We start from the raw sequence: 268,212 nt of genomic DNA on the forward strand, positions 1-268,212 counted from the left end.
TGGATCTAACCACTTTATTTATTGATATCTAATGCCTTGACCTGGATGTCACCATATTCAGGAGTGAAAAGGCTGACAGCTGTTGATGGGATCTTTACAATGAAGGTGTCACTGCTGAGGAATATTTGCTCAAGAGAAACTTAGTTGGTGTCTAATTTTATACTTTTTAGCAGTAGCTAAAAATTGTGATGACAAATATTATTTTTCCAAGCTTTAACTACATAATTGGCTATTTCTTCTGTTTTCTTTTTCTTTTTTTTTAGTTTTATGATTTTTAAAATATTGTTTTCCTTCAATGTACCACTGTATTGAAAGTTGAATACTTTGGAAAAATGCTTAAAAGCAAAATTAAAATATTTTAAATGAATAAACATTCATTTCCCCTTATAATTTCTAGCATGTACCTAACATTTTCATGTGTTCATTCATTTATCCTTTAGATTCTGATTGAAGAATAAGGGATTTTAATCCAGCATCAAGATCATCTTTTCAACCATATAACACATCCACAGTGGCTAGCCTGAGTGGGTGGACTCAGTCCGTGACCTGAAGGAACTATTGTGAAGTTGCTTTCCATAGTGAAGGTCAACCATTTAGAGAAGCTGGGCAGAAATGCAGCAGCAGCTGATACCTGGCCGGCCTCATAGCTGAATAGTGGTTTCCTTTCTCTCCCCATCCCTACCCCTGTAAATCTGGCATTCTGGCAGTCTGGTTCTTAGAAATTACAAGTAATTCTTTTTCTCTATCATGTATAGCACTGTTTCTAAACCTTGGCAACTTTAAGATATGTGGAGTTCAACTCCCAGAATTCCCAGCCAGCGCGGGAGTTGATGTCCACAAATATTAAAATTGCCAAGACTGAGAAACACTGATGTATGGTAATTCAGATTTAAATTATAGAATTATTGGGCAAAATCGTTTCAGTTTGTGTTTCAGTTATATTTACAGCTTACAATCAGAGAGACACAAACAGTTGTTTTTGTACAGTAGATGGTGAAAAGCAGAGACAAAAGGGAGACTTTTTTTAAAAAGGTGAAAAGAGGGATGAGAAATAGTCTCCTACTATTATCTTCGCAGAACATTAGTCAGGTAAGATTACAAGGAACCAGTGCAAAATAGTTCTTCCTAGACTCTATTGAATTGTGCTGAGAGGTCCAACAGAAACAAAAGGGAATTCTTCTCCTTACCTAGTCCGCAGTATAAGTCATCCACCAAAGCCAGTCAAGCTGTTCATGTCCCTTCATCCAATCTCAAATAAGACTGGAAAGGATCTAGTTAATATTCATTATCAGTTAAAGCCTGGAACTCAGTTGTTACTAATGATTCTTGTTTAGAAAAATAATGTTAGTGAATACTGTACAGTACTCAATAGTTATCTAGAACCTTAAGCTCCAATTACCACTCACTGAAAAAAACACCTACCTCCTATACTGACTAGTTACTTTTTGGCAGATTTTTGTCACAATTCACAAGGGTCCAACAAGCAAGAAGTTGACATTACTCAAGAGATTTATCCAATATTCAGTTGAACAAGAATGAACTCATTCATGAAGAGTAAGTGTCCACCTCATTTACCACTCCAATGGTTGCTCTTAATGAATATGAACAATTTTATTGGTAAAATATTTTGGCATATGCCCTGGACTGCTAGATCTAGGCCATTGACAGTTTTCATCCATTTCTGCATTTAGTCATGTTCTGGATGGTCTATGCCTCCTGCTTTTTTTCCTGATTCATACATTGATTTCTTTTATACTGCCTATTAATTTCCATGAAAATTAGCTTCCATGAAATTCTAGCACTTCACATAATCCTGGAAATATTTACTTCTCTGATTCCGACCATATTTCCTGAAAACCTTTTAGCATCAGTACAGCAGCTTTCCACATATGGGTCCCTCTGAATATACTGGATGATGGGAGGATACTAAGTTGGGAAATGCCGCACTAGAATTCCTGATCCATCTGTTTTGAAAGTTTGCTCAGATATGGAATGGTTTTAAATATGCAAACACTGGAAAGGGAAAAAATGAAATCCATGAAAATATCTTCCTGTGTATTTTGTCTAACATCTGAATCATAGAGATACATATGGACTCTGAACAAATCTTGTATCATCTTTTTATCTCCTATAATATACCAAGCAACACACAATGAGGGGGAAAAAACCCTTTTTTTGAACAGTTTTGTGTCTCTTCATTATTGTTCATATTCACTGTGACCCAAGAGAAAATACAGACTAGTTCGAGGCAGAAAGATATTCTGGCTAATGAAAAAGACCTACACTTGATCTTTGCCATTTTGCATTTCAGTTTCACAAGGGTTGTCCTTAAGGAGTTTAACAAAGGATGTTTGTAGATGATCACAAAAGCTGTGTGTGTTTGGAATTATAACAAGAACTTGAATAAAAGATCCAATGAAAATTAATCTGGTTGTGGAAAAAATACTCTTCATAACACATGGCAGGCTCTTTCAAGTGCCCATTTGAATTAGCAATGAATTCATGCTTTATTAATGACTCAGATCAATACTTTCCTGGGAATGCCTGCTTAGATTATACATATAAATGTCAGTAGTTCTGCATGTTTGCAGTTTGCCAATATTGTTGGCACAAATGAAAATAGAGGATCCATTGTTATTCCATTCTGCCTTGATATTTGAAAGGAGCAAATCTGGAGTCAATGATCAGGTACAATGCCATGGAAAATGCTCAGTACTTCCATCTCTGTACGAATAAATATCCATGCTTCTTTTGCATTAGCACACTGAGAATACGTCACAGGAGTGACTGGGAAAAGCTCCTCTCACTTGGGTTACGTAAGCTTAGAAAATAATTTTCTTGAATGTTATTTTCCTCTCATTGGACACACTGAAGTATTTCCTAAGCAGGGGCAATGTCAGGGATTGGTATCACAGGGCAGTTGTCAGAGCTTACACCTTGCCAGAAGCCTTCTATGGCTCTCAGGGTATCCTGACCATCTGCTCTTCTGACCTGTATTCTCTGAATGACAACAGTAAGGCAGAGAGAGGAAGGCCAATGAAAAGTAAAGTGGTAGCAAGAAGAAGGCCAATGGAATGGTTTCCCTCTCTCTTTCTCTCTCTCAGTTGTATGGACTAAGCCAACATGGGCACGACAAGAAGCAAAGAGGGGAGCAGCAAGGAGGAAGTGGATCCACCCAGACAAGAGATAAATTGCTTTTATGGCAATAAAATTTATTTCAGCATTGTTACCGTATGTGCAAAAAAATACCATCAACATTCTTTTCAAAATTTAATGTGGTACATTCAGTATTTCCCCCTGCTAGGAATAATGATGACAGATGGCTTCTGGTTGCAATAGGAAGGTCATTGGCCAGAGAACTAAATTAGGTTTTAAAAATTGTTTTAATGTATTGTAAAACATATTGGTTGAGACTGGTTTAGAGTGTCCAGAACTAAATGTTTAAGGAATTAGTAAATTATTTCACCTAATGTAGTCAAAGATATTAGTTTTAAGATGTTAGTAATTCTACCCTTACTTTTGGGACAGATCCTTAAAGCTGCAGGCATATATACCAATTACACTTCCAAATAAACATGCACATGATAACAGAACAACATGCCTAATAACATGGGAATAACAATCACATTTGTAGAGGTAGCCTTAATTGGGGGTTTATAAAGTATGTGTAAAGAAGAAATATGTTTAACCAATGGTACTATTTATTTATTTATTTATTTATTTATTTGCCTTAACATACCGCATAACAATTTCACCAGAATGTAAATGAGATAATTGTTACATTTTCCTAATAAGCTTTAGAGAAACCTGGAAATGTTGATGCAATGGTAGAAGTAAGATAATTCTCTGATTTTTTGAATTAGTATCTTGTGGCAAATCCAGAGAATTCAAGTTTTGAGATTTCCTTTTCATTCGAAAAATGTGTCCGGTCAATGCGTGAGCTAGGACTTCCAACCCTGGTCAGCCAAGCTTTCCTGCAAAGGGAAAATGTTTATTTATTTATCATATTATTATCAAAATAATAGTAGAGGAGTCAGAGTATTACAATATTATCCATGCTTCTACTGTTGTGTTTTGCTATTGTATGTTGTTGAAGGTGTGGCAAAGCAAAGCAAGACAGTTTTGCAGAAAGAGCAGAGAGAATTCTCTATCTTATGGATGCTGGATAACTCAGATTCTTAAAAACAAGAATTTGTATGGGGACCAAGATGGAGAGAAGAATATTCTGGTTTCTTTCTTATAGCCTTCACCAACTTGGTACCTTTCAAATATATTGAACTACAACTCCAATATGAAGCTGAAGCTCAGCATATCTTCACCACATTAATAAGGGTATTATATATGTGCAGCCACATTCTTCCTTTCCAAATTCCCTCTTGTCCCTCCAGTCAAGTATGAGATGGACCAATCTTGTGATCACCACAGAGAATTCTGAAATGCTAGTTAGAATGAACTATCTGTTATAAAACTTACAAAGGCCTAATCTGATGGGTTATTGACATTTATATTTTAATTCCACTTTTCCTTGAAAAAATTCAAGCAACAGTTTGCTAGTTCTTCACAGGAATCCTTTAGACATATTAGACTATGTTGATTTGGCCTAAGTTACCTACTGAGTTCCATAGCAGCATAAGACATTGGGTTCACTTCTCCCTGCTCTAAGGGTACTTCTCATGAAATTTTTATTTTGCAATTCGTACAATTTGGAATTAAATATGGAATCTTATGCAACCCTCCCATGTTTTCTCATTCCTCTTCTGTGTAATACCTTTTGATTTTTAGTCCTAGGGGCTAGTATACCTGGAAGTATATATAATCATATCCCTGGTATCTATTCACTACCACACTCTGTCTCATGTGTAAATCATGCTTCAGTGTAAACAGCTTGAACTGAGACACTTAGTGTGCCTAGCTTCTAAAATAAGCACAATGTGATAATGGTGAATTGTATGCAAAAGATGGGACACTGTAAGAGGAACGCTCAAATTTAATTTTTAGTTGCACAGACTCCTGCCTAGGACTGCCAGTCAGAAAAGGTGATACTGGCTTGGTGTGGGCTGACATAATTGTAATGCTGGTTCATATTAAACTGGCATCTTGTTAAGATCAGTAACACAATTCTTATTAATTTTAATGACTCTGTGTATTTTATCTTACAATTAGGAAAGGAACAAAAGAATAAGAAAATAAGATATAATATGTAACAATATACTATAAGAAAATCAATTATTGTTATGGTCTGAAATGTTTGGAAGGGTCAGCACCTTCAAAAAGTGCTGGATCAAAAAGCCAGTATGATATGAAAGCATCTTACTAAGTACAACATCAGCACTAAAAAGTTTGGAAAAGCCAAAATTTTGTTCTATCTTTGCTATGGATGCAATATTTTATTGAACAGTAATGCTTTTTCCCTTTTCTGTTCTGTTTCATTCCTGTATTACTGGCATCAGTAGGTCTGTAATTGCTGATAAGAGTAGACCTGTTAGCACTCTCCATCAGGTGAGCTGGTACAATAATTTGTGTTCTGAGTTCCAACATCCCAAATTCCCTGAAATCAACTTTATCAAATCATCCATCACCTGCAAATTCAGAGAAAGAAGAAAAAGTTCCACTGATTGTCACCTAAAAACAATCCTTGGTAGCTCAGAACTATGATGAATTCCTGCCACTGATAGGAGAGGGAAGAGGATGGCTTAGAAGTGTGCATCAGGTTCAGATGTCTCCAAGCTTCTGAGTCAAATCTCACTGGTTTGATTCTTTGTCTTCAGAAGGCAAGATAGTATCTCTCTAATGCAACCAGAACTGAATCTATATCCTTAGAAGCTTTTGCTAAATACTTCTGAACCACAGTCCTTTCCAGCTAATTCTGAATAGAGAAGCTCAGTCTTCTATTATACAGATAAAGCTGGGGAATATCCAACAAAGTTAAAGCAAGAAATATATTATCGGCAGAAACACTGTCTAGACAAGAAAACTGATTTCAACATAGAGAGTGGATTAAAAAAGAAAGGGTTGCACCAGCAAAGGCCAAGTAACAGTTGGGTAGCTTTGTATCTGCTTTGTTACCTTCTTCATAAAGTGTCAGAAGAATTCTGAGCTAGAATACATGTTGGTTCTTACCTCCTCCTACTCAACAGAGCTCAGAGACTGGAGGCCTCATGCTGCCAAATATGCTAGTCTAGGACTCAGTTTGGCTCCATATCCTTCTTTGCAGCTACGTTTCTGGAAGTAATAATGGAGATCCTAGAGCTGGATTATGTGTCCAATTGGGTAGCATTAAGACCTAGAATTCTGCAGGGACTTCTGGGTGAGCCAATGGTGGAATAAGTTTTCTACGAAGGAGCAGAGATGACGCTGTGGCAAAGACTGATGGCCAGGCAACAAGCCCAGCCAACAGAGCCTCTCTCCGGACAAGGAGAGGCTGAGAGATTGCCCACTTGTGCTCTGGATGGCTGCTCCTCATGAGGAGACCACAGGTTGCAGTCAACTCGTGAGTCTGAGCACTGGGAGATGCTGAAATGGCAACAAGCTCACAGCCATAGCAGAGCCTGTAAGGACACTGAGATTGCTAAACCTCACTTTCTAAAGCACTTTTGGATTACAACTATTCTAATGCTAAAAGAGATCTGAGAATTCAGTCTAATAAAGTGTTAAATGAAGTAAGGGATCAGTCAAATTTGAAATCTTACAACTTTTGCTAAAGTGTTTTTTAAATCAAATAAATAAAATAATACCTTCGTGGGAATGCAGACTGTTTAGACTTTCAGTAAAGAGATGATTGGTGGATTTTGCAAAATAAAGAGATAAAGGAAATTTGGGACAGACCACATGATCATAGAAATACAGAGTACTACAGGGGACCAAAGACTTAAGGACTAGAGAAGGGCAGAAAAGAAAAGAAAAAAGAGAGAAAGAGCCTTCCTTTCACTTTTGTGCTGGATGAAATGTCTGTTACTAGAAAAGCAGTGAAACTTAAAGAAGTGACAAAGGTATTACATTTTGAGACATTTCAAAGGATCTTTGAGGAACTGGGAAAGAAATTCACAGCTACAGTAACAGCATCAATATCTGCTTATGTGAATGTATCATTTAAAAGAGATCTCAAAGAAGAGACAAAAGAGGAGATGGAAAATAATTTGGAAAATCTGTAGGATGACTGAATGGAGTGGTAAACCAAATTAAAGTCAAGGTGGAAATCTTCGAAAACAAAATAGAGATTGTGGAAAATAAAACAGTGATAAAAAATAGAGAGGAAATACAAATATTAAGTCAAGAGATGAAAAATGACCTACGCAATGGCCTACTATTGGACTTACAAGATAGGGCTGTTGAAGCTTTAAAAAAATTTCTAGGATGGGAGGAAGAAGATATGGATGGAGACCAGGTCCTATGAAAGCACCTTAATGTCAAATTAAGGATTAATAATGTCAGAATATTGTGCAAAAGAAAAGAATATAAAATTAACTTGTTTGATCAGGGATAAGGTAATAAACATTCTTATAAAATACTGAAAATCTTTATGGACTTTTTGCTGAAATTGGATAGAACTGTTAATGATTTTTGGATTTGCTGATGGAAAAGGGTTGAGATATGGGAAGAAGTGATCTTTGTAATGTAACTTCAAAGGGGGAGGAGAGATATTAAGCTTGCTTGTAACTGCTGTAAAAAGATCGGAAGTCACTTCTTTAAATATCTTTTTCTTTCTGTTTTTTCTCTTTTTTTTTATTTTCTGTACTTTCCATCCGTTCTTTTTTTAGTTTTCCTTTCTTTTCTAATTTCATTTTGCATTATCTTTTATTACTGCTAAAAATTTCAATAAAAAGTATTGTTATAAAAAATAACCCTTAGAATTCTGCATAATTTCCAAGGGTGGTTTTTTCCAGGATAGAGTCACTCCAATGCCAGTTAAGGTACGCTAACGTTCTTGAGTCCTTGTAGGTCCTGGAACTGACAATGTGTTTCACTTCTGTAAAGGACACTTCATCTGATGCTCCTAGTTCAAACAAGTTTTTCCAAACAGCATGGAGTATTTTTACTAGACAGTCTTTAGCGTTGGCTTCTCATGCTTTGTTCTGAACTCACAAACCATTAATACCTTATGGAGAACACAACTGTTTTGTCATAAACTTTCTGCAGTGTTGGCTCATCTACCAATGGAGGGATTCAAACCACCTAGATTCATCTATACCTTGGATCTTATCTATAATTTCAAAGCTTTCAAGTCTTCCCTGACAAGTGTTTGCCTGTTTAGAGAGAAGCCTAAATCTAGAGAACCAGTTTGAAAGGAATCAACACTGCTGCTTACCTGTAGCACAATGTATCCATCTGTCAAGGCTTGTCAAGTCAAGATTTGCCTGTCTCTGCTACCATGGAAGCCATGTTCACCCATTTGGCAAAAATAGGTAGATTGTGTCTTATATCTTTTGTTTGTAGTAAAAAACTGAGAAAACTGAGGCTGCAAGATTGATTGAAGCTCAGTTTATGAATCACAGCAGCATAACTTGAACTCAGCATCTCCCCAAACAAGGAAGGGCTCAAGATGCAGAGAGAGCTATGCTTCCTGGAGGGTTTCTGACTCCCAATAACAAAATAGAACAACAACAAAATTCCTCCCCCACTGCTCATATTAGATTATTAGTACAGTCCATTTGTACTCATATGGGAAATGTCGGTAACTATTTTACAGTGGGCTCCACCTCTAAGCCTCTAGTTTGTGCTTGATTCTGCCTGGTAGAGGAACTACCAAGTCCTTGTAAAATTTAAGTAGCCATGGAAGAGGAAAAAAGAAGAAGTAACACACTGGGAGAAAGAAAATACCTATCCCATACTTGACTCACAATATACTCACCCACTGTGAGGTTCAATATAGCCTTATCACATTTTCTGAGAATCCTAATAAGCTTATTCCCAACACCCAATTATTTAATAATTCTGGAATTAAGTTAAATTACTTTGGTTTTTCTGCAGTCTGAGACAGACAGAGAACAGAGACAAAGAACTGAATTTGGGAACTGGGAACATCTGACAGAAAAAGGAGAAAGGGTTGATATTCAGGAATCCAGCACTGTGGTATCCTGCAGTGCTAGTGAAAAACAAGAACTGAAAGTACTTTTATGGGGTTGCAAAAAAAAAAGAAAAAGAAAAAGCATTGGGGAGAATAGAAAAATATAAAGTGTATTTAAAAGCTCATGCCACATGCAAGGAGTTATGCATATTACAAGCTTTTTACAACAGTTACTCAGATCCCTGTGGCTAAACTGAGTTGTGTTCTTCTTAAATGGATTATAAATGGGATTGTTTATTTGTTCCACTTTATTTTATGCTGTACAATTCAAGTTTCATGATAGAAAATAATTTATTTTTTTCAAGATTTCTAATCTGTATCCAATGCATTCAAGGATTCCTGGTGTGACTGCTTTATTTTAAAAACACAAATTAAATTAAATAATATATAGCTTTAAAAAGGCAGTACTTACAGAAATGTACTGAATATTTTTCTGTTTAAGAAGTCCCTGTGTTTTTCTTGCTATATTCATCTGTTGGTTTCTGTTTCTGCTTTCTTGCCTCTTCTTTCATGTGACAGCCTTCCGATATTTGAAATTTCCTTCACAATTATCTTGAATCTTTACTTGTTTAGTCTAAACATACTAAGCTATTTTAATTGTTCCTTCTAGGGCTTGGCTTCTAGACTCCTCTTCATCCTGTCACTTTTCCTAAAATATTGTTTGTCAATGTCTTTAAAAACATGTTCCTTGTCTTCTCCAGGTAGAATCTGCCCCTTCTCCACAGTCTACCCAGGAGATGATGTTGTGGATACCTACTCCTTGGGAAATCAAGTGTTGGAGCCCACAACATAATTTTCTTAGTGGTAGTCCCACTAAGGAATTTGGCCTCTTCTAAACATCAAAAAGACCAAGCTCATGACCACTGCAAGGAATGGAAATGTCAAAATAACAATTGACAGTGAAGAAATCAAACGTGTGCAAAAATTCACTTTCCTAAATTCATGATTGATCAAAGCAGTGAATGAAGTCCAGAAATAAAGCATCGAATTGCACTGGGTTGCACAGCATAGCTACCTATGGTTGCGAAAGTTGGACCATGAAAAAACTAGACAGGAAGAGAATCAACTCATTCAAGCTGTGGTGCTGGAGAAGGCCCCTGCGCATTTCTTGGTCAGCAAAAGTGACAAACAAGTACTGGATCATATAAAACCAGACATATTGCTGGGTGGGCAAAATCACAAAACTTTTGGCCATGTCATGCGATCAGACTCACTGGAAAAGGCAGCTATGCTCAGAATGGTCAGCGGTAAAAGGAAATGAGGCTGTCAAAAAACACGGTGGCTGGACACCATCAAAGCTGACACCAGCCAGAGCATGAAACAACTAAAAGAAGTTGTACAAGACTGGAAAATGTGGAGAGAGCTGGTCCATAGAATCGCCAAGTATAGGACATGATTGAATGGATAGCATCATTATCATCAGCCCCTCACTATGGAATAGCTTGCCTCCTGATGTTGGGTAAGCTCCACCTTTTTATCCTTCAGGAAACTAATTCTTTTAGATGGAGGCACAGAACCACTTAATGGATATAGAAAATGCTATCCTTAATTTATGGTATTTATGGCATTTGAATTGTTTGAGAGACAGAAGACTGGTGGTGATAATTGAATTTTTAGCATATGTTTGCATGTACATTGACTTGTAAAAGAATGTTTCCATGGAATACCAAAATATTGGTATAAAACTGGTATGAATATTCTTATTCCTATGCTTCAGCAATACAAAATACACTATAGTGGGCTATCTCTCTTGAAGACTGTTACAAAAATAAAAGCTTATAAATTGATTTATGATCTAAATTTATGTTTGAATTTTAACTATGAGCTTCTCAACCCCTGATCCTATTTTAAAGGCCCAAGGAAGATGTAAAACACACTGCAGTGTGAGATCTATGTTAAGTACTAAGAGATTGGAAAGATAATTGATATTCTTTAAAGTGGAGGAGGAAGTATGCAAAATACTCTGCCAGATAAGCCAAGGCCTCTCAACCCCAGTAAGTTTTATTCTGTTTGAATGGGCCTTGTGGAAAGATTTTGACATGAGTTAGCTATCAGAAGGAAGAACAGAAATAAATATTAATCAGCATGTACTTAGACAAGTACATTGGTGAAGGGGAGGCATTAATGATATCAAGCGATCCCCATCATTTTTCAGAAAAGTCCTGAAATTCAGTGGCAATTTAGCATGAGCGTGCTTGGTTAACCCTTTTGCCCCAAGACTTAAATTCAGGACTCAATTTTAAATATACTCAGGAAAAACATCCTCCATTTACAATTTCTATATGATGAGTGGCAAAAAGATAATAGGCATACTACCTTTTCATTTTATTGGGTTTGATTTCTCCTCCATAGGAGAGGAAACATGCATGCACACACAAATAAATATGGTGGTGGCTTAAAATTTAGGAAATAAACTTTCCTTGCTTTAAACCTAGAACAGGAAGTCCTGTCCAAATATTTTTGAGCTTAGCTCTAAACCTCTGAAAAGTAAGAATTTATAGAAGTGCAGAACAGAAATGATTCTGTTCAACTTTTGTAGTTTGTGTGATTTGTTAGATTTATCTGTTAAAGAAATATCAGAATACAAATATTTGAATCTTTGCCTTAAAAAAGAAGGCAGATTAGTTCATCATGATTTTGTCTGACAGCTAGCAGGTTAAGGTGTTGCTATGTATGGCCAAAAGCGAAGCAGGCAACTGTCCCATTGTAGGTGCAATCTAGGTAGCTGATGCATTTGAGTGGCAGAGAAGGGATCACATACCAAACTTCTCTCACCCAAATTCTGTACTAATGAAATGCCCAAAGAAACATGGCAGTGAGTGAAAAAATTAATTTCATCTGGCCTAGGGCCCTAATTTTGCTTCAGTGAAAACAGGGAGAGCCGTGATATGAGAAGATTTTTCTATTAATTTCTAAGAACAATACATCTCTTTTGATACAAGAAGAGCATAATAAAAGATCCACTAGATTAGGACATGTGAGTCAGCCCAATTCACCTCAGGGTTGTTGTGGGGAAAATAGGAGGAGGAGGGAGTAATAGGTATGTTCCCTGCCTTGTGTTATTTATAAAAATAATAAAGGTGGGATAGAAGATAGATAGATAGATAGATAGATAGATAGATAGATAGATAGATAGATAGATAGATAGATAGATAGATAGATAGATAGTCTGGCATTCTGTGTCCCGCAGTGATCAACCTGATGCATTTAGTAAGTCCACAAGCACGGACAGGTGGACAGTTTTCTTCCACTACTGCCCATCGACAGCTAGTATTTAAGACATGCTGCTTATGATTCAGAATACAGCACACAACTATCAAAATTACTGGTAACTGATGCTCGCATAGTCCTTCCCAAAACCAGCTAAATTAAGGGCACCACTGCATTCAGCGTCAATGATTTCCACAGTTTAATGTAAAGATGTGCTATCCACTGAACTAAATAGGGAAGCAGACAGGGAACCTTGTACATTCATACGATTTCCCAGGCCTGGTGGGAAAAATTACAGCCCCAGGAACTGGCAGAGAGCCTGCTCTTAAGAGAGTCCTCTGGAGAAACTTTTAGTGTTGTAGTTTCAATATAGTACAACAAGGTTGTTGAGTATGGCTGGGAGGAATAGGAAAGAACTCTGATTTTTTATGTTCTTTAGTCTAAAAGTGTTCAGTTCTGACCCTTTTACATACACATCTGCTATTCTTTATGTTTCATGTGGTTATTGCAAAGTAGTGATCGAATTACTGTGAAGAGGGGGATCCCCTGAGATTTTTTAAAGTGTTTTGAATCTGTAGGACTAAAACTTTTTAAGTACCCAGAAGACATCACTTTGCCAGAGCTTTTGGTCTGTAGAGTGGAAGTATCAAGCAATTACACTGATGATCTTCCAGGAAGAGAAAAAACGTAATATATCCAACAAAAACACCATCCCAGGAGTCATGGGTGATATGGAATTGCATGCTGGTGAATGCATAGAAGTTCATGCAGGCAAAGGAGTAGGTTGGCAGTACAGAGATAATTTAAAATTATTATTCCTAAGAGTGAGGACTGCCTCAGATGTCAAGTGCTGAGTGGAACAGAGATGACAAAATTATGCATGCTGGGGGGAAAAAAAGAATTATGCAGGCTGCATTTGCTGCCTTTTGTTCCAAACCTGTCTACCATTGTCAAATCCAATCAAGGTAACTGTTTCATCAGAAGTACTGAAGTAAGATTCAACCGCCAGTTCAATTATTTTTTGTACATGGAATGGGGAGGTACATCTTCGTCTTCAGTTCAGGCAGCAAAATGTCTTTGAGCTGCCTCTGCCAGCAAGTTAATTAGAAATACTGGAAGATTATAAGTTTATAGGCTTGTTTACAAGGATGATGCAAATTCACAGAACGTCACATTATTAATTGGGTCTCACTGGGAAAGCTAATTCCAGTTTTGATGACTACGTGGAGTTACACAATACTATCTAAGAGCAGCATCTGCTATAAGAAACTGATCAACTGTAACAAGAGTTTGTGAGCCGCCCAGAGTTTCGTTCAAGATGGGTGGTTATATAAATATTTTAAATAAATAAAAATAAATAAGAAACTCACAAAAGTCTGCACATACTGTAGTGTTCTCCTAGACCTCAAATGTAAGCAATTTTTAAAATTCGTTTCATCAGAGAGCATAATTTGGGGTGTTCATTTCTTTGCAACTCTAGAGCTGTCCTCTCCACTGAAGCAAATAGAATGGATAGGTTGTCAGGACTGGAAGAAGCTAAAACTGGATTGCAACCTTAATAGACTACATACAGTAAATCGCTTGCGGGGAATCTGATGCTTGCAAAAGAATGTATGCATCCTGCCATTTATAATCTGCTTATAGAGTTGTACGTAAAGCCAGATATTACAAGGGCATCATCATATGACATTAGTATTTGCTCTAGCTTTCAGTGAAAGAAGCCAAAACCTACAATTCTATCCCTGAAACTTCTCACTCGTTTTGAAGGAATAGTTAATTCAATGTCAGTAGGACACAGTTGCCCCAATCAAGCAAGGGAAAGTTTCTCATGAAGAAAAGGATTCTAATGTGAAGCCAATATGAATGCAAATGTGCATCTAAATGTGTATCTAGAGCCACACTGCAATGCTCATCTGGATCCCAATGAGTTGATGGGATGAATAATCTGCTGTCAGTGGGGATGCGCTTTAGCCACTTAGTGAAGAGACGGGTGAGCAAATAATCCAGTTGTCAGGATGTGGTCAGCTGCTGTATGTGGTGAACCACTGAACTGCAAGAACAGCTTTTCAGTGAAGTACATTACCCACTAACGCCAGCAATTCAGGCTGCCCTGAGATTTCCTAGACAGGAAGGAATGTTAAATCGCTTTCAGTTTGACCTAAGCTGTTTTGTTTTTGAGTAACAAAAACATTTAGACCTTTGCTACATTTCTGTATATTTGCTTGTGGCCTGCACTTGAATTGTCATTCTGGTACAGTCCTTGACTTGCCTCCTGATGTATCTTTTAATTCTAACTTCAGTCCTGGGCACTGATTTGTCACAAGGCAACTAGTGCATCTCAGGCTGCTTCTTACAGCCTACCCTGGATACAGTGCATCACTGAAATGGGCAAAGCCGCAAACAAAGGATGCTTTAGTGATACAAGTACCATTTGCAGACAAGATTGGCTACTGGATATTTAACACTGCATCCTGTCAAATTAAAACATCGGGAAATAAGTATTCATTTGATACTAATATTGATACTATTGTTTCTGCATTACCTTAATCCTGCTTATTTATTTTGCAGTCCCAAGGATATCAGCTAAATTGAAGGAGTGAGTTAGCTAGACTTACTGTGGTGACTTCAGCAAAGGATCGTTACCTTGTCGTGGTGCTGGAGCTTGAGCACCTCAATGATGCCATGAGCTAAACCGTGAAGGGCCACCCAAGACGGGAAGGTCATGACAGAGAGGTCAGACTAAATGCGATCCCTGGGGAAGGTAATGGCAACCCACCTCAGTATTCTTGCCGTGAAAACTAAATGGATCAGTACAACCAGAGATATGTCGGTATACCATCGGAAGATGAGACCCCCAGGTCGGAAGATGGTCAAAATGCTACTGGGGAGGAACAGAGGATGAGCTCAACTAGCCCCAGACGTGATGACGCAGCTAGCTCAAAGCCGAAAGGACGGCTAGCGGCCGACGGTGCTGGTGGTGAACGGCGAATCCGATGTTCTAAGGATCAACACACCATCGGAACCTGGAATGTAAGATCTATGAGCCAGGGCAAATTGGATGTGGTTATTGGTGAGATGTCAAGATTAAAGATAGACATTCTGGGCGTCAGTGAAGTGAAATGGACTGGAATGGGCCACTTCACATCAAATGACCACCAGATCTACTACTGCGGACAAGAGGACCACAGAAGAAATGGAGTAGCCTTCATAATTAATAGTAAAGTGGCTAAAGCAGTGCTTGGATACAACCCAAAAAATGATAGAATGATCTCAATTCGAATTCAGGGCAAGCCATCTAACATCACAGTGATCCAAATATACGCCCCAACCACAAATGCTGAAGAAGCTGAAGTAGAGCAGTTCTATGAGGATCTGCAGCACCTACTGGACAACACGCCTAAAAGAGATGTTATTTTCATCACAGGAGACTGGAATGCTAAGGTGGGCAGTCAAATGACACCTCGAATTACAGGTAAGTATGGCCTGGGAGAACAAAACGAAGCAGGACACAGGCTGATAGAATTTTGCCAAGACAATTCACTCTGCATAACAAACACTCTCTTCCAACAACCTAAGAGACGGCTTTATACATGGACTTCACCAGATGGACAACACCGAAATCAGATTGATTACATCCTTTGCAGCCAAAGGTGGCGGACATCTGTACAGTCGGTAAAAACAAGGCCTGGAGCTGACTGTAGTTCAGATCACGAACTTCTTCTTGCACAATTTAGGATCAGACTCAAGACATTAGGGAAGACCCACAGATCAGCTAGATATGAGCTCACTAATATTCCTAAGGAATATGCAGTGGAGGTGAGGAATCGATTTAAGGGACTGGACTTAGTAGATAGGGTCCTGGAAGAACTCTGGACAGAAGTTGGCAGCATTGTTCAGGAGGCGGCAACAAAATACATCCCAAAGAAAGAGAAAACCAAGAAGGCAAAATGGCTGTCTGCTGAGACACTAGAAGTAGCCCAAGAAAGAAGGAAAGCAAAAGGCAACAGTGATAGGGGGAGATATGCCCAATTAAATGCAAAATTCCAGAGGTTAGCCAGAAGAGATAAGGAATTATTTTTAAACAAGCAATGCGCGGAAGTGGAAGAAGACAATAGAATAGGAAGGACAAGAGACCTCTTCCAGAAAATTAGAAACATTGGAGGTAAATTCCAGGCAAAAATGGGTATGATCAAAAACAAAGATGGCAAGGACCTAACAGAAGAAGAAGAGATCAAGAAAAGGTGGCAAGAATATACAGAAAACCTGTATAGGAAGGATAACAATATCGGGGATAGCTTTGACAGTGTGGTCGGTGAGCTAGAGCCAGACATCCTGAAGAGTGAGGTTGAGTGGGCCTTAAGAAGCATTGCTAATAACAAGGCAACAGGAGACGACGGCATCCCAGCTGAACTGTTCAAAATCTTGCAAGATGATGCTGTCAAGGTAATGCATGCTATATGCCAGCAAATTTGGAAAACACAAGAATGGCCATCAGACTGGAAAAAATCAACTTATATCCCCATACCAAAAAAGGGAAACACTAAAGAATGTTCAAACTATCGAACAGTGGCACTCATTTCACATGCCAGTAAGGTAATGCTCAAGATCCTGCAAGGTAGACTTCAGCAGTTCATGGAGCGAGAATTGCCAGACGTACAAGCTGGGTTTAGAAAAGGCAGAGGAACTAGAGACCAAATTGCCAATATCCGCTGGATAATGGAAAAAGCCAGGGAGTTTCAGAAAAACATCTATTTCTGTTTTATTGACTATTCTAAAGCCTTTGACTGTGTGGACCATAACAAATTGTGGCAAGTTCTTAGTGGTATGGGGATACCAAGTCATCTTGTATGCCTCCTGAAGAATCTGTATAACGACCAAGTAGCAACAGTAAGAACAGACCACGGAACAACAGACTGGTTTAAGATTGGGAAAGGAGTACGGCAGGGCTGTATACTCTCACCCTACCTATTCAACTTGTATGCAGAACACATCATGCGACAAGCTGGCCTTGAGGAATCCAAGGCTGGAGTTAAAATCTCTGGAAGAAACATTAACAATCTCAGATATGCAGATGATACCACTTTGATGGCTGAAAGTGAAGAGGAACTGAGGAGCCTTATGATGAAGGTGAAAGAAGAAAGTGCAAAAGCTGGCTTGCAGCTAAACCTCAAAAAAACCAAGATTATGGCAACCAGCTTGATTGATAACTGGCAAATAGAGGGAGAAAATGTAGAAGCAGTGAAAGACTTTGTATTCCTAGGTGCAAAGATTACTGCAGATGCTGACTGCAGTCAGGAAATCAGAAGACGCTTAATCCTTGGAAGAAGAGCAATGACAAATCTCGATAAAATAGTTAAGAGCAGAGACATCACACTGACAACAAAGGCCCGCATAGTTAAAGCAATGGTGTTCCCTGTAGTAACATATGGCTGCGAGAGCTGGACCATAAGGAAGGCTGAGCGAAGGAAGATCGATGCTTTTGAACTGTGGTGTTGGAGGAAAATTCTGAGAGTGCCTTGGACTGCAAGAAGATCCAACCAGTCCATCCTCCAGGAAATAAAGCCAGACTGCTCACTTGAGGGAATGATATTAAAGGCAAAACTGAAATACTTTGGCCACATCATGAGAAGACAGGACACCCTGGAGAAGATGCTGATGCTAGGGAGAGTGGAAGGCAAAAGGAAGAGGGGCCGACCAAGGGCAAGATGGATGGATGATATTCTAGAGGTGACGGACTCGTCCCTGGGGGAGCTGGGGGTGTTGACGACCGACAGGAAGCTCTGGCGTGGACTGGTCCATGAAGTCACGAAGAGTCGGAAGCGACTAAACGAATAAACAACAAAACTGTGGTGAAGTGCTTATGGAGTCCAGTGATAGATTCCAGGCATTCCCATGCCTACTGGTAATGGAAAACCTAGATAAGGTGATTGCCATGGCCTGCTCATGTTTTGGAATGAGAAAAGAAAACAAAACAATTTTAAAGGTAGGAGGAGAAAACTGGCAGGTGTCTGAGTGGAAAGTCCTTGAAAAGAGTTCAAGGGGCACTCTGGAAACTATCACATCCCTCCCCCCTGTCATCTGTACTATCTTTTCTACACTTTCACCAAACAAGCACATAAAAATTAAATTGTGATATGGCAAGTCATCTCTCTCTTCAAAGGCTTTATAAAAAGAGATCGTTACGATTGGACATAGCTCAAAAATCTCTTTTTTCATCTATCCTTGTAAAATTTGTGCAAGAGCAGAGGACTGTGTGTAGCTGAAGCATGAAAATCACCTGGGGAGAGCTCAAAGTGCTTCCTCTCCGTACTCTCAGAAGAATACCAAAATTAATAGGCCGCTGCATTGTGTCTGCATTGCTGGGGACTGTCCATCAGTGGGATGGGAGTATGAACCAGATTTGATTATTTTTCCTATCTGAGAGCTACTTTTGCTATGAGGTTGGCACTGCCTTGTACTTCTTATGATTCTCCTGTATGCTTGTAATTAAATAAAGTATAAAGGAACTATAAATTTCCAGTGTTCTTCCCACAAAGCAGCCATGCCTACCTAGAAAGCCTACCTAGACATTTCTATAGCTCATGCTTGCCTTTGAGTTCTTATGTTGACGTATGCTGCTCTTCTGTCATGTGGGCAACACTTTACAATGGGTTTAAGAGTTCCTGTTCCAGATATTTTAAGCTAGGACTCATCAATGTAATCACTCAAAATTTTGTGGGGTTGCTGAAATCTAGCAATTTAGCTAAACTGGTAAAATCTCATGAGATTGTGGCAATTTGTATCCTGAGACTGTAGAAGATCTTGCTCAAGATCTTGCTTGTTCTCACAAAAAAATTCAGTGTTCTCATGCAAGATCTTACGAAGTTTGGAGAAAACAAGATTTCACGAGAATGCTAAAATCTGGTGAGATTTAATAACTTTTTAAAATTACAGACCTGTTTTTCATTGGACTATGTTGCTGACCTTTGCCTTAAGACATTTTCTCTGAACGGATCTCTTTCATTTTCCAGTATTCGGTTAAAAAGGAAGAAACAGCACAGAGTAAAGGCTCCTTTTTTAAAAACTCCAACCTATTTTACTCTGAAACCTCTTGTAGTACAGACACATTCTGCTTCTCACATTGGCTGTCCTTCCAATCTCTCCAATGAGTTCTGAATTTTAAAATTTATTTTGTTTTTTGTTAAAGAGCTTACAGAAGAAAAATAAATGTAGAAACACCCCAGCACCTGCTGTTTCAAACAGCCATTTGCGATAGCTCCAGGCACTGAACTAAGCTGAACAATGTGTCTTGGACTGATTTCAATTCACCTACATGATCACTGGCTTCAGTATCATTGCTGCTCCATCTCCATCAGCACATACTCATTTTGTTTGTTCTTTATTCCTTTAAAAATCATTAAACTGATTTTAAACTGCTTCTTTTTTCCAGGCTCATGTGGAAACCTGAAAAAAAGACAGTGCTTCTTTAATGAAGAGCAGAGAGGTGCTGTGCTGGTGTGAGGTCTGTGCTGGGATATTTTTGCAGCATTTGCATTCTGAAACAGAAATGGGACTGTAATAAACTTGCAGTCAGGAAAATATGCATATACCATCCAAAAAACATGTGATGCAGATTGGCGTCTGAAAATATCTACTCTATTAAGAGTACTTAGAACTCATTTTAGTACACACTTTGCATAACATTGTACTGCATATTTCTAATGAAATGAAATTCTTGTCAAACTGCAGCAATGATACATCACTATTTCAGTGGGCTATTGAATTGTTAGACTGATGAATTACATCACTCAAGAAAAGTTATGGTTCCGTGATGACATGAATTGCTGTTAGTTATTTCTATCAATTATCCAGTTCCAACATTGCTTTAGTCCATATTCATACATGCATGCTGAAATGGAACTGGTGGCAGGTAGAATGAAATACAGCTGAGAACAAATGGACAAATCCTTTTGGGAACTGAACCATCTTGTTTTCATTGCTGTCTATCCCAAAAGGCATAATAAAGGATAATATTTCACTGCTAAACAAATGGGAGAAGTAATATTGGCTTGCTGATCCTACGTTCTTCTTTCCAGAGACAATGACCTATGTGTTTCCAAAAGATAACCTACCTAAAAATAATTCCAAATGGCTTTCACCTTTGACTTGCTTGTATCATATTCAGCTTCTATGGTAGCCATCAGAATTTTCAGGATATTAAAGAGACTGTTTCAGTTCATATTTATTTTCTTGAACAGTGAAAAGTATCTAAATTTTTTTGTGATTTTCAACATTCTTTGCAAGTATCTTGTTTCAAATGATGCTGCTATTCTTCATTTGCTTTTCTAATTTTTCCCTCATTTTTCTTGAACTTAATTGTTCCTACTGCTGTTCCACTTCAGCAAAGGATCGTTACCTTGTTGTGGTGCTGGAGCTTGAGCACCTCAATGATGCCATGAGCTAAACCGTGAAGGGCCACCCAAGATGGGAAGGTCATGACAGAGAGGTCAGACTAAATGCGATCCCTGGGGAAGGTAATGGCAACCCATCCCAGTATTCTTGCCGTGAAAACTAAATGGATCAGTACAACCAGAGATATGTCGGTATACCATCAGAAGATGAGACCCCCAGGTCGGAAGATGGTCAAAATGCTACTGGGGAGGAACAGAGGATGAGCTCAACTAGCCCCAGACGTGATGACACAGCTAGCTCAAAGCCGAAAGGACGGCTAGCGGCCGATGGTGCTGGTGGTGAACGGCGAATCCGATGTTCTAAGGATCAACACACCATTGGAACCTGGAATGTAAGATCTATGAGCCAGGGCAAATTGGATGTGGTTATTGGTGAGATGTCAAGATTAAAGATAGACATTCTGGGCGTCAGTGAACTGAAATGGACTGGAATGGGCCACTTCACATCAAATGACCACCAGATCTACTACTGTGGACAAGAGGACCACAGAAGAAATGGAGTAGCCTTCATAATTAATAGTAAAGTCGCTAAAGCAGTGCTTGGATACAACCCAAAAAACGACAGAATGATCTCAATTCGAATTCAGGGCAAGCCATCTAACATCACAGTGATCCAAATATACGCCCCAACCACAAATGCTGAAGAAGCTGAAATAGAGCAGTTCTATGAGGATCTGCAGCACCTACTGGACAACACGCCTAAAAGAGATGTTATTTTCATCACAGGAGACTGGAATGCTAAGGTGGGCAGTCAAATGACACCTCGAATTACAGGTAAGTATGGCCTGGGAGAACAAAACGAAGCAGGACATAGGCTGATAGAATTTTGCCAAGACAATTCACTCTGCATAACAAACACTCTCTTCCAACAACCTAAGAGACGGCTTTATACATGGACTTCCCCAGATGGACAACACTGAAATCAGATTGACTACATCCTTTGCAGCCAAAGGTGGCGGAAATCTATACAGTCAGTAAAAACAAGACCTGGAGCTGACTGTAGTTCAGATCACGAACTTCTTCTTGCACAATTTAGGATCAGACTAAAGAGATTAGGGAAGACCCACAGATCAGCTAGATATGAGCTCACTAATATTCCTAAGGAATATGCAGTGGAGGTGAAGAATAGATTTAAGGGACTGGACTTAGTCGATAGGGTCCCGGAAGAACTCTGGACAGAAGTTCACAACATTGTCCAGGAGGCGGCAACAAAATACATCCCAAAGAAAGAGAAAACCAAGAAGGCAAAATGGCTGTCTGCTGAGACACTAGAAGTAGCCCAAGAAAGAAGGAAAGCAAAAGGCAACAGTGATAGGGGGAGATATGCCCAATTAAATACAAAATTCCAGAGTTTAGCCAGAAGAGATAAGGAATTATTTTTAAACAAGCAATGCGCCGAAGTAGAAGAAGACAATAGAATAGGAAGGACAAGAGACCTCTTCCAGAAAATTAGAAACATTGGAGGTAAATTCCAGGCAAAAATGGGTATGATCAAAAACAAAGATGGCAAGGACCTAACAGAAGAAGAAGAGATCAAGAAAAGGTGGCAAGAATATACAGAAGACCTGTATAGGAAGGATAACAATATCGGGGATAGCTTTGACGGTGTGGTCAGTGAGCTAGAGCCAGACATCCTGAAGAGTGAGGTTGAATGGGCCTTAAGAAGCATCGCTAATAACAAGGTAGCAGGAGACAACGGCATCCCAGCTGAACTGTTCAAAATCTTGCAAGATGATGCTGTCAAGGTAATGCATGCTATATGCCAGCAAATTTGGAAAACACAAGAATGGCCATCAGATTGGAAAAAATCAACTTATATCCCCATACCAAAAAAGGGAAACACTAAAGAATGTTCAAACTATCGAACAGTGGCACTCATTTCACATGCCAGTAAGGTAATGCTCAAGATCCTGCAAGGTAGACTTCAGCAATTCATGGAGCGAGAATTGCCAGATGTACAAGCTGGGTTTAGAAAAGGCAGAGGAACTCGGGACCAAATTGCCAATATCCGCTGGATAATGGAAAAAGCCAGGGAGTTTCAGAAAAACATCTATTTCTGTTTTATTGACTATTCTAAAGCCTTTGACTGTGTGGACCATAACAAACTGTGGCAAGTTCTTAGTGGTATGGGGATACCAAGTCATCTTGTATGCCTCCTGAAGAATCTGTATAACGACCAAGTAGCAACAGTAAGAACAGACCACGGAACAACAGACTGGTTTAAGATTGGGAAAGGAGTATGGCAGGGCCGTATATTCTCACCCTACCTATTCAACTTGTATGCAGAACACATCATGCGACATGCTGGGCTTGAGAAATCCAAGGCTGGAGTTAAAATCGCTGGAGGAAACATTAACAATCTCAGATATGCAGATGATACCACTTTGATGGCTGAAAGCGAAGAGGAACTGAGGAGCCTTACGATGAAGGTGAAAGAAGAAAGTGCAAAAGCTGGCTTGCAGCTAAACCTCAAAAAAACCAAGATTATGGCAACCAGCTTGATTGATAACTGGCAAATAGAGGGAGAAAATGTAGAAGCAGTGAAAGACTTTGTATTTCTAGGTGCGAAGATTACTGCAGATGCTGACTGCAGTCAGGAAATCAGAAGACGCTTAATCCTTGGGAGAAGAGCAATGACAAATCTCGATAAAATAGTTAAGAGCAGAGACATCACACTGACAACAAAGGTCCGCATCGTTAAAGCAATGGTGTTCCCTGTAGTAACATATGGCTGCGAGAGCTGGACCATAAGGAAGGCTGAGAGAAGGAAGATTGATGCTTTTGAACTGTGGTGTTGGAGGAAAATTCTGAGAGTGCCTTGGACTGCAAGAAGATCAAACCAGTCCATCCTCCAGGAGATAAAGCCAGACTGCTCACTTGAGGGAACGATATTAAAGGCAAAACTGAAATACTTTGGCCACATAATGAGAAGACAGGACACCCTGGAGAAGATGCTGATGCTAGGAAGAGTGGAGGGCAAAAGGAAGAGGCGCTGACCAAGGGCAAGGTGGATGGATGATATTCTAGAGGTGATGGACTGGGGGAGCTGGGGATGTTGACGACCGACAGGAAACTCTGGCGTGGGCTGGTCCATGAAGTCACGAAGAGTCGGAAGCGACTAAACGAATAAACAACAACTGCTGTTCCAATTGTAGCAAAACCATTCAAGTTTCTCCATGAAACCATGACATAACATATTTCATGATGCCATGAAGATGTGTAAACAAAATCTTATTAGATATTATAACCATGCAGGCCAATTACCAGGAAGGCAAATACAGCTTAGGACAGGGAAGAATAAGACAAAAATAGTGCCAAAAATAGCTTCTGCCTGTTTCAGAACGTAACACAGCATGAGAGACTTCACTGAAAATATCCATAACTTGCAGAAAACTGTGGGAATCCTATTATGACAGGGGTAGGTGGGTAGGTAGGTAACAGAGGTGCATGTTTCTCCTAATGAGAAAACTATGGAATTAAAGATGCCTGCTATATTTGCCACTTAATTGATTTTTGTTTACTGGAAAAATATTAGCTTCCTTGACATTAATACCACTGCATAAAACGGGAACAGTGCCCATTAAAAAAGCATTATATGGTATCAGTAGCCACCAAAAATTATATTTCAGCCAATGTGGGCACATGCAGTGGCGTACCTAGTTTACAGTATTTGTCACCCAGAGCAGATCATTTTTTAACACTCCCTTCCTCCATCACTGAGAGACAGTTTGGTGTAATGGTTAAAGGAACCAGGCTAGAAACCAGGAGATTGTGAGTTCTATTCTTACCTTAGGCATGAAGCCAGCCCTAGGAAGAAGGCAATGGCAAACAGCAGGGGACAGTCAACAGGAGTCAATTTTTTTTCCCTCCATCATAGCTACACTGTGCCACCAACGGCCAAACAGCTAATCAACATGCCAGCAGCAGTGACCCAACTCCACATCTGTGGCTAGCCTCCACATCGTCTTCAGCAACAGCCCCCTTACTGTCTGCACCTGGGACAGACCCACCCCCTGGTATACCACTGGGCACATTATTAACAATATACTTAAATTATATTTAAATATCAAATAAGTACATTGTTTTCAGAATAGAAGAGGGGACGTATGCTGAAAGAGTCTACCCAAAAATTCCAAAAGCAGAACATTACCACTGTTCATTTTATTTACTGTCTTTGTCACACTTTTACCAAGATGTTATGGGTGATGTGCAAAGGAAGTTATCTCACACTATAAGAACAAGTCACTAGTGATCATCACAACTTGGGGGAGGTTAGAATGAGATATTCTGGCTGAGTGAACACAACAGGCTAAGGAGGCACGTTGTGGCTTAGCATGATGTGTGAACCCAATCCATGACATAAGAAGGCTTCTAAGAAACCTCATAGCTCAGCGGGGCTTGAAGCCTTAATGAATAAAACAGATGATAAAGGCACCCAAGCTCTCATATGCCCCAAACCCAGAATCAAGATGCTGAACCAGAGCTAGCATGCATCTTGCCACAATATTATACCATCTGCCCTTCTACAGTGCAATATAGAAACACTGGCAACAGTGCTCAAAGACCTTCTGTGGCATAACAGAGAGTCGAGGAGGAGTGTCAGAGTACTCTTTCCCCTGGAAACGCCTTTGGTGCCATATTTCAACAATCTGTTTTAGAATCTCCAGCTTTGTGGGGATGTCACAAACATTATTTGTACTACCAATCTTATCACTGGTAGTAAGAGTACTACCAATCTTACTGGAACTCAAACCAGGAGTTTTCCTCCCCCACCGAGATCTGCAAAGCGGCAACTTGGTGGCTCTCCTGGAGCGCTTGCAACCTCTCACTTTGCTCTGCTCACTGAAGCTGCCCCATTTGAATAAGGGAAGTTATAAAAAGCTACCTGGATTTGATCTGGGACCTTGCCTAGGCAACAGTGGTGTAACTTGCTCTGATGCATTTCTATCTGGTCTTAGATTCTGACTGCCAGCTTTAGTTCCTGGCTTCCCTCTTCATGGCTATCAGGGCTGGCCCTAACTATTTGGCAGAGTGAGGGGGAGATATGCAGAATCGGCAAAGTACTGTATGGTAGAGGATGTTGTCCCAGGATGAAAAAGGTTTGTCTGCCAGTTCAGTTGTTTTTACATGTGGAATGGCCTGGAGGCACCATCCTTGCCTTGAGTCGCAAAGTATCTTATGCAAGTCCTCAAACTGTCTAATACACAGGCTTGACACTTCTAATTTTAAAACATATGACGTTATTCAAAGATTTGTAGGGTTTATGTCATAATCCCCAGTTCCTCTTCACAGAACTAAATTTTTCTAAGTTTTCTGAGAAAAGGAAATTACTAGTAATAATCAGAGTCTTTAACATGGATTTATGCATACTAATTTGCAGTTTCAAATACATTAGGTAAGAGAGGTTTGTGTCTTTCATTTTGTAGATGTGTTACCCACAAAAATGACACTCTGCTGGTTGTATCAGAGAAAACAGAGGATGGCCTTGCACATTTGAAATAGAAAGAGGCATCATGGCCTTTATTTAGTCCAAGCCTTAAGAATGTTATTAGCACAAAATACCATTCTTCCAGAGTTCTTTAAGAAAAGAGTACAGGTTGGAACAGGTGGAAGGTAGATGGAAGCTGATCCAGCAGCAGATATATACTGAATTGTGATACCAGTCTTAAAAACTCTAAATTAGTCCTTTATTTTGCAGACTTTTCAGAAGGCCCTTTCTGCTGTTTGCCTGAAGAATTAGATGAAAGAAGAATCTAGAATGTGAGGAATATAAAGCAGCATCTAGCAGTCAGTGCTGGGAGACTGACATCTAGTGTGGGAATACAGAACGGCAGGTTTGGAGTGAAATAATCCATACTTATTTCTTTAGAAAATGGATAAATCACAGAATCGCAAATGAAAGTAATTATTTTCTTTTATATTGTATTACTCCCTTCATTGTTTACTGTTGTGCATTTGCTTGCATATTGACTTTTGCAATGTTTTGTAACTCATTTTGATGAGAACAACAGGAAGAGAAGTTCTTTTGTAATCTTGAAAGTGTAAATAATGACAATAACCACAACAACCCCCTTGTCTGGTCACAATGGCTGCTTTCTGCTGAGGTAGAAATTAGTGAAAGCAACACTATAATGATCCTCCTTGCACTATCAGTGTTCAGGCTCTAAGGGTACTTGTTTATATCTGGGATCCTCAGTATGGTGCCATGGGCACTAATGCTCAACATGGACATCTCCTTTACTAGGCCTGCTGACCCACTCTACTTTTTATAATTTTTAAAGATGATTTAAATTCTAAGCAAAATTGAAAAGAACAGTTCTTTATTTCTAAAAATACCTTTCCATATCAGATATACAGTATATTCTAGAAAATAAAAGTGAAGAATAATGGAATCTCATTTTGTTTTTAACTATTCCTACCCACCCAGAAAAAAAAAATCAGCTGGTAGTTAATGATGAATATCCTGGGGAGCTAGAGAAGGTGAGAGAGAACAGACTCACCAGTTTGTTTTCTAGTAAAAACTGGCCATTTCAGCCTCCATGGTAGCTATTTAAGCACCCACCCATAACAAGTTGTCGGAAGTGCTCAGCAGCTCAAAAATGTTGGGAAGTTCATTGATTTATGCATTCCATCTGATTGCTTCAAATATGAAACTATAATTTTGATGGGGCCCCCCTTCCATATATCAGGGTTAGGGAAACTGACCCCATTGCCCCTTCTCTTCAAAAACAGCTCAGGTGGGATCTTCTGCCTTTTTTCCTTTTTTATTTTCTAATGGCCTTAAGAGGTGGTTTGAAGAGCAAAATAGGTAAGTGCATGGAGATATAATGTATCTATTTTGCACTTTTTGAGAGAAAAAAATGGGATATCTATCTATCTATCTATCTATCTATCTATCTATCTATCTATCTATCTATCTATCTATCTATCTATCTTAGGGTACTCTTTGGGCCATGAAACAAGGGCTGGGACCACATTTGGCCAATGGACCCAGGATTGCTAGCCCCAAAGTGGACAAAACAGCTGCCCCTTGGGCCAGAAGGAGGAATCAATTGGCTTGGGGAATGCTGAGAAGTGCCACCTCAAGCCCCACACCACGGCCAGCCACCCAAGCACCATGGTGCAAAGCCCCAGCCGCCCCCACCACCCTGTACTCTACAGGCCTTGCGTCCAGCTGCCATCTTCCTCCCACTGCTGACCAGGTACACCCAGCCTGGCCGTATGTGAGGCAGCTGCTGACCATGCCAGGCCTTCTTCCCGAGCCCCTTGCACCGTTCTCCAAATAGCGTGCGCCCTTGTGATGCTTCAGAAAGCCTTTGGAAAATTTCTCAGGCCTTTCATAGCATTTGGAGAATGGCATATATGATTTGGAGAACAGTGGGTTGAGGCAGCACTCTCCAGCAGCGGCAAAGCCGGGGCTGAAATAGAGGCCCAGGGGCGGTGGCGGCCGGCTGAGACTCCTGAAGGCTTCAGGCCTCTACTTCGGGCCCAGCGCTGCTGCCACTGTTGAGGAGTGCTGCTGTGTAGGGAAGCCAAAAGGGCAGAGATGGGGGTGGGGGGGAGATAGGTGGGTGGAGACAATTGAAGCACCCCTGCAGTCATAAGTGCAGGTGGGCTGCCAAGCACCTAAATTTTGATCACATGACCATGGGGCGCTGCAATGGCTGTAACTTTGGGGACCGGGCGTAAGTACCATTCATTCAGTGCCACCGTAACTTTGAACGATCGCTGAACGCATGGTGTTAAGTGAGGACTACCTGTACATTAATCTGCATCCACTGGGAGAATGTATAGTCCACCCTAGACCTTGAACTTTATTAGGTTTCTCCTGCTAAAATGACCTTCACTGATCTGAAATATCTCTCAGGTAGTTTTCTTACATCCAGTTCCATTGCTTTATTTAAATCTCCAAGATTCTTTCTCCCCACAATGGGCACCAACAAGAAGCATTTTAAAACACAGCTTTGTTTTGGTGGATACACAAGAACTTGACCTCTCCCTTAGTCCTTGCATACCTGAAACATTTCTTAGATACTTTCCTTATATCCAGTTCCACTGCCTGACCAATCTTTGCAACCTGGAAATCTCCAGGATTACTTGTACCCCAAGTAGTCACTGGTGAGAAGCATTTTAATAAGTTTGTTATTATGGATGTTTGACTGCAGGTTGCTAAAATTAACTGTAGATTCACATTTGTGTTTGTCACAACTCAAAATCAGGCTTCTTAGTTACTATTTATATTCTCTGCTGCAGATCTCAGCACTCTGGTTAATGGAAATCAAGGGCTGATAAATAACGTTTAAGCAGTCTTACCATAAACGAGATAAGCAGAAGACGAAGAGTTTCTACTATGAGAGGTCTTGCTGAACTGTATCTCTTCCAGCACTCCCAAATAGCATGGCCAATGATGAAGGACAACAGTTTGGCAACATCTGAAGACCCACAGCTTATCAAGTCTGGATTTTTAAAAAAATCATAATGTTTTATGCTTTTTGTTGTTGTACAGTTGCTTTTTTGTCACCCAAAGGTCACTATTTCATCAGCAGGAACTGTCCATAATTGCTTCTTTGAATTCCTGTAAGCTCATCCTTGCATCATCCATGATAATAAATAGCCATCTTGTTTCCTGTTGGCCTCTTTTTCAGTTGCCTTTGATTTTTCCAAGGCTTGGGGTCATTTTTTATGACTCTTGCCTTCACATTGTGTCCAACATATTTAAGCTTTAGTTGCATTATTAGTGCTTCTAGTGAGCAGGCTAGTACTAAGTGATTTGTTCTTCTAGTGGTCCAAGGTATTCTTAACCATTTTCACCAGCACCATTCATTTTTGTTTGTTCAGCCTTTCTGATGGCCCAGCTTTCACAGCCATATTACAACTGGAAAAATCAGGGATTTGACACTGTGTATCATTATTACCAGTGTGATATCGCTGCACTTTAATATTTTATCAAGATCTGCCATAGTTTTTCTCCCAAGCAGATGCTTTCTTTGTTTCATGGCTAAAGTCACCATTCCTGAGAATCTTTAACTTAGGACAATAGAGTCTGTTACCACTGAAAATTCACCTCCATCTATTTGCATTGGGTTCGCCTTGGCTATTGACATAATCTTTTTTTTTTTAATACTGACTAGTAGACTGGCTTTTGCACTCTCTTCCTTAAATCTTCCTCACTCTTAGCCAGCAAAGTGATACCATCAGGATATCTGAGGTGTTTTTCCAGCAATTATTATTCAAATTTCTCTTGCTTTTAATCCAGCACTTTCCATTATATATTCTGCACATAAGTTAAATAAACACAGTGTTGGCGCATTCTTTCCACAATTTTGAACCAGCTAGTTCTTCTATATTCTGTTCTAATTATTGATTCCTGATCATCATAAAGATTCTTCAATAAGCAGATGAGGTAGCTACCCATATTTTGCTGTGGTCTACAGACTTAAAAGCCTCGTTTAATCAATAAAGCAAAAATAGATTTCTCTTTGATACTCCTTGGTCGTTCCCATTATCCATAAGCACTTAGCAATGTGATTTCACTATGCCTGCCACTTCTAAATGTGCCTTTTACATGTGGCAGTTTTCATAAACCAGCCAACTTTTTTGAGTAATCTACATACTTACATTGGATTCATACATCACACTAAGCCGTAATGTGGGTTGTTTTTGGCTTAGTGTATGCTTGAATCTAGCCATAATGGTTAGTATGAATCAGTATTATATAAACAGTAGTTTATGACTGACTGTTATTTGTGAACTAAGCCATTGTAATTTGTTTTATAAACCACATTTAAAAACCATCTATATGTGATGCATGAACCAAGTGTACAAAAAGACAGCTTTCTCTACAGTATTTCTAGGCATGTGTTCTTCTATCTGATGTCATGAAGACTCAACCACTTTTAAATCAAGTTCTTATGCTTCAAATGAAAGCTGCGAAGTTATACATACAACTCCCCCCCCCCAATTTCCCAACAAACACACAAATGAAAAGCCTAAGTTAGCGAAGAAATACCACATAGGATAGCTCTCTCACTGGCCCTACTATAGTCTCTATACCTATTTGTAGGTTTGCTACCCTCACGACATCCTATGAATGATGCCTGTCCTCTGCCTGTAATGAAATCAGAAATATGACACACGCCTCCCTTTGTTCACCCTTATAATGGCCAGGCGTCTATTTATTAAGTAGCTTGTTCTTTGTCTGCCTCTTTTACAGTGCCAGACTGGCGCTTACATGTGATCAATAGTGATTAATAATTTGGCATCCCTAATTTGGTTATGCACTCCTTTCTCCTTTTCATGCCATTTTACTTTACTGCCCTTCCCACGAATCTTCCTGCTGAATAAAGCTCTCTGAACAGAGCATCCTTTTTCTTTCTACTGAAGCTAGAAGCCATTTATTATCTAAACAGCTCCCAAACACTTCTGAGTGCCTTTGAGTGTTGGGAGGGTGGAGAGAGAAAGAGGCCCTGCTTTAAGTCAGCCTCTTTGTTAGCAATTCTCCAGCAGGCATCTAAAATGGTAGGAGCAGAGATAGGCAAGGCCTATTAGAAACAAGAACGTGAAACTATAAATCTGCATTAGCTGTGATAGTTCTAATGGTGCCTTGCGCCACTTCAACTAGAGTGACAGTATAATGGGTATATACGTTACTCAAATGCATTTTCAGTGTTGAACTGGAACCACAAAGAGACATTTTGTACGTTAGGACTTATGCACACAATTCAATGCAAGGATGTATTATCTCCTTCTCTTTATGATCAGTACTTAGGTATAAGCTTCTTGGAGTAGAGCATTACCATATAAAATGACATTTATGCTGATAATGTGATACAAAAACATAGATACTGATAGTGATTTTTTAAAAACCACATATAGCTAGCCCTGTTCCCAGGAATGGAAAAGCCAGTGCAGCAACTGCCTTTTTTATATGATAAATAGGTATTTGCACACACACATGGATTTGTATATATGGAAACATAATATGACAATCATCCTATGGTAAATATACCTGAAAATTATCATTATTTAAATCTGACCCTGCTTAACTATGCTGATGTCATTTTTAGAGTGGAAACAGAGACAACATCTCCAGAGCAACAAGAGATGATTTGTAATACACATATGTTTAGTTCTTAGGAGAGAAACTTTCTACAATTTTCCAGTAATGATATAGAAGTACTAGATTCACAAACCAGAGATAGATTTCATATTAGTTCTGAAAGTATGCGATCATACATCACCCTATTTGAAAGATACACAGTAACAGAGCCAGAGAAAGTACAGAACTACAAAAATAGTTGAATACCTTTTCAATAAGAAAAGTTAGAAAAACTGAGAGTCTATCATTTAAAAAAAACAACAACGGGGTGGTATAACTATATAAAATCATGAATGGTATGGAAGAAATAGAGTGGGAGAGATCCTTCTCCCTTCTTAAAACACCAGAATGAGGGGCCATCTAATGAAGCTGATTGGCAGGAGATTGAAAATACACACAAGAAACGTTGAATATAATTAACTTTCTATTCATTACCACAAAACATTGTGTTTGTCACTAGCTCAGATAGCTTGGATTGAATACATTCATGGAGGAGAAGTCTGTCAAGGGCTATTAGTCTTAAAGACTAAGTATTATCTCCAGGTTGAGTCCAGTAAGCAGCCAAATACCATCTGCAGGGCTGGGAGTGTGGTATATCTCCTGCTTGTGAGTACCCCAAAGTCATCTGGTTGGATTGAGAAGATGGATTAAGATGGGTTTTGGCCTGATCCAGCAGGATTATTATTATGTTTTCACATATGTCTCTTTCATCCCTTTTCCTTATCAGCTGCATTTTTTTTGTAAATGCACAAAAAACTTTGCATACTCTTATATGGAGCTTTCGCTAAAATACATTTTACTGTATGCACATTTTCCCTAATATTGACTTTTGTGCACATTATTTTAGTTGCAACATAAAATTGAGAATAAAATGCCATCTAATTGGTATGTTTCAACTTGTACATTATTCCAGAAAGTGCAGATTAGATCAGTTTACTTAAAACTGAAGACTGATTGGGTTTCTCCTCTACCTGCACTTCTACTCTTCTTTAGGCTTTTCAACATCTGGAAGTTCACAGCCAGATCAAAATAGTATGCTTATGCTTGACACCAGTTTTCCATCTATTACTGTTTTGCCTAAGACTTGACTCTGCCTGTTTACCTATATATCCTGCTCCACTAACTGGAATTTCACCTATTTCTATATGCTGAACTACAGTTTTCTTTCCATCATTGATTTACATATACAAAACTGGTTTGCTACCTGCCCGAAAGTGCAGATTTCTTTTGGAAAGTGGTGGCTAATTCAACAGCTATAGCACCAGAAGCAGCATACCTAGTACTTATTGTACCTAGTACAAATAGATACCAGACACAACAAAGCAAATGTATTATGAGGTGAACTGAAGATCCCAATATGTACATTCCCTGAATGGAACCACTATAGGTGTTAGTGATGTATATGTTTCAACACTGCTATGGGGAAATAATCCAAATGATAATTTAAAAGAAAAATGGTTCAAAATGTTTTATAGATGGTATAGAACTCCATCAATAATATCCAAGATAGACAAATCATATAATACCAATGTGGCAGACATACAGAAAAACTCAAAAGTACTGGAAAGATATATATAGTACAATGCAGAAAATTTTGGAATTCAAATCTGAAATGAAACCACAACTTTTTTTACTAGGCATGGTTTCAGAAAAAAAATCAACAAGGAATATTTATTTATTTATTTGTCAAATTTTATCACCGCCCATCTCCCCCCAAAGGAGGGACTCTGGGCAGTTTACAATAAAATACCACAATTTAATGAGGTATATGCTCACAGAGAATAAATTTTGCCCAATACTGGAAGAAAGATATAATCCTGACAATAACTGATTGGGAACTTAATTTGGAGAATTAAGCAATGACAAAATTAACAGTACATTTTCAAACAAAGTTTAACAAAATTTAAACAAGAATGGTTCCCATACATGCAATACATCACATAGCATGGTAAATATAATCACCTACAGTTTGGTTTCTAAGTGGCCTAAAGGTTTCTAAATATTGTATTAATAGATGCACAAAAGGGAGAAGGAAACCTATTTTTTCTTTTTCTTTTTTATATCTACTGGTGCTCTAATTGTTGCCAAACTTGTTTTATCTTCTCTTCCCTTTTTCAATATGTACAAACAAAATTAAGTAACAATAGAGTGGTGATCTTAATATTAGTAATCAACCTAAGACCGAAACATTTATTGTGTAACAAATACTTTGATATAACCCGCAGTGTTTTTTTATTGCTATACTCAACTCTGAATGAAAAAGCCAACTACTATCATGCTTATTAACACTGATATTTTAAACCATAATTAAGATTGATATTTCTTTCTTTTATTGCATATTCAATAGATTAGACTAGTTAACATTAGAGTGTTAATAATTTTAAAATCAACATTGTATAAATACCATAGTATTGAAATAATACAATGTATGATGTAAGTTTTACAAAAATATAAGAGAGTGAGAGAGTGACAGAGAGAGAGACAGACCGACCCACCCTGTGCTAACCCAGCCATTTTTTTCTCTAGAAATCTAACTAAGGCTTTCCTGTGCTTTCTGGTTTGTTTCAGTGTGTCAGTTAAATTCTTCTCCACTGTTTATGGATGTTCAGCTATGTTTATGTCCCATTATTTAATATTTGTTGAGTTCGTTAACTTTCCACTAATTGATATTTGATATTTCCCCAAATATTAAAAACAGTGTGAAGTCACAAAAGAAAACGCAAGAGAGGCCTTCTTAGGTAGATGTACATTAACGCACAGAGTGCCAGTTTACTATAGTGATTAGGGCACCAGGCTAGAAACTACAGTATGAGGGGATTATTTATAGTCCCACCTTAGACATGAAGCCAGCTGGGTGACCTTTGGCCAGTCACTCTCTCTCAGCCCTAGGAAGCAAGCAATGGCAAACCACTTCTGAAATCTTGCTAAGAAAACTTCATGGCCTAAGACCATGCAGTTGTTGCCAGGAGTCAAGGTTGAAGAGGTATGTGTGCACACACAAACATACCCAATAACCGAAACCATCCTCATGCATGCAACCTAAGATGATAAAAACCGAGAAAAGCTTTTCCAATCAATGTCACAGGCTGGTTAGTTAGTTGGTATTTTCTTCTCAGGAACAAGCAGATACCACAAGAGAAGAGTGAGGCTATGAGGGCAGGAGGCGGCTGGTGCCTGTCTTCCATATTCCCTTACTGACTATCTCAGTGATAGAGCACAATAATGAGAATAGGAATGAAGACACTCATGCAGCAAAGAATATGGGAGGCAAAACCAATGCTTACGCAAAACTATCCTCAGTCTGCATGTTCACATACATAAGCCCTCTATCATACCACTATTTTTCAGTGATGTTCTTCCAAGGAAATGGAACAATAATCCATTACACATCTCCTAAAATAGGAGTGACCCTTCTCTTGTCATGCTTATGCCCTGTTCATCTGCTTTTCTCTGCGTGTTGCATTTGGAGGCATTCCACCACATTTTGTAGCCATCAGAGAGCCATGAATTTGTTTGATTCTTACGTTTAAAAATGAAAACTTCTAAGAGTGTGGCTCTTAGCCCTAACAGCCATGAAATAACAGGAAATGGCTGTGAATTTTTTAAAGGATGTTTACTACTCCTGCCTTTCACTTCTTCAGCTAAATGGGAAATTAACAGTAGTAATGGGAAACAGGAGGCCTGTAGGTAGATTAAGATAGAAGCCAATGCCTGCAAGAAAAATATTTCAGGATTTTGTGAACAAGTAATTATTTTTACTGCTTTTTTCAAACAATAGCTATCTATTTTCAGCCTATGAACTTTAACTTTTACGTATATGTTGCCCTCCACTTCCAGCCATTCTCATCAACTGCTTTAAAATAGCTGAACATACATTTAGCCTTCAGCAAAGGATCGTTACCTTGTCGTGGTGCTGGAGCTTGAGCACCTCAATGATGCCATGAGCTAAACCGTGAAGGGCCACCCAAGACAGGAAGGTCATGACAGAGAGGTCAGACTAAATGCGATCCCTGGGGAAGGTAATGGCAACCCATCCCAGTATTCTTGCCGTGAAAACTAAATGGATCAGTACAACCAGAGATATGTCGGTATACCATCGGAAGATGAGACCCCCAGGTTGGAAGATGGTCAAAATGCTACTGGGGAGGAACAGAGGATGAGTTCAACTAGCCCCAGACATGATGACGCAGCTAGCTCAAAGCCGAAAGGATGGCTAGCAGCCGACGGTGCTGGTGGCGAACGGCGAATCTGATGTTCTAAGGATCAACACACCATTGGAACCTGGAATGTAAGATCTATGAGCCAGGGCAAATTGGATATGGTTATTGGTGAGATGTCAAGATTCAAGATAGACATTTTGGGCATCAGTGAACTGAAATGGACTGGAATGGGCCACTTCACATCAAATGACCACCAGATCTACTACTGCGGACAAGAGGACCACAGAAGAAATGGAGTAGCCTTCATAATTAATAGTAAAGTGGCTAAAGCAGTGCTTGGATACAATCCAAAAAACGACAGAATGATCTCAATTTGAATTCAGGGCAAGCCATCTAACATCACAGTGATCCAAATATACGCCCCAACCACAAATGCTGAAGAAGCTGAAGTAGAGCAGTTCTATGAGGATCTGCAGCACCTACTGGACAACACGCCTAAAAGAGATGCTATTTTCATCACAGGAGACTGGAATGCTAAGGTGGGCAGTCAAATGACACCTGGAATTACAGTTAAGTATGGCCTGGGAGAACAAAACGAAGCAGGACATAGGCTGATAGAATTTTGCCAAGACAATTCACTCTGCATAACAAACACTCTCTTCCAACAACCTAAGAGACGGCTTTATACATGGACTTCACCAGATGGACAACACCGAAATCAGATTGGCTACATCCTTTGCAGCCAAAGGTGGCGGACATCTATACAGTCGGTAAAAACAAGACCTGGAGCTGACTGTAGTTCTGATCACGAACTTCTTCTTGCACAATTTAGGATCAGACTAAAGAGATTAGGGAAGACCCACAAATCAGCTAGATATGAGCTCACGAATATTCCTAAGGAATATGCAGTGGAGGTGAAGAATAGATTTAAGGGACTGGACTTAGTAGATAGGGTCCCGGAAGAACTCTGGACAGAAGTTGGCAGCATTGTTCAGAAGGCGGCAACAAAATACATCCCAAAGAAAGAGAAAACCAAGAAGGCAAAATGGCTGTCTGCTGAGACACTAGAAGTAGCCCAAGAAAGAAGGAAAGCAAAAGGCAACAGTGATAGGGGGAGATATGCCCAATTAAATGCAAAATTCCAGAGGTTAGCCAGAAGAGATAAGGAATTATTTTTAAACAAGCAATGCGCGGAAGTGGAAGAAGACAATAGAATAGGAAGGACAAGAGACCTTTTCCAGAAAATTAGAAACATGGGAGGTAAATTCCAGGCAAAAATGGGTATGATCAAAAACAAAGATGGCAAGGACCTAACAGAAGAAGAAGAGATCAAGAAAAGGTGGCAAGAATATACAGAAGACCTGTATAGGAAGGATAACAATATCGGGGATAGCTTTGATGGTGTGGTCAGTGAGCTAGAGCCAGACATCCTGAAGAGTGAGGTTGAGTGGGCCTTAAGAAGCATTGCTAATAACAAGGCAGCAGGAGACGATGGCATCCCAGCTGAACTGTTCAAAATCTTGCAAGATGATGCTGTCAAGGTAATGCATGCTATATGCCAGCATATTTGGGAAACACAAGAATGGCCATCAGATTGGAAAAAATCAACTTATATCCCCATACCAAAAAAGGGGAACACTAAAGAATATTCACACTATCGAACAGTGGCACTCATTTCACATGCCAGTAAGGTAATACTCAAGATCCTGCAAGGTAGACTTCAGCTATTCATGGAGCGAGAATTGCCAGATGTACAAGCTGGGTTTAGAAAAGGCAGAGGAACTAGGCACCGAATCGCCAATATCCGCTGGATAATGGAAAAAGCCAGGGAGTTTCAGAAAAACATCTATTTCTGTTTTATTGACTATTCTAAAGCCTTTGACTGTGTGGACCATAACAAATTGTGGCAAGTTCTTAGTGGTATGGGGATACCAAGTCATCTTGTATGACTCCTGAAGAATCTGTATAACGACCAGGTAGCGACAGTAAGAACAGACCACGGAACAACGGACTGGTTTAAGATTGGGAAAGGAGTACGGCAGGGCTGTATCCTCTCACCCTACCTATTCAACTTGTATGCAGAACACATCATGTGACAAGCTGGGCTTGAGGAATCCAAGGCTGGAGTTAAAATCTCTGGAAGAAACATTAACAATCTCAGATATGCAGATGATACCACTTTGATGGCTGAAAGTGAAGAGGAACTGAGGAGCCTTATGATGGTGAAAGAAGAAAGTGCAAAATCTGGCTTGCAGCTAAACCTCAAAAAAACCAAGATTATGGCAACCAGCTTGATTGATAACTGGCAAATAGAGGGAGAAAATGTAGAAGCAGTGAAAAACTTTTTATTCCTAGGTGCAAAGATTACTGCAGATGCTGACTGCAGTCAGGAAATCAGAAGACGCTTAATCCTTGGGAGAAGAGCAATGACAAATCTCGATAAAATAGTTAAGAGCAGAGACATCACACTGACAACAAAGATCCGCATAGTTAAAGCAATGGTGTTCCCCGTAGTAACAGATGGCTGCGAGAGCTGGACCATAAGGAAGGCTGAGAGAAGGAAGATAGATGCTTTGGAACTGTGGTGTTGGAGGAAAATTCTGAGAGTGCCTTGGACTGCAAGAAGGTCAAACCAGTCCATCCTCCAGGAAATGAAGCCAGACTGCTCACTTGAGGGAACGATATTAAAGGCCAAACTGAAATACTTTGGCCACATAATGAGAAGACAGGACAGCCTGGAGAAGATGTTGTTGCTAGGGAGAGTGGAAGGCAAAAGGAAGAGGGGCCGACCAAGGGCAAGGTGGATGGATGATATTCTAGAGGTGACGGACTTGTCGCTGGGGGAGCTGGGGGTGTTGACGACCGACAGGAAGCTCTGGCGTGGGCTGGTCCATGAAGTCACGAAGAGTCGGAAGCAACTAAACGAATAAACAACAACATACATTTAGCTGTAACTAAGGTATAACTGTTACAGTATTAATTATTCTGTTCTTATTCTTAATGAAAGCTGAATGACATAGATTGGCACAAAAGCTGGTTAAACTTTGTGATTCCAAAGTTGCTGTAATATAATCCAGAAGTTTCAATAATTTTTTGTGGTAAAATACATAAAATATACATATACATACTGTATACACATACATATATATATATATATATATTCTTTATTTTTTTTCTCCAAATTGTGGTGGGCAAGGGGTGGTATCAGGTTGGAAAAATCCAGTCCCTTTTTCATTTACAGATTTTATACCTCCAAACCCTGATTGTGATCTAATTTCACAATCATTGTTTCCAGGACATCACTATCATATTTATAAAAAGCTTGAATATCATAGGAATGACAGATTGCATGGTTGGGCTCCCTGGAAGATATAGCATCCTTGGAATCAGAATCATAAAAGTAGTAATATTTAAGGGTATACTTCTTCCTTCATAGTTAGATATGTGATCATTCCTCAGTAACTGTAAGTAACTCTGCAACAAAAATAACTGCTAGCATGGAATATGACCTAAGGAAAGTATGTGCATATAAGAAAGTTCCATACAGTATTTAAATCTGATCTTCTCCAAGATCTTACTAGATGGCCTTAGATAACACAGTCTCCCTTAGGTCCTTCCTATGAAATATATAGACAACTAATACTACCTTTACTAGCTGGCAGCTCCCACTCAACATGGCTAATCTCAAAAGAGTAAATTGGATCAGACCTGGTTGGGACTTGAGTAAGAGATCCAAACCGGGAAGATGAAAAATGTCCTGTAATGTGGCAATGACAAACCTCTTCCATATTGTTGCCAGGATTATTGTTGTGGTCTTCTTGTAGTCATTAGCACTGAACTCAACTTGAAAGTGTCTTTATCTCAATACTTACTAACCAAACTTATAGAATTGTCACAAGGAATATTTATTTCATTCAGTTTAGGTGCCACCCACATTTGGTTTGGAATTGGGTGGTGCCTAATTTGAAATAAACAAATAAATAAATATGCATGCCCTGAGAAGATTTTAAACCAAGCATGCATTCTAAGCCTATGTCTTCTGAGCTGCATTCAGCCCCACAAAATCTTTGGGTGGACACACCAGAGACCTTCAAATGTTGTTACCAAGTTGCAACTTATAATATAGCAGAATAGGGGGATTGTTAAATACATGACTGGGGAATAATTACATTAACCATATTTCTTTTGTTATATTTTATTTTATTTTATTTAGATCAAATAGTTTTGGGTCTGGTCCTTTCTCACGGTTGTTTGGTCTTTAGTATGCTATTTAAAGGCCAAGCATGACCTTTGGCCAAGAAAAAGCTGTACATTGCCTCTTCTCTATTATAAAAACCAAATATTTAGACTAACTTTTATTTTAAGGCAGCAAGGAAGATCACTAATACTTTATGTTGTTCTTTTAATTTGGCAAAAGCTTTAACTATTATAAAACTATTATTGGTGCTAAATATATTTTCTGGTACACTTGGCTGTGATGAAACATCCTTTATCTGTAATATGCACCAAATATACAGGAGGCGGGCCTTCTCTGAAGTAGTGCCCGCCCTTTGGAACATCTTGCCCCTGGAGGTGATGCTAGCCCCATCGCTCCTGGCCTTTCAGAGAAACTTGAAGACCTGGCTCTGCCAGCTGGCCTGGGGCAGGGAGGGGAGGAGTCATGCCTGGGGTTGGCTAGTGCCTTGAAGCACCCCTTCCACGTGAAGACTGAATGAGATGTAGCCATCTGGACTTTATTTTTATTTATACTATTAATAATATGTAATTTTATAATGTATTTTATATATTTATTGTTTTATTGAGGATTTTGTTGTAAACCGCCCAGAGTCCCTCTAGTGGGAGGAGATGGGCGGTGACAAATCTGATAAATAAAATAAAATAAAGTTTGATCCTCCTCTTACTTCAATATCTAAAAATTTTAGAGAAGGGAATCTATCTTCTGAAAATTATAGATAATTTATCAAAAATTGCCATAAAGACTAGTGCATTCATTCAACACTAGCTTTTATTTGAAAAGTTCATTTACAGGGCATGTAACAGTAAAATAAGCAGGAGGAAGTTCAGTCAAACTGGTTAAAATGGCAAATCATGCAAATACTTCTGCAATATATGATTTTGAGAGTTTATTTATGTCTGAATGAGTAATCCCTGAAGACCTATGGCTGATTTGCACATTTTAGATCTGCCAGTGGGTTATACTAAAAAAGGGGAGCCCTGCAGTCTATGCTCTGCATACATGTGCTCATTCAATATCACGATGCTAGTCATTGTGCCTATCCATAAAGTCAGTATCATTAAGGAATGGCTGTCTTTAAATAAGAATATGTTATTTTTTAACACAATAACTTCATGGGAAATTAAGCTCTTTAAATAGCAATGTGTATTATTTCCATTCAGAATAGGATAAGCCAATGTCATGGTGTTGAGGTCCCTGGTCTTCTGCCCTTATACCAGTACAGTATTCTTATACAGTTCTCATGCTATTCCAAGTCGTGCGTGGTCCTGATCACAGGAGAATGTACCTTGACAAAAATCAACTGCACTGATATGCTTTTCTGAAATATTAAAGGGTATAAATCAAAGTGTAATTTGCTATAATATTCTTTTATTTAGGTTTTTAGACTTTGGGGATATAATCATTACTCATTAAAAATCAGGAACAAAACAGTAATACAAAGGACATCACTGTGTTTTGCCTTCACAAGGACATCCGCAGTAAATTATTTCATGACTTAGCCAAAATCTGATTGGTTTTGTTTTGGGGGGGGGGGGAGAGAAAATAGAGAGCTTTAAGCACACCCTCTTAAGAGAGAATATTCTTACCAATCATAACCCTATTGAATACTGCAAGGCATCCAGAAATATAATCTTTTGGCAGAATACCAATTCCATAACAGTTGCACCTTTTAAAAAGAGGGCATTTGAAAAGAATTTGTTCTATTCCAAAGAGCTTGCCAATTCTAGAAAAGCAATGTCTTATTTCCATGCTGTAATGTTTCCAGGAAAATAGGACTAGTGACTTGGAAAGAAAGCAGGCTTGGGAGAAGAAAGGGTAATAAAACCTGGCTGTATATTGTTAGCAAACAAATTGGAGAAAGAGCCATTGACACAAGTACAATAAACTGTTGACCCCACTTCATGGAGGGGGATTACTTAAGAAATAAAACAAGATTTGGTGACCAACAGTCCTGTATGTAAAAAATCAAGAAATTAGCATCACTTGCTTGATCTTTCTGGTAGAGCACTCCCAATATTGGCCAAGACCCGAAAGGCATATATATTTATTTCTGTATGCTCACAGTGATTTTGCATTCTTGTGATAAGCAGCTTTCCCCACCATTTTCAGAATGATCAGACTCTTGATAGTTATCCACAAGCTATAGCAAATCCAGAAACTCCATCTCCATCAGATGCTGAGGAGAAACTATGCTTCTTGGGAAAAGACCAATAACTGTAATAAAGATTTGATTTGATTCTTTGCAAAATAGACAAAGATCTTTCCAGCAATCGTTTCTGTCAATAAATCTGGTTATTAGTTTATTTGTTGTTTGATATATATTCTGCCTTTTCTTTACAGGTTTTAAGTTCAAGGTTGTACTGTATGTATGTAATATTCTTTCTTCCACTATTTCCACAATAAGAAGCCAATGAAATTGGGCAGTATGAACATTTCTGGCCCCAATTGCCTAATGAGCTTTCATGTTTAACTAAGAATTTGAATGTGCTCCCTGTGGTCATAATTCAACACTGTATTCATTCACCAGCTTGATTGATAACTGGCAAATAGAGGAAGAAAATGTAGAAGCAGTGAAAGACTTTGTATTTCTAGGTGCAAAGTTTACTGCGGATGCTGACTGCAATTAGGAAATCAGAAGACGCTTAATCCTTGGGAGAAGAGCAATGACAAATCTCGATAAAATAGTTAAGAGCAGAGACATCACACTGACAACAAAGGTCTGCATAGTTAAAGGAATGGTGTTCCCCGTAGTAACATATGGCTGCGAGAGCTGGACCATAAGGAAGGCTGAGAGAAGGAAGATCGATGCTTTGGAACTGTGGTGTTGGAGGAAAATTCTGAGAGTGCCTTGGACTGCAAGAAGATCAAACCAGTCCATCCTCCAGGAAATAAAGCCAGACTGCTCACTTGAGGGAATGATATTAAAGGCAAAACTGAAATACTTTGGCCACATAATGAGAAGACAGGACACCCTGGAGAAGATGCTGATGCTAGGGAGAGTGGAGGGCAAAAGGAAGAGGGGCCGACCAAGGGCAAGGTGGATGGATGATATTCTAGAGGTGACGGACTCGTCCCTGGGGGAGCTGGAGGTGTTGACGACCGACAGGAAGCTCTGGCATGGGCTGGTCCATGAAGTCACGAAGAGTCAGAAGCGACTGAATGAATAAACAACGAATTCATTATAACATTGTTATGCCATAGGATAATATTATTATGCCACACCCAGCTGTCTTTTCTAAAATAAGTAGATTTATGGCAGGAAAATAGAACTTGTCTTAACACAGACTGGGATTTGCCCTCCCAATACATATAAAGGACAGGAGCTGAAGGAAGGCTGTTCTAGCCTAAGCCTGTCTGTTCTGGCAAATGTCAGCACCCCAATCTCTTGGGCAAAAAAGCCTTTGTCATAAGTCTGTTTCTTGAGTGTCTGTTTTAAATGGAACAGCTAGGAGGTTCTTACGCCTCGAAAGCAGGCACCACTCAGTTCATCTTACTCTCTTTAAAAGGAAACCTTTACAACTCTAGTGAAATACACAAAGGCACTTTAACTGGTGAAAAGTACTGACATAGGGAGGAAACTGACTAATGTACAATTGAAGGACTTTAATTTACATCCCAACACCCGTGGCATGCTTGGCATGCCAAGTGGCTTGGCATTCAACTCTATGCTCTAGTTTTGCTTCCTTGGTTCTATTCCTATCATTCTCTTTTTATCTTTCTTCTTTCTTTGTCTTTCTTCTTTCAAAGGAGGTAGGAAGAATTGGAACTCAAAAATAACTGAAGTAATAAGGTGAGAACAAGCAGAATTAATGACTGAGACATACTTTGCCAGATCTCCCTACAACATGAAGTATGAATACCCTGGAGGCTTACTGAAGGCATTGGAAGAAAGGCAGGCTATAGCTGAGACGGCAGAAGGATTAATGGAAGATTTAGGACAGACAGAAGAAAGTATTTGGACAATGCATAATTAACCTGTGGAAGTTATTACCATAACATGTCACTGACTTGGATGGTTTAAAAAGATATATCAAAAGCTTGAAGACTTGAAGTCTTGAAGACTCAATGTTATCTCCAAGTGAAGTACAGTATGCCTACCAATACTAGTTGATCGGGGAAATGGTTTGAGTATGGTATGTCTCCAGCTTCTGCTGATGAGTACCCAGAGAAATCTGGTTGGACACTGTAGGAAATAAAATGCTGGACTAAGATGGGACTTGGCCTGATTCAGCACATTTAAGTTGTTATAAGCATATTTGAGCTTCTAGCTTCAAGAACAGGATTCTCAGTACTTCTTATATTCAGGTTGAAAGGCAGAAAGCCAAAATATTATCTGTCTTGCTCAACCCAATTTCCTCTGGGGTGAATAAATTGAAACAAGATCATTTGTTTGGAGGAGGGTTGCCTAGAGGTAAAACATATTCTGTGGGAAAGGTTGAAGAAATGGGGTGAAGACTGAGGGGTGGAATTGGGGGGAGGCATGATGAAAAGTTGACATATTGAGGAAGACAGACATGTTCTTTATCATTCCAGAGGGGCCTGGATTTAACTGGCTTAAGTTAAGGAAAATGAAAGGTTAGGAGATTTTTTAAAAAAAAATTGTAGTAGTTTGATAATGGCATCAACTGGTAATCTTGAGGGATGGGCGGTCAAACAAGCAACTGGAAAAATATCATGAGATTAAATTCTCCAAATGGCTACAGCTTTATTCTCCTTTCAGGTTGTGCTGTCCAGTGCAATCAGTTGATTTTATGAAGAAAATATCAGTTTCCTGTTCTAATTTTATTTATTTGTTTATTTTCTATCCCACCTTTATTATTTTTTATAAATAACTCAAAGCAGGGAACATACCTATTACTCCTTCCTCCTCCTATTTTCCCCACAAAAACAACCCTGTGAGGTGAGTTGGGCTGAGAGAGAGTGACTGGCCCAAGGTCACCCAGGCAGCTTTCATAACAAACTTCTTTTGATTTCAAAATAAATCCCTATTTATAAACAGGATTTATTTTAAAGCCCAAGAGCTAGGGAAACATACCATCTGGGCAATCATTAGTTCAAAATTCAATTCAAGAAGGAAATATTAAAACAGATTTATTTCTAAAGGAGTTTTGAAATGTGGAAATTGCCGTAGGCCATCAATAATGTAATTTTCCACATCCCTCAATATGTCTGGCACAGCCAACCAGAATATGTAAGCCCATAAAGGTTGCACATTCACTTGCACACATGTAAGGATCAATGATAAAGTGACCAAATGGAAAAAAGGGCTGGGCTCCTTTGCTTTTAATATTGCCTTAACAACTTTCTGAGAATGTGCCTCCTGGATCAAGTCCACAATAGCTGGGTAGAACTACAGATTGAGTGAAAGATCAAACCATTGCTATAAATAGCACCTGTGCTGAAGTCTCTTTCCATAGTATATAATCATTTGCTCCATATCCTGGTGCCAGGCATTATATTTTCCACATTACTTCTGTTTGGCAGTGATATGGAACAGAGATAGGGAAAGGCACAATGGGATGACACAAAGGCGTGAACTCCACAACCAAAACACATGCAAACATATTTACGGCTCAGTGGCAATTCTAGTGGCCTCAAGAATACTACTTCTCCTAAATAAGTCCGCTTCTACTCTGCCTGGACTGTTATTGTTCCTGTTATTGGCAAGCTTGCAGATTAATATATCACCTTTTTAAAAAAGTACTTTGATTTTGAAAAATGCTGACAAAAAGCTTCTTTTTTTAATTCCATTTAAAACAACACATAATTTAAGCATCCTCCTACTTTAATCAATCTACTGCAACCATATTTTCATAATACATACAAATATTTTGTACTTGCAGGAAAGCTATTTTAGGCATGATGTGTAGCATGATGTGTGTCAACTATGGCCACAGCTATTGCATCTGCTAGATTAGGTGAGAAACAATTATAGAAAGGAAAAAATTATTCATGTTTATGAAGGTAGGATAGTAAAGACATCTGGCCATGGAAACAAATTCATCAGAGATAAGGCCAATGAGAGGAGGCTGAAATGATTTATGAAATACAATACAAGGACTCCACAATTCAACCTTGAGCTGCATATATTCTCTTTTATTGGAACCATACAAGGACTTTGGACCTTGGAGTAGCAGTGGGAAGAATCTGCTAGGTAGTTCCTTGAGTAGGGTATTTACACATCATTCAACAGAGACAATAAAAAAAGCTAAGAAGGAAACAAAAAGACCAGAACACACCCTCTCCAGCAGCCTACACCCAGATAAGCAGGAATTAACACCAGACGAACAATCAAGCAGAAAACAATACTCTAATGAAGGAACCACCAAGGAGACAAACAAACAGAAAACAATACACCAATCAAGGAACTACCAAGGATAAAACCCCACCCCCACCCCCACTGGCAGGGCAAGGTACTGTATATAAACAGGAAGCAAACCTCACACTCACTCGCACTGATGATGTTACCTAGTCAGGTAATGAAATGTCTGCAAGCAAACAACCAAGCTCACAGAGCACCAAGGACTCCACATTTCCTGGATTACAAACGACTATAGAGTATGAGGCTGTCTTTCACCTTTCCTCAACTTTCTTGTAGCTAGTAGCAGCCAATCCAATATGCTGCATTGCAGAAAAAGAAGAAATTCTATCATCTCTCCTTTAAGTTTTCCCCAAAGTTATCTGCCTGGCAGCTGTTCTATCATGCTAATAGTTTCATGCCAATTCATTATGATAAGAACTGTAATTTTAAGAATGAATGTCTGGCCTTGTTTGTTTCCTCCTTCTTCCCCAGTCTCGTGTAAGCCTGAGGACAGGAATGATCTAACTACTGTTTTGGAGAGTCTGCTCACAATAAAATTGCTTTAAATTGATAAATACTTTCATTACCTCTCATGTGGAAATCAAATCACCTTGTCTAGATTGGGCAATCCACTGTTAGTGTGAACGAAAAGGATGTACTAAATATATCATAATATTTAGAAGTTTGTTCTAAAGTGATAGAGTTAATAATGGATTCTGGCAGATGCACCAAAGTTGAGAACCATCTGTTATGATTCACAAAAAAGGAGCAGCAGGGAGGAAGCTAATACTTACTAACGTGTGGCATTTCTGTTCAAAATGACCTTAAAAACCCAAGAAAATGTTATGATTCGAATTCTGTAAGATGCATTCTGAAAATCCGAATTAAAAGATTATGTTAAGCCTTCAGCTGGCATATAGCATTTGTCACATTCATTCAAATGAGGAAAAACAGCTCTGGGGGAATATCTGTATCCTGGAATCACAATGTTATTTACTTTGATTTTCTGTTTATAATGTGTGCGCTGGCTAGAACTATCAGATCCAGACTGCAAAAATCCAGCCAGCAACTATACAGCAGCAAAGAGATACAGAAAATATCAATCATTTACTGCTGTCTAATGGACATCTGGATTTTTGCTGCCCAGAACTGGTAGAAAGAGCACTGTCTGGTTACAGAATCTGATGCACGTAATGTTAGATGTTGAACTCAGAAGGAGGGTCCAAGCTTGAATTGGTGTGCTAAAGGACTCCAATGGACAGATAGTAACAGATTCAAAGGAGATCAAACTAAGAGGGAAGGGGTATACTGAAATACTGTACAGTAGAGATGTCAACATCCAAGATACCTTAGAAGGTATTCCCTACTTTCAAGAACCTCTAGTACTAGAAGATGAATTTAGATCAACACTCTGGTCATTACCAAGTTGGAAGGCTACATGAACTGATGGACTACCCACAGAAATATAGCAGACAACAGAAGGAGAATCAGTAAAGTTCTAACCAAGCTAAGCCAGCAGATCCAGGGAATGACACAGTGGCCAACAGACTGAAAGAGGTCAGTCTACATTCCAATACCCCCACGCAAAAAGGGACTTAACAGGATGTGCAAACTATCGTACAATATCATTAGTTTCACACACTAGCAAAATAATACTTAGGATCATCCAATGCAGATTACAGCCCCACATGGAACAAGAGATGCCAGATGGTCAAGATGGCTTTAGAAAAGGGTGACAGTACTGCTGATGCATGGTGGATAATTGAGAAAGAATACCAAAAAGAAGTCACTGTATTTTTTCCTGATTACAGAAATGCCTTTGATTGTGTTGATGATGTCAAGCTGTGGAATGTGCTCAGAAAAATGGGGATCCCAGAATATCTCATTGTCTTTATAAGAAGCTTACATATAGGTCAGGAAGCCACAGTACAGACAGAACATGGTGAAACCAACTGGCTCCAAGTTGGCAAAGGAGTCCAACAATGCTGTATATCCCCCCTTATTTATTCAATTTATATGCTGAACATATATTAAGGGAAGCTGGATTGGAAGAAGATGAGCATGGTTTTAAAACTGGAGGAAGATACATCAATAATCTGTACTATGCTGATGACACTACCCTGATAGCCAAAAATGCAAAGGATCTGCAAGCCCTAGTAATAAAAGTCAAGGAGCACAGTGAAAAAATGGGACTAAAATTAAATGCCAGGTAGTCCTCAGATTACAGTGGCAATTGGAACTGGAACTTCCATCACTAACTGATGTGGTCATAAAGCACAATGTCACGTGACTACATCACTTAGCAATGGCAATCCTGGCAGTCCCAGTTGCCATCATGCCGTTATAACCCCAAGACCGCACGGGCCTTAAGTGGGAAGAGGGCAAGTCCCAGGCAAGGAGCGCAGGGGGGTGTGCGGATGCCGGGGGGGGGTACCATGGGCAAGCACTAGGGAGCATGCAAAGACCTGGGGCAAGGGCCATGAGCTGGAACTAGGGAGCGTGGGTGGCCACTGCAGGTAGGTGCATGCTATGAAGTGTGGGCGTGTGGTGCTATATGGAGCACGAGATCCCTGGGATCTCTGGGATCTCATACTCAGTAGCAAGGCTCCTTGGGAGAAAAAGTGGCAGGAGCACTTGCAACCTTCTCTGCTGGCTTCCCCACTGACCTTGCTTGCTGGCATGGAAGGTCACAAATGGCAGTCATATGACCATGGGACCTTGCAACCGTTGCAAGTGTAAGCCAGTTGCCAAATGCCCAAATCGTGATCACATGACCATGGGGTTGCTGCAATGGACGGAACTTCGAGGACTGGTGCTTGTTGAATGAGTGGTCATTAACTCAAGGATTACCTGTAGAAAGAAGACCAAATTAATGACAACTGGTATAACAGCCAGCTTTAAAAATGACAATGAAGATATCAAAGCAGTAGATAGCTTCTGCCTTTTAGGATCAACCACCAACAGTAACGGAACAAGCAGTCAGGAAATATGCCACAGACTAGCACTTGGTAGAGCATACATGAAGGCCTTGGAAAAGATATTGAAATGCCATGATGTGTCCACACCTACAAAGATTAGAATCATGCAAGCCACACTATTCCCTGTGACACTCTATGGGAGCAAATGTTGGACACTGAAGAAGCAAGATAGGAAGAGTATTGACAGTTATGGACATGGACAGCCAAGGAAGCAAACAAATGGTTCATTGAACAAATCAACCCAGAGTTCTCACTCGAGGCATAAATGACCAGGCTCAAATTATCCTACTCCAGACACATTATATGATGACCTAGCTCTCTGGAGAAGGCTCTAATGTTGGGAAAGGTGGAAGGAAAGAGAAGAAGAGGATGACCAGCAGCAAGGTGGATGGACTCAGTTACAGTGGTAATGAGTCCACTGTTGGGAGTTTTGAAAGAACAGGTTAGGGATAGTTTGTCATGGAGAAAATCTATGTGGTGGGTAAGAGTCAACAACAACTTGATGGCACATAATCAGTCAATCAACCAACCAATCAAAAATGTTAGATGTGGTTTAAGGAATTCAATACAAGAGAAACTGTCATTTACCATTTCAGACTACTGGCCCATCTAGGCCAATCCTGCCCATTCTAACAGGCTGAGGTCTCTTCAGGATATCAGTAAGTAGGGTTTTATATTACTGGCTTCTGCAGATTCCTGGGACTGGGACTGGGCATGGGCAACTGCTATTTATGCTCAGATAAGGGTGGCAAGAGCAGCAAGATTCGGCTTGTGCACCAATTGTGTCCATTTGTGGACTGGGAGGCTTTGCTCATGGTGACTTATGCCTTTTTGGATTACTCACATTTGGATTACTGTAACATGATCCATATGGGGTTGTTCTTAATGTGCATTTGGAAGCTGAACCTGGTCCAGAATGTAGTAGCATGGCAGTAGCAGGTGCACCTTGGTATGCCCATATAACTCCGCTGTTCTGTGAGCTGCACTGTCTCCCATTAGGCTTCTGGGCATGATTCAAGGTGCTGGTTGTCATCGTTATAGTCCTACATGCCATAGGGCCTGGCTACTTTCAGGAGCACTTTTCTCCCATTGCTTCTGCTTGCCCCACCATGTTTCGTAGAGAGGGCGTGCTCCAGGTCCCTTCTATCGAATAATGCCATCTTGTTGGATGCTGGAGATGTGCCTTCTCTGTAACAGCCCCTGCCTTGTGGAACAGCATCCCATCAGAGATCCAGATGGCTCTAGCCCTAGTAGCCTCTTATAAGGCTCTGAAGACCTGCCTGTTTCCCTAGGCATTGAGGCCAGCAGGTTAGGCATGTTCAACTGCTGATGTGGTTCAATGACTGGGGTGTATTGTTTACTTTGGTATCATGGGTTATGTTTTTACTTGTTGGCTTCAAACTTTGTATGCTGCCCAGAGTCATTGTTGTGGAATGGGTGGCCATATAAATTATTTAAATAAATGAACAAACAAGCAACAATATTGGTTAAGAGGTAAATTTGCTTTGTTTTTGAGAGCTGGTGTTATGTACTAGAAAACAATATGCAGTTACACAGAGGTGCACAGCTTTCACTGGCTTGAGTGCTATACTGAGGTTTGTTTAACATGTTGAGAGCCATGTTCTAGAAATGAGAGGATTCATAACTAAAAATGATCTGATTTGAGCTGATAAAGGCATATTCCAAGAAATGGGAGTCATAAGGTCCCAATTTGTACCTTAACATTGCCCCCAAAAGATAAAAAAACATTTTACCCCAAGCAGCTCTGGGGGCTGCCAAAGACATGATGGTTTACTGGCACTGAAATCACTGTTGAAATGCCCAACGTATCCTGTTCACAAAAGACACCAAAACAACAAATAGCTGGCCACATTTTAGCTTAGTATGTTATGCAAATCCAGCCCATGTGGTTCAATATGTCACACACCCCAGGAAACTGAATTAAGTCAACCATTGTTAAGACAGCATCGTGCAAAGACAGACAAGGGTTTTAATTCTATTGAAATGCAGTATTTATCAACAATAGCACTATTCAAATTGTTCATCAGGTGCAACGCTCTTCAGAAATACATTTATTTCTTTTAGCGCCTGGCAGCTCCATAAAATCATGTCTAAATTAACCTTTGGTTCCTGGTCCATGAGATAAATTTACCACTACCTCCAGCAAGCACTCTCCCTCTTCCAATGAATTATGCTGCAATCTAAATGTGAGGAAAATTCATACCAAAAAAGGTATGCCTGTCATAGCTCTGCAGGTTACTATAGCAATAAGTGCAACAGTTCCATTTTTGCTAAGGATTATAAAGTACAGATGTGACAGAGAAAAAATGTCATTTGATTTGTGCTCCTTAAGAAAATAATGGGAAAACTCCATTTCTGCAGTAAAAGATACTGAAGCAGTTTAAAAACGATGTTATAAACACTGGGTTTTGTGGCCATACAGGATATCTTTTTTAGCGAAGAGATGGACTTCTGTAATAGCTAATATTTCTTCAATTAGTACAAGTGACTAGAAGGGAATTTTTCAATGGTTTTGATGGATGGTAGATATTAACTATGAAACATATCCAGCCAGCATGAGGAGTGAGAAGAAATACTGTAGTGAGAATAAATTGCCAAAAAGTGAAACATCGTTTAGCACACTATTATTGTATATTTAAGGTCAGTGTGCTAAAATAAATTGACCTTGGATACTATGCATGGTGGTAGTGATGGAAACAAATGTTATTCCACATACATTTTATAGGCATCCCTATAAAAATATACATTTAAATAGTTACAGTTTTAAGTGAACTGCTGTGTATACTGCTCTAAAGAACAACCCTATGTTTTATTTTGCTCAACTTTTTAACTAAAAAAATAAAAAAAGAATGGCATGCTGAAGAGAGATTGGTGAGTACAAGTAGTCCTCATTTAGTGACCACAATTGGGACCAGCAACTTGGTCATTAAGCAAAGCAGCCGCTAAGTGAAAAATCATTTGACTGGGACTGTGCTTACAAACTTACTTCAACTTTCCTTTGCTTTACAGACCTATGATTGTTGTAAATGCGAGGATTGGTTGTAAAATTACTTTTTTATCACCAGCATAACTGCAAACGGTCACTGTCTGAGGCAGTTGCTAAGTGAGGACTACCTGTAGTTGCAGCCCAGTGCTTTGTATTCAAGTGTCCCCAAGCATCCAGAAAGAAATAGAAATTAAACTTGGGCTGGAAGCAAGGATTCTGGGAGGAGCTACATGTTAGGAACTGCATTCTATAGTAAAAGACAGTGGCAAGGTGGTGGGGACAAGGGTGTTCTTTAGAGTGGGCATTTTAGCTTTGTTTGTGCTGATATGTTTGCTTTGTTACATTCTTCGCTTTAAGAATTTGGATCTGGCCTCAGCCTTAACTGGAAGAGTATCCTTCTATAAAGATAGTTAAGGAACAAGAGAAAAAGAGGCAAAGCTCATTGCAGAGCAGAGTTAAAAATGCATGGGCTTCCAAGGGAGATTGCAGTTCAGAAGTTACTATTATCCATCAAATAGCTCCATCTAGAGCCCAGTTAACAAACTGAAAAATAAAACCCATAACTCTAAGAGCTGAGTCAATCTAATGCATACTGTACAATGTATTTTTTTAAATTAAGTACATATGGCAATAGACTGCTCAATATATGGCCTGGACTGGGATGGCAAGTTCTAAAACCTAGAATAATGCACACAGCTACGTATATGCTGCATATGTATCTACAGTATTCAATTACTGTTTGCACAAATTGCATCATCAGTTTCAGGCCAAACTATGTTTTATTGTTATTTACATGTGGGGGGCATCGAAATATTGCCATGTAGAATGTTCCTATTCTGGATTCCAGATATCCAGCCTTGCCTTTTGCTCCCCATCATTTAGATTTTCCCCAAAATGTTTTTATACTTTTGCTTTTTGACATACATGTGGGTCTAGATCATGGATGGTGTTAGTTTGGCTACATGAGAATCCAAATTCAGATACTGTAATGGGTTTGCTGTTGATATATAAGTGGAAGCTGCAAGAATAATGTTGCATCTTCTGTGTTAAAGCAGTGAAGGGACAGAATACAACACTGATTGACAGTAGGAAGCTGAAATGTGGGGCTGTTCAGGTCTTGGGTAAGTAGAGAGTTATAATCATCATCTATCTGAGTTATCTGATACTTCCGCCCAGTAAATGGAAGCATTTTTTCAGCTACTTGCAATGCTTGATATAGAGGCATATTAAAAGAAAGGAATATCCCTTTGAAAGCATCACAGTATATTTAAGTTTACTTTTATTCATTAATATTTTGTTTCAAATATAAGCTAATCAAATTTACTATTCTCCTGCCCTGTTATCAATGTCATTGCCGATATTGGTTTTGGTGAATAGCAGAAATACCTTAAATTGATGAAGAATTTTCCTCCCTCCTTTTAATAATGTGATTGCTCTTTCAGTCTAAGCAATAGTGGTGAATCTTCTTCCTCAACTGAATAATATATGAAGTTGGATATAAAAATGTCTTCCTATATTCTCACAGAACATACAGTGAGTGTTTATTTCTTTACAGTCTACAGCCCTTGCATGAGGCTGATTAAAAAAAAGGTAAAACCTCTTTGAAATTGAGATTTGTTTAATTTAAAATATTTATATAAAACATAAATGGATTCATTCCCAACCAGACTCCTTCAGGTGGGTGGGATAACAGTGACAAGCTGAATCTCGGAGGTAGTCAATGGTTCTTGAGGAAGGGGTGAATGGCAACTGCCCATAAGGAAGTGGTGGTGTCCTGACCCCGACCTTCTTTTCGGAAAAAGTGGGAATAGCCAGTTAGAGCATATCCTGAAGGAAGTCGATCATCTAAACCAGAGGTGTCAAACATGTGGCCCACAACACCCATGAGGGTGGACTGAACCGGATTAAAATGCAACTGGGTAATACTTAATAAAATAAAAATACAACAAAACATAGATATTAGAATTTTAAAACTAAATAATAATACATTTAGTCACCAATCACCAAAACTCCGGGCTCGCGACTCACGAGGAGTCCTGCACAGGCTCGCTGTCTCGGCTTAATTGTAGCAGCAAAGACTGCCTGGGGCTGCCCTGGCTCGGGCTGGGCAGGAGCACCCTGTGACAGGAGGCCCCTCTCAGTCAGAGCTGCAGCAGCACCAAGCGACCTCATTGCTGCCATTAAGCTCAGGCAGCGAGCTTGGGCTTTTCCCTGGACAGCAGGCAGGCAGGCAGGCAGGCATCCAACCAGCCTTGCACCGCAGCCACCCTGCTTCAGACCCCAGAGCTTCCAACACACGAAGGAGCAACCTCTCCAAAACAGGTTGGATTAATTTCTCTTCTCTCCAGAAGGGGTTTAATTTCTCTCCTCCCTCCAAAACAGATTGAGTTCATTTCTCTTCTTCCTCCAAAATAGGTTTGATTAATATCTGTTGAGTTTCAGGCTCCACAAGATCCATGATCATTGATAACTTTATAAAAAATTCAATTTTTAAATTAAGTTTTAAATATATCCAAAGGAGGAAGAGAAAATGGGGGAAAAAATGAAAGAGAAAGGGCAATCTAAATGCTTTTTGTATAATGCTTTTGATAAAAGTTTCTGGCAAAAGATGCCAAGTTTCCAGCAAAGAATATTAAATTAATTTTGAATCTTCTTTTAGTGATATGTTTTGGAATATTTTGAATGTTTAATATTAAAATATAAAATTGTATGCTTCTTTTTATCTATGACTAGCTCCTATGTGATTGGTATGCATATAATAAACAAATATACAGTATATAAATACACATAAATATTGAAAACAGTCACATTTGTAATAATACATTTTAATGTCTTAGTTATATCTAGTTCCTATCTGATTTTAATATGTTGATATATTAATAAACGAAGAAATATATAAATGTGTGTCGCTTTCTAAGTCAGTATGTGGCCCGCAGGGATCCTTATGTACAGTTTAGTGGACTCCATTTATATTTGGGTTTGACACCACTGATCTAAAACCTTTTCAGTCTGGATGCAGATCAAGGCACAGGATGAAAACAGCACGTCACTCCTGTAGATGACCTTTGTCATGACCTGATAGACAGCTTTACATCTCCATCTTGGGATGGGCTGCCGATGCTGTGGAAATCTTGACCCAACATCTGAAGGCTGTTAGGGCAAAAGAGGCTGAAGCTGAACCCAAAAACAATAGAGTTGTTTGTTCAGAGGGTTCTGTGCTGATTCTGGTTATAATTCTGGAAAGGGGAAAAGATGGCACTCCCTCTGAAGGAACAGGCCTCAAGTTGGGGATCATCCTAGATTCATGGCTATGATTAAATGAGGCCATCAGGGAACATTTGCCCAACATTAGTTGATGTGCCAATTGCAGCTCTTCTTGGAACAGGAGGCCCTGGCAAGAGTAACTTCCACACTTACCACAATTGGATTACCACAATGTACCCTACATAGGGCTGCCTTTGAAGACCAAAAACTGCAATCGGTGCAAAACACAGCAGCCTGTTTGCTGGCAAATTAGGGCCATTATAGCCATGTAAAATTTGTGCAGAAGTCCCTAAGGTTGCTGCCCATATATTCGCAAATTCAATTCCAAGTGCTGTTTTAGCCCATAAATCTCAACATGGCTTGACTTCTAAATACCTTCAGGACCACATTGTCTTCATGGAAATTATGCATCGGGTGCATGCTCCCCAACAAAATCCCACATTACTGACAGGTTAGGACAGGGGTAGTGATCAGTGGGTTTTTTCTTCCTTTTTCTTCCCTATGGCCTCCAAGTTATAGAACAGCCTCCACAGAAAATCAGATTAGCACCCATCCTATTGGTCTTCTAGAATCTAGTAAAAATAGAGCTTTTTCAGAGCACTTGGGGAATGATGAGGGGTACCATCTATATTATTGCAATATACTGTTGCCTTGTTCTTTATTATTGCCTTGGTTTTAATCATTTACTGTTGTAAACATTTGGGAATCCATGCAGATTATGGTGACATATAAAAAACAAATAGATATTAATATCCCAATCCTTTGTAGAAGGTTTGGAGGTTTAAGCAATCTGGTTCTTTCCAGAGACGTTGGACAAAGCTGACTGGAAACAATTAAGTTGTTGTCTAACAGACCTGAAGAATATGAGACTGGTAAAAATATAATTCTTCAGCAAAGGATTGTTACCTTGTCGTGGTGCTGGAGCTTGAGCACCTCAATGATGCCATGAGCTAAACCGTGAAGGGCCACCCAAGACGGGAAGGTCATGACAGAGAGGTCAGACTAAATGCGATCCCTGGGGAAGGTAATGGCAACCCACCCCAGTATTCTTGCCGTGAAAACTAAATGGATCAGTACAACCAGAGATATGTCGGTATACTATCGGAAGATGAGACCGCCAGGTCGGAAGATGGTCAAAATGCTACTGGGGAGGAACAGAGGATGAGTTCAACTAGCCCCGGACGTGATGACGCAGCTAGCTCAAAGCCGAAAGGACGGCTAGCGGCCGACGGTGCCGGTGGTGAACGGCGAATCCGATGTTCTAAGGATCAACACACCATTGGAACCTGGAATGTAAGATCTATGAGCCAGGGCAAATTGGATGTGGTTATTGGCAAGATGTCAAGATTCAAGATAGACATTTTGGGCATCAGTGAACTGAAATGGACTGGAATGGGCCACTTCACATCAAATGACCACCAGATCTACTACTGTGGACAAGAGGACCACAGAAGACATGGAGTAGCCGTCATAATTAATAGTAAAGTGGCGAAAGCAGTGCTTGGATACAATCCAAAAAATGATAGAATGATCTCAATTTGAATTCAGGGCAAGCCATCTAACATCACAGTGATCCAAATATAAGCCCCAACCACAGATGCTGAAGAAGCTGAAGTAGAGCAGTTCTATGAGGATCTGCAGCACCTACTGGACAACACGCCTAAAAGAGATGTTATTTTCATCACGGGAGACTGGAATGCTAAGGTGGGCAGTCAAATGACACCTGGATTTACAGGTAAGCATGGCCTGCATGAACAAAACAAAGAAGGACATAGGCTGATAGAATTTTGCCAAGACAACTCAATGTGCATAACAAACACTCTCTTCCAGCAACCTAAGAGACGGCTTTATACATGGACTTCTCCTGATGGACAAAACAGAAACCAGATTGACTACATCCTTTGCAGCCAAAGGTGGCGGACATCTATATAGTCGGTAAAAACAAGACCTGGAGCTGACTGTAGTTCAGATCACGAACTTCTTGCACAATTTAGGATCAGACTAAAGAGATTAGGGAAGACCCACAGATCAGCTAGATATGAGCTCACTAATATTCCTAAGGAATATGCAGTGGAGGTGAAGAATCGATTTAAGGGACTGGATTTAGTAGATAGGGTCCCAGAAGAACTATGGACAGAAGTCCGCAACATTGTCCAAGAGGCGGCAACAAAATACATCCCAAAGAAAGAGAAAACCAAGAAGGCAAAATGGCTGTCTGCTGAGACACTAGAAGTAGCCCAAGAAAGAAGGAAAGCAAAAGGCAACAGTGATAGGGGGAGATATGCCCAATTAAATGCAAAATTCCAGAGGTTGGCCAGAAGAAATAAGGAATTATTTTTAAACAAGCAGTTCATGGAAGTGGAAGAAGACAATAGAATAGGAAGGACAAGAGACCTCTTCCAGAAAATTAGAAACATCGGAGGTAAATTCCCGGCAAAAATGGGTATGATCAAAAACAAAGATGGCAAGGACCTAACAGAAGAAGAGGAGATCAAGAAAAGGTGGCAAGAATATACAGAAGACCTGTATAGGAATGATAACAATATTGGGGATAGCTCTGACGGTGTGGTCAGTGAGCTAGAGCCAGACATCCTGAAGAGTGAGGTTGAATGGGCCTTAAGAAGCATTGCTAATAACAAGGCAGCAGGAGATGATGGCATCCCAGCTGAACTGTTCAAAATCTTGCAAGATGATGCTGTCAAGGTAATGCATGCTATATGCCAGCAAATTTGGGAAACACAAGAATGGCCATCAGATTGGAAAAAATCAACTTATATCCCCATACCAAAAAAGGGGAACACTAAAGAATGTTCAGACTATCGAACAGTGGCGCTCATTTCACATGCCAGTAAGGTAATGCTCAAGATCCTGCAAGGTAGACTTCAGCAATTCATGGAGCGAGAATTGCCAGATGAACAAGCTGGATTTAGAAAAGGCAGAGGAACTTGGGGCCAAATTGCCAATATCCGCTGGATAATGGAAAAAGCCAGGGAGTTTCAGAAAAACATCTATTTCTGTTTTATTGACTATTCCAAAGCCTTTGACTGTGTGGACCATAACAAATTGTGGCAAGTTCTTAGTGGTATGGGGATACCAAGTCATCTTGTATGCCTCCTGAAGAATCTGTATAATGACCAAGTAGCAACAGTAAGAAGAGACCACGGAACAACGGACTGGTTTAAGATTGGGAAAGGAGTACGGCAGGGCTGTATACTCTCACCCTACCTATTCAACTTGTATGCAGAACACATCATGCGACATGCTGGGCTTGAGAAATCCAAGGCTGGAGTTAAAATTGCTGGAAGAAACATTAACAATCTCAGATATGCAGATGATATCACTTTGAGGGCTGAAAGTGAAGAGGAACTGAGGAGCCTTATGATGAAGGTGAAAGAAGGAAGTGCAACAGATGGCTTGCAGCTAAACCTCAAAAAAACCAAGATTATGGCAACCAGCTTGATTGATAACTGGCAAATAGAGGGAGAAAATGTAGAAGCAGTGAAAGACTTTGTATTTCTAGGTGCGAAGATTAGTGCGGATGCTGACTGCAGTCAGGAAATCAGAAGACGCTTAATCCTTGGGAGAAGAGCAATGACAAATCTCGATAAAATAGTTAAGAGCAGAGACATCACACTGACAACAAAGGTCCTCATCGTTAAAGCAATGGTGTTCCCCGTAGTAACATATGGCTGCGAGAGCTGGACCATAAGGACGGCTGAGAGAAGGAAGATAGATGCTTTTGAACTGTGGTGTTGGAGGAAAATTCTGAGAGTGCCTTGGACTGCAAGAAGATCAAACCAGTCCATCCTCCAGGAAATAAAGCCAGACTGCTCACTTGAGGGAATGATATTAAAGGCAAAACTGAAATACTTTGGCCACATAATGAGAAGACAGGACACCCTGGAGAAGATGCTGATGCTAGGGAGAGTGGAAGGCAAAAGGAAGAGGGGCCGACCAAGGGCAAGGTGGATGGATGATATTCTAGAGGTGACGGACTCGTCCTTGGGGGAGCTGGGGGTGTTGACGACCGACAGGAAGCTCTGGCGTGGGCTAGTCCATGAAGTCACGAAGAGTCGGAAGCGACTAAACGAATAAACAAAAATATAATTATTCTGATTTCTAGTTCTGTGTTTTCTGGAAAAATCAGTATCTTAAAATCATGTCACCAAATAAATGGTTACATCAGTTATTATATAAAACTATCAGTGATCTTAACAGAGCTATACCATTTTTCCAGTATTGTAGTTGCTTCTCATGTAACAAAGAGTTGCTTTTATTTATTGTTTTGTCTTCCCAGTACTTAATGTCTGATTCCTTTCTAATGTGTGATTCCTTTCTTTCAAGAACTAGCTTAACAAGCTTCCACTCTCTGCCCTCAACCATTTGCTCTTGGCATATGGCCAGATCTAAAATTATGAATTTTAAAATACTTACATTTGACAAGCATGATTTACAATAAAATGTTGCAGCATATTCTCTCCTTTTAGCAAAAAATGTTTATTTTGGGGTTATCTTAGATAATCATGCCTTCTATTATAATAGAATATTATAAACCGTAAAGGGCTCAAGAATGATATGGCCCACTCTACCCTATTTCAGGCTTCTGTGTCTCTTTTCCTATTGACTCAATTCAAATTAGGCTGGATTTCTTCTTGCTGGGTTGAGAGATTTAGGTTTACATTCTCATCTCGTGTCAGAAATGCAGGAAATAGAAAGGGGAAAAGTATTAATTAAAATTCAAAATGTTAAAAACATTTAATAAAAATATAAAATTTATATAGCTCTAGCCCAATACCAGGCCACATTGATGGCAGAGGTGTTTCCTACCAGTAAGTCACTCTGTGTGCATGTCGGTCCCAAAGGGCACTGTAAAAGATCGGTAGTTGTTTGAATATTGCCACATTCGCAGCAAATATCCTTGCCCTCAGGGAGAAACCCCCATTTTTCCATATAATCTTTAGTTCTGGCCAAATCAGTGCACAGTCTATTTAAACATCTCCAAACCATCCACTCCTCCTCTGAACCTCCAGGTAATTCCTCAAGCAGTTCTATCCAATTATGAAGGTGTTTTACTTGAGATTTCCATCTTTTTAATTGTTCTGTTTGAGGTGTAGTAGCAATCTCCTCAGTGCAATCTAAGAAGCTCCTTCTTGACTTCAATCTTTTTGTAGGAGGTACTTGGCCAAATAATGGGTGTGCTGGATTGTGTAACACCTTTAACCATGGCTACTATGACTATTGAAGGGATATCAGCAGACAAGGAAGTTTTATTAAGTAATTTCTGCAAGGCCAGTGTGATTTTCTCTGCGTGCAAGAGATTCACCGAGGAATTCACCAATGGCGTCCCCATATAGTAGGTTTACATTTATGTATGTCTGTACATATGTATGTGTGGGTATACTGTTAACACAGTCTTCAAACAACCAAGGCAATGTCTATATGCAGTACACAGAGATCACTACATGGAGTACACTGAAACCAAATTGATTCTATAATTGGTCCAAGGAGGTGGAAGTTATAACAGCAAAGACCTGGCCAGGGACTCACTGTAGAATAGATCACACACTGCTCATGTACAAGGTCCAAGTTAAGCTAAAGAAGAAGAAGACAGACAGTTTCCACAATATGATCTTGAGCATATGCCCACCATTTTCAAGGAGAACATTTGGAATCACTTTGAAGTCCTGAACCTCATGGATAGGGAACTGGAGGAACTCTGGAATGAAATCAAGTTGTTAACTATGGATGTGAAAAAAGACTGCCAAAGATAAAGAAACAGAAGAAAGCAAACTGGAAGTCAGAACAAATGGTGGAAACTGCCAAAAAGAGAAGAGAAGCCAAACCCAGAAAGGCAAAGATCTCAGGAACAAACTTAACAAAGAATTTCAGAGAGCTGTTAGGACAGACAAGAAGCAACATTACAATGATATCCATAAAGACATCAAAGATGGAAAAACAAACCAAGTCTTCTAAAAGATCTCTAAACTCAGAAGATCGGCTTGCTAAAGGATGCTAATGAACAGACAGTAACTGAATCAGCATCAAAGGTCACACAAAGATGAAAGGAGTATACTTAAAATCTGACAGAACGGATGTCAATATCCAGGATATTTTAGAAGATATTCCCACCTTTCAAGAACCGCTAGTACTACCAACTGAAGTTAGATCAGCACTTCAATCATTACCAAGTTGGAAAGCTACAGGAACTGATGGAATACCCACTGAAATATGACAAGCAACAGAAGAATCATTCAAGGTTCTAACCAAACTATGCAGCAAATCGGGAGAACAATACAGTGGCCAACCGATTGGAAGAAGTCAATCTACATTCCAATTTCAATACAAAAAAAAAAGAGCCTTAACAGAGCATGCAAACTATCGTACAATACCTTTAATTTCACATGCTAGCAAAATAATGCTTAGGATCATCCAACCCAAATTAGAGCCATATATGAAAAGGGAAATGCCAGTTGTTCAAGCTAGCTTTGGAAAAGGTCAAGTAGCTTCAGTCTGGTTGCTCACTCCAACTGTTTTACTTTCACCTCCTCTACACACAACTGGCTTCTTTAATTCTCCAACAACCACACCCTGTGCCGGCAGCATTTCTCTTTTATCTCCCTGCAGTACAGGTGTGGCCCTTTGCTCTCTTAAAGTCCCAGGGAATACAAACCATGCAGTCAAGAAACAGGCCACAGACTAGTACTTGGTAGAGTAGCAATAAAGGCCTTGGAAATGATATTCAGATGTCATGATGTGTCTGTACCTACAAAGATTAGAATCATGCAGGTAATGGTTTTCCCTGTCATACTCTATGGAATTGAATCTTGACACTTTTTGTATGCAAAGGCAATATTTTATTTTTGTGTGACGTATTTGCCTAAGATGGTGATTGCCAACAGAAACAGAATCCCATGCAGAGCGCCTGAGAAACAACCAATGGAATTCTGAGCTTTGCTGTTAGAGATAAAGATATAGAAGTGCGCACACATATATCCACACATACCCAGACTTGCTTGCTTATGACCCATCAAGTTGGGGTTAACTCTTAGTGATTTTTTCCAGGACATTCTGTCTCCAACCTTGTCCTTCAGATTTTCCAATAGGGCACCAATTGCCACCGGAACTGAGTGCATCCACCTTGCCAGCATCCTATTTTTCTAATACTTTCCACCATTCCCAGTGTTGTAAACTTCTCCAAAGAGCTCAGTTTTCACATTATGTGTCCAAAATATGATAATTTGAACCTGATCATTTGTGTCCCGATTGAGAATTCTGAACTGATTTGTTCTATAACTCATTTTCTTGGCTATCCACAGTATTCTTTGGAGTCTTCCCCAACACCAGAGTTCAAAAGCATCAATACTCTTTCTGTCCTGCTTCTTCAAAGTCCAACTATATGTATGTGGTTGCTGATAGCTAACACCGATTTGATGGCACGTTATATGCACATACACACCTAACTAATGCAAGTCTAGTGTGAAGTAGTACTGCTGAATTCAAATAACCAGATTTAGTGGGACAGAAGAAAACAATTATATACTTTCAAAGATTTCTAGACTAATTATGTATTATGAAAATACACTTAAATAATGCTCATTTGCTCGTATCTTTATATAGGAACTGATGTAACACAATCAGAGATATGAACTGGGAAATCCAAAGTTCAGTTTTGCTATGAATTCTCTAGGTGGCCTCAAAAAAGTCTCTCTCAAGCTCAGTCTTCCCTAGAAGGATAATTATATCCATATGAAGGGTTATTTTCACTGAGTACTAAGATAACAAATGAAGACATATGAATACTGTAAATACACACACACACACACACACACACACACTTTAGATATGTCAATTTCTAGTTTTTCCCCAATAAATTATTCCCCTGAACTCACAGAAAGATGTATGTTGAATAGGACAATTTCCAATATGAAGGTAGTACATCAGTGAGAAGCAGCTATGGAGTTATTTATTATAGGATAATTATGAAGAGTTTCACCTATACCCCCAGCCTTTTTTTCCCAAAATACATCAGCTGGGCTTCCAGACCACTTATTCTTTGCTTAGACTTGGAATTATGTATAAATTCTAATCCAGCCTTTTCACTAGAGATCACATATACTTGCATACGATGTTATCAGCAAGAGATGACTACAGGAGACCTATTTCTTGAATGTGATCCTTGGATTAAGGCAAAGAGGCAGTGGGGAAAATGGCACAGAGTATCATGTAGCCAGTCCCAGCTTCCCCTTCTTATTATTTAGAAGTCTGAAGCACTGCTTCAATAGGAATCCATGACGTACTTTATTGTGGTGGATTTTGGCGGCTCCGCTGGTTCTCAGGAAGGAGAGAGCACATTCCAAGGAGGTGGAGGAGATAAGAGGAGGCACAGTCCAGGAGGCAATGGTGGGAAAAAAAGAGGTTCAGGATAGCACCGCCCTAGAGTCTCCCAGGTTATCTCCCCCTAGGTTAGTTAGAGTAGCTTTAGTCTGGCAAGATTCTGTCTATACAGTGTGAGCAAATGAAGAACTGGAGTTTGAATGGACTGATTCTTCGTTGTTCTTGGGCTGGGCCTGACAATTGCCTCCTGGACTGTGCCTCCTTGTATCTCCTCCACCTCCTTGGAATGTGCTATCTCCTTCCTGAGAACCAACAGCACTGCGGAAATCCACATTTATTGCTGTTGTTGTTTACAAATGTGGTTTCTAAAGAAGCTTTCCATCCACTACATATCCCTTCTGGAAGGTTTTAGATCAGGATGGAAACCTATGACCTTTCAGATGTTGCTGATCTACAGTTCCCAGCACTCCCAAGGCCAGTATCAAGATGTCTTGAACTGTACTTTAGTTCTCCATTCCTGTTCTAGATTGCTTGCAGAGGTTTCAAGGTCTCCTTACCAGTGTTTGGTTTTCTTCTGAAGAAAGTTCAGTTCAGTGAATTGTTTAAATATCATCATCCCATGCAACCTGGAAAAGTTGCTCTTCATAATTGGCAGCAGCATTTGAATCAAACTTTGCAAATTAGTGAAACTAGCCAGCACACGCCAAGGAAAGAGTGTACTTACATCTCATTCACTTTATCTTCTGGACCCTGCACTTGTCCAGTAACAGTCCCTTGTCTGGTATTTTTAACCCAGCCAACTACACCTTCTTTCCTAGCTTTATCCTCTGTGTACTGGTTTGGAAAACAAACAGAAGAAGAAGAAATATTCAGCATGCATTCAGTACTCAAAACTGCTCATACAGCTCAGTCTCAAAACTTCAGTTTTATTCAGTATGATTTGCTTTTTAATCGCCCAGTTTTCCTCTAAAGGACCAGTAACTTTGCCTTAAACTTGTTTCTGCTACTTCTAGATTTGGCAGTGGAATTAACCTCATCCTCGTTAGAGCATAATGGATGGCCTTGCCCCATGGCTTCATGTAGATATTAAAAAGGAAACAGGAGAAGGTAGAACCCTGAGCACCTCCTAAAGCAGAGGCCTACAGCTCCACTGCTCCCTGCCTACCAACATGGACTGGAAGCTGTCCTGAAGGAAGAACCACTGACAAAGGAGGTCCCCTCTCCTAATCCCCTAAACCAATCCAGAAGGCTATCATGAATGATGGTATTGAATGGCACTGAGAGATCAAGGAGAGCCAGGATGAACGCACCACCCCTATCCCGAGCTTGACATGGATGACCGACAAGTGCAACCAAAGCTGCCTTAGTATTACACTCCAGTCTGAATCCCAACAGGAAGGGTTCCAGATAAGTTGCTTCCTCCATTTGAAGTTGGAGATCAACCACCTTCTGAACAACCTTCCTTAAAAATGGATGGTTGGACACTGGACAAAGTTTTTCTAGATCTGCTGGATTCAGGTATACAAGCAGTCCAATTTATGATCATTCGTTTAGCAATCATTTGAAGTTACGACAGCACTGAAAAACATCACAACGTCCCCGCAGTCATGTGATCATGATTCAGTCACTTGGCAACTGTCACACATTTACAATGGTTGCAGCATCCTGCGGTCAAGTAATAGCCATTTGCAACCTTCCCAGCCGGCTTCTGACAAGCAAAGTCAATGGGGAAGCCAGCAGGAAAGGTTGCAAGTTGTGGTCACGTGATGTCCCGCTTAACAACCAATGTGATTTGCTTAATGATCGTGGCAAAAAAGGTCATATAATAGGGTGCAGTCATGTGATGCCTCACATAATAACCACACTGCTTAATGATGAATTTTCTGGTCCCTATTGTGGTTATAAGTCAAGGACTACCTGTAGTCTCTTGAGGAGAGGACACACCACTATCTCTTTCAGTCACTGTCTCTCAAGGAGGCATTTACCACTGCATGGATCTACTTTATTCTAGTTTGGTGATCACACTTTACAAAAGATTCAGGCAAATTAGAACAGGTTCAGAGAAGGCCAATGAAGTTGATCAAGGGACTTGAAACTAAATCCTTTGGAGAGAGATTGAAGGAGCTGGGTAGTCTTGAGAAAAGATGACTAAGGTAAATATGATAGCATTCTTCACATATCTGAAAGGCTGTCACACAAAGAAATTCAATACCTGTTTTCTTTCATTCCATAGTGCAAGAGCCAGAATAGTGGATTTTAAGTTACAGGAAGTAGATTCCAATTGAATGTTATAAAAACCATCCTATTGGGAAAAGCAGTTAAACAGAGGAACCAATTACTCAGAAAGATTGTAGGTTCTCTTCCAATGGATAGGTTCAAACAGAAGCTAGACAGTAATCTGTCTGAGATGCTTTAATTTGGATTCCTACACTGGTAGGGAGTTGGATTCAGTGATCTAAATGGCCTCTTCCAATTCTATAATCTAGCCTAAATATTCTTCTCCCAAAGGTGCTTAATTTGTGGTCTGGTACTTATTCAAGAGTATTTAATGATGAGAAGTATATACTCTCATTTTTCATACCTGAGGTTTGTTAAGAAGTTATATGTATTCCACATGGAGGGCTTTTACCAATTAATTAGGTTCATCAATTTTATTTGCTGAGTTAATTACTTTGGATTGCAAAGAACACAGCACATACAATGGCACCCAACAAGAACATTGCCAAATGCTTTATTCTACCTAGAACTGCTTGCTACCCTTGCATTTTCCCACATCTTTTCATAATAATTAAGACTAAATCTATGCACACAGCAGACTGTGGGGTAGCATGCTGAAACAGACGCCTGGTCTGTAGCATACAGTATTGCAAGTTGAAGATACTACCTTAAATGGCAGGGGAAAAATTCTGCTAAGACAAAATTAACTTATAAGGAGTACAGCATCAGAACATGTGAACGTAGGCCTCCTATGTTATATATCAGGCCTCCTAAAATCCTCCACCAAGCTATATTCCTTCTTCTCTCACCAATTACTGTACTCCATCCCTTTATATTCCTTGCTGTCATTTGAAAGAAAAAATATAATGTCTAGAATCCAGTCTGTATTCGGAAAGTATTTGGGTATATTCCTACATCTTCGGAGCATTTTGTTCTCCTTGATCACCTGTCATCAGGTTTTTCTGGAACTTTGCTGCCTCAATGTGTGCAAAAAACTCATTCTTATTTTGGTTAATGTGACAAATACAAGCACCTGAATGCCGCCTTAGAAAAAAGAGAAGTGGCATTTAGCTAATGGGGCACATGTTATAAGGTGAATTTGATGTTGTATTCTATTTCTCTGCTGCTTTTTAAAAATAAAGATATAAAGTAATTTTGGGTATGTGTCAATGCAACTGAACAGGCAATTGAAGTGAAAATACAAAGCAATATAAATGACTGACAAAATGTACACATGACCTGTTTATACAGTTAACTGCATATTTGGGAATAATATATCCAGATGGGGGCAGTGATCAGAAAAGCCAGTGCTGCAACTGCGAAACCTGTTTGATGTCTACCAGAGAAGATGGTACAGCTGTAAAGGAATGCTGATTTATGCCTGACAGTAGAGATAATATGGGCAGCAGAGATGGTATGAAGGGGAGATAGCAAGGTTGAAAGAACACAGAGCCAGGAAGAGAACGCAAGCATGCGCGTATAAGAGTTATCCTGTCTGAAAGTAGCCAGACAGACTATTAGCATGGTAAAAATCACACCTTCCATTAGGTAATCCCACGCCCAGAGGTAGGAAAGATTCTTAGAAGGTGGAAGATGTAGCTATATTAGGTAAAAACACAAATGTATGCATACTTGAGAGATACCTGCAACCCTGCAACCACTTCTTCTTGAAAAAGTATAAAATGCTTGGTTTTTGAGAAGTTCAGGGTTCCTCTTTCAGGAGAGGAATCCCATTTCACTTGGTACCAAATAAAACGGAGAAAAGTTTTCTCGTGTCCAGAGTCTTACTGGATTGAGCTTTGGGCTTACAGATTACCACATTTTGTGGCCAACACAGATACGTGTGAGTCCTCCCCCCCCCCGCAGCATATTAACTGGGGGGGGGGAGGGAGGGAAAGAGAAAATAAACGAGAAAATCTCACTAGCTGCTGATTTTACCAATTATCTAGAACATAAAGAAATGACCAGAAAGGATGTTCTACAAATTTCTGCAGAAAAACTGAAGCAAATAAGAAAAAACCCTATGTCATAGGAATTAATATACAGCCCCGCCGCATCTGATAACAGCTTTGAAACATGCCTGCTTCAAAAAAGGTCTGTGTGTAGCACAGCATAGATAACCACTATACAGTAAACAGAGGTCCAGTTTAGGCCATCAGGAATATGACAAGTCTTTTGCTACTATGCTCTATTTTCTCTAGACTGTCTTAATCAAAAGTCTCCAATGAACCACTGCACAAAAGCTCTGCAAATATTGTTATGAAGTTTAGGATCTGAACTATGGTTTGTAGTTGCTTTAAGATCCTGGTTTCTTCTGAGCCTGGCACTTACAATTTCCAAGATAAGACATTCTGTGGTAGGAGAGAGGAAAATCAAACACTGAACAAATATTCCTCTGAATTTATTTATTTTTAAGTAAAAACCAAGTAACTGCATAATTTGCACTGTGTGCCCAAAACAATTTGGATTAAGTCCATTCAGATGGTTATATTGCATTTTATTTACAAAGTTCTGAAATTACTTTTTTATTTGAGAGAATTCATTATCTTTTTTGCAGTGAAATCCTGCAGGCTTTTCAGAAACAGGAACTATACCACATCACATTCCTGTTGATCTTCTAGCCACTGCAAAGCAATTTCTAATGCACTCACTATTGGCTTCAGAGTGGGAGGGTCCAGGAATAATAACAGTGTTATAAATATTTGCAGCATCAAAGTTCTCATTTTTGAAATCTGTGAATTTCTGTTTCAGGCACACGTTTCAGGCACATCAACTAGTAATTTCACATGATGAATAATAATAATAATTTCACACCAAGATAATGAATCCCATGGTGGGACTTGAATTGTGATTACCATCCTTAGCTTGCCTTAGTTAGGACTGCCGTTTAATTTCCTGTTCATTTCCAAGGCCTTTTCACACAGAAGTGGGCCTGACACTGGCTCACCAAGACTTCTCATTTGGGAAAACCATGCATAGAGAGCATTTTCTAATGTTGATTTTTTTTTTTTGCACATTTCATTGTTTTCCATTTCGTTTTGCCATCTTCACTGCCTACTGCTGAGACAAAATGCAAGAGGGTGTCTTTGTTTTTATTCAGTTGTGAAACTGTGAATTTCCCAATTCCCAATTCCTTTGCTAATATGCTGTTTCACCTTTTTCCAACCTTTCAACAATCTCTATTTTGCTTTGGAAAGTGAACACAGTCCACTAACATTTCTTGGTCATTGTGAAAAATGGGCTCTTGCTCATCCATAATCTTTCCATGTTGCACAATCTTAAATATGGATAATAGGAAATGCAAGATTCCCATGTAAGTCCATGTGACCTTTGTACAGCACTTAAATTCATCCACATGTACCTCTTTTCTTTTTTCATGTGGCTGAATAAAATACTAAATGGATTCGGTTATTTATACAACTAATGTTCATAAAATCAGAGTTCTACTGCAAAATGGTTTCCCTGAAAGCATATAGTACACTACAGTCGTATGATACTTAACTGTCCAGATTAACACAGAAAACTTGACATTGCAGATTCCTGAAGTGTCTGCACAGACCTTCTATTTTTATTCTCAAAAATGTTATAGAGAAGTGATGCAAAAATGATGTACTTCATGTTGCCTTACCATTCTGAAACAAACCCCTGGGAAAGAAGAATACAAAGAAAATAAAACTATAAATACTTGCTCAAACTAATGGAGCAACATTTCATTGGATTTATGAAACATGCTAGAGGCATTATAACAACCAGCAAAAGATTGTCAGACAATTTTTATTTTGATAGAAGGTTTTGTAAATTGAAAAGTGATTAAGAGTAACACCTGTTATAAAACAAAGACAACTGATAGAGCAACTGGTAGAGCAAGTGAGATCCAGATGTACAACTGAATTCAGTGGATGATTGCTCAACTGGGCTCTACTGTTAATGAGATACACATCTGGGTTATGAAGCTGCATTTAGAGCTAAGTGTAATATTGGAAAATAATTTCTCACTATGATATTCAGCTGTTTTTGCTAAAGTTGTTCTATATTGCTTTATTAGCTTCTTTCTTTTGGATAAATTAAGAACGGATAAACAGAGCAAAACAAAACACATAAAAAGCTTATCATCTGTGTTTTTATTATGCTACTTGGCTGCTGCTCTATTGATTTTACTCAGCTATGATATAGGGTAGGAAAGAAATATTTTAATAAAATAATAAATTGAATTAACTTTCACTTACGTAAATATGTTTAAAATCAAGTTTTCCACTCATATAATCACAACTCACATACTAAATAACTATAATGTTTATTTAGCAATTAATGAAATTGCAGTATAATAGATTTTATGTCATATAGATAGGAAATGTTTAAATCAGAATTATTACATAGATTCATCATATATACAGTGTGTGTGTGTGTGTGTGTGTATAAACAGACACACACACAGAGCATATAATTTTACAAGATACATTCAAGTTATCATACAGCAATTCAGAAATATTGATATGCTGTATGGCTTCTCTTCTCATGTAGAGACATATTCTCCATTCCACATCTTTTAGATCTGGATCTCAGCTATATAGTTTCATGTTGTTACACTGCTGGACTCCTAACTGTGGTATGTCCTACATAGAAGCCCAGTTGGTGTCTATTTTTATATTATTTCACTGCCAGGAAAATATTTTTTCCTATGATTTTAAAATTATGGTTCTGCTTTACACTCAATCAATTTTAATCCTCCGCTCTTCATTTTAAACTGATTAAGTCATACATTTTAATTTGTTTGTTTTAGATTACAGACATTGCATTTTTAGTTCTATTTTTATAATTGTGGTTTTAACTATTCGCTCCCTACATCAGAGGCGGCCATCCTTTGGTGGGCAGGGCCACACTTACAGTAGCTCTTTCTAGAGAGGAAGAGCTGCGGGGTGATTGACACAAATAAGCAGCACCAAGATTTTCTTTTTTCTTTCCTGGTTTGTTTGTGTGTGGAGTCCTAAAATTGCAATGAAAGAACCTTTAATTCAGGTATTTTGGGTAAACTGTTTTTATATTCAGGGAGCTCAATTGTACTGACAGAAGTCCTACATAGGGCATGAACACAGAACATTTCAGCTGCAATTCTACAATAATTTTACTCAGAATGACTGGTTTTGAGCTCAGGAGCACTTCTAAAAAAACAGGCAGAGGATTGAACTATCCCTGAAAATGTGTTGCCAGAACATTGTAGGAATGCTCACAGACACCATCCATAATCACTGCTCAAATAGGGTCTCTTTACAGTGTTTTCTCTGGAAAATAATTTCTAAGGCAGAGAACACATACTATAGATCAAGTTATTCCTGTTCCTACACCACTTCGCATTTCAGTGAAGTGTGTTTGTGCACTTTTGAAAGATGGTTGATGTGGGTAAATCTCTTCTGTATCAAATGTATTAAGAAAAAGACTCTTCTCTCCTATAATTAGCTTTTGCATGAAGGAGGATTTAATAATGTAATCCTTCACTGCCAGTCTGAAATGATATCCCCAAAACAGTTTTCAAAACACAAACTAATCCTAGTAAGCAGTTGAACAGCTCTCCTGCGAAGACAGCACAGGAAGTAACCGTTCTTACAACTGGGGCAGCATTAATGGAGCTGGGGGCATGGAAATAGTCAGGGCCCCTTCCTGCACCTGCCGTGCACGTGTATTACGCTAAGACCCTTGCCGGCTTTTCAATTCACTTGAGACAAATGGAGCCCGGGAGCTCCTTTCAGCATGCACGGCCTGCATGATTTGGCAATTAAACTCGCTTTATACAACGGCTCTCCTTGCCAGCTTTTCTCGGTAACCCGAGAGGGCAGCTCATGCGCTCTGAAGCTATTTTTGCAACGCGGTTCAGTCCCCACGGCCCCTTTCCTTTCCTAATATTTAGCTTTCGCATCCTCCTCCGCTGCTCACCTTGAACCCGGCCGAATACCTCGTAATCCACTGATTTGAGGATCCGGGACATGATACTTGCAGGGAAAGAAGAAGCGCGACCCAGACTAGAAAAGCGCTGATCCGACCGTCAGCGAGACTCAGCCGGCAGAAGCCGCGACGGAAAGGCACAAGGCTCAAGATTCAGTAGAGAGCGATCGCCCACATGGCTAATCCCGGCCAATTCAGTAGGCTGAATCTCTCTCTCTAAAAAAGAGGGGGTATCTTAGGGGAAATGTGGAGTTTGCTTGATGTACCTTGTTCCTTTCCTTAAACTGTGTTAGAACTGGGGGTAGGGAAGTGAAACAATCCCTCAAACTAAGGAGAATAATTGAGATCCCTATGAACTCCTGAAGAAGAAACTTGCAGTGCCTGCATTCCTCTTTCTTCCCCATTCTTTTTTCTTTTGAATGGTGCCTATTAAATTGGGCACCTGCTGATTGTTTAATACATGTACTATCCATTCTCCCTTTATGTGAATCCTCAGACGTTTGAAGGGCTGCATCAAGGTCTACTATGTATACAAACCATTCTGTGATTGATAACCCTGAAAAGGCAGGACAACCTTCATTAGGGAGGGTTTGTAAGGTATAAAAGCTGGGTCCAAAGGACTGGAGTTAGCATGAATTGATGTATAAATAGTAGAAAGTGATAGAGAGATGAGAATATTTAAGAACGGTATCTTTTTCTAATGTTACACCTGCATGAACCATTTAGCATCAAAAGTCAGACAAAACAAATTCTCAGATGATGGGTAACTAGGAGACTTTGATGGAAAAAGAGCCAAAACTTCCATAGGAATGTTGTTCTGTTACCTGTTCCAGGCAAAAATTTGTTAATTTTGAAAGTAACTTGGAATGTCTATTTCTCAACCCCCCAAATTAAGCAACTACATCAGCTACGCATAACTGGAAATCTTTGATTCAGTAAGACTGGCAGAAGTCATATTCTGCTATGTATTTTGGTAAAAAATATGTATTTTGGGAGATGGCTCAAAATCCCTCTTTCAAGTGAGCCAAACTGACCAGATTGATTAATCATATACACCCACTCCTTGTTTAGTGACTACCTCAGTTAGCCACCATTCACAAATATGACAGTAATAAAAAATTCATTTTCCAACCAATGCGCGTATTTATGACCAGATTTTGTTCGTCTGACAACAATGCATGCCAGAGTGAGAGTAACGCTGGCGTAGCTATGCGAGAGAACTTTATCTGAATGAGACAGCAGCAACCAGTGATCTTCATAGCATCTCTCTCTGTCACTTGTTCACTTAGTGACCATTTCGCTTAACAACCTTGTCATTCTAATGGAACTTGGTCACTAAATGAGGAGTGGGTATAACTAGATCATGTAAATAAAATAAGACAGAAGTCTTCCCCCCAAATCAGGTTTTGCTACCTGTTCTAGGCAAAAGTCCATTTTGGAAAGCAACCCAGATAGCCACTTCCCAGAGAACCAAGTCAATGAAATCTCACGAGTCACACATGAATAGTAGGTTTTTCCATAAATATTTCCCAGACAGCCACACCAAGTCATCAGTCATGTATACCTAGTAGGCCTAGCTGTGATAAGATCTGAAACGTTTATGGGAAAAGTTCTGTTTCTTCTTTTATACCATCCTGCTGGTAATTTCATCAAATCACTAATAGCATGAAGGCATATATACTCCCATAGTGCTGTGCTGGAAGTTACCTGTACACTACGCATGTTTTAGCTGTTGTGCATAAGGCTTTGGTTGGTGATAAAGAGAGATTCTAGCAAACACAATTAACAGTAATTTTTAAAAAGTTTCCAATTGCCTTACAGTATTACTCCTCTAAGCAGTATCTCTGGACCCCCAAAATATTTAACTCAAACAAGCAAAGATTAGCTTGTTCATTTAGAGGAAGTCTAATTTTCATAAAGAACCACCTTCATTTTTAACTTCACTTATACTCAGTGAAACCTGCCTCACTCTTGGAAATGAAAAGTGGGACTGTAATGTTTTATTAAGCCATTATAAATTCCTTAGATTAATTAACATAAGACACCTCCAATTAATTGGAAAGATTTGAAACTTTTAATAAACTTTATAAAATAGGGCAGCAAGTACAATTTATGAAATTATCTCACTCAAGAAATGCCCTTTCCAAGAGGGCACATATTATAATCAAATATCCATCCTCTAAAAATGATATATGCCATTTTTAAATTCTAAACATACAAATGATATATATGCAAATGTATGCAGATTGAAAAATTAAGAAATAACTATAACTTACATTTCTTTAGTCAGATAATATGCCCAGCTAAATGAACATCTAGACAATGTTTCAAAGAGGACGAAGTGATATGTTGAGAAGAAACAGAAGGCCTCAGATAAAATTAGAAGCAAAGCAGAACAAACAACTAACATGCAAAGAGTATTTTAGGCATCCTGGTGTCTCAGAGGCATTTAGAGGATTGTGTTTTGCATACTTTACTGAATATCCAACCAATGTCAGGATTCCTCTTGAACAAAATGCAGGGCAAAACTTTCTTCTGTCTTTCTGAGTAGAAAACAATATGCTGCAGGAAGCCTCCTAGCCTATACAGCTGAAGTATCAGAGATGTATGTTAACAGATCTCACCCAAACCTTCTTCTCTGTTCAGTTTCTGGACGGAGGTCTGCTCTGTATTCTTCAAAGTCTGGCGGGACTGAAGAGGCAGCAGTCCTCCGAGGAGCAGCAAGAGGCGGTGGAAGGCAATTACTTTCAATAATAATCTACGGCAATACTGAAATAAATCACCATTAGCATGATTGGCACTTGATATACTGGGTTTGGGCAGGTGTCGGTAATGGGTTTTGATAGGAAGTCAGTGTTCCAGATGCTGATGTAATTTCTGATAATGATAGGGATTTTGTGGCTATTTTGTGGCTACTGCATGTCCTGCTGTACAACTCTCATTGATAAAGAGTTCAATGTTAGATAGTTGTCAGCAAAAATTACCTATCATTATTCAGGTCTACATGTACTGTAATGCTCAGGAGCATCACACACCAAAACACACCAGTACCGGCAAGTCTCTTTTCCCCAGGCCAAGCCCATACAGGTAGTCTTGAATAAAATTTGACTTTAGAAGGGCTGCATTGTCAATCCCAAGACTGAAATTATTTTTTCACCCTAGAAGATACCCAAAGCAGCTTTACTGGCTCACTACACAGGACAGCTACATATAGAAACAAGACATTCCACCTCTAGTTCTAGCCCTTCCCATTACAGATGGCACGTGGTGCTTTTCTGAAGTTTGATGCTGTTCTATAATTTCTATTCCCTTTCACCTCTCCATTCTTTCTGCTTGGTTTAGCCTTATATATTTATCAAATGTATAAGGCTTCCTGACCCCATTGCAACTCTGGGCAGCATACAATATTTAAGTAATTCAAAAATACGAACAAAAGAATAAGCATAATCCCCCTCCCCAAAATGCAAAATGACATAAAAGGGGACCACAGCCACTCTAGATGTTGCGGTTTAATTATTTAATTATAAATGAGCTTTTCTTATTGGAGCCTATGTATATTTGGTTTTTAAAATATTTTTAAAGCCATTTCAAATGTGTCAAACAGAAATGAATGGGTTTAAAAATAAATAGGCATAATGTCTTCTTCTTTCCGACTTCAATCCTCCATTTGGGTCACTGGAAATTTTTTTTTTTTTTGAACAAGAAAGAAACTAAAACTTAGGGAAAAATTGTAAATGCTCTGCTTTGGATTACATCGCAACAGACTCGACATGGTTATTCAGAATCACTTCATTTTGTACCGTGTAGAATTGTTTCCTAGGAAGGAAATGGGGGAATTAATTCGTGCCCTTTTCATCCAATAATGGCAACCATGTGGCTGCCCTGGCCCACATGAAAGAATTTAAGCAACAGGGAAGTGTGTGGGTTGTCCCTGACCTGGGTTTAAAGACAGTGGTTTCCCATCAATTACATCATCCAGAAGTGTGAATTGGTTTAATCCATTTTCAGTAACAACCCACTGTTTCTGCCGGGAGGCAACAAAAGCAGCTGCCATCAACAATTCAGAATTGTGAGATATTTCTTTTTAAGCAGGCTTTTCAGTCAAATCTTGCTGGATAGATTCACGTCACAATCAGGTTTCGTTTAATACATTCACCTGCACTGGACAGTGACTCCAAATATTGAAAGAGCGTGTACTATATCTAACTTACAGGAACAAAGGAAAATTTCTCCAGAAATTTTTTTTCTAAGACTGCCAACACATACATACATACTTTTTAGTGCAAATTCTCCTCCAGCAACTTGTGTGTTTTAATATAATAATAATAATAATAATAATAATGAAACGATGTGTTTTTTATCTTTTTCAACAGGTCTACATTTGTATTTTTGCTTAGTCCTTATTGTCCAGTTTCATATTAGGCCATCCCTCACTGGACAGGAGTGGTTATAAGATCGTCTCAAGTGATGTCAATATGCCAGTCTGACTTCTAATTGTCACTGTAGAGATGTCCCCCAAAACAGCGTATTTGTTTCTCTCCATTCCTTCTCTGAACATGGTTTACTACTACAGATATCTAATGTGCAACTGAACTTGTGCATCAAACCAAGCCATGGCATGTTTAAGAAGACATAATGGTTGGTTCATACTTAATGCTATGCCATAAATTTTAATTTATAAACCACAATACAATAAACTAAAAACAAGCAAATCATGTTATGGTTTAGTGTTCTCTCAGACCACTTTATCTAATCTTGGTCGGTCTCAGGCAAAAAACTTTATGGCCCATTTACTTGAAACTGAGTTGCAGTATAATTTAAACCAACTGCCCAGCTTTTGCAGGATACCAAGAATAATTAATTAGAGAGGGATGGCTCTCTACCTTTATTCTGACTCACTCAAACTATGGGAGGGTCTTTACTAGAGCTCACTGTAATGCCCTCCCATCTGCACTGTTACAGGGCAATTGTCACAATTTCCCTGTGGCTCATAATCTCTGCCCTTTTGGCACACAAGTGGCAGAACTGATTACCCTCTTTTACCCCCTAGGTTTTCTATGATATTGAGCTCAAATCTTATTTCTCCCCTTTTAGCAGCAATCTAGGGTCAATCAGATATTTTTATGTTGATTTTCCTGCTGATAAGGTCTATTTAGCATCAAGACTCCAGCAAGTGGTCAATTGTGAGAAATTAGATGAATTGCTGTATACACTTGTTGTTTATCTCTTTTTCTTTTATTTGCTGGCTAAAGGTGATAATAAAATTAAGTCAGAAAAATGGTTCAGTGTTGTGCCAACTAATTTGAACTTGGAAATACCAACATGCCTATGGATAGCTCATGTTATTTATTAATATTAATTTAATTTTAACAATTTTCCTGCTCTCTTTAACTTTATATTTTTTTAAAGAATGAGAAGCTGGCATGCTGCAAAGCAAAGCAAAGGTTTTTACCATCATCTTTATTTTCAAGAATGCCTTTGGACCTAACTTTCCTAAAAATAAAATGGATAGCTGCAGCCCAGTACCTAATTGTGAAATATATCCTGCACATAAAAAGAAAAAATGTAAGTAAGGAAAGTGCAATGTGTTCTTCAGAATTGGATAGAGGGGATAGTAGGTAGCATTCAGGACTGATGCTTTGTAATTGCTTATATAAATATATAGTACAGTATATATTTGCTTTGCAATATATTTTAATATAATTTATATGTTGTGAATGGGCAAGCCTCTGCCTCCAATAACTATTTTGCAAGAGCAAAATCATCGCAAAATTCCAATGTAATGGCCAACTAAAATGTTTCTGTACCCTTCATTTTGTGTGATGTCTGAATCTAGAATGCAGCATATGGATGTTTGGTTATTACGGAGTGGTTGCCCTATGTATTTTGCAGCAACTTCATTCAGATAGTTTTAATTTTATTTACCAAGATGCTTTTTTATATTAAATATTGCTTTTCTTTCTTGAGGCTAGAGAAAATAGCTGGATTTACACAGGCGGATTTACATAGCATCCTAAATCATAATCTTTTAGTTTTGCTTTAAAGTGACGTGTGAATATACTCATTGCGGCTTTCAGCAATATGCTTAAAGAAGGTTTACTCAACAAACCATGGTTAAATCTGTCTTAGTGTAAGGTGTGAATACAGTTTAAGCTCTTCTGAACACATTGGCTAGGTGAAAAATTTCCTAAATGGAAGAAAGGGTTGATGATGCTGGTGTTAGCTGATTTAAAACAGCAGGCTGTCAGGTGCAGAAGTGTGCCAGCAGTTTGCAGAGCTGATAACCACAGCAGCGGCAATTCTCTTCAATGGAGCAAATGCATTTCTTTCAGTTTTAAAACTTGGATCTCTTCATTTGTTCTCCAGCTGAATACCAGGAAACAGCAGGTGGCTGTTTTGAATACTATCAGTCAGTATTCCTCCCACTTAACAAGAAAGAAAAAGTTAGTGTTACAAGCTGTGCAGACCAAATTTTAGGCTCAGGATATTAAAGTACCCATTATATTAGTCAGGAACTGACTGTGCCTTTTTCATGTTCAATGGCAGCTAAAATGTTGCAAAAATTGAACAGATGGATTTAGCGCTGATTCATATCCTATAAAACATTTATTACAAAAGTATTGTCTTTTTCTGGCTCATTTAAAGAAGTATGTTAGGAAGGAGGGAAAATGTTCAATTATTTCCTTTTTTAGAAACAAAAATGCAGTGCTCACATCAATGATTGTCAGGGCCAGCCTCTCTTCGCAATAAGACACAGACTCACTTAATGGGTATTAAGGATTTCTGGTTTATTGGAATGATAGCTGACAGATCGAAAAACGGGAACGGGGTAGGTAGTGTGGGGGTGCCCCTTTTATACCCTCCTGTATTGCCCCGGGCTTCCCCACCCCTCAATGCCCCGATCCCTCTTGATGGGATCCTTGATGGCTGCGTGGGCGTTTTCCCCGGTGTCCTCTTTGTCTTCCTGCAACGGTTGAGTTCTCCGGGGCACCATGTGCTCCTTATCTTCACTCCTCTGACGTCTCTCTTTTCAGTTGTTGATGGGATCATGGGTGTGGGTGTCTTTGGGTGCTTGTTTTAATCCCTGATTGGATTATCTTCTTCCCCCTTTTCCTTAATGATCATGATCCACGTTGTGAGGCTCTTTGTGCCTTGCAACGAGGTCATGACATGCTGCCCCCCCAAAGATGTTCTATGGTGCTGGTTTCTCTGGGTATGCCTCATGGAACTGTCTTGTTAGTTGTCTAGCCATGACGTGTCGTGCCTGGACCCACTCTGGGTGTGAGAAATGTTTCCATCTCACGAGGTATTGGAGTGTTCCTCTTTGCTTTCTTGAGTCCAGTATTTCTTTTACTTCAAAATGTTGTTGGTTGTCTATCATTATGGGTGGGGGTGGAGGTTCTTCCGTATGCCATTTGGATGTGCTCGTTGGTTTCAGTAGTGCACAGTGAAACACTGGGTGGACCCGTCTCAAATTGTAAGGCAGTTCCAATTTGAACGTAACTGGGTTGATTACCTGTATGATTTTAAAAGGTCCGATGAATTTCGGTGCCAATTTCTTCGAGGGTTGCGAGGTCTTTATGAACTTAGTGGAGAGGTAGACCCTATCTCCCACTTTGTAGTTCGGTGCCTCCGCCCTGTGGTTGTCCGCATATTTTTTGTACGTTGTTTGTGCGTCTGCTAGGGCCGTTTGGATGATAGGCCAGGTTGTTGCCAGCTGTGCCGCCCAATCGTCTGGTGAGCAGGGCAGGGTTTCAGGTTGCGGCAATTCTGGTATCGGTACAAAGTCCCTTCCATAGACCACCTTAAAAGGGGTGTGGCCAGTGCTCTGGTGTACCGCGTTATTATAGGCCACCTCTGCAAAAGGTAGTAGGTCTACCCAGTTGTCCTGTTGATAATTTATGAATGCCCTCAGGAACTGTTCAAGTGTTGAGTTTAGGATCTCTGTTGATCCGTCCGTGTTTGGATGCCACGCAGTGGACAGTGCTTGCTTGGTTCCGATTAGTTTTAAAAATTCCCGCCAAAACTTTGACGTGAATTGTGTGCCTCTGTCGGTCACCAACCTGTAGGGGGCGCCGTGGATCCTGTATATGTGTGTTAGGAATAAACGTGCCAGCTGTTGTGCGGAGGGGATAGTTGCGCACGGGATGAAGTGTGCTTGTTTCGAGAAATAGTCTTTTACAACCCATATCACAGTTTTTCTTTGGCTGGGTGGGAGGTCCACAATGAAATCCATGGAAATTTCTTCCCATGGCCGGGAGGGGCTGGCTACCGCCTGTAGCAGCCCGTGGGGTTTCCCTCCTTTACGTTTGGTGGTGGCACATATGGGGCAGTTGCCTACGTAGTCTTTTACGTCCTTTCTGAGGTTTGGCCACCAAAATTGCCTCCTCGTTAGGTGGAGGGTTTTTACAAACCCAAAATGCCCTGCAGATTTGTCATCGTGCGCTCTGTGTAAGATTTCCCCCCGCAGTGATTCGGGCACGTACAAGGCTTTCTCTTTCCAGGCGATGTTGTCTTTGAAAGATACATGTTGTTGGTTATTCTGCAACCATGTATCTTGCTGTAGTGCTTGTGTGAGTCTTTGTTGCCAGTTCGGTGAAATTGAGCGTCGGCTCCGATCGCTCCCCGCCGTTCGTACTGGCGTGCGCTGATTCCTTGTCTGGCTCCGCGTGACAGCTGGGCAGCCAAGCTGTTTTTCGGTCCATACTGTTCCTACGATGTCGGAGGCTTGCGTGTCGTCCTGTGGCCGTCGGGAAAGGGCGTCTGCCAAGAAGTTTTTCTTGCCCGGTATGAATTTCAGCGTGAAATTGAACCGGCTGAAAAACTGAGCCCATCGCACCTGCTTCGGGCTGAGTCGTTTTGGTGTGCTGAGTGCCTCCAGGTTCTTGTGGTCCGTCCAGACCTCGAAGGGGCAGGAGGCCCCCTCCAGCAGGTGTCGCCACGTTTCCAAGGCTGTCTTCACTGCAAACGCCTCCTTTTCCCATACGTGCCATCTCCGCTCCGTTTCGGAGAATTTGCGGGAAAGGTAGGCGCAGGGCTTTAGGTGGTTGTCGGAGTCCTTTTGGAGCAGGATGGCTCCGATGGAAAAGTCGGAGGCATCTGCCTGCACCACAAAAGGCTTGGTGGGGTCGGGGTGTTGTAACACTGGCTCAGCTGTGAAGAGGGTTTTCAGTCTCTCGAAAGCCGTTTGACAGTCAGCTGTCCAATTCAGTAGCGCCCCCGGGTTCCTCGATTTGCGCGTGTCCCCCAAGCCCTTAGTCTTTAGCAGGTTAGTTAGGGGCAATATAGTCTCTGCCAGCCTGGGCGTGAACCCCCTGTAGAAATTAGTGAATCCCAGGAGGCTTTGCAGCTGTCTCCTCGTGCGTGGGCGTTCCCACGCCAGGATGGCTTGGACCTTGCTGGGGTCCATTTCTATCCCTTTAGCAGAAATCCTATACCCTAGGTAGTCAATTTGTTTTTTGTGAAACTCGCACTTGGAGAGCTTTACAAACAGCTCTGCCTTGCGAAGTTTCTTGAGCACGTCTTTTACCAAGCGTTCGTGCTCACGTTCTGTTTCTGTGTAGATCAATACATCATCCAGGTAAACCAAAACCCCCTTAAAAAGGTGGTCACGCAGGACCTCATTAATTAACTGCATGAATACCCCCGGTGCTCCTGCCAATCCGAATGGGAGTACTTTATATTGAAACGCCCCCAATGGGCAATTAAAAGCAGTCTTCCACTCATCCCCCTCCCGTATCCGTATGCGGTAGTAGGCTTCCCTTATGTCCAGTTTGGAGAATACCTTACCCTTTACCAAGTGGGACAAAATGTCCTTTATTAAGGGTAAGGGGTATTTATTTGAAATGCTTGCTGCGTTTAATCCGCGGTAGTCTGTACAGAGCCGCAATGACCCGTCCTTTTTCTCGCGAAAGAGGACTGGCGCTCCCACTGGAGAGTTTGCTGGCTCGATAAAACCTCTCGCCAGGTTTTTGTCTATGAAGTCCCTTAATGCAGCTAGCTCTCGCTGGGTCATAGCATATATTTTTGGTTTGGGTAGGGGTACCCCCGGGACCAGTTCAATGGTGCAGTCCGTCTTTCTGTGGGGGGGGAGTTTGTCCGCCTCTTTCTCACCGAAAACGTCGGCGAAATCCCCGTATTTGGTCGGCAGTCCCTCTGGCAGTGCTGTCTCTCTGTGTTCCACAGTCGTCGTCGCCCCCCCCATGGCTGCTCGGGGAACCCTGTTCCCTGAAGGTGCTTGGTAACGCCCGTCAGCAAACTTAATCTCTCTGGTTCTCCAGTTGATGACTGGGTTTTGCTGCACGAGCCATGGGATCCCCAGTATGAGTCGGGGTTGCCCCACCGGTGCCACGATGAAAGCCAATTTTTCCTCGTGGCTGCCGAGCCGTAGCGCGGTTTCTCCGGTGTATTGGGTGACCGGGCCCCCTCCCGCTGCAGATCCATCGAGCTGCGAGAACACCAGGTGGTGCTGAAGTGGATAGCAGCGGAGGTCGAGTGCGGCTGCCAGGTCAGGGTGCATGAGGCTTTTGGAGCAACCCGAATCAATGAGTGCCCAGACCTTTTCGGTTTTATTTCTATGGGTGAGGGTGACACGGACGTAGAGGGTGGGGCATTCCTCACTCACCCCTTTGTCGAAGCGCCTGTCAGTGTCCTCCACCTGTCCTTCGGCGCCCCTTAGGCCAGGTGGTTGTCGTTTCCCGCCGCCTCATCGGGGTTGCTTTCCTCCTCCTCTGAACTGTAGGGGCCGTGTCTGCGTCGGTACTCCCCCTTTGCTGCTGGTCGCTTTCTTGGCGCTGGGGTTGGTGCTGTTTGTGCCCTCCTTGGGCTCTCTCTGGGCGTCGTTTTGGGGCATGCGGCTGCTTTGTGATCTTCCCTGCCGCACGTGAAGCATTGCCCTTTAGCGAAGCGTCTGTCCCGTTCCTCCTTCCAAGGTTGGGGTCTCGCCCTCACCTGCCTTGCGTTGGTGCGTGGGGGTCTCACTGTCTCCATCTGTTGCGTTTCCCTCCTTGCGTGGAGGAACGTGTCGTGGGCGTTCTCCGCTTCCGCTGCCAGCTGGATCCACCCCGTGAGGGAGCTGGGGTTGTCGCGGCCAAGTGCCCACCGGAGGACATTTAAGTTGAGTCCATGTTTGAACTTCTCAATCAGTGTCGATTGAGACCAAGTGTCCACTTTTCCGGCTAGGGCTTGGAACTCCATGGCATACTCAGCCACGGAGCGCGGGCTTTGTTTAAGTGTCTCTAGCGCCCTTTTTGCCTTTTCTTGCTCCAGGGGGTCCCTGAAGTGCCTTTCTAGTGCCTGCAGGAATTCAGTGCTGTCCTGCAGCGCCCGGGCGCCTGATTGGCACAATTGGACGTACCAATCGGCGGCCCGTCCTTTTAATTTTATGGCCAGGGCATTGATTTTGCCCCGCTCAGTTCTGAAGCAGGGACCCCATTCTTCGAGGTAGTACCTCGCGTTAGTCAAAAAGAAGGAGAGTTTCGAGGGGTCCCCATCGAACTTTATGCCAAAGTCTTTGGCGGGTGTCCTGGTCTGGCTCCTGGCCCCCTCTGCGTCGTGCCTCGGGCTCTGCAGGAGCTGCTGCGGGTCGGGGTGTCTCCGGTTCTCTTGCGGCATTGGTGCCTCTCTCTGGGGCTCCTCGCAAGGTCGTCGTCCCGTCGCTCGGGGGGGAGGGCGGGGTGTTCTCCCTCGGTCGGGCTCCTGGATCCAGGCTCCGCCGTCGCCGTCGCCGCCCGCCGGGTCGTCCCTCCGCCTCTCAGCCTGGCGCATCTCCCGTCGTGGGGTGGGCTCCTGGGGCCGGACGCCGCCGCCGCCGAGGTTGTCCCGCCGTCTCACGTCCGGGCGCGCCTCCGCTCGTTGGGTGGCCTCCTGGGGTCGGGTCCCGCCGTGGTCGCCGCCGTCCGCTGGGTCTCCACCCCGTCTCGCCTCCCGGTGCGCCTCAGGTCGTCGGTTGGGCTCCTTGGGTCGGGTTCCGCCGTCACCGCCGCCCCGCTCACCCTGCCTCCTTTCGACCGGGGGTGCCTCTGCGCCGCCTCCGTCGCGGAGTCCCTGTGCCGCCGTCAGCTGTTGGAGCATCTGCCGCACCGCCTGCATCCCTTCCTCCAACGCGTCGAGCCTCTCCGCCGTCCCCGGCTTCCCGCCGAGGTTTTCGCCGCTCCGCTCGCCCTCGCCGTTGGCCGTGGTAGAGGACGGATCGTCCCTCGATCCCGCCGCGGTGCCAGGCACGCCCTCGCCTTCGAGCGCCCAGGGTGGCGGTTCGTCTCGCGCTTCCTCCGGGGTTGCCTGTAGGCTTGGAGAGGGTCCCCTCGTCTCGCCCCCGGTGCCTCGCGGGCTCCGGGGCGCCGGGGTGGGTCCCTCCCCCGCTGCTTCCCCCCAGCTGGGTCCCATACTTACCGGGGCGTTGCATCGCCCGGACCTCAGCTGCATCCCGCCCTGCGAGAGCGGGGCTTCGTCGCCGGGCGCCGAAGGGTTGCGCCTCCTCGGTTCCTGGTTCTCCATGCCTGGCTGGGTCCCTCACAAACGTGTTGGATAGGTACCAGGTGGAAAAAAATTTTTTGCGTTCCCGTTTTTATGTCAGGGCCAGCCTCTCTTCGCAATAAGACACAGACTCACTTAATGGGTATTAAGGATTTCTGGTTTATTGGAATGATAGCTGACAGATCGAAAAACGGGAACGGGGTAGGTAGTGTGGGGGTGCCCCTTTTATACCCTCCTGTATTGCCCCGGGCTTCCCCACCCCTCAATGCCCCGATCCCTCTTGATGGGATCCTTGATGGCTGCGTGGGCGTTTTCCCCGGTGTCCTCTTTGTCTTCCTGCAACGGTTGAGTTCTCCGGGGCACCATGTGCTCCTTATCTTCACTCCTCTGACGTCTCTCTTTTCAGTTGTTGATGGGATCATGGGTGTGGGTGTCTTTGGGTGCTTGTTTTAATCCCTGATTGGATTATCTTCTTCCCCCTTTTCCTTAATGATCATGATCCACGTTGTGAGGCTCTTTGTGCCTTGCAACGAGGTCATGACATGATAGGCTGTTGAAACAGCCATTTTAATCATTGTGGAAACCCCTCTTAGTCTTCCTATTCAAAACTTTGGTGAAAATAAGCACTTTGAATTGTACAGCAACCAATGCAGCACCTGCAACATTTGTGGTATATGTGAGAAGTGGCTCTTACCTGCTAGCACCGGGGCGGTTACATTTTATACAAATTGCAGTTTCTGAGAAGACTTCAAAGGCCACCCATGTAACCAGCTCTTTAGTAATCTAATCAGGAGGTAATATGGGTGTGAGTCGCTGTAACCAGGGGCTCCTTTTCCAAAGACCACAAATGGCACACCAACCAAACCTGGACAAAGACCTCTGTAGCAATATTCTTCACCTGCCTATCCAATAGTTGCTGTAAGTCTAGAAGGGCCCCCATCGACATCCACAGATCTGCTTTTTAACCACTACTCCATCTAGAGCAACCACTAGAGCAGAGAGAGAGGGGGAAGAGATGTGGGGATTCCACTTCAGTATGTTTCTCCCAGTCTAGATCCTTATAGTCAAGGACTTCCACCCCTTCTGGTATGCTGATGATATGCAGATATTCAACTCCACCCTGGGCCAGGACAGTGATGTGGTGGATAAACGATGTATGTTAATCATGGGTAGCTCATGTAGAATAGATACTTGGAAACTTATGGCTCTTCCAGTGAAGTTGTAGCACAACTTCTATCATTTCCTATCTCAAGCCACTGAGATTCCCTGTTCAGGCTCTGGAAGCCCTGTTAACTTAACCCAACTTTTTAATTTCTCTAGTCCTGATGACTAGGCAGCAGAATGGTCTCTGCAATTCAGTGATGGTTGGATGATTCTGCAGACATAACGGTGATCCAAATTAACTGCATTACCTCCACAGAGTAGGCAATCAGTGCTTTTGTATAATATTCCATCTATACAATTCAAACTGTCATCTCCCTATTTAATAATTCTCCTGCTCATTTAAAAATCAGAGCAGAGCCTTTTTGGCTCTGCTCAGCGTGAGAAGGTAATCAGGTGTGATATTTTGAAGTGACCACGGCATTTCCCATTCTAGAAAGCCAGGGAGTTTAATAGAATTGGTTACTGAGGTGACAGGGAAATCTCGAAGAACCACTGGAAAGTGTTTTTGACACATTAGTCTATTGAGATTGCCCATTCCTATAGATGCACTGAACTGCAGTAACTCAAAATCTCACCAAAAACTGAGAATCAGATCTTTATTTTCTCATATGTCAACCAAGTCAACAACAGGCATTGGAAATAAATATGTATTATGGAAAGTAATAGATTTTACAGGATTATGTTCAAATGCCCTGTGTAAAAAAAACTACTGAAAGTTTTTTTTAATTTCACTTGTCATCCAAAGCATTTTTCATTTCAAACAGCAGCAGTGTATGTCATGAAAAAACACTTTTGTAAGTAGAACTAAATCAGGAATTTGAATTTGTTTCTTGCTGTTACTTTAGAATAAAACTGGGCTGCAGCTGTTGCCTGATCACTACGTGGTTTTGGAAGACAATTTCAGTTAATGATGATATTTAGGAGATAGCTGGAGATAACATCCATCATTATCATCATCATATATGCTGTACTGACATTTTACTGAAAAAGTTGGTGTTTCAAACAGATGTCTTTCAAAAGAAGCAATTTCACCCAATTTAGTTACAGTGGTAAGGATTCAAATGTAATCATACCTAGAAAGAAAACACTGAAATCAATGTGACAAATTAAGTCATAGATTTCTATGGGCTATAAATTAGAGGCTATGTTCACACATTGTGCTAACTGTAATGTGCTTTATTTGATTTTGGATTAGCATGTTATATGAAGCCAGTTATTGTAAACTACAGTTTATGGATTATCACTGTTGGCCCCACATATGGCCTTCAACCCCATTTTTGTGACTTACAAGAATTCTCCAATATTGTACTATTAACCTTTGGCAACAAATTGTCAAAACACAGCAGCATTGTTTTCTGCCTTTTAAAAAATAAATGCCAAGAAAAATAGGTGTGTTAAGCCTGCCATACACTTACCAGATTTATTTTACTTTTTAAAAAAATCAAATCCAAAAAATGTAAAAAAGGGGGTATCCCAGCTCTACTCTTCTGGCAGCCATCATGCTTTTTTGGAGGTAAAAAAAAAAAAAGGACTAGATTTCATTTTGCAATTGCAAGTGTATGTCTATTGAGGAAGAAGGTTCATAAATCAGCATCCCAATCTCTACTTCCAAATGAATTGAGAAAGACCCTCATCTGCAACTCTGGAGCAGCTGTCAGACAGCTGCTCAGTTCAGACAATACCAGCACATATCAAATAAACTACTACAGGAACCAAATCAATCACAATATGGAAAACACTACATGTGATTTTGTGTGTTTTAATTCATTCTGATCCCTAAAACTTTCTTGCTCACCCACCTTATTAGAAAAAGGCCTTATTTGAAAACACTACATTACAAATAGCAGGTGCAAGATTGCCCTTTACAGCTGGCTACCTTACATTCCAGACTGATGCAGACATAAAATCCTATCTTCACAAAGGAATGGTATCCCAGCTCCTCCTCCTATTCAAGGGACAGAAAGTTTAAAACCAAGGCAGAAATTGCTGGGCTGAGGAAAGAGGAAACATAGGATTCTTAAGCTTGGAATTTCCAGAAAAAAAGGATGTTCAGGAAAATTAAACCAGAGAAACAGGCTTCAGATACTATTACTGGAAGAATGAATAACAGTTGTAGGAAAGAATTTGCATGTTTATTTCTCTGTAATGTGTACATTATTACTCTGCACAACTCAGTAATTGTGGGTATTTCAGGCTTTTAAATATATCTCAGATTGTATGTGAGGAAACAATTTCTTTTTAGAACCTTTTGAGCTGTACAGACCAGAGGTGGCACTGTAAGAACTGTTTCTCCCACCGCTTCCAATTTTTGCCTTTTTAATCATCAGAAAGGCAACAGGAAGTCTGAAAACTCTCTCTCTGTTATACAGAGGCTAATGGAGTAGACACCAGTTGAGATGTCTAGAAAATAGATGACAGCAAGAGTCACCAAATTTCTACCCAAAGAATATGAAGACCCAGAGGGCCTCTGAGAGAAGAGTTTTGAGACTCCAATCTTCTACCATATGTGCTTAACCAGAGTTTCCACTACACTCCATAATCAAAAATATCAGCCAATGAAATGTATTCAAAGTAGTCAAAAGGATTTTAATGTTGTGTAATTAGTATTTTGCAAAATCTTGCAAAACTACTTTCAGCTAAGCAGATTTACAACTTCTTATTGAAAGATATGAAAATTCTCTGCCGGTGAAAATTAGCCCATTTGCTTATCATGCAGATCATCTATTTCAGACACTACCAAAGGCATATAAAATTCATGAACACTGAAGAATAGAAGCTTAATAACGAAGTAAATAGTTCATACCCAACTATAAGTGACTCTTATAGTTCTTAACTGGAAGTTAATAAGACTATAGCAATTGTAAGAACTTGACACTGAAAGACCAAGGCACATTTATTTTAATTAATTCCTTCCTTTCTTGTCTTCAAGGCACAGTAATGGTTACAATTTATTACAAACTATTTGATTCTCATTTTAGATTAAATATGTGGGAAGGAGCGTGCTCAAGACCACATATTGTACAACAAGTTGAATCCTGGCTTTTCTGAGGACAGTATATTTATAAACAGAATCATCCATAGTGGTGGTCAAATGGGGGCAAATGATGAAAGCTTTATGCCTTTATAACCCAATCTCCATCCCTTTTGTATGCTTCCAGTTTGAGACACTCAGCAGCTTATTCATAAAATGTGGGTGAATTTTTTTCTAAATCATCACTGAAATTACATTTGTAAGTGATCCAAGAGAAAGAAAGTGTGTTTGTGGACACTTCTACTACTTAAAAAATAATTATTGTGACTTGCACATTACTTGGCAGTAAGTCACATTATTCAACAGAACTTATTGCAGAAAATCTTTATACTTTGCAGATTAATGTATAAATGTAATAGTTTTTGGTTCTTTTGAACAGGATACAAACATCCCAAAGAGCAATTTAACTAGACACAGCTGATTCAAATTAACCTTCTCCTCTATCTAAACACAAATCTATTTGTTAATGAGAGGTGTAACTATAGAATTACAATGCGCTAAATGCAAATTAAAATATTTTTAGGTCAGATTTTGTTAGATTTACAGCTTCTCACCCGAGATCGAGGGCACCTACCCTTTTAGCTTTCTGGAAGGTGATGAAAACCTGGCTCTTCCCCCAGGAATTAGGCTGGATTTTAGCCAATGTACTTAGAACTGATGGATGTTATGGTGCTATGGTGGGAAGTGTGATGCTCCTTGTATGGTGATATGATTGTTTTATTGCTGTTTTGTTGTGAGTTACCTAGGATTATTGCATATAAGATAGACAGCCATATAAGTTTTTAAATAAATAAATCAATACAAATTTTAAAGCCACAATTATATAGTGAATTATTACCCAGCTGGCTAGGTGACTTTGGGCCAATCATTCTCTCTCAGCCCAACCCACCTCATAGGGTTGTTATGGGGAAAACTCGAGGCAGGAGTATTAGATATGTTTGCCTCCTTGAGTTGACCAAAATATATATTAAAAAGAGGGATAAAAATATAATAGTAATGTCTGTTAATGCTATCATTGTGTCATGTAAATATTGTCAGGGTCTAGATTTTTTTTTCCCCTGCAGCACAGGTCAAGTGTTGGTAACATAGGAAGAAATGTAATTTCTTGGCAGCCCATTTTTAAATCAGTGATTTAACATGTATTCTTCTTTTTCAATAGCCACAGGGCAAACTACTGATATTAGCTAATGTGGTTCTACCTCTTGGGATGGAGAACAGCCAGCTGCAGAACAAAGGTAATGCAGGAAGAACTGTGATCTGACTAGACCAGCCTTTCTCAACTTTTGACCCTGGAAGAACCGTTGAAATATTTTTCAGGCTTTGGGGAACCCCTGTACATTCAGGCTCAAATACAGGCCAGAAGTTACAAAATTATTGTATTTGTTTCATGTGTAGGCCTGTATATATGCATTAACAGTGTTCTTAAACTAAAAATAAAGAATGAAAATTACCTCTTTAATGTGAAGTTGTCCAAATTTTAAATATTTTAAATAAATTGCGATCTCCCAGGGAACCCCTAGTGACCTCTCATGGAACCCTGGGGTTCCGTGGAACACTGATTGAGAAACCCCAGACTAGATCTTCACCTTCTGTCCTAAAGGATCACAAATGCTTATTGTCCATACAACTTGTAGCACCTATGCAGCATGTTTACCACTTATGAATTCGTAGTGCTGAACTTTTACCGTTATTCTTCTGACAGTAAATAATGAACCTTTGAAAACAATAGGATTTCCTATTATAAGAATGAATCTCAGTGGTCTAACTACCACAAATGATGTACCACCATTCTTGCATTTTATCAGTTTTTTTAGGTTGGGGACAGATCCTGGAGAAAATCTATCTATGAGGTTGCTAACAGTGAACACAAACTTGATGGCACAGTAATAACCCATTCAGTAAACCCAACTACTGTAGTAAGATAGCATAGTAAATCAGTTGGATTCAATGGAAGCAAAGGAAAAAATATTTGTGTTCCATGCTCAGATTGTAGTATAATTGGCTTAGCATGGTACTAACTCATGGTTCGTCTCTTAATGTGCGGTGTGAATCTGACCAACAGTGTCTTATTCAACAAATCATGGCTTAATATTAATAACTGATAGCTTCTAAAATTATATCTTAAACACATTTTACTGAATAAACCTAAATTTGCTAGATTCACAAAACACCTTAAAAATAATCAAATAATATTACGGATTAGCACAATGTGTGAATCAAACTGTATTTCTCATGAAGGCTCCTAATCCTACAAGATATTAAGACTATGCAGCACTTTAATGCAAAAGGGAAAAGGTGTTTCAAAGCACATACTGAAGGATCTGCCTGCAGCTCCTCTGACCAAATGTGCCTTTTCCTGGGTTTGCACTGCAGCTGCAGAGGATAGTCCCACGATCTTGGGGAAAGAAGGAGATGCCTTAAAGAACTGCAGGCTGGTGCTACCTTTCCTTCTTTTCTTCATTACCGCTTATCCAGGTTCTTTACCCCACCAATCCTAGGTTCACTTCTCAACTCTCTTCAAACTAAGATAAGCCAAGTTTTTCCCTTCAACATCCCCTCCCTTTCTCACCACCTTTTTTTCTGGCCTCTTTTCCTTCCAGCCTCCCAACTTCATTTCCCGGTTTCCTCAGGCTTTGTTTTTTCCTCAATAAACATCCCCCTTGAAGCTTCCCAGTTCCCCACCGGCTGCTCGCATTCATCCCCCTGCCGATTCAATCCACCCTCCTTTCTCTTTCCTTCTCCTGCCTTTGGGATTCATCAATTTACCAGCTCCTCTTCAAGGAAATTTGGCTGACTTGCTTTTAAAGAATCACCTCGGGCACCTAATTTTCTCTCGCCTCTCCCTTCGCGAGTCATACCTACAATCTCCGTAGGAGCCGGGTTCTTCCCCCCTATTATTTTGGCACACGCATTTCCACAGTTGATAGGCGTTTTAAAACCACCATCCTCGCAGCCGGGGAGGATATATCGGGACCGCTACGTCCGTTGGAGCGGCGAGCTCGCGCTCCTTCCTCCCCGGCGAGCGCGCAGGAGGGACGCCGCCGCTCAGCTTCAGGACTGGGAGGCCGGCAGTCGCTTTGGGATCGCGCCCGCGCCCCCTTCTCTCCTCTCTTCAGCCTTGCGCCTCGTCAGTCTCGCGGTTCTCCTTCCAGGGAGCTCATCCTCGTCTCCTCCCCCTCCCTCGCAGCGGAAGTGACCTCCGCGTTGCCCGCCTGCTCTGCCAGCAGTGCTGGGCGGTAGCAGCGGGAGACGGCGACAGCAAGGTCGGCGCTAGTTGGTTCGTTCGCTCTGTTGCTTCGTCACCAGGCGCCGCTATGTGACAGACGCCCGAGGCAGTCAGGTTCGGTGGCCAGGCTGCCAACAGCCGGGCCGAGCCGGCGGGCGACGCAAAGAAGCAGTGGCGGCAGCGGAGCCTTCGGGGCGGCGGGAGGCAGGCGGTTATCCAACAGGACAGGAAGGAGGCGGCCATGGCTATGGCCGGCGTCGGTGCCGAGCCGCCACCGCCGCCGCCCCTACCGCCTTCGGCAGTACAGAAGGAACTGATGTACAATAAGCTGCTGCCCTACGGCGACAAGCTGGAAGCCGAGGCCAGCTACCTCCTTGCCCAGATCAAACTGAACCTCAGCCGGGCTGTTCAGCTTCAGGAGCTTTGGCCCGGCGGCCTCTTCTGGACGAGAAAGCTTTCCACGTGAGTGTGGTCGGAGATGGGGTGGAACGGGCTGCTTTTTGACTAGAGACGGACGGGTGATCGTAAGACGGAGCGCTTTCCTTTCCTTCCCTTCCCTTTTGACTCGGAGTGTAATATTATTCGGTGTTGACACACTCCCTCTGTTACTAAGGCTCGGGGCCAATGCTGTCATCAGCCCCGAAAAGACCAGCCTGGCTGGAAGTCCACCCTTACCCTCCAACCAATGCTTCCCACCCCCCTGAATCCGGATGTTTGCATCAAAGCAGTATTTTCTTTCCTTTTTTCTCCCGTCTTGTCAGTGAGTCTTCCATTTACAATAACAAGGGGAGGAAAAAGGAATTTAGGACATGTGCATTAAGTAATTAATACTCTTCTATAGTAATAAGAAACTAACAGAAGGTCATGAGGGTATTTTCTTGAGAATCGTCTGATTTTTTCATTGAAGTAGGTTTAGGATTTAAGACTAAGAATCTGAGGATACTCCTTTCTTTGGTAGGCATGAGCATTTGCCCCTAGAAAGATTTTGCTCTGTTTGCATGCTCATGTGTGAAATATATACATTTATTTCTTTTTGGAAATAAATTGTATGGATGTCTTCATTATCACTGTTTTTTAAAAAGAGGGTAGTAGAGATTGGTCTGGTACAAACTGAATGGTTATACAGCTATACCATTCCACCTTTGTCAACATTTTGTCAGATCTATTTGAATTTTGAACTCCTTTCTCCTGGAGAGCTAGGGATGGGTAAGTTTATTTTTTTTAAAAGAAGTAGTTATAATCCATTCTACAAACAAAAGTGTATTTCGCAGACATCTTGGGAAACTGTAGTTAAATACTTACAAAAGCAGCTCATCTGAACAACTGAAAAGAAACAGAGCTGTGTGAGTGACCAAGCCTGGAAACAATAACTTTCTGTTGAAGATGGGTCAAAGGGTGCTTGATCCTCCCTTTCCAGAAGCTCTGTTGAGTTTTTCGTTCCTACTGACAATTTATAACTTAAAATAAATATCATCTGGTTTAGAAGATTACTATTCTGAGCAAAAAGGAGTAGAGTGTAAAACAATAATTGGCTCTGCCATATATTCTGGTCACAAAACTTTACTTCTGTAAATTGAATAAAATTGCAATTTATTCCAAATTTGGCACCTAAAACAATGGGCGGTGTATTTTTAATTAGATGAAATTGTATGACACCCATGTTCTGGAGTTCCTTGTACTAAGGATTACATTATGCTATTCTCAAGTAGTGAGCTTAGTTCCATACCACATGGTCTCCCATTGTCTGCGTTACTTCAGCTTCTTCAGAGCTTTGTTTAGTGGTATTTATGTAAGTGACATGATCAACTGGAGGAGGGGTTATAAGTAGTTGTAAGGTTGCAGCTTGGCTCTTGAAGTGACCTTCTGACTGGGGTATGTGCTGGAACCTTTTCATGGGAATAAATTGCCATCACCTCAGCATGTGCAACTACTTGGGTGAACTAATGTTTGTGAAGTGTCATCTTTCAAGGCTGGTAAGCCTCAGTTGGACTTTAGAAAAATGGTTTGTGTTAGCTTACAGTATTAATGGTAATAATTTATTGGACTTTCTAGTATGCACATAGTGAATCATACACTACTCATTCCTAAAAATAGTTTATTCTTTTCGAGACTAGGGTACGGGTTTTGTTCAGTGACTTCAGAAGATTCATGCATCTATTGCTGCTTTTTGAAGCTGTGTTATCATATAACAATACTTCTAGCTCCAAAACAGACATTTCATGTCATTACAGCGAACAAATCTAAGAAGTTCTCTTGTTGAGGTAGTAACAAATGTTTTATTTATAAACAATTTACTCAAACCTCTGTAAGGGCAAAAGCAGTTCTTCAAATTAAAAACTTCTTTGTTTTTGCAGAATGATAAAATACTTTTGACCTGTTATTATGCATCCTTCATGAGTATAAAAGAGATGAGTTTATAGTAGTTTCCTGCTACTTATGAAGAAAACTAACATTAATCTGTGATTTATTTATTATTTACTAGGCTTGTATTTATTTTTTTATTTATCAAATTTGTCACCACCCATCTCTTCCCACCAGAGGGACTCTGGTCGGTTTACAACAAAGTCAATTAAAACAGCGGGCCTTCTCTGTGGTGGCCCCTGCTCTCTGGAATATCTTGCCCCTGGAGGTGAGGCAGGCCCCTTCACTCCTGACCTTCCGGAAGGCCCTGAAGACCTGGTTTTGCTGTCTTGCCTGGGGCGGGAAAGTGAATAACCATTCTTGGGGATGACTCGCACCCTAGAATCCCTCCCACCAGCCTGGATTTTATTTATTTATTGTGTTTTGTCATAATTGTTTTATGTGATTTTACTGTTTATGTTTTATGTGGGATTTTATTGTAAACCGCCCAGAGTCCCTCTTCTGGGGGAGATGGGCAGTGGCTAAACTTGAGTAATAAATAAATAAATAAATAAAAACAGTAAATATAAAACACAAATACAATATATAAAAATATAAATACCATTAATAAATATAAAATAAGGATAGGAATAAAATCCAAGCAGCAAGATCTAATTCAGTCCATGTGCGTGAGGAGCTCTCTAAGGTGCCAACCATCCCCACGCAGATCTACTCCCTTCTCTGTCCCAAGCAAGATGTCAGAGCCAAATCTTCAGGTTCCTCTGGAAGGCCAGGAGCAATGGGGCTAACCTCACCTCCAGGGGTAGTGTGTTCCACAAGGCGGGAGCTACTGCAGAGAAGGCCCGCTTCCTGGACCCTGCCAAACGGAATTCTCTTGTAGACGGGGTCCGCAACATGCCCTCTCTGCAAGATTTGGTGGGACAATTTTATACTACTCCACTCATGACTGGCTCTTGATATAGCTAATGTTTGTACTAAATATATTTATTTACAAAAGCTAGTACTTAGACAAGCCAATACTTATATACCTGCTTGCAGTGGCCCTGATGACAGGCTGTTCCTAGTTAGGCTAAACTTCCTGATACTTCCTAATGTGTCTAGATGAAAAGATTGTAGCCCTTTACCAAGGGCGGCTACCCAGGTTTAGGAATACAGAAAGAAAGATGTTTCAGATCTTCCTGATCCTTCATAGAAATATGAAACTTTAATGTTATGGAAATCCTAAAACAAGGATACAAACAAAAGTTGTATAACCTTGCAACTTTGCATGTGTGGAAGTTTTAAATGAGAATTCCCTTCTTAAACCAATGAAGTCAAATCTCTATAACATGGATTTATTTTTGGAAAAATCATATTGAGGGAAGCCAATAATCTCACACAGAATTTGAAGTCAAATCAGTACAATCAGCCTAGCTAAACTTATTACCTGACAGAATAAGATTTTGGTTTCAATAGATATTCAGGGTTAATAGCAGAGAAGATTATTAGGCTCTCTGCTTGAATGCTGCTAGACAGGCCCATCTCAATGTTGCTTTGTTTCTTTTTCTTCCTTTTGAACACTATCTTCAATTTTATAGAATAGAGAGAATAAATGCAAATCTTTGGATTTACTGGCTATTGCTTGGTCCAATCAAGAAAATGCTTATTCTCTGGTGTTCTATATCTGGTGGCAAATCAAAAATAATTGGGTAACTAAATCCATCTTTCTAATGATTTTTCATGGAATGATAAAGGTGTAGTCTAGTTTTCAGTTGTACCATTGTAAAAATAAGATTACATGGGAGAGGCTTTCTGGAGAAATGGAAACTTAATTCTGTTTATTTTGGCTTTGCAGCATGCCACTTTACCAGATAGTTCAGTGATATTCTGTCATAATAAAAAGTGGGTCTTGGTTACAGCTGGGTTCATACAACATGCTAAACCATAAAGCATGCAGTACAACCATACAGGTGTGATTTGCAAATCAAATCTGCAGATCACTTGCTGGTACTTAGACTGTTGAGATTGATAAATCTTCTCTGAGTAGGTAATTTCTGATTTTGGTTTTTACTTTTAATAACAAATGTTTTCTTTTTCAGTTCTATTTATTATGCTGTTAATCTAATCTCCCCCTTTTTGTGGGAGATGGGCAGTAATAGAAATTTGAAAAACAAACAATAAATAAATCTGCCTTACCCATGCAAAATATCCAGAGCATCTTGGAGGAGGCTGTTGGCATTCTCCTCTCCAAGCGCTGATTGGGTCAATGTCTATTGAGCTTTAACAGTGTTGTACAGTAATACTGAATTGTTTGTTCCTTTATCACATCACTTAACATGTATACTGATAGTTTTTAGTGTCAACACAGAATTATACATGGAACGCTAAGAAATGAGCAGAATTATTTGCTATTACAGGTAGTCCTCGACTTAAGACCACAATAGGGACTGGAAAATTCATTGTTAAGTGGTGTGGTCATTAAGTGATGCATCATGCACCCGCACCTGACTTTACCACATTTTTTGCAGCAGCTGTTAAGCAAATCATATCATTAAATGAATCACACAGTTCCCCATTGATTTTGCTTGTCAGAAGCCAGCTAGGAAGGTTGCAAATGGCAGTCATGTGACCCAGAACTCTGTAACCATTGTAAATACATGCTGGTTCCCAAGTGCCCAAATTTTGATCATGTGACCACAGGGACACTGTGGCAGTTGTAAGTGCGAGGGCTGGTCGTAAGTCACTTTTTTCAGCGCCATCATAACTTTCAATGCTCGCTAAATGAATGGTTGTAAGTTGAGGACTACCTATACTCAGTGCTATATGCTGAGAAAGGCTGAAAGCATGGTTTTATAAGATAGTTCCTGGTATTTTATTGGTATTCTGATAAAATTATAGAGTCCTTAGAAATGTCTCTGCACAGCAGATACATATACTTTGTTTCTTAAAAAACAGAGATGAAATACAGCTTGTTTGATTATTAACAATAAGATATTTATTTATTTATTTAAATTTATGTCACTGCCCGTCTCCCCCAATGGGGGACTCTGGGCAGTTTACAATATTGTCCTTTAGGCTTTGACATGACTGCATAAACATCAATCTTGGAAAATATCCTTAATGAACACTCAGCATTCTTATACAATTGCATATAATAAAGATGATTCTTACAGATCAAATTCTTATTTAAAAGAAAGTAGTAACATGTCTGTGATCATAATAACCAAGTTTGTATAACGGGATTTGTTTGTCAAGGCGCCTTGGTTAGTTTCTATTCCATTGCTCTCCCAGCAATGGTAGAAAAAAGGTTAGGTATGCTGGAGAAGTTAATATTCTGTATAAATCTTGAACTTGTCATTGTAAGTGACTTTGTTTACAAGAAAGATTCTTAGAGTTACATTGATAAATATAAAGTTGCTCACATGGTTTCCTTACAAAGATGTTTTGAACTTGAGTAGATATAGCGTGACATTACTTCTCCAGTATCCATCTGGTTCTGCCTCACTGTGTTTACAGCAAGTTGTGTTTTCACTCTAATAGTTATGTACGAATGCTGTCACAACATGCTGAAGCAGTGCCCAAAAATTTGGTTTGGCTTCTCAAAAGTCCTGTGACTCTAGAAGATAACCGTATTATCGTGCCATAGCATGTTGTAATTGTATTTTAGTTGTCATTCTGTTATTTATTAATTTTTTATGTTTCTAAGATGAAGTAATGGAATTACTGAATTTTTAGTGTTTGAAAAAATAGAATTACTAAATTACCTGTATTACCAATTTCAGTTTCCAATGTCAATTTGTGGTCAGATATTTAAAATTTACAATGTAAGATTTATGAGCTCTGTGTTGTTATGATAAAAGCCCTGACTTTACACAGGCAGTAGAGATCAGCCTGCAGTCAATAAAGATTTTACAATTAGTTGGGCAACGTGAAGTCAAGATGCATACAAGGAGTTATAAGGCCAAGAAAATGGCTTGGTCTGGATATTTGAATATTAGGGCCTTGGAATATAGGAGCAGATTCATTAGAGTTTATACAAAAATGAGCTCTAATCCACAGCAAGCAGAGTTCTTAAAACTGAGTCTTAAAGGATATACAACTTTTACTTCAGATGGTGGCTGCTCTGAGAGGAAATGATAAAGTATAGTCTCATTCTCTGCTTTTGAGGCTAATGACATCATTTGGCGCTATAGAGATATACCATACGGCTTTCGTGACCTGAGCTGTTTTTAATTTCCAACACTGTACTGAAGCATCAGAGTCAAGATTCATGATGCTGTTTAATAGTTTAAAATCCAACATGGGGTTGCACTTGTCTTCCTTATTTCAGTGCAGATACTACAAATGTTGGAGGTACTTCTTAAGGTTATTTATTGTATTTAATATTATATAGTACTTTATAATACGAATGAGGGTAAAATGATGAATTAATTTGTGTGCCCCCTATGATAAAACTAATAAGTAGTTGGTAGCACTGAGTGTGCCAACTTATTAATGTAATATCAAATAGTTACCCTATCCTATTCTTTTATTTCCTTTTTGCACAGTCAGAGCCCTGTCAGTAGTTGGTTCCACAGCTGGTTTATCCGTGCAGAGCAGGACTGAGTTCTTGTAGGGCTCAGGGAATGCTACATGAAGCTTTGGGGTGCCCTGTCCCCAAGAAGCAGGACCAGATATGTATTGCCTGGCTTAAAAGAGTGCAGTCAGGAAGCGTGGCTGAGTTTGGAGAACAAGAGACTAAAGGAGGGAATCCCAGTTCTTGTAAGTTGGAGAAGTTGGTGTATAAACACCTGACCACCACTACCACCCAGAAAATTTTTTTGACACCCCTGGCCAATGTCAGATCATTGTCAGAACTCAGTCCCACTTTGCCTGGTCAAGCCAGCAGCCATACAATTAGGTTGCCTCTCCCTGCAACTGCCAGGTTTATCCCAGTGTTCAGATGGAAGAGAACAACCTGCCCAAATGGGCTGTAAAACTTGAAAAGAAACCGCAGGCCAGCAAGGCATCTGGTAGCTCCAGCACTCTATTCTGCAAGACCAGATTCCATGGAGTTTCTGCTCAGCCATTCTCTGTCCAGATCACAGACCACCCTGCCCTCAAACCCAGGCCTTGCTCTTTCTGCTTGTCTTTAGCCCAGCTATATAACTTTCCTAAATCCCTTGTCCCTTGTCCCTGCAACATGCATGACCCCCTGCTTTCCTCATGGACCAGCCACTTCCAGGACCTCCCTGCTATGAGATCCTCTGTTCTGCTCACAGATAACCTTTAACCCCACTCCCAAGCCCTGCTGCTGACCTTTAATCTGGCTTTACCCTGCCAGCTTGCCTCCAGCTCTGCAGCCTGTACAGCCCCTGCTCATTTTGTGGACCAGAGATCTGGCTTCATGACCCCAATTTGCTCATGACCCTCCAGAGGTTCTTAACCCACAATTAGAAAAGCCTTGTTCTAGTATATAACAAAGGTGAAGACTCCCTTGGGAAGGGAAGTAAAAGCTCAACTCCTGGTTACTACATGGACACATCCATGTAGTTTTCTTGGCAACATATGGACAGAATTTACTGTTGTCTTCTTCAAGCAAATTACTTATAAACAGATCACTTTAGGTAATCTCTTGATTATTAATTCTTATGTACATAGGTTGAATTGGCAGTACTTAAGAGCAGAGGGTGTATCTAAATAGAAAAATATAATTAAGGTATCTTTATTTTTAATTATTATTTTCTAAATATATATTTTAAAATAGACTCCATATATCACAACTCATGCTCCTTGATGGTTAACAAATCTTGTTAGAATAAACAACTTCCTGTTAGTTAAAAACAAACATAGCTAGGAATAGGAACTGATGTGCAATGTTTCATGAATGTTGAAACTCTATTTAGAAACTACTCAGTCTGACTCCTCCCATTCACTTTTTGATGTGACAGAATGAAGAACAAGAAATCACTCTGCCTGAAGGGAACAGCAATTTGTCAGCATATTTGAACACTGAGATTCCTGTTCTATGCCCTCCTATAAGGGTTCAGTGTTTGTTTAATATGGTGAGCATGCAGCCATGAAATTAAAAGACGCTTGCTCCTTGGGAGGAAAGCTATGGCAAACCTAGACAGCATATTAAAAAGCAGAGACATCACCTTGCTGACAAAGGTCCGTATAATCAAAGCTATGGTTTTCCCAGTAGTAATGTGTGGCTGTGAGAGTTGGACCATAAGGAAGGCTGAGCGCCAAAGAATTGATGCTTTCGAACTGTGGTGCTGGAGAAGAATCTTAAGAGTCCCTTGGACTGCAAGGAGGTCAAATCAGTCAGTCCTACAGGAAATCAACCCTGACTGCTCATTGGAAGGGCAGATACTGAAGCTGAAGCTCAAATACTTTGGCCACCTAACGCGAAGAGAGGACTCACTGGAAAAGACCCTGATGCTGGGAAAGACCAAAGGCAAAAGGAGAAGGGGATGGCAGTGGATGAGATAGTTAGATAGCATCACTGATGCAATGAACATGAATTTGAGTAAACTCCGGGAGACAGTGGAGGGCAGGCCTGGCATGCTATGGTCCGTAGGGTCACGAAAAGTCGGACATGACTTAACGACTGAACAACAACAACAACAACAATGCACATAAGAACATTTTATCAACACAGCTGATACTAAGAAGTAAATGCTGAGCCAAATAACATATGTCTAGTGTATACGAACTGCAAATAATGAGTACTAAAAACAGAGAAAAGGACATTTCAAATAGCAGTTCTGCTCCATTATCATTTTTTGAATTAATGCTTCTAATCCCTCTACATTTTGGTGGAGGTCATAACTGTCCCCACAGATAGTCAAAAATGAATACATTAATCAGACTTGCTAGTTGAAATAACATGTACCATGTTCTTACAATAAAAGGGTCAGTTGTATTTTATTTTCTTCCTTTGTTGTATAGTTCCAATCATGCTTTAATGAGTAAAATATCTAAATGTTGGGCAAAGATTTTTTGATGAAAACCCTATAAAATATTAACTAGAAACACAAATATTCTGATATTAGAAAACATTGCAGATGAATGCAGAGTCAGCTTTTGTTGTCTCTTGGATCACAGTTGTGATTTGCAAACCTAAGAAGTTCAGAATATTTGCTGCTTCACAAATTTGCTGACAATAAAAAGTTGGTTTCCTATTATCTAACTTACAAAAAAATGCCCTTCAAAATGAGTTCACATATTTAGGATAAGCTATAAGCTGTTATTTTAAAGCATGTTTTGAAATATTTAATATTTCATGGCTTTTTATGTTGGTCCTCAACTTGCTGTTTTACTAAAAAGTGGTGTGTAAAAGCCTTCATTGACAAAGCCAAAATGGATGGTGGATATTGTGAGTCCATCTGGTGATGATCATGACACATGAAATAATGCAATTTGGAACGTAAGAGGAGTATATATTAATAATGAATTAATGAATGAAAGGAAAGGAAAGGAAAGGAAAAAAATAGGGGTATTGTGTGCCTGTGAAACTTAAAGGAAGAGGAAAAATGTAATAGACTGAGATGAAGGTAGCCTAATCTTGAGGAATGGGATTGATTAATACATTCAAGGAAGTTAAATACATATTAGAATGGATGACTTATTGTCATCAAGATTGCTGTGGCTGCATATGGAAGTAGGAGTTCATAGGCTGGCGATAGTTGGTTGTTATGCTTTATTGAATGGTGATACTGGAAGAACCAGTATCACCATTGATAGTTGTTGGAAATACTATGCAGTTGTTGGAAATACTATGCAGTATTCTGAATTAATGCAATGCAAGGTTTGGGAGTTTGCTTTTGGTTTTGATTAAGTGGCATGCATGGATAAGTAAAGCAAATCACATCTCCACTGCCCTGAGACAAAAACCAGATCAAACATGTGACCACCCATATGTGCTGGGCTGTCAATGACTTGGGAAAGGTCCGTGGTTGCCATGGGGGCCACAGACTCCTGATCCACACCAGACTCAAATGTCACCAGGTGGTGAATTGAAATTTCCAAGCACCAACAGCCTCACTACCAGTGCCAGCTCCACTAGCCCCAGCGCATTGCTTCCAGCCTTCAGGATTCAACATTACTGTCATCCAGGGCTGCTGTGATGATCTCCTGCCACCTCCACAGCTCTCCTCACTGCCTCCAGAACTGCTGCACCCGCTGCAGCTACCAGACTTTGCACCGATTCTATCTATGGTCTCTCTCCCTCTCTCCATGACCTCCTTTGGGTGTACCTAGGGCTTTGCAATGGCCAGGGAGCCAGTAAGTACCATACTGTCCCCCTAGTTCTCCCCCTCAATGCCAGAGGATTCCCGCACTACTACAGTGGTTGCAGGGGGCCAAAAAACAAAACAACAAAAAAACTCAAAGCATCCACACCAGCCCCCTCAACACACTGCCCATCTGGTCACCAGCTTGACATCTTCTACAAGATAGAAAGTAGAGGTGTACAGTTCAGATCTTTCCTCTTCCACAGACTATTGATATATGTATGAATGTGAGAAAGTTTATTGTGTTTGTTGACTTAGAGAAAGCTAATGATAAAGTGGAGAGTTTGAATTGTGGAATGTTTTGCTTCAATATGCAGATGACTAGTTGATTGCTGAATGTGATAAGAGCAGTACATGATGGAAGTAAACCATGCTTGAGAATTAATGGAATGGTAAGTGAATGGCTCAGCATTGAGCAAGGAATGAAACAAGAATATGTTGTTCAATGTATTTATGAATAAATTCAAAAAGAGTGTTTGTGGTAACCTTAGGGGTGTGTTGGCTTGTTAGAGATGCGAATGTACTGTATATAAGAAATCATGGTGGATGAAGCTGATGAAATTCTCAAAAAGAGAGAAGTAACAAGTTTAAAGAAAAGGCAATCTATGATGTAGTGTATGGGCATGATGAAATAAGGATATTTGTGTAAATAGTATGGTGTAAAGAACAATGAATGACAATGTAAACTAGATATAGCTATATTTTCTTCTTTCTCTTCTCCTTTTTAATTCTTCTGGATTATTATTTCTTATCCTTTTTCTGTAGTTTGCATATTGCGTAACCCCAAAGGGAATACACTAATAGGTCTGCATGTAGATACGTATGTAAGTTGTCTTGACCTGAGTTCATTATGAATTATTTTATTACTCCCAGTGTTCATTTTTTCTGCTTTGCTATTTATTTTGATTATATTTACCTCTCTTTTTTTGGCATTGCATACACTACCATGAGGACTATAATAAAAAGAAATATCTTACCTACGGTATTTTTAATTTTTTTTATTACAGGTATCTCCGGCTCTATGGGAGAAAGTTTAGTAAAGAAGATCATGTTCTTTTCATCAAGCTGTTGTATGAACTAATAACTATTCCAAAATTGGAGATCAGCATGATGCAAGGTTTTGCTCGACTTCTGATAAACTTGCTGAAGTAAGTTTTGCTTTTGCTCATTCACTTATATCAATAATAATCCATGGCTGAAGATATGGATAATTAGTGTTAAAAACTAAGCGGTTCAACGAATTTTGTCAGATTTGGTTGGTATTTTGCTCCTGACTTCATGCTGGCCTTATAAAGATCAGAAATAGCAAAAACTTAACTAGGCTAAAGCAGTAAGTGTCCTTGCTTTTCTCCTTTGGTTTCCAAAGTAAGTATTTAAAGGTTTTGTTTTCTCCTAAGTTTGAGAAAAGTTTAGAGATTTAGTCATATAGTTGTACAGCCTTGCAATTTCAAAATGCATTAAAAACCAACCATTGTATATCTCTAATTTTTACACTTATCCTTAGATATATATTCTCATTGTATTTCTGTTTCCCGAAATTACACGGATTTGGGAAGAAAGTGTAGAAAAGGATTTTGCTAAGCAAGGAATTATATCAATGAACATGTGCCAGTTTTAATCCAACATTGATATCTCAACCAGAAATGATGGAGATGGGCTGTCAGATAGTGTTGTAGTTTTCTAGTTTTACATTTCTCTTTCTTTTCCCTGTTAGTTATCCATCAATCTAGTAATAACTTTTTTTTATCCTGCCTTTATTACTTTATAAGTAACTCAAGGTGGGGAACATACCTAGTACTCCCTCCCTCCTCCTATTTTCCCCTCAACAACAACCCTGTGAGGTGAGTTGGGCTGAGAGAGACTGCCTGGCCCAAGGTCACCCAGCCGGCTTTCATGCCTAGGGTGGGACTAGAACTCACAGTCTCCTGGTTCCTAGCCCGTTGCCTTAACCACTAGACCAAACTGTTTTGTTTGTTTGAAAGTCTGATTAACAGGTAATTCTGATTAATCTGGTTTAGCTGACACCATTGCAAGTGTTAGATCTGGATCCACAATTTTAAACAGTTACTCAGAGAGACTTTCTTGGAATATTTTAGATTACTGACAACCTAAAATATTCTAAGAAAGCCTCTTTATGTAACTATTTAACTCTGTGTAACTGTGTAACTCTTCTGTGAAGAAGAGCTGATGTCATAATTGGTTTTTTTGTTGTAGGTATGAAATACCCATTCATACCCCTTTGAAGGGTATGAAATGGGATGTGAGTAATAATTCAAATTCAATTTATGTATGTGTTTTTTTTAACTTAGAAAAAAAGAACTTCTGTCAAGGGATGATTTAGAATTGCCCTGGAGACCACTTTATGAAATGCTGGAACGTATATTGTATTCTAAGACAGAACATCTTGGATTAAATTGGTTTCCAAAGTAAGTTTTTAAAGGTTTTTTTTAATCTTCATAATATTTTCACACTATTCTTAGGTTGAATTGTGTTGCATGTAATATACATGTTTCTTTTCACTGATCTGAATCCAAAATAAATTTAAAATAATTTCATTTTTCTTTTATAGCAGAAGTTCACTTCTCTTATCTTTTTTCATTTACTATTTGTGGTTCACAAATAAGCAACATGGTTATATTTCATTAAAGGTATACTCTAGCTAGTAAAAAAAAAATGGTAGTTTTCCCAGATCTGAGCTACAAAAATCCAAGCAGCCATTAAATGGCAGCAAAAACCTGAATAAAGTTATTTGTGGATTTTTATAGTACAGATCTGATAGCCCTATTTTGGAGGAAATATTCAGTGTTTATAAGATTTGAATGAAAACTGACCATTCATAAATAGAAAAGTACATAATCCCTGTGCAAACACTTTGTAAATTTACCGGAGGGCCTAATAATGATAGGGAATGTGGGTATGTACGTACTATCCCAGCAAATAAAAACCTCGTTTGTGCTTTTTACTCAGTGTGGATAGGTCAAAGATTTGAGGAATCAGAACCATGGGAGTTAGAACTGCATTTGCCCATATTCCTTCCATGCTTTTAGCCCTTGTATGAGTAGACTGAATGCCTGCACAAAACTATAGTCTATCCACTTTTGGAAGCTAGTGCTGTGGTAGAGAAGAGGCATATCTTAGATGCGCTTTGCATGTGTGATGGCCAAGCTTTAATCCATTGCATCTTTAGGTAACAGCATTATGGATTGTAAGGCTAGAAAAGTCCTTTACTTTAAGCCCTAGATAGCTGAGGTCAATCAAAGCAGATGTTACTGAGTTAGGTTTATCTGATTTAACATGTAACATTGCTTATATCTACCTTTATGAGGAAAATTCCTTTCTCAACTTTGAATGGCAGGGGTTTATCCCAATAGTAATTTTGCTCCTAGAATATTTAGCTGTTCAATGCTAGGGGCAGCGTTTCAAACAAATACATTTCTAGCCTTGCTGCTGCTTGCAGTCTTTTAAACAGAGATGCTAATAATTGAGTCTTGTACTTATTTTGCAAGGCATGTGCTTACTCCCAAGTTGTGTTCTAAGTTAATAGTTTAGGACTCAGTCAGGCAAACTGAATTAAGAAATGCTTACAATATTTTCTGTGCTTAGTCTACCTTTGAACAACAGATTCCCAGATAAAAACTGAAAAGGGACCAAAGGGAAGGCAATAAATCCCAAAGCAACATTTTCATTTTTAAGGCAGGCTCGTTTAGAAATTAAATGGTGCAGTGCGACCTTTTCTCTCATGGTGTTCTGACAACATTGCTTACATTTTATATTTCACTTTGGGTGAATTTGGAAGAATGAATTAAAAATAAAAGGAATATGAATAATATCACTGATTTTTTGTGGCTTTAAAATTATTTTGTTTAAAATGCTACAATTGCCTTTTTTCATTATTTTGTTTTAAAATCTTTTTTCTTTATGTTCAGTTCATGTCGACCAGGCTTGTCTTCACCTAAAACATTTGTGCTTAATGTTTTACATAGGTGGTAAGGACAATTATTTTGCTTTTATTTAGCTCTGGCCTTTGTGTTTTCTTTGTGCATGGCCTGTTCAGTTGTAACATTTGTCACATACATGTAACTTCTTGCATATAAAACTGAAGAATCCAATGTTAACATTACACCACAATTTATGGGAATGTCGCACTGTATTTAAACTTAATTACAATAAAATGTATTGTGTGTGAAGTGGCTGAAAATTATAGCTATTTGCTAATGCCTGTTAACAAATAAGTTACAATTAAGGTGCCTAAAATAAATTATACTTTATTTTAGGCATAATTTGCACAAAGTTTTAGAAATGCATGAATTTAGTTTAATACATAGGTTGGTTGAATGACTAAAGATGTAAGATAAGAAAGAGTTCTTTGAATTTAAAATAATGTTAGTTTATACTTGCAGTGCAGTTTGTGTTAACAAGTATAATACACGCTAACTTCAATAGGATGTACATTAGGATTCCAGTGTTAAAATACAATTATTTACCATTGTACAACAGATTCTCTGGTGGGAAAAAAATAAAAATAAAGAATTTAGACAAATGCTCACTCGCTGCATTCACTCAGCTTGCTTAAGCTAGTCAGCCACTAACTCAGTCATATCTTCTTACCACTGAAATTTGTATAACAAAATCACATCACCTGAGCCTAGGATTTGAGAATTCAGGGATTGTGACCACTGTCTGGTATCCAGGAGAGTATTGGCAAAGCTTCACTACATCTGTGGTTTCTTTAGTATTCAGCAGGCAGTATTGGGCATGGCTTGGGTGCTGCAGTCAATCACTTTTGGAAGTTTGGCAGCAGGTTTTGTGATTGAGTGCCTTGCATTTTCAGCCAGTCACACTCCCTTGCTGCCATCTTCCTTGGAAGATTAAATAAGTGGGTCTTGAACATAGCCCCTTGATTGACTCGGTTTTTGGAGCTGCACAATGATAGACTTAGGGGAAAAGAGTGGGATTTACAATTCCCATAGGAAAACAACGTGGCTTATTTATTATATACAGGTAGTCTTCACTTAATGACTGCCCTGTTTAGCAACCGTTCGAAGTTACAGCAGCACTGAAAAAGTAACTTTATGACCAGTCCTCACACTTAAAACTGTAATAGTGTCCCCATGGTCACATGATCAAAATTCAGGCGCCTTGCAACCGGTGGGCATTTATGACTGTTTGCAGTCACATGATTGCCATTTGTGCACTTTACAGTCAGCTTCCAACAAGCAGAGTCAGTGGAGATGCCAGCAGTGAAATTGCAAGTCACAGTCACGTGATGTCTCACTTATCAATCCACAGTGACTTGCTTAACGACCTCAGCGGAAGTGAGGTCATAAGTCCGTCATGGTCATGTGGTATCTTGCTTAATGACCACATCCCTTAGTGATGGAGTTGCAGGTCCCAATTGTTGCAGTTAAGCAAGGACTACCTGTAGTCTTTCAGAATTACCTCAGATGCTTTTTAAGCAGCGTGCAAACTGTTGCATTCTGATCCTGTATTGTGCCGCTTTGGGTCAGTTTTGAAGGGATGTTGTCTGGTGCAAGGGTGGGTGAAGTGATTATTTCTCATATTTCTCTCACCTAGTCCGAAAATGGCTTGTATGCTGGACAGAATTTGATACTACTGGAAGCTTCACTGTCCTGAGTGCAGTACAATATAGATTTGAATATTAATGCTTATTACTATTGTGCCAGGAGAATATTACTTATTTTTGTACTGTTACTTAACTCTAGTAGATCATAGATGTCATTCAGGACTAAAACTGCATGTTTAAAGTAAAAAAGGAAATAGCACATTTATGATTTTTGAAAATAAAGAACAATCTTCTACGGTACGTCGGTATTCGTGCTCAAAAACTTTAGAGAAGTGAGTGCAGGAAGCTTAAAAAATCAGATAATGTTTTTATTTATCGTTTTTCTTATTTTTAAACATTTCTACCAATCCTTTCTAGTTCGGGAACTTACTTAAATAATTAAAAAATAAATTCAATATCAGAAGCTCCCAGATAACTATGAAACGTAGTAAGATTAAACCAGAAAGCAGTAGCAACTATTAGACGCAGCCAGAGAGAGAGAGAACATCTAAAGAAAAATACATTTTTAAATGATAGCTGTGGTGGTGCTGTCTGTATTTTTGGGGAGGGCACTCTGGAGGTATGACACTATAGTGATCAAGGTCCATCAACATAGTCAACTTTATTTATGAAGATAGGAACCTGTCTTAATTATGAAATGGGCAAATTAATAAAGGAAGAGTGAGTTGTTAAGATACTTAAATCCTAAACCATTTAGATCTTTAAAAGTGAGATTGTGGAGATACTTGCAGATAACAGTTTGTTTGCTTGTTTGTTTTTAGTTTTGACTAATGTAATGTAATCTAGGGAACATGTCTTGAGAGTGATTCACTTTAGTTGAAGATTTCACATAGATGAAGATTTCACGTTTGCAGAGGCAGACCTATGGTTAACACACTGAAGTAATGTAACCATAATTTTTCAGAAGCATGAATTGCTGTGGCAAAGTCATTCTTGTTGTTTATTCGTTTAGTCGCTTCCGACTCTTTGTGACTTCATGGACCAGCCCACGCCAGAGCTTCCTGTCAGTCAACACCCCCAGCTCCCCCAGGGACGAGTCCATCACCTCTAGAATATCATCCATCCATCTTGCCCTTGGTCGGCCCCTCTTCCTTTTGCCTTCCACTCTCCCTAGCATCAGCACCTTCTCCAGGGTGTCCTGTCTTCTCATTATGTGGCCAAAGTATTTCGGTTTTGCCTTTAATATCGTTCCCTCAAGTGAGCAGTCTGGCTTTCTTTCCTGCAGTATGGACTGGTTTGATCTTCTTGCAGTCCAAGGCACTCTCAGAATTTTCCTCCAACACCACAGTTCCAAAGCATCAATCTTCCTTCTCTCAGCCTTCCTTATGGTCCAGCTCTCGCAGCCATATGTTACTACGGGGAACACCATTGCTTTAACTATGCGGACTTTTGTTGTCAGTGTGATGTCTCTGCTCTTAACTATTTTATCGAGATTTGTCATTGCTCTTCTCCCAAGGATTAAGTGTCTTTTGATTTCCTGACTGCAGTCAGCATCTGCAGTCATCTTCGCACCTAGAAATACAAAGTCTTTCACTGCTTCTACATTTTCTCCCTCTATTTGCCAGTTATCAATCAAGCTGGTTGCCATAATCTTGGTTTTTTTGAGGTTTAGCTGCAAGCCAGCTTTTGCACTTTCTTCTTTCACCTTCATCATAAGGCTCCTCAGTTCCTCTTCGCTTTCAGCCATCAAAGTGGTATCATCTGCATATCTGAGATTGTTAATGTTTCTTCCAGCGATTTTAACTCCAGCCTTGGATTCCTCAAGCCCGGCTTCTCGCATGATGTGTTCTGTGTACAAGTTGAATAGGTAGGGTGAGAGTATACAGCCCTGCCGTACTCCTTTCCCGATCTTAAACCAGTCCGTTGTTCCGTGGTCTGTTCTTACTGTTGCTACTTGGTCGTTATACAGATTCTTTAGGAGGCATACAAGATGACTTGGTATCCCCATACCACTAAGAACTTGCCACAATTTGTTATGGTCCACACAGTCAAAGGCTTTAGAATAGTCAGTAAAACAGAAATAGATGTTTTTCTGAAACTCCCTGGCTTTTTCCATTATCCATCGGATATTGGCGATTCGGTCCCTAGTTCCTCTGCCTTTTCTAAACCCAGCTTGTACATCTGGCAATTCTTGCTCCATGAATTGCTGAAGTCTACCTTGCAGGATCTTGAGCATTACCTTACTGGCATGTGAAATGAGTGCCACTGTTCGATAGTTTGAACATTCTTTAGTGTTTCCCTTTTTTGGTATGGGGATATAAGTTGATTTTTTCCAATCTGATGGCCATTCTTGTGTTTCCCAAATTTGCTGGCATATAGCATGCATTACCTTGACAGCATCATCTTGCAAGATTTTGAACAGTTCAGCTGGGATGCCGTCTTCTGCTGCTGCCTTGTTATTAGCGATGCTTCTTAAGGCCCATTCAACCTCACTCTTCAGGATGTCTGCCTCTAGCTCACTGACCACACCATCAGAGCTATCCCCGATATTGTTATCCTTCCTATACAGGTCTTCTGTACATTCTTGCCACCTTTTCTTGATCTCTTCTTCTTCTGTTAGGTCCTTGCCATCTTTGTTTTTGATCATACCCATTTTTGCCTGGAATTTACCTCCAATGTTTCTAATTTTCTGGAAGAGGTCTCTTGTCCTTCCTATTCTATTGTCTTCTTCCATTTCCGCGCATTGCTTGTTTAAAAATAATTCCTTATCTCTTCTGGCTAACCTCTGGAATTTTGCATTTAATTGGGCATATCTCCCCCTATCACTGTTGCCTTTTGCTTTCCTTCTTTCTTGGGCTACTTCTAGTGTCTCAGCACACAGCCACTTTGCCTTCTTGGTTTTCTCTTTCTTTGGGATGCATTTTGTTGCCGCCTCCTGGACAATGTTGTGAACTTCTGTCCAAAGTTCTTCCGGGACCCTATCGACTAAGTCCAGTCCCTTAAATCTATTCTTCACCTCCACTGCATATTCCTTAGGAATATTCGTGAGCTCATATCTAGCTGATCTGTGGGTCTTCCCTAATCTCTTTAGTCTGATCCTAAATTGTGCAAGAAGAAGTTCGTGATCTGAACTACAGTCAGCTCCAGGTCTTGTTTTTACCAACTGTATAGATATCTGCCACCTTTGTCTGCAAAGGATGTAGTCAATCTGATTTCAGTGTTGTCTATCTGGTGAAGTCCATGTATAAAGCCGTCTCTTAGGTTGTTGGAAGAGAGTGTTTGTTATGCAGAGTGAATTGTCTTGGCAAAATTCTATCAGCCTATGTCCTGCTTCATTTTGTTCTCCCAGGCCATGCTTACCTGTAATTCCAGGTGTCATCTGACTTAGCATTCCAGTCTCCCGTGATGAAAATAACATCTCTTTTAGGCGTGTTGTCCAGTAGGTGCTGCAGATCCTCATAGAACTGCTCTACTTCAGCTTCTTCAGCATCTGTGGTTGGGGCGTATATTTGGATCACTGTGATGTTAGATGGCTTGCCCTGAATTCGAATTGAGATCATTCTATCGTTTTTTGGATTGTATCCAAGCACTGCTTTAGCCACTTTACTATTAATTATGAAGGCTACTCCATTTCTTCTATGGTCCTCTTTTCCACAGTAGGAGATCTGGTGGTCGTTTGATGTGAAGTGGCCCATTCCAGTCCATTTCAGTTCACTGATGCCCAAAATGCTATCTTGAATCTTGACATCTCACCTATAACCACATCCAATTTGCCCTGGCTCATAGATCTTACATTCCAGGTTCCAGTGCCGTGTTGATGCTTAGAACATTGGATTCGCTGTTCACCACCGGCACCGCCGGCTGCTAGCTGTCCTTTCGGCTTTGAGCTAGCTGCGTCATCATGTCTGGGGCTAGTTGAACTCATCTTCTGTTCCTCCCCAGTAGCATTTTGACTATCTTCCGACCTGGGGGTCTCATCTTCCGATGGTATACCGACATATCTCTCGTTGTACTGATCCATTTCGTTTTTACGTCAAGAATACTGGGGTGGGTTGCCATGACCTTCCCCAGGGATCGCATTTAGTCTGACCTCTCTGTCATGACCTTCCCGTCTTGGGTGGCCCTTCACTGTTTAGCTCATGGCATCATTGAGGTGCTCAAGCTCCAGCACCACGACAAGGTAACAATCCTTTGCTGAAGAAAGTCATTCTTACCTTAAGATTTATGCTGCTGACACCTCAAAAGACCTGGTAGGAGACACTCTGAAATACACATACCATTTTAATATTCTGGATAAACATATAATCCACTTAAACATATTCCTCTTTTGTGAAGTGCAACACCATACATTTGTCTGTATGTCTGAGTTGTCATGTCTGAACTAGGTAGGGAGAAAAAAAATTGATAGGGTTAGCAATATCCTGATAAAAGACTTATCAGGATATTGATAAGCTCATACCCCAAATTTCTAGACATATTTTTCTGATTGGTTTCATGTAGAATTCATAGAAAACAAAATAGAGCAATGTGGAACTCTGTAGCAAAACTATTTTTTGGAAAATTGGGATTAGTTCCCGTATACTATATTTTTGAAACATATGCATCAGATGAGACCACAGTCATGTAAACTGTTCACCTCAATATAGCAGGCCAGTACAGAGGACTGTTTGCCACTGAAACTTCTTAGCAGTTTGGCAAAAATGAGCCAGAAAACAGTTTGAAATAAGTCTAGATAATCCGTATTATAGAGCATTTAGAAATAAGCCACTGCTTGAGTGCCCTTGAATGCTCTTGTAAATAGATACAGCCATTGTCCAGCGATAGTTCATTTGTACATAATAAGGTATACCTTTTAAAAACATGTGGCATCTCAAAACATTTATATTAACAGGGAAAAAACCTAGCAAATAAGTTTGCAGGTATGATGCAGTTTACTCAATTATATTTCTAAACTTTATTTACTATTACGTTCCTTTTTGTATTTAAAAACTATGAAATACACTCAGTTGAGTATTTAGGATATAAGGAAAAATATGATGCTTTATGTGGCCCAAGCAGTACTGCAGGAGAAATAGAAGCAAAGTCAAAAATCAGGCAAATCAACTGTAATACTAGTAATTAAGTCTATATAATTAAGTAAAATTAACTGTTGCATGTACATAGATAATGTGTAATTGAATCAATATCTTCTTAGACTTTGCATAATTATATAACTATATTCTTATACAGTAGGATAATGTAATTTATTCACCCTTTTTACTTTTTGCTCTCCTTTTAGCTCAGTAGAAAGTGTTTTGAAAACCCTTGTGAAAAATTGTCGACTGTAAGTACTTTAGCCATTTTCAATCTTTTATATACTTTTTGAAGTCTTGGATACTAAGACAGCCTTGTATGTATATGTAGCTTTCCTCTTGGCCCATTATGAAGTTGAAAAAAGCTATATGTCTTCATAGGGCTTTGTTGCCAGTAACAGAATCCTTTGGTTAGTTCTACCTTTTTTCCACTTCAGTAGTGAAGTACCTAATAACCTAACATACAAACAAATATGTTAGTTATAATGCCAACAAAGTGTATCTAAAATTGTTTGGAAATCTCCCATTACTTAAAATTATCCCTACTTTATGTATGGGGGAATAATAAAATAGCTGGATAAAATGACTGTTTGGCTCTTACATTTCCATGATTATATTTCAAGATATCTCTTGCATTATTTTTAAATGTTTCAAAATTTGCAGGATTGCAGATGTTGCAATGCATATAACTTAAATAATTATCACACCTATGTTAGATTATCTTATAGATGACAGTTTTTCAGTGATTTCAGTGCTTTTATTTGAACTGGACAAATTCTGATTCCTGGCAATTATCCTGGGATACTATTAACTTTGTAGTTGGATTGCAAAGTTCTTTTAAAGGATTATGCAAAAGGCAATGAGAACGTTTCTATTAAGAAATTAGAGTTCACAGCTATTCAATGCATAAGATTTGATTTCAGAAAACTCCTCAGAGAACAAGGACTGTGATATATTTTTGACTCATTAAAATAGCAACAGACTGGTTTGAATCAAGACCAAAGTATTGCAGAGCCTTGAATTTTTAAGTTTAACAGCTTGTCCCAGATAAAGAGAATAATATCGGCTTGTTCTCTGTAGTTTAGAGACAGTGCAGTATGGTATAATGGTTCACATGGTTATAATGTTTGAAGTGTTGTCCTGCTTCAAATACCTTTTCAATCTTAGGGCTTTCTGGATCGCTTTGAGCTAAAGTCTGTAAGTCCAGCCTCTTAGAGCCTTTATAAATATAACACGAGAGGAGACTGTGTTGTGCATTGTCTTGAGTTCCTAATGGAAAGATAGCATATAAAAGTAGTAATAAAATAAAACAAAAAATTGAGTATGGTAATATATGTGGCATATTATCAAGAGAAAAAGCACTAATCTGAAATTATCACTACAATTAGCCCCTTTATTAATCTTTTATAGTTAGAGGGGAAAATATGAACAAGATCAAGATAAAGAGTGAATTCTCTGTCTTCTCCCATTTTTATTGATCTCATTAGAGATAGAAACACTTGCTAATGGGGGAGTGGAGTTGCATCCAGTAGCCATGATCTCTTTATGTTCAGTGTGGATAAGAAGGGGGACCCTACTAGTCATGATGTACTGCTGTCGAGTTCCTTAAAAGGGAGTTTTGTGAAGGAGCTCAATATGGTCTTGATTCCAACAGGTCTTTTACTGATTAATTATGTAGGACCCCTTTTTTCAGTGCTTGGCCAGTGGGCAGGAATAACTGATGTGTTCTTTCAATGTACGAGAGGCTTCATCCACAACTTCAGTTATAATCAAAACATAAAACCTTTCTTCCTATGTTAGTGTTTTTCTTCAGTAGTTTGCCATAGTTTCTGTTCTTCATGGCATACTAACCCTGTACACAGAAATGCCATTTAGTTATTTTGGCTAACAGTTTCTTTATGTCTATCCTTCATGCTTTTGTCTAATAATTTTCAAAAACATTGGAACTAGCACCCACTGTCATTTCTTGTAACAGAGAATTTCATGCATTTAAATATCACTGCTGAAATTTTATTACTTGAATATTTAAAAGAATGTTTTCCATATAATCACCTGTCTGAGTATTAAAATTTGCTAAATGGATCTTTGTCTGTTTCTCAACTGGGATCACTGCATTTTGAGAAAATACAGGAGAGGATCTTCTTAGATATAGAATTCTAATTATGAAATGCCCTACTGTATGAGACAAAGCTGGCAACTGCAGTGATTTTATTTCCATGCTGTAAAAATCTAGCTATTCATATCTTTGGTCTCAGAAACCTGTTTAGTTTGTACTTTTGTATTTTTGTGGTTTTATTCTTGTTTTTTAATGGATTGTATCTCAGATCTATTGATAGGACAGATTATAAATAAATAAGTAGTACATGTTGATGCAAAAATCCCTCTTCTTGTTAGTTATTTCTCAGAAAATGCCACAGCAGAGATGTTAGATGAATGGCGGCCATTAATGTGCCCTTTTGATGTTACCATGCAAAAAGCTATCACTTATTTTGAACTGTTTCTGCCTACCACTCTTCCTCCAGATTTCCATCACAAAGGTTTTAGGTAAGTTGATCTTACTATTTTGCAGCATTTTCATATAATGATCTATTTCATGTATAGCTGATGTTTATGAACTTGAGTTTAACTAACACATGTAATAACTACTGTTGTACTGCCTTGATACTTCTGTCCTGAATGCTAAATTTTAAGGGGCAAGATCTTACCAGTTTGCCTAAAAGTTGCTTCTCTAGAATCAGCAGTCATATAACTGATAGTGGTTTTTTTTAATTTAAAATTATTTATTGAGTGAAAAGCAGTATCATTCTACCAATATCATTACTTAATTCAGTTCTTGATACAGTTCTGGTGCTAGAAATTCTGAAACTTTATTAATTTGATGTACCAACTATAATAAAACACTTGAGTCTGAAGCAAAATTATTTTTATAAGTTCTGAGCCTTAACAAACCAGTCCTCTCAATGTCTTGCCTTTTGGTACAAGCTCCAGGGCCTCACTCCAGGATGAGGCAAGGCTGCTCATTTGCCAGAGCCTCAAGAAGAGGGAAATGCTCATTGCACCAATAACGTCTTGTCTTTTACAAAAATCAAAGTAAGCGTGAAATGTCTTCTAAGCTTAAAGGGCCTTTTGGAATGCTTTGCACAAGTGTGCAGCAATCTGACTAATTAAGTTCCTATCACTGACATGGTTGAATAAGTTTGACATCTTTGGCACACTTAGTGTAATGTGTAGCTTGTCAGTAATGTAATATTAAACTTAAAGATTTAAAAAATAATACAGTGTATTCAGTTGTTTTTAATCTCCGTGTGACAGCCCTCATTGAGCCCAGGCTTCCTGCTGGCAGTTCACATATCCATACAGACACCCCAACAAACTCTTTGTTCTAGTAAGCAGATAAGTAGCAGGTGAGAATAACTAAGATAGTTTAGTTTCCCATAAGAAAACATCACTGTAGGAGAAGAAGGAGCTGTTGGGCTAGATTCTTTTTTCCAGAAAGGAAAGGAAGAACTAGGAGAATTTTGATGGAGCAGGTATAACAGCTGGCATCTAATATGGATCTAGACAGCAATGGCTTTTGAAAATTTGTTATTTTAATGAAGAGTAATGTTGGCTGGTTGTCCTAAATTAGACTGGATCATGTTGGATGACACACTGCTGAAGGCTTTTTGGCTTGAGGGCAAGTCCAGAGAAGATTGCTAAAGAAAGTAATTGGGTGAGATTCAGAAGAAGACTCTCTGAAGACCTGAAGAGAAGGTGGCACTGTGGGCCTGCTACTCAATGCAGATGAATTTCCAAGGATTGTAGGCAGATGGAAGAGGTCACATTCTGTCAACCAGAGTCAAGGGAGGTAGCCTGTACCAGTCTGTGACAGAAAAATGCTGCCACGTCTTTAAAGTAGGGTATACGTCAGGTGTTAGAAATAGCCATGTATATGTACTGGTTAGATTAACATAACTTGAAAATGCAGTTAGAGGAAATTTAGTTCAGAAAAATTATGCTGCAATGCCTTTTTAATCTCAAGATGCAAACAGCTTAAGAATGAGTTGGAGCAGTAATGATTTTGCCTTGTCTACTAGTAAATAATCTTTGCTAACTCTTTTCTGAAGAATATGGTGAAATCAAAAGTAGCTTGCTTACTTTGATGTGTTTTCTAAATAAATGGAAAAAAGTCCCAAAGAGGTGGTTTTGGCACTGTGTTCTTCATCAAATACTGGGAACTTATGAAAGCCCCTGTGACACTCCTTTTGTTAGTAAAGCATGATTACAGAAACTGGACTGGACTGGACTGTATGACAAATGCTCAAGAAAACTTTGGGCTTAGCTTTTCTCAGACACTAGCAATATGTGAAATACTGTGGGACCTATTGCTTAATATAGGAAGTGGGAATTTAAAAAAGAATAGGAAAGCTCAACAATAAGGATTTCAAGCATCTTTGGGCTGCTAAGTATATTTTAAATTTAAAAAAAACATAACTGGGATCTGGGCTTCTCATCAAATTTCTTTAGAAGTATATAGCCAATAATAAAAAGTTGGAACCACCTCCCTTTTTCTGTGTGCAGTTTGCATATATATCCATGCACTTAATGTCTCTTAAGTATTCTCTCTCTGGCTCTTTTCCCTGTTGATATGGCTTCTTTCTTTAGTTTTGTACTTCTCTCTGGATTTGCTTTCCTCCCTGCGCATTATCTTTTCTAATTCCTATTACATATTTTTCCTATTGCCTCTGCTACTCCCCATGCACTTTTCTGCTATATTCTTATCCACCTTTCCCAGCTCCCATGCAATTTTCCCATCTCTTAAGGTTCTTTGGCTTACTTGGTGTCATAGACCATTCTTCTATCTTGCCCTCTTGCCCTCCCTACCCCCAGCCCCCATTCCTTGATGGCTGTTTATGCTGTATGGAATAGCCCCAATCACTAGCATACTTTTTCTCTTTAGAATCTGGATCTGTTTGACAGTGAGAGAAATTGCAGATGGGAGTGACCAGAACTTTGCTTTGGAGACATTCCTACTACAGGATTGGGAGGAGTTTAAAAAAAAATTGAAGGGTTACCTACTTAATAAGCACATTGCATTGCCAGTCTCCTTTCAAAATGTTATTTCCATCATAATTTCAGGACTAAATAGTATCTTTCATACCTAAAACTATTAATTTAGAAAGAACCATACTTTCCTTTGACTTTCAAATTCTTGCAGATAAATTTGACAAGAATTAAATTAGTGAAAGGTGGCATGTGAATGGAGTAGAGATAGGCTGAATATATAACCTGTTTTTTGTTTGTGGAGGTTTTAACAGTAGTCTTCTAAAAGAAGGCTGAAATCTTGTGCAGAGCCTTTGCAGAGATTTGGTCTTTCCACAGGAACAATAATCTTTAAGAGCAAAGTCTGTCTTCATAATTACTTGATAGGGAATAGAGAAAAGGAAATTAATCTGCAAATACTTCATAGAATTTCTTAGTGAAGCTACTGAGTTGACTAAGTTAGCTGTATAGTTAACTGCATTATGAACATTTAAAATGTTCTTCATATTTGCTGGTCTCATGAATTGAGATAGCTGCATATATTTCTCCAAGCTGTTTCAGACTGTCCTTGAAAGTACTTTAATAGTTGGCTTCATATCTCAGTTCATCTTCTCTTTGGATTTATCATTTCAAGGTCATTTAAGCTACGTTTCTTCAACTGCTGATCCATAGGAGATTCTTTTTCTCTGGACTGCATCCCAGAGTTCAGTTCACTCATTGTTTTATAAATGGTTGTTTCATTTTGCAGATAGCTAAACCAAGGAAAGCATATCTCTTCATAACAATTTTTGTACTTGAGTTTCCTTTGTTCACAGATACTGTTTTTCTTTAGAGATACTATCAGTAAAACCGGGCCTGTCAGTATATGCATCATAGTATTTACAATGTATGTCTCTCCTTCCATACATTGTGAAGCCCCTGTAACACATAGTAGAATGTTGCCTCTTCTTAGAGATTTTGGCATTCAACACCTGTAGGTGTTTGATCTGATACCTCAGACCCCAGTAGTTAAGTGAGAAGAAGGTAAGAACCATTATGACGAAATGGATCCTACTTTCTGTAAAGATCTCTTCCTCCTCTTTCCCCAATAGTTCCTTCTTTTCACTACTTGAATAGAGGCAGCAGTGCTACTGGAGAAGGATTATAAATACTGTTGTTGTTGTTTATTCGTTTAGTCGCTTCCAACTCACGTAGACTTCATGGAACAGCCCACGCCAGAGCTTCCTGTCGGTTGTCAACACCCCCAGCTCCCCCAGGGACGAATCCATCACCTCTAGAATATCATCTATCCATCTTGCCCTTGGTTGGCCCCTCTTCCTTTTGCCTTCCACTCTCCCTAGCATCAGCATCTTCTCCAGGGTGTCCTGTCTTCTCATTATGTGGCCAAAGTATTTCAGTTTTGCCTTTAATATCGTTCCCTCAAGTGAGCAGTCTGGCTTTATTTCCTGGAGGATGGACTGGTTTGATCTTCTTGCAGTCCAAGGCACTCTCAGAATTTTCCTCCAACACCACAGTTCAAAAGCATCTATCTTCCTTCTCTCAGCCGTCCTTATGGTCCAGCTCTCGCAGCCATATGTTACTACGGGGAACACCATTGCTTTAACGATGAGGACCTTTGTTGTCAGTGTGATGTCTCTGCTCTTGACTATTTTATTGAGATTTGTCATTGCTCTTCTCCCAAGTGTCTTCTGATTTCCTGACTCTTACTTCCTCAGCCAGCATCTGCAGTAATCTTCACACCTATAAATGCAAAGTCTTTCACTGCTTCTACATTTTCTCCCTCTATTTGCCAGTTATCAATCAAGCTGGTTGCCATAATCTTGGTTTTTTTTAGGTTTAGCTGCAAGCCAGCTTTTGCACTTTCTTCTTTCACCTTCATCATAAGGCTCCTCAGTTCCTCTTCGCTTTCAGCCATCAAAGTGGTATCATCTGCATATCTGAGATAGTTAATGTTTCGTCCAGCGATTTTAACTCCAGCCTTGGATTCCTCAAGCCCAGCATGTCGCATGATGTGTTCTGCGTACAAGTTGAATAGGTAGGGTGAGAGGATACAGCCCTGCCGTATTCCTTTCCCAATCTTAAACCAGTCTGTTTTTCCGTGGTCTGTTCTTACTGTTGCTATTTGGTCGTTATACAGATTCTTCAGGAGGCATACAAGATGACTTGGTATCCCCATACCACTAAGAACTTGCCACAATTTGTTATGGTCCACACAGTCAAAGGCTTTAGAATAGTCAATAAAACAGAAATAGATGTTTTTCTGAAACTCCCTGGCTTTTTCCATTATCCAGCGGATATTGGCGGTTCGGTGCCTAGTTCCTCTGCCTTTTCTAAACCCAGCTTGTGCATCTGGCAATTCTCGCTCCATGAATTGCTGAAGTCTACCTTGTAGGATCTTGAGCATTACCTTACTGGCATGTGAAATGAGTGCCACTGTTCGATAGTTTGAACATTCTTTAGTGTTTCCCTTTTTTGGTATGGGGATATAAGTTGATTTTTTCCAATCTGATGGCCATTCTTGTGTTTCCCAAATTTGCTGGCATATAGCATGCATTACCTTGACAGCATCATCTTGCAAGATTTTGAACAGTTCAGCTGGGATGCCGTCGTCTCCTGCTGCCTTGTTATTAGCGATGCTTCTTAAGGCCCATTCAACCTCACTCTTCAGGATGTCTGGCTCTAGCTCACTGACCACACCGTCAAAGCGGTCTCATCTTCCGATGGTATACCGACATACCTCTAGTTGTACTGATCCATTTAGTTTTCACGGCAAGAATACTGGGGTGGGTTGCCATTACCTTCCCCAGGGATCGCATTTAGTCTGACCTCTCTGTCATGACCTTCCCGTCTTGGGTGGCCCTTCATGGTTTAGCTCATGGCATCATTGAGGTGCTCAAGCTCCAGCACCACGACAAGGTAACGATCCTTTGCTGAAGATAAATACTGTACAGACTACAAATTAAAAAAGAGGACAAAAACTTTATTCCAAATCCTTGGTACAACATTTAACATAATCATTTAACTTTTCGGTTTAGCTCAAAATATTATTCATGTCATACATGCATTCTTAGGTAAGGCTGCGCTCTGAAGGTATGGCTGGTTTCTCACATTCAAACTCCCACCCGTTCGACCAATTCTGCCTTCATCTTCTCATCCAAGGGATGCTATTTAATTGTCAAATCAACATCTGGAGGCAGTTTTGTGGTAACAAATGAAGCTTTTCTCTAAATTAAAACAATGGTACCCTGAGTGGAGAGTTGGATTTTTATGCATGGGAGTTTATAACTACTCTTGTATTATATTGTATTCCCTCTGAACTACTTAGTATTTAGATTCATCGCTGGCCAGAGAAGCTCAGCCAGGAGTTCTTTTTTCAATGGTGACCCTAAGTGAATAGAACAGAACTTGCAAAGTTATCTGTGAAATAGTGGCTTTCACCAATTGCATTGATTTGGCACAGAAAATGAACTAGCAGTTTTAACATTTACAGAGGCCTGGGATTACAAACATTGCCTTCCTCTATACCATATGCATTTTAAAATGATAAACTGTTTATCAGTTGTATATTTTATAATGTTCATATTTTAGTTACATTTAATTACTCAACATAAATAATGTTTACTTCTAAAAGTTGGATAGAAAAAAATTGAAATGCCAAGGAGCCTCAAATGTTTTAATCATTACAAAGATTAATAAAAGTACAGGCTGTATTTACAGAATGCTTAATGTGAGATGAATGTACTTCTTTTGTGTGTGTGCATGGAGACTGGAGTTTTCCTTTGTCTTTTTGAATAATTAAGGCAACTTTAGCAGTCGTGCTGCAGTTTTCATGTGTTGTCTACTTCAAAACTGAGGGAAACTGAATCACTGATTATCTGTAATTCACTGATGAAATTTGGTGGTGTGGTCTGAGAGATATCTAGGGTCACAAAAATGGGGCTTGTGGACCTCAGGCTGCCCACCCCAATATAAATTATGCTGTTGGAAGTCTGAGCTGTAGGACTTCTAGGGAAGACTTGGCGGATTGATGCCAAGGTGGAATGAAGAGCTAGCAAGTAGACCGACTCTTTGTAATTCCTCTCCAGACAAGGAGAGGACTTGAGATCACCAACAAGTGCTCCAGGCAGTTGTTCCTCATGAGGAGGCCACAAGACAGCAGTCTCTAGTGGGTTTATAGCCCTGGGAGATGAGAGAATAGCTATCTTTTTGCTCAAACTGTGGTTGGTGCCTTCAAAAGGACACTGGGTTCACCTACTTCCTTATCTAATCACTTTCAGAAATTGCTTGTTAACTGCTTTTCAGCTATTAGGAACCTTCGGATCAACAAGTCTGAAAACACTGGATGAGTTTCCTTCAATCCTTAGCTAAAGAAGTTTTAACTGCAAGTTTAAGAACTTAAAAAATGTTTTGGAATGAACAACAAAAAGTGATTAGAACTTTGATTTTGGAAAGTTACAAATGGACTAAGAGTCCAGATGGATTTGAAATAAGATTTTGGAATTAATTGTAAGAATCCTTCCCTTGGGAAAATGCTTTCGGTCTTTAAAAAAAAACACACACGATAGAATGAGACTTTGAAGGTTGGACACTAAAGGGAATCAGAAGGAACTACAGATTACAATTAAAGGAGAAGAACACTTAAATTTGACTTACTAATACAAAATGGAGCAAAATATTTTAACATTGGACATATTGAAGGACATTTTTGAACAGTTGACCCAGAAGTTAATTTTAAGATTGTCTGCCTCTGTAGATAGACTGTACTTAAAAGATGTTATGGAAGAGGAACAAGTTTTAGCAGACAAGACCGAGATTGATCTGAAAGTGGATTTAAAAATGATAGGCTACAAGAATGATATGGAAAAAGGTTCAAAAGAATATACAGAAGAAGCCAGCTGACGTTTAATAATTAAAAGGGATATACATAACAAACCAAAAGAGTGACCTGGATATCTTTCCTATATTGGATTTACAAAAGAGACTTGTTAAAGCTTTGAAGAATTTTGTATGAATGGACAAAGGAAAAAAGAAAGAAATCAAGTTCTAGGACATTATTTGAAGAGACTAAAGATCAAGGTTGTTGAAAGGAAAAGGAAGGAATATAAAGCTGGATTATTTGATCAAGGTTAAAATAGATACTTTGTTATCTCTGGTAACCCTTAATGGATTTTTGCCGATCAGGACTGAACGATGAGGCTTTAAGGATTTGTTTATAGATAAGAGATGTGATGTGGGGAGAAGAGATCATTTGTTGTAATTTAAGAGAAAGTTGTAAGTTACTAAAATTGTTCATACTTGTGATGAAGGGAGAAGTCGTTTCTTTATATAGTTCTTTTTTTTTCATTACTATATTATTTTTTCCTTTTCTATTTTTCTATTTTTTTCTTTTCTGTACTTTCTATAATATTTTTTCTTTTTCTTTTTTTTGTTTGTATTAGTTTTTATCTTTTTAATTGTAATTTTTAATAGAATTACTATAAAAAAGGAAATCTGTACTGTAAAGATTATTTCAGTAAATATTTCATTTCTCAAACTCTACAGCCGGCAATATACCTGGAGGCTTGTCAGGTGAAGTAAGGTTGCTCTGTGTGGCCTCAAATGGGCTAATTTTGAACATCCTTTTTTTTTTGCACTATGCCTAATAAAAATCACTGACATTTAATACAAGGTTTATTGAGATAAAATATATGTCATACACAGACACACGCCGGTTTTGAAATCTATAATGTACTAAGTATGTATTATTAGGTATTGGGAACAAATTGTTTTAACATATTAAAAATCTGTTGGGATTTCATTGTCTTGCAGGCTCTGGATTGATGAATTTCTAGGCCTTTGGGTTTCAGTTCAAAATCTTCCACAATGGGAAGGGGTAAGTAATGTGCCCCACCTATCTCCCTACCTCCTGTTACTGCAAAGATGACATGTTGATAATTGGACTAGAAATAATGGTGCCTTGAAAGATTGTCATAATTTTAAGATTTTTGCTCTTTTACTAGTTGAACAATTATAGTTTTTAGATATTATTTAGTTGTCATGTTGTGCAGGGTTTGTTTGTTTTGAATGCTAGTGTTTCTTTAGGCTGAACATCCAAACCTGAGTCTTGTAGTTGCTGTAACTTCTAAAACTCTCAAATCACATCAACATATATGATCTCTCTATGGATATTGTACGGGTACAACATTATTTATCATTACCATGATAATGGTAATGATAAATAATATATTCTGCTATCGAAATGTAAATACCACAAATGGGCTGAAAGTAAAAGAATGAAATTTAATTAACATTTAATGTAATGTATAAATCCAGTTAGGGAACAAGTTTAACCAGAAGTAGCAAGACAGTTTCTAACTGTGGTTTATAGCTAGCTTTATTACTGCTAGAGGAGAAATACTATTCTGCCATAACTAGCCCTGGAAAGAGAAGAGTGATGGAACTGCATACAAAAGAACCTATCCCTAAAATATTTTTGAAATTTTGAAACATTACAACAGTGCTAGATATCTACTGCTTTTTATAACTGACGTTTGCTATCCAGCTCACTGACTTAAAATTGTTATGTGCAACAGAATTCCTATTTCTCAGGATCTTTCTTCATTTGTATCATTTGAGGAGGTTAGGCTATGTTTCTTACTCTTGCTGAATCTGGTTTTTCCTCTGAAATAATGGGACAGCCAGCAGGTATTTAGCAGTGTGGCATAGACCTCTAATCAGGGCCTAATTGAAACTTGTCCATTGCAAATTTGTAGCTAATCTCATTAAAACATCTGTAAAGGTTGCCTGTTCTAAAACACTATCAGACTCATGAGCAGGAATTCAAAGATATCTGATTTATTAAAGAATAGTATGCACGATCACAGAGAAAGCGGAGAATGATAAAAGCATGCCAAATACAAACTAAAACCCTTGGTGCAAATGAAATCCCTCTCCCCGTAGAATCTTCCCAAGTTCACAATCCCAGGTGCTCCTAACGGTTTCTGATGGTCTGCGGGAAAAGTCCTTGAACAGAGAACATAACCCAAATACATTCCATTGTAATGAACACAGATACAGAGCTTGGTACAAGGTTTCACAACAGCTCCCTCCTAAACAGAAACGCGCGTCAGCGCCATGGCATGTGAAACGTTACGATGTATACTGTACATTGAAACAGTGAACATGACATACTGCCCCCCCCAAAAGAAAGAAAACACTAAGCAGCAGGCTTCAAAGGATAAGCAAGGTGGAAACGGCAAACTAAATCAGGAGCATTAACATGGCGGACAGACACCCATTCAGGATGAGGAAAGTGTTTCCATCAGACCAGATACTGGAGGGTGCCTCGAAGCTTGCGAGAATCAACTACCTCCTTGACCTCAAGGTGCTGTTGGCCGTCAATCATGATCGGAGCAGGAGGAGGAGGTTGAGGATGCCAGCGGGAGGAGTGGTGGACAGGCTTGAGCAAGCTGCAATGGAAAACAGTGTGCAAGCGTTTCAAATTGTGAAGCAGGTCCAATTTAACAGTAACTGGATTGATAAGACCAACAATAGGGAAAGGACCAATGAACTTGGGAGCAAGTTTTTTAGAGGGTTGTGGTGACTTGATAAATTTGGTAGATAGATACACCTGATCCCCAATCTTGAAGTCGTGTTGCAAGGAATGATGTTTATCGGCTTGAAACCTGTAAGCAGCCTGGGCATCAGCCAAAGCTTGTTGAATCACCAGCCAGGAATCAGACAGCTTAACAGCCCAGTCAGATGCAGAACATGTTCGGGAAGGGGGTTGTGGCAGTTCAGGGATGGGAACAAAGTTGTGACCAGAAACCACACGAAAAGGGGTTTGCCCGGTACTTTGATGGACAGCATTGTTGTAAGCCACTTCAGCAAAAGGTAGTAACTCCACCCAGTCGTCCTGATGGTAGTTAATGTATGCTCTAAGAAACTGTTCAAGAGTGGAGTTTAAAATCTCAGTAGGACCGTCAGTCTCAGGATGGGAAGACGTGGACAGCGCTTGTTTGGTGCCAATCAATTTTAAAAATGATTTCCAAAACTGGGAAGTAAACTGTGTCCCGCGGTCACTGACCAAATGGGAGGGGCTACCGTGGAGGCGGTAGATGTGGATGAGAAATAGGCGTGCCAATTGCGGGGCTGACCGGATGGATGCACATGGAATGAAATGTGCTTGTTTGGAGAAAAAATCCTTTACAACCCAAATGACAGTTTTCTTCTGACTGGGAGGAAGATCCACAATAAAATCCATAGAAATCTCGTCCCAGGGACGGGACGGGCTGGCCACTGGCTGTAGAAGCCCCTGTGGCTTCCCCCCCTTACATTTTGACATGGCACAAACAGGACAGGAAGCAACATAGTCTTTTACATCACGTCTCAAGGTAGGCCACCAGAATGTGCCAAGTTAGGGCGCGGCATGGCAATCGCAGCCCTTCCAACCCCCGCACATGCAGCTCTCTCTAAAACCCATCTTTAAAAGTCACAGTTCTGTGTTCCCAGTTTATATAGAGGCTTCGATAGATCAACCAGGGGATCCCCAGAATTACCAAGGGATTGCTAACAGGTGCTACAACGAATTTCAAAGTCTCACAGTGGCTGCCCATTTGCATTGCGACAGTTCCAGTGAAATGGGTTGCCGCCCCCCCCATGCCGTTGAACCATCCAACTGTGTGAAGATCAAAGGCTGCTGGAGGGGGAAGCTAGGCAGGTCCAAAGCAGCAACCAGATCAGGGTGAATTAAACACCTGGAACACCCAGAGTCAACCAAAGCCCAGACCTCTGTAGTTTTTGCGCGGGAACCCAATTTCACTTTTGCTGCTAAAGTGGGACAGTCTGCACTCACCATAGCATCCTCGCGCCCATCCTCCTCCACCTGCCCGCAGGCGCTCTTCATGGCAGGTGGCTGGTGTTTCCCGCCGGCTTCTTAGAGTTGTCTTCAGCCTCTCCCGAGAAGTAGAATACTTCCTCAGCGTCGGCTGCACCCTTGGCTGCTGTCATCCGCCGCGAGGAGGGGGCGATTTGGTTGGCGGCTTTCCCGCTCGATCTCCAGCCTTGGCTTTTGGGCAATCAGCTGCTTGATGCCCTTCCTTTCTGCATTGGAGACACTGACCCCTCACGTAGCGCCGATCTCTCTCCTCATCCCAGGCTCTATAGCTTGGCCGGGCAGCAGTCGCAGCACTTCAGGGTCCCCTCATGGTGGCGGGTGGTCTTTCAGATCTTCTAGCTTGCATGAAGGTATGCTGAGCGTGCTCAGCCTTGCCTGCCAGACAGATCCATTCATACAATGACTCTGGGTCGTCTCTACACAATGCCCACCGTAGGACGTCCCGGTTGAGTCCCTCTTTAAACCGTTCGATTAAGGTTGACTGAGACCAGTCGGGGATTTTCCCAGCTAGAGCCTTAAACTCTAGGGTGTAATCAGCTATGGACATTTGCCCCTGGGTGAGATCCTTCAGCGCCTTCTTAGCTCTTGCCTTGGCCAGAGGATCCTCAAAATGCAGCTTTAACACCCACATGAAGTCCTCGAAATAATCAAGTGCAGGGGAGTCAGCCTCACTTAATTGAACATACCAGTCAGCCGCTCGACCATTCACCTTGGTGGCAGTGGCAGTTATCTTAGCCTCTTCGAAAGGGAAGTATGCTCCAAACTGCCTCATGTAACTTTTAGCATTAGTTAGAAAGAAAGATAACTTGGTTGGATCCCCATCAAACTTGACAGAAAAGTCTCTCACCCCCACTCCGGTTGGAGCGGAATTGGCAGCTGCTTGAGTGGTTGGGCCCCAGGTTACAGTAGCTTTCTTCAGGGTGGGGACACTGGTGATCGAGCCCTGCAGGGTGGAGATTCATCCCGGAGCCATCTCCGGCCCTGCTCCACTGGCTGTCCGGATGGGAGGATAGGGGATGGTTGCGTGAAGCTGGGATCTTCTCCGCGCCTCACCTGCCACCCCAATGACAGAGACAGGTTTCTTAGCATGTACTCCATCGATTCTATTTTGGCCTCCATCACTCTTAGCCTTTCAGGGGTTTGAGATTCCTCCCTCCCTCGCATGTTAGGCTGTCTCTCTGTTGATACCATGGTAGATTCTACGTCTGGGGTCAGCGGGAACCGATACTTCCAGGACGCCTGGGATGTCCCTGGCTGGGGTTCTCCCACTTCATCCCAGGTGATCAACTCTGCGGGCGATTCGCTGGGTGCCGGTTGCTCTGGTTCTCCCCCATCATCAGATTCCTCCACCTCAGGACTGGAACTCGATTCATCCTGGAAATCTGAAGGTTCTGGGGTGAGGCTCAGTTCTCCGCTCTTGACCGTCGACTCGGGCATCAAGCTAGCCATCTCCTCAAGTCCCCCGGTCGTGAACTTGGACTCGGCCATTGTTAACTATTTTCCCTCACAAGAAACTAATCTTGATAGGAGCTAACGGTACAACTTTGGTGATTCTCAGCTTTATGTAATGGTTGCCTATTCTAAAACACTATCAGACTCATGAGCAGGAATTCAAAGATATCTGATTTATTAAAGAATAGTATGCAGGATCACAGAGAAAGCTGAGAATGATAAAAGCACGCCAAATACAAACTAAAAACCCTCGGTGCAAATGAAATCCCTCTCCCCATAGAATCTTCCCAAGTTCACAATCCCAGGCGCTCCTAACGGTTTCTGATGGTCTGCGGGAAAAGTCCTTGAAGAGAGAACATAACCCAAACACATTCCATTGTAATGAACATAGATACAGAGCTTGGTACAAGGTTTCACAGCAGCTCCCTCCCAAAAAGAAACACGCGTCAGCACCATGGCATGTGAAACGTTACGATGTATACTGTACATTGAAACAGTGAACATGACAACATCAGGCAGAAATCTGGTTAGTAGAAGTCATTGTTACTACTTTCTGGTCCTGTTTTCTAGCTTCTGTGATAAATCTGTGGCATTCCTGATGTTGCAGAATGATAGCTCCCCACAGCTTCAGTCAGGATTCAGCAACACCTGGAAGGCCACAGGTTCATCATTGCTGCTATATTTTGTATCTCAGTCCCAGGATCTACTACTTTACCTCCTAACAAACCAAAAGCCCCTCTCAGTCCAGTTTCTGCAGCTCAGTATCATAATTATTCCTTTTCTGAACTATCTCTATGTCTCTTTTCTTGTTAACTCACGTCCTACCTGTTATGCTTTTCAATATCTCTGGATGATTATTTGTTTTTTATTGGCTCCATTTCTTCTCTGCAGGAAGCCAGTTTTCTGGGCCAATTTTATGGGAATGTCTCTTGTTCTTCAGTCACCCACCTTACTTTTGTGAGCTTGTATGTGGACAGAGTGCTGTTTCCTGCAGGCAGTTCTGTGCATATGAAAACATAAGAAATACCTCTTCAATTAACACTACTCTTTACTAGTGGAACTTTAGTGTCACTTCTGTGCATCTGTTCAGTATTCAAACACCCCTCACAACTTTTGTTGCTATTAAAGTAATTTTCTTCTGGTCACCAATTTACAGCTTTTCAGCTGCTTTATGATCCCATGTTGCATGATGCTGAATATCCCGAAATGTGACCCTACTTCTTGAGAAAGCTACAGAAAAAAAGCAGGAATAAACCTTAATACTGTACGGATTGTCTATGTTGTATCATGAAAATGTGGTCTGTGCTTTTTTCTTTCTAGCATCTAGTCAACCTTTTTGCACGTTTGGCCACTGATAACATAGGCTACATCGACTGGGATCCCTATATTCCAAAGGTAATATTTAAAATGAAAATAATAAGAATACTGACATGAAGATCTGCCAAGTGCTTTCTCTGCCGATAAAACATGCAGCTTTAGTACAAAAGAGATACATATTCTGTGTTTATTATTTTAGCTCTGAAGATAAAAATTGTATATCCTATCCTAAGAATATTTATTACTTTTAAAAACATTTATCTTGTCAAAGCTGTAATCTGTCAATTTTTGCGATTGATCTTGAACTTTTTATTGGAAGGGCAGAATATTTTTTAATTTTCTGTCTTGCTCTACTAACTATTAAACTTCTCTCTTTTTAAAAGTCTTAACTATATTTTAAGGATTTTTGTTTCTGTAAAATAAAAAACATGAACAAGTGTATTATTTCTACTGTTCTATTCCTTTTAAAGTATGGTAAACAACATTACTGTACTGGGATTCCTGTTCCCTGCTATAAAGAATAAAACTCTTGAAGACTTATGTGATTTCCAGTTGCAAGAATGAGATAGTAATGGGGAAAACAGTGACCTGCTATTTTTATAATTTTTAGCAGCCACAGCATCTGTCGTATTTTATAATTTAATTTCTGTGAACCGAAGCTAATTCAAGCCTTAATTACAATATTTTGTTGCACAGTTTTAAAATTCATCTGGACTATGATTAGCTATTGCCAGGCTGTTCTTTATATCCAGCAATGTTGAGAGCTGAGTCATCAGATTTAGTGCCCAGGGCAGAATTCAGTTTTGCGGCACTGGATACTTGATTCATCTGAAAGAAAATATCTAGTGGGGTGATGGTATTTCTTTAGCAAGTTATGTAGATGCTTTCCAGATGCTTCTGGCATGCATGCATGCATGCTGACATTCCTCTTTCTTTCTCTCTTTCTCTTTTTCTCAGAAGCTTTAATCAATTTGTCAAGATATGGAAGTGGCTGCTGTGCAATAGGAAATGTGCATTAACAGAGAAAGATCTCAGTATAGATTGCTGAACAGAAATGGCAGTTTTCCACCATATGAAATTATTCCAAGAATTTAATTTGGAAAGTGTCCCAATAGTTCTGTGCCAGCAGCAATGCCATCCCCTTTACAAAGCTTTTGTTTGCAAATAGAGTATTTTGGAGATTAGGTTTTGAATTTGGAATGTCTCAATAGTATGATTACATTTTATAACAAAATTCAAGTATTATTCATGACACATTTTGTTATTTAATTCCCAAATGTCTTTTTCTGCAGATATTTACTAGAATACTGCGTAGCTTGAATCTTCCAGTGGGAAGCAATCAGGTGTTGGTTCCACGATTCCTAACAAATGCTTATGACATAGGGCATGCAGTTATGTGGATCACAGCTATGATGGTAGTATCTTTTTTTCTTTTTCATAAGGACCTTTAAGAGGCTGTATGGTTATGTAGATATGTAAATAAGTCAAGTTTTAAATTAATTACTACTTTAACTAACATCATATTCATGAAAATAACCAAGAGCTGAGATGGCTAGTTTCTTAAAGAAACCTGTGTCCAGTAACGGCTTTACAGAAAGTGTATGGCTAGGACAGTTCATAAAAAACACCCAGGAGAATTGATGGAATGTCTCTGTCCCTTGCAATAGTTGAAAAGAAGCATTATAAAAAACAGCACACCTTTAATCGCATCTTGTCTGTAATTTAGTAGAATGTGGAGGGCAAATAAATTGTTTATTCTGACCAAACAACATGTTGGTCAAACAACATTATCAGATAACTAAATTCCAGTTTCTCAGCTATGTGGCTATTGTTCTTTACTGTAGATAATTGTGAGAGCACAACCTTTATCCCCTTCTGTGTATATGTACAGTATTTAAAACATACAGGTAGTCCTCATTTACCAACCATTTGTTCAGTGACCATTCAAAGTTACGATGGTGCTTTAAAAAATAACTGCACGGCCCATTTACGACCTTTGCAGCATCCCTCAGTTGTGTGATCACCCTTATAGTCAGTACACGTCTTGTGCCTGACCTGTGTTTTTCGCTTGTTCAACCCCCTTGCAGAGCAGAGAGGTTGGAGAGTGGATTGCAAGAGAGTAAGCTATTTGCTCCTCTACATGTCAAAAGCAATGTGCTCACTCCAGCAGCCCAGCTTACAGTACTCTCTTGAAATCTCTTTCTCTCCAATCTCTCCACCCTGTGAGTCAGGGGGAGAAAAAAAGCAAGCGATTTCTGTAGGCAATCTCTCCTTTGCCAGGACCCCACCCCCAGAGTGGAGAGATTGGAGAGGAAAAGATTTCAAGAGAGTAAGCTGTTTGCTCTTCCACATATCAAAAGCAATGTGATCGTGCTGGCAGCGGGAAAGGGTCAGGCAAAGGAGAGATTGCCTACAGAAATCACTTACTTTTTCTCCCCCGCCCCCACTTGCAGAACAAGAGATTGGAGACAAAGGGATTTCAAGATAGTAAGCTGTTAATGTAACATGCCCGTGTCTCCCAGCCCCAAACTGCTGGTGTGATTACATTGCTTTTGATTTGTACAAGACAGTAAGCAGGCACTCTAGCATATAAAAGGGTGGGGGAGTGGTTAGGAGGCCAACAAAAGCCAAAGGTATGAAACTGAGTAGTCTTGTCTCTTTCCAGCCAGAAAGCATGGTCACAGTTACATGATTTCCCACTTAGTGAGTGCTTCGCTTAGTGGCAGAGTTGCCAATCCCAATTAGGGTCATTATGTGAGGACTACCTGTAATGGCAATCACGTGACTGAGGGCTGCTGCGAAGTTCGTAAATGCGGGCATTGCTTGTAAAATTATTTTTTCTGCATCATTGTTGAACGAGGCAGTCAGTAAGAGAGGTCTACCTGTACATTGCATTTATTGTAAAGGACTTTTTCCTACAGTGAGAACAGGGCCACCAGTCCACCCAAGCAATAAAAAAAAAGAGATACTTATAAAGAAGCCATCACTCTTCACAATCCTTTTCTCATATTCCTACCTCCTAAATTTTGTTTTTCTGAACTTTCCATCTGGCTTGTCCTTCAAAAACTGGAGAAGAGAGATTTCTCTTCCCATAGGAACTGATGTCAGAAGACTTTCTAGTCTGCTTCTGGTGTGAGTGGGAGAGAGGTATACACTTCAAAATACCTGCCTCAATTGTAGGGAAAATATCTTCACAGTAAGTCTAATGTACCATTCAGAGAACCTGTGAATTATCAGCAGACATTAAAATGGTATATTTTAAATAATGTCAGTAAAAGAGAACAACCATTTATTTCTAGGAATGTATTTACAAAAGAAATATTATATGCATTGTATTATATTGTATGGGCTATGATACCTTGTGATAGCTATTCCACAATTAACTTAAATTCCAACTTTGCCTTTCTGGAGGTAGAACATCCATCATTCACATATTTGCACATGTTGGAAAGTTTGATATCTGAAAAAGGTGGGCACACTACAACTGAACTTAAAATTACATTGCAGACTTGGACTTGCATCAAATACCTTTGTTACCTCTGTTTTTGGACAGGGTGGACCAAGCAAGCTTGTACAAAAACATTTGGCTGGGTTATTCAAAAGTATTGCATCTTTCTACCATCCTTCAAATAATGGCCGCTGGTTGGTAAGGATATATCTGTCTTCTCTTTTAATCTTGACATCATGACTTTAAATATTGTGTTGGTATAGAATTTTGACAGTATCCATTTTCTTCAGCCATGAATTTCAGCAAAGCAATATCCATGCTAAATATTATTTTAAAACATATTTTAAGACAGCAGCAACTCTTCCTCCTCCTCCATAGTGCCATCAATATACTGTATATAATACTTATAGGAAACATAGTTAACCCATTTGTTTTTTCAGAGATGTCATGATCTGAAAATGGATGCAGGACAATGATAAAGATGGGAAATAGAAGCTGGTGCAATTAGGGCAAGAATATGCACCTAGTTTTATAAAATTAAATAGGGTCCTGCGTACTCTTCAGAAAAGATGACTGTTGAAGAGCCCTGGAAGGGAAAAAAGGTGTCATTACAACAGTATTCTGGCAGAATTTCCAGATATGAGCAATAGCAGAGGTGAAAGGACCAGAAAAGCCAGAAATTTAACTTAAAAAGTAAATTACAGATTTGACTTTAAAAATATAACTCTTACAATCAATGTTCCATTCTTCTACTGCTGTCTGAGTAATGGGTAATAATGGCTGGATGAGAATATGTAAGACATATTAACTATGTGAAAGGTTAGTGATGACATAATACAGTTCTTTACCGAGCCTGAAGCATCAGTATTAGCAGTACTGAACAATACTAATCAGGATTTCCTTTCAACACAGCTTGAAACTATGTATAAACCAAACTTAGTAGACCTCCATAGGTAATAGCAGGTTGAAGGGAAATACATTATGGCTGCTTTTTGGTGCTATTAATTGTAGTAAGAGCTGAATAGCAATCTGCCTGATCCAAAGTTATTTAATTTCAAAGCCAGTACAATATCCACTTAAGTGAATTTTGCAGTTGGTGATAAACTAATCAATGAAGTTGTTACACTTAACTCATCTATTTTTTTATTTGTTTATTTTCTTTCTACAGAAATAGCCTTGGAATTTATATTTATAAACAGTAGTAAGGTACAGGGAACAGAAAAAATAAAATAAGGCTAGTCTTTTCATGAGATGCACCATTCATGAAAGTTCAAGACACAAGAGTAGTCCCTGCATTAGAAGTTGTCATGCTGTTTCACCTGCTTACATATGTATGCTCAGAGAGATCATCTGTGGACCAAGTACATGGGTTGCTCTGCTTCTAAATAGGAAGTAGAACTGCCTTGGTGCTTGATACCAATCTGACTGCTTCCCATAATGCCAAGATACAGGCATTGAAGTAAGGGTTATGTAAGACAAATGGTACTTCAGAATGCAGCAAAGCATCAGCTCTGCCTTTGCTCCCATTTAGAAGCACCACTGCCTCCCAGCTGCAGTTTGCTGTTAATCATCCTAATGAGCTCTCCCATCCAATCCCATTGTTTTTCAACAGAAAACAGTTCTACCCTATGTATCACCCATCTGTTGTATTAGATTGGATTAGACTTGTGTCCTGGTATCCTTCAGTTGTATTGAGACTAAAACTATTAGGATGTCGAAAGCAAACCCTGGAATATGGTAGCTGGAGCTGAATGCCCATGTAGGTTTCATTCAGAATTGCTGTTGCTGTAGCAGAGGAATTTTATCTAGTGAATGAGTGGGGGATGGACAATGGGTATCATGGGACTGAGGAAGTAAGAGAAAGCCAGCTGCTGCTCCCAGGAGATGGGATGGAGGAAGCATCGTTGTCTATCCATTCAGTCATGTCCGACTCTCGGTCACTTTGTGGATCAATGAAGCACTATCTGTCATAATAGCATCAGGAAGTGAATGGAAGAATATTGTTGCTCTCCAGTGATACCAGAAGGATAGTAATGTGCCCCAAACCTCCCTGACATCAAATCCCAACTCTGTACTGAAGGTTCTGGTCCATCTCTCATTCTGCCCAATACGTAAAATATCTTTCAAAACAGACAGACACAGTTGACTGCTGATTAGAGGGTCTAGATTTACTTTTTTTTTAATGCCCAGAATAGCTTTGGCTGTTTTCCTTGCTTCTAATTAACTGACATGGATTTTGTTGCCTTTCTCTGGTAGAATAAGCTAATGAAGCTACTTCAGCGTCTACCCAGTAGTCTAGTCAGAAGACTGCATCGTGAGCGCTATAAGAAGAAGAGCTGGCTAACCCCTGTGCCTGATAGCCATAAGCTTACTGACCAGGACATAACAGAATTTGTAGAATGCGTTATACAACCTGTCCTGCTGGCTATGTTTAGCAAAACTGGAAGTCTAGAGGCAGCCCAAGCTCTGCAGAATCTTGCATTAATGTGTCCTGAGTTGGTAATCCCACCAGTACTTGAAAAGTGAGTACTATTTAGAAGCCAGAAAGAGATTTGGTATCTAGTTTTTAGATAACCAAGAAAAATTATTCTAAATCAGCACTTTCCCAACCTAAATCAGCATTTTTCCAATGTATGGACTTCAGCTTCCAAAATTCTTAGCAATAGCCATACTGACTGGGAAATTCTGGGAGTTGAAGTCTGTTGGTATATTGTTTTCTGCTACAGGAATTAAGTTACTATGGTAACAAATGACTCTGGCAGAGTCAAAAGGTCAGACTTAATTGTCCTCAGGTTTGGGTGTGAAAAGGATGACCATATAAGGTAAAGCTGCTAATTTGCCTGTGGGGAGGAATTTGCCTGGACTTGCCACCAGAAGTTTCAGTTTCCTTTTTGCTGCCTCCCTTTCCAGTCCTCTCTGCATGTGTGCGTGTATGAGCTTATAGAGCTTTTGTGCCTATCCAACTCTGGATATGGAAACCTGTTTATGTTTTATGCTTTCTGTAAATACACTTATTTTTATAGAAATGCCTGGTGTGTGTTTTTTCTGCTCTCTCGGGCCAAACGCTTTCCAGCACTCTTGAACAGGTTATGGGCCCAGACCAGAGAAATCATATCCTCCTCAGCATTTCAAAGGCAGGTAACAAAGACCTGTGAAGATTTTCCTTGGAGCCACCTGGAGGCTTTCCAGCTACTGCTGGTCTACAGGACAAAGAAGCCAGCTGAGGTGACTTGCAAAAGAAGGAAGAAACCATGGCTGCCTCCCAGCCCTCAGCAATGCCTCTTGAACGTCTATCAGAGACCAACTACCTGAATTGGGCCCTGAAGATGGAAATGTATCTTCACAGAGAGAATCTTTGAATGCCTATCGGTGAGGATGAGCAGGCTAGAGCCACCATTATCCTGGGAGCTGAGGACAATCAGCTAGTGCACGTGCAAGGTATGCAGTCTGCAAAGCAACTTTGGGACGTTTTGAGAGACTTGTATGTAAAGGCAACAGCAAGGAGTAAAGTTACCCTGACAAAAAAGCTGTACAAAGCCTACCTAGCAGAAGGAGATAGCCTTCCTGAACACCTGCATCATATTCAGCAGCTGTTTGTTGAGTTGCAGGAGAGAGGTATGAATTTTGCACCTCTCACAAAATCCTGTATCCTCCTGTCCCCACTGAATGAAATGTGGGACATGCTACTTTGTACCCTAGAGGCTACGCCTGAAGTGGACCTCACCCCATCGTATGTTACACAGCGCTTACTTGCTGAATGGGAGAAGAGAGAGGAAAGATCCCCACCCATCTCTTCTGGAAAGCTACAGCACCAGAAAGCAAGTGAAAGGAAGGGAAACGAAGCTGAGGCTACAGCACTAGCCAGCCAGCGATGCTTCACTTGTGGTTCAGCTGGACATTTGCAGAAAGACTGTGCCTTGAGACCCAAGAGTAGAAAGACAGAGAAGAAGAACACAAGGGCAACACAGAAGAAGGCTCTTCAGACAACCCAAATTGCACAGGTTTCTGAGAAGGGTAATTCTGATGTATGGGTGTTAGATTCTGGGGCTAATTGTCACTTATGTAGTTGTAAAGGCTCTTTTGTTTCACTGTCTAAAACTGACAGACAAAGTGTATCTTTGGCTGATGGGTCTGTGACCAAAATTATGGGACAAGGTGACATGTATTTATCCTGCTTGGGAGAAACTGTGAAAGGTGTGCTGTATGTTCCAAATCTACAGCCAAACCTTTTATCTGTGGCACAATTAGCTGCAACAGGGTATATCATAACATTTAAGAAAAATGGTTGTGAGATATGTAAAAATGGAAAATTGTGTGCTACTGGTTTGTTAAAAGATTCCTTGTACATTGTGCAAAATGCAAGGAAGCCAAGCTGCAAAGCTGCAGTTGGCAACACTCCATATCATGACCAATGTGTACACCTGATACACAGGAGATTTGGTCATGCTAATTTCAAATATATAGCACAAATGCCACAGCTGTGTGTGCTGACCTAAAGATAAAACCCTGTGACAAATACTTAGACTGTGTAGTTTGCAAAGAATGCAAAACACAAAAAGCTCCTGTGAGTAAGCACAGTGACAGAGTTACAACTAGACCTTTGGAAATCGTACACTCTGACATTATTGGTCCTTTTGCTCCAAGTTTTGGACAAGCAAGACATGCAATGACCATAACTGATGATTTCTCAAGATACACATTTATCTATATCTTAAAACACAAAGATGAGGCATTTGAGAAATTTAAAGATTTTGTGATATGGGCAAATGGAAAATTCCCAAGGCCTGTATCTGCACTCCAATGTGATAGAGGAGGAGAGTACCTTTCTCAAAGATTTAAAAGGTTCCTAGTGGAAAAGGGGATAGAACAAATTATTTCTAACCCTTACACCCCTCAGCAAACTGGTGTTGCTGAAAGAAAGGGCAGAACCTTGCAAGAGTCAATGTTATGCATGCTTAAAGATTCCAGATTCCAGAAGTGATATCTGCTGCCTGTTATGGGCAAAACAGATTATAGAACTCTGTGATTCAGGACACTCCATTCCATTTGTTTTATGGTGTGAAACCAAAGGTAAACCATCTTAAAGTGTTTGGTAGTATTGTTTGGGTTCATATTCCAAAACAACAGAGAAAGAAGGCCCCACAACAAAGAAAGCCATCTTTGTTGGCTGTGAACAAAGCCAGAGGAGCTACAGGTTCACAGTAGGAGAGAAATTAATAATTAGCAAAAGCGCTTCTTTTTCAGAGCAAAACTGGGGGAGATTAAATTCTAGCTCTCCAGTTGATCTAACTACAATAGAACAGCAAGGACTTGCTGATAGTGATCTTTTGCCTAGTGAGGACATTAAGCCAGAAAAGCAAACTGAAGATCTGTCTGACGAGGCAGATGCTTCTCAGGAAAGTGATAGGGGTCAAAATTAAAGCCCTGTATTACCTCGCAGATATCAGAGGCGTAATAAAGGTGTTCATCATATTTTCAGGCTGAAACAGTTAAGGCTTTTCACATATTCATAGAACCTGAATCCTTAGAACAAGTGAATGCTTTACCACCTGAGATTGTAAAAATTGGCATTCTGCCATGCAACAAGAATTAGCATCCTTGAAAGAAAATAAAACATGGAAACTGGTAAATCTACCTCCCAATGAATGCTGTCTAGGTTGTAGGTGGGTTTTCAAGCTGAGAAGGGATGCTGATGGCAAAATCCAAAAATACAAAGCAAGGTTGGTTGTAAAAGGGTTCACTCAAAAGAAAGATTTAGACTTTGACAAGACTTTTGCACCAGTTACTAAAGGTGAATCAATTAGATTACTGTTAAAAATTGCTGCACTCAAAGGAATGTCAGTTCATCACTATGACATTCAAACTGCATTTCTCTATGGTGATTTAGACCACAAATTATATATGCAGCAACCCCCTGGCTATGAAAAAGGGGAGAATCTGGTCTGTGAACTGCAAAAATAAATCTATGGATTAAAACAGGCTGCTAGATCCTGGAACCAAAAATTAGATGAAAAACTGCAGAATTTTAGTTTTGTAAAAGGAAAAGCAGATCCATGTGTCTATGTGAAGAAAGACAGACAAGGCTGTATGTATGTGTGCATATATGTTGATGATCTGCTGCTGTTCACATGAACAGAAAAAGGCTTGAATTTGAAGGCTGCATGAAAAGCCATTTCACATTAAAAAGCCTTGGAACAGTAACCAATTATCTAGGCTTGGAAATACACAGAGAGAAGGATGGTAACTTTCTGTTAAGCCAGTGCAGTAAAATGCAGATCTCAGTGACAGGAAATCAACTTCTGGGATTTTAATTCAATTTGCTGGGTCAAGCTTAGGCTCGCATTCTAGAAAGCAAACACTTGCTGTACCAAGACACCAGAGAGTTGACAGAGAAAATTGGTCTGCAGCTCATTCCTTAGCATAAAAAGGGGAGTGTTGGTATATTGTTTTCTGCTACAGGAATTAAGTTACTATGGTAACAAATGACTCTGGCAGAGTCAGAAGGTCAGACTTAATTGTCCTCAGGTTTGGGTGTGAAAAGGACCATATAAGGTAAAGCTGCTAATTTGCCTGGGGGAGGAATTTGCCTGGACTTGCCACCAGAAGTTTCAGTTTCCTTTTTGCTGCCTCCCTTTCCAGTCCTCTCTGCGTGTGTGCGTGTATGAGCTTGTAAAGCTTTTGTGCCTATCCAACTCTGGATATGGAAACCTGTTTATGTTTTATGCTTTCTGTAAATACACTTATTTTTATAGAAATGCCTGGTGTGTGTTTTTTCTGCTCTCTCGGGCCAAACGCTTTCCAGCACTCTGAACGAAGTCCACATACGTCAAAGTTGTCCAGGTTGGGAAACACTGTTCTAAATGATTGTTTTTTTTGCAATTTTAAAGTTCAGGTTGACAAGAAAATCCAGATTTACTGTGTTTTTTCATGTTTACTTTTTCAGATGTTCAGATGCTATTTTATCCTTTTGTTTGTTTGTTTAATAAATTTATTCATCACCCATCTCTCCTCTACGGGGGGACTCTGGGTGGCTTACAATAAAACAGGATTACAATTCAAAACCATTACAATACAAAATATAGTAAAAATACAAATATAATAAAATCTACATGGCAAAAAGATCTTGAGTGTAATAGGCCCCTTAGAATCACTTTATGGCACTAGCAATCCCCAGGGGTAATTATTGCCCCTCTCATTCCAAGCCTGCAGACAAAATCAGGTCTTTAATCTTTTGCGAAAGTCCAGGAGTGAGGGGGCTTGTCTCACCTCTGGAGGAAGGATGTTCCAAAGGGCGAGAGCTACAGCACAGAAGGCACACTTCTGAGACCCCGCTAGATGGAATTCTTTTATAGATGGGGTCTGTAACATGCCCTCCCTGCATGACCGGATGGGGCGGGTCGATGTAATAGGTATGAGACAGTCCCTCAGGTAGCCTGGCCCCATGCCATGTAGGGCTTTAAAAGTGTTGACCAACACCTTGAATTGGACCCGGAAGCAAACTGGGACCAAGTGCAGCTCATGCAACAAAGGTGTTACGTGTGCAAATCTTGGGACATCCAAGATTGTCCACGTGGCCGCATTCTGGACCAGCTATAGCTTCCGGATATTCTTCAAGGGTAGCCCCATGTAGAGCGCGTTACAGTAGTCTACATGGGAGATGACCAGGACATGAGTGACCATTCGGAGGGCCTCTCGGTCCAGGAAAGGACGTAACTGGTGCACAGCACGAAGTTGCATAAAGGCCCTCCTGGCCACGACTGCCACCTGCTCTTTAATCAGGAGTCATGAGTCCAAGAGGACCCCCATGTTATGCATCGGGTCTGTCTGGGGCAGTGCAACCCCATCCAGCACTAAAGGTGACAAGTTCCTGGCACACGAGGTGCCGTTAATCCACAGCCACTCCATCTTACTAGGGTTCAGTCGAAGCCTGTTGTTCCCCATACAGGCCCCCACAGCCCCCAGGCACTTGGAAAGGGCGGTCACGGCATCACTTACTTCACCCGGGATGGAGGTATACAATTGAGTATCATCAGTATCATCCTTTTCCTTGCTTTAGTTTACATTGCAATCTCGCATCACTTATTTTATGAGTTTATTTTTTTAAAATGTTCATGCTGCCAGTTCTGTTAAAAGGGAATTTAAGAACAACAAGATTAAGGTTTAACTACACATTCCCTCACTTTGAAACTTCCTGCCATCCATTTTTACTGGCTGAAGAGCAAATATCATTTAAGAGGTGCAAAAAGTGTGGCTTTGCCAGCATCTCTTCTCTGCTCCCTAGGGTTCCTTGAGAATGTATAGGGTCAAACATTTTGGGCCCTTTTTGAAGTTGACATGTTAAAGAAAAAATGAGTTTCTTAAGCCTTGCAGATTCTTAAATACCCATTTTATATCTTAACTCCTGAAATTCCTTCCCCAAATGCTCCTTTTTTTAGAATGGAGCCTTTCACATGTCCCACAAAACCTGTTGTAGCCCTTGAGTCAGCAGAAGTTAAAGATACCTACAATGTAATTTAATTTTGCTACTTAATGTTGCATTGTATAGGTAGTAGAAAATGTGTATGAAATCCTGACTCTTTTAGATTTCCTAACATTGAGTCATCAAAACATATCTGGTTAGAATTTCTGCAAGCAGAGTGCTGTAATGTTAATGCCTTTTTTAATATGGAATGCCAAAATATTTGACAGCGTGTGTGATGCCGTAGTCCTGAAACACACTGTTCTTTACCTGTCCATCTCCCAGTTCATACTTTGTGCAATATGAATGTACCTTGTTCTGAATCTGCCAGAATTCAGTAGGTTCTAGTACAAGAGCCTCCACTATGTTATATCTACTAAAGAGAACACTGCCATAATGCTGTGAAGAACAGATTTTGATTATTCTGGATATGGACCAAGAGGAGATATGATGCATAAGAAGTATGTAACTATAGAACCATTTTAACGAAGCTTGAAAACCCAATTACAATTTTTAGGGGCTTCCAAGAATGTTTTATATATCCATGTAAGAAGGCTAACCTCAAGTGGACAGTCTTTTCTGGCTGGAAGGCCTTTCTGTCCTGCCTGAGGGCTGTAGGAAAGTTGCTGGTAATATTAAGCAAGCATCCATTTTTTCCTTAAATATCCTCCTATGAAAAATTTTTGAGTGGTGGTTCTGGTGAGTTTAGGGCACGCATTACACCCTGTATATCTGGAAAAGTTAGAAAAAGGGTCTGGAGTGGCCTGAGTGTGCCCATGTCTGGCCTATCTTATTAGCGATTGCAAGTAAAATACTATAAGTGATACAAATCTTTTTGTTTTTTTCTTTCATAGAACATACCCTGCACTAGAGACGTTAACAGAACCTCATCAGCTCACAGCTACATTAAGTTGTGTAATTGGTGTAGCTCGTAGCCTGGTATCTGGGGGCAAGTCATTTCCTGAAGGTCCAACACACATGTTGCCTCTGTTGATGAGAGCATTGCCTGGTGTGGATCCAAATGACTTTAGCAAATGCATGGTGAGTGTAATAATTTCACAGGGTGTTATGTCGCAATCAGATCTATCTAAAGTCACATTAGACGTGACTACAGATTTCTTGCTTCCATATTTCAGCCTCCTCTTTATTGCATACTGTTGGTGCATCTGTTCAGTTGCCACTGTTTCTTCTTCATTTTGATTGCACGGGTAGAGCATACAGCTGGAGGAGCAAATAAGGCAAAGGCTGGCTGCAGTCTTTTCCAGCTTATGTGCCTTCTGCTTAGAATGAGATTCATCAACATAATTTAAATCTCCCCTGATGCCACCTGGATTCCCTGCTACCCCGATGTTTAAAATGATTTTTAAACTATGCCATGCTACACAGTAAAGTATCATTTTTATTTTCAGTAATAATTGTGGACCTTATATGGGGCCAGGTAGGGACGCGGTGGCACTGCGGGTTAAACCGCTGAGCTGTCGATCGGAAGGTCGGCGGTTCGAAACCGCGCGGCGGGGTGAGCTCCCGTTGTTAATCCCAGCTCCTGCTCACCTAGCAGTTCGAAAACATGCAAATGTGGGTAGATCAATAGGTACCGCTTCGGCGGGAAGGTAACGGCGTTCCGAGTCGTCATGCTGGCCACATGACCCGGAAGTGTCTATGACAACGCCGGCTCCAAGGCTTAGAAACGGAGATGAGCACCGCCCCCTAGAGTCGGATTCGACTGGACTTTATGTCAAGGGAAACCTTTACCTTTACCTATATGGGGCCAAAAGACATTCCAATACAATTAAACATGTTGCACGGCTAAAAATTCAGTGTGTTGAAGCATGCCCAGCTGCCAGAATAAAAGAAAACAGTAAGCTGACAATAATAGGGAATTTACTGGGAATTTAGAGAAGATGATGGCAAGCATATGTGTGAGACTCTAATGGCTTGTAGGGATTGATGGTTTATTGGGTTTTTTTCCCCCTCCCTGTGCTGTGAATGTATTTTGCCTTTCAGAGTGTTAGTATGTTTAACTGTGGTGTCTTTTGCCTGGTGTGCTATTCATTGGATTTAAGCTTTGTTAAGGTAGATTCATGGTTAGCAGTAAAAACACAAATCCCATCTCTTGTTTTGTATTCGGTTCCTGCCCAGACCACAGTTTGCTTATAGATAGGAATAAACAATGGAGCATAAAACCATGGGTTCAGAACTGTTTAGACATCACCTTTGCCCTACATCTGTGGTTGTTGGTTTGTTTTTTTTTAAACCCACTGCCAATTTGCCTTCTGTGAAATGAGTATTTATAACAAGCTATGCCTGTCATGACAACTGTTTTGTGAATGGGGAATCTCTCCTTCCAACAGCTGTCAGTTGGTGAAAGCATCACATTTTCTCAAAATTCTACTTCCCTAAAAAAGCTGGCAACCTTCGCTTAGTATATATGTAAATATGAATAATAGAAACTAAATGCAGTTTAGTTTTGTACTAGGTGTGGTCTGGGTACCTGAGATGTGGGAATATCAGTTTTCCCCACCTACAGATACAGATTTGCCATACAGTGTTTCAGACATTTGAACCAACTGTGATTTATGTAACTTTTTAGATTAAAATATATACTTACTACACAGTTAAACTTTTTTTTGCATACTTTGTTAGATCACATTCCAGTTCATTGCAACGTTTTCTACTCTCGTGCCTTTAGTGGATTGTTCATCAGTACTACAAGAGAGAAATGATCTCACAGAGGTATCAGCTTTAAAAGTTATTTGCTAAACTGCTTATAAAAATGGTCAAGTATAGATATGAGAATATAGAAGGTAAAAGAACATTAAAATCATATATTTTGCTGCTTGTATTTTGTAACTACAAAATTAAGGTTTTCAGTAGAAAAACAACCAAATCATATAGTCTAAATTTACAAACAATTTTGTTTTGCTTTTATTTATGTTCCCTTGATTTTGATCTTGGTATTCTGAATATTTGCATAAACTGAGATTTGTATGTTTTTGCATAATACAAGGATTGTGTCAAGAATTAACTAAATTTTGGAAATTACATCCTAATTTATAGGCAGTAGAAAAACTTTTTTTTCCTTGGGTTTTGAAACTGTAGGTGGAGAGAGAATTGTGCTCTGCTACTGCTGAATTTGAAGATTTTGTACTGCAGTTTATGGACAGGCAAGTAGCAATGGGAAACAGAGCATGCTTGTGAGGTGACAACCCTATGTCATGCTTTCCACAATGCAGGTCTGTGTTTCATAGTCATCTATGTTTCTAGTCTGATAGCTATTCTGAGGGAAATTTTTAAGTATAAGAGTCGGAAAATGACAGAGCTGGATAAGTTGTTTGGCTGATACCTTTCAAGAAGCAAAGTTTATAAGTAGCAGTATTTTTGGATAGGGCATCTAGTGATGGTCATGTGGCTGTTTTTTTTTAAATGGCCAAATACAACTAATATTCCTCTTTCCCACTTTTGTGATATAGAAGGACACATTTGAGATGTTTGTATATCTTAAGGGTGAAGAAATTTCTCTCCTTTCTTTGTGCAGTTCTATAGTTTTATTTGTTTTGTTTTTTTGCTTTTTAGGGTTTCTTTTGAAAATCGGTTGAAACAATAATTGCCAATCTATCAAATTAATAACTCACAAACATTTTTTACTAGGCTGTAAGCCGCTACGCTTATGGGTTAGTAGAGTAGAGAAAATATAAGAAAATGAAAGAATTTATCTCTGGTCTTCTGGAGTTAGTTGCCAGAAATGACTGAGGGAATATATTATGCAAATTTTATAGCATAGGATTAAAAATAACATTCTACTTCAGCCAATACAAACAATAGAAAAGCTTGCAGTGTTCTTTTTACTAATTCTGTTACTTGGTTTTTTTTAAATCTATATAGATGTTTCGGACTCATAGAAAGCAGCACATTGGAGCAAACAAGAGAGGAGACTGAAACAGAAAAGATGACTCATTTAGAGAGCTTAGTGGAACTAGGCCTATCTTCTACATTCAGCACAATCCTCACACAGTGTTCAAAAGAGATATTTAAGGTATTTTCATCAAGGGGGGGTAATGATAGAAATCATATTATTTGCTCTCTATCTTAACTTTTATAAGACCAAAACTTCTGAAACTTTTAATTTCTTCATGTTGTTTTGAGTTTGAACAAAGAAATATAGTTGTTAAAACAGCATTTGTGGTGTAAAAAATAAATAATGTACAGTGAAAATAAATATAATAACCTGGGATTCAAAGAACTTTTTCAGTTACACCCAAAGACTTGGGTATGCCTACTGGACTTCTTTATTTTTTTTGTTTAGAATATCCCTAACCCAACATTGACTGATCTTAAAAAGTTAAATAAGGTTAATATTTGGATGGGAGACTGTCAGGAGATCTCAAGGCTGTATGCAAGACTGGGAAGTAAAAGAAACAAATTTTGGAAGAAGACAGTAGCAAACAATTTCCGTATATAGTATATATATATACTATATGTATATATAGTTACCAGAGTCAAACTCAATACAAAGGACTCCTTACCTTTATTTTGTTTAAAATAACATGCCATGTCACAATCTCTGAAAGTTGTCCCAAATTTAGAACAGAGTTGGAAAGTAGCATAGCTAATTTGATACTGAGGCCAAAATCTCCTGCAGAACACTAAGTTATAAACATAGCTCTTTAGGTCCAGGCAGTTGTTTTTTGCGATCAGTACTAGACCATCTGACTTTTGTAATGGAAAATCTGAATCTGGACTGGTGGTAGAACTTTTTTTCTGCTATGCTTGCATTGTATATGGAGGGTTTTGTTTTTTGGGGGAGGAACATTCAACCAGTTGAGTCCTCACCAGCATTTTGATACTATAGCCCAGATATAGCTATCTTGCTGGGATAAGAAAATGCCAACCTACTAGTCACTGATCCAGAATATATAAAAACAATTATACTGTAGTATAAAACAGAACCTAATGTGGTAGTGCTTAGGAAGTGACTGCACTCTTAGGACCCTGTAGTCCTTGTTCAACAACCACACATTCAGCAACAGTTTGAAGTTATGAAGGCACTGAATGAGGAGATTTATGACCAGTCCTCATAGCTGTGGCTCTCACAGCTTCCCCACGGTCATATGATCACAATTTGGATGCTTGGAAACCAGCTTGCAATTATAATGACGCAGCATTCCGTGGTTACATGATTGCCATTTGCAACTTTCACTGCCGGCTTCTGACAAGCAAGTCAATGGGGAAGCCAGTAGGAGGTCACAAATGGCAATGAAGTGATGTCATGCCTAACAACTGTGTGGGATTTGCCTAACACCTCCACCAAGGAAGGCAAGTTGAAGTACCTCTTTACCAAAAGTCTGAGGAAATCCATCACCAATCCAGTGGTGAGGTCCAGCAGCTTGGTCAGGAATGTCGCTGTGCAACAGAGAGGGGTAATACAACAGCAGCCATCTCAACTTGTCCCTCAAGCTCATCCTCACAACTGATTCTCTGCGTAGAGTTCCCAGTGTCTCAGAGTGGTACTGCCTCATTCCTTGGGTATGATGCATAGAATTGATGCCAAAAATGTTTACCTGTCACTTGTTTAAAAAATTGTTAAATGCTGTCCTTTCTAACATGTTTTCCTCATGATAGCCATGCTTAAGCCTATGATGGAAACAATGTAATTCTTAGTATTGATGAATCCTGGTTTAATGTCATAATTTATATCCTTTAAATCAGGATTCATAATTTTCCCAAGACATAGTATTTCCTGTTTGGTCATTGTACATATTTTCTCTTTTGTTTTTTTTTTGTTTAGGTTGCCTTGGAGAAGGTTTTCAATTTTGCTGTTTCAAATATTTTTGAGACAAGAGTGGCTGGTCGAATGGTGGCTGACATGTGCCGAGCTGCTGTGAAAGTAAGACTTTATTTTTCTTCTGCTCTCCCTTATTCTCAATTAGAACTAACAGTAGCTGCTCTATTTTGTTGACATTAGAATGTTTTGCCAATTCATCAGCCCTCTCCCCCTCCCTTAGGGTATTTTTTATCTAGTCCGTAGTACTTTTTTCTTTGCAGAATTAAGACCATTCAGTAGAAAAGGTATGTTCTGAAATTTTGCTGTGGAATTCTCATTATTTTGTCAGAATAACTTAACGTAGCATTTGTTTTTTTCTGACATTTCAGTGCTGTCCGGAGAAGTCTTTGAAACTTTTTGTACCCCATTGCTGCAGTGTTATAACGCATCTTACTCTCAGTAAGTTTCAATGATCTAGTGTTATAACTTGTTTATATATGTAGGTATATATTGCCTGTGAAAATTTGAAGTATTTTATTTGTAGTAATATGCAAAAAAATCTGTTCTGGAGATGGAATATTTTGAGAAATTCTAGAACTTACTGCTCTTCCTCCAGACTATGCCAATCCAGCTATTTTACCAAGGGTCCAGAGGTTTTCTGGAAGTAAAATTTCTAGAACCGGAAGTAGTTTCTAGCACACTGAGCACCTTCTTCCAACAGCTAGAGACAGTATATACAATATTCTGTCCTCTGATTTTATTCTCAAAGTATGGAGACTAGTTGAAAACCACCCAGTAAACTTCCAGGGCTCAGTATGTGTTTGAACCTGAATCTCCCTGGTCCTATTTCACGATGCTAATTACTATACCACAATAACTTTGATGGATTAAGATGAGAGAAGAGATTGACACAGGATCATCTAGTTACTGATTCAATGATTCAGTAGTCTCCCTAATCCCAACTTTCCCCATTATATTACACTAATATAATACATCAGTAGAATAGACATGGTACACTGTAGCTGAAGACATCCATGTCTCTTGAAGTTAGGAGAATATCAGAGATTACATCTAGGTCCTGAATGCTGATTTGAAAACAGTCATAGGTGGGTTCAGTGCTGGTAGGCTTCCTTCATTAGAAACTTGAAGCAGTATCTTCACAGGAGGGAACTCTGGCTGTTGTACTGTTCTTGCCTTGAACAGTTTACCTTTTCTTCACTATTGGAATCATTTTATATACTGCAAGGAATTAATGGGTGAAATAGCTTATTCTCTGATTTAAAAATTTCTGTCTCTCTCCCATGACACATGTTGGAGAAGAACAGGAGAGGACCTGTGATCCATCTAGGAGGACTGAAGTATATCTTAAGTCTATAGTTTGAAAGATCATCTGCAATATAAAAAAAGCTATTCATATGTCTATTACTTGAAAGAAGTACAGAATATTCACTTCACATATTAATTTGAAGGCCTAAACTGCTGTGTGTGTATGGCATAAAGACATCTGCAAACATTTATAAGCGACCACATACCACACCCTAGTTCCTTGTATGTCTTCTGCTTAAATAATAAAATTTCTCAGAAATCAAAATTGGAAATAGCTGAAGGCAGAAAAGGATGCTTAGTTATTCAAGAACATTTAACTCAGTTTTTAGGAATATGCTAATTTGGGAACATATTGTGGCATATGTTCTGAATAATGAGTTAGTTGAAATTTCTCATAGAATTATTAGGCTGACAATTATATAAGACAACATTCAGACAACTCTGTGGAGGTAACTTATTTAACTTTTATCAAGCAAGTGACTGTAAACAATGTAGATATAGGTATAAGAAAGAGAACAGAAGTATTTTATATATTTGTCATGCTATAACAATAGAGGAATCATATGAGCCTGTGATGTGTTATATGTTTATATTATTTTTGTACTTTCTAGTTGAATCATCATAATAAATTTTACAACAATGATTTTATCAAATAGCTTAAGTAAGAATCTTCTGAACTGTAAATATGTCATTATCTATGCATGCTGCAGCATAGTAACATCAGAGCGTCATATATTTCATATCTAGATGATGATGTCTTGCATGATGAAGAGTTAGATAAAGAACTCCTTTGGGATCTTCAGCTATTATCAGAGGTATTTATAAGACATGCTAGCTTTACTTTTCGATGTATTTGGTTCATGTTTTAGTTTCAATACAAAATAACAAACAGAAATTTCCTTACAAGGTATATACTTAAAGCACAAACTATCTAACTAGACCTGTGTGCTAGACTGCATCATTATATGACCTGCAAAACTCCTATGGACAAGAACAGTGAGTTTTTTAATCTGATTTGGGAGAGGAAATACAAAAATTTGCTCTAACGCTGTCAGTGAATAATAGCAGGTGGAATATTGTTCTCAAGTGTGTATGTGTGCCCCTACTCAGGAATTCATAGAATCATAACGTTTGAATGGATCTTGGAGTTCTTCTACTCCAATCACCTGCCCAGGGCAGGAATCCTCTTATCATCCAAGACAAATGTCTAATCTTTGCTTGAAAATCTCCAGTGATGGAGCACCCATAACTCCAGGAGGCATGCTGTGCCATTGCTTAATAGCTCTAATGTTTAGGAAATTCCTCTTTATTTCCATTTTGGATTTCCCTGAAGTGTCTACCAATTGGTTTTTGTCCTACCCTTAGGAGTTAGGGAGAATAAATCCATACCCTCTTCCCTGGAGACAGCCCTTTAAGTATTGGAAGACTACTCTCATGTCTCCCATTAGCCCTCTCTTCTTTGGCTGTACACAGTTTCTTTAACTGTTCTTCATAGGATTCAGCCTCCAAGCCCTTTGTTATCTTTGTTGCTTTTCTCTGCACTCTTTCTAGTTCCTTAGCATCCTTCTTGTAGTGTGGGAACCAGAACTGGATACAAGACCAAAAAAACCCAATAAGGTTTGCATGACGTAACCTGTTTTTAACAAATCAATGCTGGCTCCTAGTAATCACCTTGTTCCTTTCTAACTGCATGCAAACCATTGCTTGATTATCTTTTCTAGGATTTTCCCAGGTTCTGATGTCAACTGATTGGACTATAGCTTCCTGGGTTCAAAGGTTCACCTTTGAAAAGTTTGGAACAACATTAATTCTTCTCCAGTCTGCTCTTCTACTGTACTCCCAAGTTTTCTAAAAGAATATATCAGTGGCTCTGAGAACACACCCACCGGTCCCTAGGATGTAATCCATCCATTCCCAGAGATCTGAATTCGTTCAAAGCAGCATTGCTTTTTTGCTTGTTTTCACCTGCATTTCTCTTCTGCCCTCCATGGTTTGGCTTCTGACAGGATGGACCACTTTTTCCTCTTGTGAAATACAAAAATAGAAATTAAACAATGCAGCCATTTCCCTGTTTCCCATTACTATCTTGCCATCTTCTGCAACCAGCGGATGAATTGTTTCCTTGACTTTCCCTTGTTCCACACATATCCTTTGGATAACATTTTTTTTTTGTTATTTTGGGCATTCATTGCAAGCCTCAGCATATTCTATCCCTTAGCTTTCCTGACCTTCTCCTTAGTAATATGGGCTATTCCCTGACATTCTGCTTTTGTTATATACCCCTCTTTCCATTTTTAAAATGTAAGCTTTTGTTTCTCAGCTTATCAGATAGCTCTTTATACAACTACACTGGTTTCATCAAGTGTCTCCTATTTTTCTTTATGTTTGGTAGGTCAGGTTTGGTAGGTTGAGTTTGGGCCTTAATTATCCAGAATTTCCTAACTCACCCTCCCTAGCTTCCAGTACGCCGCAGAGCTTTCAGAATTGCAAGATACTCAGAAAATTTAGACCCCTCTGTGTTTAAATCATCTTTTATGGTAAAGACCTTTCATTTTCCATTTCATTTCCTTTAGCCAAATATGGCATGTTTCTTTGGAAATGTGTGTCACTCATGGAGCTGTTCAATTACAGGTAGTCCTCACTTCACAACTACAAGTGGGACCAGCAACTCTGTTGCTAAGCGACACGGTCGTAAGCGAGACATCACTTGACCATGACTTGCAAATTTACTACCGGCTTCTCCATTGACTCTGCTTGTTGGAAGCTGGCTGTGAAGCTTGCAAATGATGATCACGTGACTGCAGAACTCTGTGATGGTTGTAAGTGTGAGGACCGGTGATAAAGGTACTTTTTCAGGGCTGTCATAACTTTGAATGGTCCCTAAAACCTAAAAGGGCAGTCTGTTTACCTGTTACCAATTTCAAGATCTTATTCCACTGTTGGTATCTTTGGCAGCTAGGGATGATTTCAGGGTTGGATGGGGAGATAAGTAGAGGGCTTTAAGAAGAATGGATTTGTATGGAGTGCAGTGCCAGTACAGACTGTAAGACAAGGGTGAGTTAAATTAAAAGAGTAGGCAAACTGCTGAAATTCATGTATATTCTTAAGGAAAAAAAGACCATCCTATTAGAAGGCCAACCTGGTCGGTTGCAGTATTAAAAGGAAAAAATGGATCAAATGTCTCTTCTGAACTATACATTCACATGAATTCTGTTTGTATTCATTTCTGATTCTTGACTTTTGCTAGATCACTCGTGTGGATGGGAAGAAGTTGCTGCCATACAGGGAGCAGCTTTTGAAGATTCTACAACGAACCCTCCATTTAACCTGTAAGCAGGGTTACATTCTGTCTTGTAACCTACTGCACCATCTTCTTCGTTCTACTACACTTATCTACCCCACAGAATACTGCAGTGTGCCAGGTGGTTTTGACAAGCCTCTTTCTGAATACTTTCCTATCAAGGCAAGGATTTTAACTTACATAGGACTAGAGAATTTGACTGCATTTTTAAAAATAAAAGTACTAAACAATTACTCTGTTGCATTTCCTTGAAGATTTTTCCAGTTCAATAGCTGTGGAAAGTGTAAGTGAAAGATGCTATAAGAGTAAAAACGTGTAATGTCAATTTTATCATCAGTGTATTATTTTATATTTTTATGTGGATGCTAGCACATACCATGGGATGGGTCATGAAAACCAAAGTTAATTACTTTATAGTTAGTAGTTAAACAACTACAGGCTGGCTCAAATACAGGAAATTATTAGGTATACATTTTTCTAGTAATATTCCCTATCCTACAGTGTTTAAATTGATATATTCATTATTTCATACATTAGAAAGTATTTCTTCATTTCCTTTTAAAAAGATATTTTAACATATTAGAGAATAAATTAGTCTATGCAGTAAACCTGTTAATTCGGTAACTTGTGAAATGGTCTTAGTCAGGTTGATACACAACTACAGCTACACAAATACAATTAAAGAATACCAAGCTAAAGATATATGCAATATATTTTATATTTTTATAGTTTAAAATATGAAATACTAAAAGGCAGGGATGATATTACATATGTAATAAAAAGTAATTTTTAAAAGAAATTGCATTGTTCTTAGCTTTATCTGGAAGTGCAAATAAAGGAATTTTCCTATATGTGCAGACAGTGGCAATGCTAAGCAACAAGATAATAACTAAATAATTATAAAGATGATATCTCAGGCTGCTTAGAATGTAAGTTGAGAACTGAGAGTCTCACTTTATCTCTTGAAAAGAAGTTACATACATTTTCCATTTGCCTGCTTGTTTACATTTATGTCTGTCTTAAAGGAACAAATTATCAAGTAGTAGTCTGATCGTTGGCATGGCAGGGATGAACATATACTGAAGGAAACTGTGTTTTCAGCGGGAGGAATTCAGTAGATACCATCAGTACATACAATTTAAAAAATCCAAATAATCCATATTGTGGATCATGAAAAATGGATTTTGCCAAATGTTACTGTTATGCAAGAATGAATATGCTAATTTTACATAACGTACCATGGTTTTGCTAGCCATGTGAGTTGAGAAAAGAAATACTCAGAATACTGACTGCTGAAGAAATTGACATATTCCTTTTTATGGAACAAATTGCCCAAGGCAAGAGACTTTTTTTCTTTTCTTTTTTAAATCAAAGTCAAAACTGACTTTTCCACAGAAAAAAGCAGATTAGGAAACATGAACTTAAGATCCTGTTTGCATATCATTTTGGATAAACTCTTTAAAATTGGCTCAGAAAGTGCCACCCATCAAGTTTGATGGTTCCTATTAATAGCTACCCTTTGTGTGGCATACTTAAGAACTACGTTACTCTGATTACTGTTCCAGGCAGAACTGCAAGTGCTGACCTTGGCCTCAAAAGCACTGAATGGCATACAACCAGTGTGGGTTTAACACATGAGTCTCCACCCACTCCATCTGGGTTCACGTGCCTTCGTTTGCTTAATTTAAAGAGGGCTTTTCTTTGGGGGACCCGGTATCATGAAATTCTTTCTATCCTGTAAGAAGTTAATACCTTTGTGTAATTATATCATTGGAACTTCTCTGGCTTTACTAAAAAATTGTTTGATGTGATGAAATCGTCTTTTGCTTTTTATACTATTATGTTAGCAACCTTAGTTAAATTGGGGAAAAAGTAATGTAATGTTTTTAAAAAACCATCCGTTCAGCTCTTTTTTAAAAGAAATCTGGAGAGTAATGAGTGACCTGCATATACATATATATTTTTATCCCACCTTTTTTATATATATTTTGGTCAACTCAAAGTGGCAAACATACCTAATACTCCTGCCTCCTGTTTTCCCCACAACAACCCTGTGAGGTGGGTTGGGTTGAGAGAGAATGACCGGCCCAAAGTCACCCAGCTGGCTTTCATATATACATATTCTTTCTTTGGCAAGATGGTTTCAGTGAGTTCCCCCCACCCACCCACCCACCCACCCACCCAATTGCTCCAGGCCAGCTTTCCAGTTATCAAAAGTAGGGTTCTATTAACTGAGTATTAATAACCTTCTAATTCATCTCTTGCCAAGTCAAGTGTTCAAAGAATTCCATTGTTAAATGTTACAACTTGTGATTGTTTTCTAATTTTGCTAAAGGCAAAATGCACATCCTTGTGTTGTCTTTACAGGACTGGGGTAAACCTGGTGATCTACAGAAACTTGATATTCAATGGCATGTTCCTTCAGATGAAGAAGTTACTTTTTCTTTTGAATTGTTGGATTCTTTTCTCCAGCCAGAGCTTGACAAACTAGAGCGCTATGCAGATGGAGTTCTTGAAATGTCCAGGTTAGACATATCCGTTACTGACTGGATTTTTTTTCAAGTTTAACTAAACTAATACAGTTAAATCCCTGAATAAACAGATGAGATTTACTCAGGTTTGGATTAGTTAGATTTACTCAGAGTAAATTGCTAGCTGCTCTGTGGAGCTGATGATGAGCTCACTAAGTGCCAAAAGGCTTTATATATAATAACTCGGTCCTCTTGAAGAACCACATTTTTACAGCCCTTCAAAAACATAGTAAGTATGGTCCCAGTATTTAATGTAGACTGTTCCACAGATTGTGGAGGGGGGAGAGGGGCTTCACTGAGAAGGCTTGACAGTGGGGTTCTTGCAGATGACATTTCCTCAGTAGCAGGACCGTTAGCAAGCCTTGTCTCCTTAATCTTATTAGGTAGACACAACCTACCTGTTATCCAAGCTCTGAACCATAGAAAGCTTTAAACCATGCAAGGATTTAAAAGTGACAGCCAACACCTGGAACTGCATCTGGAGGCTAATTGGCAGCCATTGCAGCTCCCATATATTCTAGGCATATCTCAGCATACTCTTTCTTTCTATTTATTTATTTGTTTGTTTGTTTATTTTTCTATCCCACCCTTACTATTTTTATAAATAACTCAAGGCAGCAAACATACCTAATACTCCTTCCTCCTCCTATTTTCCCCACAACAACCACCCTGTGAGGTGAATTGGGCTGAGAAAGAGTGACTGGCCCAAGGTCACCCAGCCAGCTTTCATGCCTAAGGCGGGACTAGAACTCACAGTCTCCTGGTTTCTAGCCTGTTGACTTAATCATTAGACCAAACTTTCTGTCTAGGTCACTGCATGCTGAACCAGCTGTACCATCCATGGTCGTTAAGGAGAGCCTCATGTGGAACTCATTGCAATTAATTTCAATCACACACACACACCAATAAAACACAATACAATGGTTCATGATGAGCTTGGACAGATTGCGCCTGAGTGGCCTTTCTCAGTTCTCCAATCCAGGGAAACTTCTTGGCTTACTGAGGGGTTCCAGGAGATGAAAGGAATCAGGAGATATCTGAAGTGTCACCGGTGGAAGGGAAAGAGTAAATCAGACCAACTTCCTTGATGGTTGCTGTTGGTGGTGCTTTGGGGGAGCTATTGAGTCTTATGTTCCTCCATTGTATGGCACCACAAGGCTCAATCCCACCCCCACTCGAATTTGACATCTACTGAAGCCATTGGGTGAGGTCAGACATCAACATGGGGTCAGAACCTGAGTATATTTGGGACTGTCTTATTCCTAATCGTTTCTGTCTGTCCAGTTAGATATGGTAGTGCATGCCCTCTCCATATTCCTTCTCTCAGGGAATGTCATCAATAGGGATCACAGAAATGAGCCTTCTGAATTGCTGCCCTTCTGTGGAAGAGCATTCCCCTGGAAATCTAAATTATTCTTACTCTGTTGATTTATAGGAAGGCCATTACAACTTGCTGTTCCATCTGGCTGTGGGTGTTGGGACATTTTAATGTTGTTCCCCTGTGGCTTTGGAGTGTATGTCTAAAGTAATTGATGTTCCCAGTGTTTATATACATAGGTGTACTTTAATTTTTGTATTGTAATTTTTATTATTTTTTTAATCTGATTTATAGATGTCAGTTATATACGCTGCTCAGAATCTCCAGTGGTGCCAGCATATAAGACAGACAGACAGATGTTTGTTATCCGGTGCAGCCAATCCAACAAATAAGTTTGATTGTTTAATAATACACTTCCTGGTAAATGCATATTATGTGGCCATGTAATGATTTGGCCTTTGAAATAGTGGCTTGCTTGAGCCTTCAGGGTTGATAAGAAAATTAAGCATGACAGTTTAATAGCATTATCTAATGTTGTTGTGGAGGTCCGGTCTCAAAGCTCTTTGAGTGCTTTTTAAATAGAGAAGTGAAAAATACTTCACCTAAACATATTTAACATCTACTTTCAGAGATGATGTTCAACAGTGTCTTACTATAGTACACAATTGCCTTATTGGATCAGGAAACATGCTGCCTCCTCTGAAAGGAGAAAAAGTGTCTCACATGTAAGTAAACTTTGTTTTATGTAGATGACAAATAGAATCATTTAGATTAAAAACTTCAGAGACTGTTGTGTGACTCACTCAGAAAGAATTCTTAAAATATGCATTGAGAACTATTCATCTGAAATTGTGCATAATGAAAACATACAAAACATACCATAAATTAGATGATTTTTTTGACTTTCCAATCCTATCCTATGGCCTGAAATTCCCTGATGGTCACCCATCCAAGTACTAATCAAGTCCAGCCCTGTTTAGTTTTCAGGCCCAGACAATATCACTAGGTGCTAGCATCTACATGGATGTAATATTTAATTCAACAGTAATCAAGAAACTATACAACTTTACTATTACTTAACCTCTGTCTTCATTTTCCTTCAAAACCAATTTAAATGATAGAAAATCATAACTCTTAGTCCTTAGAAATTGTAGTAATAATTGCTGTTTTATGAATTAAATTCATAGCATCAAGAGCTCTGTTTAAAGAATATATATGTATTATATATTGTGCAGGGTTCCAAGTCTAGTGTCATTAGAAGAGATCAAACTTTATACCGGTGTTGAATATGGTAAGTTAACACTATCGCATAAATGATGGAAAAAAATTGCTGTTACTTAGTTCATGACATCACTGATCTCTTATTGAAAGAAAATAATTAACTTCTTATTTATGTTTTTTCTTTGAATCTTGAGGAAAATAATAATTTAATAACTTCGTTGAGTTTAATATTGCATGCTGTCAGACTCTCAACAACTCTGGACAGCATACAACAAACAAAGAAATTACAATAAAACCAATTAAAGATAAAGATTAAAAGATTGCAAGTGTGACATTGTGTGTGTGTGTGTATTTTAAACAATTAAATGTTATTAGATACTTTTGTATGTTTCATGGACTAGAACTGGGAAAAGCTTAGAAACTTATTTTGAATTCTAACTCTGAAATGAACTAGGAAGTTTTTGGTTATATACAAGCTTTATGGAAGCATGAATATCTTAAGTATGCAATTATGTGTGTGTACTGTACGTACAAATCTTTTTACATACCTAGCTTTTCTGGGGAGAAACTTTTTTCTTTTTTTTCCTTTTTGATGTTTCTGTACCCATTGATATGTTTTTGCATCACATTGTAATTTAGAGTATAAACTTTATAGATAATGAATGGTCTTACCTTGCTTAGATTTGTCAAGAGAGAATTACAGGGAAAGAATCTGCCAAGTCACAAGAAAACTCCTACGTAAGTGTGCTTTTAGTCATTCCATTTGCTCTCATTTTCACCGCATTTGTACAGTAGTTCAAAGGTTTATAATTTGCATTTAAAATCCAGATGGCAAATCAGACAGGAAGCAAACTACTCCTCTCTTCTTCAAGTGAAATAAATGAAGGGTGTTTGATTTTGATGTCTTGAGGTTTGCATGAGGTGGCTTTTTTAAATGGATCTCATGTCACAGCTGGCAAGCTGTAATGTGGAGCAATGTATGGAGATTCCTAGTGTCTCTTTCATTTTTGGATTGGGGGATTGGAAAATTTTATTTGGTGGGTGAAAGCTGAAGGATGTCCTTCTAAAAACCAGTAGGAAAGTGTATTGCTGTTCCTTGGCAGCTTGCCATCAATATGGCAAGGGTACTGTAACTATGAACAATTAGTTTATATTGCTTTATTTAATTGGATTTTCTCTTTACTGTGATAGATTTTGTACTTGACAACTCGGAGGATGATACTAAGTCTTTGTTCCTAATCATTAAGGTATAGTTGCCATTTCTAGTGTGTTTTCTAACACATTAAGTTGGATGGATGGCTTTTTCTATATAATTCAAATTCTTGTTCTACAGATCATTGGGGACCTCTTACATTTCCAAGGTTCGCACAAGCATGAGTTTGATTCACGGTGGAAAAGTTTTAACTTGGTGAAGAAATCAATGGAGAATAGGGTTAGTATTTAATATAAGCAATTTATCTACATAAGTAAATACTTTGAGGAGTTAATTTTCATAGTTAATGAAAAAAGAAAGGAATCACAGGTAGCACTAAAAGTAAAAAATGATTGGCATTTAATCAAAATCATACTTTACACTGTTTTTGAAAAGGAGCATTTTAATTTCAGTGGAAGGTTCTTACTCATACAACAAAGAGCAGTATTCAGTTTAAAAGAGATGAATCACATTCCTATTTGCCTACAAGATGTTTGGGGGCGTGAGAAGGAGTGGGGGAGGCATATAGAACTTGTGTAACGGTGTCCTCGGCTCTTTTCAAGGAACTGTCTTTGAGAGGAATGTTGCAGCTTGGAGACCTTTCACAATTAGGACAGATTTCCAATATGCCTCTTAGTGAAATCAAAATGAGTCAACATCTATACTATTTTGCATGTTGTTTCCCATTTTTCAACATGTCTCAATTAGAATTTCCTTTTGATAAATGTCCCACATCCTTAAGCATTACATTACTGAAAGGGGTGAAGCGTGGGGCCATAATCCATTTGAAGTTGATTAATCTGTGAAAAGGATAGCAAGTGTACTTGCATGCAAATACTTGAGTATTTGGCTTATTTCAGATCTATAATAATTATCTCACTCAGAAGGAGTTTGTTAGTTTTCTTTTATGAATAAAGAAAACTAAGTTCCACAATTGGTTTTCCTCATTATTAACCAATAGTATATACTCATGAGGAAAAACAGAAATATAAGGCAGGAATCATGGATAGTTTCTCAGTATGTATCAAGTTGTTTCCACATAACAATAATTGATTTGCCTATTTGCAGCTTCAAGGCAAGAAACAGCATATTAGAGCACTGCTCATTGACAGAGTCATGTTACAGCATGAGGTAATGTATGTTTTTCTACCACTGCATGTGGGCTACCTCTAAATCTGTAGCATCTACAACTTGCATTTATAAACTGAATATATGCACAATGAAAAAAAAATCTAATTTGTCCCTTTCTCTTTAGCTAAGAACACTCACTGTTGAAGGCTGTGAATATAAAAAAGTACATCAGAAGTTGCTCAGGGACCTTCTTCGTTTGTCTACAAGTTCATATGGCCAGGTAAGGATATGCCACCTCTCATTTTATGCAAGCAGAACATTAATGGCAGGAGTTTTGAAATGGATATTTGCAAGGAATGGAGTGCTATTCCACTGTTAGTTTGAAATTTCTGTGAGAACTCTGTGTGTGCTAGTTTTAATCTTTGGGGTGTTATCCTGTGCATCTTTGTTTTAAGGACTAGTAACAGTTCCTGAATGTGGAGTCCTTGGTGCCCTCTGAGCCTTGTTGTTTTCTTGCAGATGTTTCATTGCCAGGCTAGGCAACATCTTCGGTGCAAGCAGGGAGGCACCTGAATGGCATTTGGTCGTGCCATTGCCTCTTGATACCCTGTCCATATGAGTCGATGCAGCAGCTACTTCTAACTGCCACTTAGTGGGTGACAAGATGGGTGGGAAGGGGTTTATGTGTGGAGAAAAGACTCTATTGGATTGAATAGTTCAGAAAAAGCTGGGTAGTGGGGTCTGTAGCTCTAATCTGCAGCAGCAACACACACTTTTTATTTATTTTCTACTCATCAGTGGTGGGTTTCTACTCATAGAAGCAAGCTGATAAAATTCTTGAATTGTGTCCAGGTGATTTGTAGTTTAGAGCTGCCTCAAAACTGAGATTGCAGACAGAATTTATTCTTTCAAACACTAAGAATCAGTCCAAACAAGCAGATGCAGAACAAGATATTCTCTCTGTCTCTGTCTCTGTCTCTTTCTCTGCTGCCTCTATCAAAAGTTATCTTGTTAGCTTATTTAGAAAAATATGTATATAGATGTTGCTTTAGATTATAAGACTTTGTTTACAACCAATCACTACATAAATTAAAGCTTATTTGTCCTCTGTTCAGCTTTTGTATGAATTTCTGTGGTGTTTTTTGCCCTAGGTCAGGAACAAAGCTCAACAGGCCTTCTTCACAGCCTTGGGGACTTACAACTTCTGTTGCAGGGACATCATTCCTTCGGTTTTGGAGTTTTTGAGGCCAGATGGATACAGTGTCACCCAGCAACAGTTTAAAGTAAGGAATGTATTAATTTTCCTTACAGCAGGTTCTGTCTATGCCATGGGGGTGGGGGGACAAGGAGATGTAACCTCTAGCCAAAGAGACTGACCTGTGGTCCCTTAGGATCCCAGAATGAAATTGCCAAATTGACTTCTTTTTAGTGTTGTAATATTTATGCCCCTCAAAATAAGACTGGAAATGAGGCCATTAGGTCTGTGGATAGCAATCTCCCTCTCACCGTGTGAAACAGTGTTGCTGGAGTCCAGCCATTTTACAGTCATGATTTTGATGGCATGATTTCAGGTTGTTTTTCAGAGTCTGGGTGGAAATAGGAATGGGGTTTATTTCCTAGAGGCTGCACGGCACCTTTACAACAGGAAAAAAGTTTATAAAAATTAAGTCCCTCCCTTCCAGTGACATCACCACACCCCGTGGTTCTCTGTTTAGTCAGGGAACATGTTACCACTGCTGATCTAAGAGAAGTTGACTTAAATAAGCTTATAAAGTTATGGGGAGATAACTTTGAATGTTATACATTAGGTTACATATAAGTAACAGGATATAGTGAATGAGGATAACATGAAAAACAAATGTTATTAAGGTCAGTATATCTAAGACTTGCTTCCTTCTCAATCTCGTGATGGGTTTCTGAAGTTTTAAGAGTGTAAATTTTAATGATATTTGTTATACAATATGGGGAATGGGGTGATTTTTTTTTTTTGTTCACACATTCACAGTGGAAACCCTGAGTCTGGACAGCTTTATGAAGCAAAATAAGCTTTTCTGGCTTTCAGGGTTTATTATTTTATTTATTTTTATTTATTAATATGATTTATATGGCATCCATCTCACCACGGCAACTCTTGGAGACTAACAACATTTAAAATCATGATACTAATAAAACAAAACCACAACCATGGTGAAAACCCCCAATCTCCCGCAAATCAATGTCACAGGCTTCAACTAACAGTCTGATCCCCATGCCTGGGGACACATCAACATCTTTACAACATTCTGTGAGATCTTACAAAATTATTGTGATCTTGTAAAAAATTGGCAACATCTGAGATTTTGGCAGTTAAAAAGAAACATGCTGTTGGGGGAGGGAAGCAGCAGACTGTTGCTGGAGCTAATGAATGTTCTGGCACATACAAGTATTATATTGAAAATCCCTATTCTAAAACATCATAAAATGGACTTGCTTTTGTTCTTGAATATTGTCAGTAGGATGGGGACAAGGGAAGATACTCTTGCTTACTTGTTTAAACAATGTAGTAACTGAAATGTTTAGATTGTGTATGTTCTTTACTTTACTTTACAGTGTGTCCTGACTTTTTGTATTACTTAGAGGTTTGTAAGTTTAAGAAATGTGAAATTACAAGAATTTCCTGCCTTTTCATTCTTTTATTTAGGAAGAAGTGTATAGTCCTATTAAAAAGCAATAAAGCTTAAAGGAATGATATTCAACCACATTTTTGCGCCTCTGCATACAGGGTTTAGGGAAACGGTTCTCTAATGGGTTGATTTTAAGATATAGTATGTGAAACCCTTGGGTTGTGGTGATTAGTGGCCAAACCTGAGTATAGTATATATCAGTGGATCTACCCCTGAGTAGAAATCACTTGACTTTATGTTTCACAGAATACTATTATAAACAAAGAGAGAATAGACTACTGTGATTTTCTGGAGCAGTAATTCCAACTGTAGGTTAATAATTCTATCTACAATTTATAGGGTGCCTTGTATTGCCTTCTTGGAAATCATAGTGGAGTTTGTCTGGCAAATCTTCATGATTGGGACTGCATTGTCCAAACCTGGCCTGCAATTGTCTCTTCTGGACTTAGCAAAGCAATGTCTCTGGAAAAGCCATCCATAGTTAGACTCTTTGATGACCTTGCAGAGAAAATCTATCGGCAGTATGAAACAATTGGACTGGATTTTACCGTAAGTGTGCAATAGTTACATCACTTACAGTTGTTTAGAAATGGGGCCTGGTTACTTGAGGGATATTATGCCTGGAATAACAAAAGTAAAAGAGTGAATACATAATTTTGCTATGCTGTTCTGTGATGCTTTTGAATTTACAAAATGTTGTATCTTTCCCTGGGAATAAGCACTGGTTCCTTTAGAATCTTTACTTATGTCTCCCTACTTCTCCAGGTTCCAGAGACATGTATTGAAGTTGCTGTCCTCATGCAGAAGTCAGTGGGTCAGAACAGCGAATGTACAAGCCTTACTTCAGAAGAGATTCAGCTAGGAATTCAGCGGCAGAAAGAAAGGAATGCCGAGTCCTCTAAGTAAGTGCAAAGAGGCTCTAACCATTTCATTGTTTACATGTGAAACCAAAACCCGTCTTTGTAACAAAAAGACTTTATTTTAAACTTTTTTTTGAATCAGAGAGAAAATTTGGTTATTGCCTTTTGTCTAACATGACTATTAAAATGCAAGCTGATTGTAAGCATATTGAAACAAATGATGTTGGTTTGAAGTGCTATGTATTTAGCATTTTTAGAGAAGTTTCTCCTGTCTGCTGATTGCTATGAATAATTGCATTCTATATACGCTGTCCTGTCTTTTGTTGAGATATTTTAATATATAAATGTTTCTTTTCATTTTCAGAAATTATGAAAATTTGATAAATAAGCTGCTAGATTGTGTGAATCAAAGAAATCTGTAAGTATGAGGATATCTTTCTCAAAATGTGGTTCATGTGCTTTTTTCAGGGCCATGGGTTAGGCAGCCCTTGAGAGACTGGTAGTCACAGTTCAGCTTTCTGACTGCAAGAAGCTTTCCAGTGATGAGATGACATCACTGGGAAGGACAGGACCAATTTTTATGGGCTTTGTGGGGAAAGAATTTACCGGTAAGAGTAAGAGTAGAAAGCATCTTGGAGGCAAAACATTTTTACCTTTAAAACCCCAGCCAAGCCCTGAAAAATAAGTTGTATTGTACTGCTTATATTCTGCTGCAAAATGGTTGGATTTCTGCAGTGTGATTTTGTGCTGGAGGAGGGGGAGCAGTGTTAAAGGTGGACAGGGAAGTGATTTGACTCTCAGAGCTCTCCTTTTCCTGTGACCACTCTTGAGAGGAAAAGCAAAACAAAAAATACAGTGCTGCAACTATGGTGCCATTTTGTCACTGAATTTTGGGTGCTTAGGGCAGCTCCCAGGCAGTGAGTTGCCCACCCCAGGGTCATACCATATTCCATTCCCCACTCAGTTCAGTGAAAATTCAGTGCCAGATTTAAGTGTTATTCCTTCCAGATTTTAGTTTGTATAATTAGAATCAAAGAGATAGCAAGAGTCCCAGGGAGGATTCCAGAAGAGAGAGGGAGCTGAGAACCTGCTCCTGCTGGATCACCCATTCATCTCTTGGGCGATTATCCATGGCTCTGTGAGAATGAGCTCCCAATGTCATTTTTACTTAAAAGTATTATTATCCGGTAAGAGAAAAAACAACAAAAACTTTTCTGGAAGACAGGAAACCTTATATGGACTTTTTGCTGAAAGAAGAAAGAAATGAAATGATGATTTAATGATTTGAAGATTTAAAAAGACATGGATTAAATGAGGGATTGAAGGGACTTGTAGAATATCTAAGAGGGAGAAGGGATAATAAGATATAAATATCTGTTGAAAAGAAGGTCAGAAGTCATTTATATATTCTTTAAGTTTAGTTTCTTTTTCTCTCTTTTCTTTTTCTGGCACTTTTTTCTTTCCTTTTTTCTTTTGGTTCGTCTTTTATTTTACAAAAAAAATTTTAAATATTTTTTTAAAGTAATATTTATTATCATTTAGTAATTTTTGTTACCAATAAGCTGCATTGGTAGCATTTGTATCATGAGAAGTGTTATTTATATCCTGAAAGGAAGATACAAATAATTGTAATAGATAATCAATCCTTTCTTGGTCTTTTTTATGACAGCTGAATTGTGAGATACTATACCTTATCTTTCCCAATCTGGTGCCCCTCAAATGTGTTGCACAAGTCCCATAATTTCTAGTCAATATCAACACCATTTACTAATAGTAAATGGTTATTTATTGATCAAATTTTGCCACCACCCATCTCACCCCAGAGATAAGTATAAGTAGCTTGTGTTTAAGCAAGATGAAATTGCTGGAAATTATCTGAAGATGGAGTGTATACCAACTCTTGCCCTTTCATATTTATCTTTTAACAAGTCTGTGTGATATAGGAGCTTAAGTTATTTGAAGTGACAGCAGCTTATGATGATCTAAAGTAGTAATTATTTCTGCTGACGCCATTGTCTTTTATGAAATCATGGCTTATCAGAGTGGCTTTTCCACAATAATTTATTTTCCTTAGAATTCAAACAGATGTCTGAAAATAAATACAAAAAATGTTGTACTGGTGTTGAATTACACTTGGTTATGCATGTCAATAGAGAAATTCCTTCTATAAAACTTAATGGTTGGAGGTTGGTTTCAGTTTTGGTGTTTTGATAGGCTCTTGAAACATTAAGCATACTCCTACAGGTTATTTCTGTGATTAAAAATTAGATCAGGAAAGATTCAAATATACACCTTGCATGGAAAAAAGTAGCAGCCAGCTTATATTTGGGGGAATATCCTTTAACTGGCGTTTGTATCCTAGACTTTTTCTGTGGAAAATTGTTGATTGTTCTAGTAGTTTTGATTTGTTGCTGCTTTTCTTTTTTTTTCTTTTTCCTCAAATGAGATTTATTTTTAAATGCCTGACTTTTCTATAACTTAAATAAGAAATGTATTTATCCACACTGAAGGACATCATTTTAAAATTAAATCTTGATTTAAAAATAATTCAATTGTCTAAATAATAGTTGAACAAATTGTGAGCCTGTATTGGATAGTAGTGTGATTCTATAAATTGTTCATGTAACTTGGCTTGATTTTCCCCCTTACCTTTTCTTCCTTCCAGCCCTTGGAAGTTTGAGCACATTGGCATTGGTTTTCTCTCCCTACTCTTAAGGGATGACAGAGTGCTACCTGTGAGAGCCGTAAATTTTTTTGTGGAATGTCTCAACCATGATGCCTTGGTGGTTCGCAAGGTAAAAGGTTAACTGGTTTAGTTATGGTAAAGCTTGTTGGCAGATATTGATCCCATTAGTCATTCCTTAGGGTGGATTCACATGTGCTTTCTTCACATGTCAAAGTGGTATTTGCTTTTGATCTTAATGAGTTTCAATGGACTCAGCGCTTCCAGAGCACCATTTTCTTTCTAAGTGGACTTTTCCTGAGATGTACAGGCTGGCAGAGTTGCCCAGTTCACACATGGAAAGTCTTCAGCAAAATACCACCCATTATGCTAGTACAAAGTTATGCTATTTGTCTCTATAGCTTTTTATCTTTGATAGACATTCGTTTTTCAGTCTTAGGCAAAGGACTTGTTTAACATCAGCTTCCTAATCTTGAAGCTTTCCGTATGCACAATGAATAGGCTTTACCTATTTTACCAAGCTGAAAACCCTTCTTTAAAAGACTTTTAATCCATCTATTAATATCTAAGGCAACCTTCTTTAAAACTTTTAACATCTTTAATTCCACATATTTAGAAATATTTTTAGGAATATAAAGACCTAAATGCTTAATACACAAAGACCTGTAGAGATTAAGAAACCTAATTCTTTACATTGTTCCATCCTAAAGAACCTAAAGGAAGTAAAAAAAATGTGTATCCCAATTAATTTTATATCCTGAATCCTTGCCAAATTGTTGAACCTCACATACAAAGTTTTTATATGTAGGAGGAAAATTATGAGAAGAGTAGCCCACTCTTAACAGGATTTGTGTTTATGTATTTCTCCTTTCAATTACTTTAAATTAAAATGAGCCATTTCTCATTTTTTCTGTGTAGATGGCAATCCCTGCTGTGACTGGCATCCTTAAGCAATTGAAAAGGCCCCACAAAAAGGTGCCCATCTGTCCTTTTCAAATCAGTAAGTGCACTAACAAGAAACAACTACCATTCAGTACTGAAATTTTTTAAGTTAGTTTGTATTAAGGGGAAGTATGAACTATGTATCTATTAACTTGTAGTCTTTTGCATGTGTCATGATCTGTCACCAGATTCTTCTGTGTGATTTCTTTTTTAATTGGTCACCATGTCCACTGCAAGTTAAGTTGATTTTTATGGGTAATAACATTCAATCTTTCATTGGCACCAAAATACTGAAGTGCTGCATCTTGAAGTATAGTATATCTATGTGATTGAGGAGAGATATTAAATAGTGGAGTCCCTGGGGCTCTCTGAGCTGGGTTGCTTGCTTGCAGACATTTAATTATCCAACTAGGTAACATCATCAGTGCCAGTGAGTCTGGGGTTTGCTCTCTGTTTATATACAATAGCTTGCCCTGCCCTCCTGGTTGCTGGAGAGGATGTGGGAATTCCTGGAAGCTTGGCATGTGGGAATTCCTGGAAGATTGGCGTTCAGACAAATCAGCCATCAATAGACACATAGAGATAAACTATATTTACAAACCATTCAAAAGAGACAATAAAAAAGCTAAGAAGGAAACAAAAAGACCAGAACACATCCTCTCCAGCAGCCAGATAAGCAGGGATTAAACAACAGACAAGCAAACAAGCAGAAAACAATACCCTAATCAAGGAACTACCAAGGAGAAAACCACACCCCCACCCCACTGGCAGGGCAAGCTACTGTATATAAACAGGGAACAAACCTCACACTCGCTAACACTGATGATGTTACCTAGTTGGGTAATGAAATGTCTCCAAGCAAACAGCCAAGCTCAGAAAGCACCAAGGACTCCACAGTTCAACTCTGAGCTACAGATATTCTCTTCTATTGGAGATATTAAATAGTCAGTCCTAAGATTTGGTTTACTGAAATTTGCAGACTGTGAGGTCGATTGTAGGTTGTTTATTGTAGTCTCCTCTACCTCAAGTCTTAAGTAATTTGCTAAAGAATTTAGCATTCATGTGTGAATCTCCAGTTCTCTGACAAAATTGTTAAAGGATTAATCCACTGCTTGTCAGCTAAGTGACTGTCAAGGTCCTGCAATCTATTTTCGTAACTGATAACATATTTTCATAATTTTAGTTCTGGAAAAGAAAATGCTGATGAAAATAAGAGCTAAGAACTTTTTATATGACTGAAATCATTCTCTGATTGTTGTCCTTGCCTAGAGAAATGGCTATTACAAATTTTTTCCTACAATTATCTCCTAAAATCTGAGCTTCCCCTGCTTTCTAAGGTGTTTATCCAATATGAGGGGGTGGTGGGGAGAACAAACTAGCTTATAGCAATTAACTTGTAGGAAAACTGCTATTTTAATGGGTGTTTTATAGTGGTACTTGTTTTAGCTTAAAGAATATTTGGTTAACATATTTGGGTTCGTAGTGCAGCTGTACTAGTTATGTTGCTATATGAAACAGATGCTTCATGATTTCTGTTTTTAGAAAATATAATTATTCAGAATTGTGTGCTTTACTGAGGGAAATGCTGGCAGTTCTAGGTACTGAACAAAAATAGAAATATGAAGTGCCCACTGATAAATTTCAGAAGAAAGGCATTTTTCTCTTTCACAAACAGGTGGAGCTCCACGGCCTTCTAATATCCAGGCAGGTGACAGACCTGACAACCAATGGCTGCATTATGAGAGTGCCAGTTTACCAAAGACTAAACAAGCTTGGGAGGCCTGCCATTTTGTGGAAAAAACACATTGGGGATACTACACGTGGCCTCAGTAAGTGCTGGCTTATCTCTTCCCACCCTCTGCCCTAACATGAAAGGCAGTGGAGTCACTTCATAGCTTCCATCCAGTTCCCTTATTGATAAAAACCCTGTCCTGCTTATACTTGATTTGCTAGAGCAGTTAGTTATTCCTTCCATATATTAAATCCTTTAGTGTTTGTAATTTCGATAATATAAGTATAAATAGTATATATTTATATATAACAATTAATTATAATTATATAAATATTATATTTACATAATATAAATAGAGCCAGTTTGGTCTAGTGGTTAAGGTGCTGGGCTAGAAACCAGGAGGCTGTGAGTTCTAGTCCAGCCTTAGTCAGGAAAGCCGTCTAGGTGACCTTGGGCCAGTCACTCTCTTAGCCCAACTCACTTCATAGGGTGGTTGTTGTAGGGAAAATAGGAGGAGGAAGGAGTATTAAGTATGTTCACTGCCTTGAGATATTTATAAAAAATAATAATAAAGGCAGGATTAAAATAAAATAAATAAATAAATAAAGGTTAGAAAGACGTGAGTCTAAATTTGTAATTGCTGAATTGTGACTCTGAAACAGTGAACCAGGAAGTGGTATAATTACTTTTTATTTTTGTCATTCAATATTGTTTTAAGCTGTCTCACTTTTTTCCCTTTACAATTTCTAGAAATATGGAAATCTATGCTTCTGCAGAAGAGCAACCAAAACTTGGGAGGAGTAGAAAGGAACTTTCAGAGGTGATGTTATCTTTTAAAACTGTGCTGGCAGTCTATCTTGGTCTGATTCAATTTGAGCATATATTTTTTTGCTTTCATTTTATAACAGTGGTTAACCTTAGAGGGCCTTAGATTATTCAAAGTTATCTGAATTCCACAGTTATTGTAATTCAAATACACATAATAATTTGTTAATAAAATCAATTATGTGCTTGGATTGCACAGCTCTACTGCTTATATCAAAATGCAATATAAAGAAATTCTTATGTGAGCCATCATAGATGTATCTCCTGACTCTTTATCACATTACTACCTCAGATATAGTGATACTTTCTTTTTGACTGGAGTCTGTTCACACATTCAACAGACAGAAAGTATTTAGTAACAATGTTTGGAGAAATTATGTGGTGATCTTGAATACATGTTTCAGGACTCTACATTAGGAAAAATGAAATTGCTTATAGATATTAAGCACTGGTATGATATTAAGCCATTTGTCCATTTTCCACATCAGTGATTTCTTTGAAGTGGGTGTTTTCCAGTTACCTGAATTCCCAAGCCAGGATTTGTACTTATTACCCTTTATATATGGAAAGCTTTTGATTTGTCCTGAGCAATGGTTCTTTCCCCAGGGTATTTTGGAGGTGAGGGGGGTATGGTTCTTATTTCTGCAGCATGTTAATAAGTCCCTTGTCAGGGCAGAAATTCTTTGAAGTGGGGATAGACAGATAAGGTATGAAAATATTCATTCATTCAATTTTAGCTTTTTATAGAAAATGATAGCATGAGGAGTTCTAAGAATGAGAATCCGGACAAAGTGTTCTTCAAGAATATGTCAGTTACACATGTTTTCAGGTCTTCTGATCTGAAGATTAAAGTGTCTCATTGTTTGGACCATATATTAAGTAGCTTTTTCCCACACAGATATGCTAAGCAATACTTTTTGTTACATCATTGTTGTTTATTTTATTTTACAGGCAGAGCAAGTCATTTATGATCATTTTTCTGATCCTAATTTTGTTGAGCAGTTAATCAAGTTTCTTTCTTTAGAAGACAGAAAAGGAAAAGATAAATTTAATCCTCGTAGATTTTGCCTCTTCAAGGTAATTCATTATCTAATATTTTGCTTGCTTCTCTAGAAAACATGTTGAGCCACGGATGAAGCAGTTTAGCAAAATATCCATGAAGTTAAGTCTTCATGATTGTTATATCACATATATTGCTCTGATTCTGAGGTTCATCAAAGTTTTATCAACCATAATTTATGAAATTGGAAACAAAAATTCTGGCTCAAGTGCTTTTCTTTACATACTGTTCTTTCTGGCTTGTATATAGCCAGAGTTTTCCATTATGTCAGGACTGGGGAAATTTAGTTTAATAGCAGGTAAGCCAGGATAATAAGAAAGTGTGATGAAGTGCCAAGCTATTGGAACCAATCCATCACATTCAGTGCATTGTCTTGTCTAAGATTTTCAAAAGAAGAGCCATTTAGAATGGTTGTAAACTGTAACATAAAAAGTACCTTCTCACATATAGCATACACTCATTCACTCACCACCACTCCATTTAGCTTGTGTTAAGGCAGTGGGGTTTTCTTATACAGTTTCATTGCCTTATAAATTTCCTCCCAGCATAATAGTCTAATTTTCAAACTTATGTGGAATTTTGAAGATGTGGTTTCAAGGACTATAATTCAGGAACGATAGCAAAATGCACCACTTATATCCAAAGCTTTGCAATGCTTTTCTCTTAATCATGGCTTGTGTATCATTTAATTTTGAAAATGATTGCCCAATTAGTGTTTATAGTAAACTGTATTAAAAAGGAATTAAATATATGCATAATACTTGTGGCTTGGAAAAATTCCTTCCCCTCTGGGAATTGTTGATATTCAACATTTTTAAAACATATTTTATCATTTTAGAACAATTGAATTAGGTATGTATAAGTCCTTTTTGTAAATGTAGTAAGAAGTATTCAGGCTTAAAGTCAAATGTGTATCTTATTTCACTAGGGTCTGTTTAGAAACTTTGATGATATCTTCTTGCCTGTATTGAAACCACACTTAGAACGTCTTGCTGAAGATTCCCATGAAAGTCCTCAACGCTGTGTTGCTGAAATTATAGCTGGTTTGATAAGAGGGTCTAAACACTGGACATTTGAAAAGGTAGAGTACATTTCTATGAATCTTGCAAATATATATGATTCAGATCTCCTTAAGAGATACCAGGATTATTCTGAATACCTGAAGAAAAATATAAGATTTTCCTTTGCCTGATATAAGTAGTTGCAGAGTGGTTTGAGGGATTTGCTAAACACAGACACACAGCCACAGCTCCCTCTCGCTCTTTCTCCCTCCTCACAATGTACAGTTCCACCCCAAGTCCAGGAGATTTCCACCACAAGTCCAACACCAGGAACTAGAGAGAATGTGGAAAGTGAAGGCCAAAGTGGTCCCAGGGTGGTAGGAGCCCTTGGGGCAGTGACTCCTAAGCTGGGAGAGTGGCTCCAACAGATCCCAGGAGCAATGTCAGAGCTCTCTGTCCAGGAGTGCAATGCTAGGAACAGCTAAGATACTGCCCAGAACCCTCAAACTCCCAGGCCTCTGGTAGAGGACCCGAGGTTGAAGAAGACACATATCACCCACAGGAGTGAGAAGGGAATTTTATTTATTTATTTAGAGAGAGAGAGAGAGAGAGAGAATGAATAATTAAGAGCCAATTTGGTGTGCAGGTTAAGGTACCAGGCTAAAAACTGGGAGACCTTGGGCCAGTCATACACTCTCAACCCTAGGAAGCAGGCAATGGCACTTCCAAAATCTTGTCAAGAAAACTGCAGGGACCTGTCCAGGCAGTAGCCAGGAGTCAAGACTGACTTGAAGGCACACATACATATGAATAATTAGTTTGAAATTAGGGATTTTTAAACATGGAACAGTTATTTCTGTCTTGCTCTCTGAACTATTAATGCAGTCTATGCTAAGATGTCAGTATGTGGTGGTTTTTTGGTTCCTTTAGAACTAAGCTGCATGAACTCTGGCAGAAATACACTCTGCCTATACATGTTCCACCCTAATAAAAACAAAATCCTTTGTTGATGGTGTTATAGGCATCATTACAGTTTGTAAATCACAGCTGTCATTACAGGTGTAAATCATTTTTCTCATCATTATGTATAGGTGGAGAACCTCTGGAAAGTTCTATGTCCACTTCTTAGAACAGCTTTATCCAATATTACAGTAGAGACTTACAATGACTGGGGGACATGTATAGCGACATCATGTGTAAGTCTTATACATTTTTCACTCTGCTATATTTGATTTGATCTGATGTTCCCATCCTTTTGTTTCCTTCTCTTCCTCTGTCGTCGTATTGTTGTGGTTATACTGTATGTTTTTTTATATGTAAGCTGCAGAGAGTTGTTTTGATTGCAGCTTACATATAAAGTAATACATAAGCTAATGTTCTAATACTGCAGAGGTTTTATAGTTTTCAACCTATTTTGAAGAAATCTTTGTTGGATTTGTCAGTGGGGGGAATTCGTTGAAAAAAAATGTTATAAAATGTACTCTGTAATACAACATAAATGCTTATGCTAAATTGCCTCTTAGCAAGTTATGTTAAGATTTCTGTTGCCAGAAAATGATTCTGCCCCTTTTTCCTTTTAAAAAAATGTAAATACAGGAGAGCAGGGATCCCAGGAAGTTGCACTGGTTATTTGAATTGTTGTTGGAGTCTCCATTGAATGGTGAAGGAGGATCGTTTGTTGATGCATGGTATGGGGGAAAAAAACTTTACTCATGTATTAACCAAAGTATGGATGACTATAGAACTTGGGTTGTATAGAACATTTATTTGTGCTTGCTTTGCTTTTAATCATATGGTAACCATCAGAATAGCACTTTGTGAGTTGGATAGCCATACACATCATTTAAATAAACAAACAAATATATAAGTAATCATGTCACCTTTACATTATTTAGGTGGCTATGGAAAAAATGCTTAAATCTTACTGACTTGCTTAGCAATATTGCAAGCAAGAGTTGTTACGTTGAGGTCCCTGGTCCTCAAATCTTTATATTTGTGTGAGTATATCTCCTGGTCACCCTCTAAGTATAGTTGCTAAAAATCAGTGAAGCAGGAAATATACAAAAAATGTGCAAACTAGTTTAAAAGACATAGAATCCCCATCCCCAGGTCAAGGAAAAAACCATTCTGAAAAGCTGTCACCACTTCTTTACATGAGATAGGTCTCCACTCACTTTGCATCACTATCCTCCCAAAAAATAAGGGAGCCCTCCTATTGGGCATCCTATAGATTGCATGTAGGAATTTCATAGAGTGTTCTCTGCTACTTAGTTTATCAGCCTTTACTGAACTACAGAAAAAAAGATCACTTCCCTTTTCCTCCCATTTCTCCTGCTGCATCTGAGAACAAGCAATAATGTTCCCTCTTTTTTTCCTACAACACTGCTCAAAATTGCTGGGTTCCCCTCTGCAGCAGGGTAGCTTAAAGAAGGGCAGTAACTTCCCCTGCCGCAATACAGACCACAAATGCAGACCACAGATGCAGGCATTTGTATGTAAGAGAGAGAGAGGGAGTGTGGGCTGCCCTCTGTGTATGGCTCATATAACTCTGCCCTCTCCAGTTTTGTTCTTGGGCTGAAAAGTTAGCCCTACATACCTTATGTAGAGGGCATAGGGAATGGCCTTGAAGAACAGGAGGAATAGACACTACCAAGGCACTTGTCAACTGCCCAGAGTCGCTTGGCGAGATGGGCCATGAAGAAATGTGAGAAATAAATAAATAAATAAATAAATAAATAAATGGTCAGGTAAGCAGGGCTTGAGCCAAGGCCAATAAACTAATTTGAGAAAAAGTCTCAGATAAGTCTCTTCCTAGTTCACATGAAGATAAAGGGAGGGATGGGGAAGCCCATTCAGACATGCAAGATTACTATAGCTGTTAACAATAAAATTAGTCCTGACCTATATGGCATTGGTACTGGTTTCTTGGCCTGGTCTACCTTGTAGGACTGACACCTTATGAGCAAATACAGAGTTGGTATAACAACTGTACTATGAAGAGGTATGTTTTGGTGAAAGTAAATTTTGGGGTGAACATTTGGAATTTATTTTTTTCAAATTGGCAGCAGTGTGTATGATGACAAGTATGCTAGTGGCATTTTAATTTTTATTTATTTATTTTTACTTATTTATCAAATGTCATCACCTCTCATCTCCCTCAAAAAATAATACAGATAATGATGATAATGATAATATGCCACCCATCTCCCAACGACTCTGGGCAGTTGCAGATAAAAATGTTTTTTAAAAAGAAAAGAAATATGACTCTTTTGTCAAGAGTGACAAAAAACCACAGGAACAAAATAAATAAACCTACATAATTCAAAGGGAGGCTTCACTTACCCTTGCCAAAGGCCTAGGCAAAGAGCCAGGTCTTCAAGGCTTCAAAATATCAGCAGGGTAGGGGCCATCCAAATTTGGGGGGGGATTTCATTCCATTTCTGTCACTTTTATGAAGTTAAACAATCTCTGCTGAAGCTTGTGTGAGTAGATGGTGTTGATCAAGTATCTCAGTGGCTTGACTTGTGAAGTAAATAGCATCTCTGTGAACAAGCACTGTTGGGAATGGTATTTTTCTCAGAAAGCCTGGGTAGATATTTAAACGTTCCAGTTACTGAATCCATCAGGAGATAGAGAGAGGCTTCTTCTCTTAAGGGTACAGTAGAATGACAAACAGCTCTCCTGTGTGTTTGCACATATATATTTTGTTGTTTATTCATTCAGTCGCTTCCGACTCTTCGTGACTTCATGGACCAGCCCATGCCAGAGCTTCCTGTCGGTCGCACATATATATACATGCACAAATTATAATGCTATGTGTATAATTCATACCACTGCAGATTAGAAACCAAAATTAAATAGTTCATTTGCTCAGTGCAGGTGTTTATATGACCAGCTTCTAAAAAACACATGGGGCAATTGCTAATTGGCCCACTCTCCACTAGCTAAACGTAGAATGGCTGTCTTGTGAACAAGAACAGTGTAAGGCATTTGGATTTTGTCTTATCTATGCAAAAGACAGAAGTGTACTTTTGTAAGTCATCATTACTTCACTCGCTTTTTCTTCTTTTTACCTTCTAGTCGTCTGTACGTATTGCAAGGAGGCCTTGCACAACAAGAATGGCGAGTGCCAGAGCTGCTGCACAGATTGCTGAAATATCTAGAGCCTAAGCTCACCCAAGTTTATAAAAACGTCAGAGAGAGGATAGGAAGGTTAGTATTAAGTCTGTACTATGCCATATGTTCTTCAACCCTTAGATATTCCAAGACATTGTCATTTTGTTTCTGTTTACTCCGGAAATAAGGGAAAGGAAAAGTTATTGGGTTAATTTGAATTCAGTCTTTAGGGCATTAAATTAAATTAAAAATGTGTTCTTGTGTTTTATGCAGTGTTTTGACATACGTCTTCATGATAGATATTGCTTTACCAAATACTGCTCTAACAAAGTCTCCCCGTGTCCATGACTTCACTTCTCGAATACTTGAAAAACTCAAACCCCTTATGGAAGTGGATGAAGAAATTCAGAATCATGTTATGGAAGAAAATGGAGTTGGAGATGAAGATGAACGAACTCAGGGCATTAAACTACTGAAAACTAGTAAGTGCTTGTGGTAAATGTGCAAGTACCAAATTAAATGTTCACTTGTATTAGTTGAGTACCTGAGATGCCATTCAAAGGGAATGCTACTTAGAAGCAATGAAGTTGTGTTTTGTTCTTTCTTTGTCTTTGAATTGAGAAGTTTGCTTGTCTTTCTTTTACTTGACAGTTCTGAAGTGGTTGATGGCAAGTGCAGGGAGAGCCTTTTCCACAGCTGTTACAGAACAGCTTCAGCTTTTGCCACTGTTTTTCAAGGTATGTAGTTTGATATACAGATTGGTCTGTGTAGGTGAGAGGGATGATTTCCCAGTAACATTTAACGTTGTGACAAGATGTGGATAAGGCTGCATTTAAATGAACAGGGTATACCAAATGTCAGGCCCCATAAACAACTTATTATATAAACTACATTATATAAATTACATTCGGTGTTTGAATTGGTCGCCATTTCTTCTAAACACTTCCTCAAACATGCATGACCTTTGAACAGACTGCAGGGAAATCTTTTAAAGGTTGCTGATTCAGGATGCAGCTGCCAGCTGTTAGTCCTGCTCACATCTTGTTTTAGTTACAGGGCTATGCAAAAAGGTTATTTACTAGGGAAGTTTCAAAACATCCCACTCTGATCCCAGACCATCTCCAGGACATGGTGAAAAACAGAATATTTTAGAATATGTCTCTAAATAAGGTGTTTTGCTCATACCTATTATTATTATTATCCTTGCCTCTTAAATTTCTTCTCATGTAATTATGAGTTCCCAGATTTTGATTGGATATTTTCATATTGACAGATACCTATGCTAATTAACTATTTAGAGTCTTTACAGTTGAAAAAATTAGCTATATTTTAATGACACAGTAGTTTGAATTGCTTTCTACATACTGCACGCACTGTATATTTTAATACATCCTGGTATAGCACTTAGGATTTTTAGCTTCTATGTTAATTATACTAGTTTTCTCAAGTTGAGATTGCAGTTTCCCAATGTGCCTTGCATTTATTCAGTTTTAAGGATCAAGACTTCACTAACTGTTGCTAACCTTTCCTTTACTTCTTTCCACAGATTGCACCTGTAGAAAATGATCATAGCTATGATGAATTGAAGAGAGATGCTAAGATGTGCTTATCGTTAATGTCTCAGGGATTGCTATATCCCCAACAAGTGCCTTTGGTACTTCAGGTGCTAAAACAAGTAAGTATGTGATGCTTTTTAAATTGACTGCAGATGAAAATCCTAAACTTACAGTGGCAACAGCCAGATTTTTAACTGTGGCTATAAAAACAAGGGTTTTAGTAACAAATCAATAAGTTGGGATTGTAAGTGTCTTATATAATATTTATTAAATATCTTATTTGTTAAATTGTTTTATCTAATGCCAAGATTATATTTGTAGCTTGCTTTTGGGCCTTTTGGCTGTAAATAAAATTGATTGATTGAAGATGTAGGCTTTATCCTAGTTTATTTTTCTAATTCCAGTTGTTCTATTATTTTGGCCTTTTCTTTTTTTCTTTTTACAGATAGCAAAGAGTAATTCCTGGCATGCTAGATATACTGTGCTAACCTACCTCCAGACTATGGTATTTTATAATCTTTTTATCTTCTTAAACAATAAAGAAGCTGTGAACAACATCAGATGGCTGGTTATAAAACTACTAGAAGATGACCAGCTTGAGGTGAACACATTCTTGTGCTTCCACTTTTGACAATCTGTGCAAAATCTATTTGTGGAAAAAATGTGGAAACATAGCCTTGGGCATGATCTAGTCCAAATTTACATGCGCTTGGTGAGCAGATTAAACATAGTTCATGGCAATTTGTTATCATTCCTATATTTTCTTATTATTGCTCTTCCTAAGTGACAATTCGTCACAATTTTAACTAGTAACTTGTCCATGGCTCCGTAAAAGTTTTCCACTACTGCACTGAACATTTATTCCTCAGTGATCCATTAGATTTCCAATTTTTAATAAGTACAGTTTTTGCTAGTACTAAGACTTAAGTGAAATATATGTTTAAATCTTCCCCAGTGGGAATTGAAAACAATAGAACTGAAGAGGCTTAACACCGAGTATATCATACTCTTTTTGTTCTGATTTGTTTTGTTTTGCATTAGTACCAAATGTATTCCTTAATTATTCATTTAGTTAGATGAAATAACTTGCTTATCACCTGCTGATATCAGATAATAAAAATGTTGTATGACATGGGTATTGGAGATGTAACAACTTTCTCAATGCAATCCCCTAGAAGGGACTCAGTCAAAATTTCTAAGGATCCTACTTCTCGTACCCAGATATGTAGACAATTCCTTATGAAAATTAGAAACAGACCTGATTCCATTAGAGGCCAGAATCTGATTTTGCCATCCTGAAATATTGGTTATATTTCAAGCTAGCCTTTGAAATTCCTTAGCTGCTTTGAGCTTGCAAGGTAATTTTATTCCTTCATGGCTAATTGAAGTAAGGTCTAATCAAAGACTGTGGATTTTCCACTCAATATCTGGTCTCACCTGGCAATGAGAAAGCTCTGTTGGAAATAAAGCAATGCAGTCTGGACTCAGACTTACAAAGGACCAAAGCTTTATTTTTTAAACAAGATTTTGCTGTAGCCAAATATCTTACCAGCATTTGGTGCCCAACATACAGTAGAAGAGCCCATACAGTAGTCACTCAAGTTCTTACTTCCAGCTCTTCTAGAAGGGAGTTTCAGCGGCATACCAACGCAAGACCTTCTGTGCACTTGTCCCTTACAGGAAATTGATTCAATAACACAGGTCATTCTGTGTCACCCCTTTTATTCAAATTAATGTAAAAGTTTTATTTTATTTTAGTATTACTTTTCCATATCTTTTTATCCTGTTTTAAAATTGTGTTTAATTTTGGTCGCTGACTGTAATAACAACACGACTACTACTGACAACGCAGTAATATCTACCAATGTAGGGCCAAATCATTAGACTCTATAGGAAGACTTTGGAAACAATTTGTTTCCCAGGTGTTAGGTGTTTGAAAAGTTTAAATGTGTAAGTAAACTTGAAACTTGAAACATTCAATTCTTATTCCAATGCTAAATAGCCAGGAATGCTACTGAATCATTCTGTTACACATTAATTAAAACAGTCATCCAGTAATGTAGAACAGTTCATTCTTCTTTATTTTACAGGTAGTCCTTACTTAACAGTTCAGCAACTGTTTGATGTTACAGCAGTGCCCAATGAATGGTAGTTATGACCCATCCTCGAAGTTATGGCCATTGCAGCGCCCCTGCGGTCATGTGATCAAAATTTGAGTGCTTGGCAGCCTGCCCGCACTTACAATCGCAGGGGCACTTCAACTCCCCCACCTGCCTATCACCCCCCTAATCTCTGCCCATTTGGCCACCCTACACTCTGCTGCCCCCTGCCACTGCCGCCCCCAGCTGACCTTCGCCGTCATCTTCCTTCTCCTGCTGGACCAGGATTCAGGCACTGGGCGAGGGCACAGCCCTGGGCTGCGCCTGCTGAGCACGGCAGGGTGGCAGAGCCTCATCTGCCGAAGGAAACTTGCCACACGCAGCCAGTGAGGAGTAAGCGAGACGGAGCTGGCAGAGGAGGCCGGTGGCACTACAGGCAGAGGTGCCCTGTCTTTCACTGCCAGTGTGAAGAGTGATAGCCTGCAGACCATGGAGAGCTCAGTGGGACAGGATGGAGAGGCATGGCGCACGGCGTCACCAGAAGAGGCAGTGTGGCAGCAGAACTGGAGGAAGCGGAGGGATGAGGTGCAATGTGTGTTCTGCAGCTCACATTGGAAGCGCTCCTGGAGAACCGGCCCTTCTTGAGACTTTGCAGGAAGAACATTGGCCAAGCGAGCAGAGGGCCAGTGGGTAGGCTTTGCTGGTGCCGGGCTTGCCTTCACCCTGAAGCCTACAGGCCAGTTCTCCAGGAGCCCTTCCAATACAAGCTGCAGAATGCACTGCACCTCTGGGAAACCATCATCCCCCTGCTTCTTCCAATTTTGCCCCCACCCCAAACAGCACCTCCCGCACAGCCTCCATCTTTGCCCAGGGAGCTGTCCCATCCTGCTGCACTCTAAATGGTCTGTGGGTTATCACTCCTCAGACAGGGCTCCTCTGCCGACTCTGTCTCGCTGCCTCCTCCCCAGCCAGGCCCGACAATCCCCCTTTGGCAGATGAGGCTCTGCCGCCGTGCCAACTTGCCACATGCATCCCGAGGCTGCACCCTTGCCCAGCACCTGGATCCTGGGCCAGCAGCAGGAGGAAGAAGACCGTGAAGGTCAACTGGAGCAGCAGGGGGCAGCAGGGGTAGGTGGCAGAGTGCAGGGCGGCCAAGAGGGCAGAGATGGGGGGGCGATAGGCTGGCGAGGGTAGTTGAAGCTGAGGTGAGCATGGCAGGACAGGAGAGGCGTGAGGTCCTCTCCTAACAATATTTTGGTCCTGGCCTAATGGCTGCAACTGGTACTACTGGAACTGCCATCACTAAGCAGTGTGATCATGTGATGTTTCGCCTAACTACCACTTTGCTTAGCCATGGAAATTCCGGTCCCAATTAGGGTTGTTAAGTGAGGACTAACTGTATTCATTTCATTACTGTGTAGTGACAACCACCAGTGCAAATTTGACAGCCTAATCTGCACATTAGGGGCATGGTAAATTCTTGCAATAAATGTAGAATTGTCAAAATACTTGCTTTTGTATAACCTCTTGTAACCATGTTGCCATAGAAACCCCTGCATTACAGAGGTTGTAATTCTGTTGTTGTTGTTTTTTTAACTTTTAAGCAAGATCTAATATGATGCTGATTCACTACCCTAGTGTTGTGTCTCTGGATTTTTGTACATAAATTAGCAGTTTTTTGTCTCAGTTGCAGGGTGTAAATCCTTCCTATCCTGCTCTTTGCCACTTAGTCACCCACCCACCCACCCACTCATTTTTTTACATTTTGAAAAGCCTATTTAATTTAGGATAGCCTTTGGAAGCCATCCTTTCTTTCATCTTCTCAGATCTTTGGATCTTGGATGGCTGAGCAATAATGTAAATGCTTATATTTAAGAGCATGAAAGACTCTCAGAGAGATGTGTGATATTTAAATTTAATAAACATTAAGCATTAGTTGGCACCTTGTCCTCTAGTCCTAATAAGCTTCCTTACTCCAAGTGTATCGTACGAAGATGCACCAAAAAAACATTATGTTATTTAGGGAAAGCCAGCCAGCAGTCTCTTAGTCAAAGCTGCTGCTCACTTGAAATGTTATCTGGACCTGAGAACCCATACCAAATTTGTAAAAGCTGTGATAAAACAATTTCTACATTTTTCCTCATTAAAAAAGGTTATGAAGTTGGATTTCTGTGTGGTTTGCAGGACTGCTCCAAGATAGCAGCTTACCTCTGTACCCTGATCCTTTGTGTGAGCATTAATATGTATGGCAAACTACATTCTTACTCATTAAATTATTTATTTACATAATTTATATGGCCACCCATCTCACAGAAGTGACTCTAAGTGGTGAACAGAAATTAAAAACCCAACACTTGAAAACCAAAACCCATTATATGAGCTAAATGACACATTTAACTCCTAAAATCCCATCTGCAACAGAGCTTGCCTAACCTCCTGGCCCGAACACCTGGGGAAACAGCCAGGTCTTCAGAGCCTTACAAGAGGCTAATAGGGTTCAGGCTATCTGGGAGGATGCTGTTCCACAAGGCAGCTGCTGCCACAGAGAAGGCACAACGCCTGGGTCCAACAAGATGACATTGTTTAATAGAAGGGACCCAGAGCATGTCCTCTCTGCTAGATCGGGTGGGGCAAGCAGAAACAGTGGGAGAAAGGCAGTCCCACAAGTATCCTGGCCCACTGCCATGCACAGCTTTATAGATGACAACAAGCACCTTGAATTGCAGCTGGAAGCCTACTGGGAGCCAGTGCTGCTCACAGAGCAGCAGTAGCATATAGGTGTAATGAGAAGTGCCAAAAATTGCCCATGCCACTTCATTCTGGACCAGCTGCAGCTTCCAAATGTTCTTCAAGGGCAGCCCCATGTAGAGTGCACTGCAGTAATCCATACAGGAGGTAACTAAGGCATGAATCACTGTGAGCAAGGCCTCCTGATCCAGAAATGGGCACAATTGACGTACAAGCCAAATCTGCACAGAGACCCACCCAGCCATAGCTGTCACCTCTTCAAGCAGGCACATGAGCATGAGTCCAGAGGACATCCAAGTTGCACACCAATTCTGGCTGAGGAAGTGCACCACCAGGCAGAGTTAAAAATGGAAAATCTCCAGACCCTGGAGGCCTTAAAATCCATAGTTGCTCAGTCTTGCCAGGATTGAGCCAAAGCCTGTTTTCCCCCATCCAGACTGTGATAGCCATTAGGAAAAGGATCTGCATACTCACCGAGGGATTTCATGTAGTTGTTAAATAGGGGTGGCAAGGGAGTAGAACTCTGAGGTACCCCACAAAGCAGGAGCCTGGGTCTTGACGTCTCACCCCCTACCAACATAGACTGGAACTAGCCTTGAAAAAGGAGAATCACCATGACACAGTGCTTCCTGCTCCCAATTCCCTAAGCCAGGCCAGAAGGATACCTTGATTGATGGTATTGAAGGCTGCTGAGAGATCAAGGAGGGCCACCACCCCCATCCCAAGCCCATTAGAGGTCATCCTCAAGCACTCTCAATGTCATCTCAGTATTGTAATTAGTCCCAAATCCTGACTGAAAAGGATCCAGATAATCTGCTGCTTCCAGGGTCATCTTGAGCTGCAGGCCAACCATCTTGCCTGAAAAGGGGGAAATAGTAGCACTATCAGGGAAGGAACTCAAGGTATTGGCTTGCTTTGAGTTAAAAGATATAATGTGATTTGCAAAAACTTACAGAATCTAATCTACATTATCTGTTTCCCCAAAGGACTCATTTTATGTGCCTTCTTCAGCATTTCAGTATCCTAGTGCTAGTGAGATCTAGGGAAGTTCTTGAGATCAGAATTTTAAGTGTACTTTGGTTTATCAAGATATTGTAACTTATCCCATTGCTTGGGAATATATGAGAGAAATGATTTAGAAGCACAGGGGGTTGCAATCAGATTGTGCTAGCTCATCACTTCACATTTGAATTTTTTGAGTACATGATAAAGCCAAGCCATTTGGACAATGTCCCAATAACTAAGAATCAGAAATAATGTAGTCCACGTTAATAACTGTCTTACTGCCTGTCTTTGAAATATATGTCTCTCTCAGTGCTCTGCTCTGCAAATTATAAAATTAAAACCTTGAACATAATCCACTTAAATTCCAGAGTATCAAAAATAAAGGTGCAAGCCTTATAATAAATTATCAGAAGTGAACTGGCTCTCGAAATCCACTTCTTATACTATATTATTCAAATATATGAATATTGTAATATTAAGTAGTTACACAGTTCTGATGCACCTAAAGTTGAAGTGCTAATGAATTCCAGGATTGGAATACTTGACAATGGAATAAACACACCACAGAATTACAAAATTACACTATGTTTCCGGTACTAGTACTGTGTTCTGTAATGTCATAATAATAACCATATACAGTGAGAACAAATGCCAGCTTGCAACAAAATTTCTGTGATCATACGCTACTATAGGATCCATTCAAAAGATATCACAGTGCTGTAAATTGTGATTTGCAAGTTAGACTCAAACCACGGTCTGCTCATTCTTTTGAGTGCATGGGGTACAGCTGACCATGCTGGAACTTCACCCTGTGTGTTTGCCCAGCATCTCAAATCCAGACCTTGTCACACTAAATGCTAAGATCCTAACAGAATACCTTTTTGTATTCACTGGATCCTGAGCCTACAATCCTGAAGTGAACTTGAAGAGAAACTCCAGTCAGACCTTACTACTTGCTTAATACAGAACACACTGCCTCTGCAAAAGAGGTGTACACAAAGAGTGCAGGTGACCATGCCAGGGTACAGCACCCCCATCTTCTTTCACAGATCAGCCCTTACACATTTACAGCAGTGTTCCTCAACCTCAGCGGCTTATAGATGTGTGGACTTCAACTCCCAGAATTCCCTAGCAGCCCAGCTGCTGGCTGGGGAATTCTGGGAATTGAAGTCCACACATCTTAAAGTTGCTGAGGTTGAGAAACACTGATGTAGAGGACCGTGCAAAGAGGGCTGCTCTTATTTCAATAACTGATGGTGTTATTTGATCCTAGGTGAGAGAGATGGCTGCTACCACTTTGAGTGGTTTGCTTCAGTGCCACTTTCTGGTGATTGATGACCCTATGCAGACTCATTTTGAGCAGCTCTGTAAAAGGAGACTCCCAAAGAAAAGAAAACGAGACCTCAGTACTGTAGTGGATACCATTCCCCCTGCAGGTAAGGAGAGGCTCCCTCGGGAAGGTGTAAATCAAACTCAACAGATTTGTCAGGTGGGTCTTCACCCCAGCCTTCTGTTTCTGATTATTTTCCCACCTTTCTGCCCATAAAGCATTCAATTTTTGAAAAGTATCTGTTCTCGCAAAGGTGAAGTCAGCAGTCATTTCTGACAATCCATGCAGTCTGGAGCATAGGAAAGGGAGACCTGCATTAGGGATTGTCATTGGGAACAACAGGAGCTATCTGAAGCACCCTAAAAATAACAGAAACTCAGAATGACAGTTGACATGATTGAGCTGCAATGAATTTAGTGCAAGTCACAAAAGAGGAGTGGATTCTTCAAGGGAACAAAATGGGTCATGTGGCAAAAATAGCATATTGCTCTTATTTGGCCACAGTTCTGAGAATGCAGCGCATCTGCATTGGATTAGATTACAATAATTTTAAATGCACAATTCTAACCGTTGTTTTAGAAATTAAGCAATAGAATCATTCTTTTCATCCTAGTGCGATTGCTATGTTGTAGCAATGTCATACTAGAAAGGCACTGACATGTTATTCTTTTGGTGATGGTTTACATTTAGAATATTATATTCTGTATTAGTTCTGTAGTATAATGCATTAATCTCCTGTTCTGCAGTGTAGGATTCCAAGCCTGAGAAATAGAATTCTCAAGAAAGGTGATTGGTGTCACACAGTGCAGCAACTCCCTTCCAACAATATGTACCAAAAGGGGCTGAGGAACTCTGTGAGCCAATTGTATTTTGGGGTTAAAAATTCTGTTACTGTTATTTTAGATAGCAAAGTAAAATACAATTATAGCTTAGATGCAAGTTGATGTTCTGATGGAAGTGTCCCTTAAATGGACTAGATAATTTTAGAGCACATCTGTAAGAAGACAATGAAAAAAAAGCAAATGTTAACAATTCCTCTTCTCTGTACATCCCGTTATAGTCCCAAAAATCTGCTCAATAAGATTTAAAGCAAACTTAGTAAAAGTGTGTGGATGATGGTGTTTTAAAGGGCTTCAGAATGAAGAGAGAACTGGTAAAAATCCACTCTTCCCATACCCTTTTTCTATAGATAGAAGGAGCTCATCTGTTATTTGTGCAAATGGAATTGAAGACTCCCATGCTGTTCCGTGGCAGAATTACTAACTTTTATCTTGTAGATTTAGTTAAACGCCATGCTGGTGTGCTTGGACTTAGTGCGTGTATTTTGTCCAGTCCGTATGATGTACCCACATGGATGCCACAACTTTTGATGGATCTTAGTGCTCATCTGAATGATCCTCAGCCTATTGAGGTATGATTCATCTTATCAGTTGTTGGAATCCTTACACTGAAGCTTGGCCTCTTAAGTGACTTCCTGTTTGAGAACAAGCTTTTTAGTCTGATATTTAGAAAATTGTTGTTTTAGGTACTGGTTATTTGGATTGTTTTGTTTTATTGTATAGGTTTTAACTGAATGTTAGTAATAAAGATCAAAACAGAAATTATTCAGAAATTATTCTTTAAGTGGCTTTTTTGCTTTTTAGCTAGTTAACAAAGGTAACTATTTACGGAGCCAATTTGGCCTGATTCTGACAATACTTTCTTGGTTTTATTTTATACAGAAAGGAAAAAATAATACATTACATATGTACTAAACAAAAACTAGTACATATGTATATATACTTTAACGTTGTTTTGTACAATTAAAATGCTAACTTTTAAGAATCCACTGAATAGGGATTCTTAGAATTAAATATATAAGCTAGTATACATAATTCTTATATTACTACAGGATAAGAATATAGTAATAATACTTCTTTTCAAGTTGAGGGTAACAGTAGCAAACATATTTCAAACCATAATATTTTGAAATTATTTATTGGGAGTCTCCCAGCAACCTAGAACTCTGAATAATGCATTTACGCTTTCAAAACCTTAACCACAGTTTCAGGGGCTAAAATACTGAAAAGAGTCAAGATCTAGTTATTGCTGTTTTACTAGTCCATAGCAGTAGGAAAGCTTTAAGACCAAGACCCTTAATAGTTGTTTTAAATACATTGCCTAGATTTCTCTCTGTTTTTCCCCATGCAGATGACAGTAAAAAAAACCTTGTCCAATTTCCGGAGAACTCACCATGATAACTGGCAGGAGCACAAGCAGCAATTCACTGATGACCAGCTGCTATTCCTTACTGATCTCTTGGTATCACCATGCTATTATGCATGATAGGGTGACACTATGTTGTAAATCCTGTACTTTTGGGCTATCTCGGAACGATCTTGATATCCAGCTTGACATAGCAAAATGTCACCTTTCAAACAGTGCCTTGTAATTTTTAGACACATTAAATCAAACCAATACTGTCTGGCCTTTTCCTTCCTTCATATAGGAATCTCTTTAGAATTCTTGTTTAAAAATACAAAATCAGAATTTATTACCCTTTTGGCTTAAATTGGAGAAAATAATTAAATGCAGATAGGGAATGTATTGAATATGGTGTCAAAGACATTGAGACATAATTTTTGCTAGTTTTCCAGTACATTATTTTGAAATCAATTTGTGTGCATCTTGGATTATCTTTATCTTAAGTAATGATAAAACAGGGTTCATACCATATTTACGTTTTATGTGAAACTAGTATTGACAATATTTTCACAGCCCTGGATGGTGTTTGCATATGGTAGTAAACAGGCCATGATTTGGCATAATGAACAACTGCAGTAGATTTGACTGGCAATCTGGTTCACTTGTTATTCCCTTAGTGCAGAGGTTCTCAGATTGTCAATTGCAATCCCACAGGGATCTCAAGCAACTTGGAAGGGTGGTTACTTTTTTTTTAAAGGCTAGGAAAAATTATGGGGAAAGGCCCAGGTAACATTGGGAGGATGGCAAAACCTGAGGATCTAGTCATCTGTCAAAAGCATGCATCAATCAAAAGAGTTTTATTTAACATTGTTTTAACTCATGAGAGAGTTCAAACAAATTCATTTATCATTCAAGGGCTCATGGTGTTGCAGAGTCTGAGAATTCTTGCCTTAATGAATTGCCATGCGTAAAATACTTTCACTGATTTTGAATCCCAGAGGAGGAAAGAGAAAAGAGCCTCCCATGGGATCAGAAACTGGAGAGTGCTTGCTTTCACGATCTTTGAATTGAATAGAGGAGACCTGCTTGCCATTGTACAGAATTGGTTTATAATCATGCTAAGATATTGTTCATTGTTTTAGTAAATAAATCACAATTAGTTTGGTTTGTACAGTACATTAAACCATATGCCATAGTTCATTATTTATTTTTGAGGCTTATAGGTTGTTCTGGTCAACCAACCACTAGCATAAAACTCCTGAAATCTGTAATTTGGGTAAAACAAATACGTAATAGTCAAAAATTAAAACCAGAAACATACAGTAGAAACAATTATGTGCCCAAGGAATCAAACATTCGAAAGAACACTATTAAAATAGTTGCTCATTCAGAGGAATAATTGTAATAACCTTGTCCCCAAAATACCCAAAACTTCACCAACCTTCTGAAGGAGAGATTGGTAATCTTCCTTGGCAACTGGGAAGCAAAATAAATAGATTATTTTGGTGACAGATTGCCATTCCAGAGTCTATGCTTAAGGGAGGCAGAATGCCCTTGTTCTTGCTAAACATAGATCTGCTTTTGTGATTGTCAAATTATCCCTCTCTTGCAAGGTTTCAGAAAAATAAGAGACTGCTTCATTTCTGCAAAAATAAAGGAAACTCAAAACTTAACTTATTGTATATAGAACCTTTTTGGATTTGATAACTCAGAGGTTTATGGTTGGAATCTTTTTTAAAAGTGCATATAGTATTTCTCTTGAAGACTAGATTTCTGTTCTACTGAAGGGAAAAGCTATGGTATAGTGACAAGTCTCTGTGTGAATAGGATAATTGTAATTTTCTTTTTCATACATCCATGCAAGTATCTTGTACTTTAAGATAAATCCTACCTTTTCTTCTGGAATGGCTAATACCTCAATTTCTCTTTTTCCCCACCTTATATTCTCCAGACTTAGATTATCTCTTATATAAATGGATTGTTTGATGGTATAAGACGAATAACTGGGCACCTAACCGTGTAAGATTATGCATGCTCAACTCTTCATAGTACACTTGGATATAAGTGTAGGTAGAAATATCATCCCAATTTTTTAAAAGATTTCTACCATTTTTTTTCAGCTCACATGCAAAACCAAGCTATGCAGTGCTTTGTGCTCAGTTCCTTTTCAGATCTTAGCTTCTAAATATATACTGTTAATCCCTGTAATTTTCATAATCTATACTAAGTGAAGTTTGTGGCCAGATTTTCAATAAGATCCTTCACCCAGGTACTGAACTTTAACTTTTCCCTGGTTTTATAAGTGGCAACTTGCATTTTTCCAGTTTAGTAGAGCCCATGGACAATAACAAATCTTTACTGTTGTTTTATTTCATACAGTGAAGAATATGTACATATGTTAATAGTGGCTAAAGACTTTTAAAATAAAATGTTCTGTATTGATACTCCCACCTTTCCTCATTCACTCCATCTCTCCATGCTGGAACAGATATTTAAGTTGCATTAAAAGATAGAAGTACTGTATCTGTCCCCACCAAATTCCTTTTTGGTCTGCAACTGTGGTGGCTACTGACTCACTACTTCACAACATGTTCAGTATGTGTTACATAAATGTAAAAGATTGTATAAATTGTAGAGGCATTGCATTGGCAAAGTACTGTACAGTTTGCAAAAGTTTTACATAATCCATTTGTGAGATTATCTTGTACAGAATCACACTTTTCAATGTTAAAACACTGCTTTAGCTTTTCTATCCAATTCAAATGCCAATTTGTTCTGGTTTTTAATATCCCTGATTCCCATTAATGAGGTTATTTAGTCTTGGGTTTGATTTTCATTTATCATTAGTGAATGAATTGATTTTTTACAAGTATTTTTTCTCTTGCTACCATGCTAGGTAATGGTATATTTTAATGTATGGCAAATAATAGAATGCAAAACTATCTCCCATTTTGGAAAACAAAAGCAACACAAACTTGAAAAATACATTCACTCTGTATTTTTTCTTTGTGAAAACAGGAATATAATACATTTTTAAATCATCTGCCTGCTGGGAAAGCAAACATGGCAGTGTTACCTGGACAGTATGTCCTGAGAGTCAACAAAGAAGTAATATGTATAGGGTAGTGCCAAATGCCTCCTCTTACTTTCAGTTGTGTACTTAGTTTAAAGCTGAATAAATGAATTGTTTGTAAAATCTGTGTGTGCATGCCATGTTTATCATTCAGAGTATCCTCTCAAGTAAGCGCTTCTGTTTAGGACAGGAGCTAACGTGTCTTACAAGGATATTTGGGATCTAATCAGTCTTGATGGCTTGTTTGCTTTTAGTTCCGAGAGTGCATGGGGTTTCCCTGGGCAGTAGGGAAGTAGCTCCCAATGGTACCCTTCATAAAAGCAAATCAGTCTAGAGAGTCTTGAAAACTCTGGCATGACTTATGATGTACATTGTGAATTATTCACAATTTACAAATCATGTCAGCTTTAAGTTTAGAATTAAAATGCACACATGTAATTATATTTCCTTTTAAAATGAGATACAATGCTTTTTCAGGGGGAAAATGTGCATCGATTGTTACTGTTGTTTTCCCCTGTGCTTAGCACACAAATTTGATTTTGCTAATTCGGTGCTTTTAGGAAAAAGAAGAGTAGCATAGCTTCCAATCACAAAAGGGAGATTGAATTGTGCTGATCCTTGTTGCCAAGGAGATCTTTCTAGCTCAGTTCATCCTCTTCCCTTCTGGAAGGCAAGCCTTAGTTCTAATTATTTTATTTTATGCCCTGTGCGAAAATAATCAAAAGAGCTGGGAAGGAAGTCTGTACACCAGTCCTGTTATTTCTGATCTTACTTTTGTAAAAATGTTATATTTATCCATGGTCTGGTAAACTTCTGTTTGAATTACCGCAATCCTCATATCTGAAAATTTGGAAATTTTAGTTGGCATGATAGCCAGAATTTGACTCACACTGCTCACTTGAATAATATCTCACAAATTTAAAGAAGTTTTGCTGGTTGTCACTTTGCTTTGGGGACCAGTTCACAATGCTGAAGCTTATTTTTCAAAGCCATGTTAAACTGCTGAGCTGCTGAGCTTGCTGATCGGAAGGTCGGCGGTTTGAATCCGCGTGACGGGGTGAGCTACCGTTGCTAGTCCCAGCTCCTGCCAACCTAGCAGTTTGAAAACATGCAAATGTGAGTAGATTAATAGGTACTGCTTCGGCGGGCAGGTAACTGTGTTCCGTTTAGTCATGTTGGCCACATGACCACGGAAGTGTCCATGGACAAACGCCGGCTCTTTGGCTTTGAAACGGAGATGAGCACTGCCCCCTAGAGTCGGACATGACTGGACTTAATGTCAAGGGAAACCTTTACCTTTACCTTAAGAAACTAAATGGGTGACACTGTTGCCATTATGGAGAAAAACCCATTCTTCGAGGATTGAACATCACAAGGCTGCTTGCATCCTCCTCCAAGAGGCATTTCACTTCAGGATTGCCCCAGTAAGAGAAATATTAATTCTGGAGAGGTAGTTTTCATGCTTTGTTTACAGGACAAAATGGTGTAGTCCCTCCTGAAGTGCAATAAGAAGGCAACCTTGACTCTGGTTTTGGGAAACAGATTTACTGATTTACTCCTTTTGCGGAGAGATGGGCGGTAATAAAATTTGATAAAAGGAAGGAAAGACAGACAAAGAATGGCTGGGGGCGTTGTGTATGTAGATGCTGTTAGACAATACATGCAAGAGAGAGTATTAACAGGCCAGCAGCTACCAGAGAAGGCAAGCCATTTGATGGCTGTCCCCTCTAATCCCAAGGAGTACAGACATCCTATTTGTTTGTTTGTTTGTTTTTCAAATTTTGCTACTGCCCATCTCCCCCAAAAGAGGGACTCTGGGCGGTTTACAACAAAATTAAGACTACAATAATAAACAAGATCTTATAAAAACATTTTACAAATATAAAATACAATATAAGTATGAAATCCAAGAGGTTAAAAATTCTGATCAGGTGGGAGGGGGTCTAAGGCATGAGCCAACCCCATGAATGGTTGCCCACCTTCCCGCCCCACACAAGATGGCAAAACCAGGTTTTCAGGGCCCTCCTGAAGGTCAGAAGTGAAGGCGCCTGCCTCACCTCTGGGGGCAAGATGTTCCAAAGGGCGGGGGCAACTGCAGAGAAGGCCTGCTTCCTGGACCCCGCCAGATGGAATTCTCTTATCAACAGGGTCCATAACATACCCTCTCTGCCTGACCAGGTGGGGCGAGTCGATGTTGTGGGGATGAGACGGTCCCTCAGGTAGCCTGGCCCCATGCCATGTAGGGCTTTAAAGGTCATAACCAACACCTTGAATTGGACCCAGAAGCAGACTGGCACCCAGTGCAGCTCGCGCAGTAAAGGTGTTATATGTGCTGGTCTAGGGGCACCAATAACTGCCCATGTGGCCACATTCTGGACCAGCTGAAGCTTCTGGATACTCTTCAAGGGTAGCCCCATGTAGAGTGCATTGCAGTAATCGATATGGAAGATGACGAGGGCATGACTGACTGTTGGGAGGGCCTCTCGCTCCAGGAACGGGTGTAACTGACGCACAACCTGAAGGTGGGCAAAGGCCCTCCTGGCCATGACTGCCACCTGCTCTGCGAGCAGGAGTCATGAGTCCAGAAGAACCCCCAGATTACGCACCGGGTCTGCTGGGGCAGTGCCACCCCATCCAGAACTAAAGATGACAATTTCCCGGAAACCAAGGAGCCGTCAACCCACAGCCACTCCGTCTTACCAGGGTTCATCTGAAGCCTGTTTTTCCCCATCCAGACCCCCACAGCCTCCAGGCACTGAGACAGGGCAGTCACCGCATCGCTTACCTCACCCGGGATGGAGATGTATAATTGGGTATCATCAGCATACTGATGATACCTCATCCCATGGTGACGGATGATCTTACCCAGCGGTTTCATGTAGTTGTTGAAAAGGAGCAGAGAGAGAACCAAACCCTGCGGCACCCCACAGTGGAGGGGCCAAGGGTCGGATCTCTCACTCCCAATCACCACCGATTGGAAACGGCCCTGGAGGAACGAGGTGAACCAGCACAGAACCATGCTGCCCACCCCCAACTCCCTGAGCAGTCCCAAAAGGATACCATGGTCAATGGTACTGAAAGCCGCTGAGAGGTCAAGAAGAGCCAGGATGGATGCACTGCCTCCATCCCGCTCCCACCAGAGATCATCCATAAGTGCGACCAATGCCGTTTCTGTCCCATATTCTGGCCTGAAACCTGACTGAAAGGGGTCCAGATAATCTGTTTCATCCAGAATCCTCTGGAGTTGCAACGCCACCACCTTCTCAACCACCTTCCCTAGAAAGGGGAGGTGGGAGACTGGACAAAAATTGTCCAGCACAGTTGGGTCCAGCGATGGCTTCTTGAGGAGGGGGTGCACCAGCACCTCCTTAAAGGCAGCCAGAAACACCCCCTCTCCCAAAGTTGTATTAACCATTGCTTGGACCCAACCACACATCACCTCCCGGGCTGCCTTCACCAGCCAGGAGGGACATGGATCTAGATGACAGGTGGTGTCATTCACAATCCGGAGGATCCTGTCTACTTCCTCGGGTCCAACAGGATCAAACTGTTCCCAGATAACTGGGCAAGAACATTCCCTCGGCATCTCCACAGATCCTGCTTCACGCTTGGAGTCCAACTTGGAGCAAATCCGAGCGATTTTATCCTGCAGATGCTCAGAAAACTCTTCCGCACAGCCCTGTAGGTGGGCCACTGGGCCCATCTTCCCCAAAAGGTTGTCTGTCATAATTTTGTTGATATTAATTTGATACATTGGCTCCATTTTATTCTAGAACAAGCAGCAGAACCAGAAGTTGGAGAAACTTAGGAATAAAAGTGATATCTGATAAGATTGCAGGGGGGTTAAAGCCTAGTTGTTTATCTATTTTTTCTGTGGGTTAAATTAAAGAAAGTTAACTATTACTATTTTTAATTATGTCAAAGGAAATCTTTAATCCAAAGTCTGTGCTGAAAAAAAGTGGCCAGATTTTGAAGTGTTCTGATGTCCAAGTCAGATCAGCTAGTGGGGTCACGCTTGGACACCATTCATCGTACGCTCTGTCCTGCATAACAATTTTTCATTTCCCATAGCATGCACCTTCCCTAGTATACCCTCCAAACTATGGCATTTTGTATATCCTTTATTTTGAAACGTTCTATAAACTTTGTTCTGAACAAAGTATACTTGTTCATATACTTGACTTTGAGCAGCCAACATTTTCATGTTCTGTGCTTTTGTTGTAATAAAGTTTGCTATTTAGTCAATTATTTCTTGCCCAGAATAAACTGTACAAGGGTAACTGATACATTTTATAAATACATACATACATAGATAAAATATTTGCTTTTCCAGGAGGAGGAGCTGACATGTCCTGCTGGACCTGCTCCTGCTTTTGCATTAACAGTGAGATCATGAGCCAAGTATATCTCACCCAAAGCCTTTCCTTCTCCTTTCTCTTCCATTTTCCCAAGTGTGGCAGCTTGAGGATGGTAAAGGAGTTTGTGCATGGTGGGGGAAGTGTTATTGCTACGACCTACTTCGTGATTAAGAACTGGGCCTGTTCACACAGATCATAATTCCAAGACCTGGAATAAAGGTGTTCCCTTGGCTTGGGGACTGCACCAGGATCTGCACTTCATCTGTCGTGCAGTTCACAGGGTTTTCTGAGAAAGTACCTAATCTAATTACCAAAGAAGCAAACACTCTAGACCAACGTTTCTTATTTATTTATTTATTTATCTATTTTTCAAATTTCTGTCACCACCCATCTCCCCCAAAAGGGGAACTCTGGGTAGTTTACAATAAAATTGACAATTAAAACCTTCAAACAAATAAATTACAATACAAACGACGAATATAAATAGAGAATAAATAGATATAAAATCCAAGAAGCGATAAGATCTCATTCAATGGGGAGGGCACTATGGTGCCAGCCACCCCCAGGAAGAGCTGTTGCCCTTCCCATCCCAGGTGAGGCGGCAGAACCAGGTCTTCAAATTCTTCCGGAAGGCCGGGAGCGAAGGGGCCTGCCTCACCTCCAGGGGCAGAATGTTCCAGAGGGTGGGCACCATTGCAGAGAAGGCCCATCTCCTGGAACCCGCCAAGTGGAATTCCCTTGCGGACAGGATCTGTAGCATGCCCTCTCTGCATGATTGGGTGGGATGGGTTGATGTTATGGGGATGAGACGATCCCTCAGATAGCCTGGTCCCATGCCATGTGGGGCTTTAAAGGTCATAACCAACACCTTGAATTGGACCCGGAAGCAGACCGGCACCCAATGCAGCTCACGCAGCAGTGGTGTCGTGCTGATCTTGGGGCATCAATAACTGCCCATGTGGCCACATTCTGGACCAGCTGAAGCTTCTGGATACTCTTCAAGGGTAGCTCCATGTAGACCGCATTGCAATAGTCTATATGGGAGATCACCAGGGCATGAGTGACTGTTCGGAGGGCATCTAGATCCAGGAAAGAGCGTAACTGTCACACAACACGAAGTTGCACAAAGGCCCTTCTGGCCACGACTGCCAGCTACTTTTCGAGCGGGAGCTGTGAGTCCAGAAGGACCCCCAGGTTACACACCGGGTCTGAATGGGGCAGTGCAATGCCATCCAGAACTAAAGATGACAACTTCCCAGATACAGAGGAGCCGTCAACCCACAGCCACTCCCTCTTATCAGGGAGGTGCAGAGGTGTTAAACTTTTTGCTCTCAGGACCCCTTCCCACTTTTAAAAATTATGGAGGACTTCTGTCCTAATGGTCAGGAACCACACTGAGATGAGGAATAAGTCTCTAGTGTTTTATTACTGCTATGTTAGACAGAAAATCCTAACAAACTGAAGAAGCGTGAGAAAACCCATACAGATAAATGCCAAAAGTCAAGGCGGGTCTGTTCTGTCTCTCTTTGAATGGCTGCTCAACAACTCACTACTACACATGCGTTTTCCCCCCTGGATAGGGGCCCCCTCCTGCTCACCATCAGTGCTCATGACAACTTCAAAAGAGGTTTTGTTGTGTGGGTTATACTTATCAATATTTGCCATATTAAAAATTAAAATTGTTGCATTCATAGAATATTTATTTATTGAATCATGCAAAAATAATATTAAACCCAACAGATATTAATATAAATAAAATATTTTTCATGAAAAAGCCCTATATTTTTTAACAAGTAAAAAATAATAACGAGAAGAGTGATGCTGTTTTAAATTTTGTGCAAATATCTTCAACTTCTGGCAAATAATTTTGATTTCATGGGCCCCTGAAAAGGTCTTGGGTGACCCTAGGGGTCGTCAGACAACACTAAGAAACACTGTTCTGGACCAAGGGCAGATAACATTTTGATATATTGAGTCTAAACAAAGGCTTACCAGATTTATTATTCCAGGAAAAAAGGGGGCAAATCACTTTGTTATTCCGTGGTAGTTTCCTTCTGAAATTTAAGAGTGGAAGTTTTGTGGTCCTTCCTTCCTTCCTTCCTTCCTTCCTTCCTTCCTTCCTTCCTTCCTTCCTTCCTTCCTTCCTTCCTAAGATTGCAGGTTGTACGACTTTCTTTAGATGTAACTTAAAACTAGATCACTGTTTCTCAACCTCAGCAACTTTAAGATGTGTGGATCTTCAACTCCCAGAATTCCCCAGACAGCCTGCTGGCTAGGGAATTCTGGGAGTTGAAGTCCACACATCAACACTGCACTATATAGTCTCGTTTTTGCCCTTCCCCTAATGAGTGTGGCATGTTGCATTCAACTTACTGAATAATACCAAGACATGCCAAGATCTGTCCTTAACAGTATTTGACTCACTTTTGAAAAAGAAAAAGCACTTTGCAGAGGTTTTAAAAGTTCTTCCATTCAAATGTGCATAAAGCAAATTTCATCAGAGCTCTCCATCTAGGATGCAATATAATATGTTGCTTATTTAAAATAATCCTCAGCCTCCCCTTTTTCTATAGCAGTGGATATTATTCTGCCTAAGCCAAAATATATGCAAGCCCTGAAGCATTTGATGGGCTCTTCTGCTTATTACCTGGTGGGGGGGGGGCAGTGGGGAAGGCTGGGTTTTTGTCTTCAATTCCTACCCTAAGAATTCTACCAACTCCGTTTGTGGGTAGTAATGCAAGTAATAACATCAGCTTTGATGGATTCCAATCCTTTTTTTAAAAAGATGATTTCCTTTGATATGTGGAATCTATGTAGATATTTGAAGGTATTAGCAGAAAAGGCTTATTTGTCCCTCATGGGATTTAACAAATCTTCCACCCACTTTTCTGACCAATATCTTTCTTCCTACAGCAGCACAAATGCTTGTATATGTATGTGATTTTCAGTGACGCTATATATGGCTGCGGTGGCGCTGCGGGTTAAACCGCTGAGCTGCTGAGCTTGCCGATCGGAAGGTCGGCAGTTTGAATCCGCGTGACGGGGTGAGCTCCCGTTGCTAGTCCCAGCTCCTGCCAATCTAGCAGTTTGAAAACATGCAAATGTGAGTAGATTAATAGGTACCGCTTCGGTGGGCAGGTAACAGCGTTCCGTGTAGTCATGCCAGCCACATGACCACGGAAGTGTCTACGGACAAACGCCGGCTCTTCGGCTTTGAAACGGAGATGAGCACCGCCCCCTAGAGTCGGACACGACTGGACTTAACGTCAAGGGAAACCTTTACCTTTACTATATATGGCTGGGGAACCATTGTCTGAGTGAGAAACAATGTATATAGCTGTTGCTGACACAAAAACGCAAATCATGTGTTTTTAAAACTTTCTAAAAAAGGCTATACAAAACTGCCCTGATAACTGGGTTAATTGGTAGTCTGCCTATGCATAAAAGGATATGAATCAAGATTTAACATCTCCCTCCTTTTTAAAAAAAAAAAAATCAGCTGTGTCCATTATTCCAGAGATTTTATGTCTGACCAAAATGTTTTCAACAATCTTACAATCTGTAAGCAAGAAAGCTCATGAGACACTATTTGGAAATATTTCATAATTTTTTCTGTCCTCCCCCTCCCCATCTGAATGACAACAGCAGCTGGATCAACACTACAATTGCAGTAAAAAAAAAGTTAATTTGCAGCTAATGTGTATTCATGACTGGGGAACAAAAGGGAAGCTTAATTTGCTACTACCCTCAGATGAATATGTGTAATTCCAACACATGGAAACTTCTCCCTCATGCTTCTCTACAACCCAGCTCTGTTGAACATACAAGATGAAGCAATGTCTCTCTCTAATGACACTGAACCAGATAAAGATACTTTCCTTTGAAATGTGAACTGTCTCTGAATGCTGCTGCTAGATTTCATTAATAAGCACCCTGTGCTATTGAAATTAGACAATCATAATAGCTTACGAGACCCAGGTAACATGTTGCTCAGACTGCAGACTTAAATAATATCAGCTGTTGAAAGTCAGACTGGACAGAATATCTGAATACAGAAGTTGGAATTTAAAAATAATTGGCTCAGAAATAAAATGCTGGTAGAAGTTGCAGCTCAGAAATAGGAAAGTTAAACAACAAATATGACCAGTTATAGAAGTTTAAAATGGAAATGCTACTCTTTAAGGATGGCCCATGCAAATTACCACAGACAGACCAAGAAAAAAACCTGAAGTTTGGAGCAAGAAAGACAGACTAGTGAGAGTTGCAGTAAGTCTATCTGTAGGGGATGGCCAGCTGATTAACATAAGAAAAAACTGTTGGGTAAATTTGAGATGCTTACAGAGATTTCGTGAGTGCACTAACTTAAACATTAAATTGTATTGGTTATAAAAGCAGTATAGCATTAGGTTATAAATATCCTGAGAAATGCAGGAATGTTTGAATACGATGCTAGGGACTACGTGTAGAACTCAGAAACATGGGAAAATGGTGAAAAGGAACTGTATTTCTGCTGTGAACATAGGGTCTCTGATAAATGTCCTAGAAGCAAGACCAGAATGTGAGCTCACACTGGACTATATGAAGAACAATGACTGATTTGAAATGGGGAGGACACAGATAACAGGAAAATAAACAAAAACTGATGAGACAGTTCCCTTAAATCTAACTCAACTGAGGAGGTTGAAATAATCTATGTAATTTATATACAGGTAGTCCTTGCTTACAAACTGCCTCGTGCAGCGACCAATCAAAGTTATCACGGTGCTAAAAAAATATTTCCTTGCATTTATGACTTGCAGCGTCCCTCAGTCATGTGATTGCCATTCCCTTACTTTGCAACCAGCATACATTTTTGCTTGCAACAAGCAGAGTTAATACAGTACTGCAAAATTGTAAGCCCAGTTGCAGTTTACTTAGCAACAGCTTCACTTAATGACCAAAGAGGAAATAAGGTCATAAGCCCAGTAGCAGTCATGTGATTTTCTGCTTAATGACCACATCGCCTAGTGACTGACTTGCCAGTTCCAGTTGTGGTTGCTAAGCAAGGACTACCTGTAATGATGTTGAACTAGATTGTAGTAGAAGGATGAGGCCTGCAGGATGGAAGGTTGAAGGTCCCAACCCACCTCTTCCAGGTTCCCTTTGGGTCTTCATACCCTGGACCTGCCTTCTGCTTTGGGATGGCGGCTCGTTAGTCCCTGCCTATCTTCCAGAAGGCGCTTCACCTGGCACCCACGCCTTAACCCTGGCATGTGTGAGAGAGGGCTGCCACACCCTGTGGTGCCTAACTGTTGATGAAAAGGCCAAAATGCAAAAATTGAATTAATTTTAACAGTGCCACCATCTAGTTATGTAGCATGGAAGTATGTGGATTAGAGGATCCAGCCCTTCTTTCCTCCATTGGGAGATAAACCAATTACAGGAGATAAACAAAATCAAACATTTTTATATATAAGAGGAAAATGTAGACTTCAATATTGATATTAAATATTACAATATGAATGTTCAGTGCTGAAGAATATAAATAGTGGAACTGCCCAGATTAAGGGTAACAGCAACTGGAAAATTATTTAAAAAGGAAAAGTCCAACAGAAAACAACAGTGCTCCAAGCAGACCATAGGGTGGTGCTGGTCTGCTCCAAATAGAGGTCTCTGCCCCACGATGCTACAAATTACAAAAGGATGCTAAAGAAAATTTTATAGCTTTATGAATATAACCTATGACTGAAGTTTGGAAGTAAACATAACTCTTCATTACTTGTTCAGAGATTTAGAAAACATGAGACTAATGCAACACAGAAAATAGAAATAAAATCCTAACACAAATTCTTGGCTAGATACTTTACCTATTTAATCAAAAATAGCAGTCTACTGAAGCAAAAGTTTCTCTGCCTCAGTTACCTTGGACTTTTCCAGTTTCCTGGGATATTCCAACCTTTAATTCAAAGGCTGCTGGGGAGAGAGAAAATCTTACTTTTACCAGCTTCTGTCCACAGGCTTCTCCTGAGCATTCCCCTTTGTTCTGAAAGGACGAAATCTTTCCTGTCTCCAGCAGAGGGAGGGGGTGAAAGCAGTCGGACTTTGTATGTGACCAAGGACCATGTCTCGCTTCTGGATGGGTGTTTTTACAGGAATGATTCTGCAGCCTGGCAAGTAGACTACATTCGTAACACAGATCTTTTTTCCTTTTTAAATATGAATTAATTTCTACATGTAGCTAGATCCCACTGATAAGCACTCTACACTAGACAAAGATGTATCATTAATTCTAATGTATCATAATATGCCTCCTTTCTTGTTTTGAGCTGCCTCTGCTCGATTGCAGGTTTTGGGATGGTGATATGTAGAAGATGCTTTTTTGTGTTGAATACCTGCTTGTAATCTCTGAGTAAAGTTTAGGACATTTTAAATTATGTATTCTTTCAAAAAATGTTGGGGCTCTAGACTCTTATCTGTGGGCAGGATAACTGTCCTGCAGTTGAACAGAACCAAATTTGGTGCAGGGGACAGCCTGACAAAAACAGATCAAATCTGAAAATAAGATGGATCTGGTCAGAGCTGCAAAGAAACTCCCTTTTCCTTAATTTCCCCAGTCCACCCTATGGGAGAGGCAGGTGGGGAGCAGCTCACATGTTGGCACTTGCTCCATCTAAGTCCTCCTTCCTGGTCACATGACAGGGGTCACATGACACCCCCATTCTTCCTAGTGCGAACATTCAACAATCACAGATACAACATGAAAGGCAGCACCCATACCTGCTCAGGCAATATTTGACTGTTATATAGAGGAAGATATAAATGGCTTCTATAGCTGCTACTGGTTAAAGGGGTTAGAAAGCTCTGCATGCTATTCCTACCTTGCTTTCTATATCTCCAGTAAGGCTACAATTATACTATCAGACCTACCTGTTTTGCGGCGCAGTGCTACACACAGAAAGAGGACATTAGATGACTTTCTGGAACTATCACTTAAGGTCTGTTCCCTCCCACCCCCAGAGCATGCTACCCAGTTTAACCAGATGTTGGTTTCCCAGTACATTGTCCAAATTATATCTAGCTTTACTAAGAAAAAATTAGCCTGGATGATTTGTCTCTGTTTTCCTTCAGCCAAAGGATTTCCCAAAGGATGGACACAGTTTTGACTTGAACAGCTATAATTTATATCTCAGATGAAATGAAATGAAATAGCGTTGTCTCCCCAGAAAGCTTTGGGAGAGCTTCTGTCATGGCTGATGCTACTGTGCACCTGATAAGACCCAGTCCTCATACAGCATCTGGAAGCCCCCCGGCACTCCGTCTGAGAAAGTAGCCTGGAACAGAGACAGCTCGAACAGCCATGTTTCTCCCCCCTCCCCGCCTTCCCCCCTTAACCTTCTTGCCTGATGAAGAACTTTTGAAATTTCAGCGACTATGACAACTTTGTAAAATTGCAGTTGATCTAACAAGGGCATTGCCTCTTATGGCCAACGTCACTACTGCTGTTTCCTTTTTTAAAAAAATGTTTTACGGAAACTTTAAGAGCAATGCATTTATTGTGCATTCGTTTCTGTGAATTGAAATCCTGCTTGTTATGGGTGAGCATGGACTGGCTCTGGCGTGTGCCATTCAAAACGTTCGACTCCCCGCACTCTTGGGATAGGACGGAGAAAACGGCACGCTGGTCTCATGTGTTGTTCTGGGCATGTACCGTACATGCATGTGCACCAGCAGATGCTACTTTTCAGCAGCATCTGCTACCACCTCTCCAGACGCTTGACCTGAAGAGCCCTCGGGCGCCGTACGTGTGCGCGCCAACAATTTCAAAGCAGGGGTCCCCGAAAGGAAAGAAAGGGGAAGGGACCGAGTCGGCTGCTTTTATCGGGGCGAGGCGTGGACAGCGCGGTGACTGCGGCGATGTTTCTGTGCGGTGGAGGGCTCTCCCGCGGTCTTCCGTGCCGGGCGATTGCGTGAATGTGCCACTGCCGTGGGTCCAGCTCTTCCCAGCCACGCACCCACTCGCCCAGGGCCGAGACGCCGGAGTGGCTTCGGTGTCGCCGAGGACGCGGAAAGGGCCCCCGGAGCAGCGCGAGGGAAATTCTCTGTCTCGGGGGGGAGGACTCCTCCGAGCCGGCCGCCGCCTCTGCCCCGCGCGGCGCAGCGAGGAGCGCGACGTCATTTCAGCAAGCGCGCGCGGCGAGGCTTGCCTGGCTTGCCGCATCGACCCGCTCCCTCCCTTTCCTCAGGCACAAATACCGGAGGGAGACGGCGGACGGGGTCGAGCCGCTCCCTCCCGCCGGCGATGACTTCACCCTCCGCCAGCCGCAGCCCCCATTGGAACGGCCTTCTGCCCCTGGTGCGGACGGACGCGCGAGGCGCGTGGCCCCGGCTGCCTCCGCGGAGCCCGCGCTTGGTAAGGACAGGCAGGTCCGCGAATGGACGGAGGGCTTGGCTTCCGTCGGGTCGGTCGGTGGGTGGATGGAGAGCGGAGCGTCTGCGGCGCCCTGGCCTGGAGGGTGAAAAGGGCCTCGGCCTCTGCTAGCTTGATGCGCACCTGCGTCCGCCCGGTTCAGTTAGGCTCAGCAAGAGTGGTCGGGCCGCAGTCGAAATCGCCAGCCCTTTCTAAAGAGGCCCAGGGCTTTTCTTATGAGCAATACAGAAGAGGGGAAGGAAGGGCATAAGGAGAGGAGGCCAAGAAAATACCTAGGAAATAACGGGAACTCTCCAAAGGCCGGAAAGGTAGTTCTGAGAATTTTAACCCGATTTAATTCCATTTAAATCAGGGCAGCTGTATACTTAGAAAGCATAGGATAGATTCAGAAAAACAAAAACAACAAAACTAGTAGGGGATAAAGAAACTGGAATGAACGGAGATGCTTCATACCGCTTTTTCTGCCATATTATTTTTAAGGTTAAATGACCACTACTTAAGATGAAAGGTCAGACTGAGGATGTGAATGGCAACCCTTTCAGATAAAATGACAGGTGTGGAACTGGAATGATGGCTCTTGACAAAGCCAAGAGTTGAGATGGTGGGCATGGCTTCTGGTCAAGGACATTCATTCATGTGGAGTCCTTGCTGCTTTCAGAGCTTGGTTATTTCCTTGCAGAGACTTCATTACTGGGCTAGGTAACATCATCAGTGCCAGTGAGTGTGGAGTTTGCTCCCTGTTTATATACACCAGTGTGGGTGGTGTGTTTTTCTCCTTGGTAGTTCCTTGATTGGGTATTGTTTTCTGCTTGACTGTCTGGTGTTTAATCCCTGCCCATCTGGCTGCTGGCTGCTGGAGAGGATGTGTTCTGGTCTTTTTGTATCCTTCTTAGCTTTTTTATTGGTCTTTTGAATGGTGTGTTAATGTGGTTTATCTCTATGTGTCTGTTGATGGCTGCTTTGTCCGAATGCCAAGCTTCCAGGAATTCCCTAGCGTTTTTGGATTTGGCTTGGTCTAGGATGCTCACAGTTTCCCAGTTGAAAGTATGGCTGAGTCTGTCCATGTGTTGTGAGATTAAGGAGTTTTCATCATGTCTTCTGACTGCTAGTTGGTGTTCATGGATGCGCTCTGCTAGTCTTCTGCCTGTCTGTCCTACATAGTGGCTGCTACAGTCCTTACACGTAGATGACTCCTGTTTTTATTTCTTGGGCTATTGGGTCTTTTGGGTTACTGAAGATATTTTGGAGGGCTTTAGTTGGTTTGCATGCTACAGTGATGCCATGTGGTTGTACCAGTCTGTTGGTTTTTTCTGAGATGTTTTTGATGTATGGCAGTGTTTTCCTTTTCATAGCTTGTGTTGGTTGTGCTGTTCTGGGTTGAGTGGTCAGGCACTTTTTGACAAAGTTGTGTGGGTATCCATCTTGTGGGAAGATGTATAGGTGGTCTGTTTCCTGTTTCTGGTGTTCTGGGTTGCTGCAGTGCATTTGTATTCGTTTGAACAAGTAGTTTCTTAGGAAAGGGCATGGTTTTAAAAGACTACTTTTCTAGAAAATTAACTTAAAACATTATTTTGGTTCATTATTAATGTTCTAATAAATGTATCTTTCAGATGATGGCTGTTAAAAAATATTATTATTTTTTAATACTCCAAAGCCAACTTAGCAATCAGCATTGCTCTTCCTTCAGTTTCATCTGTTTCCTGGTGCAGCTTTTTCTTTGTGTTGTTAGTACTGGCTCATTCATAGTTTTCAACACAGCAGTCAGCTGGTGTCAGAAAAGCTTTTGTTGTGTTCCTGAGCACACAAACAAAACTTGGCTAGTGTGAGTTGTTTCTCGATAGACTTGTGTTTATAATTTGCCGCCGTTTCCGTTGCTGATGAGGACATCCAGGAAGGGTAGTGTGTTGTTTTCTTCTTCCCTTGTGAATTTTATTCCTTGGATGATGTTGTTGATTGTTTCATGTGTCTTTTCTAGTTGTTCCATTTTTATTATTATGAAGGTGTTGTCTACATGTCGGATCTATACTTTTGGTTTTATGTGTGGGAGTGGTATAGTTCCTAGATGCTGCATTATGGTCTCTGCTATGGGTCCTGAGAGTGGTGATCCCACTGGTGTTCCTCTGGTTTGTTGGTATATTTGTCCATTGAACTGAAAGTAGGTAGTGAGGCAGAGGTTGATGAGGTCCAGGATTCTGGGTATTTTGATCTTAGTGTATTTGGTTAGGTCGGGTATGTTGTGTAGTACTGCTGCCATAGATTTTTTTGCTAGTTCTGGTTCTACAGACATAAAGAGTGCTGTGTCATCGAATGAAACCATAATTTCATCCTGATGAATTTCACCCTGATGAATTTCATAATTTCATCATGATGAAAATTCCTTAATCTCACAACGCATGGACAGACTCAACCATAGTTTCAGCTGGGAAACTGTGAGCATCTTAGACCAAGCTAAATCCAAAAATGCTAGGGAATTCCTGGAAGCTTGGCATTCAGACAAATCAGCTATCAATAGACACATCAAGATAAACCACATTTATACACTATTCAATAAAAAAGCTGACAAGGAAAGAAAATGACCAGAACACTGATGATGTTACCTAGTTGGGTAATGAAACATCTGCAAGCAAACAATCAAGCTCAGACAGTACCAAGAACTCCCCAATTCAGTCTGGAGCTACATATATTCTCTTCTGTGGGACATTCATTTATTCTATGCCCAGAGACAATCTTTCCAATTCCCATGGTCATGCTTTGGTTCCTCACATCCTACTCCAAGAGACATCCTGGCCCCATATGTATGCTTTCACCCTTTCAGTCCCAGCCTTGTCAGTCCAGTCTCACACCTTTCTTCTGTTCCTAAACATTCCAGCACCAGCTCAGAAGCTGTTATTCCAGTCCTTGGTGTATGGTATCAATGGCAGGCCTGGCCTGGCCTTGTATTTAAGGGCTGTCATTAAGGTATTATGGTAGAAGAAGCAACCTCACCAATCTCATTTCATTTCAGTTCTAAAATGGACATTCTTGTACTTTATTTTAGAACAACTCCTTATTATATTATATTTATATATAAAGGCCAGGAAGGCCTTTGCACAACTCCATCTGGTGTACCAGTTACACCCTTTATGGAAGGGGCTCCTTCAGACAGTCACTCATGCCCTAGTCACCTTGTGCGACATGCTCTACAGAGGGTTGCCCTTGAAGACCACCCAGAAGCTTCAAGTGGTCCAGAATGTGGCAATGTGAGCAGTAATGGGTATGCCCATGTAACACCTGTACTCCACAAGCTGCACTAGTTGCCGGTTTGCTTCTGGATGTGATTCAAGGTTCTAGTTGTTACCTATAAAGCCCTACATGGCATAGGGCTTATTACTTGAGGGCCCATCTGTCTCCCATAACATCTGTCTTGCCAATTCTATCCTGCAGGGTTGGCACGCTCAGGATTCCTTTGATTAGACAATGTTATCTGTTGGGATCCTGGAATTGTGCCTTCTCTGTAGCAGTGCCTGCTCTCTGGAACAAGGTTTCCCCCGAGATCTGTTTAGCCCCCACTCTGCTATTGTTGAGAAGAGATGGAAGACCTGGCTCTTCACCCAGGCCTTTGGCGAGGGAGTGTGAGACCACTCACTTGCCATCTTTATCTTTTATTGATTTTATTGTAATTACTTTAATTGTTGTGAACCCCCAGAGTCACTGAGTCAGGCAGCATACAAGTTTAATAAATAATAATAATAATAATAATAATAATAATAATAATAATTATTATTATTATTATTACATTGTTAGAGTGAATGCTGGGTCTAAATAGATGGTAGTAAATTGTTCCCTATTGAATTTATTATTTCTGATTTTTTTGCTGATAGGACAAGCTCACATGGGATTCTTTGCCTCAAGTGCCAAAATACTATGCACATTGATTTTGTGTGCTGTTTGTTCCCTGCCTGTATTTGCATCCGGGTCATTGGTCTTCCAATGACCGATAATAAAAAATAATAAAAAATAGAGCCTCGTGTGGCACAGAGTGGTAGGCAGCAGTATTGCAACTGAAACTCTCCCCACGACCCAAGTTCGATCCCAGTGGAAGCTGGATTCTCTCTCGGGTAGCCGGCTCAGGTTGACTCGGCCTTCTATCCTTCTGAGGTCGGTAAAATGAGTACCCAGCTTGCTGGGGAAGGGGATGACTGGGGAAGGCAATGGCAAACCCCCGCTATAGTCTGCCAAGAAAACATCGCAAAAGCGGCATCCCCCCAAAGGGTCAGATGTGACTCAGTGCTTGTACAGGGGACCTTTCACCTTTCACATTGATCTTCCAGTATGGCCAGAGTTCATTATATTTCCAGACTAATGCAGGAGGGATAGGTTTGAATTTTCTGACACTGTATTCTTAAATTTAAATGAGTTGTTTCCATGTGGGTTGGGAGATACAAAGCTGTTCTAACCACAGATTATCTAAAGTTGTCAGGAACTGAACCTGTATCTCCTGTATTCAAAACACATTCTTTAATACAACTCATAATTCTTTGCCCCGAAGAAAGAATTGGGAGGCAGTGTTGTTATGATGGTTAAATGATCAGTAAGAGATTTTTTTTAACCAGATGACTCTAGCTTCAAGTAATTTTTGATTTTATATATGTGAAATGTTTCTTAGTATTTGATATTAAATCGTGTCATTCAAATGTGCATGGGTGTGATTGCATTAGGGTCTGAGAGTTAATCCATTTTCTGTAAGGTTACCAAATGTCAGTCTCTTCTGTGTATTTAAGGGCTAACTTGAAATAATAGAACTATTTCTTCTTCAGATTTCAGCCCTGCTCTTAATATACACTGAGAATATTTAAGGCAAACTAGCAAGTCTTCTAATATTTATTGACTAATTTTTGGTATTGGGGGGTTATATTTGTACACATAGGCCTCACCAAGCATGGACCTCAAACTACCAATGCAAAGTTCACAATTTTGAAGTGCCAGGACAGCAGAGGGTTACCTTCTGTGATGATGAACCTGACGGAGTGGGCTGAAACGAAGTGGACAGATCGCTCAAATTCCTCAGCACAACTGACTCCACCATCTTGGGGCAGCAATGACTCCTTTTCTTTCCAAGGGGATCTCCAGGAGATAATCCACACAGCTACTTTAGTTACGTGTACCTTCCTGCTGGCTGTTATTTTCTGCTTGGGTTCTTATGGCAACCTTATTGTTTTTTTGTCCTTCTTTGACCCAGCTTTCCGGAAGTTCAGGACCAACTTTGATTTCATGATCCTCAATCTGTCCTTCTGTGACCTCTTTATCTGTGGAGTGACTGCCCCCATGTTCACCTTTGCTCTCTTTTTGGATTCTGCAGCTGGTATCCCTGATGCTTTCTGCTTTACCTTCCACCTTACCAGTTCTGGGTTTATCATCATGTCCCTCAAGACAGTGGCTGTTATTGCCCTTCACCGATTAAGCATGGTGTTAGGGAAGCAGCCCAATCGGACTGCCTCTTTCCCTTGTACTCTCTTGCTCACTCTTCTCCTCTGGGCCACAAGCTTTACTCTGGCCACTCTGGCCACCATGAGGACCCATAAATCTCGTCTTTGCCTTCCAATTTCCAGCCTGGTCAGTGGTGAGGGAAAGATCATCCCTTACTTGTATGTTATTGACTTCATATGCTGTGTAACAGTGGTTTCAGTCTCTTACATCATGATAGCCCAAGCCTTGAGGAAAAATGCCCAAGTGAGGAAATGTCCTCCCATCATCACAGTCGATGCTTCTAGGCCTCAGCCTTTTGCTGGAGCGCTTGCTACTGGATGTACTGATGGGGTACGGTGCACTGTGCCAGCTCTGTATAGAAACCAAAACTATAACAAGCTGCAGCACATCCAAACACAGGCATACATGAAGAACTTTGGCCAGTTGTCTGCATCGGCAGCCAGCAGATTCCAGTTGGTGTCCATGATTAACTTGTCCACTGCCAAGGACTCTAAAGCTGTGGTGACTTGCATTATTATTGTTCTTTCTGTTTTAGTTTGCTGCCTTCCGTTGGGCATATCTTTAATACAAGATGTTTTGTCCAGGAACAGTGGCATTGTGCTTTATCAATTTGAACTGTGTGGATTTACACTTTTTTTTTTAAAGTCTGGATTGAATCCTTTTATATATTCCCGTAACAGCGCTGGCTTAAGAAGGAGGGTCCTGTGGTGTATGCAATACTTAGCCTTTGTTTTTTTTTGCTGTAAGCAAAAAACACGGCTTCAGGCTGTGGGCAAAGGGAGTCTGGAGGCCAACAGAAATAAATCATCCCATCATGAGACCAACTCAGCTTATATGCTATCTCCAAAGCCTCAGAAAAAGTTTGTGGATCAAGCATGTGGCCCTAGTCGTTCTAAAGAAAGTGTGCTGAGCCCTAAGGTTTCTGCTGGCCATCAGCATTATGGAGGAGGCCAGAGTAGCTCCACCCCCATGAATACCCGCATTGAACCTTATTATAGCATTTATAACAGCTGCCCTTCTCAGGAAGTGAGCACTCCCAACAGCTTGCAACCATCAAACTCTCCATTCAGGTACGCCAACTCCTACGTTGCCATGCACTATCACACAACAAATGACCTAGTGCGGGATTATGACAGTACTTCTGCTAAGCAGATACCAGTGCCCTCGGTGTAGCTGGTGGGAGCCGGCAGTGTCCAATGTTCTACCACAATGGTGGCTATCCTTTCTTGGCAAGTTGTGCCATGAGTCATCCAGAGTATGATGTTGTGCTGCTACTGCATGTGCATGAATGTTTAGCCCCTCCACGCATTAGGATGGTTTTGCTTCAGTCAGGCAGCAGCCAGGCTAGGAAGGATAGGACTGCAGGCTGCATGCCTTAGCCAGGCTTCTAAATTCTCCTGTTTGTGTCTTGCAAATTACTATCCCATATTCTGCCATTTCACTAGCAGTGTTTCTCCTTTTTAAAGGTTTCTGCTTACTAGTCCATTGTGGGTACAGTATTATAACCCCAGAAGTATTCTTTCTGGATTCCAGCAAAGATCAGTCTTTTCTCAAAATGTCTGCTGCCACAAATCACCGGTGTTTTGTTGTTTTATAACTGAATCAAGCTTTGCTTTCTTGTTTATATGGTAAGTGCTTGAAAATGTATGTTTTAGCAATGTTGCTTTTTAAAAGATTTATACTCTGATTTCTGTCTATTATTGATTTACTGCAGAACATTTTTAGCAGCTGGCAATTACGTTAATTATGTACAATGGTAAAAAGTAAGTAAAAACATCTAGTACCAGGTTCAGGTTTGTGGGATTTCTTTTGTGACTCCCTCTCACGTTATTGACATTTGCTCAGCCCCTCTCTTTTGAAATAGTTTAAAATGCATATTTATCATTTTTTCACTGAGGTTCAAACAAACAAACAAACAAATAAAAATGCTGTGGCTGAAGAAAAAATAATGTGTGGCAGTGGCTATATCTCAACCCCCCCCCCCGCTTTATTGGAGAATAAACTAAAAGAAACTTGAAGCTGTACTTAACACTAAAGTGATAGGAAAAACAATTGAAAAATTGTTTCTTTTTTTTTTTTTAAGTCAGAAGGGCAAATGTCGCTAGAATGATGCTTTGGGATTCTGAGGACCCTGATTTCTGTCTGCTGATACTGGATACTGAAATATTCCTTGCCATTAATAGATAACCTGCCAGGGTCTAAGGTGTTTAAAGTGATTTCACTGAGCTGTTAAAGGACATACGTAGTAATCCCCCACCCTCTAACTTTATAAAACTAACATCTGTAAAGCTAACAAGTGTGATGTCCTTTGTGCACTTGATTAAGTTCTACAATCTGCCAAATTTCAAACTGAGCCAACAAATGTGATGAAAATTGATACCTTAACATGTATCATAATTTTGTCAAATAGTAATGAAAAATATTGATGTACGTTATTCTGATCTGTTGTAAAAGTCTGTCCTTCGCTTAATAAGTGAAGTTCTAAGCTCTAATTCCAAAATTATTGGGGGGCTGGGGGGGAGTGAGAAGTGAAAATGGCAGCTGTGACTGAGCAGTTAACAGCCCTGCCTCTTGTAGGTGACACCCATAAAAAGGGGGCAGCAGCAGTTTGATTTTTTTGACACCCCCATGTGGACCCACCTGAGAGTTACTACGCTTATTCTGTTTTATTAATATTTAAGACAGCAATTATTATGAGAGTTATATCATGTACGTGCTGAATTTCATTCTGAAGTTTGAAAACTGCCAGTGCCCCACTGTTTGCTTGGGGATTCAGTGTTGCAGAGGTATGTGGATCCTATTCTTTCATTTTGGAGTGTGATTTCAAAAAATAGCATTAGTGTACACTTTATACAGAGATTGGTATACTAGCATGGATTAATGGGTGGGCTTTAACCTTTCCTATGCTTTCTCCACAATGCTTGGGTCTATTCCTTTTGACCCTGAGAAGTTGCCATAGAGAAGTTGGAGATGTGGAAATATAAAAAGAGAAGACCTGTATTGTGTGCAAATGTACAGCCTTAATCCAGGGTAACCTATTGATGGTGGCCCTGTGCCAAGCTGAGGCTATAGCTGCATTCCACCCTGCAGCTGAATAGCAGCGACCTGCCCCGGAATGAGACACTCCATTTGTTGATTACTTCTGGATAATTTGAATTGTATTTTGTGTAATCTGATTTTGACAAGGAAGTTGTATTCAAATTGCAACTTCTATTTGCAGTCTATCCCCTTCAATACAAACAGGATTTTGCACTGAAAATACAAAACTCCAGGAAGGAGTTTTTAATTACCTCCTTGGCACTGTTCCTTTTCATTGTATTCAGCACAAATAAGTTTTCAAAATTGTAACACTTGGTTATTCCTAATAAAAGTATTACCCTACTTTTATTCTTTTTATGTGCTCTCATTAGCAAATATGGTTGTCCTCATTTCTTTTGTGTTTGTTCACATATTTTTTAATCTTTATTGCTTTTTAATTAATAACAGAAAAAAGAAAAAGAAAAAACAAAACATAAAAAATAAGACACATACACTATCAAGAAAAAAAACATTAAAAATACTATTACAAAAAAGTGAAGAAATACAACAAAGGAAAAAAAACTTGTCATAATATATTGTTATAGTTACAAATCTATATATATTTATCTAATATAAATATTAAAATGCATATATATTTCTAATACATTTCTATGACTATTGTATGTGTGTATTTATCCTACTGTATTTTGTATAAATGAGTTCCATATTTCATTATACTTGTCCATACAAAATCTATGTCTCTAGGCAATCGGCTCATAGGTGGCAAGTGTAATCAGGTCTTCAATCCATTGAATAAATGGGGCCATACATTATCTTTCCAATGCTGCAATATCAGTCTTCTGACCATAGTAAGGGCACAGAGAATCCATTTATGTTGTCCAGATGTCAAATTCCATGTGCTAGGTATATAGTTCAAAAGAATATTATCCTCTGAGAATGTTAGCATTTGAGGTTCACACCTTAACAAATAAAAATAACCTTGAAATTATGATCAACCTTAGTTAATCCTAATTATCATATATATTTGATTTATAGGGAAGTAAATTTACATAAACAATTACAAATATCCTTTTTAAAAATAGAAACCCTGAATCAGAGTCCATGTAGGTAAAGTGCTTGAACATATAATATTGTTTTATAATAAATCATATTCTTGGTTCATGCCGCTAAACATTTTTTTATTTTGATTAACTGCAGCCCTTCAGAGTCTTAAGTCTTTTCCCACTACAGTAAGACATCTAAGACTCTAAGGCATCTAATACACTTCTTGGCAATGTCTTTTTTCCATTCTGTCCCCTTCATCTCATCCCTAAGTACCTTCAAATCATTCTTAGCAGCTCTTCCAGTGTTAATTTACTGTTTTTTCCTTTAAGCAGGCAACAAAGCATGGCAGTTTTGGGTGCAATCTGATGTGCTTCATTTGATTGGGATCAAAGTCAGGTGGATCCTAGTGAGTGGGATCTGAGTGTCCAGTTTAGGCTGGTGCTGGCACACCCTCTTCCTTTCAGTTCCTGGGCACTATCTTTCAGAGCCATTCTGCTTTAGTTACCAGCTTAGAGATCTGGAACAGCTAGAACAGCAGCTAGACAGAAGCAATAGCAGTGGGCTGCATGGGCAAGCAATCAAAACAAATGTGTCTCTGTCGTTTCACATGTTTCACAATGCAACTGTTCCTGAGGCTTTCAGCTGTTTTTCAGGCTGCTTTTCAGTATGGGTTCATCTCTTCTGAAATAGCATAAAACGCATGCTCAAAGGATCCAGACATCATCTAGTAACCAGGTTGGTTTTGGACATGAGTTTAATATTATTCCAGAAGATCACACTAGCGCAAAACACTTGTGCAAAAACAGAGCAAGGTTTTAGAGATGTGTAAACCGGTGGGTGTCATCTGTTAAAATTTGTCTTCTCGCCATCCCCATCCCATGTTAGAAAAGCGTGGTGGATGTTTTTGTTGGAGGTCCTGTCAAATCCAGCATGCCTCATTAGCATGTGCATTAGCATGTAAATTGAGTTTGTCCCACAATGCTTGCTAGAGGAATTCAAAGGAAGAAATCAGTTTGGCGGATGGAAGAACAATCCCAGTGGAAGGGGAGGGGCGTGCCCTCCTAAGGTGTGGAAATGGACCACCCAGAGAAATATAATTGCAACTAACGTTTTGTATGTTCCAGGACTTTCATTGTGCAAAAAAAAAAATCTTTTTCTGTGCATAGCTTCTCTGCTGTGTTATAAACTCTGCTCCATTATATGGTACTAGCTGTCCATTAATGCTTCAGTTTTCCAGTTGGCTGGTGACATTTGGTTATCAAACCTCCTGTCCTGAGTGTGCCTTGCACACTGTAAACAAAGATGATTTGTCAGCATCATGCCTATGTCAGGATAGAGATCACCAATAAGAGCAGTAAATTTTATGGCAGTATAGTTTTCTACCAGCCCATTGGCTGGTGGAAGGCGCCAACTCAGCCATGAGGAAGAGCCCTTAGGCAGCAGCAGTTACCTTGTCTAATTCTGTGACTGAAATTGAGTGGGAGATGCAAGGGATTGTATCTGGGATCTGCACCATGCAAAGCATATACGCTGCTACTGAGCTATAGCTCTTCTTTCTTGGAAGTTTAGGATCTATCACATAACAGTTTTAGTAACTTTTGCAAGCCTCTTTTTATTCCCATTTTGCTAAGTCAAAATTGTAGGTTGGAAGTATGCTCTTCCCCATAAAGTATGCCCTACGCATTTAAAACATGTGCGTGTGTGTGTGTGTTTTTACAGGGCAGGAGAGATGGTAGCCTTGAACCATTTCCTTGATCATTAGTTGTATGTATACTGGGGCCATGTTCCATATGCTAGAATGTTCAGAATTTCATCTCATCCTCCCAGGTGAAATGTTACAACCCAGCCCTAAAAACCATATTGGGTGGGAGTTTGCTTATCTGATTTAACTGTAATTACAGTGAAGGTTACCACAAAAACACTCTTTCAAATTTGAAATATAAATAAATAAATAGTAAAGTTCTGAGATGATGATGATGTGTGGGTAATATACAGTTAGATTCACAGTCTAAGACTGGTGGAAACTTAAATTATTATTATTATTATTATTAGTCATGAGCACTGATGGTGAGCAGGAGGGGGCCCCTATCCAGGGGGAAAAAAAGCATGCGTAGTAGAGAGAATTTGAGCTGTCATTCAAAGAGACACAGAACAGACCCGCCTTGACTTTTGGGGTTTATCTGTCTGGGTTTTCCCACGCTTCTTCGGTTTGGTAGGATTTTCTGTCTACTGTAGCAGGAATAAAACACGAGAGACCTATTCCTCGTCTCGGCGTGGTTCCTGCTTGTTCTGTGTCTCTTTGAATGACAGCTCAAATTCTCACTACTACGCATGCGTTTTCCCCCCTGGATAGGGGCCCCCTCCTGCTCACCATCAGTGCTCATGACGTTATTAGGTTATTTTTATTACATGCACTGCACCTTTTGAGCAAGCATAGTGTTTCATGCTCATTAATTAACCTTGAAATAAACCTACAATAAGGTAGATCAGTTATTTCTTCCATATTCCAAGTAATATTAGTGCTGAAAATCATAACCTTTCAATGATTATTGACTAAGTTCAGGGTTAGGGTTGTATGCAAGTGTATACATTCCAACGTTTGTCATACTCTGCATTTAGAATAACCAAAAATAATTAAGGAATAAATATCCAAATTGATCCAGAGTGACATACTGTAGGTCCCAAGATCTAGTATATAGGATTGGATGATTTAGGATCTTCCAGTACAGAAAACTAGTATATGGGGGAGTTCTACCTTAGTCTCACTTTTGACATCCTGTATTTTTAAATATAATTTTTAGGGGGGAAAAATATATTACCTATCCTATCTCCAACAGTAATACTATTTCACTGAGAAACAGGAATAATAGTCTGAACCTAATAGTCCTGTGTCTGCCTCTGAACTGATCTTTTTTTTTTCATTGAGTTTGTGTTGTTTCTACACCTAGTTAAGCCACAATCTTATAGAAATAGGCTTAACAAAAATAGATTTTTTCAAAAATTAATGGAATTTGAAGAGGGGGAAATATTTCCTTTGGGAGATATGAATGGAGTTTTGGATTTGAATTTAGATAAATCGACACACAAAAAAGGTGGGAAGCTTCTGCAAAAGGTATTTCAGTATATGGAGGAACTGGTACTAATACTTGTTTGGAGATTACAAAATCAAACAGACAGACTACAGCTTTTTTTTTTTTTTGGCAAGACATCAGTCATACTCTAACACTATCAAAGAAGTAGACATTCTCCCAATGACATTTGCAGATCACACCCCAATTTTAATGACATGGAGCTTCAGTAAAAAACTACCCTTCAGATAGAAAATGAATGATAGGCTATTACTCCATGACACAGTTTTACAAAAATGTAAATAAGAATTGAAATTCTTCGTTAATACAAATAGGACACCAGGGATCTCCCACACTACCATCTGGGAACAAGTAAAGCATATATGAGGGACCTCCTAATTAAATTAGCTGCAAAATAAAAAGAGAATGCACAAATGAAAAGAACAATTAGATGCCAAAATAATTGGAAGAAAAGCGTAAAGCTAACCCAACAAACAATTGATAAAAGAAGGTCAAGGACAGGAATTTTCTAGCATTTTTGGATTTAGCTTGGTCTAGGATGCTCACCTTCAGCAAAGGATCATTACCTTGTCGTGGTGCTGGAGCTTGAGCACCTCAATGATGCCATGAGCTAAACCGTAAAGGGCCACCCAAGACGGGAAGGTCATGACAGAGAGGTCAGACTAAATGCGATCCCTGGGGAAGGTAATGGCAACCCACCCCAGTATTCTTGCCGTGAAAACTAAATGGATCAGTACAACCAGAGATATGTCGGTATACCATCGGAAGATGAGACCCCCAGGTCGGAAGATGGTCAAAATGCTACTGGGGAGGAACAGAGGATGAGCTCAACTAGCCCCAGACGTGATGACGCAACTAGCTCAAAGCCGAAAGAACGGCTAGCGGCCGGCGGTGCTGGTGGTGAACGGCGAATCCGATGTTCTAAGGATCAACACACCATTGGAACCTGGAATGTAAGATCTATGAGCCAGGGCAAATTGGATGTGGTTATTGGTGAGATGTCAAGATTCAAGATAGACATTTTGGGCGTCAATGAACTGAAATGGACTGGAATGGGCCACTTCACATCAAATGACCACCAGATCTACTGTGGACAAGAGGACCACAGAAGAAATGGAGTAGCCTTCATAATTAATAGTAAGGTGGCTAAAGCAGTGCTTGGATACAATCCAAAAAATGATAGAATGATCTCAATTCGAATTCAGGGCAAGCCATCTAACATCACAGTGATCCAAATATACACCCCAACCACAGATGCTGAAGAAGCTGAAGTAGAGCAGTTCTATGAGGATCTGCAGCACCTACTGGACAACATACCTAAAAGAGATGTTATTTTCATCACGGGAGACTGGAATGCTAAGGTGGGCAGTCAGATGACACCTGGAATTACAGGTAAGCATGGCCTGCATGAACAAAACGAAGCAGGACATAGGCTGATAGAATTTTGCCAAGAAAACTCACTCTGCATAACAAACACTCTCTTCCAACAATCTAAGAGATGGCTTTATACATGGACTTCCCCAGATGGACAACACCGAAATCAGATTGGCTACATCCTTTGCAGCCAAAGGTGGCGGACATCTATATAGTCGGTAAAAACAAGACCTGGAGCTGACTGTAGTTCAGATCACGAACTTCTTCTTGCACAATTTAGGATCAGACTAAAGAGATTAGGGAAGACCCACAGATCAGCTAGATATGAGCTCACTAATATTCCTAAGGAATATGCAGTGGAGGTGAAGAATAGATTTAAGGGACTGGACTTAGTAGATAGGATCCCGGAAGAACTCTGGAGAGAAGTTTGCAACATTGTTCAGGAGGCAGCAACAAAATACATCCCAAAGAAAGAGAAAACCAAGAAGGCAAAATGGCTGTCTGCTGAGACACTAGAAGTAGCCCAAGAAAGAAGGAAAGCAAAAGGCAACAGTGATAGGGGGATATATGCCCAATTAAATGCAAAATTCCAGAGGTTAGCCAGAAGAGATAAGGAATTATTTTTAAACAAGCAATGCGCGCATGTGGAAGAAGACAATAGAATAGGAAGGACAAAAGACCTCTTCCAGAAAATTAGAAACATGGGAGGTAAATTCCAGGCAAAAATGGGTATGATCAAAAACAAAGATGGCAAGGACCTAACAGAAGAAGAAGAGATCAAGAAAAGGTGGCAAGAATATATAGAAAACCTGTATAGGAAGGATAACAATATCGGGGGTAGCTTTGACGGTGTGGTCAGTGAGCTAGAGCCAGACATCCTGAAGAGTGAGGTTGAATGGGCCTTAAGAAGCATTGCTAATAACAAGGCAGCAGGAGACGACGGCATCCCAGCTGAACTGTTCAAAATCTTACAAGATGATGCTGTCAAGGTAATGCATGCTATATGCCAGCAAATTTGGGAAACACAAGAATGGCCATCAGACTGGAAAAAATCAACTTATATCCCCATACCAAAAAAGGGAAACACTAAAGAATGTTCAAACTATCGAACAGTGGCACTCATTTCACATAACAGTAAGGTAATGCTCAAGATCCTACAAGATAGACTTCAGCAATTCATGGAGTGAGAATTGCCAGATGTACAAGCTGGGTTTAGAAAAGGCAGAGGAACTAGAGACCAAATTGTCAATATCTGCTGGATAATGGAAAAAGGCAGGGAGTTTCAGAAAAACATCTATTTCTGTTTTATTGACTATTCTAAAGCCTTTGACTGTGTGGACCATAACAAATTGTGGCAAGTTCTTAGTGGTATGGGGATACCAAGTCATCTTGTCTGCCTCCTGAAGAACCTGTATAACGACCAAATAGCAACAGTAAGAACAGACCACGGAACAACAGACTGGTTTAAGATTGGGAAAGGAGTATGGCAGGGCTGTATCCTCTCACCCTACCTATTCAACTTGTATGCAGAACACATCATGCGATATGCTGGGCTTGAGGAATCCAAGGCTGGAGTTAAAATCGCTGGAGGAAACATTAACAATCTCAGATATGTAGATGATACCACTTTGATGGCTGAAAGCGAAGAGGAACTGAGGAGCCTTATGATGAAGGTGAAAGAAGAAAGTGCAAAAGCTGGCTTGCAGCTAAACCTCAAAAAAACCAAGATTATGGCAACCAGCTTGATTGATAACTGGCAAATAGAGGGAGAAAATGTAGAAGCAGTGAAAGACTTTGTATTCCTAGGTGCAAAGATTACTGCAGATGCTGACTGCAGTCAGGAAATCAGAAGACGCTTAATCCTTGGGAGAAGAGCAATGACAAATCTTGATAAAATAGTTAAGAGCAGAGACATCACACTGACAACAAAAGTCCACATAGTTAAAGCAATGGTGTTCCCCGTAGTAACATATGGCTGCGAGAGCTGGACCATAAGGAAGGCTGAGAGAAGGAAGATAGATGCTTTTGAACTGTGGTGTTGGAGGAAAATTCTGAGAGTGCCTTGGACTGCAAGAAGATCAAACCAGTCCATCCTCCAGGAAAGAAAGCCAGACTGCTCACTTGAGGGAATGATATTAAAGGCCAAACTGAAATACTTTGGCCACATAATGAGAAGACAGGACACCCTGGAGAAGATGCTGATGCTAGGGAGAGTGGAAGGCAAAAGGAAGAGGGGCCAACCAAGGGCAAGGTGGATGGATGATATTCTTGAGGAGACGGACCCGTCCCTGGAGGAGCTGGGGGTGCTGACGACCGACAGGAAGCTCTGGCGTGGGCTGGTCCATGAAGTCACAAAGTGTTGGAAGCGACTAAACGAATAAACAACAAGGATGCTCACAGTTTCTCAGCTGAACATATGGCTGAGTCTGTCCATGTGTTGTGAGATTAAGGAGTTTTCTTCATGTCTTCTGACCGCTAGTTGGTGTTCGTGGATGCGCTCTGCTAGTCTTCTGCCTGTCTGTCCTACATAGTGGCTGCTACAGTCCTTACACGTAGATGACTCCTGTTTTTATTTCTTGGGCTATTGGGTCTTTTGGGTTACTGAAGATGTTTTGGAGGGCTTTAGTTGGTTTGCGTGCTACAGTGATGCCATGTGGTTGTACCAGTCTGTTGGTTTTTTCTGAGATGTTTTTGATGTATGGCAGTGTTTTCCTTTTCATAGCTTGTGTTGGTTGTGCTGTTCTGGGTTGAGTGGTCAGGCACTTTTTGACAAAGTTGTGTGGGTATCCATCTTGTGGGAAGATGTATAGGTGGTCTGTTTCCTGTTTCTGGTGTTCTGGGTTGCTGCAGTGCATTTGTATTCGTTTGAACAAGTAGTTTCTTAGGAAAGGGCATGGTTTTAAAAGACCACTTTTCTAGAAAATTAACGTAAAACATTATTTTGGTTCATTATTAATGTTCTAATAAATGTATCTTTCAGATGATGGCTATTAAAAATTACTATTATTTTTTAATACTCCAAAGCCAACTTAGCAATCAGCATTGCTCTTCCTTCAGTTTCATCTGTTTCCTGGTGCAGCTTTTTCTTTGTGTTGTTAGTACTGGCTCATTCATAGTTTTCAACACAGCAGTCAATTGGTGCCAGAAAAGCTTTTGTTTGTGTTCCTCAGGACTCCATTTCAAGTAGGTTTTCCTTTTTAATAGTTTTCTAAGCTTGCTGAATTTTTGTGGGATGCTGTTGGGTGGGAGATCTTCCAATACAACCATAATGAGAGAATCCTGGTTTTCACTGAGAACCCGGTGTTCAGCAAAGTACAGCTCGTACTGGCACCAGCAGCTGTGGACAAAGCTGGGTGATAGCACAAAAAGAACTTTATGGCTGTTCTCAATGCAGTAAAAAATGTTCCCAAGAACTGGATGCCCTGGCATGAAATCCCTTTCATGATAACATATTTTAAATCCATTGGCCTCCAGTTTTTCTAGTAGGATCTCTTTGGTCCAAGATGCATCATTTTCACTGTATGAAATGAAAGCATCGTACATTTTGTGTTCTGGTCTCTTCTCATGTTGCTTCCTTTTAGCCTTGCACCAATACCAACCCATCTTCACATACCATGGACCATCAAAATGCCAGCACAGTACAGATATGATGGTCATGATCAAAATGGCCACACCAGCTGTAATTCCGATTTGAAGACCAAGAGAACAATACAACATGGTTAGATGACTGTTTTCCACCAAAAGACCTCGCTTTTTTTGTGGAAAACCACAAAAAAGACTTTCTCGGCCATTTATTTGCAATTCTGAGCTAGCAAGGTATGTGTTTACAAACCAGTATAATTCACAGTTACAGAAAAAATGTTTCCCTTGGATGGTTAAAATTTTCAAGTTTGTTAAATGGTGGAACATCTCTTTCATAATGATGGCAATGGCATTGTTGCTGATATCCAACTCAACCAAGGATTTAGGGAGAGACCCTGATTGTAGGAAAAAGATTTTATTTTCTGACAAATTCAGGTATTTCAATTCAGGCAGAAATTTCCCCATGTGATCCAGCAGATTTGTGATTAAATTATGGCTTACATCCAGGTTAGTTAGGGAAAGGTAGGAACTGTTCAGATTGAGTTGCATTATAAGATTTCTAGAAAGATTAAGCAATTTTAAACTTTGCTCAGCCCCATGGAAAGGGAAACGGCGTATCTTATTTTTACTAACATCACATTCCTCTAATGAGTCTGGAAGATATGCTGGTGAAATTTCTTCTATTTCATTGTTTTGAATTTTAAACACTGTTAAATTTGGGAAAAGATTTGGGCTAGCCATCCCTTGTAAGTTACAGTTGCTTAAATCAAAGTGGTGCAAAGATTTTGTTAGATAGGATAATTTGTCCATGAGGTTATTGCTAAAGTCAAGAAAAATATGTTTTTTCATTGTGTTTTGAAATGTGCCATTTGCTAGGATTCCACAGCTTGCAGTAATCTGTAATACCGAGGATGGAAATCTTGTTCCCTTTTCATCGTGTTGTTCATTGCCAAGAACATTCCACTTTAATACTGAATTGGGATTTAAAAGGTCTTCAGCTCCTTGCTGCTTCTCTGCTGGCATAGGAGGCAATGTTGTGGCCCTTAGAGGTGGGTCAGTCAACAAAACATTTATTATTCCATCAGTTTGTGAGAATTTCTGAGGTGACATATGCTGTGGTTGGCTATTAGATAAAACATTTGTTGGATCAACTTGGAAACTAGAATTGTGTTGCATATTGAAAACATTAAGAATATTGAGACTCGCTTTCTTTTTTGTCGTAATTTCTTTCCTTACATTATGTAAAAAAATGAAGATCCTTCTTGGAATTTGAGATTCAGGTAATGAAGAGGGGCTTAGAGAGGATTTGGACAGAATTTTATTGTCTGAATGCTGAAATCTGCCGTCTCCACCACAAAAGAGAACGATGAGATAAAAATGCAAGGTTCTGATGAAGAATCCCATCCTGAAGAAGAAACAAAAATAGCACTTGTCTATTCAAAATGTAGCTTTAACAACAACTTGGTTTCAGAACTTCTTAAATAAGAAACTTTTTAATTGACAAAATATTATCCTATGTTTTCTATATTTTCAGCCCTAGCTTTTTTATCAGAAATAAAACTTTAGTTTAACCATTCTTTAACTTTCATTTGGAAGCTACAATATCACCTTTTCTATTCCCTGCATTCCTATTCTACATGGTTCATTCAGAAGGAGTCAAAGACGTTGGTGGGGTTCGTGTCTCAATTCAGTTTGTTGTTTAAAGCTTCATGTGTGGAAAGTGGGTCATCTTTTGGCACCACCCTGACTGCAAAGCACCCCTGTCACACTAAAACTGATACTATCAGTGGATGGTGAAATCAGGTTCCATATATGTTCAATTTAAGCTACAAACAGTATTTATCTTTACAAATGAAGATGTATTAAAATAGTGGCTTTCCAAATATTGCAAGGAGGGATAGTGCTCCTTAGAATTTGTTGGGGGGATTACTATATAGAAGATTATCAGTTTGAGCGAAAAAACTTCCTGGAAGGATAGTTTGCTGTGACCACTTACCTTCTCCTATAAACTAGGATTGCAATAGAAATGTTGGGTGTGTTGCAAGTTACAGTTCTCTCTAGCAATTTAGTGGCATACAAGGCCTGTACAAGTATTTCGTATGACAGGTTTTTCCATTCAGGAACATGCCCAAGAACTTCTACAAATCATGCAGTAGATAGGTCAATATGGGAAGAACTTTAGGTGGAAGGCTTTGAGGATAGGAAAGTGACTTTGGCTCAATCACTGTCAGCTCAAGCTACCTCATAAGGTTGCTATTGAGGGGAAGAATTGGAGGAGAGAGTACTACGTAGGAGTGCTTTGTATGCTGCCTTGGCTTCCTGAAGGGAAGGTGAGATACAAATCTAATAAATAAATACATTTTTATAACTGTAGATTCTCCAGTTTTCAGTCACATCCCATTAAAGTGGTACATGTTATATTGCGGCTTGTATGGAAATGAGTAGGGTATACAACCAGCAGAGATACTAATGAGAAGGAAGCATCTTTATGGCTCCCATTAGAGCTAAAAGAGTGTGTAGGTGTATATAGCAATATATGTACATGATAAAGAAGGAATTCACCAAAAAAGAGAGAAAGTAATAGAAAAAATTAAAATATTTCTGGAGATCCCAAATCACTACTTTCCGTTGATTGTAACGCTTGAGTATTAATTGTCCTATGTTTCATTTCAGCTCTTTCAGGCTAAAGAAGCAGATGGAAAGAAGCTGGTATGTAGAATATTCTCACAAGATATGTTGCCCAAATAAATAAATAAATATCCAATCATAGCAGAAATCTCATCTCTCCAGGAATTGCATCTACAAAAGTTTATAGGCATGAACTCATCCAGATAAAATGGATCATTATACATTTGGGCATTCTAATATGTCCCCTAAAATGTTAGAAACAAACTGGTTTCTCTATCTATCTATCTATCTATCTATCTATCTATCTATCTATCTATCTATCTATCTATCTATCTATCTATCATCTATCTATCTATCATCTATCTATCTATCTATCTATCTATCATCTATCTATCTATCTAACTATCTATCTATCTATCTATCTATCATCTATCTATCTATCTATCTATCTATCTATCTATCTATCTATCTATCATCTATCTATCATCTATCTATCTATCTATCTATCATCTATCTATCTATCTATCTATCATCTATCTATCTATCTATCTATCTATCTATCTATCTATCTATCATCTATCTATCTATCTATCTATCTATCTATCATTTATCTATCTATCTATCTATCTATCATCTATCTATCTATCTATCTATCTATCTATCTATCTATCTATCTATCTATCATATTTTTATCACCGCCCATCTTCCCCGCACGGGGGACCCTGGGTGGTTCATAATAAAAGTTTAAAATTCAATAAAATCATAAATAATATCAATAATTACTAAATATAAATATAAAATATAATGAAATCCAAGTAACGGCAGATCTAATTCCACCCAAAGGGGACAAGACTGGCCCTGGCAGGACTAGGGAACCAACCAACCCCAAGAATGACTCTTCCTCTCCCCCCTCCAAGCATGGTGACAAAACCAGGTCTTCAACTGTTTTCTGAAGTCCAAAAGGGAGAGGCTAGCCTCATTTCCAGGGGGAGGGTGTTCCAAAGGGTGGGAGCTGCTGCAGAGAAGGCCCGCCTCCTGGACCCCGCTTGATGGAATTCTCTTGCAGACAGGGCCCATAGCATGCCCTCTCTGCATGACCAGGTGGACCGGGTTGATGTAACGGGGATGAGATGGTCCCTTAAGTAACCTGGACCCATGCCATGTAGGGCTTTAAAAGTAATAACCAACACCTTGAATTGGATCTGGAAGCAAACTGGCACCCAATGCAGCTCGCGGAGCAAAGGAGTAATATGTGCTGATCTTGAAGTACCCAAAATCGCCCGCGCAGCTGCATTTTGGACGAGCTGTAGCTTCTGGATACTCTTCAAAGGTAGCCCCATGCAGAGCACATTACAATAGTCTATATGGGAGATGACCAGGGTGTGAGTGACCGTTCGAAGGGCCTCTCGCTCCAGGATGGGCCGTAACTGGTGCACAACATGAAGTTGTGCAAAGGCCCTTCTGGCCACGACTGCCACCTGCTCTTTGAGCAGGAGTCGTGAGTCCAAGAGGACCCCCAAGTTACGTACCAAGTCTGTCTGGGGCAGTGCAACCCCATCCAGAACTAAAGATGGCAAATTCCTAGGAGCCGAGGGGCTGTTAACCCACAGCCACTCTGTCTTACCAGGATTCAGCTGAAGCCTGTTGTACTCCATCCAGACCCCAACAGCCCCCAGGGACCTGGAAAGGGCAGTCACAGCATCACTTACTTCCCCCAGGATGGAGATGTATAGCTGAGTATCATCAGCATATTGATGATACCTCATCCCGTGGAGACGGATGATCTCACCCAGCGGTTTCATGTAGATGTTAAAAAGGAGAGGAGAGAGTACCGAGCCCTGCAGCACCCCACAAAGGAGGGGCTGTGTGCCCAATCTCTCCTCCCCTATTATCACCGACTGGAACCAGACCTGGAGGAAGGAGGTGAACCAGCGCAAAACCACGCCACCCACCCCCAACTCCCTGAGCCGACCCAAAAGGATACCATGGTTGATGGTATCGAAGGCCGCTGAGAGGTCAAGGAGAGCCAGGATGGATGCACTGCCTCCATCCTGCTCCCACCAGAGATCATCCATAAGTGTGACCAATGCTGTTTCTGTCCCATATCTGGGCCTGAAACCTGACTGAAAGGGGTCTAGATAATCCACTTTCTCCAGGATCCTCTGGAGCTGCAGTGCCACCATCTTCTCAACCACCTTCCCCATAAAAGGGAGGTGGGAGACTGGATGAAAATTATCCAGCATGGTAGGGTCCGGCGATGGTTTCTTGAGGAGGGGGCATACCAGCGCCTCCTTAAAGGCCACCGGGAACACCCCCTCCTGCAAGGATGTATTTACCATGACTGGGCCCAACCACATGCCATCTCCTGAGCTGCCTTCACCAGCCAGGAGGGACATGGGTCTAATTGGCAGGTGGTGTCATTTACAGTCTGGAGGATCTTGTCCACTTCCTCAGCTCCAACAGGATCAAATTGTTTCCAGATAACTGGGTAAATATGTTCCCTGGGCATCTCCACAGACCCCGTTTCATGCTTGAAGTCCAACTTAGAGCGAATTTGAGTGATTTTATCCTGCAGATGCTCCAAAAACTCCTCAGCATGGCCCTGTAGATGATTTTCCGGGTCCCCTTTCTCCAACAGGGATCAGGTTACCTTAAACAGGGCTGCTGGGCGGCATTCTGTGGATGCAATAAGAGCGAAGAAATACTAATGTTTTGCCGCTCTTACTGCCACAAGGTAGGCCTTAATTGCGGCTCTAGCTTGTGTCTGGTCGGTATCGGCCTTTGCCTTTCTCCGGTGGCGCTCCAGGCATCTCTTTATCCTCTTCAGATCCCTCAGCTCCTCCGTAAACCAAGGGGAGTGTCAGGTTTGATAGGATAAGAGAGGCCGCACAGGCGTGATCCTATCCAAGGCCCTGGCTTCCTCCCTATTCCAAGCAGCAGCCAGGGCCTCCACTGGACTGTGCAGCAGGTTCTCAGGTATAATCCCCAGCTCCCTCTGAAACCACATTGGGTCCATCAGTCGTCGGGGATGGACCGATTGAATAGGTCCTGCCTCCCTGCAGAGGGGGGTGGTATAGGAGAATCCCAAGGTCACCAGGGCGTGATCTGACCATGACAAAGGGGAAAGATGTAACTCTTCCCTCAGATCACATTGCCACTGCTCTGACAAGAAAACTAAATCTGGTGTGAGGCCACTGTCTCGAGTCAGGTCCCGAATAATCTGAGTCAGTCCTATGGCCACATGGTGGCCATGAACTCCCGAGCTGCCTCCGAAGCCTGCCCCAGGGATGGCAGATTGAAGTCCCCCAGAACCATAAGTCTGGGGAATTCCACCGCCAACCTCGAGACAGCCTCCAGCAGCTCAGGCAGAGAGGTTGCTACGCAGCAGGGAGGCTGGTACAGCAGCAACACTCCCAACTGCTCTTGGGCACCCAACTTGAAAAACAAAGTCTCACAACCAGCTACTTGTGGGGCAGGGCCCCTGAAGGCCACTAGGGACTCTCTGATGATAACTGCCACCCCTCCTCCCCTACCCTGGCATCTCAGCTGGTGCCACACCCAAAACCCAACCCGGCACATCTCCAACAAAGCCACTCCTCCTTCCAGGCCCAGCCAGGTTTCGGTAATACACACTATATCTGCTTTCAACGATGTATTAGTTACGTCTTTTTATTAATGGCAAACAGAAGGTGTTATCTAGCTCCTAGTATGGTTTCTACACACTGAATAAACTACAAGGAAATTAAGAATTCCAATACTGGGACATTGGAATAGTTTTGAATCAAGGTGAAAATGTAACCTTTTAATGTAGTATTTTAGGGATTTTCCTTTTAAATTTGAGCACAAGAAGTTCATGCAGAGTAATCATTAATCTAGCAGGTTTAGACGAAAGTATGATATTGCTATGTGAAGAAGTTTCTTCAAGATTTCATCAACAGGTCCATAGTGTCCTAACAGCCAGGAACCACGCTGAGACAAGGAATAGGTCTCTAGTGTTTATTTACTGCTACATAACAGAAAATCCTAACAAACTGAAGAAGCGTGGGAAAAACCCAGACATATAAACCCCAAAGACTAAGGCGGGCCCGATCTGTGTCTCTTTGAATGGCCACCTAATTCCTCAGTACTACGCATGCGCTTTACAGCCTGGATGGGAGCCCCCTGCTCGCCATCCTCACTCATGACATATAGTTTTCTTGGCAGCAAGATGGAAGTTGCATGCCACTGCCACCTTCTGAGATGATTTTTTCTCTTCCAGTCTATTTTACCACTCTTGGAGGCCCCCCTTCCAAGTAACCACCCAGAGTCGCTTGGTGAGATGAGTGGTGAAGAAATGTGAGAAACAAACAAATAAATATTTAAGCCTGGCCCTCCTTTGCTTCTGACCCCAGAAAAGGTCTGGCAGGTGCTACCAGATGCAGAGACAAAACTGGAGCTTTCTTTTGAATACCATAAACTGAAAAGGTCTGGATGAAAAATGCTTCTTTGCTTCCTTTTTATGATGATAAGAATGAAAGACTTGTTATCAAATGGACCATAACAGCAGGATTGTCACAAAATGTTTCTTGCTCCAATGCCTAAGGAAAAATGCCTTTCTAAAGGCTAACTGGTCTGGAGCCAACCATGTGTTGGGGTGTATGTGTGAGTGAGAGATTGTTCCAAAGGGCAGGCACCACAGTGGAAGAGGCATTCCTCCTGGGTCCCATCAGATGGCATTGTTTCAAGGACATCCATGCCTAGTATTAGAGCAGATATGCAAGATTAAGGTTAATTAAGATTAAGGTTAATCTGAGTTAACTACATGCTATGTTTGTGTTAAAAACACATACACTCAAAAACATCTATGAATATGCTGGGATGGGGATTAAAAAGGACATGTATGTGCCATAAGTGGTAATTAAATTGATGGCACAAAAATTTAATAAATACACACTCTGCGCATTACTGTGGAAGACTGTTGGTTAAGAAGATACTGTATTTGATGCCATTTTGTTATATAAAGGTTTAAAGCTTTAATAAAGTATCTATTAAGATATATGGAGTCAAGCCAATATTTACCTGCTTTGGGTTTTCAGTTTCCACTCTCAGCAGCCTAGCTAGCATGCCTGACGGTGAAGGATGCTGAAGGAGTTGTGGTTTGGCAGTATCTGGAGGGCTGCAGCTGGCCTCTCCCTGTAACAAATGTGAAAATTACAAGGTGGTTTCTGCTGATTGTCTTGAAAGAGCAGGTAGACTATCCATTATCCTGCCTCAACTAAGAAGTATTTTTCAGGCAATAATTAGCACTTTGAGCTGAGAAAGGATAGCTAGTGCAGTTGTTTCCACAGTAAGGCGATACATTTCCTACACCAAGTAAATAATCTAGGTGCCACATTTTAACAAGCTGAAGCTTCTGGGCAGTTTTCAAAGGCAGCCGCATGGAGAGGTAAACCTGAACTTGGAAAAATCACTCCTGGTCACAGCTGTCATCTAGACATCCATTCCTAGAATAAACTGGATTCAGAAGAATCTCTGCACAAGCTTGGAAAATTCAGTATTTTCAGAAAGATACCCATGTAGCAGAGGCTTGTGTTCTATGTCTATATCAACTCTTTGCTTTTCTGTTTTCTCTAAATTAAGTTTCAGAACTTCCAAGTTTCTCTTAGCATGACACCAATATCCTGAGCTCTATACCAATGGTCCTATCGATTTCATACATACATACGTTAAACAGCTTGGGGAAAAACAGTCCACAAATTAAGAGATCCCAACACCATCTTTTGGGATTCTCTCTGTACAAAAAGCACCATAAAGCACCACTGCTCAACTCAACAAGTCACTGGTATTGAAAGCTACCTTATTTGGTATAAATTGAACACTCTTGCAGACAAGATAAAAAGGGGCACAACATGCATAGTACAAAAAATTGAAGATTTTCGTTCCAACTGCTGTGCTTGCCTCAGTTATTCCCCTGTACTAATCCTCCCTCAACCATTCTCCACCTTTCCCTAGCATGTAGTTTACTCACCTTTTGATTCATTCTCTTCCCATGATGGAGCTTATGTCTGGAACATTTTGCTATTTTTGCTGTTGTGGATACTACAGCTGAGCAAAATGGCTTTTGAATGCCTCTGCCCTACCAGATTGAACTGATCATTTGCACCACATCCTTTGGAAATTCCCTGCTATGAGGATGTATATGAACCATTAAATTACAATGTGGGAGAGCCTATAGATACAAAAAAGGAAAGGCAAGCTCTCATTTTGAACTGTAACATATCATAACTTGTAGTGCAACTATTTCCCACAAGCGAATGATTAAACATGATGCAACAAGGAACCAAGGAGCTTGCTTGCTTTCCCTTAAGCGAATGAAGTGATTGCTTAATGTTTCAGCCAATGCAATACACAGAAGTTGGTTTAATTTTTCCCATCTCATTTGTCACCCTGCAAATGGCTTTTGGTCTCACATTCCTTGCTCAGATTTAACTGACACAGACCAGGGAATGCTGTCCACCCTGGGTCCTGTAACTTTTAGCTTTGCTTCTCATAGTGAATCATTGAGGAAAGGTCACTGAACCAAGTAAGTTGTGACAAATACATTTTGCAGACATCTTCATTCATTTTTTCCAACCCACTTTTGTTCTTTTTCATTCCAAACAAAACCAAAATTGCCACAGACAGGAAAGAAGTCGTAACTTTTTGTTGTTACTCCTGCATTGCTGAAATTTTCGAATGGAGGATAGCAACTTTAAAATTAACAATGCTAAATCAGATTGGGAGCAAGTGAAGTCCATCTTTATACTAATTCAGGTGTACTTCACCCCAAAAGAAAGTGCTTTGTGTATTTCATGTGCATAATTTAATTATGGCCTGTGTCAGATTTTGGTGAGTTAATACACAGTGAAAATCCTGCTGGTTCGTATCAAGTGGTCTATAGACCAGAAAAAAACCCCCCTAAAATTTGTTTTCTCAAGGGGCTTTAGCTTTTCCTAAATTGGTATCCACTATATATTTTAGATTTCCACTCCCAGAATTCTCAGCCAGATGCCATGTATTCTGGGAGCTGGTCCAGCAGATCTGAAAGAACACATTAGGAAAATCTGTTCAAAATGTATTTTATTTATTTATTTATCAAATTTGTCACCACCCATCTTCTCCCACTGGAGGGACTCCGGGGGGTTTACAACAAAATCCTCAATAAAACAATAAATATATAAAATACATTATAAAATTACATATTATTAACAATATAAATAAAGTCCAGATGGCTATATTTCATTCAGTCTTCATGTGGAAGGGGTACTTCAAGACGCTAGCCAACCCCAGACATGACTCCTCTTCTCCCCGCCCCAGGCCAACTGGCAGAGCCAGGTCTTCGTTTCTCTGAAAGGGCAGGAGCGATGGAGCAATTTTCTTGTCCCCTTCAAAACAACTTCCTCTTCTTATGATTCTTTAAAGCATTTTGCCTTAACTTCCCTCAGAGCAAGTGAGTCTGTGTTTAAACTATGGCTTAAGAAAACCTCCTTAACAATGAAGTTTTTTTTAAAGCAATAGGATCAGTTGAACATTTATCTGTCAGCAGAAGGAAACTGGAATTTTAAAAAAATTTTCTATCCCTTTATTATTTTTATAAATAACTCAAGGCGGCGAACATACCTAAAACTGCTTCTTCCTCCTATTTTCCCCACAAGAACAACCCTGTGAGGCGAGTTGGGCTGAGAGAGAATGACTGGCCCAAGCTCACCCAGCCGGCTTTCATGCCTAAGGCGGGACTAGAATTTGCAGACTTCTGGTTTCTAGCCTGGTGCCTTAACCACTAGACCAAACTTATAAAGTTAAAATGGTACTTACCAAATAAATATACAGATTTACCTTTTTAATATCATCACACTTAAATTGATACCAATCAACTAAGAACTGCCATGAAGGAAGTGCTGCCACTACCTTTTTCTGCGGGGTGATTTTTACTTCCCCATTTAGGCAGACCTGGATTATCCAGGAGATCTCCTATGCAAGTACTGACCAGGACCAACCCTGTTCAGCTCCTGAGATCAGCTAGGTACTGTGTCTTATGGAGGACAAGAGCCCTCACTATATTACAAATCTCCTTGATCCAATCCCTATCTCCAGTGGAAAAGCTTACTTCCCACACAAGACTATAAAATAGCACCAATCATTGTTGCCTGAAACTATTGTAAAGATCACTGCCACACATTGGGGTGAGGGTGGGAATTACTTGGGATGGATAGAAATGATCAGTTTCAACATAATTACATGGCAAGGTGGCAGAAAAATCCCAATTAACCACTGGGTAAGTATTTGGATCCATCACCCTTCACCTGATTGTAGGTCCAACTCACATCAACTATTGATCTACTATGATAGTAATTTGATAAGAGAATTCCTCCTAACCCTGATCACCATTATTCCACCAAACACAGAAAATCAGATTTAGAGCATGTCTTACAGAATGAGTGGGGGTCAGATTTCTGCCAGGGTTAGAAAGCGTGTCCTGAGAAGTCTCCTTTATGTGTATTGAAAATACCAACCTCAATAAGTTGGATCACAACGCAAAAACTATTGTACTTTGGACACATTTTCCACATTTATGGAAAATATAATGCTGAGCAAGGTGGAAGGAGAACAGACTGACTGCCTGTGAAGTGGATAATCAGAATCCTGGAAGCTGCATTACTCTACCTACAAGAATTGCGTAATGTGGCAAGAGATAAGAGAATTACCAGAAGTTGCTGCAATGCAATATAACATAGTGTCAATATCCCTGCAATTAACTTGGGAATGGCAAGTGCTAGACAGAAGAATTGTCAGTCTGCTGGAGCTACCCTTCAGCTGGAGACTGGGTACTTCCTGGAATGAGCATAAAGGCAGTAGTAAGCATCTCAAAATCTGGATCCATGAACTTAAGAAACCTGCTGAGATAGCCTATGTAAAGAGATGAAAAATATCTTTGACCTGCCCAGTCTCCCTCATGTGTCACAGTGCATAGCAAAGGCATGGAGGGCCCCCTGGTAAAGATTTGTCACTGAACATCTGAACAGGTCAGAAAAACTCCTCTACAAAAGAAACCAATATATTATCAAAAGAGAGTCTCATTTTCATCTTCTATAAAGTGAAAAGGTAAATATTAGAAGAGAGAGACTCTATTCTCTATTAGAGAATAAACGAAAATGTCCAAGATTAGATTTTTTTTTATTTTTTAAAAGTTTAGCAATAGTCTCTTATATACATAAAATATTCACAAAATAATTCACAATAGCTCTTTGTTCTTTCTGTCTGCTGGTGAATTCTCCTGGCTCAGTACTTCTTTTCACCATTGGTTTACATGGAGAACTGCAGGTGTACTTTTCCTCCTTCAGCTTTGTGGTTCTGAACATCCAATAATTCCACGTGTCATTAACTTGGCACAGAAAGCAGTCCATATTCATCTGCCGTATCCAGAATTTTACAGATAACTGGTGACTCCACCTGGAAAGAAAAACGTTTACAAAGATGTTAGTATAGTCACAATGAGGACTGAGCAAATTAAGTCATGAAAAAAATCAAATCAAGCACCTGTGACCAAAAGGCTACCATGGGCTTAGTGCTTGACTCCCTGGAGTCGGAAAAAGATAATGCTATATCTGAGGATTATGTTGCGATCAGAATACCATTTTGTCAAATCATATGTCAAATGGTTTGGACACCTTGCCCACTCTCTACAAGGCCCTGGCAAAGGTTAAATCCCATTGATTTGCTCACACTTACATTTTAATTAACAGAGTCTGTAAAGGTCTTAAAGCTCTGGCTGAATTGTGCCCAATGTTTTTAACAGTTAAATACTTTATTGTTTTGGGTAAACTATATTGGCAAAAATAAAATAACAAAATACACCTTAAACTAATGCTGTCTTTAATTTCGGGGTGTCTATGGTCTAACTGTGGTATTTTTTAATGAAATGTTGTCTACCAATATTTTTGTCATGAGTTCTGATATTAAATATGACCAAAGCAGACCTGAAAGTTCTATCCAATATGGAATGTGCTTAGTATCATATAAAGATTGTTATAAATAAAAGCTTATAGAAAAGCGTTGTAGTCCACATCTAATGCCTCATTCTCATCCCTTCACTCCATTCCCAATGCCCTAGAAGAACGCACTGTGAATGTCATATTACAGAAGGCACTGGGTCCTTTAAAAAGTTTAGTATATAATAATGAAAAATTACAAGTTTAGTACCAGAACTTTCATGTTTTCCCTAAACAAAATGCATTTTTCATGGGAGATTTTTCTCCCCAAAGTCAACATGGCTTAGATCAAGGTCTCAAAAACATACCCCAAGAATATACTGACAGGAATGAGGCTCCAGCATATACACAGTTACTGCATGAGGAGAGTCAGATTCTTTGCACCTTAAGAAAGAAAAGATTGTAAATAGACAATGCAGATTAAGGAAATGGTTAACGTGCTTCTCCGAGCCCCAAGATTTTCAGTTGGTATACTGGCCTATGAATCATCTCTAATGGTGACGCAAGTTGTGCTGCGATACTAGCAAAGAATTATGCTTTTTGATAACATTTCCTGTTGAATCTGGTATTTCTCAGCAACAAATGCACAACATTTGTTAAATGGTGAATGGAGTTTGTATAGCATCTATGTTACTAATAGTTATCTGTAGAGGTGCTGGTTTCAGTGAAAATACTGGACAATAGGTTGATTTGAAAAAAAGTGTTCACTTTTAATTGAGTCTGGGTGTGTGCTGCTAATCTCCCTAAACACTGTTGTAAATACTAACAATGATGGCCAATTCACCTGGAACTCATACATGAAACATATGCAGAGGATACCTCCTTGCTAGGGGAAGCAGTGAACATCGTCCAGACTGCTTGTTTGGGTCAAAGGCCAATATTCCCTGAAATTCAGATTTTTATCCATTACATTCAAAGTGTACTGATGAAAGGTCCATAAAATCATCAGTTTCCACAGTAGATTCTGGAAACTGGATCACAATCCAAAAAAAGTACACGCTCTTCAAATACTTTCATGATTATACCTAAAGGAACAGACATAGCAATGCCTGGCAGAAAAATGTCAGTGCAATGGCTGCTATTTTGGAAAACAAAAAAATCTTAGTCCTTGCCTTACAGGTAATGCTTTAATAATTTTTAAGAGATAAATCTGGATTGTGCCCAATAATTAGTAAAGGAAAACAAGGACATTTTAAGGGTCCAGGGGCCTTTCCTTAGGAAACATATATAGCTCAATCAATCAGTCAGTACAAACAGCATTTGTTTTAAGTGTAACTCACTTCAATTTCACCGTCACTTGCCGAGGTTTGTCAGTTAAGTCACAAACATCTCCATTGCCATAGTAGTGAGACACCATTCTGTCAGGAAAGTTACAATTTAGGCCCTGATTACAACAATCACAGTTAAAACTCACTGCTTAAGGAACCAAAGCCTAGAACCCTTCATATCTGTCTTTTATACAATTACTATAAAACTTACAAGTAAAACTCTCAACTAGCATTGAATATCAGAAAAATTTATACAATATGTAGCACTTGTAAGTATTTTGCATTTCAATTTAATAGTACTTTTTGTTTATTCCAAATATTTCTTCAGTACAGGAAATAAAAACACACAATCCATTTTACAACCAGTAGTTCTTGGAAAGGCAGCCATAATCAATTATCCATCCATCCACCCACTCACCCACAGGTGGGCTGAGACGTATTTTTCTGGCTCAGTGACACAGATACAGTGAAGGGAATTCTACAATTTTAAAAGCGTGGGATACAATATTATGCAACGCTGAAGATTCCAGCCTGAGGGTGAATACTGAAAGTAACCGGGGCTTAAAAATCAGCTGCAATCTACACTGCTTTAGACAAGTACTACAACAAAGCAGCAACCCTCCCTCTAGGCCATCATATCAACTGGTGCATACTTGACTGCTCGCAGGCCATCATCTTTGTGGTGATATGTTCTAGCCACATTCTTTTGTGCCCATTCAAGGTGTTCCTCTTTGTTCCATGTGCCCACAACTATAGTTGTTTTGCCATTTTCTTTATCCTAAAATTAGTAATACATTTTCTCGGTAATTTATTTAAAAAGGTCACACATAATTCTATATTTTATACCACCCTAAACAGAAATTCTGAGATAGACAATAATCAATATTCATGCTGTCATGACAATTTCCATACAGTAAAAACACCCATATGAACCCAATTGGCTTCAGCTAGCCTTCCCTTACATTCTATTTAAATCTCAGTGGTTTTAACAAACTATAAGAGTCTGTTTTTTCTTTCGTCTATCCTTATTTATGACTCGATAAGCATGTTTCACTATTCTTAGTACAGTGGGGTTGGCTGAATGAGAACAGGATGGAGGATCCAGGAATGGGTAATATAGGAGACTTTAAGTCATGTGATCCCTTTCCTGTTGAGCAATGGGATGATTAACCAATGCTTGGACACCTCCATCATAATAAACTGAAAGAACCCTTCATTGCAAGTATCCAATAGTCCGTTCTTAGCATTTACAGCATTATGAGGCAGAATTAAAATAGCACAAATAGTATAGTAGTGGTTACCTACTATACTACTTTTATGCCTAGCTATTACTTTGCCCATTCTGGGTTGTCAATATCAGAGATATGTCAAGGCACTTAACCGAATATTGGTTTAGCTTTATTGTAGCACGAGCTTCATACAGCTATAGCTGTGTGCAGCTGCATGTGTTTTGCATGCAGCAAGTCCCAGATTCGGTCTTTGGGGATGGGGAGTGAAGATTTCTCTCTAGAACCCCAAAGAACTGCTCTCAGTTAATGTAGGCCAGAGATGAGCAACATGTTGCTCTTAGCTTGATTTCATTCTGATGGAAACGCCCAGAGAGAGGATAAATGAAAGGGGTGGTGGTGAAAAGAGAAAATCTGAAATGGACAGAAATGAGAGAGAAAATATCTTCAAGAACTTTTTGTATTTCTGGCCAAAACAATCCTGAAAAGGATTTGAGATGGAAGGGGAACAGGAAGGATACTATATACAATAAACATAGATAAAAATAAGAATAATCTATCCCCTCCCCCTTACCTCACTACCTGAGAGGAAATAAGAAAAAGACCCAAAAAAAGGGCGGGGGAGGGAGGGATGGCAAATGGACGTCCCTGCCCATTTTGGGTTCTAAACCAGGCAGTCACCCGCATGCAGTGCTGAACAGATCACCTCCAGGGCGGAACACTGAGTTAGATGGGCCAAAGGTCTGGTACAGTGTTAGGTGACTTCCTGTGTTCCATCTCTATATAGCCCAATAATAAAGGCAACAGTGAATTTATGAACTTTAAATCTGAACTTTCAAATCCCATCTTATGGACAAAAAACAGGAACATGTGGCCCTCTAGTGGTAGAGACTACCAATGATAATTTATATATACCTTGTGATACTGATGCACATACTTGCCGTAGCAGAATTCATACCTCCACCAGCCGACACCCTAAAGGAGAAGCAGGTTCATAACATTTAGACAGAGTGAAATTCAGCAGTACAACAACTACCATATCCAGTGGGTTTCACTGAAATCAAATAAGCTACAATTTCCCACCTTGCTCTGTACAGGAACCTTTGACATTTTTACCGAGTGTTTTGCAAAGGTTTTTGAGATTAAGGGTGAGAAGGTATATTTCTGGGCCTATGTTGAGACTTTCTTTACAACACTTTTCAATTGCTTGTACAAAATATGCAAATAAAAAAGACTGAAATTATGCCAAGTAAGCCTTCTGTACTTAGGTTTATAGCTCAGCCCCCAAATTATACAGCCCAGAAATAAGACTGCTCACCATAATGAGAACTAGACTGATAACTATTCTAGTCTGACTGATTAAAACTGCTTAAATTGTTCCATCCACCCCATCTGTGAAATTCTTTCAGCTTCTGATACTTCTATTTCATTTTTTGGATTGCAAAATTCTGGTTTTATTTTTTAAACATGCATTAAAGTTGAGTATCATTGGGTTATAAGCTCTTGGGGTACTAAAAATGCATGCACTACATAACAATGCATTCCCTTCCAAGTCATATCTTTGGTTTTCCTTAAGATTTAAGTTAGCTGCCCCTTCTCCCTCTCCCTTTCTCTAGCGATATGCAGAAAAGCAGTCTGAGCTCAGAGTAGCTTCATTTTGAACTCAGAACGGGTGTTCTGATGCTTGAAATGCATATCCCCAACATTCTGTATTATGAATGAGAACAAGTTAAAGGTACAAGTGTTTCCCTAAGGTGTATATATAACAGAATGGAGAAGGTAGACATTGTCTGCCATCTTGTCATGTAATTTTCTAGACTTGCAAACTGCACTGTGCTGATCAGTTGAGCCTGGAAAGGAGCTGAGAGAAATATAAAACAGATAAGGTTTATCACATACACAGTCTCACAGGGGGAGGGAAGTTAAAATTGGGCTAACAAACTGGCAGGAAGCTATTGGGGTTGGAGTGAGAGGAAAGGAGAAAATGGCTTCCAGGCAAAATTGGATCTAAGCAGCCTTAGCTGCTCAAGATTCCTGGATGATTCAAGATCATCAAAGAGGAGGTGGCACAGAGATCATTATGCTGGGAAGAGAACAGCAAGTGCTGCATGGGATCAATCTGTCTGGTCCAGATGCCTAGAAGGAGAAGAGGAGAAGACACCAAACCGAAGATCAAGGTTGTGCTAACCATGAAAGGTTGCCAGCTGAGTTTTAATTAAAGTTCTTCATTAACACTTTGGGGAAATTAGAAAGAACTACCTTCTAGAGTAGGCACATTGTTACATTAGCAAAAGCAACACTGTTATTGGCAGAGAGACAGTTAATCTCAGAACGGAAAAGCAATTAGGTCATAAAACAATACACTGCATTGCTTTGAAGGCAGAAGAAAAAAATGGAGGATAAATGGAAGTTCTGTTTATATGTATTAAATGAATATGGATGCATAATTATCTGACTGAGAGTCAATCTTGCAGAGAGTCTAATATCTTTCTATCCTTGATTATGCTATGAATAAAGACCCTCTGTGTTGTCTGTGTCTGATTAATCCTAAGAACTCCTTACAGCATATGTAACAGCTTGGAGAAATGAGAGCAAGGAGAAAGCGATTTTTCTTACATTCTGAAAGTTCAGGGAAAGTGTGATGCGTACACAAACTGAGTACATGTTTGTTTGTATTCATAAGGTTTGAGGGTTTTTTTTAATAGAAGTATACATAAAAGGGAAACACTGGAGGTAATAAAAGTACAAGTGGAACCTGACATGAGAACCTGTTTGAGACTCTCATCAGGGTTATTTTTTGAAGTATTAGAGTTCTTCCAGAAACAGGTATGTATAAACCCATAAAGCCTGCTTTGGGATATAGGGAATCGCTTCAATATCCAGTTGAATTTTATACAAACCCTGCAAAACGTACAAAAATATATGTAGAAAGCAGTGCATAAACTGTGTTTCTCACCCCATGGAAGCAGTAAGACCCACTAAGGAATTCCTTAATGAGCTGATCGTCCGTCAGCTTAGAGATGTGTGTTGTTCCAACTGTTAAGAGCTGGGAAGTTCCAACAGCAACTGGTTTGTGAAAGGAGGAAAACTTTTCTTCTTTTGCTGAATTAATTTCTTCCTGTAAATTAAAATATACTAAGATTTAAAGAGTATTGATGTTTCCTTACCACGTACATTAAAATTAATGTCAGAGGAGCACGTTCCCTAGTCTGTATCAGAAAACACCCACAACATGCTGCACCCACATTATAGCCTAAGATACATAAAATATTAATTTCAGTTGCCAAATTATAATACATAAATGTAAGGAAAAAACATAAAAGCATGCAATGTACTAAACCCGAATGTGTTTCTTTAATCTAATGCTCTCCAGATATGTTGGATTACAGGCAACAGAGCCATGGCTGCTCTAATGTAATGATACAAATAAGTGTCAATCTCACAATCTCCCTTGCTTCTATATACTAATTCAATGCATATGAACAGGAGAGATAACTTTGGTTTTGTTTGAGAAGTATATAAGAGCATGCATGGAATAGATAACATAGCTACAGAGAAGCCTTCTCCCTTTTTGACAATGTTAGGTCTTCCACTGAAATTAAATGCAGGGAGATTCAGGACTGACTTAAAAGGGGATTGGATAGGTTCATGAGGATCAATGGCTGCTAATTAATAGTATGTGTGTGCAAGGATGATTGTGAGTTATTCCCTCTAGGTTAATTATTGTACTTTAATTGTTAATTGTTTTCATATTTTGTTTTTGTTGTTCTTTGCCACCCAAAGTCATCTGGAATTTAACAACATTCTAAATGTTTTCTAAATTTTTAAAAAATAGTGTTTACACATATAGTAACAAAAAAGCCAGGTTTGATAGTGGGTGATTGTAATTTATGCCCCAAATATGACATCAGTGCCTGCACTTCCAGTTTCCGACCTCTTTGGCTCTTCTGAATGGCATCTTCATCATTTCTTGCTGCTGTTCTAGATGTTCCAATTTATGGGGTTTAAGTGGTGATCCTGGCAGTGACTGGCAAAATATGTCATTCACAGGTGAAGCTCTGAACCTGTCCAAAAAAACAAGGTAAGTTTGTACAGAGTTTTTCAATACAATAATGTTATGCAATGGCTCAACAAAAACCATAATGCCATACTCAAATAAAGTAGAAAGATAATGCATCTAAGTCCATCCAGAGTGTTTTGTGGTGACGTGGAAATTTAGTATAATGCTATAGGTTACATACGATTCCTACTGGTATCTGTGAAATGGCATACATCTGTGACCTGCTGGTCACAGGAAACTATCATACGGAATCATGTGTTTTAAATCATAGTCTGAGGGTGCAATTTTTAAAAAGCTAAAATGTATCTGCCCTGTTTGGTTAAGTCCACTGACTCCCTCTAGCTATGCCTGGTAAAAGTGAGGCAAGCAAAGTTCCTTGGGTACCATAACATTCTCCTGGATTCTTGGACATAAGAAACGCCAATACCGAGCAGTCATGGAGCAGAAAGAGGAAAAAGTAACAGAGAAATAATGTGCCATGGATAAGTGATCTTATATTTTATGGGGAGGGGGGAGGGGGGAGAACTTGCCTTGGGTACTTCATTTTGTAGGAGCCGCTGCTAAGTGAAACTATAAAGCAATAATCTGAAAATTCTACTAAGAGCTAATGATAAGGAGCCTTTAAAAAAGAGAGTTATAGAATATTATGAATTCTAGTCTACAATGTTAGCTGTTATCTCAATTCCTTACCTGTATTTAGGATGGCTGCACAACAAAGGAGTCAAAATAACCACTTCATATTCACAAGTAGTGACTTCAGCCACGGAAAGTATCTCGTGTTTTGCTTCTGGGTGGCAAACATACATTACTGAGCTCGATCTGGGAAGGTTTTGTCTCAGGCTACAAGGTGTGCCATTTCCCATTCCTACAGGAAAATATGGGGTCATCTGCCCTTCTATATTTTTTGTTGGAATCTAGATTTGTAAAATATAGAGAGAAGTATCAGCATTAGCTTGGAAAGTGATACAAATATTCTTTCGCCTTACAGAACACCAAATGATCTGAAAAATACTGACTCTGTCAAAAGTACTAAGAAAGTATTTACTTATTAACCTTTTTGACATTGCCTTGTGCCTCCCATCCCGTTGGTGTTCTGGAGGACCATAAAGACCTGGCTGTTCTTCTAGGCCTTGGGCTAGGCTGGCTGGAGCCCCCTCTGCTGGATGTTGGAAGTGGTGGGATGTTTAATTGTGTCTGCTGGGTTTGCCATCTTGTTTTTGTTTTTCTCCTGGTCTAGTTTGGTTTTGTTACTTGTTTTTTCTTATTACACTGTTTTTAATAATATCTGGCATATTGTGAGCCGCCCAGAGTCATTTGGAGTTGGGTGGCATCAAATTGAACAAAACAAATAAATAAAATTGCATTTGTCAATATTAACTTGTATCTAACACTGCCCCCTCTTGCATCAAGCACCATAAAAAGTGGAACTTCAGAAATTTAAGAGCAGATATGAATTACTAAGTAAAGTTGGCCATGGGGGAAGTAAAATTCCAAATCTCTCACTTGCCTCTTTTGGAGTATCTTTTTCAATTCCCTTTTCTTCTTGATCTGGAAAATATTGCAAAAAACCCCACCATATTATTTTCAGTCACCAATACCTATGTTTTCATTTCCTATAGCAGAAATCTAAATCTTTTGAAGTAGAGATTTTCTTTTAGCGTTGCTCTCATACTTGACTGAGTCTAAAATAAAGTCAGCATGGAATAAGTTGGTACAGTTTTCAAAGATAAGCTGTAAGTTACTGGATCAAATCAAGGTCCTCAAACCTATAATTATGGAAAAGTGCAAAAGGCATAAAGGGGCATTTTCAGAGAAATGTGAAATCAAAAAGAGGTACCTCATGTTGGGCTTATTTTCCATCTGTGAACTTAGCTGAAGGAAATATGTAATTCATTTATAATATAGTAGTGTGCAAAATCCTACACACTGCACTAACATACAGAAAACATCACACTGCTGTATTCTCATAATTCCTAAAGTGTCTATTGTGGGGTAAGAAGAACTGCAGCCATTCTGTCCACTTGATGTCCAATCTATTTTGGATCTTGGCTCAAATAAATTCCTTAGGTGTGCTGTTTGGATACAGTTCATGGGGCCTGAAAATTACATAGGTATGATCAATATGTAATCTAAATCTCTAAATTTACAGCAAGTATTTTTACTATAATCTTGGTCTTTCAGTAACATGCCACAGGGCACATAGTGAAATGCAGTATAAATCCAGGACAAAAACTAAATTTAATGTAATCATTCTTAACATTAAATATAGGTAATATGATTTCTCTTTAGTCACGTATTTATTATTTTCTCCTTTCTGTCACACTGAAAACTACCATGTGATAATAATTTTCGGAAATCTCTGGGGACCACAACCAAGCCTTTCAAATGTATATCACTGTGGATGCGGCCTCTGCCTGTAGACTCAATTCAAACTTCATGACTAATATACAGATGTGAATGGACTCTCAGATGGGATGCTTCCTGAAGCATGTGTATCAGATCTGCTTATATTCCATATACTTTTCATACTTACATGAAAAGAGTCTCTACTGAATTCCTCAGCTTGCAAATAAAGTGAAGGAAGGCTTGTAAAGTGATTGATTATCCCATTTTGTTAGCTGCAGCTTGCTTCTACACAATACAATTATCCCTCATACTATCATGTAATTAATTGACTAATTCTCTGTAAGTAAGGAATGAAGCAGCAACATGACATCTATATATGATGAAATGAAAAAAGAGCTGATCAACAAAGTTTAACTTCTACTGGAACCATGTTTTCACTGGAAATTAGAGATGGTGTATTATTCTATTCCTATACAATTTAAGCCCTACTCTTACTATTTTCTTTCATGAATAAATCATAATGACTATTTCTTTTCATTAGTGCTTAAAAGACAAAGCACCCACCTGGATCTAGTAGTGGGCTCTTTCTCAATGTATTTCCAAGATAATATTCTTGAACATTTATTTTCTACAAACAAGAAGAAAGACATTTTCATTTATTTTCATGACCACTTCTCTTTCAATGCTTCAATCTTTGTTAAAGCAATAGGCTAGAAGGATCCAAAGTTCAGTACAAAAATGCTAGTTTTAACCTTATATTATATTTGAGGCTAAAATGATACATACGTGCCCAGTTTCCTTCTCTTCATGATACTGACGAATGTGTTTACCGTGGCAAACTTCGTAAGTCCAGTACGATTCAATCTAAAAATATATTCCGTGAACTGACACATATATTCTGTTTTTTGAACAATTACATTAAAATTACAATCATTAAAATGTATTACTTCCATTCAGACAGCAAAAATGTTAAGGATTTTGTAAATATTTGAGATTTCTATATCGACGTGCAATGTCACCCAATTCTATTCAACATAGTAGATTGGACTAGAAGACCTCCAAGGTCCCTTCCAACCCTGTCATTCTAGGATAACAAAGGAAGCCAAACACTATGGGATTTGTGCTAATACAATGTCATTGTCATGCCTACTATATACTGATCAAACCAAATTCAAGACTTTGCAATAGGCCACCATCAGCATGGCCTCTCTACCTCATATCCTTTGCAGAGGACATACGTAAACAAGAATTATATTAATTTGTGGAATTACATGAATCCTGAAAACAATTAGTTATGAACTGAGCATAAAGGTGATATAAACATAAGAAACAACTACTGAATACTAAGGACATGTAAATGTCAAAAATCTGGACTCAAAGTTTGCTCTTTCTCAAGGAATCAGGACATGTTTCCTTGAGATCATAAATAACATATGGGTCCCTATTAAGATATAGTATCCGCTGTAATGTTATTAAAATAATAGTTCAATATTTAATCCATAATCACAATTAAGATTAAATATCAATAATGCCCACTGATTTACAGTGACAGTAGGGGAAAGGCATGACAACTTCACAACAACACTTGTTTTGACAACTGATGCACCATTCAAGCCATGGCAGAAAGATATGTCTAAATTTGTATGACAAGGAAAAAAAACGAGTTAAATATAAAGTGTTACAAGATGCAAAGGGAAAAGGACTGGGTTTACAGGATTTGAAACTGTATTTTGCAGCTTGTTGTTTGGTTTGGATGAAAGAATGGGTGTTGCTGAGAAATGAAAGACTTTTAGAGTTAGAAGTGCATGACCTGAGATTGGATGGCACTGATATTTATGGTACGATAAAGTTAATGTGGATTTTAAAAACCACTTTATTAGTCATGGCATATTGAGAATATTTTGTTGTTTATTCGTTTAGTCACTTCCGACTCTTTGTGACTTCATGGACCAGCCCACGCCAGAGCTTCCTGTCGGTCGTCAACACCCCCAGCTCCCCCAGGGACGAGTCCGTCACCTCTAGAATATCATTCATCCACCTTGCCCTTGGTCGGCCCCTCTTCCTTTTGCCTTCCACTCTCCCTAGCATCAACATCTTCTCCAGGCTGTCCTGTCTTCTCATTATGTGGCCAAAGTATTTCAGTTTTGCCTTTAATATCGTTCCCTCAAGTGAGCAGTCTGGCTTTATTTCCTGGAGGATGGACTGGTTTGATCTTCTTGCAGTCCAAGGCACTCTCAGAGTTTTCCTCCAGCACCACAGTTCCAAAGCATCGATCTTCCTTCTCTCAGCATTCCTTATGGTCCAGCTCTCGCAGCCATATGTTACTACGGGGAACACCATTGCTTTAACTACGCGGGCCTTTGTCGTCAGTGTGATGTCTCTGCTCTTAACTATTTTATCGAGATTTGTCATTGCTCTTCTCCCAAGGATTAAGTGTCTTCTGATTTCCTGACTGCAGTCAGCATCTGCAGTAATCTTTGCACCTAGGAATACAAAGTCTTTCACTGCTTCTACATTTTCTCCCTCTGTTTGCCAGTTATCAATCAAGCTGGTTGCCATAATCTTGGTTTTTTTGAGGTTTAGCTGCAAGCCAGCTTTTGCACTTTCTTCTTTGACCTTCATCATAAGGCTCCTCAGTTCCTCTTCACTTTCAGCCATCAAAGTGGTATCATCTGCATATCTGAGATTGTTAATGTTTCTTCCAGAGATTTTAACTCCAGCCTTGGATTCCTCAAGCCCAGCTTGTCGCATGATGTGTTCTGCATACAAGTTGAATAGGTAGGGTGAGAGGATACAGCCCTGCCGTACTCCTTTCCCAATCTTAAACCAGTCTGTTGTTCCGTGGTCTGTTCTTACTGTTGCTACTTGGTTGCTATACAGATTCTTCAGGAGGCATACAAGATGACTTGGTATCCCCATACCACTAAGAACTTGCCACAATTTGTTATGGTCCACAGAGTCAAAGGCTTTAGAATAGTCAATAAAACAGAAATAGATGTTTTTCTGAAACTCCCTGGCTTTTTCCATTATCCATTGGATATTGGCAATTTGGTCCCCAGTTCCTCTGCCTTTTCTAAACCCAGCTTGTACATCTGGCAATTCTCGCTCCATGAACTGCTGAAGTCTACCTTGCAGGATCTTGAGCATTACCTTACTGGCATGTGAAATGAGTGCCACTGTTCGATAGTTTGAACATTCTTTAGTGTTTCCCTTTTTTGGTATGGGGATATAAGTTGATTTTTTCCAATCTGATGGCCATTCTTGTGTTTTCCAAATTTGCTGGCGTATAGTATGCATTACCTTGACAGCATCATCTTGCAAGATTTTGAACAGTTCAGCTGGGATGCCGTCGTCTCCTGCTGCCTTGTTATTAGCAATGCTTCTTAAGGCCCACTCAACCTTACTCTTCAGGATGTCTGGCTCTAGCTCACTGACCACACCGTCAAAGCTATCCCTGATATTGTTATCCTTCCTATACAGGTCTTCTGTATATTCTTGCCACCTTTTCTTGATCTCTTCTTCTTCTGTTAGGTCCTTGCCATCTTTGTTTTTGATCATACCCATTTTTGCCTGGAATTTACCTCCCATGTTTCTAATTTTCTGGAAGAGGTCTCTTGTCCTTCCTATTCTATTGTCTTCTTCCACTTGCGCGCATTGCTTGTTTAAAAATAATTCCTTATCTCTTCTGGCTAACCTCTGGAATTTATTGAGAATATAGAAGAGATATAAACCCAGGCTGTGCTCGAAAACACCTCTATGGATCTCAGCACAAGAAGCATTTTACAGAAGAGAAACAACAGGCAAAGACAAATGGTTAGAGATGATGCTGTCAAGGTAATGCATGCTATATGCCAGCAAATTTGGAAAACACAAGAATGGCCATCAGATTGGAAAAAATCAACTTATATCCCCATACCAAAAAAGGGAAACACTAAAGAATGTTCAAACTATCGAACAGTGGCACTCATTTCACATGTCAGTAAGGTAATGCTCAAGATCCTACAAGGTAGACTTCAGCAATTCATGGAGCGAGAATTGCCAGATGCACAAGCTGGGTTTAGAAAAGGCAGAGGAACTAGAGACCAAATTGCCAATATCCGCTGGATAATGGAAAAAGCCAGGGAGTTTCAGAAAAACATCTATTTCTGTTTTATTGACTATTCTAAAGCCTTTGACTGTGTGGACCATAACAAATTGTGGCAAGTTCTTAGCGGTATGGGGATACCAAGTCATCTTGTATGCCTCCTGAAGAATCTGCATAATGGCCAAGTAGCAACAGTAAGAACAAACCACGGAACAACGGACTGGTTTAAGATTGGGAAAGGAGTACGGCAGGGCTGTATACTCTCACCCTACCTATTCAACTTGTATGCAGAACACATCATGCGACATGCTGGGCTTGAGGAATCCAAGGCTGGAGTTAAAATCGCTGGAGGAAACATTAACAATCTCAGATATGCAGATGATACCACTGTGATGGCTGAAAGCGAAGAGGAACTGAGGAGCCTTATGATGAAGGTCAAAGAAGAAAGTGCAAAAGCTGGCTTGCAGCTAAACCTCAAAAAAACCAAGATTATGGCAACCAGCTTGATTGATAACTGGCAAATAGAGGGAGAAAATGTAGAAGCAGTGAAAAATTTTGTATTTCTAGGTGCGAAGATTACTGCAGATGCTGACTGCAGTCAGGAAATCAGAAGACGCTTAATCCTTGGGAGAAGAGCAATGACAAATCTCGATAAAATAGTTAAGAGCAGAGACATCACACTGACAACAAAAGTCCGCATAGTTAAAGCAATGGTGTTCCCCGTAGTAACATATGGCTGCGAGAGCTGGACCATAAGGAAGGCTGAGCGAAGGAAGATCGATGCTTTTGAACTGTGGTGTTGGAGGAAAATTCTGAGAGTGCCTTGGACTGCAAGAAGATCCAACCAGTCCATCCTCCAGGAAAGAAAGCCAGACTGCTCACTTGAGGGAATGATATTAAAGGCAAAACTGAAATACTTTGGCCACATAATGAGAAGTCAGGACACCCTGGAGAAGAAGCTGATGCTAGGGAGAGTGGAGAACAAAAGGAAGAGGGGCTGACCAAGGGCAAGATGGATGGATGATATTCTAGAGGTGACTCGTCCCTGGGGGAGCTGGGGGTGTTGATGACCAACAGGAAGCTCTGGTGTGGGCTGGTCCATGAAGTCACGAAGAGTTGGAAGCGACTAAACGAATAAACAACAAAACCAGGAATTACTGGAGAATCATCAAGGGAATATAAAATTAAATCAAGAAAGCAACTCATGGCAGAAGGATATAGTTGTCAATGGTTTTCCCATTTACAGTTATCAGAAAGATTTAAAATGGATAAAAAGACTTATGGTATGCAGCAAAGAAAGATAGAATTTGAAGTGCAATTGTGTACAGATGATGAACATGTAATTGCTAAAATGTATAAAATTTTGTTGAAATTTGAAATGAAAGTAGAACAGGTTAAAGAATGTATGATAAAGTGGTCTAAGAACTTTGGTTGTAATACACAGATGGATCATTGGGAAAATATGTGGTCAAAAGGGTGGAAATTTACATTATGTTATGAACTTAAAGAGAATTTTTATAAAATGATATATTGGTACATGATGCCAGAGAAATTAACTAGAATGTATAAAGGCATTCCAAATATATGTTGCAAATGTGAACAACATGAAGGGACATGCTTGGTGGAAATGTAAAAAAAGCTTTAAAAAATTGGATTCAAATACAAACATTGATACAGAGGATTTTAAAGATTAATATTCAATTGAAGATGGAACTTTTCCTTTTAGGACTGATGGATATGTAGTTAGAAAAGAGGCATGGAAGATTATTTCAATATATGGTTACTGTGGCAAGACTATTAAATGCACAATGATGGAAAGATTTGGCACTACCCACCATGAAGGAATGGTCGGTGAAATTGGCAGAACTTGCTGAGATAGCCAAACTGGCTTTTTTGATTAGAGAAAGGTCATGATTGACATTCATCAATGCCTGGAAACCCCTTATGGACTTTTTGCGTAAAAAAGAAAATGATTTTGTCCCTTATGGTTTTGATGATTACAAATGTTATAGAAAGAAGGGAATTATGATGTAACCTTAGAGAGAGAGGTTTGATTATAATTGTATGGGTAACTGCTGAGAGGAAGATCAGAAGCCATTTCTTTATATTCCTTTCCATGTTTTCTGTTCTTATATTTTCTCTTTTTGCTATCTCCTTCTTTGATTCTTTTTTCCTTTCTTTTCTCTTTCATAATTACTGTATCTTTTTCTTTGAATCTACTTATTATATATGTAAAAACTTTTAATAAAAACTATTCTAAAAAAATCTTCACAAGAAAGTAATACAAATTTCTACATAGCATATCAACTTTATAGGTTTTTATCTCAGTTTATATGGATTTAGAACTACTTATCTCAAACCAAAGCAAACATACTCTATAAGAGCAGCTACTTTGCTTAAACAGAGGTTCCAACAATTCAGCTGGGCTTGCTCCTTTATAATCCTTTTCCTCCTCCTAAAATAAGAATTGGATAGCATTATTATCCTGAATAAACTCAGAATGTTAGCAAATTTATGAATTTATTATGTGTATGTATGTATTTATTACATTTCTAAAAATTTACACAAAAAAACCAATTATTGGAAAACAAATCAAGAACTGAAATACAAGGAACAAACACAGACCAGCTTTTACATTTATCAGACAGTTAGTACTTGTTCTCATATTATCCAAGCAACAGAATCCCAGAGACTTTCTCAAAAATTATGAAAGAAATTGAACAGGATCCAAAGAACCATGAAACCACCCGAAGAGGAATTTATGAATATCTTTTCCATGCAAACAGCAGCCATACCTTCCCTGAATTAAAGTGCTTATGAATCTTGCAGGATATTTTTTAAAGTATAAACCTTTACTAGGTTAATACATGCCTTTTGTGACCATCTTTTCTTCTTATCTCCTGGACCACCCTAGGTTTTCTCTCTTTCCCCTCTCTAATACATTTAAAACCATATGTGCTAATAAATGGCAATGTGCTGGCATTAGATCAATCTGCCCCAGTTGCCTGATGGACCTGGAAGGGTTTTAGAGAGCTCTTGAAATTTTTTTCCTGAGGATCTGGTGGGCTATTCATCTGAGGCTTTAGTTTCTGTCTGGAATGGGCAGGTAACAACAGACTTGTATCGGTTCGTTCCTATGTAGCCTCTTGCTGTACAGCAACCTTGGGGGGATCATTGATTTTCTGAGAACCTCTGGGAGATGAAATATCAGAAGACATACAAAGAGTGCTTCTGGAGGAAGACTAAGAGGAATCCAACAGAGGACATGTAAAATCCTACACTAGGGATTAGATCAACGTGATAAGAATGGTGAAATGTAGTTATTTTTCCATTCTTACAGCATCTGCTGAGAGTCAAACAGCACCTTTATTGGGTGACTTGCCCCTTGTTGGGGAGAGATAAACCTCAGGACTATCTATCTGGCCACTGTGAAGAATATTCCAGGCATCTAGTGGACAATGTTGCTTGGATTCTCTTAGAGTCGGACTTTGACTGGGCTAGTCCACTTGAAGTGACAGAACCCTGCTTGGTTATCTAGAGAAATTTGATTTTGTAACTCCTGAGGAAGTGGACAGGATCTTTAGGATCGTAAACCCAGCCACCTGTTTGTTAGATTCTTGTCTCTCTTGGCTTGCAAGGGCTGCTCAAGAGGTAGCATGCAGTCCATGTGAAGGTGTCACCTCTTTGTAAAAAGGTGTGGTTCCACCAAGTTTGAAAGAGGCAGTGGTGTACCACTCCTCAAGAGGCCATCACTGGAGCCCAACAGTCCTGGACAAGTTTTGTCCAGTCTCCGACCTCACTTTTTTGCAGGAGGCTGTTGAGAAGATGGTTGGGCTGTAGTGATAGAAAACACTGGAAGAAGCATATTATTTGGACACCTTTCGGTCAGGTTTCAGATCTAGACATAGTACTGAGACACTTGTACATCACCTGTTGAGGACCTGGGATGGGGGTACTGCAACTGTCCTGGCCCTCTTACATCTCTCAGCAGCTTTTGAAACCATTAACCATAGCATCTTTCAAGACTGGCTTTAGGGAGCAGGAGTAGTGGGCATACTGTTACAGCGGTTCTTCTCCTTTGTCTGCAGCCAAAGGAGAAGAAAGCAGTTTCAGCTGCTTTTGGTGGGGAGATCTGTGGGGTGCTTCAGGGCTCTACACATTTGCCCCTTCTGCTTAACATTACATGAGGCTGCTGGGGGAAGTCATTTGTCAGTTTGGGATCAGGAATCATCACTATGTAATGATATTACAGTTTTATATTTAAACTGGTGGTGGTGGACCAGGGGATGCTGTCAAGGTCTTATCCCAATGCCTGGAGGCTGCTGGGATCAGGATGGGCAGGGACAGCCTCAGGCTTGATCTCAGTAGGATTGAGTGGCTGTGGGTGCTTGGTCCTCCTGATTCTGGGGGCTTTCCATGCCTATTCCTGAACAAAGTGGCACTTCCCATTTGGGACCGGTGCACAATCTGAGGGTCTTCCTCTCAGTTCCTACTCATAGAGCAGGTAGCAGCTGTGGCCAGGAAGGCCTTTGCACAGGTTCAACCTCTGCACTACTTACACCCATTCTTAGACTGAGATACATTCCTCATGGTCACTCATGCCTTGATCACTTTGCGGGTGGACTATTACAATGTGCTCCACATGGAGCTGCCCTTGAAGGCCACCTAGAAGCTACAGTTGGATGAGAAAGCAGTAGCATGAGCAATAATGGGCAAACTTGGCTATACCCATGTAATACCCCTGCTGCTTGAACTATGCTTGTTGCCAGTGGGCTTCTTGGTGCAATTGGTGCTTCTTGGGCTAGAAACCGGGAGACTGAGAGTTCCTGCTCCGCCTTAGGCATGAAAGCGGCTGGGTGACCTTAGGCCAGGCATTTTCTCTCAGCCCAACCCACCTCACAGGGTTGTTGTTGTGGGGAAAATAGGAGGAGGAAGGAGTATTTGGTATGTTCGCCACCTTGAGTTATTTATAAAAAATAATTAAGGTGGGAGAAAAATAAACCAAATAAATAAATAAAATTCAAAGTACTGGTCATTACCTATAAAGCCATACATGGCACAGGGCCTAACTATATGAGGGATCCTCTGTCCTCTGTAGTATCTGCCCATCTGGTGCATTCTGACAGAAGTGGCTTACTTTGGATCCCATTGAATAAAAAATGTCATCTAGCAGGACCCAAGAAGTGGGCCTTCTCAAAAGAAGGTGTCTTTTGCCAATTATCTACTGAAATGTCCCATTACAACTATGCCAAAAGTCACATCTGTGTCATGCTAACAATTCATAGCAAATTAAAAAAAAAGTATTTAATTGGATTTAATCCCTTTTGTGCATCTTAAATACTTTATATAACAATTATTATTAAGTTTCTATAATAAAATAATTGGTATAGAATAACTTGCCTCATCTCCATTAGCTAACACTGGAAGAATGCACTTGTATTTTTCCTTATCTGCTGTTGTCATAATGATGTAATAATCTTCTTTGTACAGAACCCCAGCAGTAGGCTTAAGGAGAAGAAACACAGAAACAAATATTACTAAGAAGCAAGCAGGTCCTTGTTAGATAAAAATGGGTTTGCTAACTTGCTACTGCAAAGAGTATACAGTATTGAGTCTATTCTTAGAGCTAAACCAAACATCATTGTTAAATAAGCCATTTGATAAGCTGCCAGCAACGTTATGTTGACAGATGAAATTTTAAACAAAGCTCCCTTTCTACTCCATGACTAGAGAAATTAAAAGGGCACTTTTCCTAATCACACCAGCAAAATGATTATTTACAAAATTCATAACAATGATAAGAACAGGCTTTTGCAAAAAAGTTTCAGTGCTTGAATAACAATTACATGGTATGCTCTCAGCTGCACAGAAGATGACCCATCAGTTCACACAGCCTGAAAGGAGGTATCACTGCTGCTCATAACGACACAGGAAACCTTATGTGGTGATTAGTAATTGGTCCACCTATCTCAGAATCTTCAACATTGATCAAGCATAATTCTCTGGGGTTTCAGACAGTCATTTCTACAGAGGACAGCTGAGCCTGGGTTATTTTTTTACTAATCTGCAGCCTACTCACATAAGTTGTGCATTGTGTTTGTTTGCTCTTACTGAATTCTTTGCAGAATTGTTTTCTTCATAGCCTTGTTTCTATGTATACAACACGCCCTCTAGCAATTTAGCACTGCAACAAGGCAGAATCCATGAGGAAAATCATAGTCCCTGAAAGACAACATTTTTAGAAATAGGTGACTTGAGTGGCATTTATCTTGCCAGTTGTGGAAAATGTAATTCTGCTCTAAAAAAATGAAATCTATTTATTTTCAGTCCTGAGCTCACAAACCCCAAACTGATACAGTCACTAATCCATCTTATTCTCTATGAGTAACAAAAACTACTTAAATAATATCCATAGTCTAATACAGTGTTCCTTCTGCCTTTTAGGATCAACCATAATCAGTAAAGGAACAAACAGTCAAGAAATATGCCACAGACTAACACTTGGTACAGCAGCCAAGGCCTTGGAAAAGATATTCAGATGCTGTGATATGTCTATATCTACAAAGATCAGAACAGCGCAAGCCATGGTATTCTCTGTGACACCCTACGGAATTGAAAGTTGGACTTTGAAGAAGCAAGATAGTATTTTATGGACAGCCAAGAAAACAAACAAACAAACAAGTGGATCATTGAACAAATCAACCTGGACTTTGAAAAAGCAGAATAAAAAAGTATAGATGCTTTTGAACTTTGGTTTTGGAGAAAACACCTAAGAATACTATGGACAGCCAAGAAAACAAACAAATGGATCATTGAACAAATCAACCTGGAGTTCACAATCAAGGCACAAACGGCCAGGCTCAAATTATCCTACTTTGGACACATTATGTGAAGATCTAGCTTTCTGGAGAAGGCTCTAATGCTGGGAATGTTGGAAGGAATGAGAAAAATAGGATGACTAGCAGGAAGGTAGATGGACTCAGTTACAGTGGCAATGTTGGAAGACCTGAAAGGCCATGATGATAGCTCATCGTGGGAAAAGTCTATCTATGTGGCTGCTAAGAGTTGACAACTTGATGGCACATAATCAATCAAAATACAGTGTTTCTCAATCTTAGTAAGTGGCTGGGGAATTCTGGGAGTTGAAGTCCACACATCTTAAAGTTGCTGAGGTTGAGAAACACTGGTCTAATATAACTTTCCCCAAACTGAGTAACCTCTAGGTATATGGACTTCTCAGTAATGGCCACACTAGCTGAGAATTGTGGAAGTTGCTCCACACATCTGGAAGGCACCCAAGTTCAGCAAGGTAAGTCTAAAGTAAATGGCTGAAGAGGAAATGGTGAACTTTAGTTTCAGATGATTTTTTGAGCTAGTTTTGATTCATCAAATAACTCTTATTTCCTCAATGACTTACATTTCTTCTTCTAATCTATCTCTGACAATCAACTAGCAGCTGTCATTTCTGTTTCCCTGAGAAACGTTGTTTCTGGGCTGTCAAACTAAATTATCTTACTCACAATATAACGCCACTCAGGGAAAACAATGCCTTCAAAGCACAAGCAGCTTGTCAGAACCAACTTGCAAGCTGCCCTATGACACATTTTCAACCACCTGCTAACATTTATATTCTGCAGTTATCCAAAAGGCCAATTTTAGCTGTAAAATGTTTCAGTTTTGATTCAGAAGAGATCTTTTAGAACATGAAAGAACAGGAATGCAAAACTAGGACACATTATCACATCATCTGTTTCCAGAATTCAGCAGCTGCAATGAGTTGCAGATAGGTGGTGCATTCATGCTCTTTGATCGGAAGCATCTCTTCTGAGTCAGATCTGAAGCAATGCATAGCCTTAACTGACATGCAACTCACTTTTACTTAATCAAAATAAGTGAATGAAGGCCTTAAGGGTGAATAAACATGATCCTACAAACATGATAAACTTAGTCATAGTTACATTCCACTGATATCAAGAGAAATTGTTACTTAAAATTGGCTTATCAAAATCAGTTGGAAAAAGATTTAAAGATCATACATGTAACTGGTACCCAATATTTGCTTTATTAGAAATGCTGATGATATCAGAAATATAACCATGTGTAGTAAATTATGCAAAATCTGTATTTTTGAAATTGAATGGATATTGTATTTTGCCCAATTATTCCTTCAAATTGTTGGCCTATGGTTGTTTGATAAATTCACAATGGTGTATCACCATTCTAACACTAAAACCTGTATTGTTGCCATGGTACAAAGCAAAACACAGTGATCTGGTTTAAGGTAAATGAGCAGAAAAAAGAAGTGGACTATGAACGCATGCTTCCTATGTCATCATCTGAACACATCCCTCCATTCTCTGAACACAGTAACTTCCCATTCTGCTGCGGTTTCCAGAGCTGTGAAAATCCAAAGGATACCTAAGGTCTAATGGTTTTCTTCAACTTAAGCACTTCTTTCTGTTTTGCTTTTCATATTCAGCCATGCCGTGTATGTGTGTGTGTGTGTGTGCGCGCGCGCGCAGGAGGAACAAGTAGAATTGACATTTTTTTATTGGTGGAATTTTTGGCAGGATACATAGCAACTTCAAGGGTTAAGGGCAACCCTGCTGGATCATACCAGTGCTCCAGAGAGGATGCCAGTACTGAGTGGTAAACAGTCTCTGTAATAGTAGCCAGTCAGATAACTGAGTAACTCACAGAACAAGACGACAATAAGCTTGCCTTCCGTGTGAGAAACTGCCTTGACTCCACTTAGGTACCACAGCAAACAACCACGGACGGATCAATCACCATTCCTTTAAAAAAGGAAAGACAGCCCAGCCCTGTTGGCTCATTAGCAAAAGGAAGAAAGGCTACAGCCGAGTAATATTCTAGAACCAACTAATGTCACCAACTAGCTAGCAACCTTTCGGGTTCTCAGGACACTTCGTCAGGTTTTTTAAAAGGCAAAAACCGACAACTACCAAATCTGAACCGGAAAACTGCGACAAGGGAACAGCAAAGAGTTAGAGCTGTGATATCTCTTCACCACAACCTGGCGGTCGTCCGTATTTCTGCACTTCAGATCTGGCAGCCTTACGAATACCTGCTAAGTGGCGAGCCCCAACCCGGCCTGCCTCGCTTCCACGTACACGGGCCCCTCTCCACGCCCCTCGCTTCTTCCCTCACCGGGTCCCTCTATTCCTCCTCGTTTAAAACTCCCTTCGCCCGCCCGCCCGCCAGCCAGCCACCCACCAGGATGAATTCTCTGCCCGGCCAGTTTACTCGGAAAGGCACGTCGTCGCTAAACTGCGGGAGCGACCGGCCGCCCCCGCCCGCGGCCGCCTTCGCTTCCAGGAGCCCCCACAGCAACAGGCGCACCAGCAGAGCCCCTCTCCGGGGCTCCGTCTTCCTCCGCTTCATTCTTTGCGGGAGCCCGTCCGAGACAGCCGGCAACCACCAATCATCACACGCCCAAAGAAGCCGGCCACGTCTACTTCCGGAGGAGGAAGACACGTAACTTCCTGTCCGCCGAAATCCTAGAGTTTACTGACAGCTTCCTTTGGTTTCCGCTGGATTTACTTCTTTAATTCGGTTGCCCCATGGAGATTAAAAATAAGAGTAGGATCCCCAAACCTGATATGGTCGAAAAATGTGAAACCCAAATTTCTAATATCAAAAGCTAATGCTTTCGATTGGGGAGGGGTGTTCTGAGCCCACTCCGTGTCACAGGCATTAATGGCATTCTGATCTTCAAAGCGAGTTTTTCATTGAAATACACTGCTTTCAGTATATTTCAGAATCTATCTTGCTAAGATGCTCACAGTATCACTCTGCTCCTATAACCGTTCCCAGCAATACTGTAACAACATTGGTATAACAGGATGCCACAGGACGTTGTTGGATCGTGTAATAATCTCTCCAACTCAAAGTAAGCGCAGGATGTGTGTAACTCTACACTCTGCGGTGGTCTACGAATTTTCCTCCCGCGGGTCCCAGCCGTAGTCAACATCCGGGGCAGTGGGAGCGCGTTGCCTGACTAGACGAAAGGAGGTAAGGCGCTTCCGAGACGGGGAGGGGTGCGAGCTCGTCCGTTCTCTCCTGTACTGTTTTGTTCCGGAAGGTCCGGTGAAAACTGGCTCCCCTTTCATGCCTTTTTAAAACGAACGGCCGAGACATTCGTGGTTTCGAGGAGTCTGCCGGGTTCCCCGCGGTGGGACGCGGAGCAAAGATACTGTACTGTAATGGGATTCAGAGGGCTTGAATTGCGGGGGTGGCTGCCTCGTCGCGTCTCTTCTTGCATAGCAGCAAGAGATGACGGACATCATTAAGCATATAGACGTGATATATTGTCGGCAATTGACCGAACCTGGCTCAGAATGCAGGGTCGCTGTGGGGTAGTTCGTAGATGGCAGATCACCACCAGGAAATCTCAGAGTTGCAGACCTTAATTTTCTTACCTTAATAGGTCGCTTCAATCACAGTTTTCTCTCAGCCGTTTACATTCCTAACTTTTAGTAATGAGATTAAAACAGTAGACATAATAATCAAAATGCACATACTTTGTACTGCCAAGAGCAAATAAACAAGAGCCAGAACAAAACCTAATCCTACCGTGGAAGAAGGACGTGTTTGACCTCCAGGTCATTCCAGGTACCATTTTTTTAAATAAGGCTTTATTAAGCTTTTTCAACAAATACAGAAAACTAAAGAAATGAAATAGAGCATACTACAAGAGAAAAAAGGAACTAAAAAGCGTGAAAAAACAAAGACTACATACTACATAATATATACATACTACCGACTTTCTACAACAAAGATATAAATAAAGTCAGTATCACTCTCTTACTCTAGTTCAAACTGGAATGAGCATTACTTCCATAAAACATTTCCATTCTCAATATAACATTTCCTCAAAAACACTATTTTTCCCTTGAAATAGATATATATATATATAAACATTTTTATAACATAAAAATTTCCCCCCCTTAATAGCTAATCAAATATTATCCTTCCTCATTACAATTTTACTCCTAACCAAAACATTTATATAGTTAAACTTATTATCCTTAATTACAATTTTACTCCTAACCAAAGTATTTATGTAGTTAAACATTGTATCTCCACCATTTCATATTTAAACAATAACCTTATTAATATCCTTTTTCCCAAGATAAATTCATTATCCCAAAAGCAAAAACATCTGTCTAAACCTTTAAAAGACCATCCTAAATAAACACAGTTAACCCATTTCAAAGTAAACTAAGGCATCTGTCTGTCTGTCTGTCTGTCTATCTCACTGTTACACACAAGGCTTTCTCCTTGCAATCCTTGACTTGCCTTGTAAAGCCCAACTCATCTTCAAGGATCTTCCATCCCTTGAGGCTTAAATCTTGTTTTTGATCTCGATATTCCAAGAATGCAGCCATTTCCGTTCCTTTTACACCCAAAGCTTTTCCTTCTTCAAAATTAACATTCCAGAGGTGAATCTTCTTCCCTTCACTTTTTGGCTTTGGGACGTTACTCCTCATTTTTTTCTTTGAGACCAGGACCTTATTTTCCAAATAAGTTTCTAAGAGATGGTCCAAAGCATATGTAACCTTGAGATACAGCTCCTTAAAAATATCTTTAAAATCTTCCAAATCCCTTCACGGAATGTTATGGCGCCCTCTAGTGCCTCAAGATATTAGACAAAAGGCTATCTTTCAGAAATAAAGTGTTAATCAGCAGGGGAGGAAAAATAAAGGTAAAGCCGTTTCTCAGGAAAGCAGATAGATCAAAGCTCAACTCTGCAAATTCAATGAAGTGGGTAATTCTTTTGTAATCCTTCAAACTTAGAAAAAAGTAACAGTAAACAGGCGAAAGTCTTTAAATCCAACAATACAATTTAAAAAGAGAAAAAAATATATATTTAGGAAAAAAAGCCAAATTAACAAATTAATAACTTCCAAAAGTAATGAAAACGACCAAGTGATTCTGCATTTCTTTGTTGCAAAGAGCCTCTCAATAATAATCAAAAAAGAAAAAAAAATGGTGTTTTAGAAATGGGGTAGGCATCTTTTGAATCCATTTAGGGCTTCAACACGATTTAGGAAATGATGGCAATCCCTGCCTCCTAGCTGCTAGCTTACCAGTCAATAGCAAAACAGTGTTTTGTGGTCTTCTGGCTGCTTCCAGCCATCTGGAGGACAAATGGGGTAATTCCTGGGGTTCTCCTTAATCCAGAGAACACCTCTGAGCTCTAGGAAATCCTGCCTGAGCCCAAAAAAAGTCTGTGTTGCTGGGTCAACTGCAGAGCTCGCGGAGACACGTCTCAGGTTGCCAATCTCCCACTGGAAGTCCCAGGTACCATGTTTTTGAGGACTGAAGCTACAGTAGATTTCAGAGAGACTCAAAGTACGCAGGGCTAGCCGGAGTTTTTTGTTTTGCCATGGGAGGAAGACTTTGTTAATGCCTATTTTATGGCTTAAAGTTTATGTTTCCCCCCAAACAGTACCATTGAAATCCGACCATTTAATCAGATGGACTTGTAAGATCTGCAAAAAAGGGATGGAGGGGAGGGAACTGTAGTTCATTAGTTTGCCTTGTCTGATTAATAAAATGTAATAATGCAAAAAATATGCCTCGTGTGGCGCAGTCGTAGGCGGCAGCATTGCAACCGAAACTCTCCCCTCGACCTGAGTTCAATCCCAGCAGAAGCCGGATTCTCTCTCGGGTAGCCGGCTCAGGTCGACTCAGCCTTCCATCCTTCTGAGGTCAGTAAAATGAGTACCCAGCTTGCTGGGGAAGGTGATGACTGGGGAAGGCAATGGCAAACCACCCCGCTATAGTCTGCCAAGAAAATGTTGTGAAAGTGGCGTCCCTCCAAAGGGTCAGATGCGACTCAGTGCTTGCAAAGGGGACCTTTCACTCACAATGCAAAAAAACTCTTACCCTGTTAATTGAAGCTATTACCTGGTGTCTGCCTGTGGTGTTAGAAATTACTGTTTGGTCTAGTGGTTAAGGTGCTGTTTGGTCTAGTAGTTAAGGCAACGGGCTAGAAACCAGGAGACTGTGAGTTCTAGTCCCGCCTTAGGCATCAAAGCCAGCTGGATGACCTTGGGCCAGTCACACACTCTCAGCCCAACTCACCTCACAGGGTTGTTGTGGGGAAATAGGAGGAGGAAGGAGTATTAGGTATGTTCGCCACCTTGAGTTATTTAGAAAAATCATAAAGGCAGGATATAAAATAAATAAATAATTTAGAATATGTATGTGTCAAAGCAGGCAATTATGCAGATAAAAGGAGAAATGCATACCAATCTTCCATAGCTGGTACTCTTTAGATTTATAATTATTAATCAGCATGGCTATGTGGGAGTTGCTGTCCCCACACATCTTGGAAGGGTATCGGGTCAAAGAAGGCAACTATGGCTGTTAGGCTTATTACTCTAATGAGATACCACACTAATAAAATGTCTCTTTGTCTAGCTATGCAACTTATTAATCTTTTAATGCAGTAAAACTATAGATGGGAATACATTTCCTCCTAATCTGCATAATCTCATTTACATAATATCTGTGTTTGTAATAAAAAGTAGTACCATAGTAAGCAACAGCTACTGAAACTCATACATAGAAATATGGAATGTCAGGTATTAATGTTTATCCATATTTAATTCAACAGCTGTTACTCAACTAACTTGGAAGTGTGCTTAATATTGTTGCCTTAGAGCTGCTTTTGACTTGATAGTTAGGAAATCTGTGAACAATTCATGCACATTTAAATAATTCCTGAGGATTTAATTAGTACATAATTTCATTGAAAAATATTGCACTTAAGGTGATATTACTTGACAGTTCTTTCTCTGGTATCAAATTTTTGATGGCGTCTTCATATATGCACGAAAACTATTATTTTACAACCGTCAAGTTTGAACTAACCCTAACACAGTAACTTCATTGTTGGACCTTTCTGACAAAATGTTAGTTGTTGATGCTTCAGTATGTATTTAACAGAAACTAGTACTGACTGTGAACATTGTTCCCTTTAAATTGTGATAACATGGCAGATGCATCTATATGATTTTGTATTTATACTTTTGCAATGGTGTCAAATTTGGTTAAAGTTGAAATGAAACATTTTTACTTTTCCAGTGTAGTGGTGACTTTTTATTGTACCTTATTATGTGCACAAAGTGGTATATAATCCAACAGCTCATATTGCAGTGTATGAAATGGGGAAATACCTATTCCTTAGAATTTATCTAGGACATCAAATGCAGAGTTGTAAAGAAATCTACTACAGATGTCTTTTTGCTTCTAATTAGGATTTTTTTCAGTAATACTGCAGATGTAATAGGGATGTGTCCAATTGTTCTCCTTGTTACAAGCTTTTGGGAAAATATTTTTTTGCACAGAAAATTATACCCCTGTAAAATACATTTAATATAACTCATTTAAAATATGGAAGTGCAAGGAATAATGATCCATTTATTTTCTGGTAAAAACAAGCCACCCTGTGATACAATGTGAAATAGACTCCTAAGAGTGATACTGGCTTTTTAGTGCACTTCTCATTTTAAGCTTAAAGGTTACCACACTTCACCTATAACCTTTTTCATATTTATACCTCAGTGCTGCATCTCTAGTGCTGACTGGTATCCAAAGATTTTCAGAATGCCCAGTGGAATTGTAGATGTTTTTTTTTCTTCAAAGCAGCAATCTGTGGCTTATTAGAAACTGTTATTAAAATCCCACTTAGTTTTTAAAAAGTAGTTTGTCATGCAGCATGGGTTTCTACTTGAGAAATGGAAGTCCAACATTTCTTTGGTTATGTAGTACAGTACTCATTTACTAGTTGCTGAGCTCTGCTTAATGTAACCGAATTACAATAAAATAATCTGATTAAAAATCAGTGGTAAAAATTCCAATGACTTTTATGGTAGCTAAGTCCTATTTCTATGCAGATGTCTTTATTATGATGTAATAAGAATTATTCATATTTAGCCTATAATTGATTTATTTTACTGTGAACTGGAAATACTATTTATGGTTTGTATCAGAATTCCTTTTCATAGTTTAATATCTTGATCAACTCTTTATTAAGATTATAACCCTTCTTCCTGGATCCAGACTCAGTTTTCTCACTTTGTGTGTCATGAGCACTGATGGTGAGCAGGAGGGGGCCCCTATCCAGGGGGAGAACACATGCGTAGTAGAGAGAATTTGAGCTGTCATTCAAAGAGACACAGAACAGACCTACCTTGACTTTTGGGGTTTATCTGTATGGGTTTTCTCATGCTTCTTCAGTTTGGTAGGATTTTCTGTCTACTGTAGCAGTAATAAAACACTAGAGACTTATTCCTCATCTCGGCGTGGTTCCTGCTTGTCAGGACATCACTCCTACCAAACTCCTACTCCCATTGAAAGAGGGAGGAAAGAAAAGAATTTTTTTTGGGGGGGGGGAAATGTCTTCGGAAAACCAGGAACTTCGACAAGCCATTCAACAACTGGCAGCAGCCTTGCAACAACACCAGCAGCAAGTAGATCTCCAGGTCAACACATTACAAGCAGCAATGCTACAGCAGTTACAACAACCAGCTCCGATCATCCCACAACCAGTGCCAGCAGCAGCAGCAGCAGCTCTGCCAGTAGTCTTGAGATCCCAGGGCAGTCTACCAGAGAAGTTTGGAGGAGAAGCAGGACAGTTGAGAACCTTTCTTACACAGTGCACAATGTTTTTCGACAGCAGACCGGCAGAGTTCCCAACAGACCAAAGCAGAGTCACTTTTATTTTAAGTCTGCTAAAGGGTCCAGCAGCCAAATGGGCTATTCCCATGGTAGAGAACAACGACCCAATTCTTGATAACTACCAGATTTTTCTGGCAGGGTTCCAAGCACACTTTGACAACCCGATCAGAGAGGTCACTGCCAGCCGGGAAATTCAGAAGCTCAAGCAAGGCAACAAGAGAGTGGGAATTTACATTGCTGATTTCAAGCTGTTAGCAGGAGATCTGGACTGGAATAAGAGTGCTTTGAAAGACCAATTCAAACGGGCTGGATGAAGAGATAAAAAATGAATTGGTGCACCAGGGAACACCAGCTACTTTAGAAGGTTTATATCAGCTGTCTGTGGTCATAGACGCCAGGCTAGAAGAGCTCAGACAGATGCAGCTGGGGAGAGGCAGGGGCTTCAGAGCGCTTCCAGGATTTCTAGCTCTCTCTGCAGCATCTCTCTAAGGACCAGAGGAGCTGATGCAGATCGGGGCGAGCAGGATAATTACTTCCGAGGCTGAGAGACAGAGAAGGAGAGAGCCCTCTGTTTCTACTTTGGAGCCCCAAGGCATATGGTGAGAGCTTGCCCAGCAAGAAACAAAGCAAATTCTGTAAGAGCCCCAGGGCAAGCAGCAGAACCAAGAGCCACCTCCGCCTCTACTTCCAACCAGGGAAACTCCGTCGGTCTCCCTCCACAGAGCTCAGCAGGGAGACCATCAATCAATTAAGAAGGGCTCATTCCGAGGATTCCAGGCAATCCTTTTACTACTTAATAATAATGCACGTAAACCCAGAGCACCAGGTCAAGCTAGAGGCCCTCGTGGATTCTGAAGCTTCCATCAATTTTATTGATGTACAGACAGTACAGAACCTGAATATCCCGACCATGGAATTGCCACGTCCCATAGAAGTTGAGACCATTGACGGCCAGCCCCTCAAGGCAGGGCCGATTCGAAGATTCACAGAAACTTTGCAATTAACAATGGGAGACCACACTGAGTGGATCCAACTTTATGTTACTGCATCACTCAATGTACCTATAATCCTGGGCACACCTTGGCTGAAGCTCCACAGCCCATTGCTGGACTGGGCTAAGGGAGCAGTCTCCTTCCCAGCTAAGGAATGCTGGCACTACAAGATTCAAGCCACCCTTCTCTCTCCAGCAACCAATGCAGTCATCGAAGCAGGGGGGGTGCAGTTGCCAGCCAAGTATGCAGATTTCGCAGACGTTTTCAGCGAACAAGAGGCCACAGCACTACCCCCCCATAGGGACTGTGATTACACTATTGAGTTGATACCAGGAACCAAGATTCCAGCAAGGAAACAATATCCCATGTCGCCCAAGGAACTAGCCACCTGGAAAGATTACTTGGATACTAATCTCCAAAAGGGTTTCATCTGACCTTCTACTTCCCCAGCGTCTGCTCCTACATTCTTTGTACCAACCCTCCTGAGAAGCAGCTCAGGAGGCACCCTTGAGAGTTGTTCATGATTTCAGCTCCCTCAATAAAGTCACGGTCAGGGAAAATTACCCGCTTCCTTTAATAGCTGACCTGCTGGATTGTTTACAGAAAGCATGCATTTTTACTAGGTGGGACCTCAGGAATGCATACAGTCTGATCCGGATGAAAGAGGGGCATGAATATCTGACTGCCTTTGATACCAGATATGGAAAATCTGAGTACCTTGTGGTTCCTTTTGGGTTAGCTAATGCTGCCACCATATTTTCCCAATTTATGAATCAAATTTTCTCTGATTTACTAGATAAGTATCTGGTCATTTATCTAGATGACTTATTAATATTATCTGAGGATGCTACAACTCATGTAACCCATGTACGTAATGTCTTACAAAGACAGAGAGAACAAGCTGTTTGCCAAGCTAGAGAAGTGTGCCTTCGATTTAACGGAATTACATTTCCTGGGCTATAGAATATCAACAGAAGGCAAATCCATGGATCCTTCAAAGGTCCAGGCAATTCTCTCTTGGCAACCCCCCCCCCTGCAATGTGAAAGATGTGCAAAAATTCCTAGGATTCGCCAATTTCTATAGAAAATTTATACATATATTTAGTGACAGGGCCAAGCCCCTCACACAGCTTTTGAAGAAAGGATCCAGATTCCTTTGGGGGGAGAGGGAGCAAGCAACCTTCCAAGAATTTAAGCAACTCTTTGCATCCCAGCCGCTTTTGAAGCATCCTGATACCACGAAGCAATTCATAATGCATTCAGACGCTTCAGATTTTGCTATTGTTGCTGTTTTATTGCAATATACTGACAAAGTAGGGAAAACATTACTTCCTTGTGCCTTTATCTCTTGCATGCTCTCGCTGGCAGAGAGAAACTATGATGTTTTTAACAAGAAGTTGCTGGCAATTAAAGCAGCATTTCAAGAGTGGAGGCATTGGCTAGAAGGTGCAACCTTTCCTATGAAAGTTTGCATTGATCACAAGAATTTACAGCTTCTACAAAACACCAGATTGCTCACCCCATGCCAAATCAGATGGGGCCAGTTTTTCTCCCGTTTCAATTTTGTTATCTCTTATGTTCCCGGGGCACAGAACTGTTTGGCAGATGCCTTGTCTCAATCCATTCAGGCAACCCCCGCTACACACCAGGAAGTCCAGGCTACTATGTTACAACCTCACAACTTTGATCAGTCTATGAGGGGAAACCAGACAGAGATTTTAGCAGCAGGCAGACAAGCAGAGGACCTATTTCCAAGAGTCAGAGCTCATCAGCAACAGGACCCGTATGCCAGGGCCAGGATGGATGACCTCCAGAGGGGCCCGCAAGACATTGCCTTGCCATTCAATGTGGAGGCAGGAATCCTCTGGCATAGTGGGCGATTATACATTCCCCCCTCATTGAGGGAAGAAGTACTGAGACTTTGCCATGACCATCAAACGGCAGGCCATGGAGGTGTTTTCAAAACTCTCCATAGAGCTCTGAGAGACTACTGGTGGCCTAAGATGACTGCAGACATAAAGGGTTACATAGCTTCTTGTCATACCTGTAGACGAGCCAAGCCTCTCCCAGGGAAGCCCACAGGACTCTTGCAACCCCTACCCACCCCCAGTGGGCCTTGGGATACATGGATTTCTTCAATGATTTACCCCCAGTCCAGGGGCTGACTTCCATACTAGTGGTGGTGGACCTTTTCACTAAAATGGTGCATTTTATTCCTTGCAAGGGCCTCCCATCTGCGCAAGCCACAGTGCAGTTGTTTATAGACCATGTTTTTAGATATAGAGGCATGATAAATCACTTGGTGAGTGACAGAGGCCCTCAGTTCACTTCCAGGTTCTGGAGGGCGCTTTTCCAGACATTAGGGGTCCAGATCCACCTATCATTGTCGCATCATCCTCCTAATAATGGACAAGCTGAGAAAATTAACCAATGGTTGCAACAGTATCTCAGGTGTAACACCACTTATCGGCAAGACAGTTGGCCAGCCCCGCTCCCCATGGCAGAATTTGCTTATAACAACTCTGTGCAGTCCTCTACCAAGATGTCTCCTTTCCAAGCACTCTACGGGGTTAGCCCTTGGGTGTTGCCCACCTCCTCCAGCAGGGAACTGTTCCAGCGGCGGCTGATTTTCTTAAAGAGCAACAAGCCGCACAGGAGTTGTTAAAGGAGCAGCTGAACAGGGCAAAAAGTGCTTACAAGTGAGCTGCAGATGCTCACAGACAAGAAGGGTCAGCGATTGCTGTAGAAGACAAAGTGTGGTTCTCTACCAAGTTTTTGACTTCTACCAGGCCTTCCAAGAAGTTGGACTCTAAGTTTGTGGGCCCTTTCACTGTGGTGCAGCAGATAAATCCAGTGGCTTATCATTTACAGCTACCAGCATCCATGAAAGTCCATCCGGTGTTTCACAGATCCTTGCTAGCCAAAGACCCTCTCCCAAGTGCCTTGCGATCGCAAATGCCCCCCCCCCACCTCCAGTAATTGTGGTTGGGGAGGAGGAATATGAAGTTGAGGAAATTCTGGACTCTAGGAGGAGGGGAAGGGGCATCCAATATTTAATACACTGGAAAGGGTACCCTGAGGAAGAGTGCACGTGGGAACATGCCAGAGAAGTGCACGCACCAGCACTGGTTCAACAATTCCATCAGCTTTTCCCTCACAAACCCAAGCCTCGCACTCTCCCAGAGATTCCTCACTTGGCTGAGCAAGCAGAGGAATCCCAAGCAGAGGAGTTCGTAAGTTGGCAACCTCCACCCCCAACAGAGGCTCTGAGGCCAGAGTGAGAGGAGGAGGGGGAGCCGCAGCCCTCCACCTCGGGCTTGCATTTCCCAAGGGGGAGGGGGGAGGAATCTTCTAATTAGCTATTTTCCAGAAGCAGCCACCTGGGCCAGAAGCGTTATCAGAACTGGAGAGCAGCAGTGATTCGTCCTTGGAGTTTTCCTTTGAAGAATTTCCATCATTGCCCAGTTCCCATGGGAGCTTGGAGGGGGAGATGGACTCTTACTTTGGAGGGAGGAGGGAACTCTGGAGAGGAGGGGGCTGAAATGGAATGTGAATCTGGAGGGGAGGGTGATGTCATGAGCACTGATGGTGAGCAGGAGGGGCCCCCTATCCAGGGGGGAAAATGCATGTGTAGTACTGAGGAATTGAGCAGCCATTCAAAGAGACACAGATCAGACCCGCCTTGACTTTTGGGGTTTATCTGTCTGGGTTTTCTCACGCTTCTTCAGTTCGTTAGGATTTTCTATCTAACGTAGCAATAATAAAACACGAGAGACTTATTCCTCATCTCAGCGTGGTTCCTGACTGATAGGACAACAAGTTTCATTATGAAAATGACAGAAACACAGAACTAGTTTATGCTTTTGTTTAAAGTTTAAAGAAAAGAACTAAAACCGTGAGAAGCACATGAATAGTTGGGACAGAAGCATTTTCTGTTGTTGTGTTATAAGATCATTTATCCTCCCAAAAGTTAACACAGCAGACACCCATTTTAGTGAAAGTTGAAAAGGTTTAGAAGTCCCGAAATATTTGTTCAGGTTAAGTCCCAGCAATCTACTGTACAACTTGCCCTTGAACTCTAAATACAGTATCCCGAAAAAAAAGGTACCTTAAGCTAAATCAACAGCTTATCCTTACCTGGTGTGAATTTTAATTTGGACTCTCAAATAAATCTACATGGTTTCAAAAATATTTTGACAGGTGGCTTAGGTATATGTAATACAATTTTCAACAAACAAGTTCAAAGTAATGGGAGAGAGATGCACAACCGAATAGATTTTCAAAATGTGTTTACTGGTGAGCTACAGCCATCAAAGAGGCATTCCACAGTGTTCTCTTTTGAAGTCCTTGGCCTAATGGAGACATAGTAACATTCTTATCTGTCATGAGTAAGGATGGCGAGCAGGGGGCTCCCATCCAGACTGTCAAGCTCATGCGTAACACTGATGAATTGTTCAGCCATTCAAAGAGACACAGATCGGGACCACCTTAACCCTTGGGGGTTATATGGCTGGGTTTTCCCCACGCTTCTTGAGTTTGTTAGGATTGATGTCCTAACAACCAGGAAACACACTGAGACAAGGAACTGGTCTCTAATATTTATTGCTAGTACTTAACAGGAATCCTAACAAACTGAAGAAGCGTGGGGAAAACCCAGCCATATAACCCCCAAGGGTTAAGGCGGTCCCGATCTGTGTCTCTTTGAATGGCTGAACAATTCATCAGTGTTACGCATGAGCTTGACAGTCTGGATGGGAGCCCCCTGCTCGCCATCCTTACTCATGACGTTATCTGTCCTTAAGAGATTGGAAATAGACTGGAGCTCATGTACCTTCCTTTGTTTGCTGACATTAACCATAGTTTATCATTGCAACAGTATTATCAGTGGGAGATTCTAACAAGGGTTTCCAAATTCTTGTTAGCAGGAAATATAATTATGTTAATTATAATAAATTATCCAGGTACAGCTGGAACTATGCTAATTACTGGTGATAACTAGACTTGGGAATTTGGAGTGTAAACTTTCATCCAGAAACCTTTCCTGTGCCACAAGTCATGTTCCAATATTTGAGGAAGTTTGGCTTACAAGGGAGTTTACTCTTTATTTCGACACTTGCCAGGCCTCTGCCAGTTCTTAAAGAAACAAAAGTCCTTTCACCTCTGAAGAAGCGCAAATAGCTGTCACTATGCAAGTGCTTTTCTGTTGCAGCAGGAGGGGCCTTTCTAACCCCTCATTAAAGAGTTTCTGAACATTCTGTTTGAGAACCAAAAGGAATTACAATCATGTAAAAAAATGTGCTGTTGTGTTGCTAATGGCCATCCTTTGCTTTTCAAATGGACTGGGCTGCATAATCCACATATTTCCAAAGATTTCCTATTAGTGTTTACAAAGAAAAGTGCTGTCTTCATAATGAAATACTTACAAGTGCATGGAAATTTAGGAAAACTAAGGGTTGTCTGTCACTAAAAACAAATATTGAAGGAGAAATGTTCTTGTAACCTCAGCATGCTATTATGTGCTCTTAGCCACTAGAAGCAAAAAATTGTGAAACTACAGCATTAGGTACTGGTGACCACACCATTTTGGCATAGTAAATGTTCAGTAATGGGTTACTGTGAGTTTTAATTTATAGAGCTCTAGTTACTGAGATAAGTGCAAAGTAAATTTCAACTCATTTGACTATTTCTGGAAACTGCCTAATGATTATGGATAGGAGTTTTGTTACATTCTTATTACTGTAGATTCAAGTTTTCTCCCTGATTAAAGTTGCTTTCCAAAAAATGAGAGAAAGCCTTGTGGTATCAGCATACATCACTTCTGAAGATATTGAGACAATGAATGCAAAGTGCATTTTCCTTCCATTTTGTAACTATTTGATCATATCAATAGACAAAGAAATATATATAAAATCATTGAGTTTGGGGGAGTTAAACTAAATGATAAATAATATATAAGCAATACAGTATCTAAAACATTTCAAATAGTTGTACAAATAA

At 40.0% G+C, this 268,212-nt stretch overlaps 5 protein-coding genes across 5 annotated transcripts; 2 read left to right on the plus strand and 3 right to left on the minus strand.

Annotated features, from left to right (window-relative positions):
* Window positions 1-3,214: 3,214 nt before the first annotated feature.
* On the minus strand, window positions 3,215-72,378 carry ACYP2 (acylphosphatase 2). Its single transcript, XM_063301514.1, has 4 exons — window positions 72,249-72,378; window positions 69,949-69,965; window positions 64,828-64,937; window positions 3,215-3,974 (listed from the first exon to the last, which is right to left on the minus strand). Exons 1-4 carry the CDS (start codon window positions 72,298-72,300, stop codon window positions 3,860-3,862), a joined length of 294 nt encoding a protein of 97 aa, XP_063157584.1. The 5' UTR covers window positions 72,301-72,378; the 3' UTR covers window positions 3,215-3,859.
* Window positions 72,379-92,159: 19,781 nt separating this feature from the next.
* Window positions 92,160-189,657, plus strand: PSME4 (proteasome activator subunit 4). Its single transcript, XM_063301527.1, has 46 exons — window positions 92,160-92,614; window positions 103,776-103,916; window positions 105,078-105,194; window positions 113,571-113,615; window positions 115,759-115,908; window positions 124,195-124,258; window positions 130,034-130,108; window positions 131,323-131,445; window positions 133,584-133,676; window positions 135,735-136,000; window positions 142,791-142,977; window positions 144,580-144,669; window positions 145,036-145,100; window positions 145,819-145,969; window positions 147,722-147,820; window positions 148,087-148,156; window positions 149,771-149,838; window positions 152,271-152,486; window positions 154,692-154,849; window positions 156,803-156,898; window positions 157,409-157,464; window positions 158,076-158,132; window positions 158,586-158,641; window positions 158,728-158,826; window positions 159,655-159,717; window positions 159,842-159,937; window positions 160,809-160,940; window positions 162,660-162,869; window positions 163,086-163,222; window positions 163,545-163,598; window positions 165,846-165,975; window positions 166,782-166,863; window positions 168,481-168,634; window positions 169,288-169,357; window positions 170,314-170,439; window positions 171,351-171,503; window positions 172,515-172,619; window positions 173,020-173,111; window positions 175,504-175,635; window positions 175,813-176,021; window positions 176,191-176,276; window positions 177,086-177,214; window positions 177,541-177,696; window positions 184,221-184,383; window positions 185,555-185,688; window positions 186,468-189,657. Exons 1-46 carry the CDS (start codon window positions 92,394-92,396, stop codon window positions 186,600-186,602), a joined length of 5,511 nt encoding a protein of 1,836 aa, XP_063157597.1. The 5' UTR covers window positions 92,160-92,393; the 3' UTR covers window positions 186,603-189,657.
* A 12,140-nt stretch (window positions 189,658-201,797) lies between these two features.
* GPR75 (G protein-coupled receptor 75) lies at window positions 201,798-209,553 on the plus strand. The gene is made up of 2 exons (XM_063301533.1): window positions 201,798-202,281; window positions 207,206-209,553. Exons 1-2 carry the CDS (start codon window positions 201,843-201,845, stop codon window positions 208,936-208,938), a joined length of 2,172 nt encoding a protein of 723 aa, XP_063157603.1. The 5' UTR covers window positions 201,798-201,842; the 3' UTR covers window positions 208,939-209,553.
* Window positions 209,554-219,347: 9,794 nt separating this feature from the next.
* On the minus strand, window positions 219,348-221,297 carry LOC134504148 (toll-like receptor 2 type-2). The gene has a single exon (XM_063313605.1). The coding sequence runs from the start codon at window positions 221,295-221,297 to the stop codon at window positions 219,348-219,350; it is 1,950 nt and encodes a 649-aa protein (XP_063169675.1).
* Window positions 221,298-231,692: 10,395 nt separating this feature from the next.
* On the minus strand, window positions 231,693-254,977 carry ERLEC1 (endoplasmic reticulum lectin 1). Its single transcript, XM_063301535.1, has 14 exons — window positions 254,747-254,977; window positions 250,913-251,017; window positions 247,887-247,967; window positions 242,215-242,292; window positions 241,993-242,056; window positions 240,590-240,630; window positions 239,773-239,996; window positions 238,957-239,086; window positions 237,979-238,140; window positions 235,938-235,997; window positions 234,450-234,574; window positions 233,809-233,886; window positions 232,837-232,912; window positions 231,693-231,989 (listed from the first exon to the last, which is right to left on the minus strand). The coding sequence occupies exons 1-14, from the start codon at window positions 254,912-254,914 to the stop codon at window positions 231,918-231,920; spliced, it is 1,464 nt and encodes a 487-aa protein (XP_063157605.1). The 5' UTR covers window positions 254,915-254,977; the 3' UTR covers window positions 231,693-231,917.
* Window positions 254,978-268,212: the final 13,235 nt, after the last annotated feature.

The sequence above is a fragment of the Candoia aspera genome, chromosome 1 (genome assembly GCF_035149785.1).
Source record: "Candoia aspera isolate rCanAsp1 chromosome 1, rCanAsp1.hap2, whole genome shotgun sequence".
Lineage (NCBI taxonomy): Eukaryota > Metazoa > Chordata > Lepidosauria > Squamata > Boidae > Candoia > Candoia aspera.

Bases quoted from the DNA above. Each gene is read 5' to 3' on its own strand.
- ACYP2 (XM_063301514.1), bottom strand. From the start codon at position 72,300: ATGTCCCGGATCCTCAAATCAGTGGATTACGAGGTATTCGGCCGGGTT. The intron at 3,975-64,827 runs GTAAGTACACTC...TTCCCTTTGCAG, and splicing joins GAAGATAAAGTGAATGAGAT to GAAAGCTTGGCTGACCAGGG.
- PSME4 (XM_063301527.1), top strand. From the start codon at position 92,394: ATGGCTATGGCCGGCGTCGGTGCCGAGCCGCCACCGCCGCCGCCCCTA. The intron at 133,677-135,734 runs GTAAGGATATAT...TTTCTCTGGTAG, and splicing joins CAAATAATGGCCGCTGGTTG to AATAAGCTAATGAAGCTACT. The intron at 184,384-185,554 runs GTAAGGAGAGGC...TTTATCTTGTAG, and splicing joins GGATACCATTCCCCCTGCAG to ATTTAGTTAAACGCCATGCT.
- GPR75 (XM_063301533.1), top strand. From the start codon at position 201,843: ATGTGCCACTGCCGTGGGTCCAGCTCTTCCCAGCCACGCACCCACTCG. The intron at 202,282-207,205 runs GTAAGGACAGGC...TTGTACACATAG, and splicing joins CTCCGCGGAGCCCGCGCTTG to GCCTCACCAAGCATGGACCT.
- LOC134504148 (XM_063313605.1), bottom strand. From the start codon at position 221,297: ATGGGATTCTTCATCAGAACCTTGCATTTTTATCTCATCGTTCTCTTT.
- ERLEC1 (XM_063301535.1), bottom strand. From the start codon at position 254,914: ATGAAGCGGAGGAAGACGGAGCCCCGGAGAGGGGCTCTGCTGGTGCGC. The intron at 247,968-250,912 runs GCAAGTTATTCT...TTCTTATTTTAG, and splicing joins TGTTAGCTAATGGAGATGAG to GAGGAGGAAAAGGATTATAA. The intron at 238,141-238,956 runs GTCGGAAACTGG...TTTAATTTACAG, and splicing joins CATTCAGAAGAGCCAAAGAG to GAAGAAATTAATTCAGCAAA.